The sequence below is a fragment of the Oryzias latipes genome, chromosome 11 (assembly GCF_002234675.1).
Source record: "Oryzias latipes chromosome 11, ASM223467v1".
In the NCBI taxonomy this organism is placed as follows: Eukaryota; Metazoa; Chordata; class Actinopteri; order Beloniformes; family Adrianichthyidae; genus Oryzias; species Oryzias latipes.
In genome coordinates, this window is record NC_019869.2 from 11492703 (window position 1) to 11778841 (window position 286139).

At 40.4% G+C, this 286139-nt stretch overlaps 8 protein-coding genes across 12 annotated transcripts; 6 read left to right on the forward strand and 2 right to left on the reverse strand.

Annotated features, from left to right (window-relative positions):
- Window positions 1–1537: 1537 nt before the first annotated feature.
- LOC101173798 (cyclic AMP-responsive element-binding protein 5) lies at window positions 1538–19553 on the forward strand. 3 transcript variants are annotated; one of them, XM_011480879.3, is made up of 11 exons: window positions 1539–1626; window positions 3491–3557; window positions 4468–4561; window positions 6299–6408; window positions 6702–6916; window positions 11333–11459; window positions 11588–11659; window positions 17514–17825; window positions 17900–18154; window positions 18235–18343; window positions 18775–19553. In XM_011480879.3, exons 2-11 carry the CDS (start codon window positions 3504–3506, stop codon window positions 18909–18911), a joined length of 1485 nt encoding a protein of 494 aa, XP_011479181.1. In that variant the 5' UTR covers window positions 1539–1626; window positions 3491–3503; the 3' UTR covers window positions 18912–19553. The 3 variants fall into 3 exon arrangements, with proteins under 3 accessions (XP_023815639.1, XP_011479181.1, XP_011479182.1); XM_011480880.3 differs by lacking the exon at window positions 1539–1626 and adding an exon at window positions 1633–1986; XM_023959871.1 differs by lacking the exon at window positions 17514–17825 and having other exon boundaries at window positions 1538–1626.
- A 612-nt stretch (window positions 19554–20165) lies between these two features.
- On the reverse strand, window positions 20166–23225 carry tril (TLR4 interactor with leucine rich repeats). The gene has a single exon (XM_004074019.4). It carries the CDS (start codon window positions 22966–22968, stop codon window positions 20590–20592), a length of 2379 nt encoding a protein of 792 aa, XP_004074067.1. The 5' UTR covers window positions 22969–23225; the 3' UTR covers window positions 20166–20589.
- Window positions 23226–34689: 11464 nt separating this feature from the next.
- On the forward strand, window positions 34690–58712 carry LOC101163258 (oxysterol-binding protein-related protein 3). Its single transcript, XM_011480881.3, has 22 exons — window positions 34690–34815; window positions 43998–44158; window positions 44455–44571; window positions 45567–45620; window positions 45706–45819; window positions 45903–46055; window positions 46154–46241; window positions 46811–46914; window positions 47013–47102; window positions 47175–47328; window positions 47468–47592; window positions 47674–47805; window positions 48948–49035; window positions 49447–49682; window positions 50877–51014; window positions 51139–51202; window positions 51488–51566; window positions 53673–53817; window positions 55694–55838; window positions 55928–56054; window positions 56417–56539; window positions 58059–58712. The coding sequence occupies exons 2-22, from the start codon at window positions 44096–44098 to the stop codon at window positions 58153–58155; spliced, it is 2436 nt and encodes an 811-aa protein (XP_011479183.1). The 5' UTR covers window positions 34690–34815; window positions 43998–44095; the 3' UTR covers window positions 58156–58712.
- Window positions 58713–58796: 84 nt separating this feature from the next.
- Window positions 58797–67292, forward strand: LOC101174276 (gasdermin-E-like). 2 transcript variants are annotated; one of them, XM_020707133.1, is made up of 11 exons: window positions 58797–60078; window positions 61158–61430; window positions 61528–61720; window positions 61898–62075; window positions 62160–62280; window positions 62826–62870; window positions 64032–64181; window positions 65064–65191; window positions 65294–65462; window positions 65577–65647; window positions 66718–67292. In XM_020707133.1, exons 2-11 carry the CDS (start codon window positions 61220–61222, stop codon window positions 66946–66948), a joined length of 1497 nt encoding a protein of 498 aa, XP_020562792.1. In that variant the 5' UTR covers window positions 58797–60078; window positions 61158–61219; the 3' UTR covers window positions 66949–67292. The 2 variants fall into 2 exon arrangements, with proteins under 2 accessions (XP_020562792.1, XP_011479184.1); XM_011480882.2 differs by lacking the exon at window positions 62826–62870.
- Window positions 67293–77696: 10404 nt separating this feature from the next.
- nupl2 (nucleoporin like 2) lies at window positions 77697–82675 on the forward strand. Its single transcript, XM_004073866.4, has 7 exons — window positions 77697–77926; window positions 78628–78904; window positions 78984–79072; window positions 79164–79240; window positions 79356–79442; window positions 80218–80314; window positions 80559–82675. The coding sequence occupies exons 1-7, from the start codon at window positions 77803–77805 to the stop codon at window positions 81059–81061; spliced, it is 1254 nt and encodes a 417-aa protein (XP_004073914.1). The 5' UTR covers window positions 77697–77802; the 3' UTR covers window positions 81062–82675.
- Window positions 82676–86787: 4112 nt separating this feature from the next.
- LOC101174515 (regulating synaptic membrane exocytosis protein 3) lies at window positions 86788–127894 on the forward strand. The gene is made up of 7 exons (XM_004074021.4): window positions 86788–87020; window positions 102237–102560; window positions 124182–124323; window positions 124403–124515; window positions 125362–125463; window positions 125542–125681; window positions 127254–127894. Exons 2-7 carry the CDS (start codon window positions 102299–102301, stop codon window positions 127464–127466), a joined length of 972 nt encoding a protein of 323 aa, XP_004074069.1. The 5' UTR covers window positions 86788–87020; window positions 102237–102298; the 3' UTR covers window positions 127467–127894.
- An 8183-nt stretch (window positions 127895–136077) lies between these two features.
- Window positions 136078–172365, reverse strand: LOC101174757 (stromal membrane-associated protein 2). 2 transcript variants are annotated; one of them, XM_011480885.3, is made up of 9 exons: window positions 171781–172365; window positions 148007–148140; window positions 146065–146229; window positions 145870–145929; window positions 145626–145683; window positions 144696–144838; window positions 140854–141034; window positions 140549–140754; window positions 136078–138569 (listed from the first exon to the last, which is right to left on the reverse strand). In XM_011480885.3, the coding sequence occupies exons 1-9, from the start codon at window positions 171881–171883 to the stop codon at window positions 138444–138446; spliced, it is 1176 nt and encodes a 391-aa protein (XP_011479187.1). In that variant the 5' UTR covers window positions 171884–172365; the 3' UTR covers window positions 136078–138443. The 2 variants fall into 2 exon arrangements, with proteins under 2 accessions (XP_011479187.1, XP_011479186.1); XM_011480884.3 differs by having other exon boundaries at window positions 140351–140754; window positions 171781–172353.
- A 182-nt stretch (window positions 172366–172547) lies between these two features.
- trappc3 (trafficking protein particle complex 3) lies at window positions 172548–183625 on the forward strand. The gene is made up of 5 exons (XM_004073867.4): window positions 172548–172717; window positions 173473–173570; window positions 178261–178360; window positions 180436–180618; window positions 182792–183625. The coding sequence occupies exons 1-5, from the start codon at window positions 172676–172678 to the stop codon at window positions 182909–182911; spliced, it is 543 nt and encodes a 180-aa protein (XP_004073915.1). The 5' UTR covers window positions 172548–172675; the 3' UTR covers window positions 182912–183625.
- Window positions 183626–286139: the final 102514 nt, after the last annotated feature.

Consider the following 286139-nt stretch of genomic DNA (forward strand, 5'->3'; position numbering starts at 1 on the left):
TTTTAAAAACATGATTCAAGCTCATAGTTAAGCATTTTCGTCATTTAAATTGAAATCAAAAAATGTCCTAAAAACTCTGTTTTGTGTCAATAATTATTAACTGTTTGTGCAACTTTAGCATAACTGTTTCAAACTGTTTGGTATACGATCAACAAAAACTAAGCACAGTTCTACAAAAACGCGTCTATTGGCTTAATTCCTCTTACTTGCTCCTTTATCTCTCACCAAAAGAAAAAGCCACATTAACATTACTTTGATGTAAACTTCATTGTATATTCTAACATGTGCTAATGTAAAGTAAGCTATAAATGGTGACAATATAGAGAATCTGTCAGGCTTCGTTAACACTATTCTACCCATGACAAAAGTTTCTATTTTTACCTAAATGATGAATAAAAAACGCCATTTCCACTCAATACTAATGTGATCTAACTTAGAACAAAAATATCTAACTTAATCCACAGGGAAATCTGTGGTAAGAAAAATAAACTTTCAAGTTCAAAATAACAAACACTGCAATGTTTTAAACCTTTTTGCAGACTTGAGTTAGAGGTTTACAAATACGTTTTAACCATATTAACGCATAAGAACCCAAGGCGGCATCTCTGTAACAGAAAACCATCAGAAATGTGATCTGTGGTCCACTTAGTCTTTGGTATATCCCACATAATTTTTATTTAAGGAAAAAGGGTTCTTATGGGTTAAGCAGTTATGAAGCATTACCCCAAGTACTAAAAAAGTCATGTAAATTCAATATTGTCGAAATGAATGTGACAATTTGTAAAAAAAAAAAAAAAAAAAAAAAAGTACATCAGTTTATCACAGAGAATACATGTTCTGCATAACGGTTGTTTTTTTTTTTTTTTTTTTTTTTTTTTTTTAACCTGAATGGTTATTCATTCATTGTCTGTCAGAGTGCTGTAATCATGGCTGATAAATGCCACAATAAACCCACATAGCCTATCACAAGATTTTCCACCATATGATGCCAAACTTATTATGAAATGAGTTTGACAAAGGAAAACTTGTTGACCTTTTGAACTGGAGGGACTCATTAGTCACAATATCGACAGAAGAACCCATCTTTAGAATCTCACACCGCCTTATAGGGGGAAAACTTATATATATTATTATATATATACGTTATAATATTAACCTTTCTTGCTCTGGTAACATCCGAGATAAGTTTCACAGAAAACTATCATTTTCATTCAAAAGTGCAAACAGAACATTTTCCTATTTGATTGCAGCCTAAAAAATATAACAGGAAAAATGATTTTTAATTAACTATGTGAAGATTTTCTTTAAAGTTTGTGAAAGTTGAAATTACTTACATTTAAATAACTCGTTAACTAAACTAAAATAACTAAAATGTGTTAAATCTATACAAAAAAAATTAGGTCTGCATGTCTGCTGGAGTGTCTGGGTTTATGTATCAGCTCGATCCGCACGCTGCCCCCCCCCCCCCCCCCCTTTTAGTAGACCGCAATGATTTAGAAGTTCAGGAATCCCACGTGACGTCACAGGGGGGTGATGTAATGCTTCTGTAAATAGATCGTATTGTAATCGCGCTCCAGTCCAACGTGGTTCCTCCGCGGAGCGCCGCTCGTCCCTTTCCGCTTGTTGGTAAGACTCCGTCCGCTTTTCATTCACAGGCGCCGCATGACCCGCCGTCTCCCTCCGCCGCTCCAAGCCGCCGGTCCGCCTCGCGCGTCTCTCGCTTTCATTCACTTCTCCTCTCCCTGTGAACTTTTTCGAGGCGTCCCGGTTGAGTCCCCCGCGCGGATGAGCGCTCGTGCCCACTTGTTGTTGTTGGGGGTGTGTGTGACAGCACTTTTCGTGAAGCGGAGCCGGTGTTGTTTATTAAGTTTAAACGGGCAGTTTGGAAGTTGGAACTAAGCGGATGATTTGAGGCTGAAGCGCCGCTTCATTGAGTTCGGCCCGGTTCGGTGCCGCTGTCATCAGATATGGAAACTTTGGCAAACCGTAAGTAGCTGCAGTCGGAGCCGGGGATCAGGACTCAAGGCATGATGGTTAAAAACAAACACAAAAAAAATGTTTTCATTTAATCCCCTTTTTTTTCTTCTTTTAAGAGGAGATTTGGTTGCGGTACAGATTATACATTTAATTATTAACAACTGTAAATCTGACATTAATCCTGTTTAATGTTGTGTAGGAATTATGCATGACGTCACATTGTGCCCAATCTGACAGAAGGTTGTTTTTTTCTCTTCTTGAAATGTGCTGAGTCTGCTAATCTGCTGGTTGATGATTATGGAAAATAGGATTAAAGTCAGAGTCTTTTGAAAAAGTTTTTCAATGATTCTAACAAAAATATTAGATTATTTCAACTTTAATGTGAAATACGTGTTGCTTTTGCTGGTTTCTCACACGTTTTCTCCTGCTTTGCATCAGTAGTCACGTCCTTGGAGACACGCTCACTTGTTGTAGTTTGTTACACGTTTGCACAAACTCACCTATGAAGTCACCTCTATTCGTCCGGGGTTGGAAAATGGGGGCTGAGGCAGGTTTAAACCTGTCAGGAGGAGCGCTCAGCCCTCCCCTCCCCTGCTCCTTTCTCCTGCCTTCCATTCACTCTGCATCTCCTCCGTTTCGCTCACTTTCGCCTCCTCATCACCCGTGTGTTTGCTCCTCCTGCCTTCTTCCTCCGCTTTCTCCCGTCAGAAGCAGTTTCGCTCCACCAAGAATAATAATTCAGTCTCATGTTTTCCTCCGTCAGCCAGGCACTGACCTTTTGACCCCTAGCGTCTTCTTTATGGAAGCGTATTTGGTTGACAGATCGCTCACAGCAAAACCATGGACATCAATGAGTTTCAGAGCAGCAGAGCAGCTGAAATCCCCATCAGCGGCTTCATATCTTCATCTGCCCGGACTGAACCCTTCTGCATTACTCTTCTTCGTCTCTGCTTATATCTTTATCCACTGAGGACTTGACGTGCGACTTCAGCGAGCGCTCAGCCTTTCGTCGCCTTCGTATTATTAACCACATGGCGATGAAAGCCAAATTGCAGGCTGAAAAACGCTGCGTCGCTCTTAGACGGTCGGCACACAATAACCAGGAAAAAAGTGAGGACCACAGTCCAGGGAGGCTTTGCCGTCTATACGGTGCTCGCGTGTAACAGATAATGAAAGGCTGGGAGGAAAAGACAAACTGATTGTGTTCACTGCGGCACTCGTCGTAATAAAAGTAAATACCTGGAGCGCACAGCAATGTTCTCATAAGAACTGACTGTGGTGCTCCTGCTGGCAGCGAGGGGATCATTTTCCCCAAGATGATGTTGTGTCTCAGAGTCAGAGATCCATCATCTATCCTGTTACATTCTGCTGCCTCATTGAAGAGCCGGTATGGAATTTGTCATGCATTGTCTGTGTGGAGATTTATATTTGCATATCTAGATTTCCTGCTGAATGAATTGGAATGGAAAAGCCTGAGCCTGATATATTGTTCACCCTTCTTCTGTTTATGCAGGCCTGTGGATGACATGAATGACAAACAGGACAGGCCTTATTTGTGCGGCGCTCCTGGCTGCTCACAGGTCAGTAAGATATCTATCCAGCCGCTTTTTGAAGCCCAAAATGAGTAAAAAATGATTTTTAAAAGGTCACAAGAAGTGGTTAAATGACGAGAAATGTGATTATAAGGCTAATTAAGTCCCACTCCGATGAAAATTGAGTTTTTAGGGTCTTTAACGTGGCATTTTTCTGATGATGAAGGACACATATGACGAAAATTAAGCTTAAAATTGCATTTCTGAGTATTTCTTTACTCAAATTAGTGTGAATCAGGAGCAGTAGTTTGAAAAATGTCACATTTGTGATGTAAAAAAAAAAAAACACTGGGCGGGCCTTTCTGTTCTGAGCTCCCAGCAACAGGGAGGGGGGGCGGGGTTGTTCGGCACCAACAGTCGACTTATAACTTCCTAATAAACTACAGAAACTACGTCCTTGAAAAAAAACAGATTTTTTTAAAGATTTTGACTAAAAACGGCATAGTCCCAATTAAAAGATCATTGTGAACGGTTTCACTAAAGATGATCGATAGAGCCAGATCGCTCAGTAGACTGTTTCGCATGAAACCCAGGTTCGCTTCCGTTGGGCGTGCAATGACCTAAATCCAGTGAGGGTCCTAAGGCAAGACCCTTAGTGCCGCTGTGTATCTGGATCTCCCTGTGTCTTGAAAATACAGGGTTGTGTCAGGAAGGGTATCCGGCGTAACCACAATCTCTGCCTTTTGTGCGTATCAGTGAAAGCTGACTGGCTGCGGCGACCCCTAACAGGATAAGCTGAAAGGTCAACAACAAATGATGATAGGAGTGTAAGGCCTCTAAAGAACTAAAAGGTTTCAGTTATTTAGGAGTGAAAAGATTCAAAATAAAGCTAGAGGTGTGTAGCATATTGTATGTTCAGCTCCTGCACACATCTTCACATGTGATTCTCCGTCTGCAGCGCTTCCAGCTGGAGGAGCATCTGAACATCCACAGACACAAGCATGAGATGACTCTCAAGTTCCCCTCCATAAAGACGGACACAGCTTTTACAGGTGAGAGCGCTGCACTAATAGCATTTCAGCTGAGGTCGTCCTTAGTTGGCTTTTTTTTCCAGTTATTAGTATACCCCCCCTCACTCCCACCCCCTTCCACAAATTAATCTACTAACTAACTGCTCAGCTCACGCTTGTGTGAAGAAAACCTTTTTTGAAAAATCCTGACGATACAGTACACGCTATCAAATCAGATAAACCTGAGCCGTGCTTTGTTCCCTCTGAAACACGGCGCCTCGTGTTGCAGCATGTTTCAGGAGACATCCACAGCGGGGACCCACTCTGATTTGTTCTGCAAAAAACCCAATCCCACTTCCAGCATGTTCACCTCTCTCAATTATTACACAAGCGCACACCAAATTGAAAGTTTTTTGGAAAAGTAATGAGTGACGGGGAGCAATTTTGGAGGTAACCAGCCGTTTAGCTTTGAGCCAGACGACTGGAAAACAGAGACGTACACGGATCTATTTGTCTGAGAGTGGATGAATCAGAATGGAGCGGAGCAGGGAGCTTTTGGTCCGCCCGTTTTAGTTTCTACATCAAAAATATTTCATCTTTTTCCGACAACGTATTTTTGTCGGATTTTGATTCACAACGTATTGCATAAAGAAATACTAAGAAATTAAATTTTAACAATAATTTTCCTGATAGATGTTGTTTATCATCAGAAAAATGCCACAAGATCATTTTAAAAACCCAATTTTCATCTTTGACATATTTCCTTGTGATTTAATTTAGTGAGTTTTAGGAGAAAATATTATTTAGCTCCTTCTAATTCGCATCAAATTTCATAAAATCTGCGTTTAAACACTAAAATTTCTACCATCTGGGCCTATTCTATTTTTTAATTCGAATTAAGTTTTGGAAAGTGATGATGATATGGAATATGATGAATATGTTCTCAAGGAGAGTACTGTACCCTCCTATCTGATTTGCAGAGGGCCTCAAAAAAGATCTTTATTTCTGCTTTTAGTTATTTAAAATCATGTTAAATTTACAACTAAACTGCTGCCCTTTTTGCCTGCTTAGTTATTTCTTTTACTTCATTTTCCCTACAAAATGTTTATCAAGAAAAACTATTTGAAATGTTCTTTTACTTTGATTGGTTGGTGATGTTTTTTTTTCATTATTATGTCTATGATTGTAAATAAATGTTGTGATCAAATTTGAAAAAAGGTTAAAAACATCACATTCTGGTACAAAACAGCAATTTATCATCGATTTGGAACACACAAGAAGCTATTTGATTAAAAAAGAAAAGAAATAAGGGGTCTGGCAGACACTATTTTATACTCATCCAGCTGCACATGACATTTCAAATATTTGAAAACGTCTGGTTTTGCCAATTTTTCTTGAATTGGGGTGATCAACAGACTTCAGTCTGACCGTCCAAACTCAGCCGTGTGTATGATTGCAGAAACAGCTGTCTGGGTGCAAACATCAGCGTGAGATCTAACCCCTACAGACTCTCCCGCTGGGCCCCGCCGCCTGTTTCCCTGTCCTGCGGCATATCTCTCCTCCTGCAGGAAATCTCATGTCAAAACAAAGAGCCCCGATGACCTCTGACCCCCTCTGTGTTTAGACGGCGCACAAAGACAGACTGATGTTATCAGAGCGCGCGGCTGAGATGAGGCTCGTCTCTCCTTTCTGCATTAAAAGCTGGCGATTTATAAAGCAAATGCAGCAGGAAGATCTCTGCAGATTTTTCAGAAATCTCTTTTTTGGTGACGTTCTCAGACCAGACGCCGACGCCGACCCGATTTTTGCAGAACTGTGAAGAGGTCGGTCTCTTCAAGGAGATCGAAGAGGAGTTCCTTCAAGCGGAGAAGGAGGAGAACGAGAAGCAAGTAATTATGAAAACGCACACCTTCAGGATCATTTTCATGGAAGGATTCAGAGCAGGCAATGAAATGAGATATCTAAGATTGCATTTGGGAGCTGTGTTGCTTGTAAGGAAGGTGTTATTGTTGTTGTATTTATATCACAGCAAGACGTGCTATAAAATAAGCAGGTAAACCAACATGCTCACGCAGGCAGACATCGCTGTCATCACAGCCTCAGATCGTAAAACACACACGTGCTGCTGTCATCACATATTGAAGTTCCAAAGAGTCCCAGCTGTTCCTGCTGCTCTTTGCAGACACTCTCCCATAATGGGCCATCCTGTATGAACCAGCACCCGGTCAAAGCCCAGCTTCAGCTGCAGCACCCCCAGCCGCTGCTACAGCACCTGCATCACCCTCAGAGCCATGGCGCCATGATGAGCTGCAGCCTGGCGGCCCAACAAGCTCGGTCCTCCGCCTCTCAGTCGGAGTCTGTCGTCACGCAGGCTTCTTCCTCTCTCACGCATTCAGGGTAAGCAGCATTCCCTTTACCCTTTAGAAACAACGTTAAACATAGCTCAGCCATGCGTGTTTGGGGCTTTTGCGTTCGAAAAAACCTCACGTACACACGTAGCTGCACATGTTTTTAAGACAGTTAGTTTGGGCTTTACGTACAAAAGGTGCGGGCATTGAACGCACGGTGCAGTAAAACCAGGTCCCGCTTCAATCGGGGACTTGGATTTGCTAGCAACGTATGGACGGCGTCCGTTTTGAGCGTTCTTGAACCACGTCACATACCCGGTGGGTACGTAGCTTTACACCCCTGGCCTAAAAAGTCTTCCGGACACGTCGAACTTCCCACCGAGGCCCACCGGTCCTCACAAAGTCAGATATTAGGCTAAAAAGGGTTAGAATAGAATGCATATTCCTGGAATGCACATGGACGAGTCTATTTTAATTTATTTGTCCATCACACGGCTTTTCATTTCCTGTAGCTCTCCTTCATTCCGCCTGTCTGATGCGATTTTCAACATGTTATCATTCATTCTGTCCGGGCTGACTGGCAGTTCCCTCTGCATCATTTATGAACTCATTAATGATCCGAGGAGGAAGAAAATCAAACGTCAGTTTATGTTGGGAACCAAATGGACAGAGGGGGGAAAGAGAACCAGGGCTCCACAAGCCCCCCCCCCCGACCCTTCACCACCGACTTCCTCTTCTGTTATGTCTGTGAAAGCTAAACTAGACTGGAGCCTCTCAGTGTCAGGCCAGCTCCATGGCTCCCTGGTTATCACCAAGTTGAAGAGTCAGATTAGAGGAGTTCCTGTCTTTTTCTTGACCAGCTTCCATAGACTGGCCCTGACCTCTGCAGACAGCCCCCCCCCCCAGACGCTTATACTTATTCTGTGAAGTGGATCTGTTTCAAAAGTCCTTCAAACTTCAAACCTTTTTATTGTTTCACTTTTAAAACCTGCAGGGTTTCATTCCTGTGTCTTAACACATCTGCATACGTCACTTCCTGTTTGAAATGATAGTGAAGGGCGAATGTGTTCTTAAGCCTTTTATAGTCACCCATATATATATATATATATATATATATATATATATATATATATATATGCTAATGCATTACCTTTTGCACACAAAAGAACACATTTTTTATGAAGTGTTTGTTATTTTAATGAGTTATTTTCCAACTAGGAAGTAAAGTGACTCGAACTCCGCCTTTCTCCCCGTGTGGGTGCCGCCCATTTAATGACATCAACCTGGAGTTGACCTCAGCAGTGTGTCTGCGTCTTGCTAACGAAAACAAACCACATCCAAAGTTTTGCAAAGATAGATGTGCATATTGTTCATATGTAAGAAAAGAGTTTAGCCGATCATTAGCTCCTTGGAGAAAGTGGGCGTGTCTGTGTTAGCCTGAAGGCGGAGCTGGCAGTACAGACTCTTCCTGGAAGGGGCTTTTCCTCACTTATCTACGTCAGCGGTCCTCAACCCCGGGCCGCGGACCGGTATCAGGTCATTTGGTACCGGGCCGCACAGAAAGAAAAAATTACTTACATTACTTCTGTTTTATTTACTTAGGAATCTAAAAGATGTTTTATTTTGAAAAATTGCCTGATTCTCTGTTACATCTGTCTATGTCACTCTTGACGCAGGGCAAGGCGCTCTTCTTGGTCACGTGATAAGTTACTGCTAAAATGAAACCTAGGAGCTAGCAAAAAGAGTAAAAAACAAAAGGGGCGAGGATGATGACACCTGTGCGATGCACAACGTTGTGCGTGTCAAAATAAAAGCTTGTCTTGTCTCTCGGCCTCCATCATCGTGGCATTGGAATAATATTGGTCCGCAATGTCTTAGAGGCCGGTCTGTGATAGTTTTGTCTGACATCAAACTGGCCTGTGGTGCTATAAAGGTTGGGGACCACTGATCTACGTCACAATGTGAGAAACAGCTCGTTTTTGTGGGTTGGGAGGGGCTGGTGCTCAGAGCGCAGGATTTTAGAGGAGTACTCAGAAATGCATGAACGGATCAAAATACCCCTTTGAGGTTTCTCTTGGTGAAGAATGAACATTATAATAGCCTTAAAAGCTCAAAAGAATGATTTTGCATGATAAAGGCCATTTAAAACATCAAAATTAAACAGTTACCAGGAAAAAGGAAATTGTTTTGCTGTTTGGATCTCCTGAATGGTTTTCCATTAAGAAATTCCTCCATACTCCAAAAACATCTGTTAATTATGCCAGAGTTTTAGGGCCCTGGTGAGAAAAAAAATGTATTTTTGTTCCTCATTTACAGGAAAAAAATTTGAAATGTCGCGATTAAAGTCGAAATAGATTTAACTCGCTACAGCAAGGTTTTCTGTTTATCGGAGCCTAGCTTTAAGATGAAAGATGTGGAGCTTTTTGTAAAGCTCTATTTCCGGATAGGTGTCAAAAACAAAAAAATTGTAGAAGAAGGAGCTCAGAAGCCCATTTGGGTGTAGATGGTCGCTGCTTTATTTTCCTTCTCAATCAAATACCCAGAAGTCCATTTGTCACCTCATGCCATAAACCTGTCGTGCGCACATCATCAAAGCGGAAGGTAAACAGTGATAGATATGTCCTCTCCTCCAGATGAAACGTCTCATTTCAACATAAAACAACAAAAATGAAAATAGTCTGTTATATTAGAACGTTGAAAATGCCAAAAAGTGCTCCTCCTTAGATGGAAGCGTCACACAGACTTGGAGATCTTGTCTTTCGAGGAGAAAGAAAGGATCGAAGTGAATTTACGGCTTTAAATCTCATAATTTTACTTACTTTTTTTGTGGCCCTAAAACTCTTTTGTAGTTATGTGATCATTGAAGCTAATAAAAAAATCATTTTGTTTTTGCATAGTTTTGACTTAGAATGAGCTATGTTTAAACACTAATGCAGAAATTTGTGGTTTCTGAATGAACAGTTCCTTCAGAGTTCATTAGAACTACTTTTTGGGTTAAAGTAATGTAAGGAGATTTACGGGGATCTAAGAGGGTAATGATGACGAGAGGACTGATAGAGAGAAGAGAGACAGCTTGAGGGGGAGTTGGAGGGAAGCTGAGGGCTCACAGTGGGGGATGGAGAGACCCGGGATGCCATGTGCTGATCTAACCGCTCTGGCTCTCGTCCGCTCGGACGGCGTGGGCTTGCGCTGCTGTGCTGAGGTCATCAGCAATGATGTCATCACTGATTCAGGGAGTTTGCTGCCCATTTTGGATGCAACAAAGTGCACACATCCCAAAACCGTGTTTGTTAAAAGTAACCACAACAGCTCTTCTGGGCCTGCTGCCAGGCAGTCAGCAACTGGGTCGCTATGGAAACCGGACGTAAACAGTGGAGGAAACAGTCAAAGCTTGCCCACAGTTCATTAAGTAAGACTTTGTAGGTTTCTCTGACAAACATGTTGTCTAGATCAAGCTGGCACTCAAACTGACCACTAGCTGTGTTCTTACTGTCCTGCTGTGGCCTGCATGGTCCAGGACAGATGTTTGGAGCTGAGTCTCACCACTGACCGACTTCTGCCTCTTTGGTTTATCTAGTCTTCTGTACATATGTCCCAGAAAGGGCTGCAATTGTTGGAAGCAGCAGACAAAAGTCCTGCTGCTGCCTGAACAATGAAATGAATCAAAGGTGTAGAAAACCTTTGCTGCATTTCTCTTCAGAGACTTTTTGTTTTACCTTCAATGAGAGCGTTTTTATTAGAACTGTGACCATAGAAAAAAAGTAAAATGTGAAAAATATAAATATAAAAATAAAAGGAAAGTTTGAGTAGACACATTTCTATATGAAGGGGGAGACGTAACCAGAAATGTTATTAGCTGCATTTATGAGAAATATGTAAAAAATGAAACTTGTTGACAGTTTTTCTTGTTGTGGCATGATGTTAATGTACCAATTTGACTTGATCTTTTGTCTTAAAGCAAAAAATGGAAATGTTGGAAAAGTAAATTGGGAAAAAATACACTGTTGTTCTAGAGTTTTTGCAGTTTTGGAGACAGAAGAAAAGAAACCAGCTGCTGCTGTTTTATATTAGAGCTATTTAATGAAATGCTACAATGCAAAGTGTAGGTGGTGGGCATGCACCGATTGGGAAGTTGGGAAATATGACGTCACCTATTTCCTGAAGTAAAAACCCAATAAATATGAACATTTTAGGACGACCATTTATGAAGCCACCATGTTCTTATGATGGAAACCTAGAGGATTTATATAAATAAATGTACATACAAATTTTCTTTCAAAATGCAATGCATTGTGGTCTGAATTCGCCAATCTAATGAGCATTGACGCACGCTAGTTTTTCGCAGAGACTTCTGGGGTCTTTTTCCTCTCCATCTTGCTGTCGTCATAACGTTTCATTAAAACTTGTGGTAAATGTCTTCTACAAAAGAGAATACATGCCGTCATTGACATGTTCTTTTCCACAGACCTGTTTCTGGGGCGCTGTCCTGCCACCTTCACATGCGGAACCGCCACAGACAACCCCTCACAGGTTCCTTACCTGGACCACTCCCAGACCCCGCCATGCAAGGAGCATCTGCTCAACAAATGAACGTGAGGATTAGTCATGCTCAACTTCAAAAGAACTAATCAGCACTTGTTCATTCATTTTTTTAAAGTCTCCAGCTTCATTCCATACACATTTTTCACGCTCTTTCCTGCGACTGTTTTCTCTTATTCAGGTAGAAAAGCAGATGTCTTGTGCAATGAGTATACAGGCTCCTGTACATCACCCCCCCAGCTCCTCACCTCAGGTATGAATCCGTCACACAGTGTCTCTGGTTATTGCTGCAAAGAAAAATCTGATATATTAGAGAATAAGGTAAAGCAAGGGAGCCTTATGTGTACTAAACCAACAAAACAACGCACATCAATCGGTTCACTTTGTAATGATGATAGAAACATTTGACAGTGACAGAAAGAAGGTTCCCAACACAAGACTTTGCTTAGTTTATGAATAAAATTACAAAGGTTATGCTTGTAACAGCTCAAAGCTACAATATATTTCAAGTTCTTTTTTTAAAGGACTAACAGGTACCAAAGCAACAGCTTTGTATTTTATACTCTTACTCTGACCTGATTAGAAAAAAATTGTTTTTCGCCTCAAATTTGATTTTAAATGACTTAGAAACCAAAAATAACAAATCATTATCCTTTTACCGCCATGCTTGATAGATAGCATTTTGTGTTGACATGCCATGTTTAGTTTTTCACAAGCCGTGAAAAACTATTTCTATCTTGATATCATCTGTCAGAAGGTGTTTGTTGCTGAGCTCCTCCTTCTTGCAATCTTTCCCCCTTGTTCTTGTATTAACACTCCTGGAAGCTGAAAACTAAGCAAACTGGGATCACTCTCACTGATAATCAGTTCATCTAGTGCAGGCCTGCTCCTTCCTAATCCTCGAGATCTACCACCTTGCCTGTTTTCCAGCTCTCCCTGCACTGCTTGCTGCTGATTACCTTGACCAGGTGTGTTCATTCAATCAGAATGTGGGGGCATCTGATTGAGCTAATGAGCAGCTACCAGCTGGAGATCTGGAAAACAGTCAGGTTGGTAGATCTCAAGGACCAGGAATGAGCAGGCCTGATCAAGTGCATCTAAGAGACTCCACCTGGATGCTAATCATCATTTTAAGCCCTTTTGATAAATCAAAGATATAGTTTTTAAATCAAAATTTCAACATAAACAAAACACATTATGGTGTATTGCAATAATTAGTCATGCTAATGCAAGTTAATGCAACGAAATACAGTCCATTAAAATGATGTTTTTATCATGTTCTTTTTCTGATGATGGAGGACATTTATAAAGGAAATTAAGCTGATTCTGAGTATTTCTGTATTCTAGTTGTTGTGAATTAACAGCAGATGGAAAAATGCTGTTTAAAAAAGATTTTATAAGTGAACTAGAAGCTACGCTAGCGAGACACAAGCTCCCTGCTCCGCTCTATTCTGGCGCTATTCTATTGGGAGACAACTAGATCCATATACGACTTTGTTTTCCTCGTCTGAGCTGGAATATGGCCGGCTGGGGCATAAGGGGCTGTAAGCTTGCAGGGGACCATGTAAATAGAGAGCTCTCAGGTATCGGTAACAGGGGATGGGGGTGAGCGTACTCCACGCCGGTCCCACTCACAAATTACGAATTTCTAATGAACTCCTGCCGCTCTCGCTGTTCCAATAGATCAAAAGGTTGTCAGAGTCAGACTTTAAAGTATGACTCTTTTGTTCTCAGACCTGGCAACTCAGACAGTTCAATGAATTTCCTTTATAAACTAATTATGATCACATTTTATAAACATAATTGATTCTATTCTTCAACTGATCCCTTACCAGCCAACCATATCAAAGTTGGAATCCTGCCCATAGATCTGCAGCAGCTGTAAAACTTTTATTTTGAAAAATGTATTCAGTGCTATTAGGTACCAACGTGTTAAACCGAATCCTTCTCCTTTGAAACCAAAGGAGGTGTGCTAAAATGCCTCAGTCGTACAGTAACGCCATGCTTAGCTCAACTGGAAAAGTAAACATTTGACAAGTGGCTCAGTGTTTCATATACAGTTTTTGTCCTCATTCATGGATCCCTCCAGACAAGAAATATCAACCCGATGTGTCATCCAGACAGAGGAGACCCATGATGTAATGCAGGGCCTCAGGGTTGGGGTGTTTCTGTGTAGTAAACAGAGCTGAAACACTCATGTCCTATCCTGCTTCGTGTACGTGGCTGTGCATGTGTTTGACGGGCAGGCTGGCTGGCACAGACAGCCCACTGACCTCATCCTTTGGCACCCGCTAAATGTGCCTCCCTCTTTTTTTTTTTCACTGCTGCAGGGTGAAGGCGGGGTGGGGGTGGGGGGGTGGAGGCAGAAATCTGCTCCTTCTCTTAGATGTTGTGTAACAGCCAGCAGATAGCGATGTTGTCAGGGATGCGGAATCGGGAGGGGTGATGTCATGTTCCAAACATGTCCTCCCTCTCCAGCGCAGTGCGTTAGATGAAAGGTGAGATGAGGTCTAATTTAGAGCGGACCGTCGATTTAGTCAGGTGACACATCGGAAAGATAAAGTGTGAAGTTATCAAGCTGCAGCATTTCCACTGGAGTGCGTTTTTCTTTTTATCAGCAGTTGTCTTTGCCGTTGTAATGATGGACTACAGAGAATACCTGCAGAGAGAAATTATACTTTAATATTTCAGGTCTGACACAAAGCATGTTACTGCTTTCTCAGTTTACAGCTTATTTGAATTAGTTCTTTCTTACTTTTTCTCTCCAAAAATCTAAATATTTTACTTTTTGTCTGCTTTTGACCACCAAAAAACCTGTCTGGTTTTCGTTGCTGCAAAGCGGCACTAGTTCAGTAGAAATTCACCTCTTGAGTTGTGCAATTGTTAGTGCAGAGTAAGCTTGTCCCCACTTCCCATCACCCATCCGTTTACACTCTCTCCTGCTAGCTTACAGCCCCTCACCAGCCGTAGAGTATTGAGCCAGATGCCAGCTATAGACCAGTAAAACAAAGACATACGTGGATCTATTTGTTATCGAGTAGATGCATCAGAATGGAGCGGAGGAGGAAGCTTTTAGCTCCTACATCACACCTACAATCTTTTTCAAAGGACAGTTTTTCCTCTGGTCCTTATTATCAACAATTTGAATAAAGAAATACTCAGAAATGCAATTTTAAGCTTAATCTTCTTTATTTATGTCCTCCCTTATTATAAATACCAGAAGAACGTGTTAAGAGCATGCACAGCTATCTCCTTTATCTGTAATACTTCTCTCCATTCGTTATGTGTACATAAGCTGAATTTTATTCAATTAAACTTACTTCAGCAACTTATTTTATCTAAAGCAGACTGTCTGTGTGCTAAAGGGTTGCACCGCCAAGAACAATTCATGCTGTGGTCAACAGACTTGCAGCAAAAAAAAAAAAATGGGACGAAACAAAAGAAACTTTTATACTGCGAGTATGGTCTTCATGCTGGATGGAGCATACGCTTATATGGTGCCCTCCAACATCGTGCAGGGGTTAAATTACACTCCATTCACACATTCATACTCATTCATGCACCGATGGTGGCAGAGCTGCCATGCAAGGCGCTAACCACGCCACTGGGAGTAATGTGGAGTTCAGTGTCCTGCCCAAGGACACGTCAACACACAGGGGGTGGGCAGAGCGGGAACCGATCCTGAGGAAAAAAAAGTTTAATGCCCCTAGCTCAGGGGTCTGGAACCTTTAAAAGCTAAAAGAGCCATTTGGTCCAGTTTCTTAGAGCCGCAAAGCCCCACCTCGCTAATGAGCAAAATACACTTCATTTAGATTTTTATGGCTATTAATCCATTAATTTATTAAAAGCAGCTTTTAAATATTTACAATAATTAAATGACAACCCTTTTATATTTCAATTTTTTTACTTTTTACAGCAGCACATACAAATTCTTTTCAAAATAAATTAGATTCTGCTGCAGCAGATTTGCAACCATACTTTAAGAACTTTGTCTCCAAACAGCAAATTGACAGAAGGTAAGAATATGAGTTTGGACTTATTCTAATAATAAACTTAAACTTCATCAATTTGATTAGTTATCTGACACAAGGGCATTTTAGAAGAAGGGTAAAGCTCTCACTTAGTCAAACGTCAGCAGTGGTCAAAAAAAGAATCATTTTTACTTGTTATATCACCTCATTTTAAAAGTCTAAAAGTACATGACACAACTTAACTAACAAACCTATTATGTATTCAATCTTTTAGCATTTTTCTTCAAAGCCAAAGACCATCAATGACGTGATAAAAGACGTGTGGCGCCGGGGCCTCAGGTTGCTGATCTGCCTGTTCCCCAAAACACAAATGCACCAAAGGCACAGCAGAAACTCTAGAGGGATAAAAACTGAACGGTGTGGCTCAGTCATTCAGAAAAGAAAACACATTTCTTTACTCTTCCCTTTCTTTCGTGCTTTCTGTTCCTCATCGACTAACTTTAGACATTTGGAAGGCTAAACCTCACTGCGAGCTTTTAATCCTTCAAATTTAAACTACATTCGTGAAAAAACCACACAGAGGAAACAGTTCCTTCAGCTGTCATCGTTCACTTCTTCTGTTTTATCTTTAGTTTGGGGAATTTATTAACCCTTTTAGGTCAAAAGACTTAAGTCCTAAGGAAGTTATTACATGCTAACGTCTAAGTGAAATTTGAAGTACTTTTAGATTAAGTCAAAATAGAATCACTGAAAAGGTTTTTTGTTTCTATGTGATTCATCAATGACAGTTAATAAAGGAAGAATACATTAGTAGTTATTTTAGATTTTTGTTCAATTTCTATACAGGTTCCCTTTTCAATGTTAATTTAAATTAAGTGAAGTTCTGGTTTAAACAGTACATACGGCGTGAAAAGGTTAAACAAATTCTATTTTATTCAACAAATTCTCATCCGAGTCCCTTGTTTCCAGTGTTATAAGCTAAGTTGACTTAAAGGGAAAAATTACAAAGCCAAAATGAAAAGATCTTCTTAAATGCAGCACTGTAGGTAAAAACGTAAATGGAACCAGAGTTTAAGAATACTTGGATTTTCTAAACCCCCCCCCATAATGGAAGTGTAAGGCTTTAAATTCTTTAAATGTGTGGCTAAGGTCAAAATCCTACACTAAAACAGAGTTTTGGAGTCTAGATGACATGCGGGGAGATTAAACCATAATTTAAACCTTTGCATGTTTACATAATGTTTATTTTGACAGTTTGATAGAGAAAAGTTCCGTTTTTTTACTTTGAAATGGTACAGATTGACATTAAACTCAAGCTAATTCTTTCATTTTTCAACTTCCAAATACTTTCTTGATTGTATACATCGTTCTCATGTTTCTCCTGCAAATTTGAGTAAAAACATTACTAATCTGTCAATTTTTGTTGGGTTAGTTCATTCATTCATCTTCTAATCCGTTTATCCCTTTCGGGGTCACTGTTCTGCTGGGGCCTATCCTGGCCACTTGTGGGTGGAGGCTGGGCAGGACGTCCTGGACAGGACGCCAGTCTGTAACAGGGCCACAATCACACACCCATGCACTCTCACACTTTGGACAATTCAGAGGAACCAATTAACCTATGAAGCATATTTTTGGATGCTTGGAGGAAGCCGGAGTCTCCGGAGAGAACCCACGCATGCACCGATGTGCTGGGCCACCGTGCAGCTCTGTTGGGTTAGCTGAGATGTAGAATTACTTGCCCGTGTTATTTTTGTCAGATTTGTGCTACGTGTTGCAGAAAACTGCATTTAGAAGGTCTGCTGCACAAAGCTGCTCTGCAAAAACAGGCTCCATAGAAAAAAATCAAAAACGATTACCCTATCAGCAGATTTCCTCCAAATAAGTAAAAAATAAAAATAAGTAAATAGTCTTTCTAAGATCTCCTATTTGAAGAAAAACATTCCAGTCACTAAAAAGACAGTTTTCCCAAACTAAGATAATTTTGCTGTTAAAAAACTTTGTTGAGATAGAAAGATTTTTTTCCTTAAAGAAGAATCTTTTTAACTCTTTAAGATTAGTTTTTGCAGTGTGAAACTGTAAGATTAGACTTAAAAACCATTTGTATTTAGTTGATGTATTTTCTATCTTTACACAAAGAGAGTCAAACAGATGGTGGGGCACCATTACCAACAGCAGCTCCCAGGAATCCCCCCCGTCAACCACATGGGTCACATGATGGAGATGATGTCACACCGCCACCAGGCCCCTCCCTTACAACACCACCATCACCTCCCTCATCATCCCCAGCTTTCAGCTCCACCCCTCCCATATCAGCAGCGATGTCATGCTCCGCCTCATCAACGCCACCAGCTTCATCAGTCAGTGAACGTACCCCACGCTCACCATTCACCGCCTGCACATGTGCACCAAGGCTCACCGCCCGCCCCTCCACTGTCCACCGCACCGCAGGTGCAGCCAAAAGAACAAAGTACCTGAGTTGAGTAAATGCTTTCTGGAAAACTCATTTTTGGTTTTTTTTGCAGTTATCCCCACTTGCACAACAGATGCAACTCTCACCGCACTCCCAGCATGCAGTGCAAGCAGCAGGGAGCTGCAGCAGTGGTGGAGGAGGCAACCGCCGCAGACGGAGCGTCGAACAGGACCCGGATGAGCGACGGCAGAAGTTTCTGGAAAGGAACCGGGCTGCAGCCACCCGCTGCCGGCAAAAGAGGAAACTGTGGGTGTCGTCGCTGGAGAAGAAGGCTGAGGAGCTGACGCACACAAACCTGCAGCTACAGGTGGGAGGCGGCCCGAACGCAGCCGAGTGTTCCCACTGGAGACTTCAATGATGCTGAAAGTGTTTTTTCTGGGTCTCCAGAACGAGGTGACATCGCTGAAGTCAGAGGTGGGGCAGCTGAAGCAGATCCTGCTTACCCACAAGGACTGTCCTGTCACCGCCAGGCAGAGAGAGGCACAGGGGTACCCCCGTGAGTAACCCCCACTTCTCTACAACTCCCCACCAGCATTTCTGAATCTATAAGCCTCTAAAAACGATTCAACGCCATTATACCTGAAATATGCCAATGGACACATAATGGAAGGTTTTGACAAAGCACATCTCTGAACACCAAACATGTCACAGTGTCCAAATGTAAGCAGTGCATTTGATTCCTGCTCCCTCCAACTACAACCTTTATCCTATATTTGACCAATCATGCTGCCAAATGGCAGTAAAATGCTCTGGAACAACTTTAACTTTAAAAATATTGCACCTTAAAACTGATGCCTTAGGTGCAACAAAGAACAAAAACAGACATTTTTCTTTTTTTATACCATTTGAAACACACAACACAAACTCACTCCAAGAAGGGACAACCAGGGCGTTGTCAGTGACTTTGACAGCTCTTTCTGTGTCCAGCTGCAGGGGTGAGTCCAGGAGGAAGTCCCACCCCTGCAGGTCCTGGGTCTCGCATGCAGGCAATCCAACACAACAGCATTTCCACCTCCTCGACGGCTGGAGGCGACACCGGCCGCGGCCCCCAGCCGGGACATTAAACTTTCACGCACAGACTGAGTCTCATAATTATTGAGAACACTGACTATCAAACTTTTTGATCAGAGAAAAGCCCAGATTTCATATTTCTTCACATCAGGTCCCACTTTGTGAGCCTTTTTTAAAAACTGTGATGGTTGCAACTAGATGCACAAAGTAGCAGGTTATTTTTGTTTTGTTTACATCGCTTTAAGCATTACCTGCCAGCCATCTTGTTCTTTGTCTTGCACTAATTTTAAAAACAAAAGGTCTTTATGAGTCTGTATAACTAACTGAGCAGCTGCAAGAATGCACCTGGTGCCTTTTTAATTGAAGCAAAGGAAGTTTTGCAATAAATAATGTATTTGTTTTGACTAGAATAAATGACTATCAAATGATATATTTAAATTTCTGTGACTTTATGGTCGTGTAAATAAAACAAAACCCATTTAAGAAGCCATTTGATTAAAAAAATGCCGACTGTACAGTGTTTCCTGACAGGTACACTTTTGTAATTTGTAATTTTGATTCACTCAAAAACTTTGTATTGCACTTCGATTCAAACCCCAGTCGAAACATTTACACTTAAATATTTTTTTTGTACTGTAAAGATGTGGACAATCGCTGTAAATGTAATACTGAAATAAAAAGAGATATTCTGGTAATGTGTTGGGATTTTTGTGTGTGTGAAACTCAAGTTGTGTTTGTTTTGAAGCAGGTTTTGAGAAAAATACCTTTCACAATAAATGTGCACTCAGAATGTGGTCTGCTCTGCCATCTAGTGTCTAGTGTGGTGTCATGAGTGCTCAATAAAACTTTTCAATCACAAGTTTTGAAAAATCATTAAATTCTCAAATTAAGGGCAAAATTTAAGAAAATTTGTCACTTTTTTTCCTGATTTTGTGTAGTTATGTGCACGTTCTGGTCTGTGAGTGTGATTTGTGGAGCGTTCCACCCTGGCAATTCAGACACTTGCTTAACCGTTAACAGACCTCATCCTTACGCACAGGCATCACAACCACTGCAACATCTAGATTTATGGCTTCATGTTCAAAATGTTACCATCTATCAGTTATGTTCAATTTGATTATTTTTTTATAAGGGAGAAAAATACTGTAAAACAGATGTTTGTAGTTTCTGTAAAGCGGTTAATACTTTTTCCTTCCTTCTTTGGAAACACTCTCTTCCCCTTTAGAATAAGTGCCTTGCATGAGATCCTCAGTAACCATGGTGATAGCAGCATCTTCTGGAGCACAAAACTGACCGAAAGGGATCAATTGATCACATTAAAGGGGATTTTTACTTGTTTCCAAAAAGATACAAAACTCCATACAAAAGTATAAAACATAATGCGTTACAAATATTCCTTTTATCTGCCAATCAGCAGCCATCATTACTTTTTTATTAAAACCATGAAACAATATGATGTCTGTGAATTCAGTATTAGCACCGTAGTTGAAATTCGTGGTACATCATTGAAATATGCTCACTTCCAGTCCTAATGTTTGTTTTTCAAACACCTGCAGGTGGGAGGAAATGAAAGAGGAAAGGGACAAAGCAGGAAAGGGACGTCAGGGAAATTGCACTTCCTCGCCAGTCTGAAAAGGCCATCATGAGCTCAGCTGAAGAAGCTGCTCGGTTCTTGTGTTCAAATTAGTGCGTGTCACATGACACTGCTGCATGAGTCAAAAGTTCATTGTTTCAGTCGGTGAATCTCTGCATGTCGCTGCCTCTGTGGACACTGCAGCTGTCCAGAAAACGGTCGCAGGGAAACTCAATGAGATCCCCCTCCTCGATTGGAGAAAGCCGTGCTGGTCGGCTGCTCTGGTAAGTGGTGAAGTCAGCAGAAACGGATGCTGTCGCCATGGCTGGGCGAAACGGTCTCCTGGTTGAATACATGTGGCGCACGTGGACGGCAGACTTCCTCCTCCGCAGCCTCTTCCTGAGGAAGCGGCCCAACCAGACCCCACCGATGACCAGCAGCAGCAGAGCATTTCCTGCAAGCGTTGCGAGTGTCACCAGCTGGAGATCTGACGTCAGCATGGCTCCCCGGTTTATCCCCTCAGAAAGAGTGACCAGTCCAGCACAGTGGTCCCGGGGCGCGACTTGGCACACCGATCCTCCAACCACCCCTTCCACACAAACCATGTAGGTCACTCCTGCGCTTAGCTCTCGAAGGGTCACAGAGCGAGCCGTTCCTTGGGTATAAACATAGCGGGGGAAACGATCTGCGGTGCCGAATCTGTCAAACATCACACGGTAGTGGACTTCTCGGCTCGTCCTGGGTGTTTGTACGGAGTGATGATGATCCCTGGTGGTCCAAAAGACAGTTACAGTACTAGAGGTTATATGTGCCACTGAAACGTTGTAGATGAAATGGTGATTGAACACACATGGATCTGCAATTTCATGCTGATCTGATCTTAGAAGATCAAAGGTTCCTCCTGACGGGACAGAGGAGTTGGTGAAGAGGCCAGGGTCTGCTGTTGGATCAGATTTGGAAGGAACCTTCAATTTACGCCTTCCTGTGCCATGTTTTGAGTTTTTTGGTTTCTTTCCTTTCAGCACGTATGAGTTTTCTATCATCTCAATGCCGCTTTGGTCTCCTTGGACTCCTCTTTCTCTTTTCCTTTTCTCCTCCCCCCTTGTCCTCATCACTCTTTCCCTTCTCCATGGTCTCCAATTGTCTCTTTCACCAACTTCTGTTTTATTTGCTCTTCCTCTCCATTCTCCAACCATGGCTCCATGTAGATCTCCTCTCCCTGTTTCCTCCATCTTCAAAACGACACCTCCTCCCCGGCTCTCCTCTGGCCCAGCTTCACTTTTGCACAAATGGCTCAGGTTCCCGAGGGACTGCAGCTGGGAGCTGTTCACATAGTCCAAATACTTCCCCCTCAGAGTTGCCGGGTAACGACATTGCAGAAAAACAGTCAAAAGTTTACCCTGAGATTGCACAGCAGCCATCCATCTTTTCAGCTCATTCAAACGGCAGTCACACGTCCAGTTGTTGCCCTGGAGATCCAAGTCAAAAAGTACCTTGTTGAGGGCAAAATTGCCCCCAGACAGACTGGTAAGGAAATTGTTCTTGAGCTTTAACACTTTTAAGTGCTTTAGTTTGGAAAAAGCCAAAGAATCTATGTGGGAAATCCTGTTGCTGCTCAAGTCTAGCTCCTCAATGCGCTTCAAAGGGTCCAGAAGACCAGCAGGGATTTCCGCCAAGTCGTTGCCATCAATCAGAAGCTCCCTGAGGCTCAACAGCCCCTTCAAGGCTTCGCTGTCCATCTGAGAGATTCGGTTGTTGCTAAGGGAAAGCTTAGATAGCTTTTGCAGGTTTTGGAAGACATGGTTTCCAATGTATTGGATTTCATTTTCAGACAGCAGCAATGTGGTGAGAGCTCTGAGGTGGGAGAAAGTAAGGGTAGGCAAGCCTGACTGCTTGTTGTGGGCCAGGTTTAGATAGCGAAGGCTGGTCAGTTTGGAGAAAGCCTTTCTGTGGATGTGCTGCACTTTGTTGTGCTCCAGATGCAAAAAATGGAGACTCGTCAAACTTTCAAAAACAGAGTCCTGAAGGACTTCTAGGAAGTTACCATCCAGACGCAATTTAACCAGATTGTGCAAGTGGGTGAACAGGTTAGGGGTGATTTTCTTGATGGCATTATTGTTTCCATAGAGAACGGTTAATTTCTTCAGGGGCTGTAAAGTCCCAACTGGTAGAGCTGATAAGAGATTGTGTCCCAGATAAAGCTCCTCCAACCTGGTCAGTTTCTCAAAAGCGTTTGGATGAACCGTTGCCACCTGGTTGTACTGTAAATTTAGCCTTATAAGGTTATTGTACCGCGTGAAATCAAGGGCAGAGATGTTGGTGATGAAGTTTCCTCCGAGGTTTAAGGACAGTGTGTAGTTAGACGCCTCTGCTGCGGGTTGTGGCACAGTGCGCAGCCCTCGGTTTGCGCACATGGCGCGCTGTGGAGGCTGGCATTCACAGCGCTCCAGACAGAAGTTCATCGCCAGTGAAGATGAAAACACATTCGGCGACAGCAGGAAGAAGCAAAAACACACCAGGAAAGCGTTAGTATCCATTCCCAAGGAGATCACAGCAGTTGCTTCTGCTGTTCAGGTGCAGTCGCCCTTCTCCTCTGTCATGCTGGACGCAGATTCCTCCATATCATTACGCTTCCATGACGGTCGGCGAGAGGCTTCACCTGCATTGTTCCATCACCAAGCAGCAGCTCACAGAAAATTTAATTATTCCTCCGCGGATGTTGTGTGTGCGAAGTCCTCCATCTCTCCAAATGCGCATCTGTTGCGCATTAGAGCACGGTCACACGCGCGTGCACAAAGGAGCACTCATAATGAAGTCCCTCCCTCGCAACCCCGCCTGAACCAGATGCGCACGCATTAGAACTTTGCGCGCGCCTTCATGGGTTTTCAAAGCCGTTTTGTGAGTTTAAGGGCGCGCTCCCGCGGCCTTCGGGGGTCTGACATGAGGTTCGGATTCGTGGAATGAATACAAACAGGAAGACATTCTTCCCACGGAATCCCAAGAGAATATTTGCTTGTTCTTCCTTTTTTTTGGTGCAAACCATTAATGGAACGAGTTCCGCTGAGCTCTGTTTATAGTAGCTGTTAATACACACAGCGGAGGCTGTTTTTCTGCGGTAGAGGATGTGCACCAGGTTAAACACAAACTTTTTATAACCCAATTAGGGATGTGATCATGTAAATGTTTACATAATCTAATTTATCAAAAGCTTATATGGCGCGGACAAAACTTGAATCCAAATTTCATTAATAAGATTTTCTAGTAAAGACTACAAACGATAAAAACGTTTTTAAATGAATCTGCTAACATCAAAATAACTATTCCTACATCAGAATGAGAAATTATGTTTTTTTAATCAAAGATCCATCCATCCATTTTCTATAGGGTCATGGGGATGTTGGAGCCTATCCCAGCCACTGGGGGAAGGTGGAGTGGTTTCCTGTCAAGAGATGGTGGTGTAGCAACCACTATGCTGGAGAGCAGGTGTGTGCAGCAGAAACTCAAAGGTTAAAAGTGTAACCCTTGTGCTATCTTAGATGACCCCACCCTTACATTGACGTGTTCTCCCTACCATGACAAAGGTGGAAAGATTTCGTGTAATCCATGGACACCAATGAAGATCACAAATGAAGGTTCAGAGCACTGTCTAGTGGGTCTAGATGAGCCAACTCCCAATGTTAAAGTGCCTATGATAGCACAAGGGTTAAACATGAAGAAAACCCACAAACCAAGGAGAGAACCAAAAAGGGGACAAAGCATGTGGTCTGTTGTAGAAGACTGAACACCAGACACTTATGTGCACCGGGGATCATAAACCCCTTGACAACTATTGATGCATCAAACCACTTTGGCTCCAAAATTACCTAAATTTAACTTCTACTTGAAAGCAAAAAAATAAACAAGTGATTTCTTTTTAAGCTGGAAATAAATTTGGGCGTCAAGGGGTTAACACAAATCAAGACAGCTGTGGGTAGTTGGAAAAGTAAACCTGGTGTGACTGAAAGGGAAAACTTGAAAACAGAATATAAGAATTAAAGAAATATTTAAAAAATCCAAACTAGAGCACAATCCTCGTACTGCCAGTTCATTGCACAGAAACGACCACAAACACATTCACACTATAACAGGCTATTTAAAAATCACCAGTTAACCTGTGAAACATGTTTTTGGACTGTGGGAGGAAAATCTGAAGGAAACCCACAGGTGCATGAAGAGAACATGCAAACTCCACCCAAAAAGGGCCCATCATTACTTAAATAAGCCAAAAAAGAATGAAAAAAGTCAACAAGGCCAACAACGGACATCAAACAAGGCAGAAAAATACTAAAAATGTATGAAAAGAGAACAAAAATCTGGCTTGTTTTTACTGAAGATGTTTAGCTTTTTTTCAGGGCACAATAAAATTATAACCTAGAGTCTCATCAATCAAACAACTGTGCGGAGAACGAGTGAGAAGTTATGATCAAGAGTCCAACAGCTGGATTTAGAAAAATAAACCATCCCAAAGTCAATCGATAACGACCAACCAAGGTTCAAACACCTGGATTTCTACATCTTTCCCTGTCAGCATGACATAAAATAAATGGATTCAGCATAACTGCACAAAAATTCTCAAAGCCCAAGGCTTTAGAGGAGAAACGTTAAGAATTGTTTTGTTTTTCCTTTTTATTCCTTATTCTAACAACAATGAAAACAGTAACATGACTTATTTTAGGATAACATTTATATTTCTATTCAAAGATTAAGAATGTTGCCGTATAGCAGCTCAGTTTGACACTACTCCTGGAAGTTTCTCTGGGTTACTGGGTTCCAGTAATAGTTGATCAGAAATCATACACTGGTCATGTTTATGGGATTATGTCATAGACAACAGTTGAAGGGGCTGATAAACACCATAACAGTGAGGATATCTGGTGACCTGCAGAGGAAAATCTCATTCATTAAATAATAAACTATTCATTTGGGTACAAAAGTTCAGTTTATCATGTGAGTTTTCTTCTAACACATTTCTTTGACATTCACACATTTACTGATAAGAAAACATTTAATGGCTTTATCTCTGTATTTCATTATCAGCAAACACGTTTAATTAATTCCATCATTTGAGCGTTTCTGCTTCATATGGTTTTTTCAGTTCCAATTTACAACCAGATCAGGATTTTTGCACTTTATTTTGAAACAAATAAAACAAAAATGTATAAACAATACTTTTAAAGTCCCACCCTGACCATCTTTAGATCTATTGGAAAAGCGTTCCCTAGTGGTCTTTTAATTATGGTGATTCTGGTTTGAGATAAAATCAAGAAAACTGTGTTGTTTTTCTAGAACATGGTTTCTGGAGAGGCAGGATTTCATTAGAAATTTACCTCTGAGTTGTGGGCACGTTTACACAGTCTCCCACTAGCTTACAGCCCCTCACAATTCCAACTGGTGCAACAAAAATGGTAAGTCAATATTGGAGCCATCCAGCCGTACAGTTCTGAGCCAGATGTCAGCTCAGATGAGGAAAACGAATACGGGATGTATTCGTCTACAGGTGGATGTATCAGCTGATTGTACCACCTACATGACTGCTTCAGACATTTTCCAACAGAATTTTTTCGTCTGCTCCTGATTCACAGCAATTTCAATAAATACTCAGAAAGTTGAGCTTAATTTTCTTTACATATGTCCTCCATCATCAGTAAAATGCTACAAGAACTTGTTAAAAACACCATTTTCATTGAAGTGGGCCTTTAAGCACAAATGTAAAAGAACTGACTCACAGTGGTTTCCATTTGAACAATGACCTTTGCAACTTCTGGTTTTGTCAACACTCACTCCTTCAATGCGTGGCCTCGTTCTCATGCATACCTTTCGGTAGATATCATCAGACTTTACAGTGAGAGACAGAGTAACGCCACTCATGGGGAAATCCATCTCTGTATGAAGCCATTTTCTTCTCTCTCTGCATCCCCATCCATCCCATAATTTGGCCACTCTTGAGGACAAACTCTCATCCTGGGAAACCACTTAGAGATCTAGTTCATGGGACTGAACATTTGTTCTGCCTGGTGGAGTTTGAAGGTAAAGGAAATGCACAGGTCAACTGGCTATTCCTGTGACATCAGGAGGAACAGTAGCTGATATCATTTCATTCAAAATGAGGTTCATGAGATCTTCTCATGGTAATAAAGTAAATCACACATTAGTGTAAGCAGCGAAGAACGAAAAAACATGACGGCAAAGAGAGGACAGACAGTAGAGCTGAAGGGAAAAGCGTTTTTCTGGCGTTGACCCAGATTTTCAAAGTTGCTGGAACGTTTGGCTCTTCTGAGAACAAATTACATCGAAACTTCTCCTGCTCCCAACAAGGCTGACCTAATAATCTGTGCTGGAGTGTCAGACTGTCTGAGAAGGCGAAATATCCACATCATCACACCAACCTACAGATGCACATGTGTCTAATGTTAAAGCGTAAGAGCATAGGAACGGGACTACTTTTCCATTTTCTAAACAGTCGAAAGAGCATAACTTGAATTAGAGAAAAAATGTTCACGGTTTGTATTTGTTTCTAACAGAAAAAAAAGACCATCTTGGTTGTACATTTAAAGAAAGATTTGACAGAAAAGTATATAAAAAGTAGTTTGTATCCAAGCACTAAATACTACACTCCTGTTTTTCAAACTAAACAATCCTATATTTTAAAAGAAAAAGTCATTTTTAGGGGTGTAAAGGATACAGATATGTATTGAAAAATCGATCTTGTACTAAGAGTAAAGCATTATCGTTTCATACTTTCAAATATGAACAAGATTATGTTGATAAAAAGGTATAAATTCAATTAGGGAATTAAAAAATTGGTTTCTGTCAAACATTGTTAGTTTCTCTTTTTATGTACTCGTGACGCAAACAAAAAGACTTCCAATCACAAACTTGCTCCATCAAATCGGGTCAGTTCCAATTGGCTGAAGGGGAACCACTGAGTGAGTGTTTTGTTCACTAAACACAAGATAACCCTTTTTTTCACAGTACAGTAAAAAAAATACCTTACAAAATAAGACACCCTGTGTCCAAGAAGTTTGCAAATCTAACTAACTAAAATTAAATCAAAATGACTTAAGTGAAGTTTGAGTCAGTTTACTCTTTTTTTAAACTTTCTACTTACTTAAGTTTTATTTAAGGGAGCCGGTTTAGCTTGTGCTGGTTTGCGGCGCCTTCTGTCCGTGAAAACTGGGTTCGAATCCGGGCTGCTCCCTGTTCCCTTCTCTACTTCAGTGCCGGTGCCAAGCCCGGTTGCTTTGAGAGGGTTGTGTCAGGAAGGCATAAAACATTGCCAAGTTTACCATGCGACTTGTTCGCTGTGGCGACCCCTGATGGGATAAAGCCAAAAGAGAAACAACAACAACAACAACAACTTACTTATGTTTTATTTCACAGTTACTTTATAAAATAACATTTTTTTTTTAATCCAAAGAGCTACAATGGAGGGGTAAAAGAGTCTCGTGTGGCTACGGAGCAGCAGGATGCAGACCCCTGCTCTTACCAATTGGAAGATGAATTCATAAATAGAAAAAGCCTGCAAACAGTAAGGCCAAACACCATGTCAGCCACATTTTGCAGTAGTTTTGCAGGTTTCTGAAGGCTTCAAATGCTTTATTTGTGCTGCGTTGGTTTACTCTTTGTACATTCCTGAATGCTTACAGGGATGAGTACAGGAGAGCAAAGGCAAGGAGAGGATGGGATGAGGAGGTTAGGGTTGTGAGTGTGTTGGAGCGTGCATCACAGAGTGCACGAGCTGAGTTTACATGAGCAACAGCTGCTGCCGTCATTAAGCGATTTCGCCAGAACTGAGTATCGCCGATCTCACCGTTACTGTGTGTTGGGAGGGGGGGACGACATATGGGTCTTTCTTCAATTAGAGACAGACACTGTCCTCTGAGCGGGATGATGAACACACATTTAACCTGTGCCAAACTATAGATAAATGAGCCAGAAAGACTGAGAGGAACACCTGGCCCTCATGCCTGTAGCCCTCCACATTCCCAGTGCTTTGCAAACCCCCCCGGCTGGTTCCCATCACAGGCAAGAGAAAGGAGGTCAGTTTGGACGGTCACATGAAATGAAACAGGCTAACTTTTGCTACACATCAATGGTCAACTAGCTAAACTACTGAATCTACTAGAATCAAAGCACGAAACAACGCTGCAACAATTACATGCAACCGTATTAAAACTGTGTTGTCATGGGCGGCCTGCAGGCTATGGGAGAGTTCTGCAGCCTGACCCCAACGGGTCATGTTTCGTTTTTGAAGCCAGCATGTTGATGGAAGCGTGGGACGGGCTGATGCACGAAAGGGGACGCCAGGAGAGTCTGGAAAACCTTTACAGTTGCAGTCAACCCTGGGAGCAAAGAGAAAAGGGAGGTAAAGGAAGGAGGGGGGCCTTTTACATCTGGAAAAAATTTGAGAGTGTGTTATTACCCTGCTGAAAGTCTGGAAAGACTGGAGGTGGAGATAGAGGGAATGGGAGGGTACTGTAAATACTAGCTGATATATGGAGAAGCAAATTCTTTCATCTCACTGGTCTGATATAAACTATCTGCATCCATGATAGACCTCAGTCACATAATGAGACTAAAGTAATGACTGGAGAAGAGGACTGAAGAGTACAAGATAACCCCAGAAGTCATGACAGAGGCGCCTGTGCACACAGCAAGATAAAGCCAACCCCAAAAAGGAACATGTGGACTAGATCTTTGGATTTGCATCGCTTTGTCTGGACCATGGCAAATCGTAAACAAGAGCTCCAGAAAAATGGGCCCTTTACGAGTCCTTAAAGCAAAGACATTAGGCAGTCATTTAGGTTGACACATCTGTGCTGCAGCTGTTGGGGTCCCCTATCTGTGCTGCTAATGTGCAACATTGCCCCCTAAAGACATAAAGCAGCACTTCAGAAAACACAACAACCTATCTTTGCTCATCCATCCATCAATTTTCAGGACCCACTGAATCCTCTTCAGGATCACAGGGTTGCTGGAGATAACCCTGTTACTGTGGGGTGAAGGTGAGGTACAACCTAAGCAGGTCATCAGCCTGTTGCAAACACTAACATGCACGCTTAATGACAATTTAGAAACATCAATTGACCTATGAAGCATGTTTTTGGACTGTGGAGTGCCCGAGAAAATCCACACATGCACAATGGGAACACGCAATCTCCACACAGAAAGTCCCAGCCAGGATTTGAACCATTTTGGGACGAGAGTGCTAACCACTGTGCCCCCATTCAGCCCTATTTAAGCTCATTTTGTTAAAAAATCGCAACAATTTTGTTCAGGAAATAAACACAAACTCATTAGTTTGTTTGCTATGAAGCATTAAGTCACCATGATAGATTTTGTGAAAAATTATGATCAGGACAAACCTGCTAACTGGTGGGATTCTGTGGCGTTATAAAAGCCCAGATGTCTCTTTGAATGAGCTGTCATTTTAAGTTTTTTAAAAGTTTTAAAAAATTAGCAGCTGCAAGAATATATTTTAATAACAAAATAGCATTTTTCTTGGTTTTCCTACTGAGACTGCATGTGTTTGCATGTTAAAGAATAGCTTTAATAGTTAATAGTAGGAATAGATTTTTCGAAGTCACGTTTTTAAAAGACTTGCTTTTGGTGTCATAACTTATTTTCTTTTTGAAAACAAAGACTTAACTGAATGCACTCTAACAGTTTCTAAAAGTTTTTATTTTTTCAGGTTAGGATGTTAAATGATTTTAATCTGTCTATGAAAACAGACATAATCCCTCAGTGGAACACGAATGAAACGTGAGGCAAGCGTTGATCCCTCTAATCTGAGCAGCACTAACAGTAAATGGAGACTTTTGATTAGTGTCCAAATAGTGGAGTGAAAATTATTTTATTTCATTTTAAGATGACAAATCCCAACCAAATGACACATGTATTACAATAGCAGGTCTTCCATAGCACAAGTGTTTCATCCAGCAAATCATGAAAAGATTTAACTTAGAACTCACTCCAATAAAAATTATTTCTTTGGAGTTTAGCATGTTCTTGTGGTATTTCCTTATGATGGAGGACATATGTATAGAAACAGTGATCTTAAATTTGCATTTCAGAGTAATTTTTTAAAAATTCAAATTGTTGTGAATCAGATCAGACAAAAAAAATGCCGTTTGAAAAGGCTGGTAGAAATTTAAAATTGCATTTCTGAGTATTTTTTCACCCCAAATCATCGTGAATCAGGAACATATGAAAAAAAAAGGTTTGAAAAAAATGGTATTTGTGACGTGGAAAATAAACTAAGCGGGCCACAAGCTTCCTGCTCCGCTCCATTCTGATGCATCCACTTGTAGACGTACAGATCCATGCACGTCTTTGTTTTCCTCATCTGAGCTGGAATCTGGATCCAAACTGTACGGCTGGACAGATCCTATACTAATCAACATTTTTGTTGTACAGGTAATGATATCTTTGGGGGGTGTGAGGGGTTGTAAGCCAGCGGAACAGCGTGTAAACAGACAGATGACGGGACATAGGGAGAGGGCTTACTCCACACCAACAGTACTGCCCACAACTCATGCTGCTCTGCAGAAACTAACCAGTTTTTATTTTGGCTAAAAACGGCATTATCATTATCAAAAAAAAAAAAAAAACACTGCGAATGCTTTTACAATAGATAAAAAGTGGGACTTTAACAGTTTGGGCTCTGAAGTGAAAGATTTGTCAATTCTAACATTTTTTTTCTAAAGGAAAAATAATTGATTTAGCTCTAAATAGGGCATTAAGTTCTCTTTTCAGGGTTTAAGGCATTGCTTTTATGCATCTATGATGAAATGGCAACTTTTCTTCTGATTAAACACCATGAGGGCCCAACAGCTTCCTGCCTGATGGCTGCTCTGTCTGCAGTAACCTTAGCATCCCTACAGATGACACTGTAGTGCACAATTTGATTGTGTTCTTGCTGTTGCCACAGCAAACGGTAGAGACAGGGTGAGTGAAACAACCACAGGATTAAGCTTCTCTGCTGTTTCTTGATTTGATTAAAGCATTTACATTCATTTGACGCTGAGCTGTTGGATTAGGGTTTCAGTTCTTGCTGTGTTTTCTGCTGTGTGTAGATGAGTGGGTGTGTCAGGGTGTGTTTCTCTGTGGTTGTAATCACACACTTCTTAGGTAAGTAAATGGGATCCTATGTTTAACAATGAAAAGCATGTGATTTAAACTTATGAAACTGCTGCTTTTTCCTTTTTAAACATTAGACCATGTAAACGAACCAGATCCCTGTTCAGATAATTAAATGTAAAAAAAAAAAAAAGTTCTGACGTGCATAAAAATAGTTGGTTTAAAGTGTCTGAACACACCCGGTATTGACCCTCCCTTTCCGAGAAAAAAAAGCCCTTCCCTCCCTCGACAATATTTTTTCTCTCTCTTCATCCTGTTGCCATAGAATTAAGCCCAGACAGGAAGTCAGCCTCATGCCCATGCAAAAGAGAGCATTTGTTTGGGTTAGTAGTCAAATTCTTGACATGAACTAAGCCAAAAACAGCAGACCTATTGGACCTTTGATGGAAAATAGAAATGCGAATCACTTGGTCATCTTGAGGTTTGCAGCTAAACGGCTTGAACCGCCTATTAAGACTTTAGATCAAACAATTAGAAGAAATGTACTTGTCAGACTAGAACAATTGATGCCAATTCATATGAATAATGTGAACTAAAAAAGACAAACTTGTATTCAATATCATAACATTTAAAGCAGGCTTAATCACCTGAGCCTGATTTTATGTAATCCTCGTAAACAAATTAAGTAATTTGCTGTTATTTGCATCCCATTGTTGCTAGTCCTGAAGGATTTTACAGGACGGTCATTGCTTTGAGGACACGTCAGAGTTCCAATGTTTCCAATTGTTTTGTTTTTTTTAAACCTTTTCTTTTGTTTAATAATTGAGGACATGGATAAAGCTAATTCATCTTAAAATTGCATTTCTGAGTATTTCTTCATTCTAGTCATGAATTTGGAACAGATGAAAAACTGCTGTTTGAAAAAGCTTTTAGTTCAGATGCACTGAAGCTAGAATTCTCAGGCCACAAGACCTGCTCTGCTGCATTCTGACGCAATTTACTTCTTCGTTTTCCTTGTCTCAGCTGGAATCTGGATCCAAACTTAACGGCTGGATAGTTGCAATATTGCTCGCCATTTTTGTTGCTCCAGTAATGTTGGGGGTGTGAGGGAGGTATAGGCCAGTGAGAAAACATTATAACGGATGGATGACAGGAAGTGGGGGAAAGTTTGCTGTGCGCCAACGGTCCCGCTCTGTAGAAACTATGTCCTAGAAAACAACACAGGTTTTTTATTAAATTTTGGCTAGAGGCAGCACAGTCATGATTAAAAGACTACAGGGAACACTTTTAGAAAAGAACAAGAGATGATCAGAGTGGGTCAAACGTGTACATTTAAACATACTGGCTAATGTAAAAAAATCAACGTAGTCAAATGATAAACCAATGAATGTCCGTGTTTAAAGCAAATAATGATTCCAAATGCCACCTGTGCTAGTCTACAGCCAATGCATCTGCTAATGCTGGTTAATATCCATACCTGCATTGCAACAAAAAAAGGTTGAATTCAAAAGTGAGGCTAGGATAAGGGTGTATTTCTCTTAAGATCTTCTTAAATTCTGCTCAGATTTTCCAGCCACTTTTTTTTAACACTTGTGCTATCCTAGGGCCTTTAACATTGGGAGTTGGGTCATCTAGACCCACTAGACAGTGCTCTGAACCTTTTTTCTTCAATCATTTGTGATCTTCACTGGAGTCCATGCATTACATGAAATCCTCTTCACCTTTATCCACCTTTGTCATGGTAGGGAGAACACGTCAATGTAAGGGTAGGATAGCACAAGGTTTAACAGTAAAAGGCAAATTGGATGAACATCTATTACAGCACACTGCAAAAAAAAAATAATCACAAGAAAGTAGTAAAATTGTCTGTTCATGCTGTGAGTAATTTAATCCTAACAAGAAATGTTATGATAAGGTAGCAAAATATAAAAAAAGAGTCATACACAAGCACTTAAAAAGGGAAGTATTAGGTGAAAAAGCCAAATGTTAGATAGAATTACCTCAAATTGATTATTCTGCCCAATAATAAGTATTTTTTTGCTAGTTCTAAGCTCTGTAAAAAGATCTGTATTTTTATGTTGTTTTTTGTGCTTAATTGTAATTTCTTTTGATTACAGTGACAACAAGCTTAATAAGTGGAAATGCATTGTATATGGAACAAAATGTAAACAAAATGAGAATATGATCTTAGAACAAGTTGGCCCATCTTCCTAGATTCTCTTAAAATAAAAAGTAGCACCTATTTTTAAAACTTAAATCCAAATTTTTGTTTCCAAAATGATGGCGGTCTAACTTGTCAACATTTCTTGAACTTTGAAATAACATCCTTAAAACTGAATCAACAATTACAGTTCAATTAGAGTTTCTTGAGTGTTGGCAAGAATGTGGAGCAAAAGTATTTTTGACTCATTTTAACAATAATTTCCTTTTCGCAAAAAAAAAAAAAAAACGAGTAAGGCAAAAAAAAAATTCTCGACTGCTGTTTTTAAGAAAAGGTTGGACAGTGTTTTGAATGTCTAAAAGCAACGTTCGAAATCTTTGCCAGTATCAAATAGTTTGCTGTTTAAGAAACAAAGTTGGTGCATGGCCAACAAAAACACAATTTTTTTGTGGTAAATGTTTATTATTAAAAGTATCACCAAACCTTTATGGCACTTTTGGCAAACAGCTTACTGTGCAGTGCAGCTTACTTCACAACATAATGGTTTAAAATCCATAATCATTAATATTTTTAAGCTTTTCTTCAACATCTTTCTCTGTTGAAGACACAGCTTTTTTTGACAAAATGATATTTGAACCTAGATACTTTCCTTTTTGATTCTTTTCGTACTTGAATGTACTTTAGACTTTCTGAGGCCAGCATGCTTCAATGTTTGTGGCCAAACAGGCAGACGAGACCAACGCGTTTATGAACTCGAATAATAAGCCTGTTTTATCTTAAGGCAGCATATCTGTTGTGTAAACACAAATCTGTAAACTGAAGAGTGTATTCACAAAACGTTTGCGTCACTAACTTTGCTAACTACCTTCCCTCAAGCTTTTTCGTCTACGTCACAGCTTTTTCAAAGAGAACACATTTTTTCCGGTTCCTCCCCTTTTGCCATATTCCGATTGTGATTGGCTCAGAAGAACGTCCGTCAGGCAGGCTCCACCCACTCGCTCCACGACTCGGTTGGAGCTGCCTGGAGAAGAGGAGCGTTAGTCTGAAGTGGGTATCGTGTTCATCTATCACCTGAATAAGATGCTTTAGCTTTCGCGACACCATTGTAAGTATTTATATATTTTTAAGACACATCAGCTGTTGTTATGTTGTCCTGCTGGTTGGATTCGTTTGACGTCTTTACACAGAAGCGGCGTGTTGGCGCTGAGCGTCAACTTGTGCCGCTGTCGATAGAATTATTAATGGGCTTCATTCAGTATTTGTTACCGGGTACATTTGCTTGATATACGGCTGGGGTAAATGTGTCACGAGACAAGCTTGAACGTTGACGAGTAAAGGTGTAGAGACTGGGAGTAGGAGTACTGTCTGCGCGGGGCCACCTGTGGTTTTTCCCTGTTGAGTTTTTCCAATACTTTATTTCCTCCTCATTTTTTTTAAATTTTCTTTTCCTTTTATTTATTTTTATATTTAGTTCTGTTTGTCTGTCCCGTTTTACACTATTGGTACTTGTAAACCAAATAATATGCAAATAATCTATTAATTAGCTGTTTACCAATTCAAGTTTTCAAAATAAAGTTAATCAATGCTGTCATTTGTTATAAATACGTTATTTTCGTGCTACTTCTGTGATGATTGAAAGGTTTTAATCTCATCATACAGTGAAACAACACGGAACCTCAGCATCTATTAGTTCCGACCTCTTTTTCTGCAGAAGTGTTAATCCCATTACTATTACTGTGAAATCAACTCACAACTTCCTGTTGCAGCATTCCCATTCAGAACCCCTTTCCTGTTTCAGTTCTCCAGCTAAAAGCACTGGAGGGTAGATATGCTAATGCAGTTGGTTTATTGTTCTTCACAACTTTCAAACTGTTTTCACTGAAATCTTTTTCTATTTTTTAACATTATTTGTTGTAATTTTGGGGCTAATTCACTTTATTTTCTTTTTTTTTCCAATTCCCAGTTCAAAAACTCAAAACGGCCAAATGAAAAGAATAACAGAACCTTTAAGTAAGTTATGATATAGGTTTCACGGTTTTGAGTCATATTTTTCCACAGTACAGTAGAAGTAGGACATTTAACTAAAATCTAATATATTTTGTGTAGCAGAAAAAAATCTATATATATACATACATATATATTTTTTTATGCAGTTGATTAAACTCGGATGGACTTTTTCATTTCCGTTGGTGACTGAATTTTTATTGGCCATTCTGTGTGTGAGGAACTCATGGTCTGGAAATCTTGAACGATTCTGGTTCTGGTAAACCACAGAATCAGGTGATCGTGGGTTATGGTCATTTGAGTTTTTTGGGACTCAGTTGCTCAACATAAACCTGATCATCTGAAACACTGCAACACTCCTTACACCCCTTTTAGAGGGGGAGGTGGAAATGCTGGGTCCTCAGCTTTTCTCCAATGATTATTCTGCAAAGACAACCATTGGATTGTCCATTTCTGCAGTTTCCAATCTTTACATTCTTATTATTTGGTTCATTTGGGAAATTCTGTTGCCATGGTGATAAGCAGTTGCCTTAAAACAATGACTCCCCCCCCCAACATATTAGTGAAGGAATTTATTGAGGATTTTTTTTAAAAATAAAGCTTACTCATAATGTATGATTCAAAATAATAATTCAAATAATAACCTAAGTTTTGAATAGTCTTTTACATTGTTGCTTAAGTGAGTCTGAAGAATTTGGTGTCTTCTGGAACAGATCAATAACTGAGAATTCCTCGTCTGATTTATTTTTTTCTGTGCATTTGTTCATGATTGACTCACATGCAAAGTCAGCATGAGAGAATGAAGAATGCATCCGAACCCTGAAAGGGAGGGTCTATTATTTACTTGGAAATATTTCTCAACACCTCCAGGCTGTAAGTAAGTGATCATGAGATAAAAACAACCCATGTAAACAATTGGTGTGACCTGTTGAGTCATTGACCTTTTAAATGCTTTGAAGATTACTATATGATGTCATTGTCACAGTGAAGACAGCTGGGTTGTGCTAGTCTTGTTTTTTGAACAGATTTTCAAACACGGTTACTCTTTTTCCCATAATGCTACAACATATATAGAAAGCAATAAAGTGAAAGACCCTCGCTGTGTAGCTTTTGATCTATTCTAATAGCATTCCCAGTGGGCTTTTCGTTAGGATTATGCCATTTTTAGGACAGATTAAAAAAAATCTGTCTTTTTTTGGGACATAGTTTCTGCATAGTGGCAGGTGTTCAATAGAAATTCACCTCTGAGTTGTGGCATTGAGTAACCCCATCCCCCTTCCCGTTATCCAACTGTTTACAGTCTCCTGCTAGCTTACAGCCCCACTAGGACCTCCAACCTAACGTTACCGGTGCAACAAAAAAATGCGAGCAATATTGCCTGCACCTGATTCACAACAATTCGAATAAAGCAATCCACAGAAATACTGTTTTTTTTAAAGATTAGTTTTCCTTATATATGTACTCCATTATCAGAAAAATGCCACAAGAACGTGTTAGAAACACCAAATAAATACAATTTTCTTTAGAGTGGGTCTTTAAAGGCAATTAAGTTGAAGCAAAATTCTCAATTTTACAGGGTTATCCTGAAATAGAAACTACAAAATCCGAATTTCTTTGGTCAGAGAGTTTGCCAGCATTCAGCTACTTGGCTGAAACGCCCCAAAGCAAGATTTTCTGACAGTCTCTCAGACACAGGCTGGGGGGCCGGGGAAGGTTTTTCTCTTTTTATGACGGGTCAAACAAGTGATTCTCGTCAAGCTCAGTTATTTTTCAAAACCCTGCTTGGACAACATCCTGAGGTGTAAACATCCAGTGTGTCCAACCTGACTTTGAGTTACTGTATATCTCTGTCGATTTGGTAAACCTCCACCGAATACACAGGTTAATGTGGAGGCTGCTGATTTAACCAAAGCAAGATTGTGCAGATGTCCTGAGAAAAGCCCACCTGTGCTCGTGTGAGGTTAGAGCATCCTCTGATGAGCACACAAACCAAATGACTTCTCTGTGTAGTGCTCTAAAAGTTTTCATTAAACTGCAAACTGAATGTAGTTATGCTTGGTATCCATGGCAACGTTGGACTGAGCAGTCACACAAAGTGTCCCTTATCTCAGCAGGGCGTACGAGAGGCTTATTTTTTGTGGTGATGCTTTTCAAAGCATCGGTCAGAAATGCTCCTGTTTTTAATATAAGTCCTCTTGAAAATAACCAACTGCTTGCTTTCTTATTGGGGCTACTTTTTATCTCTTTGTTCATTTACTGATATTTGTGTGTTCTTCTGACGGCTTACAAATATAAGTTCCGAAGGACGGTTTAAAAACGCATCAGTTGTATATTTAGTCTTAAAAGCATATTTTGTCACACATCTACTCCTCTATCTTCATGACTCTTTCCTCTTTTGGAGTATAGATGAATATGGCCAGATGTGAGTCTAGTTAAAGCCTCTTATGCCTCTTTGATAACCAGTGGCTCATCCACAGCTTTAGCCCGATAATTCCAACATCTATAAAGACACATTTCTGACCAAGTAAGCCAGTCATGGGGTGGAAGTACAGCTGTGTAGACTGTAGGTTAATGGCTCTGCTGCTGTGGAAGTGCTTGGCATGAAGTAGAAAGAGAAGCAGCTTTGTCAGTGCTAGCATGCCTGTCATTCCAGAGCTGGAAACTCTCGCTTGACCATCCCTCAGGCTCAAACACTTGTCTTTTTCCTAAATCGTGCTCACAATGTGCGATGAGGACATTTTGGGTTTTGTGTTGCTTTAAGCCTTTAAAGACCCACAACAATCATATTTAGTTCAATTGTAAAAGTGTTCCCAGCGATCTTTTTAATTATGATTATAACCTTTTTAGCCAAAATCAAAAACCCGGTGTCATTTTCTCTTAGGATATAGTTTCTGCAGAGCAGCAGGAGTTCCTTAAAAGTTCAGAGTTCCTTTATTTGCCACAGTAGAACATAAATGCTCTACTGAGCACAACTGCCAGCTCACCTTTGCACAAATAGCAGTCATGATAGAATGATGTTGTTGATATATATTTGTTTATGTGCATAAATATGTGCATGTGTGCTGTAGTTGTATTATGTTGACATGTTGTATGTGAAGATTGTTGGAGCCCACAGGTATGTTTGTAACATTTCAGTGTGTGTGGACAGGCCCCGCCCTTATGACTAACCTGACAGCAACGATGATAAATCTCCAGCAACTTGTTGCTTTGTGTCTTTACCCCCCCCCCACACACACACACATTTTTTTTCATCCTCCAACTTCCTTAACCCCCTCTTTATTTTTCCACCCAATTTCTAACATCCCACTCTCTTCTCTCCTTTTTTTTCTGTCCAGTTCCAGCAAAAAATTTATACAATATAAATAAAGCTTAGCCTCAAGTACGAAAGAGGTTTATTCAAATATACACCTCGTGTGTCAGAAGATTAATAAACCCCTATTGTAACAGTTACATATGTCCAACACAAGAGACTTTCAGCTCTCATCTGTTAGATCAGCTGCTGCAGAGCTGAACAAATGTGTTGATGGATTTTTCTTTTTAAAGGAAGAAAAACAAATTCACCTCTGAGTTGTGACTGTTGACGCAGAGTAAGCCCACCCACACTTCTCGTCACCCTTCTGTTTTAACTTTTTAAGATAGCTTACAACCTATCACGCCCCCAACTTAACATTACTAGTGCAACACAAAGGGTGAGCAATATTGGAGCTATCCAGCCGAACAGTTTTGAATAAAGAAATACGCAGAAATGAAATGTTAAGCTCAATTTTCTTTAGGTCCTCGATATTCGGAAAAATACCATAAGAGCGTGTTAAAAACACACTTTGTTTTTACTGGAGTGGGTCTTTAACATCAACGCATCTGTATAGCCTTTTTATGAATGGTTGAATCCGAAAAGCCTCATTTCTCCAAGTTGTATTTTAAAGAGACGTCTTTCTGTGAAAGTGCTCAAAGTTGATGCTTCCTGTGCAGTGCATGAAAACCTGCAGCAGAAAGAACACAGAAGCAATTTCTTCACCACAGAATGATTGGTATTGGTTAAAAAAGCAATGGAAAAAAGAAGTCAGATGTTTTACTTCCTTTCTGTTGTCGGCTCAAAATGAAAAACATTTTCGCCATAGTTCTTAAACATACTCATTCAATATTGTCTGCTATAGTCTGTGAGAACGGTGGTTTTTTTCCCCCTTAACAAGTCTGAACAGATCATTTATGAGCTTTTGTGGTTTTAATGATTGACTAGGGTTATGTAAGAGTGAAGGGAGAAGCTCTGCTGATCTTACGCTGCAAGAAAGCCAGCAGTGCAGAGTTCTCAGTTATCACTCACTACAGGTTCTGTATGTAGGGCACATGGCGGGATGTTCAGGGAATAATGCCCCGCCTTCAGTCACAGTTCAGCTCTGGCAGTTATTTTAAGTTTAACACAAGGAGGTGAATTGCAGAAGTCGTATGAAGGAAAAAAAACAAGTTTCCTGATGCTCAAAGGTAATTTTGAAGTTCTTGTTGGAAGGAAGTGGTAGCAGACTTTACTGATAATTCTGAATGAAACGGGGAAAAATAAAGAGGAAGTGAAGACCGGATTGGAATTGATTTCTCTGCTATAAAACTATCATTATAAACATTTGTAAATTAAGACTCTTTAATGGTTTTTACCTTTTTTTAAACACGTAAATGTCCTGATAGCTTTGTAGCTGAATCCCAGCTGCAGGATGCAGAGGCTATTTAGTCTATGTATGTTTTTATATGCAACAGAGGCGGCACAAGTCCCAACCTGAAAATTGAAGGCAAGAACAGCTTCACGAGTTAAATCTAGCTCCACGAGTTTATCTTTTGAAACCTACTCCAATGTGCTATCTGTCCTTTTAGCCTGAGCTGGAAAAGCTGTGAAATAAGTGGGCCGGCTGTGTGTCCCAGTCTGCTGTAGCAGAGTGTTTACTGTAGCTAGTCGGGTGTTGTGGTGTGTTGGAGGTATCGAAGTACGGCTCACATTCTTTCCTGTTAGTGACTCACGTCCTGAGCATGGCACAGTCTGTAAGCAAGACCTTGGGGAACTTCAGAAAACACACAAGCGAGCTCATTTGAAGCAGAGCGTCCCTGCAGAGGGTGAAGACTATTAGCATTAAAGTCTGGACGTTTATGCAGTTTTAAATGCAAATGAGCCACCATAGACCACCCTCCAGACATGATTTCATTGATGCCCCAATACTACTAAAGACAGAGAGCAGCATTGGCACACACATATCATGGCCTACTTTGTAGATGTGTGACACTTGTGCAAATCAAAATATTGCAATGAATCCTCTATTTTTCGTCATCAAGTTACACCAATGCCTTTGTTTCTTACTTTTGACCCAAGTACACCTGGTGTAACCAAGGAGACTCAATACGAGCCCTCTCGCTCTTCAGGGTGAGGATGCATATCTGTGATGTTTGGAGAAGATGGCACAAATATTTGAGTTTCCATTTTTTTGACATGAAGACCCCTTCAGCTGCACTTCAGTCCCTTCGGGCTGTCATGTGCCTTTTTTAATGAGGTGTGCTTCTGTCGAGCCGCCCCACCATAAACAACCGAGTGCTTCAATAGAAGAATAATAAAAGCCACGAAGGTGGTCTCTGTGATGTCCAGCTTTGTGTCATTGAGAGGAATAAACCGTAATAATGAAGTCCTTTACTGTCAAAGGGGATTTTCATCATTACAACTTTGAAAACATATTTACCTGGTTGATTGGGACTAATGTTGTAACCATTGACTGTATATAAGAACTGGACTGAGAGACCCCTCCTGCCCCAAACAGGAAGTACATGCTGGCCCCAATAAGCCAAAATCCCATAGACTTCAATAGAGAAATAAACTGCTATTAGTCGGGCATCAAATTTGTCAGAGTAACCATTCTTGCTTTTTTTAAACAGATTCTTGCTAATCCTTTTTTAATCATAGTTTATGAATAAACTGGCCAATCAGATGACTCTATAAAAGAATGTGGTGCCCGCTGGCCTCCACCTTCAAAACATTTGACAGATTCTCCCGAGGCCACGGTCATTGGCAAGGGTGTGGCCTTCCAATAAATTCCCTCCTGATTGGCCAGTGTAGTTGCCACAGAAATGTTAACACTAGCTGCGTTTACATGGACAAAAGTAATCAGAAAGAAAGCCTGATCGGAAGAAAATTGCATCATGTAAACACGCCGTTCGGAATAGTCTGCCCCGAACAGACTCGCTCGGATCAAAATTTCTTTCCGATCGAGATAGGTGGGTTATGCCGATTGTTGATCCGATCGTTGTTCGTGTAAACGGTTCATTCTGTTCGTGTGTCCCTTCTGCTCTGGTTTAACGTCATGCATAGACGGTGTTTCGCTTTGGAGCTCTTTGCCTCTCCCTTCTCTTACACCCCTCATGGGGGGGGGGACATTCAAAACACAGCTACATTCAAAGCAGAATGTCGCTCAGTCCTTAGAAACCGTTCAAACAATCACGTGGATTTGTGTTTCCAGTCGTGTCCCGACAAAATAAAGGCTGATGTTATTCCCACATATTTACGTGCAGCCAAGATGCAGATTGCGGCATTTCCCGCATGGATTTTGTGTTCATCAAACAAGGTCAATGTTGTTAGCGCGCGTTGTTAGCCTTCTCATAACCCTGGCTTCTTCCAGCTCCGTTCTTCCAAAAAAAAAAAGCACTGACCACACGGATTAAAAATAAATTGATGAGCAAACAGGCGCTTCATAATATTCATAACAGTAATAACAGCACGTTTAGAAGATCATCTCGTATATTAACTAGCTGCCAGTTATCTACGGTGTGGCAGTTTTACTGTGGGACTCATTTCTTCTTCCGGTATTTCAAACACTACTGCGTATTCCCAAATGATTTATTCCGACCGAAAGTGTGACCATGTGAACGTTCGTTCTAATCGGAAAAAGGTTTTCTGATCCCATGTACACGGTTGAATTTTAATCCGACCATTGATCTGATCATGATATTTTGCGCATGTAACCACGCCTACTGACTGACTTGGACCAGTTACTTCTTATTGCCGTCGTCTGGCTCCAACATGGCAGCGCCCATATTGCAAAAAATGGCAGCTGAATTGACTTCATTTTGTTGGAGGCAAGAGTAAACCATTTTCTATGAGTGACATCATAAGAATTGGTCCAGTCACTTACATACAGTCACTGGTTGTGACTACATTTGTTAAACATTATTGTAAACAGATTGGCTGAAAAGACTCATCCTCCCACGGAGGTTGATTCGTTCTATTGGAATGTTTTTTCTTTATTTGAGCAAACATATTGACTGCATATCCATTAATCGTATTTTAATTTATAGGTTTGACTGAAGTCTGAATAAAGGGACTGTATTAAATAAAATTAACATGGAAGAGGTCTAAAAAGTCTCCAGTCAGGTCCGTCATGGGAATGTCCTTAGTTACTGTGCTGGTTTCAGGTCTTTAAAACCCCAAAATTATCTTTTTAACATGTTCTTGTGACATTTTTCTTATCACAGAGGACATATATTGAGAAATTTAAGCTCAAAATTGCATTTCTAAGTATTTTTTTATTCAAATCATCGTGAATCAGGAGCAGATGAAAAAAAAAAGGTTTGAAAAAAATCATATTTGTGGCGTATGCCCAGCATTTGATCAAAACATTAATACTTTGACAACATTATATGCTGTTTTGAAGTGACCTGGTGTTACAACAACATGTTTGGACTCCAAGGACTAAAATAAGTAAACGCGTGATCACACTTTGACCTGAGCGATTACTTCTTTACGCGGGAACCTTCTCATTAAACGATCATGTGATGTTGTGACACGGAAGGTTTCCAGCTCAGCTGCTGAAGTTGCATTTCATTTTTGTCCAGTCATAGACAGTGTGATATTTCTAGATGTTGTTGTCATAATGGTCCTGTCAGGTTGTCATCAATATTCAAGAGCAACCTTCAAAATGTGTTTGATCCCTCAACTTCCATTAACTTTTGACTTTGAAGCATTTCTTTGAGCTTTTGTGTGGTCTTAGTTTACATCTATCAGCACATTAAAGCTTGCTATACATGCATATCTATTCATTGTAGGGAAACATCAAGGTCTTATGAAAATGACTGTAGTCTGGATGTTTTTTTTCCAGCTTCCCCAAAACTCTGCTACTTTTAGTGTCTAGAGTTTTTTTTAGTGGCATATTCCACTTTTGTCCTAAGTAAGAATGTCCTTTAATAAGCCTCCCTTCTCCTCACAACCAGCGTGACCTTTGTGCCGCTCCAACATCTATTTGCTGTGACCTTTCTTTGCAGTGCCACCGTCGGGGTGACATTTGAAGGTCAGAGGAATGCTCCAGGTGTGACTCCAGTTCAACAAGACATTTGTCAGAGAACAGCTGAGTTCCAGGAAGATGACGACGCCCTCTCCCACACACAGCGACAGCAGCGACTCTTCTAAACATGAGAGCAACCGCGTACGTCAGCATGTGGGGATCCTGCAGACTGCATCTTGGCTCGTGTAGTGAAATGAGTGTTTCCTGGGAAATATTATTTGTTTAGTTTTATGTAAATGCTGTGAGGGTGGATTCATGTTACTGTGTGTTTGTCTTGCACTGCAATCACAACGAGAGATGATTCTTCTTCATGATGGTTAAATAATAATCAGCTACAAAGGTTAAAAAGTGAAAAACCGTAATTTACACACATGCTCTCTTTTCCTATTCTCTGCTGGTTGTCCATCTTATTCTGTTTTTCCTGCGTCTCCTTTCAGGATAGCTGGGAGATTGTGGAGGGTCTCAGGGGGGTGCCTGCCAGCATGCAGGAGCCCGACAGACAGGAAGGCTTCCTGCTCAAGAGGAGGAAGTGGCCAATGAAGGGATGGCATAAGGTAAAGCCTCACTAGTCATCTTAAAATAGTTTCCTCACACAAAGCCCAACTTATTTGATTTTAGAAACGTGAGACATGATTGAGGAAAAATTACTCTAGTTTATTTAGAAACGAAAATGAGGGATTGCAAGTATAAAACCTGCTGCTTGCACATTTGAACATAAGATCTGTCTTAAAATGTAGACATCCATTTGACCATTTCTCACTGCCTTAAGTCATATTAAGAATACACTCGTATGGGGGTTGACTCATACAGGTGCTGCAGGTTTTTTGGTTGTCTGGGGCCGTGAAGGTGTCACACAGAGGAGCGGACCCATCTTAAGGGGACTGCAGGTGTGTCTTGTAGTTCATTTTGTGGAACAACAGCTACAATAAAGGGACGTCATGGAAATGGTGTACGTGCAGCTTATATTTATCCACACAAATACTTCAAGGTGCATTTGTCCAGACACACGGCAATGGTACATTCCAATTTTCATGGTGTCCTATGAGGTGGCCGTACGGACTGCGCCCTTTAAGATGTGTCCGCTCCTCTTTCTGACCCTCCACGGGCCCGGACAACCCAAAAACCTACAGCACCTGTACAAGTGAACTACCAGACGGGTGCATGTTACTAAGGCTTAAGCTGTTGCCAAATTTACTCTTATTCTTTCCAGGCTGTTTGTTTTCTATAAGTTCATAGCTTTACCTTAACTCACCCACACTCCCATGTCTACCCTTTTATTGTCCTCGTTCTTACCTCTGCCTTACCTCTCAGTGAAAACTGAGACATAAAGCTCTCTGTCAGCATACCTACCCCGTTGTAAAACTAACATGTGCCTGCACTGTGGGGCTCTATCTTTATGTGATTCATTTTACTGCTGCTTTTGTACCATAGGAATGGTTAAGTCGAGGCAAAAACTGTTTAATTCATACTACGTTTCGCTGAAAAGATATAAGAACCCTGTGACTCATATTATTGAATAACTTCTTTCGATTGTTTTCTTGCCACTCAGCGATATTTTGTGCTGGTGAAGGGCATCATGACGTATGGGAAGCGAGGGACGGATGTAAGTGTCTCCTCATCTGTGTCTGTCACTGTTCTCCATGTGAGCTGAGCATGAAGGCTAACTTTAATAACCATATTTTGCACAGATTCAGAAAGGGAAGATTCATGGTTGCATAGACGTCGGCCTCTCCGTCATGTCTATCAAAAAGAAAGCCATGTGTATTGACCTGGACACTGAGGACAACATCTATCACCTCAAGGTAAGTCCATGGAAGAGGAACCCCTGGTAAAATGATATGCTTCACTACCTGCAAGAACCTGTCAATCATTTTATGCTCTCCAGGTGAAGTCCTCAGAGCTGTTTGAGGAGTGGGTGTCAAAGCTGCGTCACCACCGTTTGTTTCGACAGAACGAAATTGCGGTGTATCCTCATGAGAGGCACCTCTTCCACCCCCACGCCTCGTCCTCTCCAACCTTTAATGACTCGTATAGACGGGTAAATGTCCATGCCATTCTCGTAGAGATTTAATGCATCTTCAACTCAAGTTTCTCTTTTCAAGAAGGACTGACTCTTTTGGTAATTTCTCTTTGTAGTCCACTCTTACCAAGCAGGCGTCGGTCCACCAGGCTAAAGTCAGCTCCTGGCTTCACTCTTCAGAAGACATGAACAAGTGCTCCAAGGGTTGGCTCGGCTTTTCTTTATTTTCTGCCTTCTTTAACACCTTTAACAGCCTCAACACAGTTCAACAGATAAATATGAACTAACGCAACTCTTCAACCGTTTCCGCTTCAGATTTTGTTGGAATTACGTAAATTCCTTAAAATGGTCAAAGAGTTACGGTAGTTCGAAGAGCGTGCGGTGTTGACCCTTTAACACTGGAGATGTTACTTGCTACACCTAAATAATACGGTCTTTGACATACCGTACGTAAATCAGCTGCTCTTGATGAGGAGAAAGCTGCTTATCATATCTGCTTTTCACTGACGTGTAATGTAAAGGGTTGCATATCAGCGCAAAGCCGAATTTCTCCGCTCCAGAATCCGCTGGAATTGTGTTAACAGTGTAAACGGTTGAAGGGTTACCATAGTCGAAGGAATGTAAACAGTGGAGCAAAAGCTCTGGGGTTTAAGTGTTAATTAAGGCTGGAAAACAGTCCATTGCTCTGCTTTGTCGACTGTTTTTGTCGCTACGTGGCAGTGCATGCTGGGATGTTCTATTTCATGGTGTATTTTCATGGTGTTATTACTCAGAGCTAGAGGAATGCGAGTCTTATCTGTTGGAACTCAACCTGCTGCTAAAGAGCATGGAGGTCATGCATCGCACATACTCTGCTCCAGCCATCACATCACTACAAGTGAGTGTCCAAACAAGGGTTGAGACAGCCAAACGTAACGTTGCAGCGGTGTTGTGATCTTTATTTAAGAATTGATCAATGTCTGCTGTTGACTACAGGCGTCTGCCTATGACAACCCTAAGAAGGAGAAAAGGCCAAAGAGATGGAGATCCAAAAACAATGGCAAAGAAACTAAAGCCACACTTCAGGTATTCTTTTATTATTTAATCACCTATTCATACATGCTGATGGAAAAAACATGACTTTCCTTTGACCATCAGGTCCCCAGCTGTATCTCTTCTCAGTCCCCTCGTCTTCATGCTTCCAATCCCAACCTCTCCACCACCTCCTCCCAGGAAGTCTGTTCCGAGTCCCCAGACTCCCCGACAGACGTGTCGCGTCTACAGGAAGATTTCTGCCGGCTAGCCAACAACAGTGAGTTCATCCCTGAGAAGTAGCTTTGAGAGAAAAAAAGGCTTTACCTAGTTTGACACTTGATAACTCAGTTTCTATGACAACCCCATACCTCAGTACTACTCTTTTTTTATTTTATTTTTTTCTCCCCCCGCTTCAGTTCACACTACCTTAAAATCAGCACACAGTTCTCTAACAGCAGAGAGAGACAGACTGAAGCACACCATCGACCTGCAGGGCCCCCAGCCGGCACAAGTTGTGGGTCTAAAGGGTGTCTTTTCCTCAGTGAGTAGTAGAGCGCATCAAAAAGTCATGTGACTGCACGGTCGTCCACTATCTACCATCAGACATTGTGTCTTTGATCAGGAATCGCCTGGAACCCCTCAGTCCCTGGTCCACCAGATCTCCAATGAGAGCAAAACCTCCATTCCAGAATCCATATCAGAGTTCTTTGACGCCCAAGAGTACCTGCTGTCCTCTTCTTCATCTGAAAATGAGGTATCACATGATCAACCACGTAGATCTTTTAGTGTTGTTGAAGTAGGCCATTGTTACACCCTCCTGCCTGTCACATATAGGAATCACAAAGGGAATCTTTCCAGGTTGAACCTGTTCCAGAGAAAGTTTCCAGTCCCAAATATTACCAACATCTGATAGCTTTCTCTGTATATACAGTGTTCCCTTTTTTATCGCAAGGATTACGCCCAACAAATAACCTGCAATAGGTGAAATATAGTAGGATTACAGATGTTTTAAGACTGTATAACCCCTCACTACACACCTACTCAGACATGAACATTTTCACACTTTTCTCTTTTTTTTTACTATCAAAGCTCAAAGTTTCATAGAAACATATGTCCAGTAATGACGATGTTAACAGCCAATCAGAACACAGTGCACTGTAAAGAAAAAAAAGATGCAAAATTGCACTGAAAATAATCTGTGAAACAGCGAGACTGCGAAAGGTGAACCGCGATATGGCAAGGGAACACTGTAATGTTACGTTCACACCGGGCGTGTGCTGAGCGGTCAAGAACGCTCTGAATGCAGATTTTCAGCATATGGTGTTCAAACTGGACTGTCTTTACGTAATACTAGCGCATGTACTCACAGCTGGAAGAGGCTTGGAGCGAAATGTCAGAGCGGTGCAAATCTGGTGAATCTTGCTCCAGGCTTTTTCTTTCACCGCTCTATTCCGATAAATGAAAGACTTGGTGTCGTAGAATTCCGGCCGGGCAATTTCTCCTCCATGATCTATTTTCAAACCTTTGACACTTGTTTGGAAAAGAGCGCTACCCATGCGTCTCTACCAAAGCAGAGTCCCTGATTGGTCAAAGTTCAACTAGTTTAACTTTCAGCAAGTGTTTAATTGCTGTGCATTTTGTATGTAGAGCCCAAAAACGGACTTACGCAGCAACGTGCATACACGAGAGTTTTGAACGTGGAAACACCCACGTCACTCAGACATGTGATTCTGTGTGAATGCAGCATGCCCTCTGTGAATAATGTTTTGTACAAATACATTAACTAAGACAAGCAAGTGACATGTTGCCTTAACACTTCACAAATGTCCTTAACTTGATTGTTCAAATCTAATCATTTATGATTACCGTAACTTTAATTCATTTCTTTTTCCCAAGGTGTCTGATGATGACTCTTACGTCAGCGATGTCAGTGACAGCGTCTCCATGGATACGTTCGATGGGAGGAGCGAGAGACAAAACTCTGGTACAGGAATCCGTAAATTGTTTTCACTGAAGTCATTCTACTTCATAATGGGATAGAACAGTTCAAATAAACAAAGTTTCTGTCATTGAATCAGGGATTGGGTGTCTCTTCATTTTTTGGGCTCAACTTCTGTGTTTTTAACTTAAAAGTGTCAGAATTATGATGAACTCAGATTAAAAGTGCATTTATTCCACACATCCCTGGCTTTTAGACAGGTTTATTAAATTTCAGACAGATTTGACCAGTTATGTGTGAACAGTTTTATTATTTTCTGTATTAACCTTTAACCTCCGGCTGGAGTACTTAATGTATAAATCAAGTATAAAGGTAAATTGCCACATAAAATCTTAATTTGTTTTTTGCTGTCATAATAAAGAAAACATTTTATTTTGCTACACCTTCCCCATCCAGTCAGCAGCGTGGTGACCGTCGCTCGTAGGCGTTCCACGCTGCCATCCACCTGCCCCTCCAGCAGTGTTAGCCTGTGGAACATCCTGAGAAACAACATCGGCAAAGACCTGTCCAAAGTCGCCATGCCCGTGCAGCTCAACGAGCCGCTCAACACCCTCCAGAGACTGTGCGAGGAGCTGGAGTACAGCAACCTGCTGGACATCGCAAACCAGACTCATGACCCCTACCAGCGCATGGTGAATAGCAAGAAGTCATGACCAATATGATCTTAGCTCACGAAAAGCTGTGTTGATATGAAAAAATGAGAAAAGTATTACTACGTTGCAACAGCATGAACCCGTGCAGCAAGGGCAGCTTGTTTTGAAGAAATGTCTGGAAAACCACCAGGCCCGTCTGGAACGTTTTTCTTCAGTCATACTTTTGTGAACTGTCTAGTTTTAAAAATAATTTTTCTTGTTTATTAAAAATAAAATGTTTGCACAGACCTACTATCAAGTGTTAGGATGTCTGAGCTTTCAAAGATGTGTTCTCTGTGCGCTGACAGGAGCTAGTTTTTCTTGGAGAGATCACAAATTGAATTATGATCATGAAAATTAAACATTTTGGGGGAAACGTATTTTGTTAAATAATTATTAAACACATTAACTGTGTGCAAACCATTGGCTGAAATGAAATGCAATCCAATGCTTTAATTGCTGCAACAATTGACACAAAAGCTTTGATAAAATTCTAACCAATAAGTGTTTTCCTAAATATTCTAAGAGAGCAAAAACAACATAGTGGTGGAGTGTCTTCCCTGAGAGCGGAAGTTCATGTGTTCAAATCCAATATACCAAACCTAGTTGTGTGACAACTAATGGGACTTTAATTTTAAGTTATACTTTTTACTAGACTGTCTACTGCGTATTTTAATTCATTTCTTTTTTTCTCTTTGGCTTATAAAACTTTTTTTCCGTTTTTAAGGCAAGCATGTCCAAAGTCCGGCTTGCATTCAATTCTCTACCGTACTGCAGGCCACCACAGTGGTTTGTAGTTCTGAATATGATAATTCGTTGTTATTTTTTGGTCATAACATGTAACATTTCATATGAACCCAGATTTAATGCTAATAATTCACTGTAATTTTGGTAAAAATGTATTTAGATATGTTTTATGTGGAGAAACGAAAAAGATTCCATTCACATTTAATGCTGTTATAAGGGTTCAGTGAATTCTGGCGGATTGGTTGGCCCCCATCACCAAATCTGACCCATTTTGCAAAAAAATAAAGTGGACACCTCTGATAAAGGTGTTCCCACACTGTAATTAGACACTTTCTGCTTCCATGCTCACATTGTATTTGCATGCAAACACTAAAAGCCTGGTGAAAACCACGATTGTTTGTTTGTGTTCTGAGCAGATTTTTGACCTTTTCTCATGTTTCCACACAGGTGTTTGTTGCCACGTTTGCAATATCTGCCTATACTTCCACCTACTGCCGGGCGGGAAGCAAACCCTTTAACCCTGTCCTGGCTGAGACGTACGAGTGCGACCGGCCCGAGAAAGGCTTCCGGTTTATAGCCGAGCAGGTAGAAGCTTTGAACATCTTTTATTTAATTTCTATTCATAAATAAAGACATATTTTCAATTAGAGATAGAAATCCAGAACTTAGAAGGTAATGGCTGCCATGATCTCCCCTTCTCTCCTCCCAGGTGAGTCACCACCCGCCTGTGTCAGCATGTCATGCGGATTCAAAGAACTTCAAATTTTGGCAAGGTGAGAGAAAGCAATATTGTTTGGAGTAAATATTAGAGTTCCTCACGCCTGCTTGCTTGTAAGTGAGTGCTTCCACGCCTTTTTTTCCACCAAGTGTTGTCAGCGTGTTGGAGGGTTTATTTAAAGTGACAGCTCAGACTTTGGAGATGTTTTGTGTTTACGGTTATCAATAGCCAGCGAGTGTCAAGAGTTATTTGAAAAGAGGAAAGGGAAAGGATCAGATTAGCAAAGATTGACATCTGATTGAGCTGCTAAAAAATCTATGTTTGATCATTTCTTTTTCAGATGTACGATGGAAAAATAAATTCTGGGGGAAATCCATGGAAATAGTCCCGATTGGAACCACCCATGTGACTCTACCTGCGTAGGTCTTTTATTTAAATCAATCTTTTGTTCATGTCTGTCTTCATCTTCAAATCATATGCCTTCATTCTGCTTTCTGCATCCTCTGAAATCAATCTTTACGACTTGTATCATATCCCCATCAGTCCTCTTTTTGGTCCTCATCCAGACCCCTAACCTCCACATCCATCCATCCATCCATCCATCCATCCATCCATCCATCCATCCATCCATCCATCCATCCATCCATCCATCCATCCATCCATCCATCCATCCATCCATCCATCCATCCATCCATCCAGCTTTCTAAACATTGTCAAACCATCTCCTCTTCCTTCTTTTAATCTGAGATCTTCCACTTTTGTTTTTACAGCTCCGCTAAAGGCCCATATTTGACCCAACTTTAGGTTACATTATTAACTGGTATTCATTCTTTTTAGTAGAGCAAAATTTTTGTTTTATTTCATCCTTTCCTACACTACCTCTAAAGAACCCACTCCAGTGAAAATGGTGTTGTTGACATGTTCTTATAGCATTTTTCTGATGTGTAAAGAAAATTAAGCTTAAAATTGCATTTCTGAGTTTTTCTCTATGCAAATCAATGTGGATCAGGAGCAAACGATAAAATGCCGTTTGTGACCTAAAAGCACGCTGGGCAAAGATGTCCTGAGAACCAAAGAGAAAAAAATCAAAGAGAACACAAAGGCTCGTCAGAGGACATGTTTATGATCCCAAAGACTCGTGGGAAAATAATCTGTAGACGGATGAGTCAAAAGTCAAAAACAGGGTCTCAGAACAAGAGGATCAACCAGATCTTGTGATGTGGTGGTTTCTGTCTGTTCTGCTGCTTCAGGAGCTGAAGAATAGTTTTGGTAAATGGAGCCATGAGTTTGGTTTTTGCTGTCCACTAAAATCCTGAAGCTGAATGTGCTCCATCTGTTCATGACCTTAAACTGAAACCTCTAAAGCAGGGGTCCCTGACCCCCACACCAGGCCGGGCCACAAAGAAAAATAAACTTGATCTACATTTTTTCCCTGTCATTTCTAATCTAACTGAGGGAAATTTTATTTTAGAAAACTACTGGATTCTCTTCACCGCATCCAGTCGCGGTGACACGATCACCTGTCAAAAATCCATCTGCTACTTACTTAAAGCAGCTGCACCAACTGCCTAATTAAAACCCCCAAGCTAGCAGAATTAACAAAAACAAACATATTTGGAAAGTTTGTCTTCATAGAAAAGAGCCAGTGAGGAAACAGAAGAGCCTTTGACTTCAAAATAAAAGAAATCTGCATTTAGCAGACAAAAACCCGGAGTCTGTACTCCAAATATGGATTTATTGCCACAAACATTCCCCACAGACCATAATAATAATGCAGAACCAACCAGATGAATATTGTTGCAAGGATGATGCCAATAAAGTTGGATTCAGGTTTATTATTAAATTTATGATAGATATTTTCTTCTTTGCATTTCTTTAAAAGTCAAACCAGACTGAAGTTGCCGTCAGAGTTTTTGGCTTCAACTTTAACAGTTATAGGCTAATATATATATAAAATAATCACCCTAAGAAGAGATTATAAGAGGAAGAGTGTTAGTCGGGGACAGCTGGTAGACTGTCCCCCAGTGGTCAAACAGCTGCAGGAATTTTTGAAGATGAAGATAAACTTTACCCTCAAAAGTGAACTGGAAGCTAAAAAATAAGGAGAAAAAAAATCCGGCGTCCACTTCAGCCTCGTGAAAGCTGGCCCTTAAAAATGTTGTGTGACATTAAAGTGGTCGGTGGTCTCAAAAAGACCAAGGATCTAAAGGATTTGAGCAGAGTTAGTGTCCTGACCTGAATTTGAATCAGATGTTTCAAACACGCTATCGTCAGTAATTAAGGTTAAAGGTTAATTACTGTCACTTAAAGTCACAGGGGTTTGGGTTTCTTCTTTAATAATTAGCACCTTTCTTTAAAACTGCATGTTGTCTTTACATGTTTTATTTTTGTCTGATTGAATTTGATGATACACTGAGCTGAAGTCTGACAAACACCTAAAAAGAAACCCCTATTCACACCACACTTTGCATGTGCACACGCGTGTGAACTGTAAAGTGGATTACAACTCTTGTTTGTTTTTACAGCTTTGGGGACCACTATGAATGGAACAAAGTAACATCCTGCATCCACAACATTCTCAGCGGCCAGCGGTGGATAGAACACTACGGAGAGATGTCCATCAAGAACGTCAACGGTGATGTTTGCCAGTGTAAAATCACATTCATCAAGGTGAGAAAACATGGATGTGCACATGAGAGTTTCTGCAGCTCTGTTGTACAATGACTGACTATTAATGAAGGGGAAGGAAAAACATGTAACATTAAAGATCAGTTCAGATATAATTGATGTTTTTAGTGTTTTTAACATATACTTGTTGCATTTTTTCTGATGGACGACATATAACAAGACATTTAAGCTTAAGATTCAGTTATGAGTATTTCTTAATTCAAGTCGTGAATAGAGAAGAGACGAAAACATGACTTTTGAAAAAGAGCTTGTCTGTGACAGTCTCACCCACAAATTTCTAATGAACTCGTGCCATTCTGCAGAAACTGTCCTAGAGAATGACAGGTTTTTTGATTTTGGCTAAAAAAAAGCTTAATCATAATTAAAAGACCTCTCGAAAGATAATGGAAGTGGGTTTTTAATGTCATTGTGTTGTCATTTTTCATAATGATTCTATGAAATATTTGAATTTCTATTAACAACTTTCTAATCTCCAGTGTTGTGGTGACTGGAGTTTGCTGAAATCCAGTCACGTGTTTAGTGGTGGTCATTTTTGGCTCCGCGACTGTCTCTGCTTTTTGAAGGGAATCAGCGCCCCCTGGTGGAAAAAAGAGAATCACATGAAATTATTTTGTAGTTAAATGATTCAGATCTTATCTGATCATTAGTGCTGTCATGCAATTACTTTTTTGTGTGATTAATTAATCATGGACTTAAAATAATTACCTTAATTAATCTATTTTTAATAACTGCTGTGAAAACTCTCATTTTGTGGTATTCATTTAAATTTGTGGCACAATAAAAAGATCAAAATACAATTTAAAAAGTAGCTTTATGAAGTTTTCTCATTAGAACAGACTTTCAACCTTTACTTTTACACTACTCAGAGGCATTTCTTTTAGTTTTTAACAATTAAGAAAAATATATATATATAAATATATATATATATATATATATATATATATATATATATATATATATATATATATATATATATATATATATATATATATATATATATATATCAGGTTCACAGTGTTTTAATTTGACACAAGAGGAAACGGTAGAAAAGCTTTTCTTAGCAAAACACAAAATATTGACCACAAACTCCTTTTTAATACCAGAATACATATGTTGATGTACCTTATTCCACAGTTGCCGTGTGATGCTATCTGCCCTCCGCTTACTCCATTAATCAATGATAACAAACACTTCGTTGGGCCTTATCCCTTCCAAAATAGATAATAGTTGTGGGGTTATGGGATGTTTTGGAATAATTCTGTATCTACAAAGCCGCATATTGATGACATCAGAGGAACGACGGGCTTGTGCTGCGTACAGGGAGGGACATGAGAGCGATACAAGGCGCGTTTTCATGAACGTTTAATTTGAAACGTTCATGCACGGAAAAAGTTGGACCGTTGTCTTATTTGAGAACACAACAATAGTTGTAGATTAAAATTTAAATTCAAAAAGCGCTAATTTGTAATTGCTATTAATGTGACAATTTGACACCCCTACTGATCATATTGGATTTAAAGGGTCTATACATGCGGTTCTTTAGCCTTTTACAGTAAACTATATCTATATATGATAAGATATTACCTTTGACACACAAAAAGACAGATTTTTTTTATGTAATATTACCGGTAGTTATTTTTTGCGTGCAGGAGGCTGTTCCTCACTTCTCTACGTCATAATGTGAAAACCCGTTCATTTTCATAGATCGGGAGGGGCTGGTGCTCCGAGCACGAGTTTCAGAGGAATACACAGAAATGCGTGAATGGATCAAAATACCGCTTTGGGGGTTTTTTATAGTGAGGAATGAACATGATGATAGACTTAAAGGTTTTCCATTTGTTTCTATCTACTTCTTCAGGCAAAATCGTGGAGCTCCACGGTGAATGAAATAAAGGGCGTGGTTACAAATGCTGAAGGGAAGACTGTGCACTCCATTTTTGGAAAGTGGCACGAATCTGTGTTTCAAGGAGACCCTCCTTCTGCCACGTGCATCTGGAGAGCAAGTGAGTGGACTGTCCAAAAAAAAAAAAAAATGTCACCACTATTTACTGAGGCTCAGTTCTAACAGCAGATTGTTTTTTAACGTCCTCAGAGCCCATGCCCAAGGACCAGGAGCAGTACTACGGCTTCACCCAATTTGCAGTGGAGTTAAATGAGCTGGACTCAAATTTAAGACCACTGCTCCCTCCTACTGACACACGCTTTAGGCCAGACCAGAGGTCATTAAATCCTCTTTTCTGTCATTTCTAAAGAATTCCACACTTTAATGTCTCTTTCAGAGGATTTAAAGCGTCAGAATGTGATCATGTGGCTCCCTTTTTTTTGGACATACAGTATTTTGTTGCCAGCCCCTGCTTAGCATGCGTGGTGTGATAGTAATTCCACAGGCGTTACCATAGCAACAGTTGTTCAAAATGGCAACAGTTGTTGAAAATGTTCTCATACTGCCCAAATGAAAAGCCATGTAAAGTCACTGTTTAGTGACACTCTGAACATCTTTTTCAACCCCTAAATGTGTGCATGTTAAAGCAGTGAGGCCACATTCCAACCAGTAACACTGACTTGTTCAAACTTCTTCCAGGCTGCTAGAAGAAGGGAACATAGACGGCGCTGAGGAGCAGAAGCAGAGGATAGAGCAGCTCCAGAGGGAGAGAAGGAAAGTGCTGCAGGACAACAACATGACACACCAGCCTCGCTTTTTCAAGTAAGCCTCTCTCGCTCTCTCTCTCTCTCTCTCTCTCTCTCTGCTCCTTAGTAAATGTGGAAATCTAAACGTTTCCACTTCTTTATTCCTGGAGCGTCCTGATGCGGAGTTTTAGACCGGATTCAAATCAGATGTTGCATCCCGATCCAAGATTGCATATATTTATTTTATTTGGAGATATTTCAAGCTTATTATTACATATAAAAGAAAGAGCTAATTAAAAGTTTAGTTTTTAAAAATCTCATTACTGGCTTTACTTTATGACACTTGAACTTTTATTTATTTATTTGTTGACATGCCTGCTGGGTATTTTAAGATGAGGTGCTGTTTTTAAATATTTAATTCAAATTTAAGTTTGAATTTGGGCTATTTTTGCTGGTTCATAGGTCACTATTTTTACTTGATTGTTCAAGCTCCCTGTTGTGTCCATGTCTTTCATTCAAGAGAAGACTGGGCTCAACAAAATTAAGAAAAGAAAAAAAAAAAGTTAGAAGATTACATATATACCAAAAAAGAATTTGTGTACCATCAGCGCTCTGGACCAAACTGATGTCTCTCTTAAGGAACAAACACGTAGTGGCCCCTAGTGACACACATTTTTTTAGTTCTCACAAGTGACTCTAAGCGCTCTATCAGAAATGGAGTGATGTGTCTGCAGATGGATGCGGAAAAACATTAGGGAGGGGTCAAAAAGTCAATCTTTGTTTACTCAAAGTTACAAAATTCAGATAAAAATACTTTCTTTCAGTCTGATAAAAAAAAGCATTCCTCAAGTGGAAGAGTATTGTTTAAATGTTAATGAATGAAATAAGGTTAAAAAATTGAAACGGGGGACCACTTGGATTAGTTTATTTTGCATATGTTTGTTTTTAAGTGTTAAAGTATTGTATTTGGGATTCGGTATTGGCAGAAACGCCAGTGACTCGGAATCGGATCGCCGCCAAAAATACCTGATCGGGACATCAGGATCAGGGATCCCCTCTGCCTTGTTGGAGATCACAAACGTTTCTTGCGTCAAACATCAGAAATCCTCTTATTTGATGTCGCTTAAAGTGAACAAGACTTCATGTCCCCCAATAATCACTAACAAATTTTCAGTCTGAATACAGCTAATGAATTCATTACCGTTTAAAAAAAAAAAAAAAAAGAATTCATTACCGTTTTATTCAGACAGACCCATCTTTGGAGGTGGTCTCGGTTATTTCCAATCGGACTGAGCTTCGGTTCGCTCTGAGATTCCTCAGACTGAATACAACCGTCCTCGGGGCGGAACAACTGAACCAAAACAGTCACATGATGTAAACAGACCTGACCAATGAGTGAAGAGATTTTTTGCCACAGTATTTTGTTTGCAAGTTTTGGTTTGAATCAGGAAAGTCCGCTTAAAGTCAGTCTGAACACAGACCAAAACACAAGGTTCAGGACCGGATCCGGACCAAGTTAAGCAGACTGGGTCCAGACCAAAGCTCTTCTCCAGTCTGAATACACCCTTAGTTGCATTTGTGCTTTTTGTTTGCAGGAAATCCAAGGATGACACCTGGATAAGCAACAACACATACTGGGAGCTGCGCAGAGACTCCGGCTTCAGCAAAATGGACTTCTCTGTGTTATGGTGACCTCTGGATTCAGCCCAGTCACTCTGTCCCAAGATATCAGGATGAGGGAAACAAAGAAGGTCTAAAAAACAGAAGTAAAACCAGCGTCAAAGCGTCTTGACCGGGTTAACCTGGTTCTCCACGTCATAGTAACTCCAGTCCCCATGGACCTGCTGCTTCCTCCTTTGAACTGTCTGTAAATTAGTTGGTTTTTATTATAGTGTATTTTATGCCTGGAACTACAACGGTCATCTGTGTCGACTAAAAACAGGAACATGTTTTGTTACATCTTAGCTTTTACCAAAGTGCCTTTTACTGTAATGCTGCATGTAACCAGCTGCTGTGGCAGTTATGCAAACTCACTTTAACTCTGTGACCAAGTGATGATGGAGCAGCGCTCCGCTGGAGCAAAAGTGTGATCCACATGCGCCTCAAGATGATCATGTGTTCTCGTTTTAAAACAATGTCAAGCCTTTTTCTCCTGCTGCCTTTGCTTTACCGGTCATGGCTTTATGGGGCTGTGGAGACGGTTTTCCACTGAGAAACTCAGCATTAAAGCTTCTTATAGAGTGGAAGAATGATGGTGTGTCCCAACTACTTTGTCCCTCATTCACAAATACACACGTTTAAGCTGCTTAAGTACTTAAGTAAGCTTAAGTATAATATCGGAATTTCACATATAAACAAGAAAACTATGTCTTTGCATGTATGACATGTCATGGGTGTTACTGTTGCACTCCTTGTGGCACAAAAGCAGGGGTGGCAAACTATTGCCCAGGGGCCACATGGACTATTTAATCTGACCCGCCAAACTAGAAGATATTAGATTGCTAATCCTAATTGTTGTTTTATTTTCCTTATATTTCAGGCGTCACAGAAACTTTGTTTAGTTGTAGAAAATTATTCTGCATTCATGTGGTGTTGGAAGATTTGTTGTCTTTCTGATGTTCATGTGTGCTTTCTGAGTTAGACAGACATTTTTCCAATCATTCCAACACCACATGAAGGCTGCATTTCTTTAAATTTCTTTTACATTTTTTTCCCCTGAGGGACGTCAATCTATTATTTCTCCCATGAGGTGGATCACCAGAACAATCCACATAACTGCTCCTAGTCTGGCCCTACTGTTAAATTTTAGAAGCCTTTGCGGTCCACAAGTCAAAAAGTTTGCCCGCCCCTGGGTTAAAGGCATTGTTGGATCAATCATCATCAAGGTTGATAGTGAAGATAGTGGTGGAACTCCCACAGACATTATCCTGCTGCCCCCTCACAGGTGAACATCCAGGGAAGAAACATTTTAGAGAGTGATTTCTGGACCATCAACACTGACCTCATGTACAGGAAGGTCCAAAGCAGGTGCTGCCTGCTGAGGAGTCTGTGATCCTTTTGGAGGGAAGGGGTCACTCTTGAGGACCTTCTTTGACTTTAGCCATCCTGTACGGCACCACCGGCTGGAGCAGCAGCATCTCAGAGAGGTGAAGTATGAAGCTGGACAGTCATGACGAAGGAATCAACCGGTGATGAAGCATAGGTGGCATTTCATAGGTGGTGGTAGCAGCAGACAAGTCTGTTCATGTTCTGGTGCCCCCACACCAGCACCCACAGACATCCCAATCCCGGTGGTTTCACATGGTTCTGCTGGATGGAAGGAGGCGGTCCATGATAAATGGCGCTGCCGCGCTGTTTTGCGCAGTCAGTCGCTCCTTCCTCCACGCAGACGGGGCTCTGACGGAGCAGCCCGCTCTGACAGTGACCTGTGTCCGATCTCCCACCGTTTGATCAAGTCACTCTTTTTGTGGGATGCTTGGATTTTAGTGTGTTTTGTGAGCCCAAACCGCGTTTGGATATTTTGGCACACTTTTTTACGCACGCCGTTGCTGGCGTGACGCGGACAAAAACTCGTTTTTTTCTTCCTTATTTCATTTTTCTGACGGTGCATTTCGGGTAAGATATTTTGAAAATCTGCACACTCGCCGTGAATTATTTTTTTATTTTTGATCAGTGGATATAATCAGTTTGGTTTTATTTCTTCAGTGTTTCTAATTTGAGTCATGAGTGCGCCAGGACTGAGGGCTGCTGGGAAATGTGGTTGAATTTTTCTGTGCCAAAACACACTTTTAAAAAGTTGTTACATAAATAATTAATTCAAAAAAGGATGGAAAAAAGTAAAGTAAATTTCAGTTAGAATATGTTGTTTTGATTTGTTTAGCTGTAATCTGAGTCCAGATTAGTGAATAACTCCTAATCCCATTTTTGATCACTGTGTGTTAACCCTTGTGCTATCCTATGCACTTTAACATTGGGAGTGGGGTCATGTAGACCCACTAGACAGTGCGCTGAACGTTTTTTCTTCAATGATTTGTGATCTTCACTGGTGTCCATGGATTACATGAAATCTTTCCACCTTTATCCACCTTTGTCATGGTAGGGAGAACACATCAATGGTCATCTTGACCCCATAGGATAGCACAAGGGTTAAAGCTGTTCTCATCCATGGATTTCTGCTGTCTTCCTCTTTTCTTTGGATCAGATGACGGCAAACAAAAGAAACGTTAAATATTTCAAAATCGTACATTCGAGCCTTTGGAACTGGAGTTTGGGGAGAAGGAAATGTCTTCTGTGACAGGACAGCTCATTCATAATAGATCCCACATGCTGAAACTCTGCCTTGCTTTTGTAGCTTTCCAGCTTTCTTAATGTCCTCCAGCCAGTGTTCTGATGTGCATTGGCACTAAAGCCTCCCTTGGACAGCTGCTATGGGGGCTCTAAGTGTTTACATTCCTGTGGCATTGATCATAAATGATACATAAACATACAGTAGATTTTTTTTCACCCCTCTGAGTCACCGTGTGCCGATAGCCCGCCAAAGACAACTGTGGGGCTGCTACACTATTCTCCACTTTGTTCTGGCTCTTCAGTTTTGGAAGAAATGCAATCAAGAAGGTTAAACTCAGTGAAATGCCATGAGGTTTGCTGTTTATTAAACAGCAGATGTGCACTGATCTTTGTTCTCTGCTCTGCAGGGAGACGAAAGTGAAACCAGAAGAGCAGTTCCATTCCAGCATTTTGCAATTCTACTAAGGTCATGTTTTCCAACGCCACGGCCAACTTTGTGCGTCAGATTGACCCAAATGGAAGCCTCATTCATGTGTCTCGGCTGAATGACTCAGACAAACTAGTACCCATGGGATTGGTGGTCAAGCGTAACCGCATCTGGGCATGGCAAAGGCCCAAATATCGGCCTACAGACTTCATTCTGAGTGACTTGCTGCAGGGTGACTTGAAGCTGGAACCGGGTAAGCAGGCGTTCACACTCCGGAGGATGAAATAAGGAGCTGCCTTTACATCAAACTGAGAAGCTTCCTCACACACATCTGTTTATTGGTTCCTCAGGAGTCTCTCAGATGGATTTCCTCACATATAAGGGGACGTATATTGATAAGAAATCTGCGATGTTGGATGTGAGAGCTGGGGGGGCAAACGCTGGACTGGAAGGGCAGGGAGCATCCAAGCTTCACTCAAGTTTTGACAATCTGAAGAAAGAGGAACTGGATGTGAGAAAGTTGCTTTCAGACTCCAGCAACAGGTTCTGTTTTGACAGTTTTGACATCATCTTTTCATTCATGAATTTAGAAATGCCTCTGACGCTATGAATGCACAAAGACAAGCGCGTCATTGAAGTCATGCTTCTCCGGATTTGCTCCTGAATCTTGTGATCGTCACGCTGTTGGAAGTCATAACTCCTGGTTTTGTTTTGAATCAGGCTGGTGGACATGCACCATGTGCTGGTGCAACAGCTGGAGAAGCGAGCTGATGTGCTGGCAGTGGTGAAGGAGCGGATTCTCACCACCAGCCCGTGCTCCGTCACCCTGAGAAGGAAGCAGCAGTGTGGCTTTCATGGTGTTCTTAGCCTCCTGAGCTTGCTGGGAAGCTCCGTCAGGGTTTGCCTCTTTCAGTAATTCAGAGAAATGAAAAGAAAAAAAAGAAAGTTACTCATCTAAATCTGTTCTTGTGTTTGTTCTCAGGTGTGTGTGCAGGACCTCAGCAACGTTGAGATGAACAGTGATGTTTCCTTGGAGATCCCCTCTGGAACGGTCATTGCATACAGCGTGCTAGAGCTGCAGGTCCAAAAAAACGGACACTACGGTGAGCGTGTGTTGACAAGCGGAGCAGAAGAGACGGAAACTTCGACTCACAAACGTAACTTCTCTGTTTTAGGTTGAGTGTCTTTGTTCGTGTGAGCAACCCACGCCTGGAAACACAGAATTTTGAAACTTCTAATCTTAAAAAAAATAAATCAAAAAATCAGGCTGTCCCCTGTGGTCAGGTGATGCTTAGTATGCTTTAGAGATTCATTTAGTTGTTTTTCAAGATTTTTTTATTTTAAAAACAGGGGAAAAAAGGGGAAGTGAATTAAATGTGTGTGGGTGATCATTTTTAATGCTCTTATGTCATTAACTTCTATCTCAGACATTCATCTGGAATATTATAGTGGTTTTAGGAAACTAAACACACTATCACACATTTTTCATAGCTTTCATGATAATTAATAGTAAATCCCTGCTATATCTGCAAGGCAGCGGTGTGTTAATGCAATACAGAACAATAAAGTTTTTACTTTGTGTATTTCTTAGTGTGAGGAGCCATAACATAGATTACAAAGATCATATGAACCCTCTTTTTTTCTACAGTCCATCATCCACCCCAGAAGAACATGAACACTCACTCGAGCACAGGTGCTATCTCACCTTTGCACAAATAGTTTGTGTGATTGAATGAAATGTTTCACGTTAGTCTTAATGCACAAGTATGTGTGTGTGAATGTTAGTTGTATCATGTGCATGTTTACTTGTTTGTTTGTTTGTATGTGAACATTATTGAAGTCAAAAGGTATGTTTGTAACATCCAGCAACTTGTTGCATTATGTTGCTTTATGATTTTACCCCTTCTATATTAATCCCCCCCCACCCCCCCAACATCCCTCTCTCTTCTTCCCTTCTCTTCTTTTCCGTCCGGTCCAACAAAAAACAGTTACAAATATAAATACCAGTAATATGAATAAAGTTTAGTCTAAATAGCAAAAGGGGTTTATTCAAATACTCACCTTGTGTGTCAGAAGATTCATAACCCCATGTTGTAACAGTAAAATATGTCCAACACAAGAGGCTTTCAGCTCTCATCTCTTTGCTCAGCTGATGGACAGGACACGTTTAAAAAAAAAAAAAGAAATAACTCTAAGATGCAAGCCTTTCTTATGTGGACTTAATGTTTTTTTGACTTCATTTTGGGGCTCTTAAATACTTAAAAAAAGATTTTATACTGTTGCATTAAAATATTAGATCAGCTGTCCACATCAAGGATCCAATGGTAAAATCAATAAAGTTGATTTTAAATTAATAAAGTGATATTAATTTAAAAAAAACAGTCCAGCTCACCACCTGTGCTACAAACTCTATATTATTAGGTTTTTACTTTGTTTTTTTTGGTGTGTCTCTTGTTTTTCTATTTAACATAAATAGAACATATGAACCACAATTTACTTTTTCCTTTACAGTATTAGATTGTTGCTCATTTCTTTGTCTAGTGCTATGTCACACACAGTTTTAAACTCAGCATTATAATTAGAATGACTTGACAAGAATGACTTCTTTGCACTTTTCAGCTAAAATGTATTTAAAGTTGACCTTTTACATACATTTGAAAGTTTTCTTTTATATTCATCTGTGTGCGTGTATGTTTGAAAAGACTGCAGTGTGTCTGTACTTGATTTAGTGCAAAGAGCAACACAAGAGTCCAAGAATACAGAATTTCATGCAGTAGGAGTTATTTTTGCAGATTTGAGGAAGGAAGGACTTTTGTTTTTCCTTAATATCAATTTGTCTTGTTTACAATTTCAGATATTTGCTTGCAGCCTGGAAGAATTGGGGGGTTTGCAGATAATCCTGATCCAATTTCTAGATCGTTGCATCATTCCACTGACACAGTCGACAGTTTATGTAACTGGAACAACCCTAAAGAGGAAGTAGTTTGGGGTGTACGACAGAATGGTGAGTATGAATGAACTGAGTGTGGTGCACATTTAGGGGAATGTCATAGGAAGTGTGACTCTGATGAAATAATAAAACTAGAAAAGCTTCCTGTTTTTGTTGTAACTCGCTTGTTTTCTTAAAGTTGGTCATTATAACGATGCAAAACAGATTAAAACAGCCGAGAAAAAGACAGCAACATTTTTTGGGGGGATAGTGTTGCAGAAAATTGTCTGAAAAATTATACATAATGTTATTTTAGTGTTTAGTTTTGTTTGTGTAGTTATGTTTAGTTGGAATAAGGAGCTTCTAACAGGGTACTTGACATAATGAATATCACATAGATCCACAAAAGTCACATTCTAGGAGGATTTGGAACACAAACCTCAAAGACAAAAAAGAAAGTAGGATGACAGACACAGCTCAGTCACGGTCTCTAAATATGACCAAAAACAACCTAAAAACCAAACTAAACAACAGAATCCTTAAAACGCATCAGGAAGAGCGAAGAATGCAGAGTTGCATCTCAAGAACACCATACGTACTGTGAAGCATGGGGGTGGAAACATCATGCTTTGGGGCTGCTTTTCTGCAAAAGGGACTAGAGGACCAATCAGATTTTAAGGAGATGATGAATGGGGTCATGTATGGTCCTTCCATCCATGATAGTCAGGGTTACATTAGAAGTATTGAGGTGAACTTTTATCTTTGACAAAATATTTATATTCTGCACCAAACAATTAATTATTTTAAAAATCCTGGATTTTTTTTTTTTGTCAGGAGGAAAAGAGCACCTCTAGCAGGAAATAAAATGGAGTGTGTTTAAACTGTTAGGATTAAAACAACTGACTTTGAAGGAGGAAACTAAGTCACAGTGTTTCTAAACTTCATGTAAACCTGTAGTTGCAGACCTGCAGTGGGCTGACCTTGCTCCTCTGGCAGATCTTCCCCAGTCCACTCGATATCCTTTGATCAACCAGCTTCAGGAGACTCTGACGGATAGAGCTGCTCTGTCATATCTGCAGGCTGTGGTGGGTTTCTATGGAAGAGATGGTCTCAAATGTAATCAAATAAAGCACATTAGAAAAGGTCAGTACATCAAACGTCAAATCTACTCTAATTTTTGTTTCTAGTTGGAGGAATTGTGCGATGGTGACACAGTGGAGAGCATAGAAGAGAGCTCTGAGATCCAGAGGAAGTCCACCTTCTTGGACCAGCAGGATCCCGTCTTCCCTGCTGAAGACCTTCAACGTGAAACTGCAAAGCTCAAAGCTGTTTACCTGCTCGTCAGCACAATGGATGGTAAAAGGAGACTCTGCAAGCGTCAAAGCTGCAACTGTTTACCACCAACAACATGCCTGCTGTTGCAAATCTTTAATATTTAATCCTGCTGTGGTCTCTGTCTGTTTTGGGCAGAACTGCCTGATGAAGCCCTGGGCCTCCTGAGCGAAAGCCGTCCTGTTGTCCTGCTGGCCTTCGATGAACTGGTTGGTTGATCAATATCTTTGATCGCTCCAGACAAATTTAGTTTTGCCAACAACTATGAAGTTATGTTGATACCGCCCTGCACGTTCAAGCAGGCATTTCCAAAGAAAAGTCTATGTAAACCATGGCCGGATATAGGCATGGGCACGGGGGGGCAATGTCCCCCCAAATGTGATGGCCCGCAAAAATCCACAATCAACCCAGAACAAGTTAAAAATTTAAACTAATATTTATGATAGGATAGCTGGAAAAAAAATGGACCAATGGACAGACAGATTAAGCAGAAAAGAAAAGAAAAGGCCTCTCTGTTACTGAGAGCTTTCTGTTTACATGCTCTCCTGGTAGCCAAAAAAAACAAACAAACAAATAAAAGAAAAAATCCAAATATCCAAATGATTAAAAAACAGCCATAGCGGGGTACAAATCAGTGTCCTGCTTCTTCGTGTCCCAAGCCTGGGCAGTGTCAGGAAGAGCATCCAACATAAAACATATAAGACATTGATATACGGATAGATAAAGTGATATGATGACAGCATAGTTTGACACCCCCTGCACCCCATAGTGGAGCTGGCTAAATCCAGGCAGGGTTTTACGCATGTTTTCAGCCACTACTTACAAAACCTGTTTGATTGATTGATTTGATTGGTTGATTAGTCATCTCTGTTTGTTTTTCAAATATAGATAGACCAAGGCCACCCTCCTGACACGATGGTTATCCATATCTGCCATTGTAAAGAAGTAATAATCAGACCAAAGGATGTAAAGGAAAAACAATGAATCAGAGATCGTGAGAAGTTCACAACTTTACCTTTTTGCACCAAGCCTCTTCTAACTGTGAGTGGCAGACATGCGCTAGTAAACAGTAGAAAAAAGAAGAAGAAGCCCTTCCCTGTTTGTGCAGTGTGAATGCATTGCAATAACTCCAGCAATCCGATTCTTTGCAGCACTGCCCCATTTATAGAGTTCTACAAAACCAACTGTAGTTTCATGCATTCACAAGTGACAACATGTGCATTCATTTAGAAATACACATTTTCTATTTTTACTAATACATTATTCTACGATTTTCCAGCTGAGCAGCTTGAAGGGCAGCGGCGGGTCCATCTCCATCGACTCTATTCCTGTCCCTCTGCAGGACAACCAGGCCTTCCAGCAGGCCGAGCAGCTTTTTTACTCCATCGGTGTCGCTTTGAGGAGGGATGCTGAGCAGCTCTGGATGGAGAGTGGACGTGAGGATGAAGTTCTGCTGTTGCTCCTCAGCTTCAGCATGCATGGCCTCTCATTGCTCCTCACTGGCTGTTAGTTATTGTTTCTAATTTCTTGTTATTTTCATGTTTTGTGCAATTCTTTTCTGTTTTTTTTTCTTATTTTAAGGTATGGGCTTTTATTGAAGTACTGTAGTAACCCATCATTGTCATTATTGTTAAAGCTTTTATGTAATATTTATTGTATAAACATATTTGTTAATAATCTGTCAGGTTTTTTTGGCTAGTCATGTTAGAAGCTCTTATTCAATTTAAAACAAACCAAAAAATAAGAAAAAACTGCTCTGCTAAATCAACCTCTTTACCTGAAAGTATAAATTGTTTTAAAATTTTGTTCAATAAATGTTTTGTATTAATCCCTTTTAAAGTTTTTTTGTAAAATGTATTTTATCAAGTACTTTATAATTTATAAAATGTTGTATTTCTTTATTTTTAAAAGTGATTAATTCTTTTACATTTTGTATGAGTGCTCTTTAAAAAAGCACTTTTTATCTTTATTATTTTTACAGTAAAGTTTAACATATAATTATTTATATCATTCTTTTTTTTCTTGAAATTTTTATTTTCTTTAAATTTCTTAATTGAAAAGATCATAAAGGTTTGTGCTACTGTTTTTTTTTTTCATTTGTTTTATTGAATTTATGCAATCATGCACAAGAGTTATTGGTATGTTGACAATGAAGACAACAAAATGTGATAATTTTATACCTTCATATAAAATTATATCACCATTTCTATCAATGTTTTCTTTTGGAAGCAGTTTAGAAAGGAAGAGCTTCCAAGTTTTATATAAAAGGTTACAAACCTGATTCTCTTTGCTGCTCTTTGCACTTCAGAACTTTGTATCTTCATTAAACTTGATGAGATGTTTTTTTTTATTGTATTCAGACTGAAATTCATACCTGAAAAATATTTATAGCATTTTAGAGATTCAAAATTGTTTGCATGTAGTTAAATATTGCTTCAAGCTATTTTGTTTTTCATCTCCTATTATAATATATTCTCCTAATAAAAAATTATCTTTAGCAAATTTAACCCTTATTATTTTGTTAAGTTCGCACAGCCAAATATATTTGATTAAAGTTAGATGACATCTGCATTCTTGTTTGTTCATTAACTTTTTCAATAAAAATCGTTCAACAATATAAAGGAGGAGAAAAAGTCCAACATTTGTCTGATTATTTTGCAGTTTCTTCCTTAGAATGAAGACAAACCAATCATCCTCAGTCAAGACATGAAGATCATGCATGTCATGCTTTGAAAGGTAACAATATGAACAGGAAGACAAAGTCTGCTATCAAGAGCTAAAGCTACAGAGAAATCGTTGCCTGTAAAAATGTTGGAGTTTGACATCTTTTCTGAAGAGATCCTTGAATTATAATCTCCAAACTCACCTGTCCTTAATACTTCTGTCCTTGTTAATTCTCAATAATAATCTTAAAGATCGAATATACATTCCCAAATAATTCAAAAGAGACCACTGCTTTGACTTCACAGCTTGAGATTCCAATTCATGAGGGATATGTGACTGACTTTACATTCTAATTTATATTTTTACATTGGCAGAATTTATGACTATATTCAAACACAGTCTTCAGTGTAGGTTTTCTTTTCCACGCAAATAAATTGTTAAGAATGAAATCCCATTGTTTTCACATTCTATATAAAATCATAGTACTGAATTTTTGGAAATGTTTTGAAGGTAAATATAAATTAAAACATAAGACGTGTTAGGAAAAACTTTGAACAGTTTGTGGGAAAAACATATTTTTTTATCTGTAATTCTCTGTATTTTCCATGCTTTTCTTTTTTTAATTCAAAATATTAACATTTCTATAAATATTTTATGAATTTGGATTTTTCTGATTTATTTTTACACATTTCTGTAAATTGATTTATGGAAGTGAGTTCATTTTTTTTTAAGGCAGTATGCTGCTTTAGGTTAGTCCCAGCCTGTTTGGAGTTCTTTGCTTCTGTAGTTCTTGAAAATATTGGATCGAATATCAGGTTTTGTTGATGTTTATATTGATTTCATTGTGCCTTGTATTTTGAAAAAACAAGCGCCACTTGAGGTCGCTGTGGCGTTTAAATTTGAACAGCACTTGTCGCGGGACTCTGACGTAAGCAGGCTACAAATCTTTTTTTTTAATTGAAAAAACACTTGAGGTTAACAGTTTGTAACAATTGTGTACAATTATGCAAAGTATAGAAACATCGAAACAAGTACTGGACATGTACAAACAACAATTGCAAGTTAAAATAAAGTAAAATTTTACCAATTATACAGAAAAAAATTAAATACAAGACATTAAAATAAAAAAATAACTAAAAAGGAATAAATAAAAAAATAAAATAAAAAAGGGGGTTTACATAGACATTTGAATGATTCTTAGCTTGGGGGTTATCAAGAAGCTACAATTTACATATGATACTTTGAAGTTTCATAGCAAGTTTGTTTGCCATGAAGTTTACAAATGAAAAAAAGAGCAGAGTTCTTTTGGAAATGTAGAAAAAAATGGTTTGATTTTAAGGAAACGACATTTATGCATATAGAATTTACCCAAAATAATTTCAACATTCAGAATAAGTGCTATGTTCTTGTTTTCTAAAATAAACCCAAAAATAATGTCCTTAATAAAAAAAGTCTGCTAAATGTGGAATCTTGGGGAAAAGACAATATTGTAAATTATTCCAAAAGACATCAGAATAAAAACATTCAAAGAAAAGATGCTCAGTTGTTTCAATCTCCACATGACAAAAAGAACAACAATTTTCAGGAATTCCTAACTGTTTTCTTAATAATTCCTTGGAAGGGTAGATATCTGAAAAGGTTTTAAAGTGGAGTTCCTTGGCTTTCGGAGGGATGGGGAGTTTTAAATATTTAATTCGTATTTGTTTCTTTTCTGAAATATTAACATATTGAGTTATATAATTTGGATTTGAGATGTAGGGAAAGGACATTTCATTTAAATATTCTCTGATTTGATGGTTTGGGAGTTTGGCAGTTGCTATGTTGTGTCCATTAATCAGAAGCTTGGGGACAGTAGGATGTTTGTAGATGTCATCATGAAACAGATCAGAAACTGATTTTACAACATTTTGAGGAATGGCCTTAATATTTTTTCAAAATCTTTTCTATTTGTTAGTGAAGCAGCCTACAAATGCTAACCAGGAAGAATGCAGCTATTCCACAGATGCTACCCAGCCAAATCCTCACTACACACAGACATTGATAGAAACTGCTCCTTTTGTAAATTAGACACTGAAACAATCATACATCTATTTTGGAAATGCCCCCAAACAGCAACTTTTTGGAAAGACTTCACCTCTTTTGTTCAATGTAAAATTTAGAAAAAATTTGATTTGGTATACAAAGATATATTATTTGGTTTTTATTATGGTAAAAATTCATTAATGAGGGAATACTACTTAATTAACCTTTTAATAATAATAGCCAAATTTCATATCCATAAATGCAAATTTTCTGGAAAAAAAAACCCATATTGAAACTTTTTATGATTGAGTTAAACCAATATACCAGAACAATAAAATCTTATTCTTTTTTTTTTTTTTTTTTTTTTTTTTTTAACTTGTCCTGTCCAACAGCTAGGCAAACAGATGAGAGCTGAGGGCCTCTTGTGTTGGACATATTTTATTTTAACAAGAGGGGTTATTCATCTTCAGACAAACCAAAGGTATGTCTGAATAAACCCCTTTTGTAATTGAGGCCAAACTTTATTAATTTCAATCATGTTTGAAAATCTTTGGTGTTGGACCGGACGGAAAAGGAAAGAGGGGAAGAAGAGAGAGGGACGTTAGAGAGAGGGGGGGGTAGGAGGGTGATAATAGGAGGGGAAGGGGGGTAAGACCATGAAGCAGCATAGAGCAGACAGGTTTACTGGTTGTTTATCGTTACGATACGGTTCAAATGTAGTACAAAAAGGGCGGGGCCTGTTCACACACACTCAAATATTATCAACACACCTGCTAGCCGCAAAAATGTCCACATGTCAACATGCACACAAAACAGATAGTGTTCACGAACGCATACCTATGCCTTTAAACCAACTAGTGTGAAATCTTTCATTCATTCAATCATGCAAACTATTAGTGCAAAGGTGAGCTAACACCTGTGCTCAGGTGAGTGTTTATGTTCTTCTAAAATGGATGGTGGAATGTGAAAAGAAGGAGGAGGAGCGCCCAGCCACCCCCACACCCATACCCCCGCCGCAGCAGCAGCGGCAGCCGGAATTCCCCCAACGCCACACGGGAACAGGCAGGGAACAAACGCCCCCCGGGCGACCAAGACCGCCACCCAGGCCAGGGCCAGCAGGACCGCCGCGAGGCCCCCAGAGCCAGAGAGCAGGCAGGCGCAGAGGGAAAGAGAGCGCCGCCCCAGCCCAGCCAGGAAAGCAGCCCCCCGCCGCGCCAGAAGAGCCCAACGCAGGGCCCCACCGGAGAGGGACGCCCACAGCCCCAGGCGAGCACCCCACCACCACCCAGGAGTTCCGGGCATCCCCCCGCCCCGACCCCAGGTACGAGCCAGGACCCCCCAAGGGAGACCCGCTCCGCACTCCAGGCAGCCACCCACCCGGCCCACGGTTGGTCCAGGTAGGAGCAAGGCAGGGGCCCGCCGCCCCCGCCCAGGAGGGGGGAACCCCGGGGAAAAAAGGGCGGCCCACAAGGGATGTTATAAATATGGCCCGACCAGGCTCGGCCATGTTGGAAGTTTGGCGGGGCCCAGGGGCAAGGACCAGGACCAACCCCCCAGGGACACGAACACCCCCGGCTCAGGTGTAATATGAACCCCCCCACCGCGCGGAGAGAGCACCGCCGGGCCCAGGGAGCCGGCACCCAAGGGACACGGCCGCCATCGCCAAGGGGCCCGCACCCCCCACCAGGGAAGGGGTAGGGGACAGATGGACCCAGGTCCCACCTTCCTTGTAAAATGTGTGTGTGTGTATGGGTGTTTGAGAGGGTGTTTGTGTGCATGTGTGTGTGTTTATGTTTGAATGTATATATTGAAGGGGGAGGGGTTTGTGTACTAAGGGGGGTGCAGTTAAAATTGGCGAGTAGGGCACTAAGGGGACATCTCCTGATTACTCACAGTGATGTCCCCTCACCCTCCACACCAAGGGGCCCTAAATGTCTAAGGTGCGGTTAAAATTGGCGGGTAGGGTGCCAGGAGGACATCTGCTGCTTGCTTGCAGTGATGTCCAAGCACCCCCCCTACCAAGGACCCTACATGTCTAAGGTGCAAATAAAACCGAAAGAGGGGGGGCCCGCTCCATACGGCAACCATAGGAGGGGGGCCACTCCCAAGTAGCCCCCCCCCAAGGCGCATCGCAGGCTAGACCCCCCACCCCCTCACCCTAATATGAGGTTATATAAGGAAGGGGGTAAGTTGGGGACAGGTGGTAGACTGTCCCCCGGTGGTCAAACAGCCGTCCCCCAGCCCACCCCCAGCAAAGGGGCCAGGGCCACCCAGCCCAGGGGCCCACCCCCGGAGGCGCCGACACCCCAGGCCCGGCACCACCCACCCCACACAGAGAGAGAGGAGCCAGAAAGCGTCACCCCCCCCCGGAGCAAGCCCAGGCCCCCACCCCCAGACGCCGGCCCTAGAAGAGCTCTGGTCAGGCCTCGACGGGACCGAGGAGGCCAACCGGCCGAGGCAACCACTGATTGCCTCAGCGGAGACCCCGACCCGCTAGCCCCCCCGACCCGTACTAATAATGGGCCCCCCCTCCCCCCCAGAACGCCCCCCCACAGGACAGGGCCGACAAGCCCTCCACCCCACCCCACCCCAGACCCCGCAGCCGAAGCGGGTGACACCCAGAGCGACCGGGGGCCCCGAGAGGGTTGTCCCGTCCCGTCCCAGAGCCAGGGAAGGGCCGATCCCAGCCCCAGGTGCAGATGGGCAGCCCATCCGGCGCCGCTGGGCCCCCCCCCACCCGAGCAGGGCCCCCCTCCAACCCCCCCCAGCACAGGCAACGGGACCACCCCCCCAAGCCAAGCCAGACCACCACCCCACCCCCCCACCACGCACCCCCACACCCAAGCCCAGAGGACCACGCAGCGCCCCAGCCCGCCCCACCCAGGCACCGGACCCGACCCCCCGACCAACGGAGCCCCCCACCGCCCCCGCCAGGCACCGGAAGCCCCGACCCCCACCCCAAACCACGGCAGAAGGGCAAGGAGCAGCGACGACCAAGCCCTCCACCCCCTAAGTCATGGAGTCAACCACAGGAGACCAGAGAGACTGAATTCTTTCAAAGTTACTTGAGCTTTGGGCTGACATTTTTTCCAAGCTGATATGATCAAACAGCAGATTTCTGTGTTGACTTATGTTTATATTTTTCTTGTTTTTCCAATTTATTAAAATAGTTTTTTTGGCAATACAAAGAGTTATGAAAATGATAGATGCTAATCCTTCTTCTATATCGATGGCACTCATGTCACCAAGCACACAAAGTGACGGTGAGGCAGTGATTGAAACCTTAAGCCAGACTGATAAATCGGCACATACCTGCTGCCAGAGAGCCTGGACAGGAGTGCAGAACCACAGTGCGTGCATGTAGCTGTCGGGTAGATTATTATCACAGTGCTCGCAAATGTCTGAGTTACTGAGACCCATCTTGAACATCCTCTGTCCAGTGTAGTAAATTCTGTGAAGAGTTTTGAGATGGATTAGCTGCAGATTTGGACTTTTTGTCAGTTTAAAGGTGTTTAGACAAAGTTCTGACCAGAAGCTTTCATCTGTGCTGATGCTCAAATCTGCATCCCATTTTTTTGTTGGAAGGGCAATATTGTTATCTAAATTACATAAAAGTTTGTATATTTTGGAGAGAGTTCTATTCATTGAAAAATTAATCAGAGTGGTAACTACATCTGGTAGCTTTAAATCGTCGTCTTTAATTTTATACTTTTTAGTAATACTTGATTTAAGTTGCTGATATTCCAAGAAGTTATTTATTCCATGTTTGTCTTGAAGTTCCTGGGGGGTTATGAATCTTCTATCAATAATTACGTGCTCTAGTTGTTTTATGCCCCCTGCTTGCCAAGCTGGGAAGTGAATCATTTTTTTGTTAATAAGGATGTCCGGGTTGTTCCAGATGGGTGTCATTTTGCACGGTTGAATTGATGATTTTGATATTTTGAGAAATTCCCACCAGGCTGTTAAGGTGGCATTTATATCAATGCTTTTGAAACAATCCTGTTTTTTAACTGTTTGGCTAATAAATGGTAGCTGTGACAGGTTGATCTTTCCACATAACACCTGTTCCAAGTCTAACCATGAGTTGGTTTCTGGATTATTTTTTAACCATTTTAAGATATATTGTAATCTATTTGCAAGAAAGTATTTGTGGAAATTAGGTAGTTCTAATCCTCCACAGCTTTTTGCAGATTTTAAAGTTTTTAGACTAATTCTTGCAGGTTTGTTGTTCCATAGAAAGCTTGATATGGATGAGTCTAATGTTTTGAACCATTTTAATGGCGGTTGTGTGGGAATCATTGAGAAGAGATAATTAACTTTGGGTAAGATTTTCATTTTAACCGTGGCTACCTTGCCCATAAGGGACAGAGGCAGGTTGGTCCAGCGTGTTAGATCGTCCTGTATGCTTTTCAGTAATGGGGTGTGGTTTAGCTGCACCAGTTCTGATAGTTTGGGGGAAAAGTAGATACCCAGATATTTGATATTTCCTGTTTTAACTGGAATTGTGAGTCTTTGTTCCATATTCCTGTTGAGTGGTAATAAAACAGACTTATTCCAATTAATGGAATAGTCTGATATGGAGGAGAATTCATTTATGATCATTGCTGTTTCATTTACAGAATGTAAATTCCTTAAAAACAGTAATATGTCATCCGCATAAAGACTAATTTTATGATGGCTGTGTTTGGTTTTTATTCCTATAATGCTCTCATTCTGTCTTATTGCTGCAGCTAAAGGCTCAATGAATATAGCAAAAAGAGAAGGAGAGAGTGGGCAGCCCTGTCTGGTTCCTCTTCCAAGAAAAAACCTGTTTGAAGTCTGTTTATTAGTTCTAACTGATGCATTGGGGTTGTGATATAATATTTTGATCCAATTGATGAATGTTTCTCCAAAACCAAACTTATGGAGGGCAGCAATAAGGAACTTCCAATTAACTCTGTCAAAGGCTTTTTCAGCATCCAGCGATAGTACCGTCATTTCCTGGTTTTTAATGGTGGCAAAGTCTATTATATTAACTAGTCTACGGACATTATCATCCGAGTGTCTGCCTTTGATGAATCCAGTCTGGTCGAAGTGAATTATGTGAGGAGTGATTTTTTCTATTCTCTGTGCTAGTGCTTTGCAGATAATTTTTACATCTGCATTGATTAGAGAAATAGGGCGATAGCTTAAAGGACTAGTGGGATCTTTGTCTGGTTTTAGAAGAAGAATTATGTTGGCTGAGTTCATGTTAGGTGGCATTGATTGGCTCTCATTAATAGATGTGACAGTTTTATAAAATGTTGGTGCCAGTTGTTCCCAGAATTCTTTATAAAACTCAGCAGGAAAGCCGTCAGGCCCTGGTGCTTTACCATTGGGCATAAGTAACAGAGCTTCATGAAGTTCAGACGGCGAGAGCGGAGAATCTAAGTTTGTGATTTGATCCTCATTTAGCCTGGGTAGGTTTACATTATTAAGAAATTAGTCAATACTTTGCTCTGACGGATTGATCTGCGGTGTGTACAGGTTTTTCTAAAAGTTTTCAAATGCTTTATTAATCTTGACCGGGTCATGAGGGACATTTCCTGTTTGGTCCATAATAGAGGTGATTGATGATTTTTCTCTGTTAATTTTAAGCTGATTAGCCAGAAATTTGCCAGATTTATTAGAGTTTTCAAATCTTTCAAGTCGTAGCCTTTGTATTTGAAATTGTGTTTGTTTATTAATGATGTCATTTAACTGGAGCTTTAAATTTTTCAGATCTCCCAGAATGTGTTCCTGTGCAGAAGCAGCATAAGCAGTCTCCAGGGTTTTGATTTTATTTTCTAATTCTAATAAATCTGCTTTCTCTTTGCGTTTTTTGTGCGTTGAATAAGAAATGATTTTCCCTCTCATGACTGCCTTTGCTGTTTCCCAAAGAACGCACGGTGGGATGTCTGGAGTATTGTTGAAGTCTAAGAAGGTTGCCCACTCTTTTTTAAAGAATTCAAGAAATTCCTGGTCCTTTAACAGAGACGTATTAAACCTCCAGGTTGTACCAGAGGGTGTGGATTTTTCCCTAGAAATGTTTACAGAGACTGGTGCATGATCACTGATAATAATTGGATGGATATTGGAGCTTTGAATATTTTTTAAAAGAGAGTTACTGATTAATAAATAGTCTAAACGGGAGTGTGAATAGTGAACTGGAGAAAAAAAGGTGAACCCTTTAGTGCTTGGGTGACATGAGCGCCACGCGTCGCAGAGACCCAGATCATTCATGTACTGCTTTAGAATACTTGCAGATCGCCATGTACGCTGGTTTGCTGCTGTGCTGAGTCTGTCAAGTTCAGGGTCTAAAACAAGGTTGAAGTCTCCTCCTATAATGATTGTGGAGTCAGAGTGAACTGAGAGTGAGGTGAAGAATCTGTGAAAGAAGGAAGAGTCGTCAACATTAGGACCATAAATACTCACTATACAAAAGTCCTTATTCTGAATGGATATATTAATGATTACAAATCTGCCTTCTGGGTCAGTAACTGTATCCTTATGAGTAAAATTAAGATTTTTATTAATTAAAACAGCAACTCCTCGTTGTTTGGAGTTGTAACTGGCAGAGTATATAACTGGAAATTGTAAGCAGCACATAAGGTGATTCAAAGAATTCGATAAATGGGTCTCCTGCAGTAGAGCTATATCTGCTTTTAGACCATCCAGGTGATTTAACACTTTCAGTCTCTTTGGCTCAGAGCCAAGTCCACGCACATTCCAGCTAACGATGTTAAGACTGTTCATAACTGCTCTGACTGAAAAGGTGTAAAGCTAAGTAGTGCTTGTGTACCAGTCCGTGTGCGCGTGCCCGCATTGAGAAGCGCTGTGCGCGTGAACGTTTTCTGGCTATGTGAGCTGCGTGTCGCGTGCGTCCTATGAGAGCCTGTGTGAGGTGATTGCAGTATGTCGGCGTGTGTGTGCGGGATCGCATGTGCACGCCCCTGTGTGCGCTTGTGTGTGCGCGCGCCCGTTCCGTGCATAAATAAATACTTACCGAGGATGAGTCTTATATATATCTTATTCTAACCCCAAAGCTATATGAACCTTTGACTCCCTGGAATTTTTTAAATGTACAGAATAACAACTTGCTGCTTATACTGCTCTTGTTTCTACCTGTGTACTTTAAAATTGACTTGTTTTTACTATGATCCTCTTCAATAAAGATTTTTGAAAAAAAGAAAAAAAAAGAAAAAAGAATGCAGCTATTCTGATGATAAGACTCTTTTTTTGAAGGATAGCAGTCAAATTTCTCGAGCATTAAATGTAATAATTCCAGAGCCTTGAATTTTTTTGTATACAATGGATGTTATGTGTATGCTCCTCTGGCATTTTTGGATTTTATTTTGTAAAACTGTGTTGTGTACTGTATGTACTTCCATTTTGTGGAATAAAGCTGTAAAAGAAATACAGCTATTTACTTTTTTCTATCGGTGTATTGCAAAGTAGACACATTTTCATTTTGTGACTTTTTTTCAATAAAGATTATTTGTAAAAAAAAAAAAAAAAAACACGAAAAAACAGGGAGAAAAAAACGAACGCCCTCGAATTGGAAACACCCAATGAGAAGCGAGGACGTAAATATTGTGCGACGAGCTTCACTTGCCGTAAATAACACTACCGAGCTCCGCTGTGTTTGGGGCAAGTTGGACGACAGAAAACAGTGTTAAACATGGTAGTTTGTAATTTTTTCCTTCAGGGCAGGTGTCGATACGGGGAAAAATGCTGGAATGAGCATCCGAGGGGTGGAGGTCGAGGAGGTGGCGGTCAGCAGCAGCCTAGAGGAGAACATGGAGGTACCACCACAAGTAGCCGTTTCCTGATTACTGATTGTGATTCTGTCTGCTTTTTCTTATTTTTCACTTTGAAATGCAAGTCTGTAATACAACTTAAACAAGTCACCGTTATTCGTTTTTTGTAATGAATTTGAATCACTTTTAATTAATAAAAAACACATAACCGTAACGTCCCTTCAGTCCAAACTGTGTTACTGTTTGTTTACTTGTTGTTATTTAAAAGAAACTACTTTCCTTACAACGATTAATGTAAGACTAAAATAATGAAAAAGTAAAATAGAATGACTACTGGTCCAACGATCGTCTAAATGGCTTAATATTCAACCCAAAGGGAGGTTTTGGTGTAAAAGGAGGGCAGACTATCAACCAGGAACATTCTGCTGCGTTTTTCACACTAAGACCACCAAGAACCCCGTCCTGTTCAAAAACCGCAGGACCTGGACGGCTCAAACCAGGATTAAATGATGCATTAGATAGTAAACGATGCATTAAACACAGTTTCTGATAGGTGAAAATGAGGTAGAGGGGGAGATACGAATGGCAGAGGAAGAGATAAACGTTAAGATGTCAGCGCCAAAAAGAGACGGGTGGACAGAGTTTTTCATTGGTGAAATGGTAAAATGATAGAAATCCATCAACTTGCGTTCGGCTAAATGTTGTGCTCCTAACATTGTTGCCGGGTTCTCATCTGTTCCTTTCAGGGTTTGGAAACAGAGTTTGGGTCAATCCCTCCCAACAAAAAGGAGGTTACATCCAACCTTCCTATTTCTCCTCCCACGGGAGAAACGACTGGGGTGGAGGAGGAGGTGGCGGCGGCGGCAGCGGTGGAGGAGGTGGAGGGAGACGAGACCATGTGAAAAGCTCCGAATTCTCCTTCTCCACTCAGAACCGATTTGCATCGCTGGATACCTCTAAAAGCTTCGTTGACAGGGGAGGAAGAGGAGGAACAGCTGCAGAGGAGGATGACAGTAAAAAACTGTGCGTTGCCTCTTTATTTATTTGCGCCACAATGCCTGACTTTCCCTCGTATGTCTTAACGGGTCTCATGGTCAAACAGGGAGATGATCCAGATGGACATGGATGTCTGGGAGAGTTCGGGGCAGTGGGGCTTCTCCTGTTATTCCATCGCCAAAGTATCTTTATCAGGTCTCTTCCACGATAACGTTGAAATATTGATCGTGTTCGGAGGACCTGGCGAGCATGGAGAATCTAAATCTTTTCTATTTGTTCTCCTCAGGCTTCACGGATCTCTCTCCTGAGGAGCTCAGGCTGGAGTACTACTCCAAAAGAGCATCAGGGGACCTGCAGACTTATGTGAGCATCTGTTATTCTGTCTGTGAATGCCCGCTTAGTTATTTTTTATTTTTGAAGTGTCACAAAGATTTGTCAGGATAAACACAACAACAGTGTTTAATTTTTGTGTGTTTAGATAAACGGTGTCAATCAGTTGCTGAGTCAGCGGAAAAACAGAATCCAGGAGCTGAAGAGCATGAATCCCAGCACGCGAGCTGCACTGGTGAGACACATCTTTACCGTTTTCAGCCGTGGTCTCAAATAAAGCGTTCCCTTTGTTAATAGCAGGACTTGAAAAGAACCTGCGACAAGATTGTAAATGATTTAAGGCTGCAAATCTCCTCACTGCCCACTTTTCTACACTTTTCTCAGACAAAAAAAGGAACATTTTCGCACTATTAAACGCTGAAAGTTCAACCCTTCATAGAAAAAAATAAGTCCAGTATTATAGAAGGAAACCAAAGATGTGATCGCGTTTAAAGATTTATGCAGGTTTGACTAAAAGAATACAGACATGGACGACCAAACCAACAGCCAATCAGGGCGCAGCACACTGTAAAGAGGGGAAAATTGCAATGAAAAGGAACATTACGAGGGAACACTGTACAACAGAAAAGCTAAGAATGTTTGTTTTTGTGGGCTTCTGTCCTTTAGTCTTCTTTCCCTTTGAAGTGATGGCACATGGACAGGAAATAAAACCATTATTTATTTCATCTCTCTGTTTGACCAGCTCATCAAAATTGCACATTTATCCGTTTAGTTTCTACTTTTCCCAAATATTAGGTTGTCTGTCATTTGTATTCTTACTCATATTTTCTTTGAGTTGGAGCACATTTCTTCCTGTGGGATGATTTAAGGTCCATTTTCTGCCACAGATTCTCGTTGGGAGGGAAAGGAACACTAGAATGTTTCTGGAAAACAGCAATAATCCACCAAACACACATTTTTCTACATTTTGTTGTGACGTTGGAACTCGCTGACAGGTTTTGCTTTTGCAGCTTGCAGAGTTGAACGGCGCGGGACCTCAGGGGTCTGCAGGAGGCTTCGGGGCCCCCGCTGAGTTTGGATCTTCTACGCCCGGCTTTGGAGGCAAAGGTTCTGTTTGTGTTGAACACATTTAAAGTTGATGTCATTTTGACCTCAAAAATTTTTGTTATTGACTACAAAGAGGAACTAACTGAGGTGTATGTATGACATGCAGCATACATTTGTGCAAATTATTAGTGATGCTGTTAATTTAGGGGGAGGATGAATGAAAAGTGACCCATGGTCCTGTCATAACCGTATCAGTGATTAAAAATGCTCACTTTTCTGTTTCTATCTGTCATTTGACTTGCAGGTTTCGGTTCACCTGCTCCTGCCCAGACCGGCAGCTTTGGCATTCCTGAAAAGCGCCCAGAATTTGGGTTGATATCGGCGGCGGCCACCCCGGCAGGGTTCGGCAGCCCCTTCGGATCTCCATCACAGCCTCCTTCTGGCTTTGGCGCTCCTGCCGGACCTTCAGCTTCGAACTTCTCCTTCGCTCCACCCTCTGACAAACCAGCAGGAGCTCCAGGATTCGGATCCGCCTCTGCGTTGGGCTTATTTCCAGCCGGATTTGGCGGGATGGATGGCGCCGGAGCCACCGCCACCACTGCAGCTGGTGGAAGTAGCGCGTTTCCACAAACGAGCGGAGGATTTGGGGCGGCTTCAGCCGCTGCAGGAGCTGGAGCTCAGTCGGACAGCCTGTTTTCATCTGAGAGCCAGCTGACTCAGGAGGAGCTGGAGCAGTTCAAAGCTAAGAGATTCACTCTTGGTCAGATTCCTCTCAAGCCCCCCCCAGCAAACCTGTTAGTGCTATGATGGGTGGAAGGAAGTCAATAAAATGTTTGAAAAGGAACTTTACAGGAAAAGAAGGATGTGGAGAGGCTTTTATTTTTTAATGAAAACTTCCTTTTGTTCTGGACAGTTTTCCTGAAATCCTCAATTTTTATTTTGGTTTTATGTATTATTATTATTTTCTTTTTACCAATTATGAGCATCATAGTGTTTTTTTTTTAAATCAAGTTCCAGTCCCCCTACTTACTGATATACAGTTACAATCTTAGAAGTCTCTTAAAAAAAATTTTTCTTTGTAAAAAAACACAATCCATCCATAAGTTGTGTTTTTGTTAGTGGATTATTATTTGTGCTTTAAAAAACCACCTTTTTAAGAGAAGATTGTCATTGGACATATCGGTCAGTAGGGGGAGTGGGACTTGATTTATGTTTAAAACCTATTTTCTCAAAATATAAGAAAATCAAGAGTTTTTTACACAAGCACAGAAACTAAGACTAAGTGAGACGTTCAGGGTAAGTTTCTTTGTTGGGCTCAGTGACAGCTGGGGTTTGGGTGAATTCATCTGGAGCTGAATGCTCGTCCGGGTCCAAACATTGTAGGTCGCAGGACATCAGCTTTGATCTACAGCGTGCTATTTATCCAGGAACCTCCCACCAGCCCGTGCTGGAAGACATAATTCATCTGCAGTGTTTTATGGAAGTGACGTCTGTGAAAGCTCAATTTTTTTATATTTTCACTACATTTAAGTCCATAAAAAAAATCTCTTTTTCTGCATTTCAGATGTTTGTGTTTCTTGGAGTCCAGTTGGATGTATATTTTATAGAGGACAGATGTTTTGAATATACAATTCTGTCATTTGAAATCAGCATTGTAGCTTTCGGTGCTGCAGTTTTACAGACTGAGCTGATTCAGCCCTCTGGATCACATGGAGGCCGTTTGTGTGTAGGGACCCTGTATTTGGAAACCTGTGTCTTAATGCTCTGTTTGCACTAGAAGCTGGAGCTTATGGCGGCGGCGGCGCTCTCCTGTGGCTTTCCTTTTCTTCAGGATGGTTCTGAATCTGGACTTATGCGATCAAAGCTTGCTGCACTCCAGCCTCCTTTCTCCACAGAACAAGGGTTGGTAATTGGAAGAATGAATCCTGAGGAAGAATTGATTATGTCCTGTAGCAGAAGTCAGCCTGTAGGGAAAGCGTGGATCGATCCACACGGTGTGATTCATGCCGTATGAGTGGCCGGCTTTGTAAGGGGCTCGGCTGCACATGTATGTGTTTCAGCTGCAAACATGTTTTATCAGGCGACGCTCTTGATCTGTTTCTGGGTTCAGAGTGCTGTGGTAATTTAGAGCAGTCCAACTCCGATCATCCTTTTTCAAAGGGATCCCAGTGGATTTATTTGAATGATTAGACTGTTTTTAGTCAAAATAAAAAAACCTGCATTGTTTTCTAGGACATAGTTTCTGTAGAGCGGCAGGAGTTCATGAGAAATTCCCCTCTTTTTCCCCAACAGTTGGGGTGTGGAGCAACCCCACCCTCCCTTCCCCTCCCTATGGCTGAGAGCTCTCTGTTTACACTCTCTCCTGCTAGCTTACAGCCCCTCGCATACCCAAACCTAATATTAGCGATACAAAAAAAAAAATATGGCAGCGATTTGAATAAATAAATCCTCAGAAATTTAATTTTGAGCTTAATTTTCTTTATGTCCTCCATAATCAGAAAAAATGCCACAAGAATGCGTAAAAAATAACACTATTTTCATCAGAGTGGGTGTTTAACGATTCAAAAAATCCCTTTAGAGTGGTGAAGTAAAACTGACGTGAAAGCATGTGAGCATTAATGCATAGCCAGGGATTGATTTCAAAAATATGCTCAATGATTTTAGAAAAATGATGACAGGTTTCCAAATTTCAGATCCCTTAAAAAACCTAAATCAAAATGTAAAAAGAGGGTTAAATAATCAAAAGTAATTATGAATTTGTCAATTCATCTAATCACTTTTCCTAAAAAAAATGCTCATTAAATGTTTATGAAATAATCAAAGTGAGACTCTCGTTCATAATCCATACATATCATATTTGTCATAGATCTAAACATTAGCTTTTTGCCCTCTTGGTAGAGCGTCTACCCTAAAACTGAAAGGTGGTGGGTTCAATTCCACAGTTGATTTCATCCCTTCCTTCTCGGCTGTCAGTTTGAAATGGGGGTTAAACCACTGCTGGGACTTAAACTTTAACATGGCTGGGATTCATTTATTTATTTATTTATTATGAAAGCATCGATGGGCATGGTAGAGCTTTGTGTTCTCAGTTCTCTTGTTGCACATGTGTGCATCCCTCAGCAAAAAGTAGTATACTACATATTTATGTAGTCTGTACTAAAAGTGAGGCAGAACAAATTTACTTTTGATATACCATCTGTATATTAGGAACCTAAAATGCTCCAATTTAATCTGAAGATTTATTTAGTCTTTTTCTAAGGGATCTCTTCCTCGCGCACAGTGACCTGCTCTATTTAAAGTCTGCTCTTCGACTCACACCGAGCCAAATCTTGCCGGTGTTTGTGTGTTGTGCCGGCTGTGGTCTTTCCCCCTGACTGCTCTTCCTCCAGACCAGACTGTGTTCAATTAATCATCTCTCCCAGTCAGCATGTCTGCTTCCAATCAGCAGCCAAGCCTTTGCTCGTCTGATCCTTGGAGCAGCTAGTTTCATTGTCGCTTCAGGTCAGTTTAAACCTGATAGTAACCAAATCTGTCTGTGAACGTTTTCCAGACATGGACGCAAAGATCCCTGCTTTGCAGCTTTCACAAAAACCTCACACCTCTTTCACTGCTGGAAAAATGTCCAGTATTGTCATTGATTCTGCATAATTTAAGCAAAATTCAAGTCTAATAAATATAAAAAACTGCAGGCCTTGGCTGACGGGAAATGTTTGTTCCCTGTTGAGAGACCGGTACAAGGCATTTCAATCTGGAGATGCAGCCACAACAACCGCTCTCTACCAGAGAAACTGAACAACTTCTACGCCCAGTTTGAAGTACACAACTCCATCCAGGCACAGATGCTCCCGTTATCTTCCAGCGACACAGCATTGCAGTTGTCAACCGCTGAGGTGAGGAAGGCCTTCTCCACCGTCAATCCACCCAGAGCGACCCGCCTGAACAACATCCCTGGACGGGTTCTGAAGGACTGCGCCGAGCAATTGAAAGATGTCTTCACCGACATCTTTAACACCTCACTCAGGCAGGCATTTGAACCCACCTTAAAACTGCTGTTATTACTCTAGTCCCAAAGAAGTCAAATCCAGCCTGCCCAAACGACATTCGCCCTGTGACCCTCTCACCATTGGGGCAGAATGTCTGGAGCACTTGGTCCTAAATCACTTCAAGAGCAATCTTCCAATAAATATGGACCCTTTACAATATGCATATGAAGCAAATCGATCCACGGAAAATGCCATCTTCACCTCTCTCCCCCGTACACTGTCACACGTGGAGAGGAAAAACACCTACACTAGAGTCCTCTTCATCGACTTCAGCTCGGCCTTTAACACCATCATTCCACAGCAGCTGGTGGAGAAGCTGGGGCTACTAGGTGTGGACACGGCAAACTGCAGTAGGACGCTCAGCTCTATGAGGGACAGGTTGCAGACAGTCAACATCGAGGCCCATCTCAGTGAGCACGGGCACACCACAGGGGTGCGTCCTGAGCCCACTGCTGTTCAGTCTGCTCACGCATGACTGTGCAGCTCGATACAGCACCAACCCCATTGTTAAGTTTACACATCAACAGTATTGGTGTCATGAGCGACAATGATAAATCTGCTTACAGAATGGAGGTGGAGCAGCTAGCAGTGTGGTGTAAATCCCATAACCTCCAGATCAAAGTTGGACAAAATGAAAGAAATGGTGATCAACTTTAGGGCATCTGGCAATCACCCCCACTCACATCTGACCATAAACGGTGCTGTTGTGCAGAAGGTCGACAGCGTCAAGTTCCTAGTTGCGCATCTCACCAACGACCTGTCCTCATCCACCAACTCCACAATGGTCATCAGGAAAGCACAAAAGTGGCTCCATCCCCTCCTGAGACTCCGAAAGGCAGGAATTCCAACACCTCACCTCATCACCTTCTACAAGGGCACCATTGAGAACATTCTGACACAGAGCTTTACATCCTGGTTTGGCAGCTGCAAGGTTTAAGCTCAGTAGGATTGTCAGGACTGCAAGCAGGATTGTTGGTGCACCTCTCCCGATCTGAGAGGAGCTGCATGAGCAGCGCAGCCTCCATCATCAGGGACCCCCAGCACCCCTCTCATGGACTGTTCTCCCTCATGCCATCTGGGAGGAGGTTCAGGAGTATGAGCTGCAGATCCAGCAGGATGCTAAAAAGCTTCTTCCCACAAGCTGTGAGGCTGTTGAATGGACTGTCCTCCAAAAAGACCCAATGGATTGACTCAACCCCCACACCACCTAAAGACATATGCATACAGACTCTAACAACCAACCACCCCTCGTAAAAAGACTGCTGCTAAATGCACAGTCAGTTTAAAAACAGGAGACTGTTTACTTAACACTGAATGCTGGTCTCTATTTTATTTTATTGCTATTTTTATTTGAGTTGATTATTTTATTGCTTGCTTTCTTTGCACTGTCATACCAGTGAGAAACAACATCATCTCACCTGTGTATTTCTCTGCAGATACTATGTGTGAAATGACAATAAACAAATCTTGAATCTTGAAAATGTTGCAGATTCATTTGGGCTGCAATGTTAGGTTGACCTCCTTTAAGAGCCTAAAACAAATGTGTTGTTTCTCATTGGTTTTCTTCTTCAGTAAAGTCTCTATTGGATTAGCAATCCGTGCTCTTGTGTCCTTGATTTCCCAGTTCCTCATTCCTTCATAACAGCGACAGGGGGGGTAGGGAGGCACTTTCTAAAATTAGATTTTCAAAGAAAATTTCAAAGAAATGTGAGGATTTTGATTTTTGTCAGAATGTAAAAGTGAATTTAGATGTCAAATTTGAACGTTTTCTCATTACTCAAGAACGGAGCCAGGGACATGACTCTCAAAATAATAAGTGTTCCCACAAATTCATAGTTTTTGGCCATGAATGAGTATTGTGTCTGTACAATTTACAATTTTGTGCTAGTTCATTAGGAGCTTTAATTCCCAATACTAATTTTTTCCCACAAAATACAAATTTGTGTCCACAAAATACTAGTTTGTTTGCACAAAATGCAAATAAAATTTTGTGGCCACAAAATTCTACATTTTGCCGAGAACATGAAAATTGATTCAACAAATTACCAACTTTTGCTTCAAAATGCTAAACCAAAATGCAAATAAAATGTCAATTTATGGCCATAAAATAGTAAATTGTGGCCACGAAATGCTATTTGCCCACAAAATGCTAATATGTGCCCTTAAATAGCGAATTGGTGTCAACAATTTGCTTATTTATGCTTAATAAATATTAATTTGTCCCCACAAAATACATATTTCTTTCCAAAAAAATGTTAAAGAACAATTTTGTAATGTTCTGGCCAGGCCTTCTTTCTCACATACAGTTTTTAACAGCGCAGAATTGGATGAATACTTTTAAATTCCAGTTAAGTATGTTTTTCTTGAGAAGGTTTTGACCATCTCCCGCCGATGTTTCTTTGTCTTTTATTGAAGTCACTTCCCAATGTGGCCACACGTGGTCGCTGTTTGACGGGTCTGCTTGTGTTCCTCCCTTCTTGTCTGTCTCCCTCCTCCCGGTCTCCGTCTCCTCCCGCTCCTCCCTCCTCAGCAGCGCACCTCGGATGCAGAGTGTCCGGCAGCAGAGCAGCTCTGAGCGGACACATCTCCAGCAAAGCCGCCGCCGCCGCAGAACCCAAACCCAAACGATGCGATTCTTACAGAAACCTCAGAGACAAACCTTCATCTGACAACTTCCGCCCCTCTCCCTGCACCTTTCCTGAGCCGCTCCTCGCTGTCAAGTGGTGAGTGCATGGATTGCTTTTCATTTGGAAACAGTGAGGCTGGCTTTCAGCTCGAGACTGATGCAAGAATTGAAGAAATTCATGCATGAATGGATGAAAAATTATGCATTTAAATCTTACTGAATAAGGGTGTAGGGTCAGTCTGGGGGCTTGACCAAATTTTGTCTTTGCTGAAACCTGTGGGCCAAAAATGTGCACTCATGGGGTCATGGTTAGTTTCCAATTTAAGCCCTTTACTTAAACTATTAGTATAGTGTCTGCAGAGGATTATGCATTGAACCTGCAGGCCTGCGAGCATCATTTAAAACAAACTTGAAATAAGTCAGATATTCCTCATATTTGAAAAAATGTTATTTGAATGAGCACAAAAATCATCCAGTAAGGTAAGAAAATGGTCTTACTTAGAATTCTCATTTTAACAAAAACATTCTTTTCATTAAAACATGTTGTCATACTAAAACTAAGATTATTTTGCTATTGAAATACTTTAATAAGATTATATTTCTTGCAAGACAGAGCATAAAAGGGTATTTTCAGTTTCTTAAGAATACGTTTTTGCAGTGTAGTCATGTTTGCATTTATTTATTATAGTTGTTTTCTGTAAATTTTTGGAATAAACTTCACAAAAAGCTAACAATATTTGATGCTACTGCAGTTTATTTATATTGGTCTGGCTGCAGGAGGGAATGAAAGGTTGCCTACTCATGTGGTTCAGGCCTGGCCAAGTTCACACTGAGGTGTGACACTCCATCAGATGGCTGCCCCCTTTCAAAGGCAGCCACCTGTGGAGACCAAGGGATGCACGTGACGGCTCTCCTGAGCTGCATGTGACTCTTTGGCTGTGAGAAGGTGAAGCCGTTGGGTTTTTCGGACACTTTTTGGTGTTTTGTGGTAAGCTCTGCACTTTTCATAGAGATAATTGGCCCATTTATTCGTGTATCCCCTTAGCTACAGACACTCAGTGCATGTGGTGTGCGTTCATTAAGCATTAAGCCCATGGTGTTTACACTGGACAAGCAGGGAGGGACTTCTTCTTCTTTTTCTTTTTCTTTTTCTACTGCCTGTCACCTAGAGTTGGAAGAGGCTCAGGGCAAAATGTTGAAGTGGTGGAAATCTTGTTCTAGGCTTTTCCTTTCACAGCTCTGTTCTAATATATGAAAGACTTGGTGTCATATCATTTATTTCTTTTCCTACATGATACATTTTCAGATGGGCGGCACTTCCGTAAATGAAAATGGACGCCATCAGCGTGTGTACCCTACTGTTTACAGTTTACATAGTTCATTTTCAACCAGCGTTCAATGGATGCTTGTTTTGTACGAAAAGTGCGACAACTTGTTTACGTTTATGCGCGTTTCCATAGACTTTTCATTGAAAGTGGCCACTTGAATGTGCTGTAGCTTAAAAATGTTTGCCTTACTCCTAGCTAAGTAGCTTGCAAAAGAATGTGTAGAAGTCAGAACTAGTCAGCCTCCATTTTTCTGCAACATCAATTATCTTTACTAAAAAAATAACAAAGTGCAGCTCCTTCCATTCTGCAGACACAACTTCTTCATGTTTGGATGTGAGGATTCCTGCAGCGCTTAGGCTGGGAGGACCAGCCCTAAGCTCTGGTGAATTGCTCGGTTCGGAGCTGCGTCACGTCACGTCAGCTGATCTCCAAAGGGCAGCCTGACTGTTGTGCAATGTATCATCTTCCATCAAAGAGCCTCTGTTTGCCAGCACACACACATGTTCCAATATTTGCTGTAAAGGGCAGCATTCAGCTGATGAAAGGACCGATGCTTCTCATGACAGCTCAGATCTGATTCCGCCCACTTCGGGGCACCTTAGAAATGGGAGACAGACTTTGAGCTGACTCCTATTTTAGCTGTGAGCAGGCTTCAGCGTTTTTTCTCTTTTGAAAGTCAAAGCCGCTGTCCAGCAACAACGATTGCTCCTAAGATTAATCGAACGACTGGACCTAAACACTTTAAACACTTCCATGTGTAGGACCATTTAATTTCTGCAAGATTATTGATGTTCTTATAACTCATGGCGTGGATATTTGATAGAGGTGGTTCTCAGTGCACTCTGTTAGATGATCCTGTTGAATGCGTTTTCTCCAGGGGATGCAGCATCCGTTTGACCATCTGATCTAGTAAATGTGACCTCCAGAATGTGGACGAGTCCAACTGACTTTATCTGTATTTCAATCAGGAGGGATCTCAGAAGGCAAATAAAGATTTTTTTTTGGTTACAGGAATATATGTGCATGAAATAAGTCCACAGTCTTTGGCGGATAGGTTGTGGGCCGACAACGTCTTGCGTGCTTGGGATGAAGTCGGACCATAGATGAATAAACCCCAGAGCCTAGATGGTGGTTTGGGGCGTGACCATTCCAAAGCATCGCTGCAGGTGGAGAACGGGGTGGAGGATGGGCATCAAACCTTCTAGACTGCAGAGAGAGACAGCCGTTTATGTTAATTCTTTAACACCGGAGCTCTAGCTCCAGTGATGACATTCTTTCGACTACTTCAACTCTACAACCGTTTAAGCAGTTAGTCATAAGCCGCGGATACATGGGAAAAATATCTTGATCGGATCAACGGTCGGATTAAAATTCAACCGTGCACATGGGCCCAGAAAAACTTTTTCCGATTAGAACGAACGTTCACATGGTCACACTTTCGGTCGGAATAAATCATTTGGGCATGCGCAGTAGTGTTGAAAATACTGGAAAAAGGAAATGAGTCCCACAGTAAAAATACCTTTGCTGTCATATACATTTATGCAGCAGCTCGGTAATATACGAGAAGATCTTCCAAACGTGTTTTTATTAATGTTATGAATATTATGAAGCGCCTGTTCGCTCATCATTTTATTTTTAATCCGTGTGGTCAGTGCTTTTTTGTGGAAGAACGGAGCTGGTAGAAGCCGGTGTTAGGAGGCTAACACGCGCTAACAACATTAGCCTTTGATGAACATAAACTCATGCTGCAATCTGCATCTTGGCTGCACCTAAATATGTGGGAATAACATCAGTTTTTATTTTGTCGGAACACGACTGGAAACACAAATCCACGTGATTGTTTGAACAGTTTCTAAGGACTGAGCGACATTCTGCTTTGAAAAGTTTGCACACCGCCCCAAAGCCGCTGTGTATGCTGGAAGTCCGAGCTCAGACACACAGTTCTCCTGGCAGCAGCTAATCGAGAGCGGCGGGACAATCGCAGTCACACAGACAAACAACAAAACGCACAAGTAACAAAGCGTCCTCCCTCCCCTCAAACACAAAGTTATTAATCCAGCTGCTCTGCTCGGAGACACAGTACGTTCAGTCCACCGGCACACGAGCCAGGACCACGCAGGGTTCAGACGTCACGGGTCACGAAGCGCTCCTCCCCAGCACCTCTCTCGTGAGGGGTGTAAGAGAGGGGAGAGGTGGAGAGCCAGCGGGGTGAGAGCGGAGCGGCGCTTCTCACCGGGCCTCCGCAGAGTGGCCGGTCGGTCCTGTTCGAGCTCCAAAGCTTTCTCTGGAGCGAAACACCGTCTATGCATGACGTTAAATCAGAGCAGTAGTGACACACAATCGGAATGAACTGTTTACATGCACCACGATTGGATCAACAATCGGCATAACCCACCTATCTCGATCGGAAAGAAATTTTGATCCAAACGAGTCTGATCGGGGCAGACTATTCCGAACGGGGCATTTACATGACGCATTTTTCTTGCAATCAGGCGTTCATTCCGATTACTTTTGCCCATGTAAACGCAGCTACAGACAATAGCGACCTTGTTCCGGTATGCAACAGTAGACATTAGCAATGTGTTGCATATCGGCACAAAAAAGCCAATATGAAAAGTTGCTTTTCATTTAGTGTCAGTATCAGCTGTTTCATGTAGAGAATAATAATATTAACACTAGTTTCCTTTGCCATCTTAACCCAAACTAACAAAGAAAAAAAAAGTTTGAATGTTTTTTTTAAGTTTGTTAGTTGAATTTTTTAATCCTTCTATTCACCTGAAGGCTAATATCTAAGATGTCACTATCTACAAGGTGGGATTCAACTAAAGTCAGGCACTTAAATCCAGAGTACTATGGCAAGAAAACCTGTGTTTTATCCATTTGTACAGGTTTAGTTTTAGTATAGTATTAGTGGTTTTCGGAATTGACTGTATCAAAGAACTGGACCAAGTGAGTGATGTCACCTCATAGAAAATGGCTTACCTAAAGTCCATTCAGTTGACATTTTTTTGCACATTATGGACGCCGTCACATTGGAGCCAGACGTCATCAGTAAGCAGTGATTGGTCCAAGTCCATGTGAGTCATCATTTCTATGGCAACCACTCAATCAGGAGTGAGCTTCTTGGAAGCTCACACCCCTACCACTCGAAGGCGGGTTGGGAAGAATCTGTTAATCAAACATTTTGAACAGTCAACGTGAGACCACATGCTCTTATTGAGGCATCTGATTGGTCAGTTTATTACCTGAATAACTTGCTCTTCAGAAAAAAATACAATGATTAAAAAAATAGGATTATCAAGAAAATGTTTCAAAAGGTATCAGATCAACAATGGTTATTCTGATAAATAGAAATACTTAGTTCTAGCTGTTAAATTCTCTATAGAAGTCTTTGGGATTTTGGCTTCTTGGAGCCAGCCCTTGGCATTCCTGTTTGGAACACCAAGAGGGAGTGATCACTCCATCCAGTTTCAGTCATAACACTTTCTAAAATAAATAAAAATACAAATAAAAATCTGCTTTTAATGTTCTCAAAACAATACACTTTTTCCTTTTTTGGCTTGAAAATACATTTGCAGCACTCTTAATTGACATATTGGTGTTTTTGTTGTTGTTGTAGTATACCATTAGGATTTTGTCTCTTCAAGCTGTGAACTGAAAATGCGATAGTGCTGACTGTTAAGAAGAGATCCCTCCAATTAGCATAACAAGCAGGGGGAACACAGTGTCCAAAAGGGAGCACCAGGAAATCAATACAAAAATCTCAGGACTCCTTAAAACACAGATTACAGAAACATTCCTGTTGAATCTTTCTGTCAGCATCCACAAAAATACAAAAATAGAGAAATCTAGGTGTTGTCTGCTGCTTTACACAGCCCCTATACAACAGTGAGTCTCAGCTTTACAAAAGATGTATTCTGTGTGTGACCCCCTCAGGGCATGTGCCCAGGTTCAACTGAGGGAAATAAGGGGGATTGAGATTGTTAGACAGAGATGTTCTTGACCACATTACTCACCAGAGAAAGCAGGCCATGAGTCAGGAAGGCTCCCAATCTAATCCATCACGCCCCTCTTAACCCACTTTCCTCCCAGACGAACAGTTCTGAGTCTTCTTTCTCTGTTTTTGTTAACACTCCATCCTTTACTGCCAAACAAGTGAGTTTGCAATCCTTCCTTTAATCATGAGGAAGAGGAGTACAGTTTTTGTCATTCAGCACCAAAGGCCGGAACACACAAAACTGATCAATCACAAACCAACACTAGACAAGCTGAGCATCAGCCAAAGCGGGTGATTGTGAGCCCTGATGCACCTGAAGAAGATTTCTGTGCACTGCGTTTGTGTCACGGTGAATTTGAAAGGAGGGTTCCAGAAAACATGGTGTGACAGATTGAGTTTGTGTCTGCTATCGCTGAGTGATGCTGTGACTCAGTTCATTAAAGACGGCATTGGATCAAATTTGCGTGGATCAATCGTTCATGCTTCCTATGCACTTCTCTCCCTGTTAGGGATTTTTCTTTGAGCGCACATGGCATGAGATCGCTGTGAAGCTGGGTGCCAGATTTTCCGCATTACAGGACGCTCCATCAATGAATGGTCTATTTTCCAACTCATGTCATGTATGAGACACAGCAAACTATTGTGCGCATTATATGATACAAAAGAGTTGGCGGTAATAAGTCATACTTTATTAACTATGTTCACAGTAACTCTAGAACTTGATTGTAACACGCAACACGTTAGCCGGTAGAGTTTTCACAATATCCGTACTTCCCAACCTTGTTTGTAACACGTAAAAAAAAAAAAAGACTGGCACTGCTACATGTTAGCCACGTTAGTCTTGTTAGCGTATTCAAAATACATGCAACTCCTAAATTTGCAATATGTTAAAAAACAGATTGATCCTTTTAAACAAACATTACTGTGACTGTGCTAACTCCCAAAAAGGTCTGACACTGCTACATGTTAGCTGCGTTGGCGTATTTACAGTAACACCCAACTTTGTTTGTACATCATAAGAAATCAGATAGACATTTAGGCGTAACGTCGTTCTTTAAAAAAATGCAAGGCTTTTAAGTACACCTCATAGTACGCTAAATACAGTATTTTGTGAATTACTGATAGTCTTGTGGCTGAACTTGGTCATTTGGGTCCTGACGCTTTGTACTTCTTTGTGTGTGATTCTGACTAAATCAAATCTAGGAGTAAGGTCATGTTTGTTTCAGGTACACCAGCAAAGATGTTGATGTTGACACCGTTCTGGTTTGGAGTTTGGGCTTTTTGTCTCGTTCTGGCTCATACACTCAGAACAGCATATGTGTTTTTTGCAGTCGTCAGGGTGACTCTGTGTGTGGTTTTGTTCTTGATCCATTTGGCTTCTAATTAGCCCAAAACCTGGCACTCTTACTGTGTGTAACTGTAAAGCTTGCCTTCTGGTTTCTCTCTTTCAGTGACTCCCTTCCTTTTAGAGACATACATTAGTCACTCACACATCACCAAGCCAAGCACAGTGGTAGTCTTAAGAGGAAGTACACCTCAACGCCAAATCCTGATTGTTCATCAATTTCTTTTACTTCTTGACAATTTTTAAACTCTTTCACTGTTGTATTTTGTTAGTTTATACTAGGAATGTAAAAAGTAGCAGATACTTATCAAAAATTGATCTAGTAGTACTGGGAGCAACAGCCGTATCAGTTGAAAACTATACAAACAAGATTGTGTTGATAAAAACGGTATACAGTCGATTGGGAAGTAAATAATCAATTTCTGACTTTGTCAGTTTCTCTTCCTGTTGTGTCTCTACAACAAAAGACGTCCCATCACAATGACAATTGTTTATACCTAGTTTATACTTTTAGAAAGGGGCATATCTTTATTCCAAGAGGCACAGATTGTAGCAGCTTTGTTCTGGTTTCATTCTTATCCACAAAACTCATTGTGAGGCACTTGACTTCTCACTGAAAACCGCTTTTGTTTGATCAGGAAAAACAGGCAAATCATAGCAATAGAAAGAAAGTTGGGGTTTTATTCATAAAGTCATTAATACTTACCATAAAAGTAGGGTTGTGAATCTTTTCCTCTCACCTTGATTGAATAAAGATCTTGATACATTGTCCACAAATTGATAAATAAGAGATTCCACTAACTTTGTGGCGATTTAAAGAGAAACTTCACTGGCACAAAACGTGTAAAGGACATAACATTTTCAAACATCAAAACTTGTCATTTTAGTTCTTTTAGACTGTTTTGTTCTTTGTAGTTTAACACAATTGCTGTGAAAAGGGTTATCTTACACATCCCTCACCTTCAGTTAACTGGAATTGACCTGACTTGTTAGAAGCAAGCCTATAATTGGATGTCTTTTTGTTTGCATCACATGTACATAAAAAGGCAAAGACAGGAAGTTTGACATAAACCGATTATTTACTTCCTCATCAATTTCACAACTTTTTACCAACATGATCGTGTTCATATCTGTGGGTTTTTAACTGCTGTTACTCGCAGAACGAGATCAAAGTTTTGATACATATCTGCATCTTTTACATCCCTATTTTAAAGCTATCTGAAATCACTTCTTTGCCTAACAACATGCAAGAAAAGACTTTGAGTGAGAAGATTTTCAGGGATAGCTTGGATAATTCCATGGCATTTAGTGAATAAAGAGGGATTCAGGCACTACGGTTTGCTTCATTCAGTAGTGTGAAATCCGAAAAAATGAAGATGTGATTATTGTTTTTTTTGGAGTTTTTCCTTACCGCGAAGGGGGGTCTAAGGGCAGGCATGCCAGTATAGCTTAGTCAGTTTGTTAGTTCAATTTAGTATTTTCCTATTCAACTCTTTGTATTCATGATCCTTTTGAGTTCATGTTTTACTTCGAAGCCCATCGAGACGACTGTTGTTGTGATTTTGGGCTATACAAATAAAATTGAATTGAATTGAATTGAATTGAATTTCCATACAACCCACCTACTGAGCTGAATCCATCGGACTGCTCTGATGAAAATCACTTAAAGCTTTACACAATTCTCGTTTCAAATATGCACCATGAAAAATCACTGCTTTGCTTTTTTTACGCAGTAAACACAAAATGATATTGTGCACATGGAGACAAATATTCAGGATGCTGTGAAATATTACAGTGATTTTTAGAAACTTTATACTATATAGTCCAGAATGTGGTTTAAAGACTAGCTTTGGATTACACTGTGCTCTCCAACACTAAGATTAGGGCTGCACAGTATGAGGAAAACTTGCAATATTAGTAATTAATATTGCGATGACGATATAACTTGTGGTACATGAACAAATAACAAAACAACCAAAAACATCAATTTCGTTTAAAGAAGAGTCAACATAACTGAAATTACACTCCAAATGTCCCTCGTCTACATAGGAGGCGAGCATCTATCATAAAAGAGCTCCATCTGATTGGTCAACAACATGAAGGTGTCCATCTGATTGGTCAAATGCATAAAGGCATTTATTTGATTCATTAAATACTTCAAGCCGCTATAAGATTGTTTTAGCAGATTTAAGGTAACTTTTTATTGCAATTTTTGCCGTCTTTTGCGAAATGCATATTGCACAACTTGATATCGGGATAAGGATAAATTTGCGATTTGTTGTGCAGGCCTAACTAAGATTATCTAAAGTGTTTGGTTATTAGATATAAATATAAATAAATAATAAAGAAAAATAATTCATTTTGACTTCTTCCCTTTTAACAAGCAAAGTCCTATAATGTCAATGGCATTTGTTGCAAATGAACTGTGCAGCATATCTCTAATTACTGGCATGCAAAATAAACAGAAAATAAATGCTTCTCTAATATTCTCCTTTTTTCACTAAGTTAAAATAGTTTTATTTGATTATAAAACTGTAAATACTTAATAAAACATTAAGGCTGTGCACTCTTAGCGCAATCTTTTAATTTTTATAACAGTTTAGAGCTCATTAATGTTGTTTTTTTGAGAAAATGCCACAATGAATAGTTAACAGTTTTTGAACTAAAAGGAGTATGCCAGAGGAACCCTGAATTGTCTCTCCCCTCAGCAGGATATTACAGCAGACGTCAGGGGAGGTGGGAAAGAGTTGTGTTGAGGTGTGGAATGGAGCTGAGACATTTCCAGTTAGCTGATGGAGGCAGAAAGAATCGGCCTCTGAGAGTTGGAGGCCTCAGAGACGTACGGGGAGGTAGTGGCGTGGCACAGAAATGATGATGCAGACGTTTAGGAGGATCAGACCAGCAGTGCAGGCGGGAACATCTACAGGTATTTTACAGGTGCTTGTGACTGCAGCAGGAATAGAAGATTAAGTTTGTGTCTGAATTCCCACCCTTATCCCTAACTACTAAAAAACTATATAGTGCGGGATTTTGCAGTGACCTGGATTTTAAAAGCAATTCGGACACCACGCTCACTTACTTTTTTTTCAAACGGCGGATATGATGTCGTCGATTTCACAAAGTCAAAAATCTCATTGATATGAGCATTTTATGACGATCATATATGAGTCCACTGTCTTCTGAAGATGAAAATGTTTATGGTTTTTAAAAAAAATACATTTAAATACATTTTTTAGGCAAGAATTGTACAGACGCAATGCATTGATAAATCATGTAATAAAATGGTTACAGTAGAACAGGGGTGGGATTATATAAATTCGCTTCCTTCCACTCCCTTTCAAGCAATACTTAATTTTATGTCTTATTATGCTAAGTTTGATTAGTTATTGAATGATTGTATAACTGATGATTGTATTGTTTTTGTGTATTATTCCTATTTGATTGCTTGAAATAAACCATTTCAAATTAAATCAAATCAATTGTGATCTATATTCACCAATCTCGTGAGCATCAATGCACACTGGTTTTTCGCAGAGACTTCTGGGTAATTTCTAGGGCACTTGATTTGAGAATTGTAGATTCGGACAGCACTACAAAGTGGCAAACGCACTCTTTTTAGTACAACCCCCGCCTCTTCCGATATTTTTCTCTTATGTTACACATTATTTCCTCAATAATCATGAAACTGTACGAACGAAAGATAGATAGATGGATGGATGGATGGATGGATATAGACATGGATAGATTTTTATTTATGGATTATATTTAATCCTAACCTCCTTGGATCTTATAAAATACCAAGAGTTGTTCTTCTGTGTGCACAGCTCCTTTATGAGTTTTATTCTTGTACTTCTTTAAAATGATTCATAATCTGGAACTTCTGTAAGTAGTGTCTTTGTTCTTTATTCAAATCGCTTCCTATGGTTCAAGCTCCTCTCCTTCTGCATAAAAAAAAGTGCCATAAGTGTAGATACTTTTCTGTGCAGCATTGCTCTGTGCTTTAGATTAAAGCCTCATGTATTTTTACGACACACATCAGCATTACTGAACTTGAAAAATGCTGTTACTGTATATGTTATTCTCAGAATGGGATGGAAGTGCTTAAAAATGCTCAGGTGGTTTGGAATTGCATCGACTTTCACATCCAATCCCTGAAAGCAACATTTCGAAGAACTGATGACCGAGGCGAAGGAAGTCCCTGACTAATAAAAAGGAACGCTTGAATGGCTTGATGCATCCATTTCAGCATTTAGAAGGTCAATAAAGCCACAATTGTTAAGCAGCCTACTGGTAAATGCCTTTATTTGTTAAGCAGGAGCCCAAGAATTTGGTGGAGCTTCACATCTTGGTAAAGAACTGAAAGCTGCTTGACTTTTCTGCACCAGCAGCCTGTTAAACTTAACACGATTATTTCTACTGTATTTGAGTTGCTGCTTCTTTCTGTGTCATGTTCAAATACAGAGCAGACTTACAGAATGAACAAAATAAATATGAATATCTGAAAAATTAGTATAATTGATTTATTTTAAGAGGTATTGAAAGAATGATTAGAGTTCCTTTTTAAGACGTTCTTTTTGGTGGCAATATTCTATTTGAAAGCTACCATACCATTATTTTTGTTTTACAGTAATCAATTCTAGTGTTAGATTTTTTAGTTTTGTTTTTTTTATCTAAACAGGATCCATTTTAAGTTACAGCAAAACAAAATCTCTGGTCCTTGTTTTTAATTTAGTTTATAGTTTACAAATTAATATCTAAACAAAACAAAAATGTGTTATTTTTAGTCCATTATTTCAATAGTTTTCTTGTTTCAGAGTATTTTTGCACGCATAATCCTATTCTTATTATTTTGTCTTTTTTATATGTATCTATTTTTATCTAAGCGCTTCAGGTGAGGATTTTTAAGTCTTTGAAATCTATAAATATGATTGAAAACAGTGTCAGCACCATTGCCTCTCCAGAGATCAACATGATTTACGCCGGCCAGTAACTACTGTCCGTCTTTAGTTGGAAGCCTCACCGTAAACTGTTTTACTTTGAATAAGAGCTTTAGCATTTCAGAATTTTTTCCAAACACAGTTTTGTGTGGTTGGTCACCTTTTTCTAGTTATTTGAACATTTCTTCTTCTTCAGTGATGTTCTTTATAAACTCATATTTCTAATATTCCTGGTTTCTTAGTTTGTTTACATATCTATTTTGCCTTATTCCACATGTCCAAAGGTAAACTTTTCTCTTAAAATATGTGTTTAGATCAAATTTAGCACATAGAGTAATATATTAAACAAAAAATCTGTCATTTCCTTTTAATTCTCATGAATATCAACAGCTGTTCTCTCTGTTCAGTATATATTATAAGATTGGAATTGGATTATTTCAAGCAATTAAAACTGTAAATAAGAAGACAATTAAAACTATCTATACAGGTATATCTAGATATTAGAAAGCTATATCTAATAGTTGAAGTTTGATAATTGAAGCAACTTTTGCACTTAAACGAACAACAACTTTTGCGTGGTATAGAGATCAGGACACAAATCTTTGTCCTTTCATCCAACGAAGCATCCTTATATCCTTTACAGTCCCCTTAATTGCCCTTTTTTTGCACAACCCAAATGCAGTGTAATGTGCTACACTCAGTGTGATGCACTTCCGCTCAGCCTGTCACATTAGAGCATGTCAGCATCGTTATCTAAATACGAGGAATGGATGCGTGTTTCAGTTCTTGTCAGTGCCAGCGTCATATTATTTCTCCCTCTCCGACACCCACTCCATTATTTCTCAAAGATCGCGCCATAGCTTCCTGCGGTGCCTCTCCTGGTGTCCGTTCGTTATGGAGCTTCTCCTCTTTCCACGTTCCTCTTCCTCCACATCCTTGTGCCGCTCTGAATGCAGAATCGGTCTATTTATGTCCTGCAGCCCTCTCTATTCCTCCTTTTCTGCTCATGTTCTCCTGCGCTGCTCGATGCATGTTCAAAGTTAAAAGCCCCCCCGGAGAGGCACAGACGAGTGCAGTTGAGCTTTTATAAGAAGGATGGAGAGTCAGTGAGGAAGCAAAGAAAAGGACACGGAGAAATTAAAGACATATAATCTCACCTGAATGTCTACATTAAATGGGAATTTGAAAACTCTTCCGTCAACTTTGAGACATAAAATGTGGAGGATAGTGCACCCAACCTTTCTGGTTATTACTAAGTTTCCATTCAAACGTCAGAATCTGCTGCTCCAACCTTTGCTCCACCACTTCATTGTTTCTCTGAAGCAGCCGCGTCAGCTCTTCTGGTAATTCTCCCAAAGGTCCTGGTCAGCAAAGTCTTTTGGTTTAGGCATTATGGTTGTGGGAGCAAGCAGTGCTGTGATCATGATTTATGGAGACCGTTGAAGCAAATATTACATGTGGTTTAGTTTACTAGCTAGAAAATATATGCAAAACTAGCATAACACGCTGAATTGAACTTTTTTTTTTTTAATTATTCCAACAATCACAACGTTCTGTTTAGTTGTTTATTATTTCCAACGGGAATTCCTGCTTCACATCACAGAAATCAAACTGTAAAGGAACTATCAAGTTTTTGTAACTTTTGTAAAACTTTAGGAGCCGCTCTGATGTTTCTAACACTTTCTTGTGGTAATTTTCTGATGATGTAGAACTTATATGAAGAAAATTAAGATAAGTATTTCTTTATTCAAATTGTTCATTCAAAATGTAATTTGAAAAAGAGCTTATTTGTTACACAGAAAAGACACTGGGTGAAGCTTTCTGCTCCATTCTGCTCCACAACTGGGAGGGAAAGAGGGAAAGAGGGGCGGGGTTGCTCCACGGACTCTGACAGTCCCGTCATAACTTAGAGTTGAATTTTTAATGAGCTCCTGCTGCTCTGAAGAGACTATATTCCTATGGAAAATTGACACAGGTTTTTGATTTGGCTAAAAAACAACATAATCATAATTAGAAGACCTCTGGTAACACTTTTAAAAAAGAGAAACAGGAGTGGTACTTTAAAAATATATAAATGTCTTCCATGTAAATGAGAACATTTGCTTCACACATTCTAGTAGTACAAGATTTCAGAAACACCTGACAAAGACACGGCCAAATTCTCCGACCCAACACCGCACCCCCTAGAAAAAAGGAAAAAGGAAACCAGATGCCTCAGCTAAAAAAAGATACAAGAACAAAACAAACCAACAACACGTGTGAAGACATGGAAACATGTTTCTTCTTCTTTTTTCCTTTCCCTCCTCTCTTCCCCCATTTTTTTTCTTCCCCCCATTGTTAATGATCACTCAATAGTCCAGAAGAATACACATACTCATCGTTATCATTACATTGCATCTTGGTACTTATTCATTAGTATCTTTTAAACACACCTTTAAAATGAACAAGATTTTTAAAAGTTTTCATATCCCCTAAAGTGGTCCAGAGTGTGACACCCTTTACTGAGATACACATCCATTTTAGGATTGTCCTTACTTTAGGTTGAATTTCAATTTATATTTATTAACAGCATCTCTGTTTTGAAACAAAGATTGAATATTAGCTGGCAGAGAATTTATTGATGCTTTATACATAATTTGGACAGTTTTTAAATCTACCAAATCCTGTAATTTTAAATTAAATGTATTAAGAAAAAGTGGATTAGGAAACTGTTAACTGCATCAGGTGTATTTCTTATGTTGGAATATAAAGAAGCCTGTAATCCTAAATCCCAAAGTAATCCAAAAGAACATTTTATTATTGTATATTTTTTATTTGATTTTGTGTTTTAGGAACACATTCATTTATACTTGTATGCATTTATTGTTTGCTTAAGTCAACTTTGGTCATTGCCTTTTGTGCAAAGCACTTGAACTGGTGTAAAAGTTATGCATATTTTTTAAATTGTTAAGTCAAATTTTATACATTTTTTATACCATTGATGTTTAACTAGAATTATTGAGTAATGCAGACAGATTGTATTATAATGTATTATTTAGCCCCATATCAGATGCTCTAGAACAACTCCAATCAATACCCTGCTTTGCTGAAAACCATTTCACAGCTTCAGTTTCACACTGATGGTGTTTGTGAGCACACTGTCACACTGTCATGGCCGACCAGGACACCTAAACAGAACCAAGGCAGTGTTGGCGTTAGTAGCAGCTTATCAGGAAATGTGTGAGTGCAGAAAAATGACAGCAGACTTTGGAAAAGTCTAATTCAACTAAGAATTAGTTAAAGGAAACACACAAAAAAAGGAAATTGGAAACCAGAAATCAGCAGATATAAAAGCGAACTACAGCATCTCGCCTTTCATAACCTCAGGAGGTTTTTATGCCTCTCGTCATCGATTACTTAAGCTGTAGACCTTATCAGCTGTTACTGGGTTTGGATGAAAAACAAGATTAAAAACACAACAGCGACAAATTCCAGCTGACAGTGTTTTGCCTTCAAGACCAATCTAAATCAGATATAGTGTGTGTTTGTGTGAAGATGCTTTTCAGCTGTCTGCTTCCTCCTCTGTTCAGCTGGTGACCTTTTTGTTCCTTCTTCTCTTTCTTCACTTAGAAATGGGAAATGTTTGCCATTCACTTCCTTTACTGCCTTTAGCATTACATATATACTTCCAGTTGAAAATGTATATTCATTTTCTTGTTTTCTTTAGCCCGTTTCCAATCATCTGGGACCATCTGGTCCACTTCATTAGCTCATCAGTTCATCAGGACCATGATGCTCAGCAGCTCTGTAGAGGTTCCCAGCCCGGGCGGGATGAGTGCTCTGAGCGGACTGAGCGCCGCCGCCGCTCGGAACGTGGTGCGCTCCTCCAGCATCTCAGGGGCCATGTACAGCCTGGAGAAGAGTCCCAGCAGCGGCGGTCCAGATTCAGTGGCCGGGAACAAGAAGCGGCGCTCCAGTCTGGGTGCCAAGATGGTGGCCATTGTGGGGTTGTCGCAGTGGAGCAGAAGCACACAGCAGCTCAACCAGCAAGGTCAGTGTGCTGTTTTTATTGGCTTTATGGAGCACGGGTCATGTGTTACTGTAATGAAATTCCCAACTAAACTAATATTTTTATTTGCAGTCTGCTCAAGTATTTCCTCTTTCCACGATTTTTGGTTTGTCTTAATTCCAGCAGTTCTTTTCCTCCTTCTTCAGATTTCCTACCACATTTTCCAACTCTTTCATCTGCTTTTCATCATCTAATTTAATGTAACTTAAACCTTTATCACTGAAGCTTTAGACTTTCTATTGACTACCATAACTCCTCAACTGTTTACCCAAGTAACGTAATCCAACGGATTCTAAAGTAGAGAAAAGCAGTCTTGTGTTGATATGCAGCACTGCACAGTAGTGAAGTGTTAACACAATCCGCATTAACAAAACGGAGACAAGCAACTTTGTGTGGTCATGCAACACTTTACGTTAATTATGTGTTGCATAACAGTTTGTATTGGTGTAAAGCTGCTATGAAAAGCAGAATCAGCTGATTCATGTTGACCTGAGGCTACGATGACACAGGGCGTGTGACGCGCGTTCAAAAACGTGTTAAATACGTTTTCTTGAACACACATTTAGTCCACGGTGTTCACACTGGACGAGCAGGGAGGTTCTCTTTGTCTTCTATTTATTAGCGCTTGTCCTACAGTTTGAAGACGCTTGGTATGAAATGTTGAAGCGGTGCAAATCTTGCAAATCTTCCTTCAAGGTTTTTTCTTTCACAGCTCTATACCGATATATGAAAGACTTGTGCTGTGCACAAAGCAGAATTGTCCAAATATCCATAAATCGAAAGGGACTTGGCTTCAGCAGTTACAGTACTACCAAATTTTATTGGAAGTGGCGCTTGAACGCGGGTTGCTGAGGGCGGTGTGAATGTAGCTTATGTCAAAGAAACAGTGTCATTTAGGTGATGCTGGCGACATCTCCAGTGACCTACTCTCATGAATATTGTGTTTTTTTGGTATATTTTAACATGTTCTTTTAGCATTTTTTCTGATCATGGAGGACATATATTGAGAAAATGAATCTTAAAAAATGCATTTCCGAGTATTTTTTAATGCAAATCGTTGTGAATCAGGAGCAGATGAAAAGATGCCATTTGAAAAGATCGCATTTGTTCTGTAGAAAAAATGCTGGGCGGGCCATAAGCACCCCACTCTGCTCCATTCTGATGCATCCACTCAGATGCATCCACTTTGTTTTCAAAGACGTACATGATTGATCTTTCATGTCCCCCGTGTTGTTTGATTACACATCACTGTGCACTGGCAACAAAAGTGTTTCTTAATTTGCAGCTCAGTGGAGAACACAACCGCGGATACCTGATCAAGACTAAAGTAAACATGTGGAGGGATCATACAGGAAGAGAGCCAAACAGGGTTAGCAGATACAGTTTGTTTTAGGGAAAATATGTTTTTCCCCCCGTATATTTGTCTATTGATAAAAATAAAAGATATTAACGTTTTCATTTCCTCTTAGCACTTTGTCTTTCCAAATGTCCGTCTGTGTCCACTCTCATCACAGAATGTGAGTTTTATGTTTATAAATACAGAATAAATGTGTTGTTGAATCATTTTTTCATTTATTTTTACTTTCTGGATTTTTTACCTCTTGATTTTTGCATCCATTTTACATGGAAAAGGACATAAACAAAACATGTTGCACAAGATTTGGGGAATTAAATATCCTCACTAAGGCAAAATACTCTCTCACTGAGGCTATCAACAAATGTTTGCAAGCTGCCAGAAATTAGGTTTTTTCTTCAGCATTTTCTTTAGTCTTTAGTTTTTTCTCTCTCTATTTTATCTCATCTTCTTTTTCCATTTCAAGGTGTTTCTGAATCCAAAATTGTTTGTATCGCCCTCTGCTGGCAAAAGTACTGAGCACTTAAGTTTTGTTTATAACTTATTTTACTTGGAAATCTGGATGTTGTAGATCTAGGTTTGATTTAAAAAATAAAAAAAAATATCCACAACTGACATCTGACATTTGTCTTTCAGTCTCTGCTGTCGTTATTAGTTTGTTTAATGCATAAATTTGGTTTTGTAGAAATGCAAATACCGTTGTTTTGCAGTAATAACTGCATTTTCTATTACAAAACAATGTTTATGCTCCTAAAGTTTTTATGTTTAACTTTGGTCTTAGGTAAATATACAATTGTTACAAGGTGTTTGACAAGTATGCCACGCACCAACCTATCAAAACACTTAGAATGGATAAACATGAAGACTGATTTTTTTTCTCCCAGCAGACTTCTGGATAATAAAAACTATTTGGTTTAACTGGCACTATTGAAGAAACCTTATTTCATAATAATAAAGTTTCTTCAATGAGCTTTCCTGAGAAAATTAGTGTGTAGAAACATAACCCTTACAGTTGTCCAGAAAAAACAAACTGCATCCACTGCTGCCTGTCAGAAACAACTCTGCCGACCTCCACAGTCAGAAACACTCTTCATGAGATACTTGATGAAGTGCAGCAGTCTTGTTGATTATCCTTCACAGCAGCAAGATGTTTCACTTTAGTTCATGATTATTGTGAATAGATAAATGTATGTCAAATGTATGTCTTAAAATGAAAAAAGCCACCATTTGCTTTTCTTAACATGTCAAAGACAAGAAGATTAAAATATACAACAACAGTAACTCTAAGGGTGTATTCAGACTGGACACATTTGGTTTGCTTAAAGTGAGCCAGAGTTAATTTTCCCTGATAATCCGGAACAAATTTTCAGTCTGAATACACCCAGACTGTCACGATTGTCGGGAAAACAGTGTTAGAATTATTGGATTTTTCAAGTGACCATGTTATGCTGTAATGGTAGTTACTCAATATTTAGATTTATCCCAGGAAAGCAGACATTTCCTGGCAGGTATCCATGTTTATCAGATTTATTTCTTAGTTTTACAAGTGTGCAAGTGTAAATAAAATGAGGGTACGGGAAGCTGACCTCAGGATAAGGTCGTGTATCCAAGGCAACCTCCATTTGCAGCAATGGGTTGTCTAATTTGCAGACTTTAGTTCAGACATTTGTAAAGCTATTGCGACCAGCATTGGTGCCGCCATATTCATCAAGAACCGACGCTCAAAAGTTTCAAATGTGACAGGCAGTTTAGAAATTCAGCTTTATGCACATTCTCTGTAATAAAACAGCTAATAGACTACAACGTGTATGTAGACCCTGATTTTCTGATGATGGCCATGCCAAAGTAAATTTGCAAAAATCGAATTATTCCCAGTTATCTGAAATTTGTGGGCATGTGAAGGAGCTCTCCAGTGGAAAAATGTTGCTGTTTTTTACCGATTATGGACATCAGAGGACATTTTGTGTCCTCAGTCAGTACTCAATAATAACACTTGCACACATGGATGCTTGGCGCTCTAAGGCACAGCTGACACTTGTCTGACACAGAGGGAGCTGTTGATGTTTTCACCACAAGGGCAGCCAAGAGGAGAGCACTATGGAGGAGACAGTTTGGGTGATGAGGTGATAAAGGGAGGAATGAGATTAGATTAAGATGTTCTCAGGTGCAACTAAGACGGAACAAAATGACAGATTTTGAAGTTTTTAATGTTCATTTCTGCTCAGGTGAAGGTTTTATTTCATCCTCTAAATTTGTCTGTGCCATGCTGAGTCTTTTGGATTATGACTTGTTACTTGACAGAAGGGAGGAAAACATGGTTCCGAGCCTTAAATTACTCTTTTTTTTATTACTATCCTTTTTTCAATTTCTGCTGATCAATTGTACAGGATTTTAGTAAAATACAGACAATAGAGCCAGTTTTACTGGATTAACCCAATCTGAGTTGGATCGTGCAGTTTGGCATGATTTGAAACGATTTGGATTCTAACTGTTGTAAACCGTCCACGCAGTGCCCCGCCTCCAGCCCAATGGTGGCTGTGATAGGCCCCAGCAACCCTGTGACCTCAAAAGGGATTAAGCACGTTGAAAACAGATGGAATATTTATAATTCTACATTCTGTCTATTGTATAAGTAACAAAAACGAGCAGTTGGGATCATACCTAGATACTTAGAGCATACAAATCAACTTTTTATCCAGTCAAAAATGCTGTATTTGCTATTTTTCAAGATTCGGTAGTATCAAATACAGCATAAAACTACATGTAGCCAAATAACCTCCAGAATTTTTTATAGTGAGAGAAAATAAGCAATTATCCAAGAGGAAAATTAAAGTACTATTGGTACGAAGCAGCATGGAGGATGTTGTTTGTCTTTGTGTGCAGCTAAAAATTGGAATAATCTGGGGTTTGAACAAGAACAATGTTAAAATATTCTAAAGTTTAAAAACAGTTAAATAACATACAGTATGGGCACGATATAAGAATATATGATATAATGATAAAAATGTCTTATTATTACTATTTTGGCTATCATAGACATTGATTGTATAACAGTTTTTCTTAAGGGGCAGCATTAACAAGCATATTATATTATTATGGCCCGCAGCAGCAGTCACTGACTGCAAGGACCATATTGTTTTCGCAGTTGGAACGACGACTTCGCCGCCTTTCAGCGAGAATTTGACCCCCGCCGCATGCTCGAAAAGTCACCAAAATGTGCACACACCTGGGATAAATTGCAAATGAATTTTCCACAGAGTCAACGTCACCCCCCCGAAGACGATGACATCACGGCCAGCGATCCCGTCAAAAAAAGGAATGGGCCGAAAATCGCGTATGGGGCCGAACAAAATGTACTTCAAAATACAGTCGCGAAACCAAGACACACGTGTCGGGCATATCCCAAAGATGTTTTGAAATCATTACGGGGCGGCCACACGACCTACGGCTTGGCGGCCATTTTGTGGCGAACTCTGAGAATTGGCGATTTTCGTGTTTTCCCACAATATGGGGAAAAGACACTTTTGTTTGAACGATTTTCACGCAATTGCACACACTTGCTGCCAGCTCCAGTCTACAAACACCCCAGAAGTGTCGTTGACCTTTGACCTTGGGAAAAGGCCGCCATCTGGAATTTTCTCAAAAAAGCACCTTTAGCACCAGATACAAACGAAAACTCGTCGTTGGAATTTTCATCAATCGTCTCGTAACTTTTCGGGCACCAATGGCCAGCTACTCTGGACAAAATGTTGGAATTAGAAGTTGTAGAATTTGAAACGCGTGCGCGTGGCGAATTCGCAACCGTCGCCATTTTAGCTAGCTCGCACATATTTTATCGGAATAGCCTGAAACTGAAATATGCGATACCCTGGCCTACACTGAACAAAACGATGTCACATACGACAAGATCGATAAAGGAATGTGGGCGTGGTAAGCAAAAAACCGTCGCAAAAAAATGTGCCGACTCGGCAAAAACGAAAAAATTCGGAACTTTTTTTTTGAGAATGGACTAACGAAACCAATCTACCCTTGTCCGCGATATCCAAAGGACCTTTTGAAATCATTACGGGATGGTGACACGACCTACGGTTTGGCGGCCATTTTGTGCCAAAATCTGCCATTTTCGTTTTTCGCGTTTTTCCACAATATGGAAAAATGAACTTTTTTTCGAGCGATTTTTCACGAAATTTGACTCACATGTTGCTAGAGCAAGTCCACAACTACCTCGGGAGTTTCGTCCACCTTTGACCTCGGGAAAAGGCAGCCATCTTGAATTTTCTATAAAAAACGCCTTTACCGCCGGATTCAATCGTAAACTTGTCGTTGGAATTTTCCGCGATCGTCTCGAAACTTTTTGGGCATCAACGGCAAGCTACTGTGAAAAAAATGTTGCAATCAGAAGTTGTAGATTTTGAACGGCGTCCGCGTGGCGAGCTCGCAAAGTCGCGCACTGCTATTCCTCATACCTTATTATGGCCCGCAGCAGCAGTCACTGACTGCAAGGACCATATTGTTTTCGCAGTTGGAACGACGACTTCGCCGCCTTTCAGCGAGAATTTGACCCCCGCCGCATGCTCGAAAAGTCACCAAAATGTGCACACACCTGGGATAAATTGCAAATGAATTTTCCACAGAGTCAACGTCACCCCCCCGAAGACGATGACATCACGGCCAGCGATCCCGTCAAAAAAAGGAATGGGCCGAAAATCGCGTATGGGGCCGAACAAAATGTACTTCAAAATACAGTCGCGAAACCAAGACACACGTGTCGGGCATATCCCAAAGATGTTTTGAAATCATTACGGGGCGGCCACACGACCTACGGCTTGGCGGCCATTTTGTGGCGAACTCTGAGAATTGGCGATTTTCGTGTTTTCCCACAATATGGGGAAAAGACACTTTTGTTTGAACGATTTTCACGCAATTGCACACACTTGCTGCCAGCTCCAGTCTACAAACACCCCAGAAGTGTCGTTGACCTTTGACCTTGGGAAAAGGCCGCCATCTGGAATTTTCTCAAAAAAGCACCTTTAGCACCAGATACAAACGAAAACTCGTCGTTGGAATTTTCATCAATCGTCTCGTAACTTTTCGGGCACCAATGGCCAGCTACTCTGGACAAAATGTTGGAATTAGAAGTTGTAGAATTTGAAACGCGTGCGCGTGGCGAATTCGCAACCGTCGCCATTTTAGCTAGCTCGCACATATTTTATCGGAATAGCCTGAAACTGAAATATGCGATACCCTGGCCTACACTGAACAAAACGATGTCACATACGACAAGATCGATAAAGGAATGTGGGCGTGGTAAGCAAAAAACCGTCGCAAAAAAATGTGCCGACTCGGCAAAAACGAAAAAATTCGGAACTTTTTTTTTGAGAATGGACTAACGAAACCAATCTACCCTTGTCCGCGATATCCAAAGGACCTTTTGAAATCATTACGGGATGGTGACACGACCTACGGTTTGGCGGCCATTTTGTGCCAAAATCTGCCATTTTCGTTTTTCGCGTTTTTCCACAATATGGAAAAATGAACTTTTTTTCGAGCGATTTTTCACGAAATTTGACTCACATGTTGCTAGAGCAAGTCCACAACTACCTCGGGAGTTTCGTCCACCTTTGACCTCGGGAAAGGGCAGCCATCTTGAATTTTCTATAAAAAACGCCTTTACCGCCGGATTCAATCGTAAACTTGTCGTTGGAATTTTCCGCGATCGTCTCGAAACTTTTTGGGCATCAACGGCAAGCTACTGTGAAAAAAATGTTGCAATCAGAAGTTGTAGATTTTGAACGGCGTCCGCGTGGCGAGCTCGCAAAGTCGCGCACTGCTATTCCTCATACCTTATTATGGCCCGCAGCAGCAGTCACTGACTGCAAGGACCATATTGTTTTCGCAGTTGGAACGACGACTTCGCCGCCTTTCAGCGAGAATTTGACCCCCGCCGCATGCTCGAAAAGTCACCAAAATGTGCACACACCTGGGATAAATTGCAAATGAATTTTCCACAGAGTCAACGTCACCCCCCCGAAGACGATGACATCACGGCCAGCGATCCCGTCAAAAAAAGGAATGGGCCGAAAATCGCGTATGGGGCCGAACAAAATGTACTTCAAAATACAGTCGCGAAACCAAGACACACGTGTCGGGCATATCCCAAAGATGTTTTGAAATCATTACGGGGCGGCCACACGACCTACGGCTTGGCGGCCATTTTGTGGCGAACTCTGAGAATTGGCGATTTTCGTGTTTTCCCACAATATGGGGAAAAGACACTTTTGTTTGAACGATTTTCACGCAATTGCACACACTTGCTGCCAGCTCCAGTCTACAAACACCCCAGAAGTGTCGTTGACCTTTGACCTTGGGAAAAGGCCGCCATCTGGAATTTTCTCAAAAAAGCACCTTTAGCACCAGATACAAACGAAAACTCGTCGTTGGAATTTTCATCAATCGTCTCGTAACTTTTCGGGCACCAATGGCCAGCTACTCTGGACAAAATGTTGGAATTAGAAGTTGTAGAATTTGAAACGCGTGCGCGTGGCGAATTCGCAACCGTCGCCATTTTAGCTAGCTCGCACATATTTTATCGGAATAGCCTGAAACTGAAATATGCGATACCCTGGCCTACACTGAACAAAACGATGTCACATACGACAAGATCGATAAAGGAATGTGGGCGTGGTAAGCAAAAAACCGTCGCAAAAAAATGTGCCGACTCGGCAAAAACGAAAAAATTCGGAACTTTTTTTTTTGAGAATGGACTAACGAAACCAATCTACCCTTGTCCGCGATATCCAAAGGACCTTTTGAAATCATTACGGGATGGTGACACGACCTACGGTTTGGCGGCCATTTTGTGCCAAAATCTGCCATTTTCGTTTTTCGCGTTTTTCCACAATATGGAAAAATGAACTTTTTTTCGAGCGATTTTTCACGAAATTTGACTCACATGTTGCTAGAGCAAGTCCACAACTACCTCGGGAGTTTCGTCCACCTTTGACCTCGGGAAAAGGCCGCCATCTTGAATTTTCGCGTTTTTACACAATATGGAAAAATGAACTTTTTTTCATTTTCACGAAATTTGATGCGCATGTCCCTAGCATAACTCTACAATCACCTCTGGAGTTTCGTCGACCTTTGACCTTGGGAAAAGGCGGCCATCTTGAATTTTCTATAAAAAACACCTTTGCCACCGGATTCAAACGTAAACTTGTCGTTGGAATTTTTATCGATCATCTCGAAACTTTTTGGGCATCAATGGCAAGCTACTGTGGAATAAATGTTGGAATTAGAAGTTGTAGATTTTGAACGGCGTGCGCGTGGCAAGCTTTTCAATACAATATGCAACGTGCATTTCAATACAATACAGTGAAAATTGAATGCATGCATTCATGCCTGAAACTGAATACATTGAAAAACACTGGATATGGACATATAAGGAATGTGGGCGTGGTTAGCATAAAACCACTGTTGCTAAGGACGACAAAAAGTTTACTTTTACCGATTTGTCCGAAACTGACGTCAATCTGTTCGTCTCCTCAAGGGGACCAAAACATAAAAGGGTTGCTATGGAGATAAAATAAACAAAAAAGCCGCCATTTTGGAAAAAGTGGGTTTTTATCAATTTATGGCATATAGCTCTCACCAATGGATTTGATGATGCTGATCGCTATGCTAGCAATTTTAGCCACATTAGCATAGCTAGCATAGTTAGCATAATTAGCATTTTAGGTACTGTGTTTTTCTGAGTCAGTTGATGATGCTGATCGCTATGCTAGCACTTTTAGCCACATTAGCATAGCTAGCATAGTTAGCATAATTAGCATTTTAGGTAATGTGTTTTTTTGAGTCAGTTGATGGTGCTGATCGCTATGCTAGCACTTTTAGCAACATTAGCATAGCTAGCATAGTTAGCATAATTAGCATTTTAGGAAATGTGTTTTTGTGAGTCAGTTGATGCTGATCGCTATGCTAGCCTTTTTAGCCACATTATCATAGCTAGCATTGTTAGCATAATTAGCATTTTAGGTAATGTGTTTTTCTGAGTCAGTAGATGATGCTGATCGCAATGCTAGCACTTTTAGCCACATTAGCATAGCTAGCATAGTTAGCATAATTAGCATTTTAGGTAATGTGTTTTTCTGAGTCAGTTGATAATTAGCATATGCAGTTTTGACTAGCCTTTATCAAAAGTGGGCGGTGAGGGCGGTGGTGCTTAGAGTTGGGCGTGGAAGGCGGGTTGCGTCTGCGGGCCATAAAACGCCGCTTGCGGCTTTAATTATTGTTGTCGCTGTTATTATTAGTATTATTTATAAATGTGTCTCATATTGATGGTATTGTAAATATGAACATGTTTGAAAACATTTATATTTAAAAAAGAAAATTGTCAATAATTAGATCACCATGATTTAATATTTCTTTCCGTTTGTGTTGTACATTAAGAGAATTTCAGTTAGGAATTTGATTTTTTCATATTCTACACAATTTTAGGCACAAATATTTCATGTAAACAAAAAATATTATAACTCCTATTTTAGAGCTGGACACCACTGTCAATATACTGATCACATTTGATTCTGATTCACTGGTTTGTATAATCATAAGATTTACAATTTGATTTAGAAAATCGTTTATTTATTTTCAGAATTTTCTTTTTGTGGAAATGTGGAAAAGTCTAAATTCCTACGTAAAAAAACAAACATTTTTTGCCAGAAAAAGAAGAAGAAATGACTAACTGTGCTGAATTGGTACTTCGTTTTTTCTCTAAATACTGAGTTTTCATTGGTTTCCATTCATAGCTGTGACTCCCACTCTGCATCAGTCTAGCTTTTGTTAGGGGCGAGGGTTGGTGGTGGCTTTTTGCTTCTGTCTGTCTTCTATTTATTACCAGCTATTCTTAGTATCAGCCAAAGAAGGCTCACACGCACCTTCCCAGGTTTATCAGGTGAGTCACTCCTCTGTTGAACACACTCTTATCTCATGAGCAGCTTTATCCGTTTATTCATCTGAGAAATGGAGGCAGTGGAGTGTCTTCCACTTCACCGTCAGCCTGCATGATCTGGATTTGAAAGGAACAGAGTCGGCCGATGACATGCAGAGCAGTGAATAGATTGAGGGAAATGTAGTGCAGAAATGTTTGCCATGGAGCATCCTCTCCACAACATAAATTACTTTCTCAGCCTCGAAAACAACACTTGTAAACGTTCCTTATTTAAATCACCCGTCCACATGTTTACTCCTGCTGGGCTGAAGCTGACACTGGAAGCACACCAGAGACACAGAGCAGAAGCAAAGGAATAGAGTTTGCTTATTAAACTGATTTCAACTTTGATCTGAGACCACCAACGTCCACTCTCCTCCCCCGACTTTTATCAGACAAATATTTTTGCAGTGAACCCCCTTTAGCTCCTGACGGAGGATACATGACTGACTCTATACTGTTTTTAGTTTTGGTTTGAGCTGGCCAGGTTTTTGTTTGTGTAATTCTAAATGACGCTATGTTAAAATGACAAGTTAGTAGTCAGCTAATCCAGCGGTCCCCAACCTTTATTGCACCACGGACCGGTTTGATGTCTGGCAAGATTCTCATGTACCGGTATGTTATATGTGGCGGACACACGCTGCAGCAACGCTGCAATAAAGGCAGAGACACGTGATAAGAAGTACTCTGCAGTTTTATTTTGACACGCTAAACACTGTACATCGCACAGGTGTCATGATCCTCTTCCCTTCTCACACTCATGGTGCTAAAAAGAAGTAAACAGGAAGAAATAACTAAGGGTGAAACAACATAACTGCCAGATGAAAGGACCAGTAGGCAAAAAGAAACACCCGTGCTCAACCCTATTTTGACCAAAGCAGGCAAAGGGGATTGATTCCCATAATTCCCTGTGATGCCAGCTCCAACAGTAACCTCTGCAGCCTGTGGAACTCCAACATCAGACCAAACGTGCACGTGACCGACACTACAGTGCAACAAAATAATATGACTTGCATGAAAACAGTGGTATTTTCTAAACATAACAATAAACACGAATTATGACATGAGCAACGTCCTCTCTGCCCGCAACACTCTCTGGTCGCTATTATTATAACATTTAAACATGCCTTCAAAATAAGTGCATGGAAAATCCAACTCACCACAATGCTGAATGGTTGGAGGGAATCTCCCGTTGGGATAAATCCGTATTTTAAGTAGGACTCCTGATACTGTCTATTGAATGTAGCTTTCTGTTTTTGGAAGTAGAAGGCTCCTCTTCTGTCTCCTGGCTGGGCCTTTTCCACTTGGCAAAGAAACTTTCCAAAGATGTTTGCTTTTTTATTAATTTTGCTAGTTCCTGGGTTTTATTTTAGCGGTATCCTATCATGTGACTGAGACGAGCGAATTGCCCTGCGTCAAGAGTAACATAGACAGATGTAACAGAGAATCTGGCAATTTTTCAAAATAAAACATCTTTCAGATTCCGAAATAAATAAAACTGAAGTCATGTAAGTTATTTTATTTTTTCTGTGCGGCCCGGTACCATATGAACAACGGACCGGTACCGGTCCGCGTCCCGGGGGTTGGGGACCACTGAACTAATCCATAAATCATATGTCATGCCTCTGTAACGGTAAAGATCTACACTGATGAAAATTGTGTTTTTGGTGTTTTTAACGTGCTCTTTTGGCATTTGTCAGATGATGGAAGATATTAAGAAAATCAAGCATTTCTGAGTATTTCTTTATTGAAATTGTTGTTAATCAGAAGCAGACAAACAAATGCTGTTTGGAAAAGAGCTTACTTGTGAAGTCCGAGCTCTAAGCAACAGCAGGGGGAAATGGGGCGGGGTTGCCTCAGCAGTCCTGCTCACAATTTCTAGTGAATTCCTACTGCTCTACAGAATCTATATCCAAGAAAACAACACGTTTTTTTTTAAATTTTGGCTAGAAACAGCGCGATCGCAACAAAAAGACCACTGGGAACGCTTTGAAAATAGATCGAAAGTGTCCTAAAATTAATAAACAAAATTTTTCTTTGTACAAATTTTAAAGCAGGGAAGGAAAGAATCCCAGGTTTAACTTTTCTTTCCAGTTTTTTCTATTCATATTCACTGATCTTTTTTTGATCTTTTGTAAAAGTGTTCCCAGTGGACTTTTATGATTATAGTGTTTTAGCCAAAAGCAAATAAAACCTGTGTTGCTGTGGACATAGTTTCTGCAGGGCAGCAGGAGTTCATTAGAAATTCACCTCTGTTGGCTGGACTGTTGGCACAGAGCAGGTCTGACCCCATTTCCCATCATGAATATGTTTATGTGCCCCCCCCCCCCAGTTTTACAGCCCCCAAATTGCTCAACGTAACATTACAGGTACAACAAACAATATTGGAGTTATCCAGCTGCACAGTTTTGATCTAGAAGATGTTAAAAACACTAAAAACAAAAATTTCACCAGAGTGAGTCTTTAAATAGACTGCTTGCCACCTGTAGTTATAGTGGGTGTTTTTTTTGTTTTTAGTGTCTTCTTTTTTTAAAAGTAACTGTGCAGCACAGGCACTTAAATTTTATTTTTCTGCAGGTTCATTAAAATACCAAAAAATTTAAATAAATTTTAGTCACACACTTGAGTTCTAAACATCATGTTCTTTCGAAGGTTGATGTTATGCAGACGCTATAAAGCCACTATTATGTTTTGCTGAAATGTTCCTGTTTCTCCTTCTTATCGGGGTTTGTTTGTTGAACTAAAATATCTTACTGCTGTAAGAATTCTTTTCAAAATGATTGTCTTGGTTTCTTTTAGACACATAAAAGTCACTAAAAACAACACTATAGTTCAAAAATGGCCTGCATGCTGTTCAGTAGTAAGACATTCCTCCAATCAACGTCTTTCTGCAGAGGACTAAAAAGAGAACTCACATTTTTAGATCTTGGAATATTTACAACGTGACTCATTCATGTCCTACTTCCAGCTCTTATTCTAGAAACACGGTTAAAAGTGGAAACCTGGTTGAAATTGCTGGCCGAAGCGTTCTGAAAGGCTTCCAGTGATCAGATGATCTGAGAGGGGAGTCACCTTTTCAAAAAAATGAACAAACAGAAAAACAAAACCACAAGCATTTTTAGGTGGAGTTGAAAATACTAGCAGCTACAGATTAAAAAAACAATACTGGACTAAAACACTAAACTTTGTCATGGCAACAGTCTTAATGGCCTTTTTTATTTTTTACCAGTAAAATTGAACATTATTATTTTTTGTCACCGTGCGTCACCAAAATGACATATCCTTGTCTCTTTAAATCTGTGACCGTTGTGCAGAGATAGACTGGTCAACCTCCGAACAAATGATGGGAATTTCCATTCCCGCCTTGCCCCCCCGCCTTGTGGTAACCCTTGTGCTATCCTAGGCACTTTACCATTGGGAGTTGGGTCATCTAGACCCACTAGACAGTGCTCTGAACCTTTTTTCTTCAATGATTTGTGATCTTCCCTGGTGTCCATGGATTACATGAAATCTTTCCACCTTTATCCACCTTTGTCATGGTAGGGAGAACACGTCAATGTAAGGGTGGGGTCATCTAAGATAGCACAAGGGTTGTGCTTGGACAAGACACTGAACTCAACGTTGCTCCTGGTGGTTCTAGGCTGGCGCCAGTGTTCGGCAGCAGGGTGTGAATGTGTTCATGGGTGAATGGGACTGTATGGCCCTTTGGTGTCAGTAAAGGGCTGTATCAGTATACACCATTCACCACTGTTTTATGCTGAGTTACCGCACTTTCTGTTTGTCCTAAATTGCTTCACTTTTGTTATTTTTTACCTCAAAAATGAATAATAAATTAGTCGACTATCAAATTACCAATTCGTTGCAGCTCCTGAATATTTTTATTTATTTATCCCAAAGTTTGTCTTATGATCATAAGTGCTGCATCTCCTAACACACCAGCAGTGATTCGCATCACACACAGTCCATGTGGGGTATCATGGAAGTGTGAAGTATCCCTGATAGTGAGTTTACAAGCCTCCTGCTCTTCTGCTGTGCTCTGCTGAGAGGGGATAGAAGCTGAGACCTGCCGCAGTCTGGACACCAAGCAGAGCGTACTTGTAATGATCACACTACTGTAACAGGGTTTTACTTTAACCGCCTCTCTTGATGTAGTTGACCAAAAACAATTATTTTCCTTGGATTCACATCTACCAGAAGAGTTTTTTTTAAAAGTAAACATGGGACTGGACTTCTGTTTTTCTCCCTACTCTCCAACCACTAAGAACTAGCACAGGACTATCCAGTGCCCAACATTTTACAAGCAATTTGGATACCATGCTCTCTACTTTTTTTCTTATTTAAACGGCTGATATGATGCCACTGATTTCCCGTAGGGAAAATCTAACAGACATGAACATTTGACAAAGACTGTGTATGAATGTGTTCTGAAGATGAAAACTTGGAGGATTTATAAAAACAATAAATTTAAATACATCTGTTTCACATGAAGAATCATTCAAACACAATGAATGGTGGTCTATTTTGAGTCCATATTTGCCGATTTGGTGAACATGAATGCACATTACTTCTTCGCAGAGACTTCTGGGAAATTTCTAGGGTTCTGGATTTTGGAATTGTAGATTCGGACAGCTCTATAAAATTGCAAACGCCCTATTGTGCAATGAGCAGGGGCGGAGTTAAGGGGGCTGGCAAAGGGGGGCAGCTGCCCTTCTGGCAAAAAGCTTTGCCCCCAATTTTTGAGTAAATAACAATATCATTATTGATAAAGATGAAGAAATCTGGAGGCAGAGAAAACCAACAAATGCACAGGAAGAACATACAAACTCCATCCAGAAAGGTGGGACCTGGGATTTGAGCCTCTGGTGCAGAGGTAGGGCGGTTGACCTCTGATTGGAAGATTGCAGGCTCGATTCCCACCTTGCCCGCCCATGTGTCGAAGTGTCCTTGGGCAAGACACAGAACCCCACCTTGCCTTTGGTGGAAAGTTGGCGCCAGTGTTTGGCAGAGGCGCTGCTGTGTGAATGTGTGTGTGTGTGAAAGGGTCTGTTACTGTAAAGCACTTTGGACCTTCAAAGAAGGTAGAAAAGCGCTGTATAAATATATACCATTTACCATTTACTACCCCACCTTGCAACCCCTGTTTTTTTTTCTGCCCCCTGCGGTCGTCCAGGAAAATTCTGCTTTTACTTTAGTGCATTGTTGTATTTTCCCGCCTGGGATCAGGTCAAAACACCATCTATATAATAAAACTATTCTGGTCCATTTTGTGTAATTGCACAGCGTGTGAGAGCTTGCACCAAACCCTGCCAGCTGAGCCAGAGCGCAACACAACAGGTGCACTCAGCAACAACTCGACACATCTACACGTGTGCTGCCGCAGAATTAGCTCCAAAACATCAACCTGCACACGCTCACTTCCTCCCAAACTAATTTGATTGATTATACTGTTTCACGGCTGCTGTTTCTCTGCAGGAAACGACAAAAATCTCTCAGGGTGCAGTCAGCCACACTTGTTTGTTTGGAGAGTTTTCTTGACCTGAAAGCGTCGCTTGCACAGTAACTGCAAACACAGTCAGTCAGCAGGAAATATGAATATTTCATTCCAGCAGAAAAATGTGTCTTGAGTCGATTTAAAAACAAGACAGTTCAAAGAGATTTAGAAAATGCAAACCACAGATGTTCCCTATACTCTCTTCATAACCTATTTAAACTTCCTGAGATGCAACTGATAATTTTGTTAAAAACACACAAAATTCCATCTCATCTGAAGATGTTTGTTTTTCCGATTGGCACTTTCTCCCTTTCAGACAGCAGTCTGAGAAAATCAAAAGGACTGAATGGGAATTGGATTATTCTTCATCTCTTTGTAGTTAACCGTCGTTAGACAGGAGCCAAGGTGGCTTATTGAGTCATTGACTGACATCGTGGTGTTTATAAGGAGTTTCTAGAAATCTTTTCCGAAGCGTGTCCTAAGAGGGAACAATCAATGACTCCCTTTTATGTTGTCAGTATCAATTCAACAGGGAGAGATTTTAGGAAGTTTGAGTTATTAGCAAAACAAAAAGATGTGCATGAAATAAGACCAAAGTCTTTGGCGGTTAGACTCTGGGCCGACGACGCCTTGTGAGATAAGCTCCGACAATAGATTGTGGAATAAACCCCTGAGACCAAGAGGCTAATTGAGGGCTAGCCCATGACAAGTATCGGTGCGGGCGGGGGACTGGGTGGAAAAATCATCTAGAATTCAGAAATGATGATGAAAATCAAACAACATGTGTTGTTTTCTAGGACCTGCATAGCGGCAGGAGTTCATCAGAAAATTACCTCTAAACTGTCGGCAAGACTGTTGAGACAGTGCAGCCCAGCACCCCCTCCCCCTTCCTGTGACCCATAACTGAGAGTTCTCCCGCAACCTTACAGCCCCTCACAACCCCAACCTAACATTAGCGGTGCAACAAAAATGGTGAGCAATGTTGGAGCTATCCATCTGTACAGTTTTGATCCAGATTCCAGCTCAGACGAGGAAAACAAAGACGTTCATGGATCTATTTGTCTGCAAGCTGATGCATCAGCATCACAGCTACCAGCTCCATCTGCTTCTAATTCACAACTATTTGAATTCAAAATGGCTCAGAAATACAATTTTTAGCTTCATTTTCTTTAATATTATCTGAATAAATTCTACAAGAGCAGATTAAAAAACACCAAAAACAAAATTTTTGTTGGTGTGGGTCTTTTTTCTTTTTAATTTTTTCCCCAGTGTTCTTAGTAAAGCTTAATAAATGTACAATAAAATGTATACATTTAGATTAGCATCAACCAGCCAAGTGTCTTCCTCATACCGGGGCAGAAACTCTGCATGTTATATTCCCGGAGCACAAATTTAGACTGTTCCATCTCAAGTCTTACTTGGATTTCTACCTTAGAATCTCTCTGTGGTCCAAATTTAGCTGGGGTCCAGCGGTAAAGATACCACAACAGATCTTTCATCTCCAACACCCGTCCTTGGTTACTGTTGCTATGCATGGTGGATCGTTGCCGTCACCGATGCATCCAGTCGGCATGTTGCAGCAGCCAGGGAGTCTAAAAACAGCATTCTATATTACAGCACATAATGAGAGGCTTCATCAGTGCTCCCTCCAAATGTCAGAGCAGCTTTAATGATCTGCAGGGCTCATGCACACACACAAACACACACTGAAGCCATGTCTGAGTTTGTGTTCAGACACTCTGTGTGGCTCTTTTCTGCATTGTTGGCCTTTTTTTTGATCCCACTTATCTTTATTCTCTCTCTGCAATTAATTCTCACCACTGAAGCTATTAATTCTTTCCATCTCCAACACTTTCTTTCCCTTTCCCTTTCCCTCCTCTTTTTTTTTTGCTTTACAACTTGTTGTTATCCTGTGACTTTTAATCATGTGACTTGCTTGGCTTATTTTTCTCAGACTAAAAGGAAACTTTTGCGCTCATTTGTGCACATTCACAAGTATGTTTCCAGAAAATTACTCATCAATTGTAACAATCTAAGGAAACTTTAATAGCTCAACGTCTCATAAGGCAGTGTTTTTCAACCAGTGTGCCGCGGCTCACTAGTGTGCCGTGGGAGATGGTCAAGTGTGCCGTGGGAAATCGCCCTTATTAACTGATCTAAAAACATTTACCATCTCCAGGATATCAGCTCTGTGTTCATCCAAACAGGCCCTGATAAAACACTGAGTAGTTAGGAATATAAAAGATCATGAAATTATTGGTTCTTTGTGTTTATTTGATTCTACTAAAGACACTTTGATAAGAATGATGGTAGTGCGATTTAGCTGCAGCTACAACTGTTTACTGAAAAGTCCCACCCCTTTAACTGTCTCCACCAATCATTCTTGGAGGCTTAATCACACGTTATCAGTCTGACCAATCAGAAGTGGTTAAAGTCTTCACGTCCTTGTTACGATTCTGCTCATAAAGTCTCTCAGTTCCAACAAAAATACCAGCTAAAGCTCGTCTTTAGCGGTGTAGCTTTCCACAGAATCTGGTGTCAGACCGTGGAACAAGTGAACTATGAAGCTCAGAGACGCTAGTTTGTCTGTGTTCAGCGGCTGTTTGCACTACATCTCCCATGATGCATTGGGTTAAAGTGACAGCGTCTCAGCGCACAATGAGTCTTCCCTGTTAAATGTCTTGAAACCACAACGAACACACATCAAACTGTTTTTAAATCTTCTAACTTAACTTTTATTACATCTTTTAGAAAAAACAGCTGCAACTTCCAGCTTTTTCTGCCACAATTGTCACAAAAATGCCTGTGAGATTGTGGAGGGGCTGAAGATCAGTAGAGACGATTAGTTTCTCCTTTTTTTTAATTTTTGGATGCCGGTGTGCCGCGGGATTTTTGTCTAGGTTAAAGTGTGCCGTGGCTCAAAAAAGGTTGAAAAACACTGTCATAAGGAATCAGAAAATGCCTTTTCTGCCTCACCTTGTATTTTTACTCCTCAAAGGACATAAATCTTTGATTACTTCTGTGGATCTGTGTATTTGTTTTAAATGAAACAATGTTCTATATATAGAATTTACACACAAAAAACACGAAATACTTAGTAATTGGGTGTTAGTAAATGCATTATAGTAGTATAATAGTGCTGGATTAACAGCAATGAAATAAAAAAAATAATCAATAAAAAAAGGAAAAACAGAGCGGCTTTCGAAATAATCTGTGGGGTAAAAAATAGGTGCCAGTTGGCAGAATAATAGAAACAGGAAAAAAAATAAAAGATTCATTTGAAAATTATGATATGTGTAGAGGACAATAAGAAAAAAAAAGACCCAGAATGATGGAAAAAGACTTTATGAGTGAACGTAGCAGCCGGGGCTCTTGGTGCAATGCAGAAGGCATTGCCATGGAAACGGATGGAGGGAGAGCGCAGATGAGGAGGAGGAGGAGGGGATTAAATAGGAAGGAAGAGATCACTGTTTCCCACCACAGCAGGGGGGCTGTTTTGATGAGCGAGGAGAGGCCGGCAGACAAAAGATTAACAAGTGTGCCGTTGAAGTTCAATAGACAGTTCCTCTGTCATTTTGCATTGGAGTGAGCGTGAACCCTCTGGCACGGATGATCTGCAGATTCACCATGGTGGTTTCCTCATGTGTGAGGAGCATGTTCTTCCGATGGTTGGAGTGGCCTCTGCAGCTCACAGTTGGGACCGCTGATAATTTAGCTCTGTGGATGAATCTGAAACTACTGGGGAGGAGACTGTCAGGCCACCAGTTGTCTCAGGTGGCATTATCCTGGTCCAGATCCGAGGATTGTTTAGGGAACAGGAGTGCATGTATTTGTCTTAGTGTCACGCTACAAAGACACACGCATATGTAAACGAGTGTGTGAAATATTCCTGACTGCAGGATTATAAATAGAACACATCAGACGGCTGCACTCCTCTCCTCATCCTAAACACCCATGAGACCCCATTATTCTCATTTTCTCCCTTCCCTCCTTGACTCCTGTCCTCACTTTCTCTGTCATTCTTCATCGCTTATTCAAAGCCACCTCCTTCATCACCGAAAACTCCCCGAAGGCTCGTCCAGAGGCTTTGTTTGCGTTTGCTGGTCTCCATAGTGATGGGGATGATGCAGGTTATCCACGGTTGTCAGGACAACGAAAGAGGCATGGCGAGGATGCTTAATGAAACTGCTCTAGCCTAACAAAGTGGAGAGGCTGGAGCTGGGCGTGTTCTTACCCGGCAACATTGGACTGCAGCTTGTTAAAAGTCTGTGAGGACTCCATTGCAGCGTTAGGGTCTTTGAGCAGAGTGTGCTGCAGCCACAGTTAGACTGTACAGATGCACTGGAAATTCTGAGTAAGTGAACCTTTTTAATGCATGAAAATCAGCAAATCAAATCAAAATCAGAAGTTCAAATAAGACGGACTTTCTGGAGTCTAATGCAAGCTTTACTGACATGACCCCTCAGAGCTGCTTCATCCTCTTCCCGTGTCACTGAGCTGTGACCTCTTACCCAGAATGCTTAGAACCAGACACTGTAAGCTTTAAACCTGTGGAAACTTTGGCAGGCCAAATTCTCATTATTTTTTGTGTGTATGTGTGTGTGTGTGTGTTTTTTTTTAAACAACGCTCATTATTTTGATGTAGACCATTTTAGTGAAAAAAATAGTAAAAGTTTGAAAACAGCGAAAAAGATTAAAGGTTAGATGAAATTTTCCTTCCTGTAAGAGGTCCAAGGATTTGAACTTTGAAGTTGCTTTTCTTTTGTTGTCCTCCGTTATTATATGTTTTTTTTATCTACCTGTGCTTTCATTTCATCCATTTACTAATTCATTGTTCTGCTGTGCAGCTTTTCACTATTTCTGTTGATTGTTGGATCAAAAAATCGACAGGAATAACACATTTGTTTCGTAGCTTAGAAAAAGTTATTATTTTATATCTAACAAAAAACGTCCATCTTTTTACAGGATATATTTATACAACGTTGGTCTTTTATTAAAAATAGAGAAAAGGAAAAATGCACATGTGTTGTACAAGTGTCAATAACAAAAAACTCCAGTTATCAGCATGCATTCTATTCCAATTCCTGCTGGCATCTCTGTGGCTCTGCAGATCTTGTAGCTGATAGATAATGGAGCATGCTTTATTAAGAGTTTCTAATGAAACTGAGCCATATCCTTGTTGCATCTAGAATACCTCTGGCTATGTCCCGCTACTGTTTCAGCATGATCATTCACAGAGGCATTACACTGGATGATGTTCTGTAAGCTTCTTCTGAATCAGCTGCTCCAAAGTTCCTTTCTCCTTGCATCAGCAGAGTTGTAAAGCTTAAATACTGTCCTCCAACAACCCTCTCGTCCTTTCACTTAGCGTCTTCACTTTCCTTCTACCCCTACCACCCACGTTGCTAATCCTGCAGCCAGTTTGTTTAGGTTTCTGCTTCACAATTTGATGCTGGAGTCCACTTAAACGCTTATCACTTGCTGCTCACAACGCCTGCCAAACAAGCTGTGAGCGGAGGGAAGATCGCTTCAAATAAAATGTTGGAAGTTTGGAGATTTGGTGTACATCATACTCACACGTGCTTGTGATGTCAGAAGGACAGTTGAGAACAAGAGGATCATTTCAGAAGTCCTGTGTTTCAAGCTCAGGTCCACAAGTGGCTTACTGAGCATCATCTGACTACCAGACTCTTTACTTACACCTACTGGATTATCCTGATGTCATTACTAAGGGCTCTTAAAGAAGTCACCTCTGTTTTTTTTTTTTTTCTTAAGATGGTGGAACAAAGAAACTCCGCAGCACCATCCGAAGGAGTACAGAGACCGGCATCGCCGTGGAGATGAGGAACCGGGTGACGCGGCAGGGCAGCAAGGACTCCACTGATGGCAGCACCAACTCAAACAGCTCAGATGGAACGTGCGTACCTGGCCAGATTCCCCAACATCCATCCACATGTAGCATAAATCTGTTCCTAATGATGATAATTCCTCCTCAGTTTTGTCTTCCCTACCACACGCCTGGGCCCTGAGAGCCAGTTTAGTGATTTCCTGGATGGACTCGGCCCTGCTCAGATTGTCGGCAGGCAGACACTAGCTACCCCCTCTATGGGTAAGCTGGCAGCATGAGCAACGTTTACTGTAAAGCTACCATCATATCACCCTCGGCAACAGCGACCACTTCCAACGAAACGCATCACTACGCAAGTTTCTACGACTCTTTTCAGGCCCTGTGTAAAACTAGCAAATTAAACCAGAGTAAAGTTTGACCAATCAGGGATTCAGACTTGGTAGTGATGTATGAATGATGAGCCAACTGTTTGAAAAGTTATCATGAATGAGAAAATTAATCATTGCGGTTTGGTTCCGGAATTCCATGAGTCTTTCATGTCTCGGAATAGAGCTGTGACAGAAAAAGCCTGGAGAAGGATTCACCGGATTTACACCGCTTCCACATTTCACACCAAGCATCTTCCAACTGTTGGCACATGCACTAGAAAACAGTAGAAGAAGAAGACGAAGCCCAGAATGCACTGCAGAAGTTCCAGAATGCGCCTTTAGCACATCACACGCCCGCTGTGAACACAGCACGAGATCCATCTTATAGTGACTTTTCCTTAAATAAAGTATGTTTTATGCAATTCCATCAATTTACTTGGAAACGCAAAGAAGCACATCTTATCACATTTAAATCTTGGTGCTTTTGTACATTCTCGTCTAAAAATACCTCACTGTATCTCATTAACTCAGAACGGATGAAACTATTCTTGTATGTGGCGTAAATCTTTTATGTAAAGGTCGCTGTTATGAAAAAACTAGAGCAGCAATGCGCTCCACCAACCCAGCTGCTTCAGACAGTCCTGCAGCTCCACGTGGCCCTCTGCTGTTCCATGTTCACAACTGCATCTGTAGCCCCCACCTGCAGGACCGTTCATGGTTTCGGCTTTTTTATCTTCAGGGGACGTTCATGTCGCCATGGTTGACCGAGGAGGGCAGCTGGAGGTGGAAGTCAGTCAGGCCAGAGGACTCACCCCAAAACCGGGCACCAGAAACATACCAGGTACCCTTCCTACAACTGTAAGCTTCTGCTAAGGTCACATCGACAAAAATATACCTTTTTTTTATTTTTTTATTAAAGCAACCTATGTAAAGGTGTATGTGTTGGAGAACGGAGTATGTTTGGCCAAGAAGAAAACCAAAGTAGTGAAGAAAACACTGGACCCTACCTACCAGCAGGCTTTGTTGTTCGATGAAAGTCCTCAGGGCAAAGTCCTACAGGTCAGTCACAACAGTTGCTCCTTTTCCCCCACAATTTCCATTTTCTACCTTTATTTAGCAGAATTAGCAGGAAAAAAGTACTCTTTTTTTGTCTATTCAATTATTTTATCATTTTATCTCATGCAGAAATGTTTTATTTTGCAGGATTTTTATTATGGTCAATAAACAATGAATAATATAATAAACAAGTACTGTGTGCAAAAAAATAAAAAAAATCACCCCAAACTTCAGATGTTTTCTGAAAGAATCACAAATATTACTTAAACTTGAGTTTAGCAAAATTGGGGGGAAATAATTTACATTACTTATTTTATTGGCTTTGTTGAATTTAATACTGGCTAATTTTCCAACATATTTTATGAAAAAAAGAAATTTGAGAATAGAAATGAATGAAAACTCGATGGATAAGTATTTTGGACTAATAACTTAACTTAATAACTTTATTTGCTGACTGCCTTGAAAAAGACATTTTTTTTCATCTTCTGATGAAGGCTTTTGTTTTATTCCAGCACGGTCTAAGATCCTCTGGAGGAGTACGGTAGCCAGTAGGGTCAATTCAATTGTTTTGTAGAGCAAACCATCTGAAATATTTAGATTACAGACAAGATAATGCCTGTTTAACCTTTTTATATGGTGGTTTTAGTTTTTTGTTGAAGATTTGTGTATACATGCATACCACAACTTTGTGTTGTATTTTGAAATCTGTCACAAAAAAAGAAAAAGATGATATCCCAAAAGGGTTTAGAATTGTAGGAAATCTTTAATTAAAGCTTAAAACAGGAAAAATAGTAACTCTTAGGGTCAGCAGTTAAATTTTTTTTTTTTTCGAGCAATATGTCCGAATTCTATTACTCACTACATAGTGCACTATTTAGTCCGTTCATCATTTTGTGGTGCTGTCCAGACATCGAGTGCCCTAGAAATTTCCCAGAAGATTCTGCGAAAAACCAGTGTGCATCGGTGCTCACTAGATTGGCAAATATAGACCACAATGCATTGCGTTTAAACAATGTATGCCCAAAAATGTATTTAAATGTATTTTTTTAATGAAATATCAACATTTTCATCTTCCGAACAAATAATTTTTGCAGTAAAAAGCATGGTGTCCAAATTGCTTTTAAAATCCAGGGCACTACATAGTTTTTAAAAAAAAAATTTATTCATATACAAACCAAGTTAGGGTGATCAAACAGTTGAAATGCTCAAAAAAATAAAAAATAAAATACAACAAAATAAAAGTCGGTAAGGACAAGGCAAGAAGGCAAGGCAACAATTTATAATAACAATAGTTTTGATAGATTTTGATCAATTATAGTAGTTGTCTTGTTTATGTTAGAAAAGGCATTACATAGTCCCGCACTATATAGTTTTTTTGGTAGTAGTTAGGGTGTAGGGTTGCAGATTTACTTCAAAAGAAGAGATTAAGATAAAAAAAGTTCTTGAAGTCATGGAATAACAAAGCTAACTGTCATGTGCATCAATCAGGTTTTAATAAAATATTGGCTCTCATATTTTTTGTTTAAAAAGAAAAAAAAGACAAAAGTTTATTTAACCCTCCTTTTTTCCCCATAGGTAATCGTATGGGGGGATTACGGGCGAATGGACCACAAGTGCTTCATGGGAATGGCCCAGATCCTTCTGGAGGACTTGGACCTGTCTGCCACAGTCAGCGGCTGGTACAAGCTGTTCCCTACCTCTTCTCTGGCAGACCCCAGCATCGGACCCCTCACCAGACGCCTCTCCCAGTCCTCTCTGGAGAGTGCCACCAGCCCCTCGTGCACTTAGACACACCCAAACACCCCGACACGCTGTATATATACACACGCAGACGTCTAGGTACACCCATGCAACAGCACAGGAACCCTCCATAGAAACACAACTTTTTTTGGACCCTTTTTTCTCAGACCTTCACAAAATAACACAATTGACACACTTGATGTAGCACTTTCTCACACTTCAGCGTCTCACACCAGGACTCGTCAGATGCCAGCCTGCGTTCCAACTTCCCACGTGGCCCGACTCATCCAGGGTCGTCCCGGCGCCGGTTCCTAAACTCTCAATGCCAAACTACCAAGAAAAACTTTATTTTTTAAAACCAAAGCAATTGTTATTGTTGTTCTTATTCCTCTAGATGGTTGGTGAACTTGCAATTCAATAGAAATCATTGAAATGTAGCAGAGTCCATGACTTAGATGTAATGCAAAAAAAAAAAAGATATAGTCCACGCCCGAGCTTAGAACAAACACACAAACAAACCTGGTTGGAAAACCACATGATGGCTATCATGTGAGGTAGCAACACTGCTATTCTGCAATTCATTTTTACAGGGCAGAATGTATGTATCTATGTGTATATCTATACATATATACATACATATGAAATATAAACACATATATTATTATATTTGAATAATAGTTTTAATAAGCTGCATTCTGCATGTTTGCTTGCAAGATATTTTAAAGTATTTTTTATTTCCTTGCTCTGTGTGACGGGAGCGCTCTGTTGCTTGCTTTTTGTACTGAAAAAAAGAGCTGAGACAGAAAGCAAGAAAGACAACGGCTGTGGTGGCGATCGTCATCATCTGCAGAGGAGGACATGCTTGCATCCCCAGATCCACAGCAGCGGCTGCACACAAACCTGCCTCCCCCCTTCAGGGTAAGGGGTGGGAGTGTTGGAGCTCTGGGGGTTTCACGTTCCACACTGTGTAGCACAGCTCTTTGGCTTTGCTTGGATCTCCAGTTGAGTTCCCCGTTTTGGCGTCCGGCTTGATAAATGAGATGGTGAGTCAGCGCATCTCCATGCGAAAACCATTTCAGGCACAACCATACTTTCTTGATTTCTAACCAAGATCCCAGTATTAGTTAGTATTTGTTGGTAACTTGCCATTTTATGGTAGTTTTCCTTGTTTCAGGTGCAATGTGTCAATAAAATAAACATTGGAGCTCTAATTTATATTTTTGTTAAGCATTAATTGTTTGTTTTGAATAGCACTTTATTGTAAATTTGTAAAATAATTGAATTCTACACCTGATTAGTAAGAAAGCACTTACTTTTTCACTTTTGGTCAGTTTTTCTTTTTTCCTGCATTGCACATTTTAAGACGCTTGCATGAAAATGTATTTTTTTATATTCTAAATTAGTTGTAAAGATGCTGCAGCTCACACTTCTTTTTAGTCTCGACTGGTCATCATCAGCTGCGTTTTACTCATAAAAACAACTTTTTATTCCATTTTGAAAACATAGTCAAACACAAACATGTAAATAGTGTTTCAATATTTGATATTTATACCATTTTTACTCAAAAGAGACACTTATTTCAACATCAAACGTCATTATTTTCATTGTTTACTGATTGTACGTCTAAGCTTTTTTATCTAGAAACCAGTGAATGGTGAATTGAGACCTGTCAGCTGCTCTGGCTGAACATTCATTAACGGACGAGGAGCATGCAAATCCAGATGGTGTTTCTGTTTTTATTCTAGATGAAGATTTTCTGTCACTAGATGCTCACATTAGTCCTAAAATTATGCAGGAAAAGTTCCCACAGGTTCTTTTATTGGACTTTTTATGTTTTATCGCTGCAGATTAAGTCTGTGTTCTACAAAGGAGCCACCTTCAACTTTTAAATGGCAGCTTTTTGCTTCAAAATAAAAGTGGAGCTCAAAGAAATAAATGAAAAATTTTATTTTACAAATGTTTGTATTTTAATAACTTTGAAATCTGAACAGTAGTTTTACATTTTTTCTTGTCACACAAGACACAATGGGAGATGTATTAATCCTTTTCATTTGCACTGTGTTTAAAAGGTACAACGGTGTATAAATGCCACCATATAAAAGAAAATGAAAAAATATAAGTCATAAAAATATGAAAAAAGGCAACATTTTACGAAAAGTACAATTTTGAGAAAATAGTGTCAAAAAGGTCATGTTTTTTTTAAATTATTAAATGTTATGTTTAGCTTTTAAAATGTTTTTCATAAATATTACCTGTTTAATTTATGCTGCAGACACTTCAGAGAAATGGGACGGACATCAGACTGCTCTGCTAAATCTGCTTTAGTTTTTTAAATCATACAGATTAGAATTTTATTCTTGTAAAATGTTTACCTTTTTTCTCTTAATTTTATGACTTTATTCTCATATTTTTCTTTTTTCTTTTATGGTGGCCCTAACACTTCGTTGTAAAACGCTATTTTCTCTTTTTAGATAAATGATAAAAAGCAACAAAAACAAGTAATTGAAAAATGAATAAACTATTGATAAAAGTTCAATTGTTACCCTAAAAAAATGTTTTTAAACTGCAGTTGATAGTAAATTCTTTTTTAAAATAATATACTTTTGACTTTCGATTGATTTGTTTATTTTTTAGCATTAATTATAGCATTAACTTTCCCTTGCCAGTGTGCTTTGCTGGCCTAAACCATATGAACCTTTTTCATATGTTAGTAATATGATTGTTAGGTTTTGTTTCTTAAATTTCCTTTTTCAGAAAATATATCCAGTTTAAGCGCTATACATGTAAAATGTAAATTCATCCTTAATATGGATAGCACTTTTGATTAAGGTTTTCTGAGGGAAACCATCACTTCGATGAGTCAGTCATTTTTTAAAATTTCGTTATCATTTATTGCATATTTTTTTGTGCATTTTTAACACTTTTTTTTTGTTGTTGTGTTTTTTTAGTGTAAAGATTTCAAAGTTGCTGCCATTTTGAATTGACTTGTGGCTGCTGGGGTCTTTTCAAACAGTAGGTCTTTGCTGTTGTTTGTCAAATTTGCTGCTTGTGTCATTCTTTGTTTCACTGGTTTTTAAACCTATTCTTAATTCTTCCCTTTTATTTAATGCTAAAAGGGAAAACACGAAGCGCTAAAAACCAACAAAGCCCAGACTTTTGACATTTTTTCAATCTCACTTGATGGGTATATGCTGGTTTTGACCCTCCAATCAAACAACACCACTCATAAATTCAGTTAAAGTAAATTGGAGTTAATCCTGCCTGAACCTGTTCTTATACTGAACTACAGTTAAAGTCATTTTGTTCATCTTATAGTCTACTTAGATATTAATTATCTACTCTTGGTTGCACAAAATTGCCTCAAAGTGTGATGTAGTTTCTGCTGAGTCAAGAGAAATATTTGCAAAAAATATCAAAGGAAACTTGAATGAAGTTTCCAGATGTATATCATCCCCACTGAATGCTTTTCACTTAGTAAACTACAATATTTTCTTTTAAACGTTTAATGGATCCCATGTGAGTCCAAATGTTTTAGATCTTGTATGAGACTGGGTCCATCTGCTGTAAATCAATTAACCCAACATGCTTACCTTTCCAAAAGAAGTGTGAGGGATCATTGCGTGTATATTTATCTTTATCAAATGTATGTAAAAGCCTTCGCCAAATGTTTCCTAACCCCTTGTCTCTTTTGCAACCAAAAGAAGAAACGTCAGTATTGCCTTTCTTCAGACGTGTTTTACATAAATAGGTTTTGTTATTCACTGTTAAATGGATTTTGTGGGTATTGACAGAAAACATTTTGAAGTCATATTTTTATAACCCCAACGTACGGGCGTTCTTAACTGCACTTTTAGCATATGGTGGCCACGCAGATTGCTACCCGACACTAGCGCACATACTCACAGTTGGAGGCTTTGTGTGAAAAAAGGAACCGGTGCAAATCTTGCTCCAGGCTTTTTCTGTCACAGTTCTATTACGATATGTGAAAGCCTTGGTGTCACAGAATTCCGGCCAAAGGACGCTACCCATACGTCACTCCTGAATCTGAGTCCCTAATTGGTCAAAGTTCAGCTGGTAAAGCTACGTGTTTTGTACGTTGGGGCATAGACAGACCTAAGAACTCGCTTAATCGCGAGAGTTTGGAACGTGGAACACGCATGTACGCATGTTTAGAAAGACTCTTCATTGGAAGTGGTCACTCGAATTTCTGAGCCCGGTGTAAATGTAGCAAGAGACCCCCTAATGGGTTTTAAGGCAGATAAAAGAAAATAAACAATCAGTGTTAAAAAAATCCTTCACAGAACTGAATACAATAATGAATTTTTAGGAATTTTTAGAAATGATGGAGGGAGAACTGATAAGTGGTTTGTTTATCTTCTTGGATTCATGGAGTCAGGAGTTGCACGCATCGTTTTAGAGTTGGAGCCTCAAAGATCAGCAGAATTGGGCTTGTTGATGTGGCTCTTGGCTCACTGTTTTTTGGGATCAATGGAGTGAAAAGCCTGTGTTCAGAATGTAAACCACTTCAACCCGCTTGCTTGCGTGTAAACCCTCCACATCCTCAGTCAACACGCATCATGTCTTGATTTTTGTGCCAAGAGTGTATTTTATTTTTGTAAGGACAGAGATATTATGTAGAGGAGGTCATAGTTTGAGAGGAGGCAGCGTGGGCTAGACCTGCCTTTAGATTTTTTTTGCAAAAATTGAGGGCTTGTTCAGTTTCCAATGGCCTTATTTGTCTTGGGAGGCATTGCTTCACTATAGTAGCACACAACTGAGAGTTTTGAACAATGTATTTTGCTTGGAGGTTCTATTTGTGTCTAGTTTTATGAATGTATTTCTAAATCCTGTCACCATGGGGTGCAGTTGTTCTGACATCCTCTGTCTCAGATTGCCCAGACTGTAACTGCACTGTTAACTGTATATGTCTTGTACTTTGTGTCCTGAAAGGACAGCTCTGCAGTAGAAACAAGCATGACTTCCTCATGGCGAAATTGCATTTTTTCTTGATTTTGTTCGCCAGTGACTTTAAAGTGTAAGGAATGCCGTTTCCTCCTCTGCACAGGTTTCAACTTCTCAAACTGATCCATCAAGCTAATATTTGTACTTTGAACAAGGAGATGTTTGCAGCATGGTTTCTCTGATGAGTCTCTTGTATTTAATCTTTCTGAGTACAATAGTGGAAAAGAGCCACAGCGACGATGTGGATTTGACTCTCAAAGGCATTATAATGACAAAAAAGATTTGTCCAAAGTGGCGTATCTTTACGTAGCATGAAGTTGAGCTTTACGTTTGATCAAATACTTCCACTGGCAATAATTATTGACTGTAGCCCAGAATGGTGCCAGCGCTTTTCCCGGTCACCAAAGCCGGGAATGTGTGATCAGCTGAGCCTCCAGGATCGCTAACGAGATTTAAATCGGAAAACAATTTCAGGAGGCATTATTAAGCACGTGTTGAGATTTTTACCTCTCGGATTGGATCAAAGTCCTCGTAAATTCGAATAAATTGTTTTTTTTTTTAAATTGCATGCCCTTTTTGCTGTTGACGAGAACAGCAAAGATACGTATAAATGGTTTTTTTAATCTTTTCGCTGCTTGTCTGTTCTCGTCTAAGTCTTTAAATGACTATTATAACGGCACAAGTTTCATATGTAGCCACTTTGTCCTGCTGTTAGCCTGTTAAAGTGCTCTAAGGCCGCAGTATCCCCGCCCCCTCAGCTGTGTCAACACCACCTCCAACGTATTAAACCTAGGAAAGGATGAAAGCTCAACTAGACATTTTGCCTAGTTTTGTCTGGCTTAATCATTTTATCATCATTTATTGGAGCACAAGCACAGATATTGACCACATGTAATTTGTGTTGGTAAATGAATGATTGTCTTGTCTTAACTAGCCTTAAACTTTCCACTAAAATAAGAGTGTTTGCAAAGCAAAAATGGGGCAAAGCATAACAGACCGCTACAAAGATCTGGTTTATGGCAACGACGAAAAAGGGAGCTGTGATTTTTTTTTTCTACCTGTGCTTTGTAACTGTTTTCTATGTGCAGTATTTGATAATGTAAAACTGGTATTTTTGTGGTTTGTACGCTGCAAAATTGATTACTTAAGGTGCACGTAGTTTTATAAGAAAATGGAACAAAACCAAACAGAAAAAAAAATCTGACTCAGAAACCTGTATTTGCATGCCCTTTGACATCTGGACGCAAAGTCAATAAAGTTTATTTGAATCACAAATTTGTCTTTTGTGTGCAATTCTTTTATTTTTATTTTTAACTCCAACCCAAAATCGTAAGGTGCAATTATTCTTGAACATGGAGTAGATATTTGTTTACCCAAAACCCTGCAAAGCCCATCAAAGAATAGATAAAAAATTCTTACTTTTTTAAAATTAAGATGGTATTTAACCACTTTGATGAAATCCACAAAAAAATCCAATATCATTTTTTTAATCAGATATAGATAGCATTTGTATGAGTGGTTTGTTGGTAAGTTATGTTAGTTTAGGATGTAAATGTACTAAAATGAGTGTTTAGGAAAAGCGTTCCTTATTTACCCTTATTTATTTATCTTAAATTTGATCCATATATTTTTTAACATGCTGTAACTGTACTACAAATAATTAATTCTAAACAAATTTGACTTCTTTTTCCACACAGCAAGTAAAAAATGTATACCAATAGAATAACAAATATTGTACATACAAAATACCAAACACCAAACTCCACACTGTGTGCAAAATACCGTTTTCACGTTTGCCAGGAAAATTAACAAAAGTTCAAAAAACCATAGTAATGACAATGTAAAACAGGTTAAACAAAAATAAAACAAAAATAATAAAGGCAAAGGAATCTGTTAAAGTTTCAAAAGAGACCATGTTTCAACTGTTCTGACTTTTGTTAGCACATTTACACTTGTGTATAAAGTATTTAGCCATAATTATAAGTAAATTAACTACATATATTTTCTCTGTATTAAGTTTCCCTTGTGTAAAATATCCAAAAATAATATGCTCATAAAATAATCTACAATCTTTACATAGATGAGTTCTTGTAACCCTTGTCCTATCCTAAGCACTTTACCATTGGGAGTTGGGTCATCTAGACCCACTAGACAGTGCTCTGAACCTTTTTTCTTCAATGATTTGTGATCTTCACTGGTGTCCATGGATTACATGAAATCTTTCCACCTTTATCCACCTTTGTCATGGGGAGAACGCGTCAATGTAAGGGTGGGGTCATCTAAGATAGCACAAGGGATAAAATGCATCAAATCTTTCCAAAATACTTGAGTGAAGGAGCAATACTAAAAAGAGGAGGCACAGTTTGTGGTGAGGATTGACAAAATGAACAGTTTATGTTCAGATCTTTTTTAAACTTGGTAAAGAAGTGTTTCACTGGATAAAATGTATGAAGAATTTTGAAAGAAATTTCTCTAATTTTATTGGAGATGAAATACTTTTGGGGCAGGGACCAAACCTTTTCCCACTGATTGTACAGCCAAACCTGTTCCAGTATGAGATTACATGGAGTTATGTGGCAATCTCATTTTGAAACAGAGAACGGATACTTTGATTATTCCTGCCAGCTGAAAAACAAATCTTTCCACACCACAATTTTGTTAATTTGGGAGGAGATCATGGAGTATTAGAAGGAGAAACTGCTACACAAAAGTCTACATGCAGACTATAAGTGGACAGAAACTCAAAATATGACATCAGGTTACCTTGTGGATAAATCAACTGTGTCACAAGAGAAATGTTATTTTCAAACCAATTTTCAAGAAAAATACTCTTGTTTTTGTAGGGAATATCTGCACTATTCCAAATACAGTAGCGATGAGGAGAAAAATCATGTTTGTAGATCAAAGTCCATGCCAATAAAACCTGCTTATGAAAATTAGACAGTATTACAGGAATTTTCCCTATTTTGAAATTACATAATAGAAGAAATGGCAGACCTTCAAGTTTATCAAATATATATTTTGGTATGAAATTCCAAAATGAAGTTTCACTTTTTAAGAAGTTTTTTAACCATTTAACTTTGAGGACATTATTTAGAGTGGAAAAGTCAAGAAAGTCAAGTCCTCCGTCTTTTGATGAATTAATTAATAATGATTTTCGTACATAGTGGATTCTATTTCTCCAAAGGAAATTAAAAAGTATCTGATCAATCCTTTTTGCATTTTTACTGCGCAGAGATAGTGAGGAAGCAATGTAAACTAGTCTAGAAATTCCTTCTGCTTATGCTAAGAGGGCACAACCTTTTAGTGAAAGATCTCTTTGTAGCCAGCGATTAAACGTATGCTTGTGCTTTTGCAATCATAGGATTATAGTTATTCAGTTCTCTTTGTTCTTGATCTTTAGCTATCTGTAATCCCAAATATGTGACATTTTTTTTTGACCATTATACTATTTATGGATGTTAGAGCACATTGGTAAAGATGAAATAACTGGAAGCAGCCCTTTTCAAACGAGCAGGAAAAACTCTTCTACTGCCCCTAGTGGAAAGACGATGAACTGCAGGGCAGAAAAAACTGTCTAAGTTTAAAAAGAATTTTGGATCATGTTGATGAAATAGGGGACTCAGAAATGTATCAAATAGGACATGAATGCTTATAGGGTTAAAGTATACATTTTTTATGGATAAAAATGCGTGTATATATATATATATGTAAATTTTATTGAACTGTGCAGACATTAAACCAAAAGACACAAAGTATGATACAAGTTTACAGAACATTCAAGATTCATCAATTGTTCCGAAAATTAATGTGCATTAATAAACTTGTAGTGAATAAAATGCGCAAAATCTTGATTGAAAAGTAAAGAAAAAATACACCTTTCTTTATCTATCGGCTCACAGAAGACAAACCAGATATGAATGAGGATCAACAAATATGTTACAGCGTTTTCAGGAGTAAACCCTTCCACAGAGCGGAGAGAAGAGATGACACATTCTTTATAATTGCTGTCCGCAGAGAGGAGACTGCTGCTCCTGCTGTCAGTACTACTCCTGGTTCCAAAAAAAACGAACAAACAAAAAACAGCCTGACAGAACAGACCACGCTTATGCTGCTGGTCTGTCGCCAGCTAGAGTGTTGTGTATCGCCGTATGAAAAGCAGCAAATTGTCACAAACATGGCCGAACAAAAACAAGTGACAAGGCTGGCTTTATTTACAGTAGCTGTGTCATGCATTTATAGTAGGTGGAGAAATAGAAACATTTTTTGATAATAATGTCCATTGGCCCAATTGTAAACACAAGTAACAAAGAAAAAAAAAAGGAAAAAGCTTATGGTCATTCAAAGATTCCTCCTAACTCAGGTAGTTATATTAAGACTTGGATGAATTTAGAAAAAAAAAACAACAACAAAAAGAACCAGCAGCAAAATTCAGGTGTGTTTACTAAACACAAATCCAGCACAATCATGAGCACATTCAGGATGGTCATTCATATTTCAGCGTTGACTGATCAACATGTACATGAAGAAACATTCAGTAATCTTGAACATACAGTACATTTAAACCAGATAAATATCCTTTCAAAGCAGGAATCTGAAACTCATCTCTTTCACTTTACAGTCATTCAACATTAGCAGAGGCCACTATTGAACAAGGTAGCTTCTTAACATCATGTGCGCACTTTTTGTGATAACAATGCATGCATTTTGCCATCACTGAATTGTAAAAGCCAATCAGTACGCTGTGTTCACTAGTTCGGTGGTACCAGGAGAATATTAGAATACTGTACAGTGTTGGTAAAGCTTGTGTTGATCTTTGGTCTCCCAAAAGTCCAGTTTAGGATTCGTTTAACACTCAAAAGTTGAGAGTATAGTTTTGCAGACGAAGCCCTCTGAAATGTTGATATGGCATAACCCAACAGTTCCAGTTTGTGAAATAATCAATATATGTGCACTAGTCAAACAGATTTTTCAAAATAAAAGTTTGGTAAAGAAAGAATAATTGAAATATTTAAGGAAATTTTGCACATTGTGCCTTCTTATAGTGAGAATGATGCACACATGACTTAAAAATGAAGATTAACTAATTGGTTTCATTGCTGATTATGTTAATAAAATTAATATATATGTACATTTTAATGACCATTAACAGTCATAAAAAACAATAATAAGAGCTAAATGTTTTTCATGTCCCCCGTTGTTCAAGACCGTATCATGATGAATAGATAAGCCGACTTCTAACATACAACTGTGAAAAAGTCCTTAAGAGCAAAAAGAAAAAAATGTCCCCAAAGATGACTCTAAAGTGTAAGTAGCAAAAGTTGTATTTAAATAATAATAGCGAAAAAGTGTATTAAAACACAAAAATGATACGTTCCCAATAATATTTCATTCTAAAATCAGTTTAGTTTTCTATTCAAAGGAGCCGTAATTACAACTGAAATGGCAAAAACCAAGAAAAGGAAGTAAATAAAAATAGCTTAGCTTATCTTAACTTAGGGTGCGAACGCTAAAAACAGCTCTTCCCACATTGCTCGAAAAAAAAAAAAAATCAAAGCTAAACTTGAGATAAAAATCATCATATTTTAAAATCCGATTAAGCTGTTGGTGTACTTTGTTATAAAACTCACTTTTTTTTTTAGGCAAACGTTATTGGAGACCTAGGTAGTGCATCGTTATTTTATTGTGATCCATAAAGCCTGTTACATACAAGGCTATCTTTAGGGTCCTTGTTTTTAATCATTTGTAGAGATGGTGGAGCTAGGTTAAAAAAAAAAAAAAGCATTTGAACTCCAAACTCAAAGCATCTGCTTGTTACAAGTTTGACAGAAAGAAAGATTTGGAGTTTTAACCAGATGCCACTAAACCCTGTTGTCTTGGCCAGAATACAAAAATGTCCTGAAGGCAAACATGGGAATCTGTAGAATATGGCTATGGGTGATATGCCAAGAGGAAGCATTGGGCAGGGGAGAGAAAAAACTCTTCCCTTCCTCTCCTGCACTAGAAACTAGTCTTCCAGGATGAGTTTGATCCGACGGTTGTGTGGTGTTGGATGGACAGCGATCATTTCCAGACATGTGCTGTCATGTGTGCTGAGCTTGGCGTCGATGAGCTGCCCATGTGCTGAGTGCCGTATCCCACCCCCTCATTGCTGCTGTAGAGATTCATTCCAGCCATGTGCGGCGTCATCTGAAAAGTCACAAATAAACCTTGTTATGACTAAAACATTATCAGAGCAATCGCATTTCTGCTAATTATAGGGGAGCCGGTTGTTAAAATGTTGTGGTACTAGCACCAAATTTGGCATGGACGTACATTAGGATCCCCTCTTTTAGAAAGTTTATTGTTAGCCACGAGAAAATCCAACATTTTAAAATATATATAATATACATACGCATCAAGTTTAAAGACTGCATTTTAGACATAAACAGCCCACTTTACTGAGAATGGGCAAACAGACATTGAATATTTTGTAGCAATTAAGTGTATGGCTGCCATCCTAACAAATGGCCGCCATTTTGAATTTTTCTCATTGCAAATGTACTTTTTCTGAAGGCACATCCATAACAAATTTGTTGCTTGTACAACAAAATGCATGATTTGTCTGTAATATCAACCTGACACAGGCCAACGTCTCTGATTAGTGCAAAATTTGAGAGGTTCTGTTTGATAAAGAGGAATGACTTGTCTATTTGAGGGAACTTTTCCTAGATTAGATACTTATTTTAACCCTTGTGCTATATTAGATGACCCCACCCTTACTTTGACGTGTTCTCCCTACCATGACAAAGGTGGATAAAGGTGGAAAGATTACATGTAATCCATGGACACCAGTGAAAATCACAAATCATTGAAGAAAAAAGGTTCAGAGCATTGTCTAGTGGGTCTATATGACCCAACTCCCCACGTCAAAGTGCCTAGGATAGCACAAGGGTTATAATCGAGCTCTGTTTTGGAAAGTTTAAATGCTTCAGGTTTTTGAACTCACTGGTGATGTGTAGAAAAACAAAACAAAGTTCTTTGACAAAAACGGTAAATGGTGTGTACTTATACAGCACTTTACTATCTTCTTAGAAGGCCCAAAGCGCTTTACAGTCACAGTCTCTTTAACGCCCTGATGCCGGCTCCGCTGCCTAAAACAGGCGCCTGCCTAGAAACACCAGGAGCTGTGGGGTTCAGTGTCTTGCCCAAGGGCACTTCAACAAAAGGGCAGGCGACGTGGGAACCTTGTTTTCATATTATGTTATATATTTTTCTCTAGTCACATATTAGTTTTCATTGTCCTGAGTTGTTTCTGTTATTACCCATAGGTGTTTTTCATGGTTTTGTAGTTGTTCATTGCTACCAAACCCTGTTGCTCCCCTGTTTCACCACCCATTTGTTGTTGCTTGTGTCAGGTTTTTCAAATGTATTTTGTATTACATTTAAGTTGTTCTGTTGTTATTCATTCATCTTCTCAACCTGCCCAGTCCTGGTCAGGGTCACAGGGTTGTTGGGCTTCATTCAGACACTGTTGAGTGAAGGTGGGGTACACACTGAACGGTTTGCAGGACCATTGCAGGCCCAAACACGCACATTCACACTTGGGTCCCACTCTGATTGTCTTCTGTTCCCAGTAGTCTTTTCTTTATCGTTATGCCGTTTTTAGCCTGAATCATAACCAGGTGTTTTCCAGGACGTAGTTTCTGCAGAGCGGCAGAAGTTCACTAGAAATTTGCCTCTGAGTGATGGGTGTAAGCAACAGCTTACAGCCCCTCACACCTCCAACCTAACAATACCGGTGCAACAAAAAATGGCAAAACTTTTCCGAGCTACCCAGCCGTACAGTTCCCAGATTCCAACTCAGACAAGGAAAACAAAGACGTACATGGATCTAGTCGTCTGAGAGTGGATGCATCAGAATGGAGCGGAGCAGGAAGCTTGCCCAGTTTGCGCAGCATATTTTCTTTCTTAATGCTTTTAGTACACACCTGGGCAACATTCCACTGAACCTGTTGCATCTGTTGCATGCCATAAACGTGTTGGTGCGGTAATGTTGCTAAGCCTCCAGCCTGTTGCTGAGCCACCATTGCGCTTTGCTGCTGTCCCATCATGCCCTGGCTCATTCCTGCCACGTAAGGTGATGCAACCACACCACTGGACTGTGGCAGGACACAATGAGCACCCACTAGTCCGTTCTGCTGTCCCATCACACAGTTCTGCTGGACTCCAACCAGGTTGTTTTGTTGAACCCCTATAATGCTGCTTGGCTGCTGTCCCATCACGGCCATTTGTGATGTCATCATGGTGCCTCCTAGTCCTCCCACCTGGGCCAAAGAATGGTATGGACCATACGGATGTGTCGGGTATCCCATCTGGTTCATGTACAATCCACCTAAAAATGATCACAGACAGTGTCGGCAGTTAATAACCAACAAATCACACCTGGTATTCACCATGAACATATCTTTCGAGAGTCTGCGAGAGTTCTCACCAGGTGCAGCCACGCTGCTGGCATGCACTGAGGGAGTGGAGGCATACAGGGACAGAATAGAATCCTTGGACAGTTTCTTGACAGTTCCTTCATTCGATTTGGGTTTGGGGTCCAAAAATAAACTGAGGTTTTCAGGCACTGAGGCAGTCACTCTACTCTGAGGCATGGAGCCAGAAACTGGCTGCAGGACAGGATGAACAGATAGGACACAAATAAAGAGAGAGATTGTCAGAATCAAAACATCATAAAAGTTCCGCTTATAGTATTTAGGAAACTTTTAGAACTGAATTCATGTTTTGCTATAATATTTTGACATCCAAAGTTCTATTTGAGTTCAGATCCTGTTTGTAGACACAGAGACTTATCCTTAAGCAAAAGGATAAAGCCAGACTTTTTAGCCAATTTAGAGTGTTCTATTAAATACTAATCATGCCTTGATTTTTTTTTCTATGCCTTTCTGACCTTATGAAAGCTGCCATTTCAAGAGAAGCATTTTTAAACAAAAGAAGTTTACAAACTGAACAATAGCAGAACAACTGTAAAACCTAAAATATGAAGATTTTGAAAACATATAACCTGAAGCAAAAGAAGGATACTTAGGGGTGTAACGATTCATTTTACCAATTCTATTTATATGAAAATTTGTGTTTGTCTAAGAGATTCAAGGTCGATATCGATTCACTGAACTAAAATGGATCCAAGACATCTTTAGCCAAAACTTCAACCAGTGTGTCTCAGAAATAAATCACTGAGTATTGAACAGTGCAGGTCAAGTTTTCCAAATTCTTTGTATTCCTTGCAAGATAAGTGTAAATTAAATTTGTGTACAAACAAATGAGTATTAATATCAGATCTATTCACATTTAAGTTTCCTAAAGTTCAGTCCACTGTTGTTTTTCCACATCAAAATTATTCAAAGGGAATGTTATTAGAACATTCTACCAGACTGTATGGTCACATGTCTTTGCTAATTTCAGTGTTTCCACGCATTGGACTGGAATGATGGACTGATCATTTTTTGCTGCCATAACATGAGTGTTATTTACTGGGATGCACTAATAAACCTACCATATATTTGCCAATATCGATATAATCCATTTATTTCCTTTTAAAATGATTCTATAATGTTACAGGTCGATGCAATTAACAACTTACCTAAGACAGATCGATCTGGTTGGATCGTGGAAATATAGATCGATTCATCGTTACAGCCTTAGAAGAATGTTTTACCTGAATACAGTAACTTAGAGAAATATGAACCCCCTTGGATGTTTGTCCCTTTTGTTGCTTTCATAAATCACTCATGGTCAATAAAATGTGTCTTTCCTCAAACAAAAATTTACTAGAAAACAACCTTCGATGGCAAAACAGAATTCTACAAAGTAATGTCAATGAAACAATGATATAAAATGAAATATAACTGTTTGCATAATTATTCACCCCCTTCAAGTCAGTATTTAGTAGATGCCCCTTTGGCTGCAATCACAGCACTGAGTCTGTGTGGATACAATAAGTCTCAATCAGTCTTGCATCTGCACACTGGAATGGTGCTCCATTCGTCTTTGCAAAACTGCTCAAGTTCTGTCAGGTTGTGTGAATACCAGGCATGAACAGCCCTTTTAAAATCCAGCCACAAATTCTCCAAGGGATTTAGGTCTGGACTTTGACTTGGCCACTCCAGAACATTTACCTAGTCCTTTTTAAACCATTATTATGTGGCTTTTGCAGTATTTGTGGATCATTGTCTCGCTGGAAAATAAATCTCATGCTAAGCTGTACTTCTCTTGCAGACCGAAAAAAGATTGTCCTCCGAGATTTCAGTGTATTTTGCAGCATTCATTCAGCCTTTCCAGGGCCTGCTGCTGAGGAACATTCCCACGGCATGATGCTGCCACCACCATGCTTCACAGTGGGGATGGTGCATTTTTGATGATGTGCAGTGTTGGTTTGCGCCAAACAAATGGTCTTGTCTGACGGCCAAAAAGCTAGATTTTGGTCTAATCAGACCAAAGAATCTTCTTCCACTTGATCACAGAGTCTTCCACATGTCTTTTGGCGAACTCTAGTCATGCGCTAATATGTATTTTCTTCAACAGTGGCTTTCTCATTGCCACTCTCCCATAAAGCTTTGTCCGGTGAGGAATCCGGGCAGCAGTTGCTACAAGCACAGTCTCTCCTGTCTCAGCAGCTGAAGCTTGTAACTCCTTCAAAGTAGTCGTAGGGGTCTTTGTGGCTTTTTTCACAAGTCTCCCACTTGCACGGTCACTCAGTTTATGAGGGCGGCCCCGTCTAGGCAGATTCACACATGTGCCATATTCCTTCCATTTCTTGATGATTGGTTTCACTGAACTCCGGTGGATGATCATGCGCCTTGGAAATGTTTTTTGCATCCATCCCCTGACTTGTACCTTTTACCAACCCGTTGCTTGGAGTGGCCCTCTGTCTTCATGGTGAAATGGTATTTTATGATGTTTGATAGCTCAGTCACTTGGGACACATCCACACCACTGTGAGACTATTGGCACTAATTGGATGGACTTCTATTGAATAGTTCTCATCCATGAAATTAATATACTTTATTGGTTTAAAAAATATAAAGGAGTCTGCATCAAAGTGAATTTGTTTCTATCATCTCACTCATCAAACATATCTGGGTGTTTGACGGACGGAAAAGTCTATTCAAGGTTGTGTAAAATGGACAAAAGACCAAAGGAAACATAATTTTCATAAATAATTCAAATAAATAATTACATAATTGATTAAATATCCTGACATTTTGAATCAATACAAGTATTGCCTAATGAACTATCGCGATATTTCGGCGAAAAGATTTTTTCTTACACCCCTACTGTTGTGGCTCCCTGTGCTTTCATTTCTGTGGGAAACTGATCCAAATGGCTCTTTGAGAAGTTCAGGTTGCCGACCCCTGAATTAGACCATTTAATTTAAAAGGGGGGGGAGTAATTATGCGAACAAGTATATTTCATTTCATATTTTTGTTTCATTGGCATTACTTTGTAGAATTGTTTTGACATTGACATGGAAGGGTGTTTTCTAGTAAATTTTTGTTTGAGGAAAGACACATTTTATTTACCATGAGTAATTTATGAAAGCAACAAAAGGGACAAACATCCAAGGGGGTTCATACTTTTGCATGGCACTGTGTGCAAATGTGGGATTTGGTTTGGAAATGTTTGAAAAACAAAGCTGTTTTAGCAAATGTTGGTCATGTAGACCAAAAAAATGTTATTTTTGAACCTCAAACATTTCAAACTTCAAGAGTCCACACTGAGATATAAAAAAAAAAAAACAAGAACAATCTCTTGGGATTAAAGCTAAAAGCAGGATGCAGCAGTAGTGAATCAGACTGCAGTTCTTTTATATCATGAAGTGGGGCTGACTCTGAAAGATCTGCATTTTTATTTTACCAGCAGAGCAGCTTTTAGTGACAGCAAACTCTCTGGTGAGTCAGATTATGGATGTACTTCCGATGGCCAGGTTTTCAGTCAGACCTATTCATTTCACTGATTGATTGCACAAACCCCAAAAAGTGACACCTAATTAAAAACGGTAGGATTTAAGGGATTATGTTGACTTCTGAATTGTTTGTTTTTTGCAAAAACTGCCAAATAAAGGAACATTTTCCAGCAGCAAAGATATTCTGAAGATGAATTTTTGACCCCCTTTAGTTTCATTGTTACACAGAGGTCATTTGAGAGTAAAGGAAACACTTTACTGAATTGTCTTATCCACGTTTTATTGTTTCAGACTTCAATTGTCCATTATTGATTTGTACACACAACAAACAGCCTTCAAAATGGTGAGTGTGTGTTAATTACTACCATGGATTTTGAAGAGGAAGCAGCAAAGGGGGCTGGGAGGGAGCTGAAGAGATCGAGAGGAGGGTGTGCCAGAGCTGGGCTCTCATTACTGTCTGAACTACATCCTCCACCATTAGACACCGCAGGGCTTGGAGCAGGGGCTTCTAATGGAGGGTAGATGGAAAACCGGTAAATGGATGTAATTGTTCCAGGTATCAATCTGGCACTTTTTCATTCAAAATTAAACTCCACATTCTAAAGTTAGTGTTACCAGTTCATATTTCAGAGTATAAAAAAGTTTTGTATTAAACAAACATTTCTGCTGTTTTGTTCATTCGACTCTTTAAGCAGTTTCCTACCTTGGTATTTCATAGATCAATATATGCACCATAGTTACAGAACTTATACCTATTGACCGTATATGAGAACTGGACTGAGTGAGTGTAATTTCATCCATAGAAATGACTTTTGACTCCAACCAAATTAAGTTTTTTTCACAATACAGACGTCGTCATGTTGAAACCAGAAATTGTGAGTAAACAGTGATTGATCCGAGTCAGTCTGAGTCAATATGGTGCAACATGAAATCTGTCAATCAAACGTCAGAACGTGAAACCACGTACTGTTATTAAGTTATATCATTGGTCCATTCATAACTTACGCTGAAGAAAAAATATCCCAGAAAAGATATAGGACAATTAAAAACGTCTGACACATAGAATGCCTGAGTAATAGCTGTTTATTTCTCAATAAAAGTCTACGGGAGTATGCCTTCTTGGAGCCTGCGGATACTTTCTGTTTGGAATGCCAGAGGGGAGGGGTCACTCGGTCCAGTCCTCTTTTACAGTCAATGCTAATATCTATGAATCCATCCACATGCTGAATCACAGAGTTACATGGCAGAAGAGTCCTATTGCATTCAGTTGGTTGAATTTAAAAAAGGTACATTACCAAGTCCAAGCAGGTCTGTGACAGACTGTGAGTTTGTCTTCGGGCTGCTGTCTTTTTTCTGAGAAAATCAGTATAGGTTCAAGAAGAGTTTTGCACAGATTTTTTTAGCCACTCGGATTTGTAGTGGAATGCCTTTTTCATTTGAGATGAAGGAAAAACCCAATTGTTTGGAACAGTTTTGTAACAGAATAAAAAGGAACAAAATGTTACTCAGATAAAACTCAATATTCACTGATGTACCCACCAGTTTCATCTTCTCAAATACAACGGGCTCCTTGGGGATGTTGTCACAGCTCTTTTCTTTCTGTAGAGAGAAAACAGATTTATTCGATCGAGCCACATCATATAAGCTTTTATGAGGGACATTATTGACCGAAGGTGTTTTTCTTTTTTTTCTTCACAAAAATCCAACTTAAAACACAGACTTCAGTGAACTTACTCTAAGCATCTGAATATCAATGACTTTGTCCATGTACTTCTTCTTGTCATATTTGTCCCTGATGAAAATCTCTGCAGCCTGGTCTGTCTCTGGGCGCTGGAAGCACTCAGGTAAAAACGCCTCATAGAGACGTTTGGCTTTTGCATTTCCCATTTCTTGAACACACTGAGGAGAATAGCAAGACACAAAACAAGTCCAGACCACAAAAACATTAGCATGTGATCAAAAAATATGATTTATTTCCATATTTCTAAACACATAAAATGCTGGTTAATGTTGGTGAATTTGTTCAAAATGTTCAAAATGTTAGGTTGACATTTTTTGTGGATTAAGGTTTTTGCGTCAAAATGACCTGAGCTCATCAAAGCACTGCATCAAGAACTGCCAAAGGCTGTAGGAATAATAAAAACCCACTGGATAAAAAATGTTGGAGTAACTTTTTGGTGTTGTGAAAGCCAAAATGGACAAAATGGCTTAGCTTCTGGAGCATTGGCAAATATCAGCTAGCTAGCAATCAGGTGTTCTGTGTTCTAAAAAACTATATAGTGGGGCACTATATGATGCCCGGAAGTTTAAAAGCAATTCGGACACCACGCTCACTAATTTCTTTTTTTAAACAGCGGATATGACGTCATCAATTTCATGAAGTTAAAATCTAGTTGATATGAGCGTTTTATGACTATTATTTATGAGTCCACTGTCTTCTGAAGATAAAAACGCTGATGATTTATAAAAAAAATACATTTAAATACAATTTTTTGACAAAAACTCTTCAGATGCAATGCATTATGGTCTATGTACGCCGATCTAGTGATCATCAATGCACACTGGCTTTACGTAGAGACTTCTGTGAAATTTCTAGGGCACTCGATTTGGGAATTGTAGATTCAGACATCGGTATAAAATGGGGAACGCAATATATAGTGCACTATGTAGGGGTTAGGGTTGGAATTCTGACATATTTAGCTAAATCATTAGCCATGAGATTGGACACAAAAACTAAACAATTAAAGTAACTTCATAAAATGATGTACAAAAAGGTGTTTCAAACTTTTATATTTAAATATATTTTTATTTAACATGCTTACATACTGTTACATACATCATTTTCTTGATGCTTCATAAGCAGCTTAGCTAATGGAAGTAACACAACTTGAGCGAGTTTTCAGCCATGCATGATTTTGACTGAAGTTTCTTGGGCAAGAACATATTGCATTTCTGTGATGTGGGATGCAGATATTCTCTTTTTTGCTCTTCACTCCCTCATTTCTCAACCAAAACAGCATCCTTAAGAGAAGCTCAGATGTCTACGTGCCACAGCAGGTTACAAACGTAATAAAAATCCTGTTTAAAAACAATAAGTAATTGAAGTTCCATTTAAAATTTACTTAATTTCATTTATTTCAAATAGTAAACAAGATCAAAATGAAAACGCACAAAGGTTGTATTGATGGTAGTACAACAACAAGCTATTTCCAAGATTTTCTGTTCTTGAAAAATAAATTACATGGCCAACCTTTGAAAATAAGTTAATTAAGTAAATTAATAATATAAATTTTAATTATATGACCCAAAGGAAAAGCTAATCATTAAAGCTGTAGTCCAATTTAAATACTTTGGAGCTGCTTCACTGTTAATATTAGGATTAGTGTTTTTTGTTGTACAGTTTTCTTATTTTATTAGATTTGATCAAGGTGTCTTTTTATTTTGGAGTTTAGTTTTCAGTTTGAACACACCTGGTTTAGACTGATTATTGTTCACAGCTGTTTTACTTTAGTTCATCAGTCCTGAGTGCTTCTACCTTTGTTTTTAAAATGACAAATCATTTGTTTAGTCTTGGTTTTTGTTTTTCATGTTTTAATGTTCTTTATTTGTGTTATGTTATGTTTATCTACAAATGTGTTCTTTTTTGTTGTTGTGTGAAGGTGTTTTGACCTCTGACCTGAACCTGCTCCTGCGTCCACTGATCCAAATTGACCGATTTGACCCTGGAGATGTGGACCCCGAGGTTTCTATGAATACCAGCGCAGCGGATACAGATGAAGATGCCTAAATTCCACGAGGCCCATCTTGGACCTAGAAGACACAAAAAAAGACAAAGAGGGGCACTTAGGCGGGAAGAATGAACACAGTGGGGGCAAGAACGCAAGAAATGCAGGACTTTGGACATGCCCGGTCTAAGATAAAGGTGAAAAAGAAGTGGGTGAGGAAAGCAACAGTTTTAGTGCAATAATAGAGACAAGCCTGAAACCTCAATTATGAGTCTGAAATCAACTGGGAGCTAATCTAATCTCAACTAAGTAACTCAGTGTTCTGGCACTTAATAGGATCATAATCGGCCTCATGCACACTGAACCGGGATACTAGAACGGATGATTACTCATGTGGTCTTGGGGGTCATTTGTGGCGAGTGCTGTGTTGGCTAAATAGAACATTTCTGTCTATACATCATAACTGACCCATCTGATGTTTGTGTCAGTTTTCCATTTATATACAGGGACTGCTGTGTGTGTTATAGCATCTCCTGTGTATGCAGAGGTGACATGCTTGAACAGGCAACTCTGAGGGCTGGAGTGCTAAAAACAGCACTGACAGGCTTTTTTTCCCCTTCCTTAAATTATGCAATCGTCCTCTTTTGGGAACACGGTCAGCTTCAAAGAGAATACTCGCATTTCTCTCCCTACATGTCTTTCTCCTGACCCCACTTTTTCCTTGATTTCTGTTTGCACACCCCCCTGATCCACCCACCTCCAGCTCTCATTGCTTAGTAGTTTTGCTTCAGAATGATGCAGTGTGACTTTTTCCACCACTAGGTGGAGGAACAGCCTCTGTTTCATTTTCTTTTTCATCTCTGCTCTGGCTGAAATCACTGTGGCATTTAAGAAAAAGGCCATTGTATGTAAATGAAAGGGAAGTTAAGTTTCAGTTAGGGAAACATGCAAACCTCGTAAGGTCTTAGATGAAGTTACTGATCTGGAGCTAGATGTGAAACAGAAAAATAGCTCTTTGTTTTAGTTTTATTGAGATCTTTCTTGAGAAAAACTTTTCCCCTATTAGTTTGGATTTAAAAAAAAACAACAGCAGAATAAATTCAATTAAGGAAGACAGAAATAATGAATGTCAACCTTAGAGCCGCTCTGCTAAGCCAGTTCAACTGATGTTAACACATAGAGAAACAAAGTGAGACTGAAAAACAATATTGTTTATTATGCGTAAAAAAAAGGATATTTGAGGAAAATAAAATGATGTCATTTAGGAGCAGAGCATTGGACAGTAAACTAACACAACACAATAACTACTGGCTTCATTTGTGTTAGTGCGCTTATTGATGGCAAACCAGCCATGACCAGTTAAGCAATGGACTCAATAGTCGCTTAAACCTTTTTTGAGCCAAGGCACACTTTATCCTTGACATAAATCCCGCGGCACACCAGCATCCAAAAATGAAAAAGGAGAAACTCATAGTCTGTATTCATGTCCAGTCCCTCTGCAATCTCACTTGCATTTTTGTGGTAATTGTGGCAGATAGAGCTGGAAGTTGCAGTTGTTTTTTTCTAAAAGTTGTAATAAATTTAAGTTAGTTTTCAGTAATAATTTCAACTCAATGATTTTACATTTTACCCTGGTAGTTGTTTTTTCCTCCAGTTTATTAGCATGCAATATTATGTAACCTCACAAAAAACAAATATATTCTTTCTAAATAGTGATTTATTTTTCAAATTTTTTTTTCAATGTTGGTGCAAAGGCAACTATAATTTTTGAACAATATGATCACAATATGTTTGATAAATAACACACAAAACAAACTAACATTATATTTATGTTTTCTGTAGCTACACAAAAAGTGAACATGTTGAAGTTTTATTAGTTTTTCTTTTGTCTTAATCAAAGATGAAGTCTTTGAAAACTTTAACAAAAATGTTTTATTTCTTTTTAGATGATTTTGTTGTATAAATTTAGTTTAATTGTTTCTGTTGGCCACTTTACCTTAATCCTGTTTCTTAAATGTTGTTATTACTTCTACTTAAGTTTAACTTTTCATTTTTCAAAAGTGACTGAAGTCTGAGAGTGAATTTGTCCTTTAATCCAGACGTTAGAAGAAAAATGTTTCAGTTAAAAGATGACTTGGACCAAACTCTGGGATCTTTGGCTGTTAATAAACACAAACCTTGAAGGAGAACTAAACTGTTGACCTCTGATTTCATCAGAAGATTTCAAAACTGATGTGTGTTGGTTGTGGTTTCAAGACGTTTAACAGGGAAGACTCATTGTACGCTGAAACGCTGTCACTTTAACCCAATGCATCATGGGAGATGTAGTGCGAATACTGCCGCAGATGGCAGACAGACTAGCGTTTTTGAACTTCATTATTTTGTTCACTTGTTCCACGGTCTGACACTGGATTCTATGGAAAGCTATACCGCTAAAGACGAGCTTTGGCTGTTATTTTTGTTGGAACTGAGAGACTTTATGAGCAGAATCAGAACAAGGAAGTGAAGACTTTAACCACTTCTGATTGGTCAGACTGATGATGTGTGATTGAGCCTCCAAGAATGATTGGCAGATACAGTTGAAGGGGCGGGACTTTTCCGAAAACAGAGTTGATCAGTGAAAATGGGTAATTTCTCACGGCACACCTGACCATCTTTCACGGCAAACCTGACCATATCTCACTGCAACACCGTTTGAAAAACACTTTCAACACTGTTGAAAGATCCACTTTGATGAAAACTGTGATTTTGGTGTTTTTAACATGTTATTGTGTCATTTTAATGATGAAAGCACAGATATAAAGAAAATAAAGTATAAAATTGCATTTCTGAGTATTTATTTTTTCAAATTGTTGTAAATCGGTAGCAAACGAACAAAAGCCGTTTGAAAAGGAGCTTATTTGTGGTCTTGAAAATACGATGGGTGGGCCACAAGCTCCCTGCACATTTCTCCTCTGTCAAATTTCTCGTAAATTCCTCTTGCTCTACAGAAACGTTGTCCAAGAAAACAGCATAGGTTTTTTTTTCAGCTAAAAACAGCATAATCATTATTAAAAGACCACAGGAAGTGGTTTGAAAAGAGCTTAAAAGATGATCGTAGTGGGTCCTTAAAGGTGTGCTGTGGCACTAAGGTGCCAGCAGCAGATTCTTCCAGTTCTTCAGATTGTCAGATAAGGTTTCTATTGATTGGATTTGTTCTTTGGGGCAAAGCCCCCAGATGCTTGAATGGATTGATGTCTGAAAAAGGTCAAACCAGCTCCTCAAAAATGGCTGAAGCATGAAGACGATACACAAAGATGTCAAAACTCCTACAATGACCCAGACACTCCATTATAGACGAACCAGTTCCTCAGAATACCCATTCACACGTGTTGTCTCACATCATCTTTGTCCTTCGGCTGCTCCCTTTAGGGGTCGCCACAGCAAATCATCCGCCTCCATCTAGCTCCATCTTCTGCATGCTCCTCACTAACACCAACCACCCTCAAGTCCCCCTTAGCAGAATCATGGCATATACTGCTTTGCTCACTTGCATATTAAAAAGTCGCAGTACAAGCTATTTAGTTGTAGACAGGGCACTTTGCTGGCTTCAATTGTCAAGTTTTTCTGTTTCCAAAACATTTCAATTTATTACAAACAAAAAAGTAATTTGTCAATATATTGTTCAGTTGTAAAGTCTAGAGAAAAAGGATGTCAGGATAAGTAGTTAATAAAACATAACAAATGATTTATAGTGGAACTGGTTATTAACAGTCGCGCATTATGAGGTACAAACACCAAATCAGGAATGATTGCAGCTGATGGACCCCTGTTTCACAAAAACAAGTTTGCTACGAGAAAATCCAAGATAAAAAAATATTATATGGATGGATGGATGGACGGACGGACGGACGGACAGAGATAGATAGATAGATAGATAGATGTAGGTATTCCTCAAGTTCCAAGACTGCATTTTGTGCATTAACAGCCCATATAGTTGGGACTGGAGCAAATAGAAATCAAATAAGTTTTTAACAATTGAGTGTATGGGGTCTTTAAAAATGGTCGCTGGATTTTGGTGTTTGTAGCACAAAATGCACAATTTGTGTGGTATCAACCTAACCGGCTAAACTATTGGCAAAGCAATGAACAACAAGAATTGAGACATCCTTCTAAAACTGCCACTTAATCACAAGAGGGTGAACAAAAAGTCAACTTTTAAAATTGCAATCAGTTTTTTAAAAGTGTCAAAAGTATTGCTACGTTCACACAAAGCATGTGACACGCGTTTAGCATATGGGGTTTTCAAACTGGACAAACAAGGAGGGGCGTCTTCTTCTTTTTCTACTGTTCATTATTGCATGTCCGCCAATTATAGCTTGAAGAGGCTTGGTGTGAAATGTCAAAGCGGTGCAAATCTTCCAACATATCAAAGACTAGGTGTCACAGAATTACGGTCAGAGACAAACCGCAATTATTAATTTCTCCTTCGTGATCCATTTTCAAACGGTTGGTACTTCTGTGAATTAAAAGGGGACACCATCCACTCGTCACCACCAAAACTTAGACTGACCTAGACCTAGACACTAGCTGCGGTTACATGGGCAGAATATCTTGATCGGATCAATGGTCGGGTTAAAATTCACCCGTGCACATGGGAACAGAAAACCTTTTTCCGATTAGAACAAACGTTCCCATGGCTCACACTTTCGGTCGGAATGAATAATTTGGGCATGCGCAGTAGTGTAAAATCACCCGGATGAGGAAATAGGTCCCATTGTAAACAAACCGTTGTCACAGACAGACAGCATGTGCAGAAGCTCCGTAATACGAGACGATCTTCCAAACGTGCTTTTATTAATGTTATGAATATTATGAAGCGCCTGTTTGCTCATCGTTATATTAAATCCGTGTGGTCAGTGCTTTTTTTGTGGAAGAATTAAGCTGGAAGAAGGGTTAGGGCAGGCTAACACGGGCTAACATAATTAGCCTTGATGGACACAAAATCCAGGACCGTGCGAGTAACGCAGCAATCTGCATCTTGGCTCCACGTAAATGTGTGGGAATAACAACAGCCTTTATTTTGTCGGGACACAACTGGAAACACAAATCCACGTGATTGTTTGAACAGTTTTTAAGGACTGAGCAACATTTATTTCTGCTCTGAAAAGTTCACACAGACCGCCCAAAAGCCACTCTGTGAGCTAGCGGCCCGAGCTCTGTTCGAACACGGTTCCTGCTGAGTCCTGCAGCTGCTAACCCAGAGCGGCGGGACGGCTCGCAGTCTGAATTCTCCCACACATAACAAAACAACAAACCGCACACGTAAAAAAGCATTCTCCCCTCCTCAGACACAAAATTATTAATCCGGCTGCTCTGCTCACTCGGGTGCCAGTGGACCGAGTGAGCGTCGGGGGGCACGAAGCGCTCCTGCCCCGCATCTCCCTCGTGAGGGGTGTAAGAGAGGGGAGAGCCAGCGGGGCGAGAGCGGAGCGTCCGCAGAGCAGCTGGTCGGTCCCGTATGCGCTCCAAAGCTTTCTCTCAGCGAAACACCATCTATGCATGACGTAACCCAGAGCAGTAGTGACACACGATCGGAATGACCGTTTACATGCACCACGATCGGATAAACGATCGGTATAACCCACCTATCTCGATCGGAAAGAAATTCTGATCCGAACGAGTCTGATCGGGGCAGAGTATTCCGAATGGCGCGTTTACATGACGCATTTCTTTCCTATCAGGCGTTCATTCCGATTACTTTTGCCCATGTAAACGCGGCTACTGATTGCTCAAAGTTCCACCTGGTTTAACTGTCGATGTGTGTTCAACGGTCACGTGTTTTGTATATTGAGCCTGTGAACACGATTTTTAAACGCGGAAGCCTGAAACTCGCATTTACATGCATGTTTATAAACTTTTCAATGGAAGTTGTCGCTTGAACGCGCGTCGTTGAGGGCGGTGCGAACGTAGCTTAAGACCTGCAGTTGGAAAAAACATACCAACAGGAACGCCAACAATGCAAAAACAAGCTAACCTCACAGCCATGACAAAATATTCTCAAATCAAATAATTATTTCCACACTCCTATAATAATTGATTTCAAACATTAAATTAAAGAGCAATTATTAGTTTACTGGCACAACATTTTCAAAAAGCCACTCTTAATCATCAACTTATCCTCAAGTCCCCCTTTGTGAAAGGGATTGGTTTGTGTTTACTCATGGTGAAACCACAGTTCTCCACCTTCAAAAGGCTCTCAGTGGGTGTTAATACCATTAACATGAGGGCTAACTGGCTAAATGAGCCAAATCAGGACTTAAGTAGATATTTACTGTGACAGATCGCATCACCTTTATGGATCCAATCAGTGCACCAGCAGTGTGAGAACTCCCAGCAACAAAGCACACCTCCACGCACTTTTAACAGAAATAGCTGGAAGAGAGTAGGAGACAAGGATGTCTAAAAAAAAAGGAAGGAGAGACTAAAGAAAGAACGAAAGAAGCTGAGGGGCATTTAAGCTTACTTTTCTCTGCAGCTAAGTGATAGTGGTGAACAAACTGCCTTTTGATCTTATCAAATGGTCAAAATAAAGGGTTTAAAGAGCAGAATGATGAGTCACACTGACCAAAATGAGTTTGTGTGTGTTTGCTAAATGTGGAGGCTGAAGCACTTTAGAGGTGGAGAAGAAAGAAAGACACACAAGTGTTTTTGTTTCATCACCAGGTGGACTTTAGCAGCTTTATGAAGCACAAAACAGTCACATTTAAAGGGTTATAATGAAATGTTTCCATCATTAAGAAAAGCTGGCAGACCACAAAACCAGTTCCCTAAGAAAGGAGTCAAAATTCTTACCCCATTGGCAGATTTTCTTTAAATAATCACCATGTCTTCTGATAGGGTTAGAAAAATGGTCCATTTAGTCTTATTTGAGAAAAAATATTGCTAATATGATCACATGGCTTCGGCAGCGGCAGTTCAAGCAGCCACTTCCAATAAAAAATATAAATGCATGTTAATGCACGTTTCGCGTTCAAAATTCTCACGTTCAAGTTTTTAGGTCCGTTTTTGGGCTCTACATACAGAGCCTGCAGACACTGAACGCGCGTTGCAGGTTTAACCAGGTTGAACTTTAACTACTGGTACTAAGGGACTCTGATTTGGTGGTGATGTATGGATGGCGAACTTTTTCCTTCATAGAAGTACCAACTGTTTGAAAATTGATCATGAAGGAGCAATTATTGGTTTGTGCCTGGCTGATTTTCTATGACACCAAATCGTTCATATATCAGGATAGAGCTTTGAAAGAAAAAGCCTGAAGCAAGAGTCACCAGATTTACACCCCTTCAACATATCCCATCAAGCTTCTTGAACTGTACATGCGCTAGTTTTGGGTAGTGACAGTCAAGTGTGAACACTGAGTGCATCCAAGAGCCTGCGTTTAGTGTGAAAATAGCATAAGACATGTTTTCTCAAGCTACAATTGTTTTACTTTCTTGATAAAAAATTTTTTTGCAAGACAAAAGATAAGACAGTCTTTCTTGAAACAAGGGTCTTTATACTTTTGTAAGATTTTGGTCTTGCAGTGTACCTCACAAATGTAAACATCCCTTTTTACAAGAGCCAAAAGTATCTCGTAAACATAGTTGACAATTCAGAACAACCCACTTGCTCCTGCTCAGTGATGTACACGTCTGCAAGAGCAGCTGCATGTGGCTTATTAGCCTATATCCCACAAGGATAAACGGTCTCTCTGCATGCACCGAAGTAATCCTCAGAGCCTCGGTCATCAGCCGTTCCTTCTCCCTCTCCAAGCATACACTGCACTGCACCGTCTCATCCTCCTGCCACAGGCACAAACATGTCTGGAAACCCCAAAGCTATTCAGTGACCCACTGGCAGATGGACGGCCATTGATAATTCACTACCATACACCCACCATCTGTGTTATAGGCATCCACAAATCTCTTACTGTGCAGGTGAGGGTTAAAAAGGAAAAACACATTAAAAGGGAAGCAAAAAAATACTACTTTCTTTTTTTTAAACAATATTTTTGCCCAACAAGTGGTTGAGATGTACAATGTAAAATCGTTGAAATACTACAATAAACAAAAAAAGGAAATATATCAAATTTAGAGAAGTGTAATGGGAGAAAAGAATACCAGCTCCTTTTTGTAAAGGGTTGATGTTTGAGCATGTCTATCACAACCTTACATCACTTTGTTATATTGAACAGTATAAGTCCAGTCATAAGAGTTTCTCTTGTAATGCTTTCCAGTTCGTGCTTCAGCTGCTGAAGACTTTTTCTGTTTGTTTTTACAAAGCACAAATGTCGGCAGTGGGTGACAAACCCAAACAGCATTTATTTGGCCTCAGTTTGGCCTTGATAACTTAAAAAAATGTGTAAAGACAGATGCTGACTCTGTTTGAAGTATCTTAAAAATGACTCATGACTTAAATAAAAAGCAAACTTTTGCTTTGTCTGCAGTTTAGTAGCATGGACAAGCTGATTCTGCTACTACCAACATGTTTCTTGTTTTTGACTGGAGCATTCCTTGGATTATCTTTTTCAGAATTTAAGAAAATGGGAATGGAAATTTCTAATCTTCATAAATCATATCAATATTGCACCATTATAGGTTTAATTGTCCAGCATCTATACATTCAGAGTAAACAGTTATTTATCTGCCCATTAACTTATTAGTTTAAACATTTTCAGGCAATAGCAGGATTAATTGATTAATTAGATTTATCTGCGCTTTTCCAGATGCTCAAAGAGCTTATAGCGTGTCCATTATTCATTCACTCCTCATATATACTTGGTGACGGTATATTAGATTAGTCGATTAGTCCCTTGAGATGCCACATTTTAGTTTTGAGGGGTTCCCGTTTAAAAAAAAAAAGGAGGTACTCGAGAAAATGTGCTTTTTTAGGTGCATTTCTATTTCAAAATTACATTATCTTTTTTGGAAAAAAAATCATAACTTTTTTCAGTGCCTGTAAAGGACAGACACATACATTTTTGATAAGATGCAAACCCAATTATTTATTTAAACATCAAATAAAAATGTAAATTTACATTTCAATTTAAAATTCTGTATTCATTCATCTTCTTCCTTTTTGTCCCTTTTAGGGTCACGGGGCTGCTGGAGCCTATCCCGGCCACTTGTGGGCGAAGGCAGGGGACACCCTGAACAGGTCACCAATCTGTCGCAGGGACAGTCTTTTTGTTTTTTAAAATATTTTCTTTTTTGGGGGGATATTGGAAAGAAATTTTCAAATGTCACTAACCGTTTTCTAATGCTAGATGTGCCTCAAAGTAGTATAGTCCCATGCGTAAATCCTTCAAACAATTTAAGTCAGATGCTTAAAATTGCTAACCTTTTTAAAAGCTTTCTTGTAAAAATAGTTTAGGTTAAATGTGTTTTTTTTAATATTAATTAAAATATAATAACTTTTCCTGCATCCTCATAATAGAACAACAAATGGAATTACATGATCATTTATTATAATTTAATGTTGTTATCCAGAATTTAAAGATCAAGACTGTTAGATAAAATATAATTGGCAGCTTATTTAAGGACCCTTTAAGTTTCTTTGTACAGTTGTACAACTGTATTAGAGAGCTAGCTGCACTTTTCCCACTGTGCCAACTGTTCCTGGGACCAACTCCTAAACTCCTTTTCAGCCAGCCAATCAGCTTCTCTCTTTAAGAGAAATCCCTGCTGTGTTGTGATTGGATAAGATTAAAGGGGCGTGAGCAGAGGAAACGGTTGAGAGCTCCTGGTGGAGGCTGCAGCAGAGGATAAAGCATGACCCCGCCAGGTGAAATCTCCATGGCAACCAAGTACGTAAACAAGAGCACAATTGAGCCAATAAAAGGGCTTTGATGCTTGCTAAAACCTACACACAAATGAGCAGACGTGCAAACACCAACTTGCCCGTTGAGAGCGGACAATGCACCTGCCTCATCCTCTTATCTCTCCAGGTTTATTTTTACCACACAGCAGTAAATGCGGTTCTTTTTTGAGGAAGTTGTAAAAGTACTGTCTTAAAGAGACAGGAAGTTTGGAAACACAGTTTTACCGCTGTTGGATTAGAACAGAGGTGATTTGCAATGACTGTACTCGTTGAAGAAAACACGTTGCACCCATACATCCCACCACGTCTTCCTCCTCAATGAAGGTGATAAAAGCAGATGAAGACAAACCAGATTAGACCAAACGTCATTGCGAGCCATATGGCTAAACGCCGGCCTTGATAAAGGCAAACGGAAGGACGAAAGATGAGGATGCATGTGAGGAACTGCTCTTTAGGTCAATCACGTGCCTCCTTCTAAGACCACAGTATTCATTCATTTTATTCTGACCATAAAAAAGGTCATAACTGAGATTTGTCTGTAGGATTTCAGCAAATTGTTGCATAGCTTACTTAGACCCACTCTGATGAAAATCATGTTTTTGGTGCTTTTCACATGTTTTTGTGCCATTTACCTGATGAAGGACATATATAAAACGAAATTGCCTTTTTGAGTATTTCTCTATTCAAATCGTTGTGAATCATGAGCAGGTGAAAAATGGAGCAGTCAATAAATGGTCTATTTTGAACTAATGTCTTAGAGGCTGTACTCAGACTGGACACATTTGGTTTGCTTAAAGTGAACCAGAGTTCTTTTTCTTCGATAATCTGGAACAAATTTCCAGTATGAATACACCCAAGTGGACCCTGGTCTCGGACCTGGAACTGCTCTCTGACCCATCTTTGGAGGTGGTCTCGGTTCGTTTCCAATCGGACTGAGCTTTGATTCCCTCTGACATTCCTGTCTGAATGCAATCGTTCTCGGAGCTGAAAAACTGAACCAAAATGGCCACCGTAGCCAAAGTAAACAGAGTAGGAATGAAGCAACAAATGAGCCACGGACAAATGTCAAGGACCATTGTCGTGTTATCAAACTGAAAAAAGGGTCTAACTCCTTACTTAGAATGTTTATTTTAACACCACTGAAAACAATTCTTACATGTTCTGCTGTGTATCATGCGCTGCTGTTACGTCACCCTAAAAGCTACCTTGTAGTTCCTTAACAGAATTCTCTCTAAATGCCATGCAACTACAACGATGAGACGAAGCAACACATTGAAATGTGATTTCAGACTCATCAGAATAACTTTTAACATGATACACATGGCTTTTCATTAATTTCCCAACAATCTACATATCATAAACACTAATCAGTGTACCTTCTTAGGTGCATTCTGGCCAATAATCACCCTGCAGCACACCAAAAAGCCAGTAAAAAGTGTTGAGCCTGACAATGATACATGCGTTTAAAATTGGTCAGCAAACTATAAAGTTTGAAAAGGCGAATTATCACAACAAGGAATGCAAAGCGTAGGACTTCCATAACTTCTTCCTCTAGTAGCTTTGCCCCGCCCTTGTAATTCCTGACCAATGAGTTAAGAGATCTTTGGTCATATGGTTTTGTTTACAAGCTTTAGTCCGGAACAGAAAAGTCCCCTTGAGGGGAGACTGAATACAGACCAAACGCAAGGTTCAGGACTCAATTTGGACCAAATTAAGCGGACTGGGTCCAGACCAAATGGTTTTTCCAGTCTGAATACACCCAGAGATAAATCTATAAGTCAGTCAGACTTTATTAGCTGTGTTCACGGTAAGTCTAGAACTTGTTCCTAACACACTCCATGTTAGCCCCATTACCAATAACTGTAACTCCCAACTTGTTTGCAAGAGGTAAAAAAACAGACTGATATCGCTAAAACAAACATTAACTTTGACGATGCTCACTCCCAACCTTATTAGTTACATAAAAAAACACAGTCCCACACTGCTACAAGTTAGCTGCATTAGCATATTTACAATAACACCCAACCTTGTTTGCAATTCATAAACAAACACTGACATTTTGACAGAACGCCCTGTATCTCTCAAAACCACTTTAACATCAGTAAACACAACCAGAATTAATCCATATAGAAGAAGCTCCTGATAACTCCTGCTGTTATTGAAAATAATTCAGGCTTTTAAGTGTCCCTTATTACGGTGGCCGAGAACCGGTGTGGGTACCGGATGTTCTCGGGTTGCCGGATGTTCTCGGGGTCCTTCAGGGTCCTTCAAATGAGTTATATCACTAGACGAGACATCACGTGGTTCCTCATGGGAGGAGAGCACCGCCATCTTGGTGAGGTCAAGTTTTGAAGACCAAATCACTTTTATAACATTTAATAAAGAGCTCTGTTTTTGCTTTCAATCACTTCATTATATGAAAAAGAAGAATGGCTTGAAATTGCTTAGTTTTGTTCAGAAATACAAACTTCACGAGTACCCCTAACTTAACTAGTATTAGACTACTCAGATTTTTTCTATGTTCCTTTATTTTATTTTACTTGTGTTTGTATTTATTTGTGTGTTATGTTCATTGTTTCTTTTTTTCCCCTCTTTTGTTTATTTTCAATGTCAATATGTTATATTTGGCAATGGTGACTGATCTTCGAGGCAATATTGATTACATCGTTATTGTTCGTTGTTAACGTTAATGTCATTGTTAATGTATGATACCGCAATTGTCAATAAAGTTTTTAAAAAAACTTTGCGACGTTAACTCATTGGTCATGGCAACTTACAGCCAATCAAATAGTGTGACGTCATCATTGGTCGAAGGACCCTGAAGGACCCCGAGAACATCCGGCAACCCGAGAACATCCGGTACCCACACCGGCATTGCAGCAAAAAATAAAAGAGGAGCAAAAAAAAGCAACTGCAAACAAAAAGAAAATAAAAGGCAAATAAAAAAGAGGAAATGCAAATAAAACAATAAACGCTGCAAATAATAACCGCCATCACAGCAAAAAAGAAAAAAGAAGCGATGCAAAAAAAAAGAAAAAAGCGATGCATCTATGAAAACGGCTGCAAATAAAAGGAATGCCTTAGCGGAAGTGACATCACCACGAAAATATGCCACAACAGATCGGGGGTCAGTTTGCAGAATCTTCACCAGAAGTGGATTGGCTTTTGCTACACACACCGCTGGGAAAAGAAGGAGGAATACAGGAGTATGAATCGGAAACTGAACGTGTTATTTGGTTTAGCGAGAGGTAGCCCTAGGTTTTATTCCGGTTATTGTTAGTTTCGGCTAACACGCAAACACACCCAGTCCAGTGTACAGAAAGACCCCTAATGAAGCTGTGTTCACGCCGAACGTGAATGATTCACGGGCAAATGTGCGTCTTCCGCCTCTCCTTTGCCACGTGGCAAAGTCTCTGCTGGCCGTCAGTCTAAAAAATGTGTTTCAGAACTTGTAGCTACTAGCTTCATACACATGTGGGAGAAGCTTTAAGCTAATGTTTTTAGCCTGATGGCTACATAATGGACCGGTGTCTGTGTTTATCATATCTCGATTACAATGCGTGGGAGACGCAGGTGGTGTTGAAAGATCATGGTCATTTATTATGAAGAGTTCTACAAGAACATTGCCATTCACGTCATTCATTCAGGGTTCATGAGCGACGGAGCTCCATCAGCTCCATCAGCTGCCGGGCTGCTAGCAGCCTGGCAGACGCTTTGTCACGTTTTCTAAAGAGTTTTCAAGATGAAGGTGCATTTTTTTTACTGTTAATCATATGACTCGTATGAATATGCATCCCTGTTACTTTCCTTCTTTGAATTGTAATTTGACAGGAAAATGAATTAGCTACTCCTAACAGTCATTTAGAAACCTCTAAGCTTTTGCAGTAAAAAAAAAAATCCTGGAGCTGCCCCAGACTCATCTCTGTAAAAACATATCTTACTCAAGTAATTTATTTCCTTATTATTATTTATTTCCAACTATTATACTTGTTTGAATGTAATATTTTACTTAAATATACAGACATTTTCAATTCATCAATTTTACATTGAATTGTTAGATTCCCCAAGAACTCAAATCACTATCATGTCACACCCATATGATAATGGAAACAATCTTATTCACCTCTGTAAAAAATCGTAAAAAATAATATGCAGTTCATCAGTCAGCCTCTAAAATAGTGTCCTCCTTTTAAACCCTTAGATCAAGAAGCTACTTCACTTGATGGACTTATCCAAAAATATTTCACAGAGGGCCATAGTTATGAAATAATAGTCGACTTACTGAAAACAAAACACAACATATCAGTCAGTCTTAGCAATCTAGAATGAAGATAAAAAGATGCAGGCCTGACCAGAAGACTGAACTACACTCCAGTTGCTACTTTGAGGACAGAATTAATTAGAATGACAATGAAACTACAAAAATTAACAAGGCTAAACTTTTTTGATGTGTTGCTCAGTATGAACGTTTTTCTGTACTTTCTCGTAGATTTGATGGGAGCAATTGCGGTTTCCAGGCATCTGACCAAACCTTGAACCACATCACCAGCATCTTGCCAGTGCCAGCAACTCCTGGTGGGGATGAGCATGAAACCCTCTTTGGAGAACGACAACAACAGAGTGGTCTAAGAGCTTCTTTGCAGTGGAAATCAGCTATTGAGAACTACATCACCCTAAAAAACATGGCTGGTCTGTAAAACCTTTAGGGACGTCTTGGCATTGTAACTAAACCAGGGGATCCCAAAACCAGCTGGAAGCAGACTCTCAAGACCTGGATTTGGGCACTCAGAGCTAAAGTAATACAACCTTTTTGTGTATGGTATGAGCTATATCTCATTTTCCTCTCTCCTGTCATTTCATGTGTCAAACAAAGATTTCTGTGCCTGAAAAAAACTTTACAAAAATGTCTGTAGTCCAGTATTTTTTATTACAGAAAGTATTATATAAAAAAATGTTGCAGTACAACTACAGAAAGTATAACAAATATTGTAGCCCTGAAATCTAACCGGGTGTGGCAACATTAACTTTTACCCAAAAAAAAATCATTGGTCTAAAAGCACCCAAAGCCAGGGGAATTCTTGATTTCTTGATTGATTCCAAAGTCCATCTTGGCTTTACAGGCACTATAGGAGTCCAAAAGAGGAATCTTCAAAATGTTGGCACAGGTATTCGCCATTGGTAATCTTGATGTTGAGGAAGATAGGAAGTGAAGGCGTGGCAGAGGACTCATTCCAGCATGAGGAACACGTGGCACACCTGCAGCAACAATAACACCTCCGCCAGGGTCACGGCACTGTCATCTTCTAAAAGTAGATAGAAAAAAATTGACAATACAAACCACCTTTATTAAAATTTAGGATGATAATTATGGGATGATTTTTATTGCGTTTTACGCTTTTATTATACTATTTCAGATTTTCACAAATCAGGTAAAGGTTTCACAGATCGGAAACTGTGTTTAATGTATTCTTTAGAATCAAATGCATAATCTAATCCAAGTTTCAGCAGTCCAGGTCCTGTGGTTTTTGAACAGGACCCCGTTTTAGCTGATTATAGTGCAAAAAATGCAGTGGAATGTTCCTTTAGTGCCCTCCCAAAGCCCAAAAGCTGTGAATCGGAAGCCAACTTCAGCGTCGTTCCACCATGTAGCCATCAGGCTAAAAACATTAGCTTAAAGCTTCTCCCACATGTGTATGAAGCTAGTAGCTACAAGCTCTGAAACACATTTTTTAGACTGACGGCCAGCAGAGACTTTGCCACGTGGCAAAGGAGAGGCGGAAGACGCACATTTGCCCGTGAATCATTCGCGTTCTGCGTGAACACAGCTTCATTAGTGGTCTTTCTGTACACTGGACTGTGTGTGTCTGCATATCAGCCGAAGCTAACAATAACCGGAATAAAACCTAGGGCTACCTCTCGCTAAACCAAATAACATCAAAATTACACATAGTAACATTCAACACCAACATTTTCACTTACTTCACTTTCTCGTTCAGTTTCCGATTCATACTCCTGTATTCTTCCTTCTTTTCCCAGCGGTGTGTGTAGCAAAAGCCCGTCCACTTCTGGTGAACATTCTGCAAACTGACCCCAGATCTGTTGTGGTGTCACTTTCGTGGTCATGTCACTTCCATTAAGGCTTTCCTTTTATTTGCAGCCGTTTTCGTAGATGCATCGCTTTTTTTATGTTTGCATTTCATTTCTTTTTTTTGCACCAGTTCTTTTTCTTTTTTGCTGTGATGGCGGTTATCATTTGCAGCGTTTATTTTTTATTTGCATTTCCCCCTTTTTTATTTGCATTTCATTTTTCTTTTTGTTTGCAGTTTTTTTTTTTTTTTTGCTGCAATGGCGGTTCTCGGCCAACGTACCTTATTGTGAAAATGCAGTAAGTTAATTTTTATTCTTATCTCATTAAAAGGTAACCCAAACCTAGCACTGTGCATCCCAGCAATAGTTATGACAAAAACAAGTTAGACCCTGAGATCACCAGACTTTGAGCCCATCCTAAATAATTACTGTTCAAACTCTGCCACTGTTTGTCCTCCTGTCATTATCTAATAATTAACCTGGGGGTTATTTCATAAATCAATAAAAGATCACGAGGGCCTGTCTCTGTTACCGACGTTCCTATCGCTTTGTGTTACCTTCTTAGATCATAAGTGAATTCTTGTATTACATGCTGCTGATATCCAATCAAACTGGTTTGACTGCAACCACAAAATAAGCGTGACTATAGCTAATTGGATCTAAAACCTAATTACAACATTTCTTCATGAATCATGCAGCGGTGGAGGTGTAACAGTTCATTCAGAAAATGAATCGTGGCTTGATGGGTTGTTTACATGAAGAACAAGGTCTGCCCGTCACATCTGGTCTGGGCTTCCATCATCACATTAGATGCTGTCATCAGTTCCACTTTGAAACATACCATCAGGTAAAAGCAGCAGTGTATTATACTGTTAAATGCAGATTTGGTCTATACTGCATACACATCAAATTATGGATGACCACAACCCTGTTTAGTGCACAGATGGATGGAAGTGTGAGAAAGTATTGAAACTAAAGAACATTTTTGTTCATGTTAAATCAGAACATATGAATGCAGAATAGTTTGTTTTGTTCTTTTATTTGTCCCACATTTCTTTCTTTAAATAATTTACGATAGGTTTTCCTTCTAGGAAGTAGTAATCTCTGAAGTCTTGTCTGTTTTCTGATGTATGATTATAATCATTGAGTATTACACACTTGTTACTTGACGTGTGATGGGTAATAATTAGGAATGGATATCAACAATATTTTCCAGAATTGATTTGATTCGATTCACCAAAATGATGAATCGATTCATTTTTATTTTATTTTGAATTTACATGCTTTACAAAATTAGACATATTTCTATAGGAATACAATAATAATCAGTATATCAGTATATACAGTTCACATACTATAAAATGTATTAGTGATATAATATACCAATGAGATTGTTAACACCATACAGTGTTACATGATTTCTCAAATGGAGAAGCTCCAACAAAAATGTACAGATTGTTAAGAAATCTTCATTTCAGTTTGGCCATTAGGTGAAGCTCCCGCTATGACATTACACTTTATTCCAGAAGATTTGAGCAAAAAAACTGTGCTGTAGACCACAAATGGTTACTTTAAAAAAGTTTCCTTAAGAATTTGGAAAATCCAAAACTGTTCTTTTAGTCAGGAATATATGTTTGAGGTCCACCCAGTATTAGCATTAGCCGTCCAATGGGAAATTCCATTATATGTTAGCACCAAGCTAGCAGACTTTGGCTTTACTGCTGTTATTGTTAAACCACGCAGTGGATGTATGTATCAGTAATGTTCCATGAACCTTCTGGTTGTATTTTGTAAACTGTCTAGCAGTTTTGCAGTTGTTCATTATGATTGTTTTAAAGCTGGATATTGCCAAATCTTACAAAATATTACGAGAGGTGACTGGAAAAGGAAAGACATAAAAGATCAATCTCTACTTTTATGGATCGATTATTGATCAATTAAGCTTGGATTGATTCAGATCGACTCATCGTTTTTTTTCAACCCAGCCGCAGTAATAATCATTTCAAGAATAGTGTAATAATAACTTTAGTTGATTAATGAAAAGAATTTTAAACATTTACATGTTTTATTTTTGTCTTTTGTTTTGCTCAGAATGCTTGAAATGGACCAAATCAATCAATAAATGTACATGCACATCTGCACTACACATACTGTTACATTACAGTGCATTACTTTGGCCTTTGTGCTTGTCTCTGCTCACAGTCTGGATGGTTCATCTTTGCTCCCGAGAGAGCTTAGATTCAAGATTCAAGATTCAAGTTTTATTGCCGTTTGCACATGCGGTACATCGGAATTTTTCTTTGGCATCTCTCATGTCAGGATAAGTTAAAAAAGGACAAAAGAAAAATTCATTCATTCATTCATCTTCTTAACCGTTTATTCCCTTTCGGGGTCACGGGGTTGCCGGAGCCTATCCCGGCCACTTGGGCGAAGGCAAGGGATACCCTGGACTGGTCGCCAGTCTGTCGCAGGGTGGAATATCCTCAATCACACATCCATTCACTCTCACACTCACACCTATGGACAATTTAGAGTTGCCAATCAACCTATGTAGCATGTTTTTGGACGGTGGGAGGAAGCCGGAGATCCCGGAGAAAACCCACGCATGCACGGGGAGAACATGCAAACTCCACACAGAAAGGTCCCCCATTGATATTGTTTTTCATGTCCCCCAGCCGGGACTTGAACCGGGGGCCTTCTTGCTGTGAGGCAAGAGCGCTAACCACTGCGCCACCAAAAGAAAAATTTGAAGAAGAAATAATAAAGAAAATAAAAATAAATAGAATAAAGTTAAAAGTCAAAATTAGACAACAAATTTACATGGTGTATAAAAATATAAATATCAGTAAAATATGATAATGAATATTGCAGAGACCCAATCTGTACAGAAGCATTATTGCACATAGAATTATTGCACATATCATTGTTTATTGCACTTAGTAATTTAGTCCAGTCTTCCCTCTCTGATGTCCTTTGCCAGCATTCGGATTGCTGTTGGGAAGAAGCTGTTGTGGAAGCATGTGGTGTGTGCGTGGATGCTTTCAGGCCTGCGACGCCTGAGGTTGTGGCCTGAGTCCACGCATTGGATCAGTCCATGAGCAGGGTGGTGTCTGTCTCTGATGATCTTAGTCACTCTCCTCCTGCAGCGCTGTTTGTAGATGGTGTCCATGGATGGAAGGTTGCAACCTATAATTTTTCCAGCTGTATTAATGACCCTCTGCAGCATCTTCTTCTCTTTTAAGGTGGTGTTACCGAACCAGGCTGTTAGTCCGCTTGTGAGGATGCTTTCCACAAGCCCCCTGTAGGCTTGGGTGAGGGTCCGGCGCTTGAGACCGGCCTTCTTCAGCAGCCTGATGAAGTACAGCCTCTGCTGGGCTTTCTTCACTGTGGCAACAGTGTTTTTTTCCCAGCTGAGGCTGTTTGTGATCTGCAGACCAAGGAACCGGTGGCAGACGGTCCGCTCCACCACAGTCCCGTTGATGATGAGCGGTTGATGTGGCGGTGCTTTCCTTCTGTAGTCCACGATTATCTCTTTTGTTTTCTCTATGTTGAGAACAAGGTCGTTGTCCTCTCCGTAGATGGTGATCTTGTGCACGAGGTCTCTGTATGCAGACTCGTCCCCTCCTCTGATGAGGCCGAGGACGGTTGTGTCGTCTGCATACTTAATGATGATGTTGTTGGAGTCGGGGGAGCTGCAGTCATGGGTGTAAAGTGAGAAGAGCTTTGGACTGAGGCAGCACCCCTGTGGTGTACCGGTGCTAACTGTCAGCTCAGCAGAAACCTTCTTTCCCATCCTCACCACCTGTGGTCGGTCAGTGAAAAGTCAAGGATCCAGTTTCTGGTGGGTGTTGGTATTCCCAGTTCTGCGAGTTTATCAGTCAGCTTCAGGGGCCTGATGGTGTTGAAGGCAGAGCTGTAGTCCAGGAACAGAATCCGGGCGTACGTGTTCTTGGTGTCCAGATGTTGCAGGGTGGAGTGAAGTGCCAGTGCCAACGCATCTTCTGCTGATCTGTTGGGGCGGTAGGCGAACTGGTGGGGGTCTACTGATTCGTCGACCAGGGAGTTGATGTGGGACAGAACCAGCTTTTCCAGACATTTCATTGCTGCAGGGGTGAGAGCCACGGGTCTAAGGTCGTTCATCGCTGAGACGTGTGTTTTCTTCGGGACCGGCACGATCACAGTTTAGCTTAGTATCTGTTTCTCATATTTTTTTTCTCCAGATGCTTGAGAGCCAAGAGAGTGCCCTCAAGAAAACTTCTTTAAACTCAAGTAAACATTTTCTTGATAATCCGGATTGTTTTCATTATATTTTTTTTCTGCAGTTGAAGTTATCAAGTTACAATCTGACCAATCAGATGCCTCAATAAAAGCATGTGGTGCCCGTTGGCCCAATGCCCGTGCGATACGTTTGATTGACAGATTCTCCTGAGCCCATTTTCAAGTGAGGTGTGGCCTTCCAACAAGCTCGCTCCGACGTTTATTCAGGCCGACTCGGACCCATCCTCATTTACTGCTAACTAATTAGTTAGAATCCCATAGATCAGGTGATGAAATGAGCTTCCTCGTCTGGTGTTTCTCAGAAAATGGTTTGAAGCTTTGCCATCACGAAGGAGCTCAGAATGGAGCTGCTTCACCAACAAGAGGAGCCTTGAAGCCCTTAAACATACTGGCGAAATTATATTTCTCTGCCAGCCTACAAATGCCTTAGTATTCTCCTGAGACCAGCTAGAAAGGGATCTATAGATCTTTGCATTATTGCATTGACTGCTTCCACTGTGACCCAAAACTGGATTGTATGTCATAAGTGCATGCAACTTAAATTATCCTTACAAATACAATGCATCTACCTCGACACGACACGACAATGGTACGTTCTTTTATCATAACACTGCTTAAGGTGGCCATACGAGCCTCAAGGGAATTGAAAGACACTCCACTTTTAAGAAAGCAATCGTTCCTCCCTACAATCCTCCACCGAACCCAGACAACCCAAAAATCCGCAAAACCCGTACAGGTCAACCTCCGTCCAGTTGCATGTAACTAAGGCTTGCGTAAGTAATAGAACTGGCTTTAGATTATTTAGAGGGAAACAGTCAACCCCACGTTGAAATGGTGGTGAGACAGGTATTAGTGCCCACATTTTTTTTTTTGGAATTGAAACGAACAAAGGTCAAAGCTGGACATGTAGATAAAAATACACAAATTAACATTAAGCACACTAATAGACTTGAATCATTTGGACTAAAAAAACCTTGCACTTGAGGTCAAAAAAACTTTTTATCCGTATTTGTATGTCTTTGCAACAGCTCTTTTTTTTTGTGTTGACATAATCTATTTTTATGTCCCACAACCGTCCGCACATGAAAAAGAAAAGCTCCATTTTTCTCATTGCCCCTAATTTTAAAATCTAAAAACGAAATATAGGCTTCAGCGACAGCCTCTTAGCTTTACCCTATAATGTGCACCAGTCAGCATCAACGCAGAAGCTGTGTTTTAAAGGCATGTAACTCAGGAAACATGACTCTCAAACATTGTTGTTGCGTAATCCCAGCATGTCTGAGTAAGTGACAGCCTGCAGTGATTTCCATGAATCGTTGGCCTTCTCTGTGGGTGTTCCATTATTTGACAAAGCTGAAGTATTTCTCTGACAAAGTGTGAGGCAAATTCATTCATTTGAACAGAGAATAAGGTAGAAAACAAACACATACACACACACACATATGTGTGTGCGTGTGTATGTGTGTATATACATATATATATATATATATATATATATATATATATATATATATATATATATATATATATATATATATATATATATATATATATATATATATATATATATATATATATATACATACATATATGCACTAGAGGTCATATATATATATATATATATATATATGACCTCTAGTGAATATATATATATATATATATATATATACACATACATATATATTACAGTAAAAATGATCATTAGAAAGGTAAAAAGAAAGAAATACCAGTACGGCTGCACGATATGACAGAAGTTAGCGATTTGTGATATTACTGAACAAAATTGCGAAGATGATATGACTTTTGATATATGAACAAATAGCTAAACTAAAAAACAACAAATATACTACGTCCATTTCTCTGCAATGGTTTTATTTAAGTAAAAGTCAACATAGCTTTAACTCCTAATGACCCATGTCTACATGGGAGGCGGGCATCTACTTTAAAAGACCATTCGATTTGTTCAACGACATGAAGGAGTCCATCTGATTGGTCAAATGTGTAATGCTACGTACGCACCGGGTATGCGTGGCGTGTTCAGGATGGAACATGCTGAGCGTAGCTTTTTGAACACTATTTTAGCAGTTTTCACACTGGTCTGTCACTAACGTATACTAGCGCATATACTCAGTCAAGAGGCTTGGTGTGAAATGTTGAAGTGGTGCAAATCCTGTAAATTGGTATAAATTGACTTATAAACTTAATTTGCGCTGCTTTAACGCAAGAGTTCTGAAGCCCAAAACGTGCAAATACGTGCATTTACATAGACTTTCAAATTAAAGTTGTCGCTCGCATGTACATTTCCGGGCACAGTGTGAATGTGGCATTAAGGGCAAAATTTGATTTCATAAATACTTCAAAACTGCCATGACATTGTTTAGCGTGTGCGCATACATTTAATACGAGCGCTTATCGCAACTTAAGCTATCTTTTGCGAAACGAGTGTAGCACAGGTTGATATCGCATTGACAATGTATGATTTATTGCGCAGGCAATGAGAACTTGAAAAATCTTGTGCTTTGGCTTCAGTGTTTGGAGCCAATACACCAACGTTTACCCAGCAATATGGTGAAGCCGATACGGCACATAACTGATGACACCAGTCTCTTTGTGCCGGAAGACACAGATGAACCCAAATCGTAATCATTACAACTGTCCTGATCTATGCATTTATCTCATCCCCAATGGAGGATTCATCCAATACTGATATAAACCAGTTTAGCCTTGTTTCCATCCACTTGCCAGCATAATAGCTGAATATTCCAGGTGCAGTACAGACTAGAGGTGTCATAATTGTTGGTTTAAAACCAAACCGAATGCTGCACCGTTGAACCGAATCAATGGGAAGGCGAATCGTTGTATCGTTACGGCATACCGGTATGTTACAATGAAAGTGTCAAACACGTTCTACATTTAAGAAGGATTTATTGTTCACTGTTAGCTTGTTAGTTCCTTATTATTATTAATTTTTTAAAGGGATTGTTGTGTTGTAACACACAAATCATATCGATTCGAACCCAAAAACTGAGGTTTGAACCGAACTGTGAGGGAAAGGAATCATTGCATCCCTAGTGCAGTATTAACATATCTCTAGTATCCGGCAGGAACAATCTGTTCAGGGCGACTGAAAGTCAGCACATGTCTGTCTCTGTCTGACTCCACTCCAGTTTCCTACTTGGGTTCGAGAAATTCTCCAACAAGGATTCTACTATTTGGTGTTATGACTGTAGTTGGTTATATGACTATCTATTTGTACTCTTCAAAATGAGAAGTTCTCTCAATGAAAACATCTGAACACGATCCTGTTTGTGTGTTTCTGGCATGATGTAACCGCATGCCTCTCCAGTGTGAGGATGTGGCCCCGTCTCTACCATAGTACAACCTAATTGGTGGAGAACCGGTGCATGAAATGCAGCATTCCCCGGTAGTAAACGAGCGAGAAGGTCGACTCATGCTGGGGTTCTCAGCTGGAATGAACGGGGATAAGGCTGAGGGAGGGAACATATAGGAAAACACCCACCTTTGGATTCGCAATCGGCGCAGAATTTGTTCTCTTCCAGCGCCAGTAAAGAGTTTAGAACAGCCTGGTATCTGTCAACGTCTTTCACAGATTTGCCCATCATTGCTGCGCCGTAGTCCAGCGTCTGCACAGCCCGCCTTTCCGGTCCGCGTGCCGGCTGCTTTCTATAGACCTTTAGCTCGTAAGCAGCAAAGGCGATGCACTCCCTTCCTCCTCTTCCTCCTCCTCGATGGGGAGTGCGATGACTTTCTTTTTGACAATGAAGAGATGGGAGCCGTTCAGCCAACCAGCACGCGGATTATTGAAAGCTAACGCACCCCAGTCTGCTCAGGAAGCACCATGTGATTTCCAAGAGTCGACTTTGATGCACATCTGTAATCTATCTGACTCTTTCTGCCTTTTTTTCTGTCTTACACTCACACTCCCGCGCGCACTCGTGCGCGTGCCCACACTCTCCAGAATATGTGCACACACTGCCATCCTGCGGTCATTTACAGAACTGCGGGAAATCGTGTTCTTTTTTAAACGCTAGGGGACGCTGTCGTTTCAAGGTAAAGTCTGAATTTAGACCAGCATTTATATTTTCAAAATAATATTTTTATTTTTCCCCCCACACAAGTGCGCATCTCAACTATGTATGATAAGTTCAAAGCACAATATAGCGTTCATAAACTTAATTGTTGTAAAATGTATGAAAAGCTTTTATTTTCAACTTCCCCTTTTAGAAATAAATAAATAAAAACAGCAACATTTACTTTGAAGAATACCGGAAGCTAAATGTTTATTCCGGTTGGGTCTGGACAGGCGACAACGACAACTAATACTCAGCCAGAATCAAATAAATAAAGGATTAGTCTGGAGTTACCGTGAGCGTGAGCCTGTAACGCTGTCCACAATGTCCAGGCAATCCAACCGAACAACAGACAGCAAAAAGATGGTAGGCGGCCCCGACGGAAGTAAAAACAGCCTAGCTAGCTAGCTAAACAAGCAAAGTGCTAACTGTCAAAATGTACGTGCTAAATTGTATAGTTATCTGAATTATATCAGTTTTTAACAAACAGTCGTTATGAAGTATCTGTGTTATGTGGTAGATTTACAATATCAGAACATCAAGATTTACTTATTGCTTACTTAAAAAGGAAAATGCAGTTTGTTTTGTTTACAAGTGTGCTAGCTAGCTAGCTAGCTACTTACTTGTCCGGGTTTTATGTAGTTTGCCTTTTGTTCTGTGTGTGTTTTAATTTACTTAAAAAAATAAATAAAAGGAAATATACCCAGTTATGTTTCGCATAAATATAATATCTACAAGGTTTTAGTATTGTTTGCTGCCGTCTGTAGGTTAGCATAATGCCACGTAAAAAAGGATCTGAGCTTAATAATTAAAAAGAAAAAAGTAGAAGACTGTTTTATAAATTATATTTTAAGGCTTTAATGTGTGTATTTTTGTATGAATGTACATGTAGATGTTTTGTCAATGGTAACTTTTGCTCTGCAGCAGCTTTTACAAAGGAAGGGGTCCATTACCTTTTTTAACTGATAGCTTTGATGATTTGATTTGATTATTCTGTTTTTTTTTAGCATTATAAATTCTATATAAGATCAATATATTTGCATATACAAAACATCCACCACAAATAAACCTTGAAACTGAAAACTTTGTCTGATTTTCTTGTTTCCTTTTATTGACTGCAGAACTCTGAGCTGTTTACATTAACCTATGGGGCCTTGGTGACCCAGCTCTGTAAAGACTACGAGAACGATGAGGAAGTCAATAAGCAGTTGGACAAAATGTAAGTCCTTCTAGAACTTTTTCTTACAGTTTCCTGCTGTGTCAAATGCATTTGTTACATAAATACAAAGATCAGTATAAATAAGAGCTATTCTTTACGCTTATTTGACCTTTTTTAAGTCTGCATTGTAGGCAAGGCAAGTTTATTTGTATAGCACAATTCGTACACAAAGTAATTCAAGGTGCTTCACAAAACAGAAAAATGCATTCAAATCACAATACATCATAGAAATAATCAACATAAAATTTACTTTAAAAGAAAAGAAAAGAAAAAAAAAGATTTAAAAAGAAAGGAAGGAAAGAAAAGTGCAGATAGGACCTTTCAGTCATATACACGGCTAAACAGAAATGTTTTAAGTCTAGATTTGAACATGAACACAGAAGAGGCCTGTCTTACGCCTTCAGGGAGGCTGTTCCAGATTTTAGCTGCAGAATATTGAAACGCTGATTCCCCTTGTTTAGTTCTGACTCTGGGAATCAACAGGAGGCCGGTCCCTGAGGTCCTCAGAGTACGAGATGGTTCATATGGCACTAACATGTCAGAGATGTACTTTGGTGCGTGGCCATGGAGAGACTTGTACACAAGCAGAGCTGCTTTGAAGTCTATTCTTTGAGGTACAGGGAGCCAGTGCAAAGACCTGAGCACAGGACTAATGTGATCATACTTCCTGGTTTTGGTCAGGACTCGAGCAGCAGCATTCTGGATGTACTGAAGCTGTTTTACAGCTCGTTTGGAGAGGCCGGTGAGCAGGCCGTTACAGTAGTCTAACCTACTGGAGACAAATGCATGAATAAGTATCTCCAGGTCTCGCTTTGAGATTATGTTTTTGATTTTGGCAATGTTTTTCAGGTGGTAAAATGCCGCTGATGTTACTGATTTGATATGGCTGTTAAAGTTCAGGTCAGAGTCCATGATTACCCCTAGATTTCTGACTTGATTTGAGGGTTTAAGAGACAGAGAATGAAGGTAGCTACTGACAATTTCTCTTTGTTTCTGTGGGCCAAAAACAATAACTTCGGTCTTGTCTGAGTTTAGCTGGAGAAAGTTGTTCTGCATCCACGCACTGATCTGTTGGAGGCAGTGGCTGATTGAATCCACCGGCCCATATTCACCTGTTGTCAGTGACACATAGATCTGAGTATCATCTGCATAGTTGTGATAAGAAATGTTATTACTGCGTATTAACTGCCCTAGTGGCAGCATGTAGAGGTTGAACAGAAGGGGTCCCAGGATCGATCCCTGGGGCACACCACAATTCAAGCCCATGTAGTCTGAGACACAACTCCCAATTTCAACAAAATATTTCCTGTCTTCCAGATAAGACTTGAGCCAACTTAGGGCAGATCCAGAGATGCCAACCCAGTCTTGGAGTCTGTGCAAAAGGATCCCATGATCAACAGTATCAAAGGCAGCGCTCAGGTCTAGCAGGATTAAGACAGAGACTTTTCCATCATCAGTGTTCAGGCGGATGTCATTGGTTACCTTGATAAGAGCAGTTTCTGTGCTATGATGGGGTCTAAAACCTGACTGGAAAACATCAAACGAATTGTTTAATAAGAGAAAGTCAGTGAGCTGTTGGTAGACAACTTTTTCAAGGACTTTTCCTAAAAATGGCAGATTAGAGATAGGTCTGTAATTATTCAGTACAGTGGGATCAAGACCGCTCTTTTTCAGGAGGGGTTTAATGACTGCAGTTTTTAAGGCCTCTGGAAATATTCCAGATTGAAGAGACATGTTAACTATTTGAGTAATTGATGGCAACACACTGTTCAAGACAGACTTTAGAAATCTAGTGGGTAACACATCAAGGCAGCATGTAGACGAGCTCAGACGGGTGATGGTCTCTTGGACAATTTGGTCAGTGACAGGTACAAAGTGAGTCAGTTTAGAGTGAGTAGGTGGCCGTTGGATAGTTATATGTGTTGTGGAGTTGATGGCTTTTTTAATGCCCTGAACCTTGTCATTAAAAAATACAGCAAACTCATTACATTTGGGTGTACAAACCAGTTCTATTGGTAGCTGGGTTGGAGGGTTAGTTAATCTGTTAACTGTTGTGAACAGGATACGAGAGTTGCTGCTGCAACTTCCAATTATTTCAGAGAAGTACCTTTCCCTTGTTCTGCATAAGATCTGGTTGTAAGCGTACAACTCCGCCTTTTATATTCCATAATGAACCTCGAGTTTTGACTTGCGCCACTTTCGCTCGGCTCTGCGGCACTGTTGTTTGTGTGCCCTGACTAGATCATCATTCCTCCAGGGAGCTTTCTGTCTATGTTTTCTCAATTTAACTTTCATAGGGGCAATGGCATCCAGAACATTCAAGATGCTAGAAGTAACAGAATTCAGCATTTCATCAACATTGGCACCAGAGACGTTTTCAGGGTTTATCATTTCTACAAACTGTGCCCTAGTGCTCTCATTTATTTGTCTCCCCTGGACAACTGCAGGGCCAGGCGGTGGTTTGGGAGCAACAGACAGGTCAAAGAATACACAGAAATGATCAGAGAGGGCGACATCAACCACACTGACATTGTAAATATTAACCCCCTTTGTGATGAGCAGGTCCAGAGTGTGCCTTCTGCTGTGGGTGGGGCAACTCACATGCTGAATTAGACCAAAGGTTTCAAGGACAGCATTGAGCTCTTTTGCATTTCTGTCATTGACATTATCAACATGAACATTAAAATTGTACACCACATAATGTTGCCATTCCATGAATATACTGTAATTTCCGGACTATAAGCCGCTACTTTTTTCCTGCGCTTGCAGCCCTGCGGCTTATTCAGTGACGCGGCTAATTTGTGGATTAAATTGGCGGCCGCCATGTATGTACTTTCGGACTCAGTGTATGGTTTGAATTCTCTATCTAACACCAAACACAAGTCATTTATTTTTCAACACACCTCTAAGCAGCTAAACAGCATGGACCTCACTTCAGGTCTAAGACACTTCAGTCATGGTTCAACAAAACGAACGCGGAGGCGTGTGTATCGCGCTGAGGCGCGCGCTTTTCAGTCGCCGCTGCTTTATTTTACTGGTGTGTTTTTTTGACCAACCCTGTTACTCCCATAACGCTGCCGCGACACAAGCGGATGGAGAGCTTTTCCCGTTTACCCCTCCATGCACTGCTGATACTTGCTCATTCTTAAACACATACAACAGTGTGGCGAGCCGGGCATTGGCCCCGCCTTTAGCCCCTAAGACTCATGGGAAATGGGGGAATCATGGATGTAAATTTCCTCATCATAACTGAGGGATGTAATGTTGATTATATGGTAACTGTTTGTAATTTTATGTATGATACCTAGATTGTCAATAAGTAAAATAATAAAATAAAAAAAACCATAACTGAGGAACTTGTGAACAGAATAGAGCTCCAAGCTGTTTGGCGGATGTAGATATGCTCAAATGCATGAGCCTGAGGCAAAGTTGACTCCACCCACAGTGTGCTAATGAATCACACTTACTCTGGGAGTCAGGGCGTGATTTGTCAGGATGACAGTGTTGCCTAATACATGCGACTTATACTCCGACGCAGCTTGTGTATGTATAAAAATAGTTAAACACCTGAAAATGGGTGGGTGCGGCTTGTAATCGGGTGCGCTTTATAGTCCGGAATTTACGGTACAATGTTTAGTTTTGAAATGATTTAAAGGTCTTGTAGTACAACAAAGAAAAAACCAATCAAATTATTCTGCAAAATGTTGTGCCTTTAAATGATATTGCCACAAATATGCAGCATTTTACTCCATTTTAATCAGTATAACAGCGGTTTGGTTTAATACATAGTTGTTACAATGTGCAATCATGATGCATGTAATTAAATAATAAATAAAACTGTCTTGACTCTCACTTAAGTGGACAGAGGGATTTCTTCATCCATTAAGAAGGCATATTTGGATCAGCTTTCTAGAAGATAAGAATGTCAGCACCTCTTATAGATAGAGATATGCCTTTATTGTCACTGTCCACTTGGACAATGAAATTGGAGCAGTCATCATTCTAGTTCAAAAAGAAATCTAATAAAGTGTAATATAAAACATGTCAAAATGTACAAAGGGAATGTGGATAAATAAAAATTGGGGGAGTGTTGACACGTTTACACGGGATAAATACTTCAATAAGCAGATATACATATATGAACATATGCATAGGCAGATTTTATCTTTGCATTTTGGAGTTGAGCGTGGTTATTGCCTTGGGAAAGAATCTATTTTTGAGTCTGAAGATCAATGTGCTCACAAGACGGAGATGGGCACAATTATCGCTTCCAATAAAGTTGAGCCATGGAATTTTGGGGCCTAAGAAATGTCTGTGAAGATGACAGACATTTGCTTTGATTTATTTTGCTTTTTTGGTTTTTAAGGGAACCCTGAAGCTTAAATCAGAACTGGAAGCTGTCTTCACTGACCTTACTAGGTAGCAAACTGCTTCTCAATTAGCAAAATGCCATCTACATGGTTAAAGGTAGACCTTCTGAGCATAAAGAAAAGCAGGTTTATTTAAGCAGCGTTTAGGAAAGCTTTCCTTTCATCTGCCGCTTAAGTGATTCAAAATAAATCTTGAACCCTGCCATGTCCTGCTAGATTAGTACTATCATTGTGTGTCTTTGGGATGTTCCACATTCCCTTTTTTTCCCCCTCAGGGTTATGGTTGGTCTCTGTTTTCATTCGTTTCCTCTCCTTCCCAGGGGTTACAACATTGGTGTGCGTCTGATAGAAGACTTTCTGGCCCGCTCCAGCGTCGGCCGGTGTCAGGATTTCCGAGAAACAGCTGATGTCATCGCGAAGGTAACAGAAAAGGTTACAGAGGAAACAGATGAGAGGAAGAGGAAAACCTCACAAATAGCTTATAGAGGTTAAAGAAAAAGAACACAGGATGGGAGACTGTGGAGGGTTAAGGTTGAGACACATTTGATCTGAAATAAAGCAATATACCATCGATATTGAGCCTAGCTGGCATTTCTATTTGTTTAGCTTTCTTATAGTATAGTAGCAAATGTAACATCAGTTTCGAGTTTGATATTTTTCTGTTGTTTTGAAGGAAAAAAAAACATGCAGAAATTGTTCAACAGTATCATTTTGGATTACAAAAAAGTCATTTTTAAGCCAGTTATACAGACTATACAGGTCATATTAATGGTACAAAGCATTTTTCATGTCTTCCAAGAGCAAAGTTGAGGAGACAATCTTGATTTTTTTTAAACAAATGTGTAATAAAACATGGTAGACACATCATGTTGTGATTCCATCAATACATAAGCATCTGACAGAAATTTTGAGATTCATTTCAAGATCCAACAGTACATTAGAGTTAAAGATATCCTCTGTTTTGCACAGTGTTATTAAGCAGTTGACAGTACAGCAGGACTCACTGCCAAAATGCTTGATTCCATTTGGATTCATCATTTTCTAACCCCAACCCTCAACTTTAAAAAAAAAAAAAAAAAGAATATTTCCTTCAAAAGCTAACAAAAAAAATTTTTTTGTCTGGAGAAAAGTTACTCTAAAGGAGCTCTAATGGATCCATTTGATGAATAGAAATTGTATTTTCCAAGTAAAGATCGATTCATATTTTCCTTTTTGTAAACCCTGCTGTAGTTTTTCACGAACATGGTAGCAACATCCATGTTTTAGGCCTTAGCCTTAACTGGTCTTACAGGGGGATATATGCTGTCTGCGGGGAAAAAATCAAGGTCGTAGACCACTCGGTGAGCCTGTAGAGGGAAATGTTCAGGCACATTCTTTCTACGGGCAGCTGGTTGGAGTCGCAAATCACCTGCAGCATTTGCGCACAATCAGTAAAGAGAAGCTCCGTGCGATAGCATCACCAGTGCTTCACAAGTGCATCCAACTTACGAATACGTCACAATCCCCTTACCACCTCACGCCAACTGCACATTCCATTTTCATAACGTCCTTTAAGGTGGCTGCTTGAGCTCCAAGACATACCTGCGCTCCACTTAAGCTGCAGCCGCTCCTCTTGACGACTCTCCACGGACCCGGACAGCCCAAAAAGTGGCTGCCCCTCCTCAGACCAACCAGAGTACATGCATTAGACAAAAACGTCGGCTGAACATTTAAGACAGTTTGTTCATCTATCTATAGCTAATTATCAGATATGGATGGGATCCTTGAGCTACTCAACTTTTGCTTCAATCTACTGTGGTAAACTTGGATCGCTGAGGTATTAGTGCCCTCCTACTTACTCCACTTACCTGATGGGAGCCGAAACGCAGCAATGTGAGCTGCTGAGGAGATCCATGCTTTCTCTACTAGCACATCTGCCCAAACACCGGCACACCGGCCCCCTGCTAGCTCTCACCAATGTGTTTCAGCCTGAACAATGCAAAATGACCTTTGTATTTACAGATGACACGAAATCAATCAGGGCAACCCAGACATGTCATTGGTTAGTGCTGTCTGCATCGAAATTAAACCCAAATATCAATTTGGAAAACAAACGTTCCCAACTTAACTCAGACAGAAGACACACCAGCACGACCATCCTGGAACTCTGCGTTCGTCACTCCAGCTGCTTTCAAGGTGTTGCTTCTGCTAGCCTAGGGAGTCATTCCACAGATGTAATCACACACTAGTTCATGGGATGAAGTGATGAAGTGTGAAAAGTCCAAACGCAGGAGCACAATGGGACAGGAGTCTGGAAAGAGTAAAACCAAAGAAGAAAGTTTTTTGCTCTGATTCTTACATGACCTTTTGATAAACTCCCAAATCACCAAAACCATTTCTTTACTGTCAAAAGAGAGCAGACTTTATCCAAATGTTTGAACATATTTGAACCAGAAACTTCTCTCCTGACCTACATTCTTTCAAGCTGTTTCTCTCCCGCGGGTTTTTGTTTCCAGGTTGCATTTAAGATGTATTTGGGAGTCACCCCAAGCGTAACCAACTGGAGCCCAGCAGGAGACGAATTCTCCCTCATCTTAGAAAACAACCCACTGGCCGACTTTGTGGAGCTTCCAGACAACCACAGCACCCTTGTCTACTCCAACCTGCTGTGCGGCGCTCTTAGAGGAGCTCTGGAGATGGTAAGTCCAGCACAGCTGCTTTAACCAAAGACAAGTTGATGTTTAGAGACAACTTAGCTGCAAAGATTGGAGCCGTTTCATAATCTGGTGTAACTTTTCTTGTTGATCCTGTTAACTTGAGTAGATTGGAACTAGGGCTGGGTGATAAACCTTTTCTAAATAAAAAAAGTCTATCGCAATAGACTTTTATTTTGAAGGGTCTGAAACGAGCTCTCGCCAGTTGTGAGCATTTTTTCCTCTTTGGCGTGTAAAACTTAGAGGGTTAGTCGCCACATGGCGAGTAAACGTTTGCCTAAACTTGGTCATGTTCGTTAGCTCTCCTTTCGGTGACTGTATGTTGTCGTCTCTTTAAACATGCGCACCGCCGCAGTCGCATCACGTATGTGGAGCGCTAGGTTTAAGCTGATAAAACGATCATTTATGAGTCCACTGTCTTGTGAAGATAAAAACGTTGGTGGTTTACATTTCTTGCACTTTTGAAATTGTAGACGCGGACAGCACTACAAAAAGATGAGTGCGCTCAATAGTGAGTAGTGAATGAATTCGGACACAACCATTGCTAGCATTTTCATCGCGGCTAACGTGTCTCGTGTTACAAACGAGTTCTAGAGTTACTGTGAACGCAGGTAATAAAGTCTGACTGAATATCAGACTTCTCTCTGACTTTTGTTTCCCTTAAAGCACATCCAGTAGTTTGAAAATAGAGCATTCGTCAACAGAGCGCCCTCTGGTGAGGAAAATGCAATAAATGTTTGTCTCGAGTCACCAAATTGCTGCATAGACCACTTAGTGAGACTTTAGTAAACAAAAATGGTTTCCTTGACCGTTGACATCATTAAAGTGGCGCCATTGAATAACATCCTCAAAATGATGTTGAATGATCAATCACATAATTTAACTTGTCACATTCTTTACGGACAGTTAAATGTTTGGTGCAGAAACGTGGATCAGTTTTTAAAAAAAATCATTAATTTTAGCTAACAAAGTTTGGATGGCTTCACTGAAAGTTCTGGTCAATAAATCCCGAATGCCATGGGCAATGTGGAAAGTGAACATACTCAAGTGTGGTTTTGAAGTGACGTGTCATAGAGTTGTTGCTGTCAAATCTTTGATTTATCTGTTTGCGTTGGGGAACGGCGCCCCCTAGAGCACATTGGGTGCATTTGGTGTGAATGGCCATTCAACGCAGTTCCCAGCTTTTATTCAAAGTTTGTTTTTTCTTTTTAGAAAAAATCAATAAATAAGACTGGTAAGTAGTATTCTGAGAAACGGCAAAAACAGATGAAGTTCTTATAAAAAGAGCGATGTCAGCTCGTTTCTGTGATATTTTGATCAATTTCTAAACTTTTATCATTGAAATGAAAATAAAACCTTTATCCCACCGAAAAGGATCTCTTTCTATACCAACTCCAAGATTTTGTAGTGAGACATCACCACAGTGATTATTTCAGTTCTTTTAAATGTAGTTTTCATCAAAGGTTTATGAAATGAACAACTGCAACTGAACTTAATTTACTACTACTTTGAAAATAAGCTTTTTACCTATCTGTACCTGGACGTTCACAATTTTTTTCATTAAAATCTAAATTTGTTTTTACTCAAATCTCAGGATTTGATTTGAAAGACCTGAGGGCTAATCATGACTCCTGTGATTAACATGATTTGCTGTACTTCAAAAAGTAGGCGTGGCGCATTAGAAATGGTCCTCTGTGTCTTTAAAAAAATCAACCTTTATCTGTATCTACATCCTTTCAGTTATTTAGTCCGTTTTTGTGTGTCAAATAAAGCTGTAGAAGAGTTTTAGAACATTTAAGGTGAAAGGAATATCTTCCTTTGATCCCAGTTTTCTTGCTTGTGATGTCATTTGCTGCATCACCATGGATTTATTTCACATTTGTGTTGAACAGTGGTCCACACAGCCTGCCTGATCACGCTTGTGTAACCTATTTCCAGATTAGTGGGCGTAATAGACTTTCACAAACATGTTCTTCAGATCAGATTTAGCTAAATCTCCTGTTTTTGCAAGTAAAACAGGCTTTACACTGTCGCCCAACTGAATGAAAACATTTGAATTCGATGATATTTAAGGGTCAAACAAACATCAAGCAGAAGGACGCTGGTGTGCGGAGACAGAACGTGTTGTTGTCACTCAGAAATCTTTGGCGTCCTTCAGGTCCAGATGGCCGTGGATGTGAAATTCGCCCAGGACACCCTCAGAGGAGACGGCGTGACAGAAATCCGCATGAAGTTCATCAAGCGGATCGAAGAAAACCTTCCAGCAGGAGATGAGTGACGGAGCCTCTTCTGTTTCATTTTTCCATTCTTATAAACACGGAGGAAACATGGAAGCTTCTTAAAGGACGGTGAAAGAGAAACATAAGATCTAAAAGAAAAGTGATTAGGAACTTGGACCTGGTGAACTGGCTTTGAACAGCACTGTTTTAGAAAATATACCACCTCTGTATATTTTTGTCACTTTAAAACAACACTTTTTTTTGTTTTATTTTGATACATATCTGTCTTATTTGGCAGGAAACTTGAGAGATTCATGTTTGTCCATTTTTTTTTTAAATTTTATTTTGAAGGGTGTTTCCTTTTTCCTTAAAGTCTGTGTGGCCAGTTATCTGGCATGTTAATTTATGAAGATTTCAAGTAAAAATCAGCACATTTATTGTAATGATTGTGGCGTTTGTTTCACTCCACACCTTCACATCATTTGTGGGTAACAGTTATGTTTAGGGGACGTTGGTAAATTTCTGTTTCCTGTCGATGATGGTGGGTCCATCTTGTCTGCAGCCAAGTCACCTGATCGGTTCCCACATCCCTTCCTCTTTTTGACCAACATTGGGACAGTTCGACAATGTTATTTAGATTTACTTCTGTAATTCGTACATTTGTGAAATGCAGCCATGTGTTCTGATTTTTCACATGTGCAGTAGCAGTCCCGATCCTAAACATTTCTTTTTATTGGTCAACATTAAAATAAACTTTTTGATTATTATGAAGATTTTAAGAGGTACTGTTATTAAGAAAAACAATACTCTGACTGTAAAATACTTTAGTAGAAGTATTTTCACACATGCGGGGAACGATCGGATAGCGACACTCCACACTTAAATGAAACGCAGACTGAAGCTGTTGCTACGGTGGCCCTGAAGGGCAAATCACACCAACATGTCACTCAACACAGAATCATCCCAAAGATCATGGTGAAAATTCCAAAAGCAAAATAAATAAGAAGACATTTTAGAAACGAAAATAAAAATGATGCGTTACGGAAATCAAAAGTAATTTCCAGAAATCCGAATAAAATGTCAAAAAACATAACACAATATGAAACCAGTAAAGATAGCTATTATGGGAAATCACTGATTGATTTTTGACCTTTGAGTTTTTTCTAATGCGTCTTTAATGTTCATGTACTTAAAAAGTTCTATGGTTAATATGAAGCATATCCAGTATCGCTTCCTGCCAAATAACTTTTTGTTTGAAATGATGGACAGACGTCATCATCCAATCAGTGACGTCCTTTTCCAGTTTCTGGAAAAAAAAGAAAGTATGAACATTTCAGAAAACATTTCAAGAAACCAAAACGAAATGTAAACAAGTAAACTGTTTACCATCTCACTATATCTGCAGTGCAGCCGCTCTCTGCAAAAATCCAAATAAACACAAACCAATGCCAGCCTTTCTACAAGCACATGGAAGTCATCTGTGTGTGTGTGTGTGTGGGTGGGTTGTCACACCTGTGAATGGCTTTATGTCACCCAGCAGTAACGAGCTGGAATTCCCATTTAGCTTTAGTGCACACCTCATAATTATCCGAAAACACAGATGGCTATTCACAAATGTACAAACACATCATTCCTGCTCCTGCTTTGGAAAAAAGGGGTTCTGGATCCCATAAAAAGTTTTTTTCCCAAATGTTATTTACCAATAACACTCCAACTGAACCTGTAAGTCTATAGAAATCAGTTAGAAGATGGGATCATCAGATTGGGATTTCTTTTAGTAGAAATCTGTCAGCCAGTAGCTGCTGGAAACCTGAAGTCTTTGCTCTTTTATAGCTGCTGTTCCGGCTCCGATAGGAACTGTTCTCTTACCTGCCACCAGAGGGCGCGGTATGCACTCCATTGGCTCCCACACAAACTATATACATCTGATCTTCTCTTGCCAAAGGTAATAGGGTTGGAGCTACCAGCGAGCATAAATTAAGATCTTTCTCAGATTAAGATTATGGATTGATGATCCACAACAGTGACCGACCAACACCAGGATGAAGACTTGGGTTGATTTAGCTCAACATCAGAGAAGTTCTGAGTTCCTCCTGTCTTTGTACTCTGACAGAAGCATTACCTCAGGATTTCTAATGATTATTTACTCCTCCTGCTTCCAGAGTTGTGATTATTTGACAGGATTGGGAGTATAAAGCGGAAGCATCAAGAGAGTCAACACTTCAAAAAGGAGTGCGTGCCTTTAGACGAGCTCTCAACACACTACATTAGCATACTTACGCACCTTGTAGGCCTGGGATGTGTTTGTTGGAGACAAAGCCACAGAGGAAATTCTTCCATTTTTTTTTTGTTCAGTAGCTCATTGTAAAGTACTTGGCAGGCTTGGAGCTGTCCACCGGTGGGATGGATGGACAGCTAGGTTTCTGCACCTGTGAAAACCCTCCCCCATGTGTTTGCAGGACATCTAATGCGCACAAAAAAAAAACCTCTTTCACGCTGTGCATTAAAGCTGATGCGAGAATTAATTTATTACAACTATACCACTTACAAAAAAGGCTCTAAAATACAGTGTCGTCCATAATCGCAAATTAAAGGCTGGAGAACTTTGTGATGATGGTTTTCAAGGTTTTTGCCAATAAGTAAAGTATCAAGACTGCAAGCTTTTGCTCCTTTAGACTGTCACCTTCTCATATATATATATATATATAAAGCACTAGACTTTTTTACTGGTTTTCTTCCAAATATTCCCTTTTACGCTTATATTTTTCAAAAAACTTTATTTATTAGTGCAGACCTGGAAAACAAGTAGCAAATGTTACAGGCTTGAGACAGCGTGCACTGATCTGCTTTAAGCCAGATAAATGCTTCCATGTGGCCTTTATGGAAACCAAATGTTGAAAGGCACGCTGTGACAGCAAAGCCCAGCACACAGCCTGGTACTGACCTGGTCCGACTGAAAGCTGCATCCCCCTCATCTGTTTTCACCCACTATCACTCGTTCCTTATCCATCCTTGATTTCTCCTGCCTTTGCTTTTTGCTTTTTTATTAAATCATCCGTTCTTTTTTATATGAGATTTTTGCAAATACTTTTCGAGTACACAGAGAGTGGAGCCAGCAGCGGCTGAGTCAGAGCAAGGACGTGTAGGTTTTTGACCTCTGGGGAATGTTCTGTATCTTGGCTTTCACTGTGAATACAGACCCTGTCCAGTTCTTACGTGAGGATTTAAGGTTCTCCAGCTTTTGCTGACAAGCCTGATGTCCTCTGAGAAGCTCGCTTCATAGACTTTCGATGTTTGAATCTAATTGCAGCCAATTACTGACATCAACCTTTTTGAAACAATTACTCCATTTACTGCAGACTAATTATGGTTGTACCAATGATGTAAAAAGTCAGCACTAGACCTCAATGTAACACTCAGTTAATTAGTCACATGCACCAGTACAGAGGGGTTGACCCGCACGATTGCTGCAGGTTTTTGGGTTGTCTGAGAAGACCCATTGCATCTCAAGAGGAGAGCAGGTGTGTCTTGCAGTTCTCTTGACGCTTGTGCAGCCACCTTAATGCATGTAATAGAATGCATGAAAATAGAATGTACCATCAATACAATAAAGTTCATTGTGTCTGTAGTTATTGACTACTTGGTTCTTTTGTTCTCAGGCATTGGTTATGTTTAAACATACCTGACATGTTTTGACGGACGCGTTCTGTCTTCATCAGTGTTGTTGTACATAGAAACAGTTGATAGTCACTGAGGCGGAGTCACCTGTCCGGCTTTGACAGATAGCGTCCGTCCAAACTTGTCAGGTATGTTTAAACATAACCAGTGTCTGAGAACAAAAGAACCAAGAAGTCAGAATGTACCACTGTTGTGTGTGTGGTAGGTTTATCATGAAGTATTTGTATGGATAATGTAAGTTACACGCACTTATGACGTGATGGGTGATGCTGTCATTGGATGCCTTTATGCTGCATTCTACTCTTTACTGACCACGCGCGAGTGTGTGGGCGAAACTTAAGTGCCAGTAGCATGACAACACAAACTGCGCTCTGATAGTCTATATATATATATATATATATATATATATATATATATATATATATATATATATATATATATATATATATATATATATATATATATATATATATTCCTCAAGTTCCAGGACTGCATTGTGTGCATCAACAGCCCATATAGTTGGGACTGGAGCAAATAGAAATCAAATAAGCTTGGAACAAGTGAGTGCATGGGGTCTTTAAAAATGGTCGCTGGATTTTGGTGTTTGTTGCACAAAATGCACAATTTGGGTGGTATCAACCTAACTGGCTAAACTATTGGCAAAGCAATGAACCATAAGAATTGACACATCCTTCTAAAACTGTTACTGTTACAAATGAGTTCTAAAGTTACTGGTAACCAGGGCTGAGTGGATAAAATCGATTAATCAATCTGAATTGATGCAACTTAATAAATAAATAGTCGATCCGTTAAAGAAGAGGTCAATCTTTGATGCCTTTCCTTTTCTGCCACTCTCGTGAGATTCGGCGAGATCGAGTTTTGGAACAATCATGGTGTACAAGTCTAAAACTGCTAGACAGTTTATGAAATACAATTTTAAGGTTCATGGAACATTACTAATATACTCTAATCCATCTACAGTGTAGTTATAACACTACATCGGTAAAACCAAAGGCTGCTAGCTTGATGCTAACGTATAATGGAATTTCCCATCGGACGCCTAATGCTAATGCTCGGTCAACTTAAACATATATTGATGACTAAATGTACAGCATTATATCCTCAAAGGCATGGATTTTCCAAACTCTTTTAGGGTGAATCAAATCGATTCTGGAAGTTATTAGTTATACGCAGCACATGCAGCCCTACTGTTAACACAGTTAATAAAGTCTGACTGACTGATGGACCAATCTCTGACTCTTTTGTTTCACTTAATGTGCCTTATAGTTGAATGCCTTTATAAGCTGCGTTTCCATTACACATATGCGCAAAACTTTATTGAAATTCTAGAAATGTGGAAAACACAATTTTGCAATGACACTGTTTCCATTAAATCATAAAAGCTAATAAACGAAGACCAACCTAGGCAATAAGTCATTCAAAAACATGGTTGACGGATGTGAAATATACTTTGATTTACAGCAGATATATTCAAATTTCTGCCACGGCACTTAGAGGCTGTGGAACCTCTTGTGGCGCTTGCTGTGCAGCGTCCAAGACAGCCAGTTCCTACCAAGAAGCGCCATGGCGTCACTGTCTGAGTCATTCACTGTTTCCGTGGCGGTTTTGCGGAATTTGTCAATCTCGATACGTCTCATAACCACTCCAAGCATAAAACCTTTTTTTCGAAAGATACAAGATTTTTTTTTTTTTTTTAATTTTAGTGTTTTCGTTTAGATGAATTTATTATCACAAATCCAATTTGTGCAATTTGATGGTCAAAAGAACGCAGCTAGTGATGGCATAAGTTTGAAAATAGACCATTTTTTGACGCTAGTGTGCCCGTAGTGAAGCTAATTTCTAACGTAAGGCCGCAAGCATGGAGCAGCACCGAAACCTGTGTTCCACTTCCACAGGTTTCGGGAAGTGGAACAAATGAGTCTCACCTACTGTCACCCTTAGTTACCCTTATATGTTATTTAAGAGTTTATTACAACCTGTTGCCTGCAGCATGCCTGCAGCAAAAAAATGTGCATTAACATTTTTGTGCGACGGGCACCCAGTGGTCTACGATCTTTAAGTTTTGTGTGAGGCTTGACAATTTTTCACCAGCAGACTGCCCATATCCACCTGTAATGACAGTTAGGATTAAAGATTTACCTGAGGATAAAAATCTTCGTACTGACTTTGGAAACCATGACTGGATGAAACATATTGAAGATCCCAGGTGGGTTCCCCACTTCACAAAGTCCCCCATGTAATCATTCAGACCCAGTTGCAGGTCCTGCTTTGCTTACAGCTCTCCTTTGAAACACAATTGTTTATCCAGTTCTGTCAAAATTCCCTCCCCAGGCTTACAAGCTGCTGAACCGCCGCTTTAAACTGGATTTCCCAGCTCAGCCCTGCACAAGCATGAACGCAGCGGCGTGTCACATAAAGAGATTGGAGGGACAGAACACACATCATACACAGATTACAGCAGCTTGTTTCTCATGATGCATCTGTCCCAAGCAGGCCATCCATTTCACTTGTGAAGCCTACAATCCAAGCAAAGAGCAGGACATAAATCAGCACACCAGCCCTGAAGCTTTACACCCATTTATCATCCACACGCTAGAAGAATCCTTCGCTTGAAGTATGGCTTTCCTGTTGAACTACCTCACACTGAAACAATGAGCTGCACGTGAAGAGTGGAACAGACACATCTACCATGTTGCTGAGCAGACAGGACATTGTAGAAACTCCTTGAAAACAATTTTGACTTTAATAAAGGATTTGTGAATGATTATGTGTCCTAACTTTAATAAAACAATCCTTTTTTTTCAGTTTGGTGATATATATCTGTCTGAAAACCATAACATAGACTTTAATTTTAGTCACGATCTTAACCCTTGTGCTATCCTAGGCACCTTAACATTGGGAGTTGGGTCATCTAGACCCACTAGACAATGCGCTGAACCTTTTTTCTTCAATGATTTGTGATCTTCACTGGTGTCCATGGATTACATGAAATCCTCTCCACCTTTATTCACCTTTGTCATGGTAGGGGTAATGTCAATGTATGGGTTGGGTCATCTGGACCCCATAAGTTAGCACAAGGGATAAAAGGAGTAAACACCAAAGCATACATCACTGGGTTGATGTGCAGCTGTCAAAAGGTTGCAGCTTCACATCACAGTTCTACTTCTGGATCATCACCAAACAGTCGACAGCTCATTCCAACGAATAGTTTTTCTTCTTCATGTCTGTTTACATTGTTTACATACACTTTTAGTTTGACACATTGCTGCAGGAATCTGCACGGAGGTAAATATGAAGGCAGGAAGTGTCTGCAAAATGGAAATTAAGTGGATTAAACCAAAAAAGTCAACCACAAAGGAAGCAATGGATAAATATCTAATATTATAACCTGCAAAAGTGGTATTTATATTATATATTAATATTATATATATTATATTTATAGAAAGGCGGGGGGGTGGGAGGGGTTTACTCCCCGCCTACAGTCCCACCCACAACTTGAAATTTTAATGAACTCCTGCCGCTCTGCAGAAACTATGTCCTATAAAATGACACAGGTTCCTTTTATTTTATTTTATTTTGACTCAAAACAGCACAATAATAATTAAAAGACAATTGGGAACACTATGAAAAATAGATCAAAAGATGATCACTTTAAGTTTTGCTTCTTCCCCCCACATGGTGGTGTAGATGTTTCTATGTTGTGTTTTTTATTGTGTTTAGTGCTATTTATAAGTTGTTTTTGAGCCGTAGTAGCAGCTTTTTTCCCTCTTGTGGGATCAATTAAAGTTCTTTCTATTTCAATAAATTTGTTGACCTTTAGAGCTGAAGCAATATTATACAGATCATTTCTTTTTAAATTAATTTAAATGTATTTTTATGTCGTTAGTTCATGTTTATCTTGTCACAAAACTTAATTAGAAAACTTCTATTTGAAAGAAGCACTTTGGGCTCCATTTATCGTCTTCACCAACAAGGAGCCAAAACAATCACCTCTATTTCGACTTTTTGGGGTAAGTTTTAATTTAGTCTCTGACCACTGTTTGGAAGTTCTTCTGATTTTTCTTCTGCTGTATTGCAAAGAACAAGCACCTTTTGCTGCATCTGCGCGCAGAAAGAGATTTTGAGCGGCTCTGCAGGATTTGCCGGACAGCCGGTGTCTGAAGAGCCTCCCTCCTCTCACAGGTCGGTAATGGGAATCAGATGTCACACGGTAAAGAAAACAGCCGTCTGTGAAAGATGCAGCAGTCACACATTTAGCCCTTTTTGCATTCTCAATGTTTGAGTGAAAGCCCAGTGGATTCAGGTGTATAAAACTGTCGAGCTTGTTCCTCTGCGTTCAGGACAGCTACAACTACTCAGGCAGCCATGATCTATGCTGGAAATTCAGATTTTGTGCATGTAGTGGCAATAAAGGTGTCTGTTTTTGATGTCAGCAGCACATTTGAAAAATCAAGCAGACATGTATATGTGCTGGTATTTATTGCCCTCCCTATACATGTATTTTGGACACATAATATACGTTTTTCTCTGAAATGTGAGCTTCTGTTCCAAACATTCCCTTTTCATTTCCTAAGTCGCGTCATTTAGTGATGTGAGGATGGGGACAAACCATTTTATCACCTTGGGGACAGGAGGCTTTTGGATGTAGAAGGCCCATGTGAAACACTCCTACAAGCTTGCATCAAACTCACCTATGTGCCTCTTCAGCGGAGACTCCATGTTTTCAGCTGGGAGTTGTTGAAAGCTCCTTCTGTGGGCCTCATAAACCTTTTTGGATTTAGACGGCCTGGTTGGGTTGAAAAGTCTGATATAACGGTAACTCATCCAGGACACCCGTAGTGTCCTGCCAGACGCAGACTGAAAGGAAATCAGCTCTAATAATCTGTGCTTCCTGCCTGCAAAGTTTCTGGGCTTTTTCTAAACTTCTTTTTTGCATCTACAGTACATAAAAGCTCCAACAACACTGACGGGGCTTTGACGTTAAAGTAGTCAGCTCGGCTAGGCTTTAGGGAAAAACATAACATTTTAAAAAAAAGTTTGGTTTAATTTTACACAAATTAATTTTAAAGTATCCAAAAATGTCACCCTTTTGTAACAGCTGGTGGTGTTGAGGCCTGATAGGAGGTCTGTTCTGAAAACAAGTTTTCTATTATCTTCAATTAAGTGATTTATATGCCAAGACACTGCAAACAAAACTTTCCGAGTAGCAAATGAACAACACGAAGATTTACTCTAAAAAAAAAACCAACAATTTTTTTGCTTTCAAAAACAATTTTTAGGTTTCCAACACAAATGTTTTCACATGCGTTGTGCGATTTTAAATCTCGTAATATTTGTATTCTTTTCTTTTTATGTGGCCTTAAAACTCGGTTGGAGTGTTGCAAACGCAAAAATATTTTTTGAAAGCAAAAAAAAAAAAAGTTTTTGAAATCTTATATTTTATTTTCATTTACTACTTAGAAATTTTGTTTGCAATGTCGTGGCATATTTATCACTTCATACTTTTGGTGTTGGTATTTGTTTTTCATCAAATAACATCAGTGACAACAATGCATCTTTAAACTCCAGTTTTTGAATGATTTCTTTTTAAATCTACCAAGAAATTGCTACTTTGAGTAAAGACCCACTCCAATGTAAATGGTGTTTTCTTTTCTAAAATGTTCTGGTGGCTTAACTACCCAACTAAGACTAAATTAATAAAAAAAAATTTTATTAAGTTTTTTCTGCTCCCTCTTGCCTTGGTGGGAGTAAAACATAAAACCGTTATGTTTGAAAGTTTGATTAAGATTGTTGGTGACATAAAAAGGCGCTGCTTGGGCACAAAAACCCCGCTCCAAGCTCTTAGCAACAGGGTGGAGACGGGGTCACTCCACACCAACGGTTCCACCCACAATTCAGAGGTGAATTTCTAATGAACCTCTGCTGCTCTGCAGAAACTATGTCTTTAAAACTGTATAATCATAATTTAAAGAGATTATAGACCAGCAAAAGGTTAACCAATCGAGAGAGATCCACTTAACCAACATGAGGGAGACTTCAAACCATTAAACAAAGAATATTGGCCAAAAACAAGACTGCCATTTTAACGGGGAAAGAAAATAAACACTTAAGTGAATCTTCGGCTTATGCCTACTCACATTGCTCCAAGAGCAGCTGAACCACCGGCTTCCTCAGCACTGGTAACTGAAAACAGGTGAGCGTCCAATGACCACATAATTGACTTAAACAAACACAAAAACAACCTCTGTGCTAAAGTGTCTCAAGTGTAAGCACTACAGGTGGATGCAAAGCTGTCAAAATCATAGTTTTGAAATCAAAGTGTGCAAGACTGGCCATTTAATTCTAATAAATGACAGAAACTATAAACTTAGTAGAAACCAATGAAATCGGGAAACAGAAAGCGGAGGTGTACAGGGCATGAAGGCTTACACAGGCTGCTGCCATAAGACTGTTCATGAAAACAAACTTATTAGACGACCCACTCCGATGAAAATTGTGCTTTTAACACGTTATTGTCGCTCTCAGTTATGGGTGATGGGAAATGGGGTGGACCCATAACTCGGAGGAGAATTTCTAATGAACTACTGCTGCTCCTAGAAAACCACAGGTTTTTGTAAAATAAAAGATCACTGGGAACGCTTTTAAAATCGATCAAAAGACACTTGGTGTGGGTCTTTAACCCTTGTGCTTTCCTAGGCACTTTAACATTGGGAGTTGGGTCATCTAGACCCACCAGACAGTGCTCTGAACCTTTTTTCTTCAATGATTTGTGATCCTCACTGGTGTCCATGGATTACATGAAATCTTTCCACCTTTATCCACCTTTGTCATGGTAGGGAGAACATGTCAATGTAAGGGTGGGGTCATCTAAGATAGCACAAGGGTTGTGCTTGGACAAGACACTGAACTCAACGTTGCTCCTGGTGGTTCTAGGCTGGCGCCAGTGTTCGGCAGCAGGGTGTGAATGTGTTCATGGGTGAATGGGACTGTATGGCCCTTTGGTGTCAGTAACGGGCTGTATCAGTATACACCATTCACCACTGTTTTATGCTGAGTTACCGCACTTTCTGTTTGTCCTAAATTGCTTCACTTTTGTTATTTTTTACCTCAAAAATGAATAATAAATTAGTCGACTATCAAATTACCAATTCGTTGCAGCTCCTGAATATTTTTATTTATTTATCCCAAAGTTTGTCTTATGATCATTAGTGCTGCATCTCAGGGTTACAGGTGGCTATGTCCTGCAAAATCAATAATCTGAGCTTTTAAGTGTGTTATAATGTTCATTCCTCACTAAAAGAAACCCCAAGGTGGAATTTTGATCCATTCCCTCATTTATGAGTATTCCTCTAAAATCTCTGAGCACTAGCCTCTCCTAATCCACAAAAACGAGCGGGTTCTCACATTGTGATGTCACAAAAGGAGGAATAGCCCCTTCCAGGAAGAGTCTGCACTGCCAGCACCGCCCCCTGCCTAACACACCCACACACTTTTCTCCACGAAAAACGTTTTCCTTTTATATGAACAATATTCACATCCATCTTTGCATCCATCCAGCCACACGGCTGAGGCCAACTCTAGGTTGATGTCATGAAATGGGCGGCACCCACAAAGAGCGAAAGGCGGAGCTTCAGGGATCGTGTCGCCTTATTTCGGGGTCCAAAAATGAGCTGTGAAAATAATTCATATTTTATATGGAAATCTGTTCTTTTTAAAGGTAATATATGATCAAACATGGATATGGTTAAGAATAACATGATATAGGCCCTTTAAAACAAATTCAATGCTTTTAAATGAAAATGGATTTCTATTTCTCTGGTTGCAGCATCCAGATCTCCAAAGATCCAGATCTTGGGTACAACAGAGATCGTTTGTTTCAAACATGGCGTCATCTTTTTTTACTGTCACCAGTAAAAAATTCTCCTTGATTTTCATTTTGCTGTCTATTTGTTGTGTTTCTCTGTTGTCAGTTCCTATTTCCTCCCTTTGGGTTGTGTGAAGGAGCTTCTTTTATTCATAAAGCCGTGACAATTCAAACCACAGTTGTGCCATGCAGACACAAACAGCATGACAGAAAAACAGTCTGTTTCTATTACAGCACATTTGGTTTTTTACTGCAGTCGGTGTGCAGCAAACACCATGGAAACCATTGCCGGGGACATCAAAGCCGGCAGAGCTAAGTGAAGGAGATCTGAATGTCCTGGAGGAGTGCAGCATAACTTCAGCTGTGAGGGAACATCCAGCAGCTTTTTTTCTTCCTTGTTGCTCTTTATTTCCTCCTTTTCTGTTTTACTTTCTTGGCAGCAGTGAATGATTGAAGATAGATGATGCTGAGAGAAAAATGATGGCGGGAACTGGCTACAATGACGGTGATGACACTTCATTTTATGAAAGTGACTTTTCTTGCACGAAGAGATCAGGAGTGTTTCCAGACGGCTGTCAATCCAAACTTAAAGAAGGTTGGGTTGAGAAAACTAAAGATCAAGTTCACACGTGTCTGCATGTTCTTGGTCCTCCTTAGTTGGAATAGATTTTAAAAATAGACTCAACTGTAGATTGAGGGAGGAAGTTCAATGTTAAAAATATTCTTTATCCAACGTAACCCTTGTGCTATCCTAGACACTTTAACATTGGGAGTTGGGTCATCTAGACCCACTAGACAGTGCCCTGAACCTTTTTTCTTCAATGATTTGTGATCTTCACTTCTTTTAATTATTTTGTCATTAACCCTTGTGCTATCTTGTAGATAGCACAAGGGTTAAGCCAAAAACTGTGGTTTTCTAGGACATAATTTCTGCAGAGCGGCAGTGGTTCATTAAAAATTTGACCTGAGTTGTAGTCAGAGTAAGCCTTCCCCATTTCCCATCATCCGTCTCACACTAGCTTACAGTCTCTAACACCCCTAACCTTGCATTAACGGTGCAACAAAAACGGCAAGCCATATTGGAGCCATCCAACCGTACAGTTTTAGCCAGATGCAGTTCAGACGAGGAAAATGTAGACGTACATGGATCCTTGTCGTCTACACTGGATGCATCAGAAGTTAGTAAAGCTTGTGGCCCGCCAATTGTAGCTGCTATGTCCCAACTACAACATTTTTTGTGATAATTTGAATAAAGAAATACTCAGAAATGCAATTTTAAGTTGAACTTTTCAAATATCTTCTGTCGTCAGAAAAACGCTACAAGAACATGTAAAAACAACACCAAAAACACGATTGAGTGATTGTGTGGATAATTCCAACAATAGCGGAAATAGGCTCCAGCAACCCGGTGACCCCAAAAGTAATACAGCAGGTTAACCCTTGTGCTACCTTATGGGGTCCAGATGACCCCACCCTTACATTGACGTGTTCTCCCTACCATGACAAAGGTGGATAAAGGTGGAAAGATTTCATGTAATCCATGGACACCAATGAAGATCACAAATCATTAAAGAAAAAAGGTTCAGCGCACTGTCTGGTGGGTCTAGATGACCCAACTCCCAATGTTAAAGTGCCTTGGACAGCACAAAGGTTACGAAAATGGATGAATTGTATCTAGAACCTAGTTGACCCCTACCGAAAGTGGCCAAATGAAAAGGGCGAGTTGTTATCACTATGACCTTCTCTTTAGTTACAATCTTTAGCAGAAGTTACTGCTCAGTCGGGACTCATTTTTCAGCCAAACTAATGAAACATGAATGGATTCAGTGCAAGAATCCATTGATCCTCAGATTTTTGTCAGGGGCGGAGCTACAGCGGGTGTGGGATGGTGACGGTGAATACTTGTATAACACTTTACTACCTTTTTAAAAGGTCCAAAGCGCATCCCGTTCACACACACATTCACACACTAATGGCAGCTCTGCTGCCAAACATTCTCGCTAACCCATAATAATAAGTGTCTTGCCCAAGGACACTTCAACACAAGCAGGAACTAAGGCTTTAATATTTCTGCTCCACTTGTTCAAATTTCCAGAAAATACTTGATTAGAAATAAAACAAGTGAAAAATGTTGAATAAGAAATGTAAAAGTTCTCCTAAACTTTAGTTTATTTAGTCGTTTTTTTTCTAACACATTTGACCAGAGGCATACATCAGCCTGATGACACCTCTTCCACGATTACTCCATCCACTTTAGCTGAGCTGGTCTGTGGAACCTCAAAGAGGACACTGTTCAGAGACACAACCCCCCCATTCACACCCACCCGTGTCGCTGTGCGGTTTAATAAATCTGAATGTAAGGAGAACGTTCCCTAAATACACACCCTGTCATTGCTCACCCTTCAAAATGTGCCAATGATTTGCTCATGCACAAATACCTGCATGTGGATTTCCAACCATTTGACAAGTGTAGAGAAAGTGTGTGTGTGGGGGGAGGGGGGGGGGTGTTTATGATAGCATGACATCATCAAACCAGGTTCTGCGTCGGCCTCTGTTTAGTTTTCCAGCTCGGACCAAATTAGCATGAACATTAGCTCTGAGAAAACATGTCAGAGGGGGGCATGACTGATGCTGGCACAAAACGGTAAGGAGGGGGGAAAAACGTGACACACCACTACCTGAATATATTTAAAAAAAAACAGTTTAGATTTAAGCACAACTATTAAATATAGTAAAAAATGCTTTAATATTCACTCGCCATCTTTGCACCTTGGTGACCCCTGACCCAACCGACTGACCTAAACACTGAACCCATATTAGAAGTTACTCAATATAGCCTTATGGGAAAAAAACAAACAAAAAAATCCATAGGCATTGCTATTGCATGTATTAAACTAATCTGTGTTTACATGTTTTTGAGGTCCTCGCTTTTTAACTACACCTTTTGGTGCAAAAATATAGTAATTAGTAAAACAGTGTTCCCTCACTATATCTTAGTTCACCTTTTGTTATTTCGCTGATTCACAGATTTTTTTTATTGGAACTTGCATGCTTTATTTGACATTGCACTGCTCTTGTGTGTTCTGCGTACTGATTGGCTTTTGTCAATCAATCTCCGCAGTGTCATGTCTCATGTACAGAATGTTTTCAGTTTGTCAAATCTATAGTGGGGCAAAAAAATAAATAATCAGCCACCAAATGTGCAAGTTCTCCCTCTTAAAAAGATGAGAGTCTTGTAATTGTGCCTCTCATCTATGAGAGACAAAAGGAAAGAAAAAAATCCACAAAAACACACTGTCTGATTTTTAAAGATTTTATGATGGCAAATAAATATTTGTTAACCTACAAACAAGGAAGTTTTCTTGATCCAGAAGACGATTGGGAGAATGTCCTATGGTCAGATGGAACCAAAATAGAACTTTTTGATAAGAACTTTACTCATCGTGTTTGGAGGAGAAAGAACGCAGAGTTGCATCCAAAGAACACCATCCCTACTGTAAAGCATGGGGGTGGAAACATCGTGCTTTTTAGGAGGAGGGACCAAGAGGACTGAATGAATGAATGGGGCCATGTATCATCAGATTTTGAGTGAAAACCCTCTTTGCATTGAAGATGAAACATGGCTGGGTCTTTCAGCATGACAGAAATCCCAAACACACTGCCCACGTAACAAAGGAGTGGCTTCATAAAAAGCATTTCAGGGTCTTGGAATGGCCCAGCCAGTATTCAGATCTCAACCCCAAAGAAAATCGTCTGAGGTACTTGTTGTCCAGCGAAAGCCCCAAAACATCTCCGCTCTAGAGGAGATCTGCATGGAGGAATGGGCCAAAATACCAGCAACAGTTTGTAAAAACTTGTGAAGATTTACAGAAAACATTTGGCTGATGTCATTGCCAACAACTAGTGTATAAAAAAGTATTGAGCTGAACTTTTGTTATTGACCAAATATTTATTTTCCACCATAATTTGCAAATGAATTCTTTAACAATCAGACAATTTGACTTTCTGTATTTTTTCTCTCTCATTTTTAAAAAAAAACCTAAGAAGAAAATTACAGGCCTCTCTCATCCTTTGAAGTGGGAGAACTTGAACAATTGGTGGCTGAATAAATACTTTTTCCCCCACTGTAATGTTATCTAGCAAAACTCTATACCAGTGTTATAGATATTTAGCCCCAAAAGCTAATGAAAGGTCTTTGTAACTAATAAAACTAAGGGACAACAAACCAGAGTTTGTTCAAAATGAATGGACTTTGTGAAAGTAATCATTAGAAATATTTAATAAACTGAAAAAAACAATACTGGTCTGCTCATAAATGAATTCACTGTGTGAGTAAAACCTTTTTAAAACATTACATTATTACTTTATGCCGAGTAAAACAAGTTTGAAACTCTGTTAACTAACACAACTTCCAAAAACAATCAGTGGTTGGTGGGGTGGACTCGGCAAGGAAAGACTGACAGAAACGGTGAAAGGTTTTGTGAATCAAAGACTTAATTGTGGAGCGTGGACCTCGTTAATATCACATGGCAGTTAAAAATAGAAATTAAAGTGACACATTTGGAACACTGGATTAAATATTTCCATTTTCTCAGCTGTGGGCAGAAGCACAAAGTCACAGTGTTCCTGAAGAGGTCACTATTAGTTTTTTGCCGCAACCTAACCAGCGTTCACACCAAACTACTCAGTTATGTTCCTAAAACTGCTGAAAGCCAAAAAGTAAGTCTATCTTAATTTACTGAACCATCCAACTCCTCCATTAGAAGCTGTTCAAATGTTATCTTCAATTTTTTTCCAAATCTTTTACTATAAACTGATCTAAATAATATGATATGCAACAATAATTCCAGAAAAAAAAGAAAATAAAGTTTGGCTGAAGTTCGTTTGATTTCTAGATGGAAATCAATGAAATGGCAAAGCAAAAAATAAAGAAATAATCCCAACAAGAGACATAATTTAAACAAAAAGGATGAAAATAAATTACACGTTTTTTTTATTGATTGTCTTTCAGATTCACACATAAAAGTTACTTTTGGATTCATAGAAACAGTAGGCATCCTCACAATGTAGAGTTTTTCTGTCTCCAACAAATATGAACAGCAGCAAGTCTGTTAGTTCATTTGTTTGGCAGTTCCTCTTCCAAGTGTGACCATGCATTGACACTGCCCTTGGCCACCTTCAATGAAAACTCTATGTAAATGCACTTAAACGCGCGTTTTGGGCTTTCGTGTTCAAAACGTTCCCGTTTACGCGCAGCTAAGTTCAACCAGGTCAAAGTTTTGACCAATGAGGAACTCAGATTTGGTAAATCCAGTTTCTACAAATAAAAATACATGAATAAAGAAGAGGCTTTTATGCCTTTTATGCTTATCTGCTTAGTTGCTTCCAAAGATTCCCACTGGCCACTCAAGAAGCAATAAGCTGGTGGACCTAACCACATGCTGGCATGATAATGAGAGGATATGAGTATTTCCTGGCTGGTGTTTCCGTTTCAGAGCAGCAGGGTGGCGGTGCGCTTGCCAGTGATGACAAATGTGATCACTGTAGGAAAAGGAAGCATGAACAGTGAAGCGGGTGTAGGAAATGTATATTTTAGACCGATCAGTGGTTTCCAACTTTTTTCAGGCCACAGACTGCTCTGATGTCAGAAAATATTTTCCCTGTTTAACCCTTGTGCTATCCTAGGCACTTTACCATTGGGAGTGGGGTCATCTAGACCCCACAAGACAATGCACTAATGCTTTTTTCTTCAATGATTTGTGATCTTCACTGGTGTCCATGGATTACATGAAATCCTCTTTACCTTTATCCACCTTTGTCATGGTAGGGAGAACACGTCAATGTATGGGTGGGGTCATTTTGACCCCACAAGATAGCACAAGGGTTAAGGCTGAAACTTCCTCCAACTTTTGTGGGTAAAGTTTATCTTTATCGCCTTTAAATATCTGCAGCTGGTCTAAACTTTATTTGTACACTGGATTTTATGTAGGAGCCATTAAAAGGGGATTTACATTTTACCTTAACCCATAACTGTAAAAAAAAATCAAAAACCATAGTTAAACCTCATCTGACCTTTAAGGTGTGACGGCTTAAAAAAAGCAGTCACTAAAACTGGTATTTTCCACATTTAAATATTAATGTGAATCCACCGTTTAAATAACTTTGTTGGCAGCATCCTTGTAATCTAAGACAGCTGGTTGTTGAATATTCTGCATTATTATTATGGTGTGTGGAAACAACTGTCACAATAAATCCATGTATGTAGCAAAGACTCCTAGTTTGCATGTTAAATGCAGCTTTCTTTTATTTTGAAGTAGACGACTCTTCCTCTGTTTCCTCACTGGATCTTTTCTGATAAAAGACACTTTCAGAATGCATTTGTTTTTTGCTAACTTTTCTAGCTTGGAGGTTTCAGGTGCTGTAAGAAAGCAGCGGATGTATTTCTGACACACGACCAACTTAACATGCGTCAAAAATAAGTCGGATGTGGTGGAGAATCCTGTAGATTTTCAAATAAAACTTCCTTCAGAATTAGATTTTTAACAAATCAAAAAAAGATGTAGGTGGTGTTGTTTTTGTCTGCGGCCCAGGGTTTGGGGACCATTGCTCTTCTCTATACTAAATAATTCCAATGTTTAGCTGTTTTGGTCATGCTAAAGTATCCACTTTTAATATGTAAGGGTTAATGGCCGACGAAGTGTGCGTTATTACTTTTTAACGCACGCCTTGGAAGCCTGAACCGTCTGCGTTAAAAAGTAATAACGCACACTTCGAAGGCCATTAACCCGCTTATACCATGGTCACTTACAAAAGCAATACATATTAACCAGTTTTTGGTCCTTAATTTTTGTTTTTTTTTCCGATTTGGATCGCTTTTCCATCAAAAAGCGGACTATTTGTTACGTGAGGCGGCGCATCGCACCGCATAGCATCACAAATAGTCTGCGTCGCGCCGCACCACCACTGCAGTCAAGATTCGGCAATATATACATGATAATCTTTCCGATGGGTTGAATAAAGCATCAGTTCAGAGAGAAAGTTCTCCTCCTACCGCTTGTTTTTGTCCAAATGATGAAGCAAAAGGTTGTTTTAAGGAACCCGGTGCAGTAATACAATAATTAATAATAGTGAACTCTGTCTTATTGTATTTTCTTTCCGATGAAGAATATAAAGCATCCTCCTCACTGCTTTTCTTCACTGCATTAGTTTCAAATTGATAATCCCAAATTACCTTCACAGCTTGAACCTTTGCTGGCGTTAAGCACTGCAGACCCAGTCCTAAACCTCTTGATCCCATTTCCCAGACTATTATGCTTCCATATTTCAATTGGCTTGGAGTTTAAGGAAGGGGAGAGGGGGGGTTTCGGGGTCTGGGAATGGCGGATAGGCGAGGTATGAAATGTCTTTTTTTTTTACGCCCGCCGTTACTGAAAGATGTTCATTTCCTCTGTGATTCCTCCACCTCCTCACAGCTCTGTGTTGGTGGACGTGAGCTGCAGTTGTCAAGTCCACTATCCTTGGATCTCCACCTTGGAACAGTCGCTCCAAATCGGTTTCCCAAATGGAACCGTGCACAGTGCAGCTGTTGTAATCAGAGAGCCCTCTGTTGTAGTTCTAAGCTGCCAAAGTCCATTAAAAATGAACATGTTTGACTTCTGAGCTTGACTCTGCGATTGAAGTGAGAGCACTATTTCATTTATTAGAATAAATCTGGAGTGAGATCTGATGACTGGGTAAGAAATTTATTGTCAGACTTGGAGTGGCTGTAAAATGGAGCCAATTTTCTTGAATTTGGCATGTTTTTATTTTCCTAAAGAATTTTCTGTTAATTATTTAGCAACCAGCTAGTATCAATCATAACACTGGAATTCCCCGTCCTTTTTTCTTCTTTGACCTCTCTGTCATTAGTTGATTCTGCTGCTATCAAGGGTTTTCTCCACAACCGATCAGTCGGGTGACGGTTTTTTGACACTTGCAGCTCACTCCACTCACCAGTTCCAGCCATTAAGCACCACCGTCAAAGCTTTTCCTCCAGTCTCTTCCAGTTTGTTGTGACCATCCATCACAGCATCCTAAAGTCTGAATCTGTTCGTGTCGGAGACAAAAGCCTGGATCAGTACTTTGACCGTTATTTTTAATGTTTCTCTGTTGGATTTTGAACCTCAGATTATATCATGTTGTGGAGGTTATATGGCTTTGGACCCTGTGGATGTTTGTGATCCTGAATTCAATCAAATAAATGTGTGTGCAGAATGAAATAAAAGAGATAATGTCATGATATTCAGGCGGAGCAAACCCAGGCGCTGGAACCCAGAGTAATGACAGGTAAGTTGTAGGTGAGTAAAGATTTATTGTTTCTCCGTGGAAGACTGGGACTTGGCTTAGACGAAGTCCGGACTTGAGGATGGCTGGTGGCGTGGCTGGAGGTGCTAACGCGATTAGCAACAGAGGCAGAGGCTGCAGGCTTCCTGATGCTGCTTAGCAGAAGGTCCACACTGGCATCACTCCTGAAGTGGTTCCTGAGGCACGAGAACAATAATAAGTTTCAGTTTGAGAGCAAGGCAGAGCATGACTGAGACCAGGCGAGTCACTGTTGAAGGGCAACGAACTGGCATCGGCTTGAGGCTTTGCAGCTCCTTAAGAGGAGATGAGGTGATGAGGATGAGTGACTGTAGCTGGTGGAAATCAGGAGTAGAGTGGAGCAGAGCTGGAGGGGGAGGAGTCTGACAGAGGCACCATGACAGATAAATGGCAAAAAAGTTGTACACTTGAAGTTTATTTATCAAGTGTACTTGAGTATGAGTATAGCAAGTATAATCAAATCAAATCAAACTTTATTTATACAGCACTTTTCCTATGAAACATAACACAAAGTGCTTTATATTAAAAAAAAAAACAGAATAAATAATATAAAAATAAACACAAAAATTAAAACAGAACCCCCTCCCCAGATCCACACACAACCCCCCACCCATTTTACACCTCCCACCCCCTAACTGATGGAGATAGACAATGGGAAATATAGGCTGAGCAAAAAACCAAAATGTTGGTTGTTGAAAACGCTAGTATTTAGGACCTTCCTCTCTGTGAATATCTGCATAGCCAGCCAAATGCAGCTTTACAGGCGGGGACCGACCCCACCAGAGCTAAGCGGAGATGCGGGTCCCCATGTAGAGCTGCAGCGGCTGAACAGCAGCCGACCCAGAGGGAGAAGTTCCAGCTGAGGGAGTACCGGAAATAAAAATGAAAACTAAAATGAGAATTAAAAAGTAAACATACTGATAAAAGTCATAAACAAATAAACAGTAAGATTTTGAAATAAGGAACATTAAAATGAATAATTAATAATCTAATGTAAATTCATAAAACATTTGCAGCCAGTACAGCTTCAACTCTTCTGGGAAGGCTGTCCACGAGGGTGAGGAGTGTGTTTCTAGGAATTTTGGAGCATTCTTCCAAAAGCACATTGGTGAGGTCACTCACTGATGTTGGTGGAGAAGGCCTGGCTCTCAGTCTCCACTCTAATTCATCCCAAAGGTGTTCTATCAGGTTCTGGTCAGGACTCTGTGCATCTGTCATCCAAGTCTTTATGGACCTTGCTTTGTGCACTGGTGCAGAATCATGATGGAAGAGGAAGAGGCCTGCTCCAAACTGTTCCCATAAGGTTGGGAGCATAGAATTGTCCAAACGTTTTGGTATCCCTAAGCATTCAGAGTTCCTTTAACTGGAACTCAGGGGCCAAGCCCAAGTCCTGAAAAACAAACCCACACCATAATTCCTCCTCCACCAAATTTCACACTCGGTACGCTGCGGTCCCAAATGTACCGTTCTCCTGGCAACCTCCAAACCCAGACGTGCCCCTCGGATTGCCAGATGGAAAAGTGTGATTTATCACTCCAGAGAAAGCGTTTCCACTGCTGTTGAGTCCAGTGGCGGCGTGCTTTAAACCCCTGCGTCCGATGCTTTTCATTGCACTTGTTGATGTGTGGCTTGTATGCAACTGCTTGGCTGTACTTGGGCTAATCTGAAGGTCACATGAAGTTTGGAGTCATGCTTGATTTTATACACCTGTGGCCAGGCTAAGTGATCAGGAGACTGGAATCATTTGGATGTGTGAGCGAATAATTGTATCGCTGACTCTTTTGTCTCGCTTAATATGCCCTATAGTCCAGTGTGCCTCATATATGACAATTTTGAAAATAGATCATTCATTGACGGTGCACCTCATAATCTGATGCGCCCTGTTGTGCGGAAAATATGGAAAATTGATATCTTTGGGATTTTTGTCTCTTTGTCTTTGTTACAGCTAGCTGGAGCCTGAATGTTTGCAAACGCCTCTTTGATCAATGGGTCTACTTCAGATTGCACCTTTTTATAACCCTTGTGCTATCTTAGATGACCCCACCCTTACATTGACGTGTTCTCCCTACCATGACAAAGGTGGATAAAGGTGGAAAGATTTCATGTAATCCATGGACACCAGTGAAGATCACAAATCATTGAAGAAAAAAGGTTCAGCGCACTGTCTAGTGGGTCTAGATGACCCAACTCCCAATCCTAAAGTGCCTAAGATAGCACAAGGGTTAATGCAAGGTACTTATAAAAGGAAATCTGTAACAAAGGGCAATCAGAGTCCCATAGTTTTCAGAAATAGCTGTCTGCTCTTTCCAACTATGCAAACCTAGCTCATTCTCTGTTTATAAGGCCCTCAATATTGGATCCACTGAACCAGTTGAATGCTTTCTTCAAATCTGCAAAGTGTATCCAGCCAGGTTGTACAAACTTTCATGACCTCTGACGAAATATTGTTAGAGAAACACTTTTAGAGGCCAGTACAGAAATCCCACTGTTTTCTCCTCAATCTAAGTTACAATTATTCTTCTGACCACTATAAGAACTCTATCAAGGAACAAACTCATAATGGTGCATTCCCCCTATTGTCCTTTGAACCCCTGCATATGTATTTAATATCTGTGCAGTAGGGGAAAAAGTATGTGTCAGTCAAAGATTCTGCAATTTGTTGCACTATGATCGTCTTTTGATCTATTTTTAAAGCGTTCTCAGAGGTCCTTTGATTATGATTATGATGTCTTTAGCCAAAATAAAAAACTGTTATTTTCTAGAACTTAGTTTCTGAAGAGCAGCAGTAGTTTCATTCATTAACTTCCCTTCTGAGTTGTGGACGGAACTGTTGGTGTGGAGTAAGCCTCCCACTATTACCCATAATTCATCTGTTTCCATGCTCTCTTGTTATCTTTACGGCCCCTCACAACCCCAACCTAACATTACCAGTACAACAAAAATGGCGAGCAATGTTGGAGCTATCAAACCATAGAGTTTTGAACCAGATGCCAGCTCAGATGAGGAAACCGAAGATTTATTTTTCTGCAAGTGGATGCATAAAAAAAAAAAAAGCCAAAGTGGTATTTTGATCCATTTTATTTCTGTGTATTCCTCTGAAAACCTATGCTCTATGCACCAGCCCTTCCCAACCTAGGGTTATAGATTGAAGAAGCTATGGAATTCTCTCCCTCCTGATCTACGCAATACTGACTCTCTGCCACTGTTCAAATCCAAACTCAAAACTTCTATTTTCAAATCTCTTCAAACAATCGTACAGTTAATCCATTCATTTAACACAACCTCATTTTGTCTGTTTTTTGTCCTGTTTTTTTTTCTATCCTGTCTTTATTATGTCTTATTGAGGTTTTATATTTATGTTCATTCATGTTTTACTCTGTTAATTTCTAATTGATGTTTCATTCTGTTTTTTTTCCCTCATTTTTTAACCTTGCACAGACCTTGGGTGACCTGAAATAAAAGGTATTCTTGTTTTTATTAAAGTCTTGAGATGAACTCTTGTTATTAACCAAGTACGTGTCTTCTGCGCTATTATAGAATTAAAAATCATCAAATGAGATTTCATGTATTGTTGTTTACGTTCAGTTTCTCACTGTTGAAGCTTATCTACGATAAATATCGCAGACCTCTCTCATTTGTTGAAAAGGGCCAACTTTGCCCCTCTGTATGTGACAGCAGAGTGTGCTTTGAATTACAAAGAAAGATTTGTCCTGGGTTATTATGGTGCTGCAAGACCAATATATAATATGATTACAAAGTGCGTGCCAATTGAATCCAAGCCCTTCCTCACCAAACGTTTTTTTGGGTCTGCAGTAATCCTGAGGATTGCCTGCATGGTGTTCTTGGAGGCAGACAATAAAAGTGGGGCAAATAAAGGAAAGAAGAGGCATCAGTGATGAAGTCAGCAGAAGGAAAACTGGATACCAGACATGGACAGTTAAATACCTCTGTCTGACTGTTACACATTAACTCAATACCCTGCAATGCTACAGATTAAGCTCTGCTGTAACGACCCTCAAACAATTTGTAGGGAGCATAATCACATTTCGGGCTCAAGGAGCTTCATGTTGTTCTGAAGAGGAACTAAATAGCTCAGCTAGATTCCTCCTGTAAGAATTTGTATTCTTGAAGCCATATGCTTCATATAATGTCCAAGCCTACAAGGGGCCAATGCAATGCTTTATTTTCTTAAGCAGACACCCATTGCCATGTAACATAAGCATGGTGAAAGAGAAAGAGAGGCATTAGCCCTTGCCTAGACCCCACCCAACAAACCAAAACCCATGCATGATGGTTGGCCTCGTGTTCAGCCCACTTGAATGTGTCTGTGAGAGCGAGGGAGCACTGAAAGGTTTTGAAAAAAGACGGTTGAAAGAAGGAGAATGTAAAGGTTTGAGTCCCGCTAGAAAGCCACCTCGGAGGCTAGGGTTACCTGCACTCATTCTTGCCTTCTCCTTTTCCATATGAACAGGAAAACCCTGACTCTCCCTCTTTGAAAGCAGTGGCGTAAGACTCGGTGTGTCTGTGAAAATGAAGTTGGGCAATCTGGGACCACTTGGCATTGGAAAAACCACATAGAAAAGTTAACTGATACAAATTAAGCCCTTGACAAATGCGCAACTCATCATAAAATCTGCTCTACATTTTTATCCTCCCTATTACTATTTTTGTTTATTTGTCTTTCTCAGCTTTTTCCTTTAGTTTTTTTTAGTAAAGTTTTATATTTGATCCCCCAGTTCGGCATGGCTGTCTTAATCACAAACAGCCTGAATTTGCGTTTGTGCAAAATGTGACTTGAAGAATACTGACAATAAGGACTACTTTTAGATGGTTAGCATAATGTCAAGTAATTTTAGTTACATATTTATGAAAAAATTTGTGATTAAGTTTACACCCAGAGGGGGGCTTGGATGGCCCACCACTGCACTTTATTTAGTTATTCTGTCATTTTTTTTGGTGCTTTGCTCCATGGTGAAGTCAATACATAAATCTTTCTCTGTGGTTCTTAAATGTCCCACAGGATTCACCTCGGCAGACAAAATATAGCATTAAATATGTCTACAGTGAGGACCATAAATATTTGGACAGAGACACATTTTTTCTAATTTAGTTTCTGTACATTACCACAGTGAATTTTAAATAAAACAACTCAGATGCCATTGAAGTGCAGACTTTCAGCTTTTATTCCGTGGATTGAACAAAAAGATTGCATACAAATGTGAAAAACTAAAGCATTTTTTAAACACAATCCCTGCATTTCATGGGCTCGTAAGTAATTGGACAAATGAAATAACTGAAAACAAAATGGTCATTACTAATATTTGGTTGAAAACCCTTTGTTGGCACTGACAGCCTGAAGTCTTGAACTCATGGACGTCACCAGATGCTGGGTTTTCTCCTTCTGAATGCTCTACCAGGCCTTTACTGCAGCGGCTTTCAGTTGCTGTTTGTTTGTGGGCCTTTCTGTCTGAAGTTTAGTCTTCAACAAGTGAAATGCATGCTCACTTGGGTTAAGATCAGATGACTGACTTGGCCATTCAATAATATTCCACTTCTTTGCTTTAATAAACTCCTGAGCTGCTTTGGCTGTATGTTTTGGGTCGTTGTCCATCTTCTTCTTTCTCTTTCGGCTTTTCCCATCAGGGGTCGCCACAGCGAATCATCCTTTTCCACCTCACTCTATCATGGACATCTTCTACCCTAACATTAGCCAACTTCATGTCCTCTGTTAAGACATCCATGTATCTCCTCTTTGGCCGTCCTCTTGCCCTCCTGCCAGGCAGCTCCATCTCCAACATCCTTCTACCAATATATCCACTATCCCTCCTCTGAACATGTCCAAACCATCTCAGTCTGGCTTCTCTGACTTTGTCGCTGACACAGGCAACATGAGCCGTCCCTCTGATGTACTCGTTCCTTATCCTGTCTAACCTGGTCACTCCTAAGGAGAACCTCAACATCTTCATCTCCGCTACCTCCATCTCAGCCTCTTGTCTCTGTCTCACTGCTACCGTCTCTAACCCATAGAGCAGAGCTGGTCTCACCACTGTCTTGTACACCTTTCCTTTGAGTCTTGCTGGCACTCTTCTGTCACACAACACTCCTGACACTTTCCTCCAACCGCTCCAACCTGCCTGCACTCGCCTCTTCACCTCTTTTCCACAATCCCCATCACACTGAACTGTTGACCCCAAGTACTTAAACTCCTGCACCTTCTTCACCTCAGTCCCCTGTAACCTAACGCTTCTACCTTGATCCCTCTCGTTCAGACACATGTATTCTGTCTTACTACGACTGACCTTCATACCTCTTCTTTCCAGAGCAAACCTCCACCTCTCTAGCTGTTCCTCCACCTGCTCTCTACTCTCACTGCAAATTACAATGTCATCCGCAAACATCATTGTCCAGGGAGATTCCTGTCTTACCTCGTCTGTCAGCCTGTCCATCAGCATAGCAAACAAAAAAGGACTCAAAGCTGATCCTTGGTGTAGTCCCACCTCCACCTTAAACTCCTCTGTCTGACCTACAGCACATCTCACCACCGTCATACTTCTCTCATACATGTCCTGAACTACTCTGACATACTTTTCTGCCACTCCAGACGACCTCATACAGTACCACAGCTCCTCCCTCGGCACCCTGTCATACGCCTTCTCTAAATCTACGAACACACAATGCAGCTCCTTCTGACCTTCTCTGTACTTTTCCATCAACATTCTCAAAGCAAAAATGGCATCAGTGGTGCTCTTACGGGGCATGAAACCATACTGCTGCTCACAAATCTCCACCTTCTTCCTAAGCCTGGCTTCCACTACTCTTTCCCACAGCTTCATTGTGTGGCTCATCAACTTTATTCCTCTATAGTTGCTGCAGTTCTGCGTGTCACCCTTGTTCTTAAAGATCGGAACCAGAACGCTTCTCCTCCATTCCTCAGGCATCTTCTCACTCTCTAAAATCCTATTGAACAACCTTGTTAGAAATTCCACTGCTGTCTCTCCTAGGCACTTCCATACCTCCACAGGTACGTCATCAGGACCAACGGCCTTTCCGCTCTTCATCCTTTTCAGAGCCTTCCTAACCTCATCCTTTCCAATCTCTGCTACTTCCTGCTCCACAACAACCACATCTTCCTCCCTTCTTTCCCTGTCATTTTCCTCGTTCATCAGCTCCTCAAAATACTCCTTCCATCTTTTCTGTACACTCTCTTGGGTTGTTAGCACCTTTCCATCTCTGTCCTTAATCACCCTTATCTGTTGCACGTCCTTCCCATCTCTGTCTCTCTGTCTGGCTAGCCTGTACAAGTCCTTCTCTCCTTCCTTTGTGTCTAACCTGTCATATAGCTCATCGTAAGCTTTCTGTTTGGCCTTTGCCACCTCTCTCTTCACTTTACGCTGCGCTTCCTTGTACTCCTGTCTACCTTCCTCAGTCCTTCCTACATCCCACTTCCTTTTAGCCAACCTCTTCCTCTGGACGCATTCCTGTACTTCCTCATTCCACCACCAAGTCTCTTTACCGTCTTTCCTCTCTCCAGATGACACACCTAGCACCTTCCTACCTGTTTCCCTGATAATCTCTGCTGTAGTTTCCCAGTCCTCTGGAAGCTCATCCTGACCACCCAGGACCTGCCTCAACTTCTGCCTAAATTCCTCACAAGTTTCTTCATTCTGTAGCTTCCACCACTTGGTCTTCTTTTCTGTTTTCCCTCTCTTCTTCTTCCTGACCTCCAGAGTCATTTTACACACCACCATGCGGTGCTGTCTGGCTACACTCTCTCCTACCACCACTTTGCAGTCATTAACCTCTCTCAAATGACCTCGTCTACATAGGATGTAGTCCACCTGAGTACTCCTACCTCCACTTCTGTATGTCACTCTATGTTCCTCTCTCTTCTGGAAGTAAGTGTTGACTACAGCCATTTCCATCCTCTTCGCAAAGTCCACCACCATCTGTCCCTCCAGATTCCTTTCCTTCACACCAAACCTGCCCATCACCTCCTCATCACCTCTGTTGCCCTCACCAACATGCCCATTAAAGTCTGCTCCAATAACAACTCTCTCTCCTCTGGGAAAACTCTCTATGACCTCATCCAACTCACTCCAGAATCTCTCCTTCACTTCTAACTCACAGCCAACCTGTGGCGCATACCCACTGACTACATTCACCATCACCCCTTCAATTTCTAACTTTAGGCTCATCATCCTGTCTGAGACTCTTTTCACCTCTAGAACACTGTTTACAAACTCCCCCTTCAGAATCACTCCTACCCCGTTTCTCTTCCTATCAACACCATGATAGAACAGTTTGTATCCTCCTCCAATACTACGTGCCTTGCTGCCCTTCCACCTTGTCTCCTGCACACACAGTACATCTACCTTCCTTCTCTCCATCATGTCTGCCAGCTCTCTGCCTTTCCCTGTCATTGTGCCAACGTTAAGAGTCCCTATTCTCAAACCTATGTTCCTGCCTTTTCCCTTCTCTCTCTGGCCACGGACCCTTCTGCCTCCCCTCTTTCTTCCACCAACAGTAGTCAAATTTCCACCGACACCCTGTAGGTTAACAGCATCGGTGGCGGTCGTTGTTAACCCGGGCCTCGACCGATCCGGTATGTCTAAAGTGTTGTGGATGATTCGCATGGTTATTTTGGCAATTTTTTACGCCGGATGCCCTTCCTGACGCAACCCTCTCTATTTATCCGGGCTTGGGACCGGCACAGAAGTTACTGGCTTGCAACCCCTGTGGCTAGATTGGCTAGATTGTCCATCTGTATTATGAAATGCCGCCCAATCAGTTTGGCTGCATTCACCTGGATCTGCGCAGACAGTCTGTCTCTGAACACCTCAGAATTCATTGGGCTGCTTCTGTCCTGTGTCACGTCATCAATAAACACTAGTGTCCCAGTGCCACTAGCAGCCATGCACGCCCAGACCAATCAACTCCAGGCCTTTTATCTGCTTCACTCATAATGACATAACAAGGGAATTGCCCACACCTGCCCATGCAATAGCATGGAAGTCAATTGTCCAATTAATTACGAGCCCATGAAATGAAAGGATTGTGTTTAAAAAATACTTTCGTTTTTCACATTTTTATGCAATCTTTTTGTTCAATCCATGGAATAAAAGCTGAAAGTCTGCACTTCAATGGCATCTGAGTTGTTTTATTTAAAATTCACTGTGGTTATGTACAGAAACAAAATTAGAAAACATGTGTCTCTGTCCAAATATTTATGGTCCTGACTGTATGGGACTGTCCAAAATCCCACTCTTACCATAACCACCAAAACTAACTGCATTTAGTGTAAGGATTATCACAGGTTTTCTTTAGAGACTAAAGCATCCCTTTGCTCATGTTTTGGATGTTTTGTATCAGTCTGTAATATATATTTTTAAAATCTATTTTGAAATATTTTCAGCTATGGCTCATGTCGCATGCAGTCAGTTTAAACTTTAGAAAATATCCTGAAAGTTTGAACCGAATTTTATTTCAAAAGTGGCACATATCTTTAATCCTATGATGCGCCAAATGAGTAGATGGGTTCTTCACACTTTTCTGGAGATGATAACAGGCTATGGTAAAGCTTTAGGCTCCAGATGTCAACATAGTAGCAGCACGGGCGTTTCACAAGGCACAGCGCTCTCACCTCACCTCTTCACCGCCCACACCACCAACTTCCACTACAACTCCGATGCATGCCACATGCAGAAGTTCTCTGATGACACTGCAGTTATGGCATGTTTCAAAGAGCGTGAGGAGGAGTACTGACTTCTGGTGGACACCACCAAGACAAAGCAGATGGTGGTGTGCTTCTGTCAAATACCTGTCACGGTTCAGCCCATCATCACTGATGGAGCAGAAGTGGAGGTAGTTGACAACTACAAATACCTAGGAATCCTGCTGGAAAAGAGTCTGAACTGGTCAGCAAACATGGACTCCATGTTTAGGAGGGGGCAGAGAAGGTTCTATTTTTTAAAAAGACTTGCCTCCCCAACACCCGCACAGTAGCAGCTAGAGAAAAAGTGCCTGACGGGTAATCATATCTGCCACCCAGGCCAGGGCCTGCAGGACCGCCACAGGGGCCCCCGATGCCTGAGAGCAGCAAGGCATAGGGGGACAGAGAGTGCAAGGTCCAGGCCAAGGACCAGAACCTACAGCACAGGGATCCCCTGCTCATGGTCTTGCCAGAGAACTCAGGAATCCCTCTCCCTGTGTGGAGAGAGGGCCACCGGGCCCAGGAAGCCAGCACCCAAGGGACAGGTTGCTGTGGGCCTGGTTCCCCCCACCAAGAATGGGGTAGGAGACAGAAGATCAGAGGTCCCTCCTTCCTTGTGTAATGTATGTGTGTCTGTGGGCATGTGTGTGTGTGTATGGGTGTGTGTGTTGGAGTGTATATTTTTGTGGGGTAAAGGGTGTGTACTAAAGGGTGCAGTTACAATTGGCGGGTAGGGCACTGAGCGGACATCTTCTGCTTGCTGGCAGTGATGTCCAAGCACGTCTTAGGTCAATCACCCTAATAAGTGGTTGTAAGAAGAAGGAAGGTAAGTTGGGGACAGCTGGTGGATTGGCCCCCATTGGTGAAACAATTATAATCCCCCTTTTTTAAACTAAATATCTTAAACCTAAAAATACTACAACGATCAGGATCAGGTAAAACCTTTTTACAACAGAGGTACCCATATCGGTCAGCTGGACTAAGTGCTTTGTCTTCCACAGAAATGTTTAGATGCTCAAGCATTTCATAGATACCTGAACAAATGCATGCTCCTTGGATTGTTTGTTGGGACGAAAGAAAATGGACCCTTCATTTATATTTATACATGCATAAGCATTGATTCAACCAAGCCAAATTAGAATTAGTGTTAATCTTAATTTTGCATCTGAGCCAAAAAGCACGATTTGGCTTGGCTTTAGACCAAGAACAAGTTTGTTTATTAAATGTTTTTGCTTTCAAAAATGCCTTCCAACGGTTTTTTCATTAGGAAAGGGTTTTAGGAAAACAGTTGGGCAGGTATCTCCCCGCCCCCATACACTCACACACTCAAACGTTGTGTTATCAAAGGGAAAACCAGAAACAAGGCATCAAACATCAGGATTTTTTTTTTTCTAAACTGAACAGGATCTTAAATTCTGTTTGACTTAATTCATCATCCACCCAAGTTTTCACTTAATACGCAGCAATGGTTTCTCTTTGTACATACAAACACACTCACACACAGACTCACAAACACCCTTTTTGGTATTTTTTTCAGCTGCAGGCCGCCCCAGAACACAGATGTTCCCTTTCAGGCTGATCTCCGGGATTTGGTAAGTGTTCTCTTGCTTTAGGCCAGCGAGGTTCTATAAAGTCATGGAGATTGTACAGTCAGACAGTCTGCCCTACCTGCTACACTTCAACTTTTTCTTGATTTATTGTCATCAATGTCACACGATCAGCTCTACAGCCACTCAACAATTGTCCGTCTGAGTGGTTCAATAGGCATTGGGTTTGGTCTCAACCATGCTACACATCACACAGAACAGAACATTTTCCCTCAAATTCACCCAATATGAACCAGTTTGAGAAGCTACCACATGTTTTGTCCTTCCCCTAGTGTTCACTCCCTTGTTTGTGTGAATCCTTTTTTGGGGTGAATGTCATAACTTGTTTAGAACTGATGTTGCTAAGGTCGCGTGCCTGGGCTGGCTTGCGGGGACGGGGCGCCGGTCGGGTGGTGGCCGGCTCATGGGTTCCGGGGGCCCTGGCTTCGTCCCTGGCCTTTGTCTCGGTGTCCGGCGCCCGGTGGCCCCCATGGCTGCCGCCTGGTACGGCTAAGCGCTCCTGTCTTGTGGCCTGGGGGCCGGACACTGGGTTCGCTTGTGCCTCTGGGCATTGGGGGGGCCCCTGTAGGGGGGCCCTCTCTGTGCCTGGCTGGTGGGGTGGGCGGTCCCCTCCTCCTCCCCTCCCGGGCTGCCTGGGTCCGGATGCTGGGGGGGCTTCTGGCCTGGGGGGCTCTCCTCCCCTTTCCTGGTCTGGCTGGTCTGGCTGGGTAGGATCTGGCTCCCTTTATGAACACACGGTTCACGTCGGCAGCATGCATGTATCTCCACCCCCACGTGCACGTGCACACTGCCACACTGCTCCCTGTCTGCTTCATCCCTCCTCCTTACCTACAGTGTATTGATGGACAGATTTTTTTCGCTCATCTTAGTGTCAGATTTACACCTTTGATGTAACATTCGTCTTTCCAGCAGATCTGGTATAATTGTTACAGCTTAAATTAATCTTCTTTCTCTTTCGGCTTTTCCCATCAGGGGTCGCCACAGCGAATCATCCTTTTCCACCTCACTCTATCATGGACATCTTCTACCCTAACGTTAGCCAACTTCATGTCCTCTGTTAAGACATCCATGTATCTCCTCTTTGGCCGTCCTCTTGCCCTCCTGCCAGGCAGCTCCATCTCCAACATCCTTCTACCAATATATCCACTATCCCTCCTCTGAACATGTCCAAACCATCTCAGTCTGGCTTCTCTGACTTTGTCGCTAACACAGGCAACATGAGCCGTCCCTCTGATGTACTCGTTCCTTATCCTGTCTAACCTGGTCACTCCTAAGGAGAACCTCAACATCTTCATCTCCGCTACCTCCATCTCAGCCTCTTGTCTCTGTCTCACTGCTACCGTCTCTAACCCATAGAGCAGAGCTGGTCTCACCACTGTCTTGTACACCTTTCCTTTGAGTCTTGCTGGCACTCTTCTGTCACACAACACTCCTGACACTTTCCTCCAACCGCTCCAACCTGCCTGCACTCGCCTCTTCACCTCTTTTCCACAATCCCCATCACACTGAACTGTTGACCCCAAGTACTTAAACTCCTGCACCTTCTTCACCTCAGCCCCCTGTAACCTAACGCTTCTACCTTGATCCCTCTCGTTCAGACACATGTATTCTGTCTTACTACGACTGACCTTCATGCCTCTTCTTTCCAGAGCAAACCTCCACCTCTCTAGCTGTTCCTCCACCTGCTCTCTTCTCTCACTGCAAATTACAATGTCATCCGCAAACATCATTGTCCAGGGAGATTCCTGTCTTACCTCGTCTGTCAGCCTGTCCATCAGCATAGCAAACAAAAAAGGACTCAAAGCTGATCCTTGGTGTAGTCCCACCTCCACCTTGAACTCCTCTGTCTGACCTACAGCACATCTCACCACCGTCATACTTCTCTCATACATGTCCTGAACTACTCTGACATACTTCTCTGCCACTCCAGACGACCTCATACAGTACCACAGCTCCTCCCTCGGCACCCTGTCATACGCCTTCTCTAAATCTACCAACACACAATGCAGCTCCTTCTGACCTTCTCTGTACTTTTCCATCAACATTCTCAAAGCAAAAATGGCATCAGTGGTGCTCTTACGGGGCATGAAACCATACTGCTGCTCACAAATATCCACCTTCTTCCTAAGCCTGGCTTCCACTACTCTTTCCCACAGCTTCATTGTGTGGCTCATCAACTTTATTCCTCTATAGTTGCTGCAGTTCTGCATGTCACCCTTGTTCTTAAAGATCGGGACCAGAACGCTTCTCCTCCATTCCTCAGGCATCTTCTCACTCTCTAAAATCCTATTGAACAACCTTGTTAGAAATTCCACTGCTGTCTCTCCTAGGCACTTCCATACCTCCACAGGTACGTCATCAGGACCAACGGCCTTTCCGCTCTTCATCCTTTTCAGAGCCTTCCTAACCTCATCCTTTCCAATCTCTGCTACTTCCTGCTCCACAACAACCACATCTTCCTCCCTTCTTTCCCTGTCATTTTCCACGTTCATCAGCTCCTCAAAATACTCCTTCCATCTTTTCTGTACACTCTCTTGGGTTGTTAGCACCTTTCCATCTCTGTCCTTAATCACCCTTATCTGTTGCACGTCCTTCCCATCTCTGTCTCTCTGTCTGGCTAGCCTGTACAAGTCCTTCTCTCCTTCCTTTGTGTCTAACCTGTCATATAGCTCATCGTAAGCTTTCTGTTTGGCCTTTGCCACCTCTCTCTTCACTCTACGCTGCGCTTCCTTGTACTCCTGTCTACCTTCCTCAGTCCTTTCTACATCCCACTTCCTTTTAGCCAACCTCTTCCTCTGGACGCATTCCTGTACTTCCTCATTCCACCACCAAGTGTCTTTACCGTCTTTCCTCTTTCCAGATGACACACCTAGCACCTTCCTACCTGTTTCCCTGATAATCTCTGCTGTAGTTTCCCAGTCATCTGGAAGCTCATCCTGACCACCCAGGACCTGTCTCAACTTCTGCCTAAATTCCTCACAAGTTTCTTCATTCTGTAGCTTCCACCACTTGGTCTTCTTTTCTGTTTTCCCTCTCTTCTTCTTCCTGCCCTCCAGAGTCATCTTACACACCACCATGCGGTGCTGTCTGGCTACACTCTCTCCTACCACCACTTTGCAGTCATTAACCTCTCTCAAATGACCTCGTCTACATAGGATGTAGTCCACCTGAGTACTCCTACCTCCACTTCTGTATGTCACTCTATGTTCCTCTCTCTTCTGGAAGTAAGTGTTGACTACAGCCATTTCCATCCTCTTCGCAAAGTCCACCACCATCTGTCCCTCCAGATTCCTTTCCTTCACACCAAACCTGCCCATCACCTCCTCATCACCTCTGTTGCCCTCACCAACATGTCCATTAAAGTCTGCTCCAATAACAACTCTCTCTCCTCTGGGGATACTCTCTATGACCTCATCCAACTCACTCCAGAATCTCTCCTTCACTTCTAACTCACAGCCAACCTGTGGCGCATACCCACTGACTACATTCACCATCACCCCTTCAATTTCTAACTTTAGGCTCATCATCCTGTCTGAGACTCTTTTCACCTCTAGAACACTGTTTACAAACTCCCCCTTCAGAATCACTCCTACCCCGTTTCTCTTCCTATCAACACCATGATAGAACAGTTTGTATCCTCCTCCAATACTACGTGCCTTGCTGCCCTTCCACCTTGTCTCCTGCACACACAGTACATCTACCTTCCTTCTCTCCATCATGTCTGCCAGCTCTCTGCCTTTCCCTGTCATTGTGCCAACGTTAAGAGTCCCTATTCTCAAACCTATGTTCCTGCCTTTTCCCTTCTCTCTCTGGCAACGGACCCTTCTGCCTCCCCTCTTTCTTCCACCAACAGTAGTCAAATTTCCACCGACACCCTGTAGGTTAACAGCATCGGTGGCGGTCGTTGTTAACCCGGGCCTCGACCGATCCGGTATGTCTAAAGTGTTGTGGATGATTCGCATGGTTATTTTGGCAATTTTTACGCCGGATGCCCTTCCTGACGCAACCCTCTCTATTTATCCGGGCTTGGGACCGGCACAGAAGTTACTGGCTTGCAACCCCTGTGGCTAGATTATTGTTACAGCTTAAATTAATAACTTAGTCAAATCAGTGCTTGTATCCCCCACTTTTTCACCTTTCTTCCTTTTACTCTCTTCCACCCTCCCCTCACATTCTTCCCCTCTCCCTCCCCACACACACTAAATGTAACAAATAAATAAAAAATAATACGACAAAAAGGGGTTTATACAAATCTACACTCTAGTTTCTTGAAGCTATATAACCTCTTTTTGTGATAGTAAAACCTGTCCAACACAAAAAGCCTTCAGCTCTAATCTGTTTGCTCAGCTGTTGGACAGAACAAGTTAAAAAAAAAAAAAAAAGAACTGATGATGTCATAAAAATTAGTTCTGCAAAAATCCTTAATAGATTTGACGTCAAAGTAGAATGTGCTTGTGTACAAACCATTGTGTGCGAGAAGTGGACTGACTGAGTTTGATGTCATCCATAGAACATAACTAATATGTGGCACCAATGAAATTAGATGAATTTATTTCAATCCATATTTTTGTGGTTGGAGCCAGACCACTCTGCCAGAAATTGACTTGGGGGGCCAGCAGCCAACACATTCTTTTATCTGATTGGTCAGTTTTTGACTTGAATAACTTGCGCTCCAAAAAATATCATGAAAAGAAATTAGGATTATCAAGCTCATGTTAATAAAAAGGTAGTATAACAAGAATGGTTATTCTAAAAAATAGAATGATTGAGTAATAGCTGTTTATGTCTCTATAGAAGTCTAAGGAATTTGGGCTTCTTGGAGTCAGTGGGCACTTCCTGTTTGGAACGTCCCTTGAGGAGGGGCCACTCAGTCCATTTCTCATTTACAGTCAATTACTCAGATCTACTTAGTGTTGATTCAAACTGGTTCTCATCACGTGAGCTCACGTCATGTTGATTTGGCAGATAGAAGACTTTTTCTCATGGCCACAGAGGACTGAGTTCTGTCTGAGATGGTAATTTACCACATGATTATGTTGGTCATTAGACAAAACTATTTTGATGAGTAAAATATGCAATACACGCAAACAGCTGAAAGAAATTGAATCCTTCAAGCTTTCTGTTTGGCCTCAGAGGTACTGCCACAATAGGGAGACACCCAGGAGCGTTTTGTTGAGTTGAGATCCTTTGTTTTTGCTAATTTGTTGTGCAATCCCTTCTGATTCAGGAGCACTTACTGCTGATGAAGTATGTACACAACTAAAAGAGAGCTGGATCTGTTCTCGTGTCTTAACATTTTTCCATTCAAATCCCAGGAAACCACATTGGAAAGCAATGCTTTGGCCAAAATCTTTTTGAAAACAAGCACATATGAGTGAGTGCAACAACCTACAAGTGGATTTTATTTTTGCTCCATAGAAAATCAGAGAACATCAGTATTTTCTATGTATTGGCTGAGTTTTTATTCATTACATGGCATTCGAAAGCCAGGCTCTGAAAATGTTTTTTAACTTCAATGTCAACCCTTTTAAGGTCCAACTAAACCCATCCTGGTCACAAGGACACCAAGGATCAAAACTAAAATAAGGCCATTGTCCTTTAAACCACCAACGAATAAAACCAATCACATCCAACCTCATGGTGTTTGAAAGTACAACAAGTTGCAAGAATTAAACCCACATATTAATATTATATTATTAACTTCTGCTCCTAATTCTATCAAGATGTCTTTGACTTGGTGGTTCTGAAATTTTCCACTGAGTCGACATCTGTAAAAGCCTTCAGGCCTCAACGTATGAGTGTCTGTGCGCTTCTGAAGGATGAGGATAGGATTCATTGAGGTCTGAAATGGGAAACAGACTAGCAGAGACTCTTCCAGAGATGATTATCTGTGGGACAATGGGGTCCATCCAAATACTTGTGGTGTCTTTGTCTCGGCCTGGTTTCCCAAGATGCCTTGAGGGCAGATGAGTTGGACACTTGAGGATCCGGTTTTGCAAGTCGGTCATAACTACCCTACTAGATTTGTTAATCTGCTTTGTTAAGCATCATAAAACGTGTCTAACTGATGTCTCACGTTGTGGCAATCTGACAGTTTGCATACTGCCCTGATGAAAATCACCTGTGGAGAACAGAGAGGAGAGATTGCCATCAGCTGTGGAAAAAGGGGACATAAAAAGAAAAAGGCAGAGGATCTGGGAGGTGAGGAGTCAGAGAGAGGAGGAAGCTGAAAGAGGTTCCAACGCTCAACCCGGCATGCTTCCACAATCTGAAAGACTGACATCTTTCCAGAGGAAACCTGATCAAATGCAGCAGAACTTTTCTAGACAGTTTACTGCACAGGGCCTCGTACTGTACTACCATTACCCACGTGGCATCTGCTCAAAACCTGGATTAAAGTTGCAACACAAGAAACCGGACCAAGAAACCACAAGTCTTCAAAGAAAACACGGAACTGCTCCTGTAAAACAAAGATGGTTGGAAAACCTGGACCGGATCCCCTCCACGAAGAGTTGGATACAGGAAACAACGTCCCAGGAACCCGGAACGGATTTCTAAATACTGGACTGAACAGGAAAACAAAAGGTACTCGGAAGAACTAGACTGTGTGGCCTAACTTTTTAACTTCATTTCAGCAATACCCTCCTGGAGTAGCAGAAACAATAAAACAATTTAAATGAACTTTGACCTGACTGGCACCTCAGGAAAAGTCATCCACAAACTGTCACAACGTGAATAAAAAAGGTTTTATTTTAATGATTTGATCTCAGAAATTGGAAATTAGTTCAAGTATTATTGAATCCACTGAAATGGTGGAATTTCACTTTCTTAAATTTTTTTTGTACATATTTACTGAAAGAATTTAAGTTTCTGGGCTTCTCTTGATAGTATTTTTTGACTTAAGCTCACAATAATTTTCTGTCTGCAGGTAGTGTTTCGTGCTGGTGGTCCTTTTTCAGTTCAATTCAATTCAATTCAATTCAATTCAATTCAACTCAAACTACTTTTTTACCCCAGAGTTGCAGTTCTTTTAAAGGTAGAGAGTGTAGCTTGAAAAAATTTACATCACACAGATGCATTAAAAATCCTATTCAGTATAGTACTATCATTCCTTGATACAATGAGCCCAATAGTATACAATACAAGAAAGTTGATACACAATAAAAAGCAAAGATAGCAAAAAGTTATGTAGTGTGCGCGTGTTCAATTTAGTGTAATTGCTCTGATTGGCTGGATTGTAAATCAGTTAAGCTGCCTTGGGTACAAAGGTGGTTTTCCTCCTCTGTGTCTTGCATCAGGAAGGCAAAGTCTGCGATGTGAAAGGATCTATTCAAATTAGGGATGCAGAACATGGGAGGGGTCTTGGAGGATCCTGTTGACTTTTTTTGTTTTGTTTGCTTTTTCTGATCGTCTCCGCTGGGATTTTTAGGTAGACTTTAACAGTGTGTGTGAGACGGTTTTTGTTTTGTACAGTTAGTCAGTGAAACCAGCAGATGAACAACATGGTTATTACATATTCAATGAAGTAAGTAAAATCTGGTCAGAAAGTCACAATTGGTTTGAAGTGATTTAAATGATTTTTTTCAGGAGGCATCGCCTCTGACTGCACTTTGTTAAAATAGCCTCGTGTTAGAGGAGAACCTCAGCTGGTCATGAAAAGATTGTTCCCAGGTATTTGTACTCTTTTGTAATCTCCATGCGCTCTCCATAAAGGGTGGTGGGGACTGACTCAGCCAACTCTCTCTGTCTGGGGGAGAAGGTCCTTTTGGCTTATCCTGTTAGAGGTGGTTTGGCAGAGATATTTGACGCTGCCCTTCCTGTATTTTCAAGACATAGGGAGACCCAGACAGGCAGCAGCACAAAGGGTCTCTGCCAAAGGACCCAAACTGGATTTTTAGCTCAGTGCACGCCCTGGGAAACATGACAGTTCTACACCCAGCCAACTGGGCTATCCAGGCAAGAAAAGGTCACTATCATCTATTTTATTTTGTTAATGTTGAGCTCAATGAGTGAGTTGTCACACCACTCCATGAAGTCCTGTATAGCTGAGCTGTGATGCTGTGCTGTGGGAAGACCGAGACAGGAAAACAATGTCATCAGCAAATTTCATCATACAACAGTTCTGCAGTCATCTGTGTAAAGAATAAAAAGGATAAAACACAGCCCTGACGAGAGCCTGTGTATGCGTAGAGCAGGGGTCGGGAACCTATGGCTCGCGAGCCATATATGGCTCTTTTGATGGTCGCATGTGGCTCGCAGACAAATCTTTAATTATACTTTTTTTTATCATTAGTCCAGTCCTTCTCGGGCGCGATGCCATGCCAGAGGCGCGCAGTAGTTGCGGTGCTTGGAGAGAAATTTCTGCGCCAGCACTTTCAGTTTACTATTATCTATTATTTCACAGAGTTTGTACCAGCCTGAAACCTGTGAATTGCCGTGGCTAAAAATGCGCGCTCTCATCTCTGAGAAAGAGTGCGCAGTTGCGGAGACGGGATGTGTGAGGAAGAAAGCAGAGGGTGGGGGTTATAGGGACAGGCAGCAATTGAGTCGCGCAGGGATTATAAAAACGTAAAACCCGCTGCCCGTCACTCACTGCAGCGTGTGAGTGTGTGTTTGGCTCCGCGTCTGCATGTGAGCAGTCTTTCTCACATCTACAAAATATTCATACTAACCAACGATCACGTTTAATGTTTCAACGCCTGCATGAAGCAGAAACTCACCATGGATCAACCGGACTAAACCATCAGCAAAACTACTACGAAAAATACTCATCATTTATTAGCAACAGCATAACGATGTTATTAAAAAGAATCCACAGACTTATTGTACACTAAAAATGTTGAAATTAAATCAAATGCACACGTTCACTTGTATGTTTAGTTTTAAATATATTGTCGCGCACTGACTTGGACTCGGTGACTGTCGGGCCGTGTTATAAGTTCTGGAGTTCATTGAACGCATCATGTAGCGATCTGATTGGCCCTCAGTTCTGTCGCTCAGCCTGTTGTTAGGTAATTTGGACCAATGGGGTTCATCTATGGGCCAAATAAGGGAAATGGGAGGGCTGGAGCAGGAGCAGGGGAATATAAAGTTGGGAGAAGCGCTCTCGTCTCAGAGGGAGAGATTCAGGAGTTGCTGAATTAATTGTACGGCGTTTGTTGCGGTCTACAATAACCAGAATAAAGAACTTTAAAAGAAGTTAGGGCCCGTGCCTCTGTGTGGGAAAGGGAAACTACATTATTGTATGGCTCTTTCGAAATTACTTTTAAAAATATGTGGCGTTTATGGTTCTCTCGGCCAAAAAGGTTCCCGACCCCTGGCGTAGAGGGTGTCAGACAAGCAGTTGTTCACCAACACCCTCTGTGACCTGTTTGTAAGGAAGTCCATGATCCAACAAGTGAGCTGGTGATCGATGTTAAAGCATGTGATTAGCTTCTCAGTGAAGATGTGTGGCTGCATGGAGAGGAATGCTTTTGAGAAGTCTGCAAATTAGAGCCTGTAGTGTTGGACATCTCCAGATGCTTACGAAGAAGATCTTTGCATCATCAACACCTCTGCCAGCCTGGTAAGCAAACTGAAGTGGATCAATGATTGGGTTTGTTAGCTTAGTTAATAATACCCCCCCCCCCCCCCCCACACACACACACGTCCACAGTTGCTAAGCACACTGCCACAGGGTTCGTCCACAGATGTTGTCTGGTCCTGCAGCTGAGTTCCTTCTAAGGCCTTTCACCACCTCTGCTTATGACAAGGGGGGAGAGTCTTGAGTTTTGAGTGAGATGGCTGGATTGTGGAAAAACTTTCCTTTCTTTTCAAAGTTCTGTGGAAGTATTGTATTTTTGTTTTATTGGAAATGAGAAACAGGTCTAGTAATGGTCTGCATGTGGGCTGCTCCCTATTAGCAATAAATTCATAGACTATGCTGTTTGGATTGTTTCAAGATGAGGGCTTGTGTCTAAAAGCTGTTGTCTGCATGAACACTGTAGACAAAGTTGCACACGTCATTTATTAGGAAGAGGGGCAAGTAATAATACTAATAAATAAAATATCAACACATTGAGAGAAATCTGTCCCCCTGCTCCACGTCTGCAGATCATTAAATGACACAGCAATCACTAATTTCCTGTTGTTCAGCATAGATGCTTCACAGATGGCTGCTGGTTCTTTTAAACTGTGAAAAAGACATGCAAACTTTTGATAAGCAATGGAAGTAAAGGAGTGAATGTTTGAGAAATCTGATTTGCTTCCAGATGCAGATGCCAGATAGTGGCAAACTTTCCCTGAGAACCCAAACATCCATTCTTTCCAGCAAGTTGGACTGCGGCTGCTCAGCTATGTTGTGTACCTGTGCTCACTTTTATACCATTTCAACCCTGCCACCCCCTCGCATACCTCCAGCCAACTTTTCTTTCCAAATTTCTTGGTCGAAACTCACAAAGTTTTCTTTAAGGATGTTCATAGCAGCGAGTCATAATATGAACCGCATGTTGCAGTCTTGGTTTCCCTCGTTGGCATCCTCGAACCTTTCTTTGGTCTCTTCCTGAGCTTGCGGCTGTTCCTAAAGAACGCACTCTGCCGTTCTCCACTCTTATAACCTTGGGTTAATGTCTCACCTGGTTAAAAAAGGCTATGTAATGCTCACCACTTTTCCTCTCAACCTCATCTAAAGCCCCACTCATCCTCTCCGAAGCCAGCTGAGTGTGTATGTGAAAATGTGCTTGTATGTGTTTTTTCTTCCAACCAGTTTTTTCTTTTTTGTCTTTTCAGTACATCTGTGCCACAGCTGAGAGCTCCTCCAGCCATTTCTGCACTGTTTGGTTTTCAGGCAATGTGTGTGGAGGTGCGAGTGATCATGTATGCTACAGAAGACACCAGTGACCCTGAAGAGGACAAATGATTTAGAAAATGATGAATTCCTTTAATCCTTTTTCATCTGATTTGAACTTTTGACAGTCATGACTAAAGTGCACATGAGCACGTCTGACTTTAGTTGTACACGATACCAAGAGGAAACTGCACTATAGGGCACACAGGATTATAAAATTAATGGTTTATTTTTAAACGTATGTCATATATAAGGCGCATGGAACTATAAGGTGCATTAAATGAGACAAAAGAGTCAGGGATAAGTAATTCAGTCAGCCAGACTTTTAGACTGCGTTCACACAGTAACTCTAGAATTTGTTGTAACATGCTACATGCTAACTACGTTAGTTACATTAGCCTGGTTACAGTATTCGCAGTCCCTGTAACTACTCAACCTTGTTTGCACCATATAAAAAACAGAGTGATACCACTAGACAAACGTTACTGGGACGACGCTAAGTCCTCACCTTGTTAGCAACACATAAAAAACCACACATTCAGTTAGCGGTGTTAGCATGTTCACAATGACACCTAAACTTGTTTGGAACTTGTAATAAAACAGACTGACCTTTCAGTCAGACAACTCATGCAGTAAAGAAGATTTCTTTCCACATTTCTTTTAGTTTGGCATAAGGCTCGGTTCAGATACATAAAACAAAGGTCTCCATAGAAAACTTTGGGTATTAAACTACCCCTAACGGGGCTCACAGGTGGAAGCCGGGGAGGAACGGGGGTGACAAACGCAGAGCTCGCGGAAATGGATGAAGAGGGATTGGACCGCGTACCTGGAACATAAGTAGGACGCTGAACAGGTGAGTTGATTAGAGTTAACTGCCCGCAGGGAGGAGTAACCAGGTAAACGCACTGCTCGAGTTGCCTGCCGGAAATACTCCCAGGGTCGTTATTTTTTGAAAAAAATTAAGACATTTATGTGTGTCTTACAGTATGTTTTTTTTCTTCTTCTTTCGTCCTCAAAATGTAGTGCGTAGCAGTTTCAGGACTTCTTTATCCTATATAACCATTCATGTTATATTTGATAGGACTTGGTCCATGTTTTCTCTTCTTGTAGTTCATCAACATTCCACTAGGGGCAGTAGAAGGGCTTTTCCTGTTAATTTCAAAATGGCTGCTCCCGTGAAATCTCAAAAACACTTTTGCCGGGAAAAGTTTAGCTAATTTTTCTAAACTTTATGGTGAAAATAACCTTAGTATTATCATTTATTTTTTTAAATAACTTGCTGTATTGAAATAATAACAAACTGTTAATAATAAATACTTTATGACACATTTGCACCATATTAAAAATGTGTGGATCAAGTTTGATAGATGGGTTAAAAAAGGTGCTTTATTTCCTGAACACTCATATCAATAGTTTTACATTTAAAAATTACATTGCTGTGAGCAAAAACTCTCTAAATCAACCAAACGTATGATAATAGGTAACATCTATATCTTATAAAATATTTGCTCCCTTTTAATTTCTGATTGCCAATTCTTTTTTTTTTTTTTACTTCACTTTTAAGATTACACCATATCGACAGAGTAATTACTCCCAACTTGAGAACTCACATGCAATATGTTAATTTTTTGGTACAGAATGAGATTTTTACTCGCCAAGACGATTGTCTCTTTGCTTCCGTTTGCTGGTATAAATATTTATTACCTAAAAATGCAGAGCAAAAAGAAATTGCTTGTGTTCCCTGCTTTGGCTTTAGAGGACATCTTTTTATTTAAGTGTTATGAATTTTGCTTGAAAAGCCAGGTTAGTCCAATTCAAAGTGTTAATAGTCAGCCCAAAAACTCAAGGCTTTATTGAATGTCTTTGTTCTTTGTGAGAAAATGGAATATATTTCACCTTTAAAGCAGATTTCTGGGATTTTGGATCAAAACGTTTGTTCTGATCAAACACTGCCAAACACAAGTGTCATGTTTGCTAGGCTTTTTTATTTTTGTGAGACGTTCAACCTTCCTGGCTCAATCACTAACATGCCTTACACAACCAGTGCGTGAGTTTCTGTGATTTGTCTCAATTTTCACAGTTTTGTGTTTGCTTTGGGATAAATTTCTCAGCCCCTAGGTCTCATCTTACTGTTTAAAGAACAAAGTGGGAACAAAACAAAGCTGTGGTGAATATACACACATCAGCAGTATTTGCAGGGAAACGGGGAAAGCATAGACAGTGGTGTTTCCATTGTAGCTAAATGAGGATTTTTAATTGTATTTATTTCTTAGTGTTAAACAGATTAGGGTGGTGTTGCTTTCATTTTTTTTCCAACGCTTTTAAAAGATGTTGGTTCTTTTTACAATACCTATTAATTCTCCACTCATTTTCAGTTTAAAATCAATCAATATCAAACAGTTGGGCACAAAATTTATTTAGTCAGCCACCAATTCTGCAAGTTCTCCCACTTAAAAAGATGAGAGAGGCCTGTAATTTTCATCATATGTAAACCTCAACTACTTCTGTTTGATTCTTAAGAGTTTATTTGCAAACTATGGTGACAAATAAGTATTTGGTCAATAACAAAAGTGCAGCTCAATACTTGGTTATATACCTTGTGTTGGCAAGGAAAATAGTCAAAGATTTTCTGTGAAGTCTTCACAACGTTTTCAAAATCTGTTGCTTGTCATGATCAGCTAAGCAAACCCAGACACTGGAACCCGGAAAGAGCACAGGAGAGTTAGATGGAGAATAAGATGATTTATTGTTCTGAACGAAGACCAGTGGAGGAGTATTGATGTCATATCTCCGACGGCGTCATATCTCCGACGGCGTGATGATTCTGGCGAAGTGGCTGCGGCCAATGATGTGGTGTGGATTTGTGGTCGTGGCGTGGAGAGGAACTGGGACTTGAGGTAAGTAGTGACATGGCTTGGAGTTGTGGCGAGGCTTGGAGTTGTGGCGTGGCTGGAGGCTTTGGAAAACTGAAGGTGATCAGGCTGCTAGTGAGGAGATAGGACCCAGGTTGACACTCGTGGGATTTTGTCCATAAAGGGGCAACGAACTGGGGATGAATGCTGGAGAAGGATCTTCTTAAGAAGGCTTGCAGGTGATGAGATGAGTGTCCACCGCTGGGTCCAATCAGGAAAGTAGAGCAGAGAGGGGAGGGGAAGTAGAGGCACCATGACATTGCTGGTAATTTGGCCCATTCCTCCATGCAGATCTCCTCTAGAGCAGTGATGTTTTGGGGCTGTCGCTGGGCAACACAGAGTTTCAACTCCCGCCAAAGATTTTCCATGGGATTGAGATCTGGAGACTGGCTAGGTCACTCCAGGACCTTGAAATGCTTCTTATGAAGCCACTCCTTCGTTACCTGAGCAGTGTGTGTGGGATCGTTTACATGCTGAAAGACCTAGTCATGTTTCATCTTCAATGCCCTTGTTGATGGAAGGAGGTTTTCACTCAAAATCTGATGATACATGGCCCCATTCATTCTTGGATGTTTCCACCCTCATGCTTTACAGTGGGTATGCTGTTCTTTGGATGCAACACAACATTTTCTTCTACCATGATTTGCAAAAAAATTCTTTAAAAATCAGAAAAGGGGGGGGTGATTTTTTTCTCATTTGTCTCTCATAGTGGATGTTTATCTATGATTGAAATTACAGGCCTCTCTCCTCTTATTAAGTGTGTGACAAAGTAGTTGTATCTACTTATCACCTGTCTGTCACAGTTCATCACTTTTAGACACATCCAACCACCAAATGTTTAAGACTGGTTTGATTTTTGTCAGGTTTCTCACCTTCTCTTCCTGGTGCCCAAAGAACAAAATGGTGGCAAAGGCCTTCACTTCCTGTTTAGTAGTTGGGCACAGGAAGTCGAAAGAATTTGGATTTCTTTGTATATACCTTTTGTTGTAATAATTTGAGTTGTTTGCTCATTTATGGATGTCTTTTTTTGCAGGACTTTAACTGTTTTATTTACAAGACATTTCTATCTTTGTTGTACATTTTCTTGATTGTTTGTTTATTCATGGCGTCCTTCCTGTGCGTGGCCAGCCAATTAACTAGAGCCCATAAAAGGAAAGGAGCTCAGTGTGAAGGAGAGAGATAATGAGTCAGCTGTGCAGTCAAGGTTTAATAGAAAATAAAAACCTGTTCCTGAACTCAAAAAGTCATCTGCCTCATATGTAAACTAGGCCACTCTTATCACATCACATTGTGTCAAAGTGGGAGAACTTGCACAATTGGTGGCTGATTTAATCCTTTTTGGCACACTATAGTTAAAGCTATAGAAAGTGTAATTTAGAAAACCAGAACACACAAGAATATTTTTGATTTAAAAAAGGTGTAGTTTATGTTTTACCCCTCGGCCAGATATTATTTACAATGATTGTTTTTTCACACGCACTCAACAATAATTACATTGAAAATAAATAAAAAATGAAAAAGGGGAGTTATGGGAAGAACAAGCGAACATTGCACCAAGCTGTAAATCATAGAAACATTCTCAGCTTGCCATGATGGATAGACAAAAGTTTTTTTTTTTTTCTTTCTTTTACTTGAGTTCATGATAGTGTTATTTGTACAAATAGAATTAAAACGTGTTGGTTTCCATGGAAGTAGACAAGCTTTTCAAGGATCATGATGAAGATGTGGGGTATAGGAGTGAGTCGTACTCCTTGGTCTCCATTGCATTGAGTAAGGAGTCTATATCACGATCATCAGTAAATTTACATTGATTCGCTCTCTTCGCTCATCCAACACTTAAATGATCAAACCCCATGCCATGTCCTTAATAGCTGAGTTCTTGTAAAATGTTTTGTGTCAAATGTGATGTTACTTTTTTGAGCCCCCACAATTAAACTTTCATCGTCCATGGTGGAGTTATCCGAAGTGGTTTTATCGGTTTAGCATGTATGAATATAGGTCTATTTTGAAAGTAGAACGAAAGATTTTATTTTGAAACCCAGACTAGCTTGTAGTTCCCCGGCTTTTTGCCTCGAAATTGACATGTAAACGGTTTGAAATGGAACTCCCTTGTATAGCTTGCATTTCAGAGGGACCCACGTGGACTGTAGACATGTCAAAGGCGATACAAACATTCTGACTGATGAATGAATGTTCTATTTTTGTGTGTCAATGCAACAGAGAGGCACCATGGACGGACCAGTGGAAATCACCCTCCAGTGTCTGGGAGACGAGGTTCCCAAAGGGCACAAGTCTGGGTTTGCCCTGTGCCGGTCCCAGGCCCGGATAAAATGCAGTCATGTCAGGAAGGGCATCCGGCGTAAAAAAACTCTGCCAAACCAAATGTGCGGATCGATGGAAGCTGATCTGCCGTAGCGACCTTATGGGATATGCTGAATGAACAAAATCAACTTCCCATATCCTGCATATGTCTTTAGTCAGTCAAACTCCAGCTCGACTCTAACTTCATGAATTAATCCAACTTTTAATGACTTTTTGTCATAAAGGCCAAATTAAACATTCTTTGCAGGTTTTGTTGTACACATTTTATCAAATAACAGAGTATTAGTGACACAACAGAAAAATATGGTGCAGGTTATGGTTCAGTTTTAGTATTAGGGTTAAAGTACTTCTTTAGACAATATCCTGGGCAGTGTTAGGCAGTAAAGGAGAATACATGTCCTGTTAGCTTGTAATTAGAATACAATTAATAGGTAACTCTGTTTTCATTTTAGCCTCTTCGTGGCTGACCCCATTCTTATTCTTCCGTGTTTCTTCCATTCAAGGTGATGCTTTGAGTTTAAAGGTACACTGCAAATTAGCAATATGAAGGGGTTGAAGGAATGATATTTAGATTTGAATAATTATATTATTTAAATCATGTTTTTTGTGTGTGTGTGTTTTACATTCCTTCTCTAAATCAATTAAGAAATCATTTTTTTTACAAATTTCTTTTTCTTTTTTCTCAAATTTCTTTACAGAAAAAGAAATGACAAAACAGAGCAAAATGCTGCTGGTGTCATGGTAACCCACCTGAGGGTCAAGTCAGCAAGATGTCCTTTCTAAAGTTTATCCATCCTAAGTAATGTTTCTTAAAAACGTATCTGTATTTGAACAAACTTTAAGTCTAAAACTTATTTTCAAATTGTTATTTAATGGACCTGACTTGCATCATAAAACTCTAAAATTGTGTGTTTTGTTTTGTTCGAAAACAAAAAGAATTTCAAAATCAGACTTTTGGAATTAATCCCACGCTTGACATGCATTTTTTTTTTCACAGAATAATTAAGTTTAAATGGGGCAAATGTGTTTTGCCTTGTGGCTTTCATCTGTATTACATACAGATACATGTTGCTCAGGATGCTTGAGAAATCCTACTTCTTTCTAAAAAATAATTGTTCTTAAACTCTATTTTCTATTTATCCTTTCCATTGAGTTCCCTTTAGCTGTGTTTTTTTTCCTGGATTACTTTATTACTTTGTTCCCTGCTTTTTCTTCAAAACCAATTCAAACTGACAGAACACAAAGATTAATGAAAGCAGACAGATTTAGTCCAGCCAGTATAAAAACTCCCATGAGAGCCATTCCTGCGTCTTGGATGTTCATGTAATTAAGTGCCCAATTTGCAGTTCACGCCTGATCCAGGACAGGAAATCACGATAAGCTCTCAATCACAAACAGGAAGCATTTTAGCTCAACTGAATGAACATTTTTTTTCTTCTGGTGTTGATTTGTTTAGATCTTCAGCTCAACAGTATCGTTAGTAAATGCCACATTCTTTTTGATGTCGTATTTTTTCGCCTCAAAGTGATGAAACGTTAATGTTGGATCCATTTATTGTGGTGAAAGATACTTTTAAGCACTTTTGAAAAATGTTCTTCGGGGTTTAGGTGATTGTGATCACGGAAAAATGCAGATTTTGAAACATGATAGGATGAAATTGTTCTCCTTTTGAATTGTATGAAAATATGGAGATACTGACTTTTACTGATAAAAAATATTAAAGGGCCTATTTAATGCAAAGTCATTGTTCATTTCTCAGGATAACAAATCCCAAACCCCATTTTGATCCGTTCACGTATTTCTGAGTATGACTAAAAACAGGCTCTCCCAACCCACGAAAAAAAGTAAGTTCTGACATAGATAAGTAAGAACACCCCCACCCAGGGAGAGTCTGCGCTGCCAGCACTGGCCCCAGGCTAACACACCCACACACTTTCTCCAGAGTTAGCGGTGATCTGTAAATTCTTTAATACCCACAATTTTCACATCCATCTTCGGATGTTGTTTGTTTTTCTGGGCGAAACACAGACACACTGCCGAGGCCGACTCTAGGTTGACGTCATAAAATGGGCAGCACCCACAAGGAGAGAAAGGCGGTGCCTCAGAGATCGAGTCGTCTTACTTCCGGGTAGAAAAAAACTCCGAAAAATAACTAATATTTAACAAAAAAAGTATTTCTTTAGTGTGCTAAAGGTAATATATTGTCATATACAGTACATGGATATTGTTTACTATCAATGGCTTAAGAATAGCATGGTATTGGCCCTTTAAGCTTGATTTGGGTCATTTCAAGAACATCTGTAACCCTTGTGTCATCTTAGATGACCCCCCCCCCCCCCCCCTTACATTGATGTGCTCTCCCTACCATGACAAAGGTGGATAAAGGTGGAAAGATTTCATGTAATCCATGGACACCAGTGAAGATCACAAATCATTGAAGAAAAAAGGTTCAGTGCACTGTCTAGTGGGTCTAGATGACCCAACTCCTAATGTCAAGGTGCCTAGGATAGCACAAGGGTTAGAGAAGTTGCATTATTTTAGTCTGATGTTGTATTTGGACAGACCCAATAAAATTAAAGTTGCTTGTCACTCTTTGTAAATGTATTTCAATGATTCTTTTAACGTTCTTTTTTACTGTTGGATGGATTTCCTAACTTCTTCATGACAAAAAGCATGTCCCGTTTTTTCTTTTTTTAAGCCATTGCTGCAAAGTTTATTTCCTATCATTGTCCTTTAGCACAGCAAGTGGAGGAAGCAGGAAGTGCTTACTGCCATGCCGCAAGCATGAACACTTAGCTTTTAGGAACACTCGCCAGTGTCACTTGGCAAGTAAAGTTGTTGCTGTCTGGATCGCCCTGCAAATATCCAGACGCGTGTGCGTGAGTCAGAATCTGTGCAAGCTTTCCTGCCTCCTTAATGCGTCGCTTCCTCCATCTATTTGTTTTCTCACAGAGTGGCTAACACTGCATAAGGGGCTCATGTGAGATTAGATTCAGAAGATGTGGAGAGCCCATAAAGCATGAGTCTAATTGACCAACTTGTCCAATGCTGACATTTCCAAATCCCCTCCAGAGCTTTACATCATCAAAAAGCATTGTAGTCGTAAATATTAAGTTGATGACTATTGGGCAAATGGCAAGAGGAAGTGAAATCTATCACATCTTTGGCCTGCAGATCCATGACCATCGATGCCAAATCAGTAGTAAGGATGTGCTCCTCAACTGCCAAGTGAGATTTGTGCTTTGCTGCGATACACATCCAAGAGGAGCTGGCTTAGGGAGGCTGCCGTTGAGCTTTCCAGTCATCGAGGAATGGATTAAGTTTGCCTCTTATTCTGGAGAGGCCCTTTTCTCCTTATCAGTAGGTGGTGTTTTTACACTCCACATATGCCTTTCATCAACGTTAAACAAATCATCTGGATAACAAATGCATTATGGAATAGCTGCACATTGATTCTTTAATTTGAATGGTTGACAGGGACAAAATGGTAATGAAAAAAGGTTTTTGATTGTGTAAAGGCTCACCACGATCAAGCATACAACATGACTACCCAATGTGACACCAACAACCATTTTGCAGTCATGTTGTGGCGATCATCCCCTTAATTAAATTCACCTATGCGAAAGAGGGCTGGTATGTCGGCCCTCCGATCAGAGTGCCATCAGCTGTTGGAAGAAAAGAAAAAGGAAAGGTTGAGGCATACCAAGAAGAGACAGGGAGGAGATCCAGATAGCTAGATGCCTCTGAAACATTGTGAAGGAATTGGCTCTCTCCATCTTCTCTGGTTTTTACCCGGTTCATTATTCATCAATTCCTGTAAAGTATGGTACCCTCCTGTTTAGTTTAGTTCAGTCATTACCTATTGATGTCTATGACTTCATCTTCATTTTAAAATTACCGCTATGAGAGATGCAACAGTGACAATTTAAAGCAAATAAAGGCCATCAGATGGACTCCAAACGCTATGCAAGGGAGACGCACCACAGACAGACCAGAGAGAGACCTGGTTGGCACCTCACCACTGCTCATCCTAAAACTGTCCCAATGGGACTTCTGACGTCTCTGAACGTATGCGTGTCACTTAAACACCAACACTTATGAATTAATTTTAAGAGAAAACCATGGTGAAGGTTTGGTACGTCGTTTTCGAGACTGCCAATTGAAAAGAAATGTAAGGGTTGCTAAATGCAGTTGAAGTGTGTATCAAAACGTTTTAGACAGTGTGTTTTCACATTCCACACATACAGTGATGACGGTCATTTGTCTTATGTGGTCATTTGTGTGAGTGCCTGCGAGCGTGTGTCCAAAGAGCACATATGGGAAAACCGAGCACACTTGATGGGGAGATTAGGAGTAACTGGGTCCACTGGAACGATAGGAAAAACAAAGTGAAGATAGATAAAGCAAAAGGGCGGGGCAAGGTAGAGAAAATTAAAGGAAAATAAAGAAAGACTTGAGGAAAAAGAAGCTGGGGAAAGTATGGGTGGAAAATAAGAGAAAAAAAGGAAGGAGGGTAGGAAGGAGAGCTGAGTGCCTGAGAGAGTGGCAGTGAGGGTCGTTGTAGTTGGAGCGAACGTAGGAGAGATTTGGGAGACAGAGGGAGAGACAGGGACACTGTGAAATGTTAAAAAACCTCACAATTGATGGTGTTTGATTTCCACAGTAATTACCATTCCTCTGGCTCGGTGCATTCCCAATCTGGCCCTATCTTATATCCACGCCACATTCCACAAATGATTAGCTGGCCCACTGCTTCTCCATGCTACCCACGGATTGAGTCTGTAAGGAAAGCTGGGGAGAGTTTGGAAACATAACTAAAGGAACACAGTCAAATCTAATAACCCTCAGAAAATACCAGCGAAGTGCTTTTAAACTTCATACTGCCAGTTTCAAATATTCCCAAGGTCTTTGCAGAAAAGGGCTTTGACTTAACAGAAAGGCCTCAAAGCATTTCCACAGGGTATGTAAGGCCCTGCTCTTGGCGGATAGGAAGAAGAGGGAAATGCAGTGCCAGACTAATTTGAACAGCAGCTATGACTAGCTTAGTTTGGTTTTATAGAAAGAAGAAAATTTAATGGTCTGTTGGTTTTGGCGGCTTTTATTATTGGGTTTGTGGGCTTTCAAGACGTTGTGCACTTTAGTCAATGTTACTTCTTGTTGTGACTTTAAAATGTTTTCTTAGTTTTGTCTTACACTTGTTTTTCAAACGAACGCACACACTTCCTGGTTTTCCTTGCTGGATTGTATCGCCCGGTTTTTGTTTCTCTTCTGGCTTTTCACTTCATCTATTGACCAGTTCTTTAACGCTGGATTTGTACTTTTTTATGGAATACCGACACAGTAGCTTTTATCTTATTGTGTCTGTTTTAAAGACACAAAGTCATTTTAGCAAAATGACTCATCTGAAACCAAATGGAGATCAATTTCAGATTAAAGCTGCAAGCGGCGTCCTGTGGCCCACTGCTTTTGCTATGATTTAATATAAAATCAAAAGCGTTCAACCGATCACGGATAGCTCTGCAGAGAAAATGGGGGTGCGTGCCTGGGGGCGGTTTTGGGCAGCACAGACTCTTCCTGGAATGGGCTGTTCCCTACTTTGTGACATCACAATGTGAGAACCTGGGCATTTTCATGGAGTGGGAGGAGCTAGTGCTTAGAGTGCAAGGTTTTAGAGGAATTCTCAGAAATGACTGAATGGATCAAAGTACCGCTTTGGGGTTTTCTTTTTTTGTGAATAATGAACATAATAATACACGTTAAAAGCTCAGAAAGTTGATTTTGCATAATATAGGCCCCTTAACCTGGTTGCATATAAGCGAAATTTCTAAAAAGTTTTCTTTGTGAATATTCACAAATTTCACACTGAACTGCAACAGAAGCCACAGGTCCTGTAGCAACCCATAATAATTTTGAAGCTTCCTTTTGATTTCCCAGACACCTGTGTTTTGGTTTTAATTTGGATTTTGAATTATTTATTAGCCCCACAAGATATTTTGGTAAAATTTAATTATTTTGACTGTTGTACTGAATGTAATGTCATCCTCTATTTTTTATTTTATTCTTTTTTTAGAGAGGGAAGGGGGGTGGTGGTGTTTAATATGTCGAAATTACTTTTACCGGGTTATATGGGCATGCAAATTTTGTAGAATTTTCAGGTGTGTGATGGGGGTCAAATGTTTGCTCAAACAACCCATAAGAAAAAATTGTGAAAACAATCTAGTCCTTGCAGACCAGGACTGCTGCAGGCCAAAATAATATCAGCTGTTAAAAAGACAAAAAAAAAGCCTTTTTTGTTGATTTGCCGTAATTCCTTGAGATTTTCCAAACGTTTTTCTTTTGTTTTGTTTCATCTCATTGACGTAGTTGCATAGGTGTGAGTTTGAGGTTAAATGTAGGCAAGGACGGTTTTAGTATGCTCCAGAAAACAGTACACCCATCCAATAAGCTGCTTGGTTGAACACCAGTCTGTCATTTTAAAGGTTACCATGGCAATGTGTCACAGACTGTTTTCAAAGATAGAAGAGGACAAACGGACAAGTATTAAACCCATAGAAACATTGCTGCATTGTTAGGGAATGTTTGTTAACTATTGAATAAACTTTAGTTTATTCATGACTTTCTCCATCAGTCAACAATGAAAATAAACATTATAAAGGACTAACTACACGCCATGTACAGTTAAGTGTTTCCTGATGTAGCGGAAACACTTAACTGTACGTTGCCAGTCAAAGCACATACGCTCCCATTACACTGTTTGGCCACAAGTTTAGGAAAGATTTACAGCACAGGCAGATGGACATATAATACTTGTTTATTTTCATCCACTCTTTAAACATTTCTGCAATGGAACCTGCATTGTTGATTATTTCTGTCTGGAAAAAAAACAACAACTGTATTTATTTTCTGCAAAAGACCTGCAAAAAATGAACTTTTCCCAATGTACTGAAGCAGGTATGTCTGAACTGGAGTGAAAACTGCTTACATGGGAATTGATGGTGAAACTCCCATTGGAGAGCAGATTTTCAAGCAATTTTTTTTAATTCTCTGAAAATCGGCAGTTGTGTATTGGAGTAAAGACCAGAAACGTCAATTGCAGGCCATTAAAGACGTAAAAACAAACAGTCTTTTCAATGTGCTTCAGTTGCACAATGGCTGCAAAACATCTATTCTTGGTCTTGGCCATTTAAGTACACTGTGATCTGACACAACCAAAGCTCCAGTTTCAGCTGTGTCCCAAAAGTTTCCACCTATAACCAGTTTCTCAGTGTTTCATTCACAAACCTACTCATCATTTTGAAAAAGCTCTGGACACAGTCAGCATATCCATCCTAGGATTTATTCCAAATTTCATTGACCAGCAGCTGTGCTCTATAGCTCGATCTGTTTAAGCTGATGAATGACTATGTAACATGCATTTAAAAAAAAAAACACTGCAATCAGTCTCTTTTTACACTTGTTTTTTCATGTGCCATTGCACATTCACCTAATGTCCGGCCTTCTTGCTAGAACTATCCATCAAAGCCTGAAAGGCTTCTTTCCTTTATCCTGAGCTATGTGGAAAATGTGCCTGCGCTTTCCCATTCCCTTTTTAGGAATGGGAAAGAATGCTCCAGTCATTCTTTTCTCTGACATTTCTTTTTTTCCCCCCACCACATCTAATGAAAGAAAGAGTCATCAGCAATAGCCTGCATATCTAGATTTTGGCTCAGAATTAGCTGTCAAAATCAGAACGTGGGGGATTAGATAAAACTGAAAGGTACGGTGTCAATTGGCAGTTAGATGCTTTGTTCGAAAAGGAACAGACAGTCGGAATGTTGAGGATTGTTGGTCAAACTGTCATAAAATACTTCCCCTGTTTCCCTGCCCTTTCTGTGCTTGGTAAAAAATGAAATGAAACCAGTCATCCCTTCATCTCACTGAATAAAAGATTGAATAAATGATGAGAACAACCAACCATCCTAAAGACTAATTAGAATGTAAAACTGAGAAGTTTAAAATTCCAAATGAGCACCTTATTTAATGTTTGCTTTTATAGTTATAAATTCATCAAATAAAAAAAACATAATATAAACGAACACCAGAAAAAAGCAATAAATTCCCACTTTGATTATCTTTTGATCTACTTTAAAAAGTGTTCCTAGTGGTCTTTTAATTATGATTATGCCGTTTTTAGCCAAAATCACAAAATCTGTGTTGTTTTCTAGGACAGTGTTTCCCAATCCTGGTCCTCATGGCACACTGTCCTGCATGTTTGCCATGTTTCCCTGCTTATGCACACCTGATTCACCTCATCATCATTCACACTGGACATGAGGGGTTGGAAAATCAATCTATATATATGATATGGCTGATCCTCAACACGAGGATTTTCATCCCAAATTTCCATCCATTTTCATAACCTGCTGGAGCCCCGAGGCTGTCCTGGTTACACTTGGACAAAGGCAGGATACACCCTGGACAGGTCACCAGCGCTGGAGCTCGCTACTACAGCACCTGGGGTCCGGTTGGTTGGACCCGGATGGTGGCATTTACTAGCTCCAGCTCTATAGACTCTTCAACAGGCTGGTGACCTGTCCCCCCTCCGCCGAACAGTAACCGGTACAGCCTCCGGCAACTCAGCATAGTGAGCGAGCAAGGACAGGAAGAAGATTGAGCAAGCTCAGGGTCCAGCTCACTTTGCTGGCCCGTGGGCAGCTGGCTTCCCAGTAGACTGAGAGCGGTGGCGTCATAGTGGCTTATCTTATGATGTTTATCTTATTTTCATCAAGACAATATTAAAAAGAACCCCCCCCCCAGTTTTATTTTTGTTTTTCCCCTCTCTGGTTAATGCTCAACCTGGGCAACAGACAGACAGAAGTAACGTTTTAAACGGCTGTAACCCAGGCGCAACTCCTGCTGCAGGAGTGAACTGCACCGGGGGAGACTCTGAAGGATCTGGTAAACCCAGACACTGCGACGTGCTTGTTGGTCCCTCTGTAGAGCTTTCCAAAACATATAAACCCAAGCTACTTGCTCAACAACATCCATGTTTTCCATGGTGTGGCAACGAACAAATTCCAGAGAAACGCTGGTGGTTGGTCTGCAGCCGGAGCGTCAAGGCGTAGAGCTGTGAATTTGACAGGCAGCAGGAGGGAATTTTACGCGCAAATCGCATGTGGTGGGGCAGATGTGTTTGAGCAGGGTAGACTGGAAAAATCAGTTGAACCGGATCATTTCTGCTTTAACCCTTGTCCTATCTTAGATGACCCCACCCTTACATTGACGTGTTCTCCCTACCATGACAAAGGTGGATAAAGGTGGAAAGATTTCATGTAATCCATGGACACCAGTGAAGATCACAAATCATTGAAGAAAAAAGGTTCAGAGCACTGTCTAGTGGGTCTAGATGACCCAACTCCCAATGTCAAAGTGCCTAGGATAGCACAAGGCTTACTTGGACAAGATCGATTCCTAGACCTTGCATTTGGTCTGTGTTCAGACTGCCTTCAAGTGGACGTTTCTGTTTTGAACCAAAGCTTGTAAACAAAACCATGTGACTAAATCTTTTCAGTCAGTGGCCAGGAATTAGGAAGACGGGGCAAAGCAAAGAGATGCAGAAAATATGAAAGTCCTACACTTTGCAATCTTCGTCGGGATAGCACACTTATTTAAACTTTATATTTGACATACCAATTTTGAACATCTGTATTATTGTCAGGTACAACCCTTACTCCTGGGTACTTTGGTATGGTGAAGGCATGCTGCAAGGCATTTACTGAGGAGATAATGAAAAGCTATGCTGATAAGGGTTTATGACACATAGATTGTTGGGAAAACAATTAGATTCACGTTAAAAGTTGTTTTAATGAGCCTGCGTCCATCCGACCACATTTCAATGAGTAGCTGTGTCTTACCGTCACGTTGCTCCCATCCTACTGTGTGTTGCACCTCGTAATGCCCGGCTACGGTGGCTGTTTTGGTCCAGTTGTTCCGCTCAGAGGAAACTCAGAGGGAAACAGAAGCTCAGTGCGATTGGAAATGAACCAAGACCACCTCGAAAGATGGGTCAGAGAGCAGTTCCCGGTCCCAGACCAGGGTCCACTTGGATGCATTTGGACTGAAAATGTGTTTATTATTTTCTGGGGAAACATTCTCTAGTGATCTTTAGGCAGACTAAAAGTGTCCAGTCTGGACACATCCTTACACCCTAAAAACACCAAAAACACTATTTTCATTGGAGTGGGTCTTTAATCTGTTAATAATTATTTGATTGTTAACATAAAATATTTAAGAGTGCTTCCACACTTGGACAAAACTGCAAACTTGGTTTAATAAGGACAGAAGTGTCAAAACATCCTTTGACACAGTTTCTCATTGAGCTCTTGAGAGTCGAAGTGCACGGAAACTTCCGGCTATCACAACAGCTGTTCATTCAGAGGGGGGAGTGGCACATCGTCATCTGACATTTATCAACAAGACAATCTGTCAGTTTTTCAGATACAGCTTTGACTTGAAAGCTAAAACCCACGTCCCATACTCACTTTGATCAATTTCCATCATTTGGTCCTGTGTGTGGACACTAGTCCAGGGTTGCACGGTGGTGTAGTGAGTAGCGCTCTCACCTTACAGTGAGTCGGCCCCAGTGAACAGGTTGTCAGTAATGTGATTGTTGCTGGTTTGGGTTAAGAAAAAAGGGGGGGGTGATGTTTTGGTGACGTTGCAACACACGATTAATTCTTCCCTGTATTGTGGACCAAAGTCCCGGGACATTCATACGCATTCACACACCAGTGGAGCCACGCTGGAGGCAGGGAGGGTGAAGTGTCTCGCTCAAGGACACAATTCACAGTTGGCTGGAGGGAATGGGGATCGAACCGCCGACCCTTCGGTCATTCGACGACCTGCTCAACTTTTTTTCCTTCTCATTCTTGGCACACTGGTAACATTTTTTTTCTGTTTTAGTAGAATTGAAGCCTTTTTTATATGAAGCATAGTTACCTTTTATATTGCTGCTGTTTAAAGTTTTAGAGTCCCAAATTCTGAGTTACAGTGAGCGCATGAACAATAAAACAATGGAAAATTTCAAAGGGTGAACTGGAAAAAAGAAACCAAACTAAACAGGAAACTCGGAAAAGGATTGCAAAAACTAATTAAAATATGAATTGGTTGTAGGTTTTATTCTTTTTGATTTTTTTTGTGTAAAATTCTATCATTTCATTTGTGTTCTTTCCCTCCTCTATTCAATATTTTGTTCAAAAGCATGAATGGGTGGATTTTAGTTCCTTCAGGTTTTTTTTTCCCATGAATTTATAATACTTGATCAACAGATCAATAAAAAGCTGGTAAACAATCCAGACCACAGTAAGGACGAGTCATGATAATGAACAGATTTTAATAAAAAAAAGATTTTTAAATTAATTTTTGAGTAATGTTAAGTGTTTGTGCCTCTTAGATCCACACAAATGAACATTTTAGCTATCACCATGCTGGAGTACTTCCATTTCCTCTAATTATCCTTAACCTTTGTGCTATCCTAGGTACTTTGACGTTGGGATTTGGGTCATCTAGACTCACTAGACAGTGCTCTGAACCTTTTTTCTTCAATGATTTGTGATCTTCACTGGTGTCCATGGATTACATGAAATCTTTCCACCTTTATCCACCTTTGTCATGGTAGGGAGAACACATCAATGTAAGGGTGGGGTCATCTAAGATAGCACAAGGGTTAAACATGTGTGTTGTGATGCATGTTTGTGTCTAAATGCCCTGTAATGAACAGGCAACATGTCCAGTACGTAGTTCACCTCATTCCCAGCAGGTAAAGGCTCCACCTAAAAGAAAATGTGCTAGAAGTCATGCATGGATAGTTGCACAGTGGTGACGTATTTTATAACAGATGCCTTTATTTTTCATCTACAGTCAATTCTATCAGAGCTAATCTTTCACTATACACTGATAAATGGGGTGAAGAATTCCAGCATTGACCTCTGCACTCACTGATACAATTTGAGCACATTTTAAGAATTCTTCGCCCGCACTGGCATACCTTATAAAAATGTGTCCCTTTGACACAGACAGCTGAGGGGAAAAGCCAAAAAGTGGTCATCCAGTCTGAAATACCTGGCAGGACGTTTAACAGGGGCATGACGTCTGAACCTTACAACATAATGGCATGTAAAAACACAGGTTATATGATTCCCTGAATGCACAAACTCAGACTTACAAGACCCAGTCCTCGAATAAAATCCATGAAAGTATGGACATTGTTTCTGAATGATTTACCGTCTAACATGTAATTTTCTGCATCAGAGCAGGGAGGTATTTGGCACAGAGAGGTTGACAGCTTATATTAGCTTTCAGGGCCTATAAAATGTGCTCTATGTGCATAATGCATCCTGAGTGAATACACCTGGCTGGACATCTGCATGTGCCCGTGTCCTTGTGTGTTAGCAAATTACAGCTAATGTATTTTTTTTCCATTTCATCTAGCTCACGCCTGAGCGGCTGGTTGTCTGGCTAAGTCATGATGGGGTGTCAGTTTAGTCTCAATTTAGACATTTTTGACAGTAAAACTAATCACCTCTTATTGAGACCAGACTTCAAGCAGCACTTCATTAAAACTGCATTACTGAGAAGGCAAGTCAATCCTTTGCTGGCTTTCACCAAAACTTATACTTTTGCTTTAAACTGAACTTCTATTATGGCTCAACAATATAAGCAGCCATCTTGTCCCTAAATTTTACTTATAATTTGAAGAAGGAAAGTTTATCAGTTTCAAAAGCCACTCCGTTCCTCAGCAGGGGTCCTCCATGCTCCTATTTCCTTTTTGGGCCACAAAGACCTAAACAGTTTCTGGTTAATTTTTGTTCTCGTTTTTCCAGGTTGTGTGTTTGGGCATCTGGGATTTGCTCTTTTAGGGAGAGGTACTGTAAAAAAAAAAGTGGCATTTTAGTTTTGTTTATCAGTTAGGCAGGAACTTTATGAATATTTAGACACTTATTGAGGGGCCGTGATGAAGAGGTTGATTGGTCGACTTCTGATCTGATCAGAGGATCTCAGGTTTGGTTCTCACCCTGCCTGCCCATGTGTCAAAGTGTCTTTGGGGCAGGACCCTAAACCCCACATTGCTCCTGGATTATATGTCGGCACTACGTCCGCAGTCAGTGTGTGAATGTGTGTGTGCATGGATCAATGGGACTGCGCCCATGAAGCACTTTGGGGCTTCAAAGAAGGTAGTACGGCGCTATTTATGCCATTCATATATTAAATAATACTGTAATAATAATAATAATTTAAACCTATTTAAACATTTTGTCATGATTGCACAACTCAAGCTTACGCGCTTCATAAAAGGGTGGACTATTTTGCATTTGTTTTTGCAAAATAGGTGCATCCTTCTAAGTTAACTGTAGTTAGTATTTGATGTTAACTAATCCTTTTGAAATTGATTAAAATAAAGTTGAATAAAGAGGTGCAATGTTTCTGTATCATTGCACTTGTGGGTAAGATGCATATTTGCAAGTTGGGAAAAGGGAGCCCCAACAATTGTAGATTAATACGGTTCAGTTTACAGCCTCAATCTCAAGTCCTTTGTTGACTTCAAAAGCTGTGATTGGTCAATATGGCAGCCTTCTAATAGCTAATCAATTTAAGTTTTCTCCTATTGTCTGCATATACAGAGTGTTCACAGTGCAGATGTGGAGAAAGGCAAACATCTGCTGACGGGTTTACAGAAAGGCAGTTCCATCTAGCAATAAGAATTTGAAGTGACAACACTGTACAGAAGCAATGGCCCATCTCATAGGGAATCCAACAAAGGCCTGAAACACAAGCACCAGCTGTTAACATTTATTTTCTGCTTGTAGAGCAGCAATAAAACATATTTTTTTCCAAAAAATAATAGGAAACAATGGCCCAAAAACACCAGGGGTGGAATATGTGGATAAACGTGGAATTTGTGGTTGCCAAAGCAATAATCCAACTCGAATCTAATGACTCACAGGATAATTATTTTAGAAACCTTAAACAGAAACAGAACTAATATATTTAAGTAAACAAATAATTAAGCATATATTAGAATTGGGTACAGAAAAAGACAGAGTGGGCATTTAGAAACTCCTTAGGACTGTTTGAGCCTGAGGGGTTGACCGTGCTAACAGGACTTAATGCTAACATATTTAATGAACCTGATTTCTTTTCTGAGCAAAATTAATGGTAGTGTCGTAAGGGCTTTTTAATTTTCATGACTGACACTATTAGGGGGAAAGAGGATGTGAGTCCTAAGTGGCTGAATCAAGCTCTTGCTATTACAATGTCTGAAACTGTTGTATTCAATGTAGGGCTGACCCTCTGCACCTCCAGACGAAGGCTCTGTGCCGAAACACGTAACAGTAATTTTACTGTAATGTGAGCTGAAATAAAATAAAAAAACAAGTCGATTTTAACTGCACCAGGTTTTTCGTTGCCTGATGGAAATCTTTCAGGAATTGGGCTTTGACTTTTCCCAAAATTCAATTACTGAATGAAGTGAGAGACTTCTGGAAAAGCTCATTTTTCTGCACCTGAGTAGTTTGGTTTCGCTTAAGCAGCGGCTCAGAGGAACGACCTTTCAACTCATTCCTCCTGTGGCTATCGGATCCAACCAAACATTTTTTTTTATCTGCTTCAGATCTCCTTTTTTTTTTTTTTTAGAAAGCGAGGTTGTGATCCGTGTGTCAGTGGAATCGGACATGCTTCGAGACATTTTGCTCCGCTTTTCCAAGAGCTGCTGTTTGATAAGGGTCCAGCTCCTTCTCATGTTGTGAGGAAATGATACACTCGAATGGCAAGTGTTTCCATTCTGCACTGGCTTTTTGCAGCGTTCTGACAAGCATGAAAATAAGGGTCGGATTAGGAGTTTTACTTTGGACTTCAACTTTTAAATACAGCTTAAATATGTTTTATTGTTCAGTGGTTGTAATAGTAAACATGTGTTGAGAGAGGAAGCCGGTCCTACGATGACAATCCTATTTTCCCTAACTGGGATTTGGCTTATCAAGGATCAACAAATCAGCTTGTAGAGTCTTTTGAATTCTGCTGAGTTCAGGCAGGTTGCTGGCTGATATGCAGTCTTAACTGTTAGCTTTGAGTCAAACACATGATCTTTATTTTGCCCTGAATATAGGAACTCAAGCACATTGAGCAACCAATGTGTCTTTGGCAGCTGCACTGTTTACATGACATTTTAGTCCAGCGATAGGACATTTTCTCACCTCACCAAGCTTGACAGTGAGAAAAGCCCTAAAGTTTACCATGTGAAACAAGTGTTTTAAATTCCATAAGGCATGTGAGTTAATGTAGAACACAACAAGGACCAAACCTTGACTGTAGACTTAATCCAAATTACTATGTCAGCTACTTCTGAAATCCTTTTGAATCGTGGCTGTGTGGTTATTCCTTCAATACCCTTTTAATTGTTTCTCTAACCGCAAAACAATCCAGACTTCATTCTTTTAGAAGCGGTGAAATGCACTTCATTGGTTCGCTACACAACAATAAATGAAGAGGGATTGCAGACGTCTCAAAACAAAAGCAAAAATATAAAAAAGAAGTTTTATGTATATAAATTTATTTCAAAAATATTTTCTTCTATGGTCTGTCTTACTTGGGACAATGCTGTTGCTTATTGGTTTAAGCTATGAATTTCCACTAAGCCATTTTGATCAAAGAACAAACATAATCAAAGATAGAGCTTTGGAAAGTGGGTTGTTAAAGCCTTAGTCACTGCTTCTGTTATGGGTGGACACGACCCATCTGCGTGCAAAAAAATAGGCAAACCTGCACACAGTTGCCCGCAGGAAATATCAAGGCCATATAGACCACACGGTGAGCCCGTAGACAGAAAACGTTCAGGCGCATTTTTCTATGGGCATTCTGCAGGTTAAAATTTGTTGTGAACACCCCTACAACACGCAAGGGTGAATACAGGGAAGTAGGTGAGATGCAGGCGTGTTGTATGGATTTTTGTTTATACCTCCCCAAATCCTGTAGACTGCGTGAGGAGCCCGTTAGTGATGTTCACGTGAAAAGGGCAAGCTCCTTTCAAGCAGGCTTATTGTTAGAAATAAGGAAATTAGACAATCTGAGCGTAGTTCTTGCAGGCACCCAACCGGCGTCCTTTGGGCAGTTACATATTCTGTGCATTCAGCGCGCTGTCAGTAGGGGCCATTATGTGCCCTTTACTTATGGTTAGAGTGCGGCATAAAGGCATTGCACAATTTCATAATCCATGTGTCAAAAATGTTACATTATCCTCATGAATACCATACAATATGCATACCTACAGTGTCCCAGAAGGGTCACAACACAACACAATAACTTACCCCACAACACAGTGAGCACACAGTAACGTCACAGTGAGCTGTGGAGGGAGCCCGTTTTTTCTACAAGAGAAGCTAGCAGCAGTGTTGCCAGATGGGGCAGTTTTGGGTGTAAATTTGCGGTCAAAAATGCATAATTTGGGCGGTTTTGGGGTCGGTTCTGCGGGTTTTTTCCTGCTCATGAATATATAATAGCGGCCTAAGTTAGGCCGTGTGGCTGTTGGATTTCTATGTACTGAAGCTCCGTGAACTTAATGGACCGGGCTCTGTCATCTAACCTGTTGTTGGGGGAGTGCAAAGCCACGCCTCTCGTCTCTGCCTCGCTGGTGTGCCCGGCCCATGGCCTAGCCTCCATGGACTCAAGTTAACTATTTAGTTTGGCCAGAAGTTCCCCCCCCTTTTCTTGCTTGACCTTTTTTCTTCTTGGAACCTCGGTGTGGTTCCTTGAGGGGGAGGGCTATATCACGGTTTTAATTTCTTTACTTTTGTTTTCTAGTCGTCTTTTGTTGCATGTTTTGAGTTTACTTCCTGTTTTATTTTGAAAGGTTTCCTGTTATGTTGTTTGAGTTTTACTTTTGGTCCCCATCTGCCCTCATTGTTTCCACCTGTGTCTCATCTGTTCTGAATGTATTTAAGTCCTGTCCTCCCCTCGTCCTGGGCTGCTCCATACGTTAATTTTCCCTTGTTTCCAGTGTGTCCAAAAATTTGAGTTTTGAGTGTGTCTGCCTACTGCAGTGGTTTAGTTTTGTTTTTGGACTCTAATGTTATTAAAGCCCCTGTTTCCCTGAAACACCCTCTCTGCGCCTGGGTGCTTCCCTCAGTCTCCCGTTCGTGACACTCTGTTCAGGGTGTACCCTGCCTTAACCCAACAGTAGCTAGGATAGGGTTTCTTTTTTTATTTGCCACAGTCTTTTTATTAAATTTTCAATGCAAGAAAAAAAAAAAAAAACAGAAACAGATTTAACATTCCACTCGATTCAGCCGGCTTTGCAAAAATTGCAACTTTCATTAACAGTATTTAGGTGGCTCCAGGGGTTTCTGAAGATGGATTGAAATTCATATGTGATGCTCACAACACAAAGAATGGAGTATGAGAGTCAGGAGAATGGAGATCAATTAAGCCTATAAATCGGCAAAACTGAGAATATGGGACCCTCTGGCGTGCAATAAATCATTTAAAAAGAAATTAGCTTAATGTTTAATGTAAGTGTCTGTTGGAAATTTGGACTTACAAGACAACCCAGAGGCTGCTCAAAAAACACAGAGATCTTTTCAGGTGTGTTACATTAACTGCAACCTGATGTATTTTTAAGAATTTATTGTGATGACCAAATAACATCAAAACTAAACGATGGTCTGTTGATGTGGCAGCCAAGCCAAGCTGATAGGTGTAAATTTTACCACCTACTCCACTATTATCAGGATAATCAGTAAAAGTAGCATTTAAGGGGAGCCAGAAACATCAACGATCAACACCTGAGACTTAGTCAGCACTGTGAAAATGGGTCACTAAAGACCTGTTACCATGCTCTGACACATCACTGTGCACTTAACAGTGCCCGAGCACAGAACGTAGCGATCACACCCCCCAAATAAACAGTTGTACCCCAGCAGGGTACAGATAAACTGCTGTGAATAGGCCTTATGTCTGTCATTTCAAAACCATTTCTTTATTCATGGGAACCATCATCTTTTGAGTGCAGTTTATGTGGAAGTCGAGCAAAAATGCTTTTGATGTGACCAACAGAGTCTCTCATAGAGGTGGGTAGAAATGAAAGAACCCAGCGGAAACAGCACTCCATCAATCCATCCATATTGGTGGAAGCCATGCTTGGGAAAACAGCACGACAGTCTGGCCAAATGTGTATTTAATGGACTGGAAAAGACTCAGGAAAAAGGAAGAGAAAGTCTCTCACCAGTCCAGTACAGCAGCCAAAGCCCATCAATCCATCCATCCATCCATTTTCCTAACCTGCCTTATCCCTTTTGGGGTCACGGGGCCGCAGCCAAGGACCAGATTTTAAAACATCGAGCAGTCGGAGAGAAATTATGAAACTCCCCAACCAAGCTGAAAGACTTTAAGAAGATCTTGAAGAAGGATACGGCATCCTTGAAAAACACGTGTAAGCTCACACAAGACTGTTTCACTAATGAGCCATTACACTCTCTAAATGATGCATTCAAGTCCCATCTGAGCCGTGCAAAGTTTTCAGTTTTCTCATAAAATGTGGAGATTTCAAGCATTGGCTAACCTTGTCATCATTACAAAAACACTCTTCTTTAAGGTTGAGTTATTTTTTGGCAGACAATGATTCACCTTGCATCTAATTGGACAGTTACAGTTCAATTCAATTCAATTCAATTCAATTCAATTTTATTTGTATAGCCCAAAATCACAACAACAGTCGTCTCGATGGGCTTCGAAGTAAAACATGAAATCAAAAGGATCACGAATACAAAGAGTTCAATAGAAAAATACTAAAATGAACTAACAAACTGACTAAGCTATACTGGCATCCCTGCCCTTAGACCCCCCTTCGCGGTAAGGAAAAACTCCCAAAAAAACCGGATTCCGGAAAAAACGAAGAAACCTCAGGGGTGCCCACATGAAGGAGGGATCCTCCCCCAGGACGGACAGGCGATTTACCAGAAATCTTAGAGAAGAATTAACTTATCTAAATCTACAACTACATATATAAAAGTCCAGCAGACGAGCTTCATCCAGCCGTGGTTATCGGGACAGTCAAAGGCGCGAGTCGAGCCGGAGACAGGAACCACAGCCAGGTGTAGGAGCAGGAGCAGAGACGAGGTACTCGGTCAGGTACAGAACAGAGACGAGCCAGAGATGAGCCAGAGGCAGGATCCACAGCCAGGTGTAGGAGCAGGAGCAAAGGCGAGGTAAACGGTCAGGAACTGGAGCACGGATGAGCCAACTGGAGTCTGGAAGCACTCCCACTCCCCAGGAGGGGAGAGGAAAAGAGGGACAATACATGAATCGCACTGCACCAAACAGAGGCATGGAGAACTAAATGATAAATTATGATCAAGAATAGAGGAGAGGAAGGGTAGAAGTAAAAAAGGAAAGAGGACAGAACCCCAGTGTACCATAGTTACCCCAGCTTCAACTTCTAGCAGCCTTTTAAAATAAATAGTTATTATTAAGTTTAATTTAAACAAACTAACATTAAGTTAAATAATCTCTGAATACTAACTAGTCTGACAATAAGCCTGTCCAAAGAGGAATGTTTTCAGTCTAGCTTTGAATGTAGAAACTGAGTCGGCCTCTCTTATATGAGCTGGTAGTTTATTCCATAAGACAGGGGCTTGGTGGCTAAACGCTCTACCTCCAACCGTACTTTTACCAATTCTAGGAACCACAAGCAGTCCTGCATTTTGCGAGCGAAGTGTTCTGATTGGTTGGTAAGGGACTATGAGGTCCTTAATATAGGACGGGGCCATTCCATGTAAGGCCTTATAGGTTAACAGGAGGATCTTGAACTTAATTCTAGAATCAACTGGGAGCCAATGGAGCGAAACTAACACAGGAGTGATGTGATCTCTTCTGCTGGTTCCAGCTAACAATCTAGCAGCTGCGTTCTGAACAAGCTGGAGACTTCTTAAGGAACTCTTAGGACACGCTGCTAACAAGGAGTTACAGTAATCCAGCCTCGACGTAACAAATGCATGGATGAGTTTTTCAGCATCACTCTTAGAAAGTATATTTCTGATCTTAGCAATATTTCGCAGGTGAAAAAAGGCAGTTCTACATGCCTGAGATATGTGAGCCTTAAATGATAAATCCTGGTCAAGTAAAACCCCAAGGTTTCTAACTGTGGAATTGGGGGCTATACTTATGCCATCCAGGGAGACTATCTGAGCAGACAGAGCATCTCTGAGGTTTTTAGGACCAAGTATAATGACCTCAGTTTTTTCTGGGTTCAAGAGGAGGTAATTAATTGTCATCCAGGTCTTGATGTCACTGATGCAGGCGTTCAGTTTCTCTATCTGGTCATTCTGGTCAGGCTTCATGGATAAATACAACTGCGTATCGTCGGCATAACAATGAAAATTAATGCTGTGTTTCCTGATTATGTTTCCTAGGGGTAACATATAAAGCGTAAACAGGATCGGTCCCAAGACTGAGCCCTGTGGGACTCCATAGTTGACTCGAGTGCACTGAGAGGAATGGCCATTTACATTAACGAACTGATACCTATCAGACAGATAGGATTTAAACCACTGGAGAGCAGATCCTCTGATCCCTATGTCCTGCTCTAATCTATGGAGTAAAATACCGTGGTCGATAGTGTCAAAGGCAGCACTGAGGTCCAACAGGACCAGAATAGAAAGTAGTCCCTTTTCTGAGGCCAATAACAAGTCATTAGAGACTCTAACTAGTGCAGTTTCCGTACTGTGGTGAGGTCTAAACCCCGACTCAAAGTCTTCAAAGTGGCTGTTGTCCTGTAGGTGGCAGTAAAGCTGCTTAACTACAACTCTTTCTAGGATTTTAGAAATAAAGGGCAGGTTTGATATCGGTCTATAGTTGGCCAAGATGCTAGGATCCAAACTGGGCTTTTTCAGAAGAGGTTTAACAACTGCATATTTAAAAGACTGTGGCACGTAACCCGTTTCCAGAGAGGCATTTATCATTGTTAATATGGGATCATTAATTAGGGGAAAAGTTTCTTTAAAAAGTCTAGTGGGAATTGGGTCTAACAGACACGTTGAGGATTTGGAGGACGTAATAATTGATGTTATTTCCGCTTGATCCACAGCAGTGAAGCAGTCTAATGTTACAGAGGTTTCTATGGATGCCTCCATTTCTACCGCTTCAGCCTGTTCTGGGCTGATAGTAGGAATAACTTGATTTAACTTATGTCTAATATTTGAGATTTTACTATCGAAAAATGTAAGAAAATCATCAGAGCTGAGAGAAACAGGAACATGAGGTTCTACTGAGCTCTGACTGCGAGTTAATTTAGCTATAGTGCTAAAAAGAAATCTTGGATTGTTTCCATTCTCTGATATTAAGGTTGAATAGTACTGGCTTCTAGCTCTACGCAGAGCTTTTTTATAATTTAATAGGCTATGTTTCCAGATATCCAGAGACTGCTCTGAACCGGAGCGGCGCCATTCTCTTTCCAACTTACGGGTTTCTCGTTTAAGAGAACGAGTTTCAGCGTTAAACCACGGTGCTACTCGGTTTTGTCTGACGAACTTAGGTTTCAAGGGGGCGACAACATCGAGTGTACTCCTGAGGGCTTGTAAGGCATCATTAACAAAGTGGTCATTTATACTAGGACTGATACTATGGGAGCTGGTCTCAGAGTATTTTCTCAGAATATCACTAAGTACTGGCTGAACTGTGTGTTTAAACTCAGACACAGAACGGTCAGTTAAGATTCTTCTAAGCTGTTTCTTATTCACTGGGGCAGAAGGATGTTCCAGTGTAAGCTGGAAGGTAATCAGAAAGTGATCAGAAATGATGGGGTTAAGAGGAAGGACACTCAGCTGGCTGATCTCTATCCCATGGGTTAGAACAAGGTCCAGGGTGTGCTTATGACAGTGAGTGGGTTCATTCACACTTTGGGTGAAACCAACATCATCTAATAAAGCTGCAAAAGCCTTTCCTAGGCAGTCACTGGGGTCATCAACATGAATATTAAAATCCCCTAATATTATAATTTGATCAGAATCTAAGACAGTAGTCGATAGGAAGTCGGAAAACTCAGTTAAAAATTCTGAATATGGGCCGGGGGGGCGATAAATAATTATGAGTAAAACAGGTTTTTGAGTTTTCCTGTTTGGGTGACTTAAAGACAATATGATGCTTTCAAATGAATAAGCATTTTTAACTTTAGGGCTGAGAAGTAAGCTAGACTGTGATATTACTGCCAAACCACCTCCTTTCCCTGAAATCCTGGATTTCTGATAGTTAGCATAAGTGGGGGGGGTTGCTTCATTCAATCTAACATAGTCATCCTGATGGAGCCAAGTTTCTGTTAAGGCTAAAAGACTAAGATTGTTATCAGTAATTAACTCGTTGACTAAGAGGGACTTGGAGGAAATGGATCGAATGTTTAATAAACCGCATTTAATGACATCATAATTCTGCTTGTGAGAACTGCTGTCTGTCACTGTAAGGTTTCTATGACGCGCTCCTTTCATTTGTCTTTCAGCACATAAGCTAAAGCTAGGACCTGCTTGACTTTCCCTGCATGGGTTTTGCACCGGCACTAACCCTAAGGGAGGCTCAGAGGAGCGTTTTACACTGCTGCTCTGCGCCCGGGTCTCGTCTCTGGATTGTCAGGTTAACAGACTAAGGCTAGCAGAAATGTTTCTAGAAAGAAGAGCGGCACCGTCCCGAGTGGGATGGACGCCGTCTCTCCGCATGAGACCGGGCTTCCCCCAAAACGCGCTCCAGTTATCCACAAAACCAACGCCGTTTTCTGGGCACCATCTAGAAAGCCAGCGGTTAAATGATGAAAAGCGGCTGTACATTTCATCACTGACTAAGTTCGGCAGGGGACCAGAGAAAATTACAGTGTCGGACATCGTCTTAGCCAGTTTACACACCGAAGTTACGTTTAACTTAACCACCTCTGACTGTCTCCGTCGGGCATCATTACCGCCTGCGTGAATCACGACTCGACGGAACCTGGACTTATTCTGAGCTAACATCCTAAGGTTCCCCTCGATGTCACCAACTCTGGCCCCCGGATAACACCTGACAGTAGCCGCTGGGAGCTCCACGTTTCTAACTTCAGAAGAGCCTATAACCAGAGTTGAGTGTTCAGCGGGTGTGTCGCTGAGGGGGGAGAACCTATTACTAACGTGGAGTCTCGGGTGCTCTAAGTTTTTGCGTTTAGCACTATGTTTCCTCCCAACCGGTACAAACCCCTGACTGTCTCCCGGCTGTTGGGAGGGCGCTGGGGTGCTAGCTAAGTTAGCCCTGGTAGCGCGGCCCGCGCTACGAGTAACGACCTGGCTAGCCGGCTTAGCTTCCACTGTGCGGAGCCGCGCTTCTAACTGCTCCAGCCTGGCCTCCAAGTCTAACACAAGACTACACTTAACACACCTACCCCTATCTTCACTAAAGGAGGCAGGATCATCACTAAACATATGGCACATGGGGCAGGAGAGAGGAGGAGAGGCGGAAGGAGTGGTGGTGGCCATACTAGGTTCTAAGCTAAGGCTAGCGGTGTTTAAGTAAAGAGAAGTGGTTTATTTAGCAAAATGAGAAAAGTGAACAGCAAGCGGTTTAACAGTGGTGAATTCACTAATAAAAGGTACTAGATGTGAATATTAACCCAGATAACCCTTAGAGTAAGCAATAGTAGTAAGGCTAATGCCAAACAAGAGGACAGCAGTCACACAGCTAGCACTGGGAATAGCTCACCCGGAAATGACGTCACAGGAAGTCCAACTCCAGAAGTCCCTCCAGACAGAGGTTAGTAGTTGAAAAATGTATCACTGGGAATCAAAAACTAGGACTAACAGAAAAAAAAAACCCTCTTAAATTGTCTCCAAAATCAGGTGCTCAGAAAATCAGCGCTCAAAAAAAGCCAAAAAGTTACTCCTAACACAATTCCTTCTTGATTTCAGTGAAAGACCCGCTTTAGTCACAAACAGTTTGGTGTTATTGATCAACAGCAATTATGTGAGACCTTCAGTGGCAGTGCATTTTCAGTGTCATTTGTTCATAAGCACTTTTTTAAAATGTACATTTTCACAGTATTTTTATTTGTGGTTAAAGACAGACTCCAATTAAAATATGTTTTTTTGCTGTTTTTAACATTTTCTTTAACATTTTTCGGGTGATCGGGACATATGTGAAGAAAATTCAGCTAAAAACTGCATTCCTGCTCCGTTCCGATGCGTCCTTTGTAGACGACTAGATCTATATACGTCTTGGTTTTCCCCGTGTGAGCTGACATCTGGTTCAAAACTGTATGGCTGGATATGTCTGATATCGCTTGCTATTTTTGTTGTACCACTAATTTTAGGTTGAGGGTATGAGTCGGGCTGTAAGATAGTGGGGGAGTATGTAAACAGAAGGATATCGGGAAGCAGGTGCAGGCTTACGCTACGCAAACAGTCCCCGCCTGGTACTCAGAGGCGAATTTCTAATGAGCTCCTGCTGCTCTACAGAAAACGACCCAGGTCGTTCCGACCAAAAACGGCATAAACATAATAAAAAGACCACCGGGAACACTTGTGAGGTAGATCAAAAGACGACGGGAGTGGGATGTGAAATGCCTCTGTGTGAATAAGCTTCTCACCCAAATTGCTACATGTGGACCAAAAAATGTAAAAAAAAAGGACCAATTTTTTCTGCCTTTTTTTACTTCTTCTAAAGCCCCAAAATTATGATTCTATCATTTTTGTTGCTGCTCCAGCCTTTGATAAATCTGAATGGTCTGGCTCAGTCAGTCAGGAATTCCTGGCTACGAGATCAGAGGTTTTGATCCATCAGGATGTGCTTTCTGTCAGGCATGTGCTCTAGCAAGAAAACACGGATACATAGATGTGATCATGGACAAGTGTGAACCAGAGGCTCAGTCACTGCTGCAGAATGTGCCACAGTCAGTGTTGTGAATGGTTTCCCGTGTTAATGTCTATTTTCCAGACATTGTTCTTCTCAAAAATAATTTTCCTCTGCAGATTGACTCTGTATTCTTTGTCGAAAATCACATTTAAGGTTAAATTCTGCTTCACTGCTGTGATTCCACTTAAACGATCTAAGATGTCAGTGTAGCAGATGCAGTAGCTTATGCAAAACTGCAGACATGGAGTTTGTTGTCCAGGTTTGTTCTATTGGATCATCAGTGTGATCCACACCCAGAAATCAAAGTTAAATCATTTCAGAAAAGAAAAAAAAATCCTCTGAACCTCCAAGGTCCCTGGAAGAGTTAGAGCCATTGTATCTTTTTGAACCATTGACTCCAAAAACAGAATGTCAAGGAAATAAAACAATCTTTTTTTTTTTGTTCAAGAAAAATTGTCTTGTTTTCTGTGACTCTAAATTGTCCTGTGTCAAGTGAGTGTGTGTGGTCTCTGAGTTGCCCTGGGATGGACAGATGAACTGCCAAGATATGTTTTCCAACATACCCTGTTCCGGCATGTTCTTATTGACTGAACGCACCTGAACACGGTAACCACTCATGAGTAAGGCTTGGATTTCTGGAAATCCTGCAGACATCCCTGGTCTAGGTTATACCCCAATTTTGGCAGGGATAGGCTCCAGCAACCAAAGGGATCAAATGAGTTTAGAAAATGGTTGGAATGACTATTGTTACAATAAAGTTTGAAAAACAAACAACAGGGTGTATGATCCAACACACAAACGAGTTATTATGAATCCAGAACACACTCTTTACTTTGAATATGACATTCATGTCACTGTTATCAATGTTTGCATGACATGAAAACACAAAAAAAAACATTTCAGCAAAGCCGTAATATAATATTTGAGCGATATAATTACTGTGTTTTCCTAACAAAAAGGCTTTGATTCATGACGTATTCTTATAGGAAACTTACGACTGGACATTTTTGGAAGGAAAACACAAACCAGCTCTTAGGTTTTCAGAACAAACAGAATATGTGGGGAAAAAGCAATACAGCAATTTGTGAAGCTACTATTTTAAAAAGCAGTGAGTAAGATGGCTGTAAGGTGGCTATGGTGAAGTCATAATTAATGTTTTGCAAAACAATGAAAGCTTTGACGGTTGAACTCATGTCCAACTCAACAGTTCCACAAGAGTTGAATCATAAGGTCACAAGAAGCCACAAAATGTTTTTTTTTTGTTTTTTTTTAAGCAAACCTGGAAAATCCACATTTGCAGCTGCTAACTGTGCTACAAAGTGAAACCACTGCAGGAAAACCTCCCAGAGCTTCACTAAGGCTCTTTGGTCTCCATAAATAAATACAGTTTTAGATATCATTTACTCTGAGAAAACGTAGGTACTGCCTCTGATCATGTGAGACTGATAAACGTTTGCATATCAATGTCATTGGCGACATATTAGACATGATTTGCGCTGTTGGCACCCGTCAGTCAGCAAAGCCACCATAAAAATGAATCACACAAAAGGTCTCTGCCCAAAACTAACTCAGCTGGATGAGATGCAGATCAGGCAGTGAGGGTTTTCCATGGAAAACCTTTCAAAAAATATTCACATAGATAGTTTTATGTATCTAGTTTTGTTATTTATACTGCATTATACTTTACATTATACTTAGCGACATAAATGTCACATGTTTAGCTCCACAGCCATTCCACAATCGTCGGTCTGAGTGGTTTAATAGGCGTTGGATTTGGCCATATCTCAACCATGCAACACATCACACAGAACAGAACATTTTCCCTCAAATTCACCCAATATAAACCAGTTTGAGAAGCTATCGCATGTTTTGTCCATCCATGTTTGCTTCAATGTTCACTCCCTTGGTTGTTTTTGGGGTTAATGTCATAACTTGTTTAGAACTGATCTGTGTATAGATCATTGACTGTCAATATGCGAGAACTGGACTGACCTAGTGTGACATCACCCATAGACAATCATTTATATCCAGTGCCAATGAAATTAGGTCAATTTAATCTCCATTTTTTTTAAGTTCGAGCCAGACCAGTCACTAAACAGTGATTGGGGGCCAACAGGCACCACATTAAGACATCTGGTTGGCCAGTTTGTAACTTAAATAACTTGTGCTCCAAAAGGTATCATGAAAAAAAAGAACAAAGGTAGAAGAGCAAGAATGACTAATAGGATGACTGAATAATTTCTCTATCGAAGTCTATGGGACTTTGGCAGCATGGAAACAGCGGGTACTTCCTGTTTGGGATGTGAGGAGGGAGGGGGTCACTGAGTCCAATTCTCATTTTCTTTAATGCATTCACCACTGTCTGGTTCTCTGTTTTCTTCCCTGTGAGGAAACTGGATTTTCTAGAAAGGACTGTATTAAATAAAAATATTAGGTTGGTTCGTTCCCTTTTCAGTTTCCAGCACACAGAAATGAATGAATGACTCAGAGACAGCTACTTAGCTTCAGTGTAGATTTACTCTGCACAAAACAGCACAGATTTGTACGCAGGGTTATAGACAGAGGAACAGGATCACAAGGTCTGGACCAGGTCTGAACAAAGACACTCAGAACAGGGCTTGGTATATATACCTGACATTTACATATTCAAAAGATGGTCTGGGGATCTATGTGTGGAAAAACCCACCCACATGCTGTTGCAGGCTGGATACTTGAAGGTCATAAAGCTTCAAGTGTCAGATCTCTCTGATGTTCCCACAGACATTTGCCAGAGCACAAACACCAGAACACACAAAAAGTAAAAAGGGAGGATGAGGAGAAACTGTGAGGACAATAGCTTGTTTGTGCTGTCTTAGGATGCAATATAATTTTGAGATGATAATACATGCTCAGTGAATTAAGTTTAAACCATTAGTGTAATAAAAGGTATAGGCAAATGTAATAATAGTAAAAAGGGGGTTTCTAACTATTCTATTACTAATTATTCCTAACATTCCCCTTAATAGACCTTCAATTGCAGGAATGTGGGTACCCACCTGGAGAATGTGGGGTTTGAACCAAGCACTCACTATTAATGGTGAACATTTCTAGAAAGAAGGGTTTAATTCCAGACGTCATGACTCAACTTGAGACATCACCATTAGGAATGAGAACCTTCAGCTACAACAAGGCATCTCGTTTATCAAAGCGTTGTTATGTTTGATGCTTTTTAGGAAAGAAAACTTACTAGTTCGGTTAACCTTCTTCTTCCACTTTCGGCTTTTCCCATCAGGGGTCGCCACAGCGAACAAGTCGCATGGTAAATTTGGCAATGTTTTACGCCGGATGCCCTTCCTGACGCAACCTTCTCAAACCGGGCTTGGAACCGGCAGAGGTAGAGAAGGGAACAGGGAGCAGCCCGGAGTCGAACCCGGGTTTCACGGACGGAAGGCGCCGCAAACCAGCACGAGCTAAACTGGCTCCCTCCTGAGTGTAAAAGCACTTCCATCATGTTTACCTACCAGACTTTTCCAAACATCGGATTCAGATTCAGGTTATAAGCTTGATTGTTTTCACTCACTACTCCTAAAGCCCTTATGTTATCTATTCTTTTGGTTGACTTCTGCCCTTTGGTCGGGGGAGGGGGGGTGTTGGAGCCCCGCACACAAATAAATCACTTGCATTTGACCACACTGTGTGGTTGATTATGAATCTGGGTTCACTCGTTTGATCTGCACCAGAATTCAGGTGAGCTTTCATGGCCACAAAACAAAGCAGACTTGACAAAGTAACATTCTTTGCTGTGAATCAAACTTTCCAGCATGATAATCTTTCGATTTGAATGTAAACAAAGTCTTTTTTTCCCCCGAAACAACATTTTTGGCAACAAGCTGAGTATCAAACATGCAGACTCTTAACCACACTTAGCCTGTTCTGCTTGGACTTGATGCTGGTTTCTCTCTAGAAACTCCTCAGACCCCTCCCTTTTATTTGACTCTTTCATTTTCCGTGCATCTAAATGTCATTGTGGGATGACGGTCACTTTGGGCCTCTTTCCTATAAATTCAGCTTTACAGTGTCTGTAGCTGCTCTGCAAGTTCTTCAGGGCCCCACAGCTGCATGTTTAAGCTCTGTGGTTACTGGCTCGACCAACAGCTAACATGCTCTGCCTAATGTTTGTTTTTATTCTTTTTTTTCTATCTTTCTTTCACTTACTCCCATTTTCTCCCTTCCTGTTTCTTCTCCTAACTTGTGGAGGCACATGGTCATCCTCATTAAGTTTGGCTGAGTCTGATGGGTTTTCCTGTAATAAAAAAAGAAAAATTCACTCATTCCTAGCGGAGTTTAATTCTTTTGTCCAACAGACCTCCCTAATTAATGGTTCATTTCTGACTGGATGATCTTAATAATGGCATTTTGTGAGTATTTCTATGGTCAAATTGTTGTGAATCAGGAGCAGACATAAAAATGCAATTGGAAAAACAGCTTGGGATGTAGAAAATATACTGGGCGGGGCACAAGGGAGCTTTCAGCAACAGAGAGGGGCAGGGGGCGGGGCTTGGTGTGCGCGATTTCACCCAGACCCAAAGACGAATTTCTAATGAACTCTCTTGAGCCTTGTGCTATCTTGTGGGGTCCGGATGACCCAACTCCCAACAAGCCTTGGAGGTACTTTAACATTGGGAGTTTGGTCATCTAGACCCCTCTAGACAGTGCACTGATCCTTTTTTCTTCAATGATTTGTGATCTTCACTGGTGACCATGGATCACATGAAATCTGCTCCACCTTTATCCACTTTGTCATGGTAGGGAGAACACGTCAATGTAAGGGTGGGGTCATTTTGACCCCTCAAGATAGCACGAGGGTTATAATTAATTTTTTATTTTGGCTTAAAACTGGATAATCCTAATTAAAAGACTACTAGGAACGCTTTTACAATAAATCCAATGATAGTCGGAGTGGGTCTTCAATGCAAAATGTGGCTTCAGTGTTGTTAAAGTGTAGCCCAGCTTTCTGACCTCTGTGAGTGAGGGGTTGGGTCCCACCAGTTCGATTTTCTTTTTCTCAAAAAGCCAATGTTGTTGTTAATTTCTAAAGATCAAAGTGAGACCGCCAATAGAACATAAAAATGAATGAATGTGAGGTTCTTGTCGTGCTTTTACAGTACAAAAAAAAGTGTTTCTTGCTAAAGCAAAACTTCAGGGGGAACCCAGACATGACGTCTCACAAAAATCTGTTTAACAGTCAGTCAGTCTTTCAGGCAAGCAAGCTTACAGACCAGCGCGTGTTTTTGACATGTCTCTGATTAGCTTGCAAAAGTATTCTCATTACCCTTCAGTAAACGGGTACCCTCACGAAAAACAGGAGGGGAGTCCGTAAAGTCCAACTTACAAATACTTTATGATCTGCTATTGGATCCACGTCAGGGTTAATTTAGGAAAGAACAAACTTCGCCATGTGTGTCCATATGACTTTTTGATTGGAACAATTACATGTGCATGGCTCTTGTTAGGGCTCCTGATGGTTTATAGTGTGCGGCTGAGTACACGGGTTCAAATATTTCTTTTCCTTGGATAAAAAGGGGACATTTAAGGCCGCCTCTGAGGCCTTCTTACAGATGAGCTGGAGACCTCACACTAGAATATTTGTACCCTTAGCCTTTTTTCTCCTCTCCCCCTTTGTGCTCCTACTCTGCGTTTTGTCATTTCTCCTGCCAACCAGCTCCATTCCCTCAGAGTTGTAAAAAAAAAAGGGTTTGAACAGAAAATAGATGCTTGCTTTTGCATGTCTTCAAAGGCAACTTCTCTGGATTTGGATACGGTACAGAACCTCAGCAAGAGTCTCACTGGATCCTCACAGACACATTTACGACTGGCAAACATAGACAGAGTTGTAGCAATACCCAAGATAAAGAAAAAGACCATTTCATAAGAAAAATAAAAACTAAAACCATCATTACTTTATACCTGAGATGGCTTGAATAGTAAGTGGTCCTTGAGCTCTCACGAGTGCCGCAGTTCCCAGGAGGTTGCACGCCTCAGCCTCTCTAATGAGAGAACCTTCCAAACTAGACATTGTGGGCTCTGGCACGAACCTCCAGCCCATGCTGTTCTCACCGCAAAGAAACAAGCCAAGTTATTCGCTGATTCCTTTCTGACAGCCATGGCCAAAATGTCTCCAATCCCATCCTCCTACTGCCACCCTCTTGATTTTCTCTTTACCGTTTAGCCTGATCTTTTTGCTTTAAGTTCTTGTTTCTATTTCTTTTTTTTCTGGTTTCCTGCTTTTGAATGTGGTCAGAGTGGCTACCATGACACAGGGGAAGGGGGTAGTATGTTTTCTCATCACTAAAGCACAGCAAAGAGCTCTACATTTTCTTAAAAATTGGCCGTGGGCCTAAAATTCTCGTGCTACGTTAACACCGGGCATGTGTGGTGCATTCAAGAACATACTGAACGTGGGTTTTTCACCACTCTTTTAGCACATGATTTGGACACAGGCCTGTTGCTACCCGACGATTAAAAAAAAAAAAAATACTGAACGACTGAAAATGACAGAACATGGCTTAACACAGTGAACCGACATCCAGTCATTGCAACCAGAAAATTAATTACAAGATAAGACAAAAAAAAAGACAATGCAAGGCTTATCTCTTTATTTAACATAATATATCAGGAATAAATTTACTTTAAATACTTTTCATTCAAATAGTTCAATAATTAAAAGCATATGTACTCACAGCTGGAAGAGGCTTGGTGTGAAAAGGCTTCTTCTTCTTTAACAGCTTTTTGCCGAAATATGAAAAACTCGATGTCATAGAATTCTGGATGGGCACAAACCGCCATTATTAATAATCAATTTTTCAAATTGTTGGTACTTTAGTGTTTTTAAAAAGTATGCTACTCATATGTCACTACCAAATCTGAGTCCCTGATCGGCCAAAGCTCAACCGGTTTAACCTCTGACGCGCGCTCATTCAGCGCACGTTTTTTACATAAAGCCCAAAAACGGACTTAAAAACGTGTGTAACGACACGTGCACTCAAGAGTTTTGAATGCGGAAGAAAACATGCATATACGTGTGTTTACATAGACTTTTTTCTTGAAGGCAGATGCTGGAACGGATGTTCCTAAACATAGCAAATATCTGCAGGGAGTTTCAAAATCTGTAAAACTAAGAGAATATTACAATAATTATACTAATTAGTATATCATGTACTCTTACCTCTGTCACGCCTCCAGTTGGTATATTGGCGGTATGCTGTAAAACATTTAATTTTATTAAAACCCCCAGAAATGGCGCCAGTGAAGAGACCACTGGCTATCAGTTAAATCAGAATAGAGCAGCTTCTGTCTGCGACTCCATGCGCACACGTCTCACCAATACTGTGAAAAAATGAAAATGCTTCCAGGAAACTTAAGAAAAGAATTCCAACCACTGAACATTGGTGTAAACTGGGCGTTCAGTAGGAAGTTGCAAGTGGCGTGGTAGGGATGGAGGACAGATGGCAAACACACTTTTACTAAGACACGGAGACAGCACTGGGTGAGTAACGCTACCATATGTGAATAGATTGTGGGAGCCTGGGCTAAGGCATCTGCTTGGACTGTTGACAGAGCCAGCCACCTGGCAACAAGGCGAACTCCAGCAACAATGAGATGGAACCCACCATGTTTTAATAATAATAATAATAAAAATAATTGATACTTTATTTATCCCACAATCTGGAAATTCTTCTCCGGATTTGACCAATCCCCTGGGGGGCGACAGCTGGCTGGGGAGAGCAAGGATCAATCCGCCAACCCTTCGGTTGTCGGACGACCAGCTTTACTGCCTGAGCGGCAGAGCTGTGGAGAAATTGCACAGCTGTTCAATTTAGACACAAAAGACGAGGAATTTGTTGGACATGTGGGAGAAGATCGATTCAAAACAGTGTGACTGTATTGTTGAATGGAAGAGTAAAGTTCAACTAAACTCAATGTTTTGCTTATGCCATTTTTTTCTCAGACTGTATTAGCATGCTCCTTATACTATACGGTGCGCCTTATGGTGCAGAAAATACAGTAATAAGAATATGGAAAACTGAAATTTAGGGACACACAGTCTTTTTGCTGAGGCACACCAAAGGCCCAACTCACACTGAAGTGCTGGCATGTTCGGCAAGTGTCTGTGTTTACAGAGCATGCGATATCTCTGGCTGACAGAAAGAGGAAATAGCATCTGCAAAAAAGGGTGGCCAGTTCTGGGAGAGGAGGTCCATCTGTGAAAACAGTTTCTAGTTAAGAGTTATTAATTACTTCAGGTCATCCACTAAACTCTCAGTTCTGACTATGCGTCTGCGTGTGTGGTAGAGGTTACTTCAAACAAAGACAAGAAAGAGACGAAGAGAAAACAAAGTGAGAGAGAAGAAAAGAACTTTAGGGTGAGGTACTTATGACGCACACTCCCAAACACGCTTTGAAAAATGTGACAGAAAGCTGCAGAATTTCACGTCCAATACACATCAAAGATGAGTTTTGAGCATCTCAGCTTGTTTTTTTGGTCGTCGCCGTTACACTTTAAACAGATGGGTCAGCAGCTCATTTATTCACGTTCCTCCATTCTGCGTTCAAGAATGTCTGCAATGCCTCCCAAGAATCCTGGCCTGTTGACTTTGGTTTGGGATAAAAGCTACAGCCTTCTCTGTTCTCAGAGCTGATCCGAAAGGTGATTAGGCCAGCCTTGAAATGAGCCCCTGCACAGCCTTGCATACTGACCCAGACAGATTACGAGATGTGTCTTTGTGCTGTTGTTATTTAACAGGCCCGAGTGTGGAGACAGCTGAGAGGAGACAAAATGAGTCAGTAGCACTAAAACCTTTTTATCTTTGTATCACTTATACAGAAACTGTCCTGGCGTTTACTTTCAAACTCTTAGTTATTACTCAGTAAGGCGGACACCTCAAATCCGTCAAATTAAACTGATGTTTCTTGAAGTTCTAAAAACTGAATTTTTTTAATTATAAAATCAGAAAAATAAATGCAAATAGGAAAGATGTTCACAGGTATTAACACATTACTTACCTGGTGTTAAGATAGCTGTTGGTGTTGTTAATCAATGGTGTTAACTGTCTGCAGACTCAGAAGTGTAAGTGAAATCTTACAGAAAACTGGTTTTATTTTGGGAAAAATATTCAGAATTAAACACCCAGACAGTTAAACAAAAAAGCAGTCAAAGAAAAATGTCAACAAAAAATAAATAAATAAATAAAAAAAGAAATCACCCAATATATGGATTGATAATAATAAATTTGATAAACTTGAAATATATTGAGTACATTTAGCTGAGGGCATTGCAAAATTTCATTCTAAAAGTGAAAAAACAAAATACCCCAAACCTGTAAGAACTGACTGAACTAACTTTTTTCTGGCTCAAGATTTAAGATTTTTTTTTTTCTACATCTTTTGTTAAAGGTTACAAAACAATATTAATAATAATAAATCATAGCCCTCACATTTTAAAAGAGTTGTAAAATTCAACCAAATCAAAGTTTGTTTGTTTTTTGGTTCATTTATTTATAGTCTTTACTTTCTTTTATTTCCCAAGAGGATCTGGCTGCTGACAAGATGGCGCTGTTGTGTTTCCAATACAGAAAATGTATGTAGAAATAAATAAAACCGCCAGAAATGGCTGAACGCGATAAGTTAAAAACATGTTTTTTTCTTGTTGTTGTCATCAACCCTTTGTTGATACCTTCGCTACAACAGGCGCCTAGAGATCATTAGCCGCAATCCGGAAATTCAGCCCCCCCCATACACACACACAATTTTGATCGGATTTTTTTTTTGTTTGTCAAAAAAGACAATTTTAACTGTCATGTTCTTTCACCTTGCGTGATTAGCGTGAATCATCTTATTCCCAGACAAAAGGGGCTTTGTGCCGTATGCAATGGGTCACATACCAGCAAAAAGCCGCTTTTGTCTCCGTGACACCCATTACGCTGATTGGCGTTGATCGCATTAAGGGTTTAAACGTTAGTAATGTAAACACTGGAGCTAAAGGTGAACTGGTTAATATTTTATTATAGGTGTGCTACCTCTGATTCCAGCTAAAGTTGTGAAATTATACATACATAGTCATACTTTTTTATGTCCTGATTAACACTTGTACTATCTTGTGGGGTCCAGACGACTCCACTCTTACATTGACGTGTTATCCCTACCATGACAAAGGTGGATAAAGGTGAAGAGGATGGAACCCACAAGTTGATGTCGATGGACATCAGTGAAGATCACAAATCATTGAAAAAAAGGTTCAGTACACTGTCTTGCACGTTAACGTTGGGATTGGGGTCATCTGGACCCCACAAGATAGCACAAGGGTTAAGTTTTAGATTTTACTCTTACATCAGCTAATTTTTATGGTGGGCCATATAAGACATACTTCATTTATAAACACTCACATCCATACATTCCTCCTACGCTTACGCCAAAATCCACTACTTCTAATTCAAACTTTTTTTCCAAGTAGCTTCTCAATGATGTTTAAGGAGTCAGAATTTACAGCTAGCACTAAAGGTGATTTTTTTTATGTAAGAAAAATCGCTAAATTTCCAACTTTGCCACATAAGCCCCATGACTCGACCTGACCAGACTTGACTCGACCCGACCTGACTCTTGCACCACACACACTTCAATTTGATCCCATTGCAACCACACAAATATTTTCAAGGGACCTCCAGATCCCGCCTGCACTACAACCTATCCACGACCATATTCAAAGACAACTGACAATGCTCCTCTGGCGGAGTTGGAGTGCTTCCAGATTCCAGTGGGTTCGTCCGTGCTCCTGGACCTGACCAAGTACCTCGTCTCTGGCTAGCCTGTACTACTGCTCCTACTTGGCTGTGGATCCTGCGTCTGGCTCGTCTCTGCTCTATACCTGACCGTCTACCTTGTCTCTACTACTGCTCCTGTACTGGGCTGTGGATCCTGCGTCTGGCTCGTATCGCGCCCCTGACTGTCCTCTGACTCCATCTGGATGAAGCTCATCTGCTGGACTTGAAATGTGTAGTTGTAGGGTTAGATAGGTTAATTTTTCTCCATGAGTTCTGGCATTGCCTGTCCTTCCTGCGGGAGGATCCCTCCTTCGTGTGGGCACCCCTGAGGTTTCTTTGTTTTTTCCAGAATCCGTTTTTTTTTTAATGAGTTTTTTCCTTACCACGTAGGAGGGTCTAAGGGCAGGGATGCCAGTTTTAGTTTAGTTAGTTCAGTTTAAAATCTTTCGATTAAATTGTGTGTGTTCATGTTCCTTTTGATTTTGTGTTTTACCCTACATTTATCTGCAGAAAGCCCATCGAGACGACTGTTGTTGTGATTTTGAAATATGTTTTTTTGACTGTTTCTTCGCCTATGATATCATCATCTTTTTTTGGGGTGGTGGGGGTGGGGGGGGGTGTCGTTCAGCCAAAATTCATTTGACCAGGTCATAACAAGAAAGCTGCTGTAGGGATTGATTCATGTCAAGCAGTGCAACAAGCACAATATTCTGTCTTTTTGTATTCTAATTTAGACCGTCGTCTTAATCAATGTGCTATCCAAAGCACTTCAACATTGGGAGTTGGGTCATCTGGACCCCACAAGACAGTGTACTGAACCTTTTTCTTCAATCATTTGTGATCTTCACTGGTGTCCTTTGATTACATGAAATCCTCTTCACCTTTATCATCCTTTATCATGGTAGGGAAAAAAACGTCAATGTAAGGGTGGGGTCATTTTGACCCTACAAGATAGTACAAGGGTTAGTCAAAAACCACTAGTTGATAAAGGATACAATCGTACTATTTTGGGGTTGTAAGACATCCTTTAAAAAATCGGATTTGCAATTTCTATCAGCTGCTTTGTTTATTTCTCACAAACACATTCAAATTCCTTATTTCTTAAACCCTGAGCAGGAACAAGAAAGAGACAAATGGACAAACTAAGAGAGGGTAAGAGTGCCACAGGATGTGATTAGGCTCATGAATCCTGTATTCCAGCCGCTTGGCTCCAGACATTCCCTTCATGGAAGGAATGTCTTTCCAACCATATATATGTGATTGGTTTAGAAGGGAACCACAGCCCATGGTTAGGTTAAAGGCTCAGCCTTTAAGACATAAAACAGGGGGCAATATTTAAAGGAAAAACTGGATTTTATTTCAAAGGACAAAAAGAAAAGCGTGGGTGGAAGATGTCGATAATAATCCGATCAGAGACAAAGAAAAGGATTTTACAAACTATAAAAAATACAGTATATGGTTCTGTATGAATAAGGTTCACTGCAATTGGAACTAAGTGGTGGTTTTATAGAACCACCAATGTGGCTTTGAGTTTCAAGCAAAACACAGACTGATATCTTTACCAGGATCGTGTGACTTAGACTTTATAAGGCTGTAGATTGGGAAAATAGCGAGACGAGCCCGAGGCAAGGAAAGAAGTCAGAGTCTTTTAGTATATAGATTTGTCACATAGATACCGAATGAGGTGCAGTTTCACAGACGAATCAGTTACAAAGTCATAGAGTACAGATGGAAATATTTTGTTAGATTTTTTTTGTGAGTTTTTATCACTCAGAAATCTAAAAGGATCACTAAAAAATACACAAGCATTGAAGGAATAAAGCACATGCTCAGCAGTTTATTCGATACTTAAATTAATAGATTATTTTGTGGTTGTCATAATTGTATGTCATTTAAATGGAATTGCATCATTATGGAGACCATTACTGTTTCTTAAAATGTTTACTTTCTGCAAACTGTGTTGCTTTATCCACGAGGGACTGAGCTAAACCGAACACACGACTGTGCTCCTGCGAGATGGTTGTATTTTGCTGAGAAGAGATGCAATTTTTTAGGTTTTAATCCCGTTGATATTTTGCGCCTTCCGTTGTTCAAATTTTATTATTGTTTTAGGCAACAATCATGTCTGGCCACATGCAGCTGGCAGCAGTCTCTGTTTTGTTCCATAGAAATAACTGCCAGAGTTCTATTAATAATGTTTGTCTGTGTCAGGAAAGAAAAGACACGCCTGCCATTTGCTGCTAGTCAAAGCAGGAAATCCAAGTGAGAAATATCGTTGTCTGGTACATATTCCAGCGAGCATCTTTTCCTCATAAACACTCAGAGATAACCAAACGGTCAGGCCGCAGTGTGAGAAAGAGATAGGTGTGGGCCCCTGGCCGGCTGTGGTGTGTTACTTTGCCTCGATTAGCACATGTAGGCATGTTCCTGAAAAGACTGCTGTGGACAAAAAACAGCCCTGATTCTCTAGACAAGAACAGAGGGAGAGATTTAAAGAAATCTAGCAAAATCCTTCATTGATTTAAATACCAACATGTATGACTTATTTTGATCCAATTTTCAGCAAATAAATATTTAAGAAATCCCAAAGACAAAGCAAACACTACTGCCGTAGATTATGTACATTTTGTCTATTTATCTTGGAGAAGAATCGGGGTACTAAGTGATCAATCAAGCAGACCACATGATGTTTGAAGTGATAAAGTGTTTGAAAATGTAAAAAACTTTGAACGATTTACACCACAATTGCTTTTAACAGATGCTTAATTAATGTGTTCTTGGTTGTGAAGGACAAAAGTTGGTCCCTTTTTTTCTAAAGAGAGCAGTGGATGCATTTGATTTTTTTTTTTTTAAACACCGGCCTCACCTCATTCATCACTGAAAAACTCTCACACCTACATCTTCGTTTGGTCTGATTCCACTCCAATTCCAGAAAACCAAACCAAAGGCACAACCGGTATGGACTAATAATGAATTGAGAATACCTTTTCTGTTGAATGCTGGGAATTGGTTATAAGTTTTGATATGTGTTTGTCATGTTAAGTTTATTCAATTGAAATACTAATTTATGTCTTTTAAGGTTTTCAACCTATCATTATGTTCATCATCTATCAAACAACTAATCTGATACAATAAAAAGAAAAACAATGCAACGTTTATGAGTGATAGAGTTGATTCCGTGTGCTTTAGAAAACAAGGTCTATGGAGTCGGGCAGGAGCTGGAGAAGACTAAAAGAAACTAACCACAGACCTCAGAGGGTATGGAGCTTTTTTTTTTTTTTGTCTCATTGCAGTTCCCCTGCGTTAGCTTACATGGGCGACTCATCCATCTGAATGCATGGGAGTTTAAGATAAACATGATTTGCTAACAAACAACTTTGAAAAACTTGCAAAGAGCCATCAAAGTTTTTTGTGTTGAAAATGGAAAAATGAGTCTATCTGTGAATGTTTGCATTTGGTCAATCTGTATTTGACACATTTAATGCATCTCTCATATTGTTAATTGGATTATTACCCTATGAAATTGATTAAAGTCCTGATTTCAGACTTGCCACCTAAGGTTGTCCTTTTTATCGTTTTGTTTTCAGGCGCTGTTTTAATAGCATGTTTTTCCATATCAACCAAAGCTCGCCCTGACTGCCTGTTTTCGCTCACATATCTGCACATCTGTAGGCTCCTGAATAAAAAAATGGAGTGAAACGCAGGAAAATAGAGGGAGGATGAAGAATGGCCTGCCTTCCAAACCACCTTTTCCCATAGATGCTTGTGAGAGTCAGCATTAACCCTGTTCCCCTGATATAAATTGTGGTTTGTAGGCACAGGCCTGGCACAGATGTTGACAGGCTCTATATTTATACTCCTCTCAGACAGCTTGTTTTGTGTAATATACACACATACTTCCATCTTCACTCCTCCCTGTCTTCTCGCTTTCACAGGAATGAGTCAAGGTAATGAATTTTGGATGAAAAAATGGTTTTCCCAAAGGGTGCATTACGGGTCAGACTGTCACTCAGTCGCTGCCGTACTGTGTGTAATTCTCCCCTCTAAACAAGGTCATGTTGTTCTTTATTCATTTACCCAACCAGAACAAAGAGGTAAAAGTTGTCCTATTTCCTAATGCCTTTCCTGGAACCATTTTCCCCAACAATTTGTAGATGGATGTTGGCCACACAAAGCTCAAAGTTTATCATGTGATGATCTCACACAGTTTGTGACCTAACCTCTGAGGCAGCACACCTTCTCCGTTTCCGTGGAAGACTTGGGTGGTAGGACACACGGAAACAGCAGTTTAGGGAGAGGTTTCCTGGAAGCACTAAGGCCAGACTCCATTCACATGACTTGACAGGAAACCAGGTGAGACAGGGCACCGGTGTACACTATGTCAACATGATTTCATTATTTTATTTTATGTTTTTTGGTTTTATAAGTTTCTCGAGAGTCAGTGGTTGAGAATGTGCAGTGTTCCCCCTTGCTGTATCACGGTTCAACTGTCTCGGTGTCGTTGTTTTGCGGATTTATTTCAGTGCAATTTTGCGTTTTTTTTTTTTTTTTTGCAGCGCATGTGTTCTGCGTCCTGATTGGCTGTTGACTTTGTCAATAATCACGGTAAGAACTATCTTTTGCTTCTTATCTTCATTTGATTTGATACATCATTAGAATTTTTTTAACTATATCTTCTCCCGTTATTTGATTTGAGCCGGCACGTGTGTTTTTTCACTTCTATTACACTTTTGATCCATCCTCTAATCTGATCTGTTTGTCATATTCCAGGGGTCTGCATCCTTCAACACTTAAAGAGCCATTCGGGTCAATTTCCCATAAACAAAAACCCAATAGGAGCCACAGAGTCCCACTTCACCCTTTAGAAAAGTAAGGCTCTCTATTGAACAGGTGAGCTGAATGTTTATTGAGAACGTTCCAAATGTTTGGAAGCGCCTTTGATTTACGGCTTATTAATGTTTTATTCATTGACTGGTGGCTTACAGGATCTCTGCAGCCCGTTGATGAAGCCATCAGTATCCCTGCAGCTGTCCACCTCAATCCTTTCTTCCTCCACCAAATAAATGCTCCACATCTTTCATCTTCAAGCTAGGCTCCGATAAACAGACAACTTTGTTGTTTTTTTTTTGTTTTTCATTAATTTATGACTTTTTTTTCTGCTAAACGTAACACTTTTTCTCTTGCAAATTTACGTGTTTTAAAGTAGTTAGAGAAATTTACGAGAAAAATAATACATTTAGCCTAAGACTGATAAAGTCATAAATATGACTTTCTTCTTGTAATTTAACAGTCATGACTTTTTTTCTCGTAAATTAAGACTTTAAAGTTGTAAAATTGTTTGTAAACTGACCTTAAAACTAATTTGTAACATTTACATAGCAGGATTTACTGGAGAGCTTTTTCCTTACATTGACCTTTTCTAAACATTTAGAAAACAGCCTGAACTGCTGTTTATAGCATTTTAACAGTTACAACTGAGCAGTGGCGAAGCTAGAACATTTTATGTAGGGGGTGGGAGGGGGGCAGAAGACTTTGGAAGGGGGCAAATGAGAACAGCAGAGTGGAAGGCCATAACAAATGAAAGGATTCAAACAGTTGTATGTATTCTATATGCTTCTTTCAGCATTTGCAATGCTGAAAGAAGTTTGTATGAATGAGTTTTTAATATTTGTCAATTACACTAATTTTGACTCAAATTGAGGGGCGAGTGGGTGAGCAGAACTGAGGAGTGTCAAAACAAGTCCTCAGCAGACGTTTTTGTCTGCAGACACACTAGCTTGGTGTTAACTGTCATTCTTGGCAGCACGCAGCATACTGTGCGAACCGTGCTTTAATGAATCGAAAAATCCACTCGAGAAGGTAGACTGAGAAGAGTCACATTAAGTTAAAGGACCTCCGTTATTTGGGCTGAGGTTCAACTCCCATAAAAACAGATTTAGTTACCCCTCAGAGGCCACGGTTCCACTGCTCTTCTGAGTACTTTGTAACTTCATCTGCCTAACCCTAACGGCGAAATGACTCGGGTTTGGAGAAGGTCATGATTTTGGATCGAAATGCATCTTCTAGTGTTAAAACTGCATGTTGAAAAATGATTGAATCAGCTCATTGTTTTGACGCAGAGAGGTCCCAACAAAGCAGCATATGACGGGGGCCCCCTAGGGGGGCCTTGCTTGGTCAGTGCTCACAATAAGTTAGGGATATTATCTATGTGAAGGATTTTCCTATTTGGGCTGAATTTTAATGAAATACATAAAAGTTCTGTTTGGTATTACTGATAAGGAAGGGAGAAGAAGCACTAATTTTATTAGTTTAATATTTATTACTCCAAAAATGATGACAATAACAAAAATTGACCATGTCTATAGCACATATGTCCACCATTTGCTAAGACATCTTGACAGTGATGTCTCCTGTTCCTCACTAGCCTCATGATCCACTCTTCCACAAGAGCTTCAAGTAGTTCTTCCAGGTCACTTAGGGGTGGGGTACGATCATGCAGTCTCTACTTTAGGTGGTCTCAGACGTGCTCTATGGGGTTCAGGTCAGGGGGACATTGCTGGTCCATATGAGGCATTCCCACTTCCTGAAGTCTAGCAGTGACAATTCTGGCAGCATTATCATCCGTGAACAGAAGGTTAGGGGTTTGCTGGTGGAATTGGGGGAGGATTATGGGTTCTATGATGTCTCTGAGGTAAGAACGTGCGGTGACTGGGCCATCTATAATAACTAAATCGGTTTTGCACTGACTGGTGATGACTGTTGCACCTCCTTCACCAAAGTAAACCTGATGGTGTCTTGGTGTCAGTGGAGTCACCTGCATCGGTCGTCTGGCACTCACGTCAAAGCAGTGGAAGCGGTTGTGAATGGTTTGTCTGAAAACCCTTGTGCCTCTCACATCTGGTAAATGGGCCTGCAGCTGTGTGGCGTTTGTAATACCATGTCTGAGGTCAGAGGTCCTTAGGATCTGGTCATGGTTGCGGTCTGTCACTGGCGGGGCTCCACTCCTGGGTTTGTCACAAACTCTGCCAGCAGTTCTGGGTCTTGATAAAAGCCTGCTGCTGACACTTTGAGACAAGTTAACCTGCAACATCTGACTGTCTATTAACCAACCTGACGATGCGCTATGACCAGGCAGTGCTGCTCGTCGTGTATTTATGACTGTTTGAATGAGGAACCTGGTATACCACACTGAAAAGCTTTGTCTTTTAGAAACTGTTCTTGTGGCTTTAACCCTTGTGCTATCCCAGGCACTTTAACATTGGGAGTTGGGTCATCTAGACCCACTAGACAGTGCGCTGAACCTTTTTTCTTCAATGATTTGTGATCTTCACTGGTGTCCATGGATTACATGAAATCCTTCCAACTTTATCCACCTTTGTCATGGTAGGGAGAACACGTCAAAGTAAGGGTGGGGTCATATGAGATAGCACAAGGGTTAAAGATCCAGACACACTGAACCACTAGAAAACACCGGATGTCTATCACCTCAGTACAACTTTCCTGGAAATCTGTGAAATGAAACAAACACAGTGTAGATGACATGCACTGAGTTTATCATAATATCTCAAACTTATTGTTAGAGATACACTAAGTGTTTGTGTTTAGCAAACATTGGGGAGATCCAGACACTGACCAGCAAAATATGCAAGTTTTTAACTTCATGCTTTCTGTTTGCTTCTTCTTAGCAGTATCGCTAGTGGAACTGCATGACTTTCTATAGGTGAAGTGGTTCCTCCTGAGAGAGCTGTGTGTCAAAGCACAAATACAATAAATTCAGGTGTGAAACTTTTCTGCATTTCCTAAAAAGTCTGCATTTTTGTTGTTGTTTTTATTTGCTGTTAAAGCATGATGATTACTTCTTCATCCTGTGGTGTCATTGCTTCATGGCATCGTTTTGATTTTTAGATTTTCATGCAAACATCTCAGGGTGAAAAAGATTACATTTTCTCCAGCAAAACTTAACAAGAGACCTGATAATGTTACAACATATTAAAAAGAAACAAAAAAAAAACTTTATTTACTCATAATAATTGCTAAAAAAAAAGCTCTTTTTTTAGAGAAGTGCAGTTTCTTGTACCCACAGACAGACACAAGTGAAACAAAAACTCCACTGGTCACTAGATAACTGTCAGGAATGTGACTCTGGTGACTGTTTAATAGTGTCAGTCGGTGAGACAACATGCTGCAGTCCCAGCTCATGGCTAAAGGTCTTAAAGGATTGCATCACAATTCTGACTGTTTAGTAGTTGTGCGTTAATATTGACTGATTAAGGATGAAAAAAAGAAAACAAAAAGGATTTTTGATTTAGTGAAAAACCCATTCTGATGCTTTGATGAAAATTGTGTTTCCGCATACAACTCAGAACCAAATTTTTGATGAATGCCTGCTGCTCTGCAGAAACTGTCTTAGAAAACAACAAAGGTTTTTTGCTAAAACTGGCATAATCATAATAAAAAGACCACTGAACACTTTAAAAGTAGCTCAAACAATGATTGAAGTGGGACTTGGAATTCTAGATTAGAGAAATGAACATTGCAGACAAAAGAAGAAATCCGACTTTGCTGTTGCAGTATTTTAAACTATTGTTGGAAAAAAATAACTTGAGCTCAGTGAGGAAAGATATGCTTTAGCGGGTCTGTAAATCACACTCTGTTAAGTTTTGAATGTTATTTTCCCTTTGGTCAGTTGTAACTTTTTTTGATGTATTTTTGTGCATCATTAAAAAAACATTTAAAGTCAATTTTGATAATAAAATGTGAGTTTAAGCACTGTTAAAAAAGACATTACGCGTGTTGCAATTTCCCCTCCCGTAGCCCAACAGTGGCTGGGATAGGCTCCAGCAGCCTCAAGACCCCAAAAGGAATTGAGTAACTTTAGAAAATGGATGGATGGATGGATGGATGGATGGATGGATGGATGGATGGATGGATGGATGGATGGATGGATGGATGGATGGATGGATTGCATTTTCTATTTTGCAAAAGATTTCACCCTTTACAGCTGGAAAATTAACAGAGATTTAAATAAGTTGCTTCTAGAAAAAAGAGGTGCCTAATTTAAATTTGGCCAAAGCTGGAGGCCACCATAACTTTACCAACGGCAGAAATTTGAAGACAAGACAAAATCTCATTATCTTTGTTTTTTGTGGTAAATTTGTTCACGGTCAGCAGGGCCATATTTGCTTCCTCCTCCTGATTTTAAAACTTCATGTCCTGTTTTTGAGGTTTTCCGTGTTCATCAGATTTGTCCTGCATTTTGTTTCTAGATTTTAAGATTTTTGAGTTCTCGTTGAGTTCTGGTTGTTTTTTGAACTCGATGGCGGTGGTTCTACTCGACATTTTCACAAAACCAATCAATTAAAATATTTTCTTTAGATTTCAATTGTTAGATTTTTGTGTGTTTCGTCACGTGTTTATTTCTCCTTGGTTAAGCTATGATGAAGTGGTCTTGGTCTCTCATCTAGCGCACCTTCCTGGAGGAAGGGCAACCCAGCTGAGAGGCGTAGACTGGTGGTCCAAGAGATACGCCGGGAAGAGGAAGACCTGTGGGAGATGGAGGCGTCCAGGGCAAGCTTTGTAATTAGGGCTACTTATGATGTCTTGCCTTCTCCTGAGAACCAAAACCAGTGGTATGGCGAATACCCCTCAAACTCTTTATGTCAAAACCCAGCAACATTGAAGCACATCTTGGTGGGATGTAAGATCAGCCTCAGTCAAGGCCGTTACACCCGGCGACACAATGTGGTGCTAAGGTGTCTGGCAACAGTGCTGGAAAGACAGAGAACAAGCGTGAACGCCCTTCCTCAAGCATCATCTCATCGGCAGCTAATAACTTTCGTCCGAGAGGGCCAAGCCACCTTCAACACCACCAGTGCAGCTGACATTGGACAGCTAGGTAAAGCACGGGACTGGAAAATGCTGGTGGATCTGGACAAAAAACTCTGCTTTCCACCAACCTTCGACCAGACTTTGTACTGTGGTCATCAACGCTCAAGCTCGTATACATCATAGAGCTCACAGTACCCTGGGAGGGTGCAGTAGAGGAGGCTTATGAAAGGAAGATGCTGAGTTATGCCGAACTCGCAGCAGACGCCAAAGAGCAAGGCTGGAGTGTGACGGTACGCCCAGTCGAAGTAGGCTGCAGGGGTTTTGTGGCCACCTCAACATCCAGGCTACTCAGGGAGATGGGAGTGTGAGGGAAGGCTCAAAGGCAGGAAAATAAAGACCTCTCCCAGGCAGCTGAGGAGTGGAGTCATAGGCTGTGGATCAAGAGGAAGGACCTGACCTGGGGCTCCAAATGTCTGGAGGCTGATGGGGGTGAACCTGGGACGCTGGGATTCACTGCTGAACCCTCTGGAGGTGTCTTGGGCCTATCAGTGAAACAATGAAAAAGGAGGGCACCCACTTGAAAACCCAAAAGATGTCACCATTCATTTGCTTATCACAGTGACTCATCAGTGCCTTAGTATTTATTCAGGGATAATAACATCTAGTCCTATAAAACAGACCATGATCACAAATGCAACTCTGTCTGCGCGTTGGCGTGGTCATGAATACAGACGGCGTCACTCAGACAGAGATGACATCATACGTTGTCACAATGATGTATTGTTTGTTTTCATCTCGGCATCAGCCTCAATCCATCAAGACGCAGGTCTCGGAGTTGCTGTGGTGCAATCAATGCCACGATGAGTTTGGTGCAGGATCAATGCTATTTATATACAGGACATGGCTGGGCCCGTCAGATTAGTCATCGGCGGGCCCCAGGCCAATGTTAACAGCCCTCGTTGAGTGCCCGCACTGCTACTGTTTGATTTCTAACAATGGGTGGGACGGCAGCAAGGGGACAGCGGGTGACTGGAGGGTGGCAGTCTGAACATCCGACGATTTTTGGAATCTTGGAGCCCCTTCTATGAGTTAATCATCGTGCTTACGCCTTCCTCCTACCCGCCTGTCACTTGACTGTCACCGAGCAATCTTGAAATATGCAAAACAATCTTGGATTTAGGTCCCTGGGCATTTTCGGATATGTGACTGTAGTCTTAGAATTTTTGCAAATGCAAGATATTTCTTCCTTAATAGAAAAATAAATCACTGACTGCTCGTAAATCAAACCTTTAGTCTACATTCAAAGTGTCTTCCAACCATAACTCTAATGTATAAAATCCTTTTTGTAAAACAAAGTTCTTAACATTCCTGGCAAAGTCAAAAAATTAAAATGAAGACTCGAAAATAGCCAGGCGTTTTGGCTTTGGTAGAACGGGCCCCAACTGAAAAAAGAATGGGAAACGGGACATTCGTGCATAAAAAAAAAAAAAAAGCTTTTGTGGATCTGTCAAGATCAACCTTTTATCTAAGTTCACACAGCTGTGGGCAACAGGTGTTCAAGCGGCCATGTCTGATGAAAAGTCTATGTAAACACAGATTTAGGGCTTCCGAGTTTAAAATTCTCTCGTTCAAGTTTTTACAACTGTTTTTTTGGCTCCTTGTATAAAATGTGTTTCAATTAAATGCCTGTTGCAAGTTAAGATCAGTTCAAACCTTGACCCCTGAAAGACTCGGATCTGGTAGTGATGTATGAATGGCCTCCCTCTTAATTAACAGAAGTGCCGACCATTTGAAAATTGATCACAGAGGAAAAAGGAATAATTGCCGTTTGGGTCCAGCTTTCATTCTGTGACACCAAGTCTTTAATATATCGGAATACAGCTGTGAAAGAACATGCCTGGAGCGAGATTCCAGAGGTTTTCACTGCTTCAGCATTTCATAAAAAGCCTCTTACAACTGTAGGTGGCAGACATGTACTAGTAAACAGTAAAAAGATGAAGAAGCCCCTTCCTGCTGGTCCAGTGTGAACCCCATCGGTTAAATGCATTCTGAAGAACTCGCTCCATGCCTGGTGTGTCCGTAGCTTCAGAAACATGAATGTAATGCAAGTGTGAAGTATTTATCACTGAATCCAGTTTCACTTATAGAATTGATTTTAATGTATTTGTAAAGCGGCAACACACAACTGTCTCTAAATGTGCAACACAAAAAGCCAAAAAAAACCACCAACCTTCAGGACAGTTATTGCAATAATCTGATTTATTACAGATAATTCCAATAAAGATTGGTTATCTCAATAAATTACATTAAAGGGTTTTCGGTAACATGTCTGTACTATGCAAACAAAAGGAGACATTGAAGAGGAAACCTTTTTTGTGTTGGATGAGCTAATTCCAAAAGTTTGAAAGCATTTTGATGCATTCTCACATTGTCAGGGATAAAGTAAGAGTCAGCAAGTCTAACCAGGGCAGGTCAGGCTAGCTAGCCAATGTTGGGCTGTGAAAAAAACAAAATAGAACCAATTGTATAATAATTCAGACTCAATAAACTTGGGTTTTACATGATTGTGATTTAACTGTGACAAAAATGGCTCCAGAAATAGCTGTCAAGATCACGTCTCTGCAAGTCAACATGGCAGCACAGATTAGATTAGAAAATTTTTTTTTCTTTTTTTTCTGAAGAACCAGGGTGGTGACATTTACACTCAACATGATTTGATGAAACTGTCAAGCACACGTTATGGAGGGAGAGAAAGTAGCTTCTGATCCACAGGTTTTCAATAACATAAATGCTAAGTTGGGCTGCCCATACAGTCGCAGGGTTAGGGTTAGTATTTCATTTGATGAAGCTCCCACTGTAGTTTTCTGGCACATGCACCAAGTAAGGTACAATGCCCGACGAGGTGTGCATTATAAGAACTGAATGGACGATGCTGTGGCGTGAAGCATGCGACAGGAAGCATTCCTCTTAACCCTTGTGCTATCCTAGGCACTTTGACATTGGGAGTGGGCTCATCTGGACACCACAAGACGATGCGCTGAACCTTTTTTCTTCTATGATTTGTGATCTTCACTGGTGTCCATGGATTACATGAAATCCCCTTCACCTTTATCCACCTTTGTCATGGAAGGGATAAAACGTCAATGTAAGGGTGGGGTCATCTGGACCCCATAAGGTAGCACAAGGGTTAAGCAGCAAAAGGAAGTGGTATATAAGCTAGACTTCACCTCTTACCACTTGTTTTTGCCCAGATGATGAAGCAAAAGTTTGTTTCAAAGAAACAAACTCCACAAATAATTTTTCTGGATTGCTTTTATTTCAAGAAAAATCCACCATTAACTCTGATCAAGAAATGGGTATCAACATACAAAAAAAAAGTATTTCGTTAATTATTAATACAATTATTTATCATCATGTTTTTTCTGTGTCAAGCACAAACAAGATAGAAAGACAGACAATAAAGTATTTCAAATTAAAGACAACATTGGTGTTGATGATAACATTTGATAGAGTTACTGGCATGTCCATCATAGAGACATTTGAAGACAGAGGTCTTTTCTACTGGCTTGCTGTTTTGATAGACTGTGGAATAATGATAAAAAGATAGCCACTATTACGTTTTATACCACAATCCGGGTTAATACTAGATTCTGATTGGCTGCAGTGTGTCCATTAAAAAGTGATAATAAACAGCTAAAAAAAGGCTTTCTGGTCACATAGCCTGACCGTTCAACACCACTGCGCTGGCCTCAACTCCAGTTAGTAACGTGTTGCACTGGGGATCAACCAGTCCACTTCTTTTATAAAACAACTTTAACCTGAAAAAAATACAAATATTTGATTTTATATTTAATTCTTTCGAAGGTGACCATAGTATAAGTGGAATAATGCCCTTTAAGGTGGCCACTTTCAGAAATGAATGGACTTTGCAGACACAACTGTCTGATGGTTCACGCCTCCCCATTGTCCTTTAATTTCTAATAAAAGACACCGGCATCACAACTTACTCATTTGACACCCTGCAGCTAATCAGAATTGAAAAACTCGTCACTTATCATGCCTAATATCAGCTGTTATCAAAATTAGAATTTTAGGAAATACCTCAGATGTAATTATATGCGGTGGTCACACGTTTTGGATACATGTTTTTGAATGAGAAGGAAACAAAGAACATGGAGAGGCTGCTTTTAACCTGTTCACTTTGAGGTCTCACATGTTTTATCTTTCAAAAGTTTCCTTTCGCACTCGTGAATGAACTTTTTTTCATCCTTGGACCAAACTTCTAGCCTCTCATGTCTGAGTGGGGTGGACTTTTCGAATCTGCTGCTGAGATCTCCAAACTCCAGCAGTTGACTTTAATTATTCTAAGCTGATTGTTTGAGTTTGGGGATTCTGTTGCTTCTACGGAGAAAAGGATATTGCTGTCTTGCCTGCAAGTTCTGTAATAGAAAATGTTTTTTAAAACTATAACAAAACAAACTTAGCTGTTTGAATATCTTTCTCTGTTTTTGGAAAGGCCTGGCATTCCTGTTGATCTGTCAGGGCTGGATAACCGAGATAATTCCTTCATCGAAAGGAAGAAAAAGAATAGTTGCTATTCAATCACTGGTGGATTGAAAAACTTATCAACATAGAAAAAGGATTATGGCATTGTTTTTGTGTTTGTTTGGATCATTTTTAACCTTACATGGTAGATTAGATGGATAATTTTGTTAGTGGAAGTAAAACATTTGTCCTTTAGACACAAAAAAGGGAACATGATGTTGGTTTCCTGTTTAACAAATGCTGCGTTCCCATTCTGTCTGGGTTCTGCATGTGTGCCATGAGAACGACTTAGCATTCACATTGCAGTTCACACGTTCTGGCTCATGATATTGAAGCGCTGTGGCCCTCTGGAAGCAATTATTAGGCTATAATCTTCACATTCTTTCATCTCACCACCAGCCCAGCTGATTAGGTAATCGACTGGTACTTGTACTCAACCTCAATAATGCACACATTTTGTTTTTTTTCTCAGTTTATGCCACACTGCAGAGGAATACGCCGGATTACACTGGTACGTCTGTGGTGCGTCTTCCTTGCGTTGCGTGGGCAGTCCACTTCACAAACGTTGGTCACTCCACTCTGAAGGAGGGGTTTGTCTTGCCACCTTCTTATCATCAACATCCAAAACTTAAGCAATCAGGCCCCTTGTCCTCTTGTTCCTCACTGAGTCCTTGTAAAATGCACGTTTTGTGTAATAAATGATGTGCTTTTTCACTACCACAATTAAACTTGCTGCCGGTTATATCTGCAGTGTTAACTTATGTTATCGCATGGACATGTCATCTTAAATAGAAAATTAAACTGAATAGGGTTTTATTTTGAAGGTACAAAGGAAGTTTTTATTTTAAAAGCCGGAACTGTTTCCTGTTTCTCTGACTTCTTGCCACTAAATCGATGGATTGACATGAAATACTCCTGCTCAAAAGCTGATTCACACAGGTGTGTCTGTGGTCTGTCTCTGTTGTGTTGACGCAAAAAATAGTTCATTAATCAGTTGGTATGTTTACATCATCTCCATCATGTCTGCGTCTGACGACCGTCCCTTCTATTTTCCAATCCCTTCATACATCGATTTCACAGCAACAGAAACAGGGAACAACTCTTTTAAAATAAAAACAACCATTGTACTTTCAAAATAAAAGTTTTTAAAATTGTTTTTTATGTTTAAGGTGACGTTTCCAACAACGCACAGCAACACACCCGATAAAAACTTAGTATATCTCAAAAATGGACATAGTATTGGATGAACTGCAAGACGGGGTAGCAAGACAAACCACGCATCAGGGAGCCAAGGGGGAGGGGGACGGACCGCAGTCACAACAGAGACAATGTAAATCAACTAACGGTCGTGAGAAGGACTCCCGACACAACACAAGGGAGACGCACCATAGACGGACCAGTGTAAATCGGGCTATACGCCTTGGCTGCTCTTCTCCATTCACATATGCCTGACATCTGATGCCCAAATTGCCATCCTTGCTGTCCCCCAGCTCAGACCGCCCAGGGTCTTCAAAAGAGGCACAAACAATAAAATCCCTCTTACTGTGACTCCCCATCTCTTCTACTTGTCTTCCTCTACCTAGTCAAACAAACAGAAGAATGACCCAGACTGTCCTGTAATCTCCCCAGAGAGCTGTCTCTCTAGGATGAGAACAAAGTTGTCCTCTTTCGATACACTGCCCCTTCTTTGCCCTTTTTATCAGTGTCAGATGATTACCGGATGGGAAACTGAGCTCAGCGGCAATAGGTGAGCCCAGGAGAGTCTGGCCAAAAACTTGTCTTCTCCTCCAGTTTGTCTTCCCTCTACCAGCCCCTCCACTGTCCTGACTTCTCATCTGCTCTCCATTTGCTTCACTCCACCTGTGCTCGACGCTCTTTTCCCAGCATCATGGCAGTGCCCCAAACCTATTTGAGAGGAATTTCCCCTGATGAAATAAAGATCGGTCAAATCAAAAGGCCCAAATTTTGTCCAAAGCTATATGAAAGGACTGCACCTGTCCTAAAATACCTTTGATTGTGTGCCAATTTCATTCCCTTATTCTTTTTTAACCCTAAACCTTTTTATTTTTTAACTTTTAATGTCTCCCCATATCTGCCTTTGCTCTGTTTGATGGCTCAGCAGGCACAGCCTGGTAAATGCCAGGCATTCCTCCGTAGGTTCAGAATAGACCATACCTGAGACGAAAAGCTTTTCGAAAATGTTTCTCTTAGGAACAATGGACTGATTGTAAATAGCAAGATTTTAAAGACCCACTTTGATGAAAATTGTGTTTTTTAGAGTGTTCCTGTCATATTTTTTTACATAATGGAGGACATTTATAAAGAAAATTTAGCTCAAAATTGAATTTCTGACTATTTTTTCTTACAAATTGTTGTAAATCAGGAGCAGAGGAAAAAAAATGCTGTTTAAAAAAGATTGTAGAAAGCTCACTGGGCGTACAAGCTCCCTGTTCTGCTCTGTTCATTAGTTCTTGTAGACACATAGATTTGTTGTATCCGTAATAATAGGTTGGGGTTATGAGGGGCTGTGAGCTAGTGGTAAATAAAACATAAACAGATGGTTGACAGGAAGTGGGGATGGGGTTGCACAGTCAGTGTCAATGGTCCCGCCCATCACTCATGATCTCCTGCCGCTCTGCAGAAACTATGTCCTTGAAAGTTGACAGTTTTTTTTGGTTTTGGCTAAAACCGGCATAATCATGAGTAAAAGACCACCGTGCACAATTTGGAAATGGATTAAAAGATGATCGGAGTTGGACTTTAAGAGAAAAAAATTACATCTGCTGTCTTTGTATCAGTCTGTGACCCTGCTGCCTCATGGCTCTCAAAAATGAAAAATATAAAATATTTAATTCTAAAACAATGTAAACGTCCACCTCTAATACAGTTACTGCCATACAAAACTGGAAGAAACAAGGTCACATTACAACCCAGGACCTGAATCGGGCCAGTATCAGAAAACAACCCCACCCTGCAGCACACTCCATCCATTCACCCCTCATCAAACACTCATACTCAGTGCACCAACAAACCCACTCCACCCTAAACACCCCACCTTTGAAAAGAACAGACCCCCATAGTCATAGAGAGCCTAAGCATAGTGACGCCGGGTGTGGTGTGGGGTGGAGTGTATATGTGACTCCAATTTGCCTTTCGCTGCTTATTTTGGGTTCTTTTGATGACCATCAATAGCAAAAGGGGGCTGTGTGATGCAAAAGAACTGCTTTCCAGTCTGTAAACTACTTCTGTTTGTTTTTACTTTCACTAATGGAATAGGGAGAAGGAGAAAAGAGAGGGAAAAAAAAGGAAAAATTATGACAACCAGGTGTTTTTTCCCCTTTCTTGGGAATGTTTCACCTTGTAAAAGTCTAGGAGGGGAAAATGATTTTCTTTTTTCTTTTCATGCACTAGGCTTAAATGAATGGTTGGGGATTTTTTTGAAGGGAGTGTGCTAACCAACCAACATGAGTGAGTATGAATGTGTTGTGTGTGCGCGAGTACTGGAGCTGGGATTTTTGAGGCTGAATTCTTTAGTGCAACTGTAGCATAACCAGGACAGGGAGAGGCTGAGGCTTTCTCATGTTTGTGTGCGAGCTTCCACCAATCAATTTTTTTGCCTCACTGAGTCACAGACAGTGGTTGCTTATGTTGTTGGGTGTGAGGCACAACAGCACAGGAGCACACACCTGGTTGACGAATGAATAGCAGGTCAGACTACCACACAGGACTCCTATTGATGACATCATTGCTGTGCATCTGGTCACTCCACCCTTCCTATGATCATAGAGTCATTCAGTTGACTTCCACCCCACCATGGCTCTTTCACAGACGCCTGCTGCGTGTTTTTCAAAGATCATTCAATTTAGTTGGCCACACTTAAGAGCAGGAACCTTTTTCAGAAGAGATTCTGTTGATTTTAGGCGGCTCTGTGAACAATGATCGAGTGTGTGACCCCAAGTCTGTACGGGGCAGATGGCTGCAGGTGAAGGAGTCCCATATTTGATTCCATCAACGGGCATTTAATGGCTTTTCTTTTCTTATGATTGCAGATTTTTGCCAGGAGTGTGCAAATAAAATGCTGCAAATGTGCTGTAAATTCTGCCGTAATGACACTGTTGAAACAGCACGTTCCATTAAAAAGAATGGACATTATCCAAACATGCACTGGTTGAGACGTTGGCTGAAGTTCTCATGCACACAAAAGCTGAGTTCAACCTGACTTTAGTTGTAATGGTTGGTTGATTATACAGTCTGGGGACATTTATTATTTCTCCTGAGCAAAACATGAGGAGAAAAGAGCAACAGGACTGCCAGCTCTTGATAACTGACTGGAATGTATGCACTGATTGAAAGAATGAATTGGCGTTTGTTGTCCCAGCGACAGGGCTATTAATAAATCAGTACCAATGGTAATTACGGAAAACGTATAAATCCCATATCAGATGCGTTTAAACTGAGGCAGTGGTCGAGTTCTTGTAGATATTTCAGGAAAAGGTTTCACAAATGTTCCTTGTAATCAGGCTAAGAACAGCATGATCTTTAAGGTTCACCATCACACCATTGAGCTCGCCAGTACACCAATCAACTCCTGAATACTTCAGCTGTACTTGCCCCACTGTAAATTAGTGAAGTTCATTCATCTTTTCCTGTACTTTTATAGGTGCTGTAAAAGATGAAGTGATTTAACCCTTTCTTGGACGTCAGGCAGACGTTTTTCTGATGTGCTGCTTTGACAAGCCCAAAATCTTGGGATGTAGTATGGCTTTGTCAACTATTTCCAAAAGATTTTGTCTCACGATGCTAGCCCTATCTGGTTACCATGGTAATGTGAAACAACGTTTTCTGTCTTGTTACAGTATCCAGTGTTGGCCCTAAGTCTTTAGTTGGACTCTTCTTCCTGAATCGAAAAGCAACATTTCTCAAGACTGACGATTTAGAAGATGGATTGGACTCATCTTTCCATCCATCCATCCATCCATCCATCCATGCATCCATCCATCCATCCATCCATCCATCCATCCATCCATCCATCCATCCATCCATCCATCCATCCATCCATCCATCCATCTTCTCTGTTTTTGGGGGATCAGTCTAAGTGGCGATACCCAGAGTTCCTCCTCCACTTCTGCAGCCCTCCCGGGCCAATGGGGAGACACGGTTGATCTAGCGTGTCCTGGGTATTCCTTGGAGCTTCTTCAGAAAAACATGCTTATATTACTACACCTAGGAGGTTTCCAGGCAGCATCCAAAAGGGAAACCCAATCCATCATAATTGGTACATCTCAATGTAAGAAGCAACTCTACTTTGAGCTCCTTCCAGGTGACTGAGCTTCTTCCACTATCACTAAGGAAAGTAGAGCTGGGTGTCCTGGATCTTAAAATATTTCATTTTCTGCTTTTTTGAGTCAAAGTTAGAATAACTCTTGTTGCTCACTCAGATCCCCTTGGATTATGAATCCTTACCCCCTCATCAATACTGCTCTGAAAGTTACCCAACATCTTCCTTTACTTGCACATATAATTTAGAGACATTTTCAGAGATTCTCTTTTGGTAATCTTTCCTCAGGTAGTCAGAAAGTGTTCGTATAAATGTCTGACCAATCTTCCAGAAGCTAATTTTTGATTCATCGCAATGGTTTTCAGGTTAAGATCAGGACTGTGCTCAGGCCACTGAAACATCATCTCCACCAAACTGGAGCGTAATGCTTCTGTGTTCTGTCATGATGGGCCATCAAGGCTCTTAAGGCCTTTAATTTTGACCTAAACTTCTTTTAAAAAGTCAATTTTAGTAACTCTTTTTACATAATACGAGATTAATATTTACTTCTATATATTTATTTGATTTTAAAACAATCAAAATGTGCTCTTTATTAGTCTTTTTATCTTATTTGATCTACTCAGTCTAGTGTTGTAGATTATGATTGTTTTTATCCA

What these genes read in the sequence shown, in the direction of transcription:
- LOC101173798 (XM_011480879.3), top strand. Translation starts at nt 3,504, where the DNA reads ATGAATGACAAACAGGACAGGCCTTATTTGTGCGGCGCTCCTGGCTGC. An exon ending in AGGAGGAGAACGAGAAGCAA is followed by an intron (nt 6,409 to 6,701) that starts GTAATTATGAAA and finishes TGCTCTTTGCAG; the next exon opens with ACACTCTCCCATAATGGGCC. An exon ending in ACACAAACCTGCAGCTACAG is followed by an intron (nt 18,155 to 18,234) that starts GTGGGAGGCGGC and finishes CTGGGTCTCCAG; the next exon opens with AACGAGGTGACATCGCTGAA.
- tril (XM_004074019.4), bottom strand. Translation starts at nt 22,968, where the DNA reads ATGGATACTAACGCTTTCCTGGTGTGTTTTTGCTTCTTCCTGCTGTCG.
- LOC101163258 (XM_011480881.3), top strand. Translation starts at nt 44,096, where the DNA reads ATGACGACGCCCTCTCCCACACACAGCGACAGCAGCGACTCTTCTAAA. An exon ending in TAAAGGGTGTCTTTTCCTCA is followed by an intron (nt 47,593 to 47,673) that starts GTGAGTAGTAGA and finishes GTCTTTGATCAG; the next exon opens with GAATCGCCTGGAACCCCTCA. An exon ending in CACGTGCATCTGGAGAGCAA is followed by an intron (nt 55,839 to 55,927) that starts GTGAGTGGACTG and finishes TAACGTCCTCAG; the next exon opens with AGCCCATGCCCAAGGACCAG.
- LOC101174276 (XM_020707133.1), top strand. Translation starts at nt 61,220, where the DNA reads ATGTTTTCCAACGCCACGGCCAACTTTGTGCGTCAGATTGACCCAAAT. An exon ending in CTTTCAGACTCCAGCAACAG is followed by an intron (nt 61,721 to 61,897) that starts GTTCTGTTTTGA and finishes GTTTTGAATCAG; the next exon opens with GCTGGTGGACATGCACCATG. An exon ending in TGCTGGCCTTCGATGAACTG is followed by an intron (nt 65,648 to 66,717) that starts GTTGGTTGATCA and finishes ACGATTTTCCAG; the next exon opens with CTGAGCAGCTTGAAGGGCAG.
- nupl2 (XM_004073866.4), top strand. Translation starts at nt 77,803, where the DNA reads ATGGTAGTTTGTAATTTTTTCCTTCAGGGCAGGTGTCGATACGGGGAA. An exon ending in GCCTAGAGGAGAACATGGAG is followed by an intron (nt 77,927 to 78,627) that starts GTACCACCACAA and finishes TGTTCCTTTCAG; the next exon opens with GGTTTGGAAACAGAGTTTGG. An exon ending in CCAGCACGCGAGCTGCACTG is followed by an intron (nt 79,443 to 80,217) that starts GTGAGACACATC and finishes TTGCTTTTGCAG; the next exon opens with CTTGCAGAGTTGAACGGCGC.
- LOC101174515 (XM_004074021.4), top strand. Translation starts at nt 102,299, where the DNA reads ATGATGCTCAGCAGCTCTGTAGAGGTTCCCAGCCCGGGCGGGATGAGT. An exon ending in ACTAGCTACCCCCTCTATGG is followed by an intron (nt 124,516 to 125,361) that starts GTAAGCTGGCAG and finishes TTTTATCTTCAG; the next exon opens with GGGACGTTCATGTCGCCATG. An exon ending in GGGCACCAGAAACATACCAG is followed by an intron (nt 125,464 to 125,541) that starts GTACCCTTCCTA and finishes TTTTTATTAAAG; the next exon opens with CAACCTATGTAAAGGTGTAT.
- LOC101174757 (XM_011480884.3), bottom strand. Translation starts at nt 171,883, where the DNA reads ATGATGGGCAAATCTGTGAAAGACGTTGACAGATACCAGGCTGTTCTA. An exon ending in CGCCGATTGCGAATCCAAAG is followed by an intron (nt 148,141 to 171,780) that starts GTGGGTGTTTTC and finishes TGTGTCTTCTAG; the next exon opens with GTCCAAGATGGGCCTCGTGG. An exon ending in TATTTGAGAAGATGAAACTG is followed by an intron (nt 145,684 to 145,869) that starts GTGGGTACATCA and finishes TGATTTTCTCAG; the next exon opens with AAAAAAGACAGCAGCCCGAA.
- trappc3 (XM_004073867.4), top strand. Translation starts at nt 172,676, where the DNA reads ATGTCCAGGCAATCCAACCGAACAACAGACAGCAAAAAGATG. An exon ending in CAACAGACAGCAAAAAGATG is followed by an intron (nt 172,718 to 173,472) that starts GTAGGCGGCCCC and finishes TATTGACTGCAG; the next exon opens with AACTCTGAGCTGTTTACATT. An exon ending in TTAGAGGAGCTCTGGAGATG is followed by an intron (nt 180,619 to 182,791) that starts GTAAGTCCAGCA and finishes GGCGTCCTTCAG; the next exon opens with GTCCAGATGGCCGTGGATGT.